Raw genomic sequence first — 288,358 nt, 5'->3', positions numbered from 1 at the left:
TGTATTTATAGACATATACAAAATAAGGCAAAAAAAAAAAAAAAAGAGAAATGCATTAATTGAAATCTAAGTTGATTCTACCTTTTATTTAACTTATTTTTGAGATAGGATCTCATTCTGTTACCCAGGCTGGAGTACAGTGGTGTGATTATAGCTCACTGCAGCCTTGACCTCCTGGGCTCACCCGGTTCTCCCACCTCAGCCTCCCAAGTAGCTTGGAGTTCAGATGCACTGGTAGCCACTGCACCTAGCTCTAGGAGTCTATTCTAAATTTATTGTTCATCTGCTTTATGACTTTTAAATAAAAGAAAACATAAAAGTATAAAACACATTAAGACAAAAGTTCATGTACATGTTACCCCAAATTAACAATAGCATAGTCACGTTTGTTTTGGATATTTTAAAATAGCATTAAACATGTAAAGATGAAGTCATTTGTGATAACACCTCATGTCTCATTACTATTTCTCTTTCTCCAGTTGTGACTACTATCAAACATGTAATACATAACCAATCACTTCTTTGAAGTAAGGTTTTCTTAAATAATAATTGCCAGGAACACGATAATGCTCTCTGCATTTTTTAATGTACCTCATAACTGGTAGAAAGCAGATACTGTCTTGCAACTTGCATTTTATCCCTCTACATGATGCTCTTCAGGTCTTTCCTCATTTCAACTGTTATACTGGTTGTTTGTTTTTTAATTTAACTTTTAAGTTAAGGGGTACATGTGCAGGTTTGTCACATAGGTAAACTTGTGTCATGCGGATTTGTTGTATAGATTATTTCATCACCCACTATGAAGCCTAGTGTCCATTAGTTATTTTTCCTGATCCTCTCCCTCCTCCCACCCTCCACCCTCTGAAAGGTCCTAGTGTGTGTGTTGTTCCCCTTTATGTGTCCATGTGTTCTCATCATTCAGCTCCCACTTATAAGTGAGAACATACGGTACTTGGTTTTCTGTTCCTCTGTTAGCTTGCTAAGGGTAATGGCCTCCAGCTCCATTCATGTCCCTTCAAAGAACATGATCTAATTCTTTTTCATGGCTGCATAGTATTCAATGGTGTATATATGCCACATTTTTTAATTCAATCTTCCATTGACGGGCATTTAAGTTGATTCCATGTCTTTGCTATTGTGCATAGTGCTGCAATGAACATATGTGTGCATGTGTGTTTATAAGAGAACAATTTATATTCCTTTGGGTATATACACCCAGTTAATGGGATTGCTGGGTCAAATGGTATTCTGTTTTTAGGTTTTGAGGAATTACCACACTGTTTTCCACAATGGTTGAATTAAATAATTTACATTCCCAACAGAAGTGTATACGTGTTCCTTTTTCTCCACAATCTTGCCAGCATCTGTTATTTTCTTACTTTTTAACAATAGCCATTCTGACTAGTGTGAGATGGTATCTCATTGCGGTTCTGATTTGTATTTCTCTAATGATTAGTGATGCTGAGTTTTTTTTCATATGCTTTCGACTGCTATATTGAAACAGTGAACATACGTCAAGTTTACTACTTTTCCATTAATAGGAATTTGAGGTTTCTTTCTGTTTATTTTCTTCTCCTTCACAAAAAAAGTGAAAAAAATAAACATTGAACTTCGGTGCACATGTCTCTTTGAGTTCATGTTATATCAAAGACAGTGTAAGACTGTGTGTGTGTGTGTGTCTATGTGTGTGTGTGTGCGTGTGAGACAGAGACAGAGACAGAGAAGAGACAGAGAGAGCATGCGAGAGAGGTGGGGTGATCTGATTGTTTTTACACATGTGTGTTCAAACTACTTATGTCCTTTGTTTAGTCTTGATTTTTTAATCAGTTTTGATGCTATATTATCTGGTACACACAAAAGACAAATTTGGGTATTTTCTCATGCATTTTTACATAAGAATTTTAGCATGCTTAATTACTTTGTTAATAAACCTTTTTGTCTTTCCTGTTGCTACGTCATTAACTTTTTAATACCTCTTTGAAACACAAGGATATTGAAACACAACAGCTTGATCAACCTAGTTTACTAAATTATTTAGTTACTGAGGATGAGCAAGTTATGGATTAACACATGTCAAAGTTGGGTGATAACAAAATGTTTCTGCTGGGAGGAAAGAAGATGTTTAATGGGCTCCAATGTCATAAATTAATCCCTTTGCTGTCTACCACAGTACGTAGTACAAAAGCTTCATCAAATATGCTATTGAACTTTATTTTCTTTTTAATATATTCTTCCCCATTCTGTCATCCCCACAGACAACTGTCATGTCTTTTAATGATAACAATCATAATCATTGACATAAAAATCATGCCAATATTCACATAAACACTGGGAGACATTATCATGCCTTGTGTACTTATTATAACACCACGAAAGTATTTTTGCAAATTATTCTATTTTGATATCGCCACATTATGATAAGGTAGGAATCATTTCTTTATTTTTACAGAAGAGGGAAATGAGACTCAAAGGGTTATCCCAAGTTACTCTGCCACTAAGTGACAGGAGTGACAATGAGAAGAAACTCCAGCTCTGGCCCCAAGCTGCTTTCCCTGGAGTCTGTGTGCCCACAGTGCCTGAGTCTGGGACACAGCAATCACACAGAATTTTGAACAAATAAACATCATGCTTTGCCAGGAAAACAACTGACAAGCAGGTCCCAAGAGGGAGTGGCCAGAAAACTCTCCGAATGGCCAGAGAAGCATCAAGAAGAAATTGTGTTGAAAGGGAAATTGTGTCAACTCTGAAATGTTCCAAGGCATCTGCAGCAAACATAATTGTCCCTGGGGGAAACTGGCCCAATCCAAGCCTCCTGGTAATTCCAGAGAGATAGATCCAAATGGAAAACAAAATACAATAAAAAAATTACAAAATGTATGACTTCTACCTGCCACGTGTGATAGTCATTAGAAACGAACAAACCTATCAGGCACTAGAATCATCAGATACAGAATATAAAATAAGTATTATTAAATGTCTAAACAACCATAGAGGGAATTTGAGATATCAGTAAGAAGCAATATACCATAAAAATGACCAGGCAAATTTTTGAAAGACTACCAGCATGAACTTTTAAAACAGAAAAAAAATAAAAAAGATAATTGAAATGTAAAAATCAATGGAATGTTTAAAGGCAGATTAAGATAGCCTTAGAGGATATTAGTGATTTATAATATAGATATGTAGAAATAACACTGAGTAACCATAGAGCAACAAAAAAGTAGAAAAATTAGAGAAAGGTTTGATATTTAATCTATTGAATGAGAAAGTGCAAAATATATTTGAATGAAATATAAGGAGATTTTTAAAAAGACAATGCACAAGACACAATATTCAAAGATAAAATGGTTGAGAATTTTTCAGGTTTCATGAAACACATAAATTGATAGAATCAGAGAGATCAACCTATTTCAAACTGGATAATTAAAAGAAAGCCACATTACATGCTAGTTAAGCTGATAATATCAAAGAAAAAGAAGCAGAAAATTCAGTCTAAAATGCATATATTAGGGAAAAATCATGAAAGATTCTTGTGCTATGAATTCAAACCAAGCAGTTAAAGAAAGAGAACATTTCTTTATTCTCAAAGGAAATGACTCAAAGAGAGAACAAATAAATTAGAGCAGAAGAGAACTAAACACTGATTATTTTAAAAGAGAGATAAAATTGATAACCATCAGAAAAGGGGATTCAGCAAAAAAGGAAAAACAGAGCTCACATAATTGACACCAGAAATAAACTGGGGAATGTGACTACATTATGTCAAAAATTTCAAAATTTAAATTATATAAATTTCTTTAAATCATTAAGACAAATTCAAAAAAATAGAAATCTTAATCTGATACACATTGAATAAAAATGGTATAATTGTGTTTCTGTACATTGTGTATGTGTGTGCGTGTGTATTTTATTTCACAATAAAACATTTAGAAAACAAATATCACGATGTGATCAGAGACTGCCAGACTACTTTGTTCCCTGGTTTGTGGTGCAACCAAAGCACAATTTCATTAACTCAATATGGTTGCCACTAACCACATGCACCTATTTACATTTAAATTATTTAAAACTAAATAGAATTTTAAAACTCCATTCTTTAGTAATGTTAGCCACATTTCAAGGACTCCAAAGCCACATGAGGCTAATAAAAGGTATTTTGGTAAAGAGATACCAGGTGGGATTCTGCCAAGAAGGAACTCAACAGAAGAGACAACTCAATCGGGATCCCGGCTAGTATGAGGGTCCTTCAGATGTCAGCAAACTTTTCTATAAAGAACTAGGTAATAAATGCTTCAGGCTTTGTGGACCAGAGTCTGTCTCACAATTACTTAACTCTGCGGTTGTGATCCAAAAGAGGTTCTAGACAGCTTGTCTATGAATGGCCATGGCTGGTGTTCCAATAAAGCTTTATTCACATAAACAGGCAGCATGCTAGATATGTGGCCCACAGGCCATCATTTCCCGAGCCCAGGTGCAGAAGGAGGGGCATATACAGAGAACAAACTGTTGCACATTTCCTCGGAATGCTTTCTGTTAATAGGAGATAATTACTGTATTGCAATAAGTTAATATTTGATCCCTTCATGGTACTTTCTGGAACACAACTTATTCAATGAAATAAACATCTCACCAGGCCAATTTTCAAAATTAAATTTAAGAGAATTTTTTTGCACTCTCCTGAAAGTAGTCATGCCAGCCCTGAATTTGAGTAAAGCCAGCTGTGATTTTTATCATCTTTTCTCCCAGGTTATGCTTCACTGAACTCCATTAAAGAACGCACAATGATCTCACGGATCAAACTGTCTTGAATTATAAGCTACCTGGGGAATGTCAAGTGCCTTTAATACAAAAGTTCTTTTTAAAATAAAAAAATCTAAAAGGCATTCCTAAAAGGCTGAGCAGCTCTGATTAGACGGGCCCTGTTGGAAACGTGGCAGTTACCTTGTTAGGGAGACCCAGCTGACCCTCACCTCACAGCAGCTTGTAACAAGCCTCCTCGGGTCCCTCCCTTCGCTCTCTACTCCAGTGAGGAATCAAAGCTACACTCCCTCTTGACTGTCACAAAGAAGCTGTTTGGAAGTCCTCAACTCAGAGTTCAGGGCATGCAGATTAAAAAGGCATGCTCACTTTCCCAAAGCAGCCTTTAAGAGATTAATTTAGCAGAAACCTTTGCCCCTCTGGAGCCAGAAACACTTAGGGTTATGTGGTTCTCTTGGATGTCTTTACACACAGCAGGAGTATCATGCCACGTGGGGAAAAATACAGCATGCTGCCCAACACAGGTGAAATAGAACACTAACACAAAACAAACAAACATATTTAGTGAGAAAAAAATCCCGACTCTGTCTTTATTGAAAACCATAGCGATTTGACTCATGTTTGAGACTGATTAGGGCATGGATTTCCCTCCAAAACAATAATACCATCTTTTATGTAACTCTTATACTTGCCTTAATTCAGTCTAGTTTGTTCAACTGTTCATTAAAAAAGAAAATACGTTTATGTAAAAAACAAAAACAAGGAAAAACAATGACAAAATCTGGGTTGCTTTCTGGATGCATAACTTTAGGAAATGTGTGCACTGTAATTCTTTGATAATTGGGGGTAATATTTGGTAACCTCTGCTATGAGCTTCGTTCAAATAGATACTCCTTAAATAGTTGTGGAATTGAAGGATAACTTCAAGCTGACAATAAAATATGACTGTGTGGGGTCAGGGGGAAGTGAGGATGGATAATGGGTACAAAAGAATAGAAAAATGAGTAAGATCTACTATTTGATAGCACAACAGGGTGACTGTAGTCAATAATAACTGAACTGTACATTTAAAATAAGTGAAAGAATATAACTGGATTGTTTGTCACATAAAGGATAAATGCTTGAGGGTATGATACCCCATTCTCCAGGATGTGATTATTACACATTGCATGCCTATATCCAAACATCTCATGTACCCCATAAATATATATACCTAGTATGTACCCTCAAAAATTAAAAATTAAAAAATTAAAAATAGAATAAAATATGACAGTGCCTCTGTTACTGAGGGTTGGGCTTAACAACATATTGTATCTTCAGAAATGCCACACAGAGTCATGCATCATTTAACGATGGGGATACATTCTGAGAAATATGACCCTAGGCAATTTTGTCCTTGTGTGAAAATCACAGAGTGTACTCACACAAACCCAGATGGTACAGTGTAATATACACTACTTTTAAATTTTTAATTAAAAATGAAGACACAAACACACACATTAGGCTAGCTCTACACAGGGTTGAGATAATCAATATCACTGTCTTCCAACTTCACATCTTGTTCCACTGGAAGGTCTTCTGGGGCAATAATCATGCATGGAACTGCCATCCCCTATGATAATAATGCCTTCTTCTGGATACCTCCTGAAGGACCCGCCAGAGGTTGTTTTACAGTTAACTTTTAGAAAAGTATATGGAATATACTATCAAAGATTAAAAGCAGAGTGTAATAAATGCAAAACCAATAACATAGTATTATTAAATATTATCTCCTGTATATAATTATATGTTCTATACTTTTATATGACTGGCAATACGGTAGGTTTGTTTATACCATTAAGTTTGTTTATATGCAATAGGTTTGTTTGCATCACTACAAACACATGAGGAATACACTGTGCTATGGCATAAGACCGCTACAATGTCACCAAGCAATGGACACTGAAAATGGAATTTTTCAGCTTCATTATAACCTTATGGGACCACTATCAAATATGTGGTCCATCATTGACCAAAATCTGGTTATGTGGCTCATTACAGTATAAGTAGCTAGACAGGTAGGTAGGTAGGTAGGTAGATAGATAGATAAGAATAGAGATAGATAAGGTAAATGAACATTTATTGAATATTATTAAGTCTCAAAGCTTTTGCATATATTTTTCCCAGGTCCATTAGACTCATATATGCATATTCTTTCTTGTTTCCTACAACAGTGAGTTTATAAGCTATCATGTTCTTTTAGAATATATTTAGTAGAAATAGTTTAGAACTGTGGGTTCCTTCTATTTTTTATGATGTCTCTTAATAAATTGATGTGACATCAATAAACAATTTTCAATAAAAAAACAAGCCTCTGACATTTATAATTAACAAAAAGTTGCTATCATGATGTATGTTGAATTTTATCTTATGCTTTTTAAATATACACTGAGATGACGATGTGGTTTTTCTCTTTCTTTTCCTTCTATATTAACATTGCTACCATTATACACACACATACACACACGCACACACACACATGTGTGTGTAGATATATAGATATATTTTGGAAAGACTTCACTGCCACATAAAGTTGGTGTCTAATGTTCTCAAAATTCAAGATTAATCAGAATTTAAAAGAGTCTATTACACGGACTATCACAGAGAAAGTCTTCTTCCAAAACATTAAGAATGGGCCTTAGAATGGCATTTTAGATATTTTTAAAAATAAATATACATTTATCTTGAATTTTTATTTTTTTTTCAAGACAGGCTCAAAAGAAGCCCTCATGGGTAAATGCTATATAGGTAAGGAAAACAAAGTGTGTGGTTTGGAGTTCTGTGTTATAGGGCAGTTGTCCCACTCTGCTCCTGATGGATATAAATTAGGTGAGTCCCCGATTGGGAGGAGCTTCCTGGCACCAGCGCAATATCCATCGGTTAGCACCCATCAGGAGCATGGCCCCCCCTCCAACTCTCCCATACATCACAAGGCCCCCAACAGGATACATGCTGGAGGTGACTTTTTCTGATATTTTCCCAAGCAATCATCTATCTGTGCCAAGACAAGAATAGTCTTTGGCCACATTCCCAGACTTTTTAAGGAGTTGGCAGCACTTCTGAATGTGTGTATGGTGGTCAACAGCTGCAGTCAAAATAAACACAGCATACTCCTGTCTTAGCTGTAGGTTCTTAAGTTTTACGCGTACCTACCTGTCTGTGTGCACAGCTCTGATCCACCAGCTTCAGCTGCTACCTTAAAAGATAATCTAATTTGTCCTTCTGGTCAGGCTTATATGTGTAGAGATCTGCACACCACAGGCATTTGCACTTAGCCCTAAATTTCATGTCAATTTCCAGTACAAGAGAAAGCAATTGCTTCAGGAAAGGGTGACTCTCATAAGATATTCTAAGCCTTGTTATGGTTATTGGCATTTTTATTTTCTCCCAACCCCAAAGAAATTTATATTCTTCATGGACGCAGCAGAGGTCATCCTGTAGGGTAGACTGCCTTGGTTACATTAAACTGATAAGGCTTTTTTTGACAAGCTATCTGTCCGTCATTACTGGAGATCTGGGAAGCTAAGGAGGAAATGAACCACATGGCACCTATTATCTTGTGTAAGAAACACATCTTTTTTTCTTCTCCCCATGATAAAAAAAACTTGTCCTGTTTAAAAGCACATAAGGCATATATTATTCTGATAAGGTCTTTGCCTCCATTCTTTAGTGCATTTGAAAGTTTAAAGCTCTAGTATCTATTAAGAATGCAAACCATACATCACCTGAGCGCTGCAAATCCACTCCCTACATTTTTTCTTCAAAAATAACAACAAAAGTGTCCCTGGTTGCTGCTCATAAAACTTACTGGGGTTGAAAAGAGAGGACAACTTGCAAGGGGATGACATCACAAACAACGCTGCAACATATATATTTTTAAAATATGATGAGGAAATGCTTTTTCAGGAGGCATTCAACCTCTAAGTTGTTTCTTCCCATTGAACAGGAAGGGTGCTCTATAAATCCTCTATCTCCCTAATCTCAGCCTCTGTTTCCACCTTCTAACAGAGCACAGATAGAAGAAACTACTCCCTTGCTGCAGCAGGTAGCTGGAGTTCCTGATTCTGCACACATGGATGGTTGCCCCTGTTTACATTCTACATTGCATGTTTTTGTGCAGGTGCTAATCAGAATACAACAGAGTCATGGATATGCAATGAGGGAAGCGTCTGGACTGTAGGGCCTGAACAGTGATGGAGATGGATACTTCTCAGAAATTATTACATCTGTCTGAAATAACAAAGGGAGAAATGGAATGGTCATGGAGGGACGTGGACATGTATAGGTCCTAGAAAAGGGTTTGACTATATAGAGGACTAGACACATGAAAGTGGTATTCTTTCTCTCTTCCCCTTTCCCTTTCATTGATACTTACCAAAGGTCTAATGTGCTAGACACACGGTTAATAACTGAAATACCACAGTGAAAAAAATAGTCACCATAGAATTCACATTGTGGTGTACAACAAGCAGAATATTCTGCACATCAAACCTGGCTGAGGCATTTGTAAATTCCTTAAAAATGTGCAAGATACTTTTGCTCAACATAAGCTGCATGTGGACATGAACACATATGCTTCAGCTAGTTACCACAGCATTACAGCTATTTTCCTTTGCTAACCTCATGCCTATTTTAAAGTATCCCAAGTACAACTTCAGAGATTGCTAAGGAGAAATCCTCTCCCAGGAGGCTCCAGCTGCCCACTGCTGCCGAGATATAAACAGCAAGAACACAACAACCAGGTTAAGAAGAGCACTCACATCAAGTTGCCAAACAGGCCTCATTTCTATTTGAAGGAGCAAATGTGGTATCGGTCTCTCCTGACCCGGGAACAAGATACATCTTCTCCATGTAAAATGCCAGCATGGTCACCCCTTAACTTTCCTTTTTCTGAATTTACACAAACATGCCTTGCTATTAGGTAAGCTTCTTTCATAAGTTTATACTATCAAACAACATGGCCTTTCATTACAGAAGGCAATGTCAATGTATTTGAATTGTGAGTGAATTAAATATTTAGATATAAGTATATCTAGTTTGAGTTTTTAGGACTATGACCAAATCGAAGCAATCTATAGGCTCAGTGTGATCAAATGTAACTGCTCATTAAGACAGCTGGAAAATGGGCAGAGATTTCGATTCCCAAATGTTCTGTGTCCAATCAGCTGTGTGATGGTTCTAACCTGAAACCAGGAATAATGTTCTAGCTGCTTACATATATGAACTTGTTTCACAGAGATCAAAGCTGCAGACTTACCAGTTAATATTCTCATTTATCAGATTGACATCTTTCTCTTCTGTCTACACAGCTTGCTAAGGGCAGCGTTCAACGAGTGATGGCTTTATTTTCATAGCATCACATAATTCTAGGGCTGCTTAGAAGTGATTTTATAGATCATCTCCTCCAGCTCATTATTTTACAGATAAAAAGCACTAAGGGTCCCCAGAAGATACATGAAATCCTAAAATCTAAATTCCTTTAGTGATGAGGCAGAAACTCAAATGTATGTTTCAGGTCCTGATTCTTTTTTCTGATGAAGTTTAGATCCTCTTCAGCTTTTATTTGTTTTCACTTAAATTACGGTCTTGGAGCTTGGTATTTGTTGTTGCTTGTTTGTTCATTTGTTCTACTCTAGACCTCCGTACATCTTATATTCTCATCTAGGCTTGATGCCACTTCACAGTCAAGTTTATGTGCTACAGTTTTGTGAAATAAAAATGCTGTTTGCAAAGTCAACATAAAGGATGCTTCAACAACAAAAATAATCCAGAGACGTGATTTGGCCCCAGTTAAACAGAACAAATAAGTGATTCAATTATTCTTTTCCATTTAACTAGTACTGATGAACCACAGTATACATGCTGAAGAGCTAAAAATATTTAAAAACATGAATATTTGGGTACATATAATATGGGAGGGGGCAGGGAAGTGCTGGGTAGAGAAGGCAGGGTCCCTGGTGATAGCTCTATCCTCAGGTCTGTGCCCACAGGCCTAAGTGAGAACAGGCACTCCTGTTTTCACGCCCAAATGCTGCATTTTCCAAGACCACTCTGGCCTGCCATGTCCCCCATCCTATACCCGTATAAACCCAAGAGACCTTAGCAGGCACATACATAAGTAGCTAGACATCGAGAGGAGAAGAACACACTGGCAGACATCGGTAGGCCAGGGACAGTGGAAGGACATGGATGCCGAGGGGAAATCAGCTGGGGGCAGTCAGGGGAGAGTCCAGCTGCTGGGTAGCCTGACTCCAGAGGAAGACTACCTTCCCACTCCATCCCCTTTCTGGCTCCCCATCCATCTTGCTGAGAGTCACTTCCACAACTCAATAAAACCTTGCAGTCATCCTCCAAGGCCACTTGTGATCCAGTTTTGTTTTTTTTTTTTTGTTTTTTTTTTTTGTTTGTTTGTTTTTGTTTGTTTTTTTTTTGTTTTTTTGGCACACTAGGGCAAGAATCCAGGACACAGAAAGCCCTCTGTCCTTCTGATAAGGCAGGGGGTCTAACTGAGCTGATTAACACAAGCCACCTGCAGATGGCAATGTTGAAAGAGCACACTGTAACACATGCCTACTTGGGCTTTAGGAGCTGTAAACACCCCTAGATGCTGCCATGGGGTCGGAGCCCAAAAATGCTCCCCATGACCTCTGGACCTGCCTGTCTGCATGCTCTCCCTAAGGGTTTGAGAGTCAGGGCACTGAAGAAGTGAGCCACACCTCTGTCCCACACCCTCCTAAGCGGATAACTTCTCCCACTTCACATGTTCCCTTTCCCTTCATAATGCTTCTGAAAATGAGCCTGAGCAACATGGTAAAGCCCCATCTCTACAAAAAATACAAAAAGTTAGCTGGGCATGGTGGCAAGCACCCGTAGTCCCAGCTACTCAGGAGGCTGAGGTGGGAGAGTCACCTGAGCCTAGGAAGTTGAGGCTGCAATGAACTGTGATCACACCACTACACTCTACCCTGGCTGACAGAGCAAGACCCTGTCTCAGTAAAACTACCAAGCAAAAATAAAGCTTCTGAAAATGATAAAGTACTTGCTTCGTTCTCTGTATGTACAAACACTTCACACAAATACACCCTGCTGGACATGCTTGTGCTGCTAAACACCCTCAAATACTGCCCATTCCTGACCTGCCTCCATGGCATTAGACAGTATCTATGAAGAACTGCATTTCTCAGTGAGAAAACTAATTGCACTATGATATTCACGCACGCAACTGGGGTTAAAAAGGAATGGGCATGCTCACAGTGAGTTTTGCCCCCCTTAAACATGTATTCATGAATTGCTCACATTTTTAAATGTTGCCATATTTCTAGTATACAAGGTATTACTCCTAATTTATGCACACAAGAAAAACCATGAAACTCTTCAGGAAGAATTTTTTTAATAGCAAAAACATATTTCTGAAAAATATATAGTGTCCTGTATTTAGGGGGAAAAATCATCTTTACTTTTTAAAAAAGTGCAGTAAGAACTGTGTACTACATAGGGCTGGCACTATAATTCATACATGCAAAACATCACCCATCTGCCTGGTTGGTAGGAAATGTGGAGAAACTGTACATTTTTCTATATGTCTATTCAGTTTCTCTGTGCAGGTCTTTTTGTCTGTCTTCAGGTGTGTTCAGATCACCTTTGCCTTAAGGGAAAAGCAAAACAAAAAGAATTCTACCTTACTACTTCTTCCAACTGGACTGCATGTTTTCTGTTTTCTTGTCCTGAGCCTGTTACCTATCCTTCCCTACCACACCTCCCTCTTCAGAGGCCTGCAGCATGGCTCCATCTCTTACCCACGAGCACCAGCTCCCCAAGGCTGAGGATAAGCTCCCTGCTCAGATCTAGCGGCCTGTTCCTGCCATTTCCTCTTCATTCTCTTTCACCTCTGTTTGCTGCCCACCCTGTGCTTTTGCTTTCTTGGCACCTGATATGGTTTGGCTGTGTCCCCATCCAAATCTTATCTTGAATTATAACTCCCACAATTCCCACGTGTCATGGGAGGGACCCAGTGGAATGTAATTGAATCATGGAGGCGGGTTTTTCCCATGCTGTTCTCGTGAGAGTGAATAAGTCTCACAAGATGTGATGGTTTTATAAAAGGGAGTTCCCTGGCACATGCTCTCTCTTGCCTGCTGCCATGTAAGACATGCCTTTCACCTTCTGCCATGATTGTGAAGCCTCCCCAGCCCCCAGCCACATGGAACTGTGGGTCCATTAAACCTCTTTTTCTTTATAAATTACCCAGTCTCTGGTATGTCTTTATCAGTAGTGTGAAAACAGACTAAGACAGCACCTCTGGTAGCACATTCTTGCTGAGTGTTGCTGACCTGGCATCACGGCTCTCTCCTCACTGTCTTATTCCTTAATGCTGAGTGTCTATGAGGCTCTGTTTCTGGTTTTCTCTATGGTTTTCCATCTTCATCCCTTTACAAATAAATCCTGTCCCTTCTGCGACAGCAACCTCCATAGCAGGGTAAGTATAGGCAACAATAATTTACTGTATGTGTCAAAATAGCTAGAAGAGCAGATCTGAAATGTTTGCAGCATAAAAAATGACAAATTTCTAAGGTGATGAATATCCTAAATACCCTGATTTGATCATTACATATTATATGCATGTATCAAAATAGCACATGTATCCCAAAAATATGTACATTATGTATCACAAATAAACAAATAAAAAATGTCTAGGTAATCAGAAAACAACCTACAATGATAATAATAGTAATAAATCCCGTCCAAATACCTGCAGACTTCAGGCCTCCCCTGTGTGCTGCTCCTAGATCCTCAGTTCCTAGGCTGCTTGACTCTGTCTACTTGAGTGCATTGCAAATGGAACCATCCTCTTTCCTAAAAATGTGCTGCTTCTTTCCAACGTTCTTGGACAACCACAATCCTGCTGGGCTGCTAGGAAACGTAGAATGTGTGACTATCTTTGATAGTTCTATTTCCTTTTTCTTCCGTGAGCACAAACTTGCTGTGTATCTATTAAGGTGCAAGATATTCTAATATCCCTTTGATTGATTCTTTCCCACTTTTCTGAACAGACTATCCATTTTTCCTGTGTCTAGAGATGCTGTCACCTTACCCCCGCTACTCATGCCGGAAGTTTGAATGAGAACTTATTTCGTTTCCTCTTCTCTCCAGCCCCGAACCTCTGCTTGCCTTTCAAGGGCTTTTATAATTTCCCTGTGATTCCCTTAATGTACCTTCCACTCCAGTGACAGCTTTCTCCTCATTATAATGCAAATCCTTCCTTTTTACACTGGGAAGAGAGGTTGCCTCATGCCTTTGGTATAAGGTAATTTCCTGTCTCTCATGTTAGTCCCCATAACATCTGCTCTGAAAAAATTTTTGTTTCCAGAAGCTCTAAACATATTTCAAAGCCCTTTAAGTTCCACCTCCATGAGGGTGTCATTTCTGATTAGGTGAAAACTCTCCTGTCCTCCTGTTGAAATCCTATGGCACTACCCTCCACAGTACTTGAATGTACTTGAATTAAGTATGCCACCAAACAGCTACCCTCCCCTTCCTCCTTATTTCACAACCATGACGTTGAGGATGACAACGTGCCCAATTAAAATATACAGCTTCCCAGATTCCCTTGCAGCTGGGGGTAGCCATAGGAAAATGAAGGCAGACTTGAGGATGTGTGTCTTTTTTCTTGAGGCCCAGTTTCTACCTGTCTACATCTTATACCTAAGCTCGGAAGTACAGGAGCCATCATGCAAGAATTCCCAATGGCAGAGTAGGAAAGTTCTAAGGTGCCAAGTCATGATCAGCAAAGCAGCCTCAGGCTACTTACATCCCGAGTTCCTGTTATTTGAGAAAAAAAAAAAGAATCTATCAAAGCCCTACTCCTTGAAGCAGCTCTGGCTTCATACTGCTGTTACAGCTGGTATGCTACAATATTTTGGTGCTGCACAACAGCTGTGTATTGTTACCAATGTCATGTGTTTTTAATTTTCCATCCTCAACTATGAGAACTTATGAAAATCAAAAGTAAAAAGAAACTAAATGAATATAACTATTCTAGACTATTTTCTTCAGGTTCACTTTCATCCATCAACTCAATACCTTGTTTTGCAAATTGTGCTCTCCGACATCTAAGAGTTGAGAAGCTAATAAATGACATCTCTGAATAGTGACAGTCATTAAGTTAACCATCTCACTTAGCTTCACTATAGAAATTGCACATTTTGCCACAATATGTGGACAAAACCGTCAGATTAACCATACATCATTATCAAACGCAGAAGCTTAAGTGGTCCAGATTGTTTTTGGCAATCTAGTTAGGCTTATTCATTTTAACCTGTGCATTGCATTCTTTTCACCTTATGACTTGGTCCTGTGCCCTTTCTGATTCTGCTCTTTCTAGTTTGGGATAAGGAACTGCACTCACTGTGTACCAAATTAGAACAGGTATCATATTATGTGCAGAGTTCAATCTAGTTGTCTGTGGATGGGTTTATTGTTTCTTCGATGGGCTGTGAACTAACCCCTTTCCTCTCCCCAATACAGCCTCCTAAGGAGAACATGGGTAATGCAAGTGAGTTAGCAATGGAAACTTAGGAAAGTCTCATCAGCAAAGGCAGGGCAGGACAGAAGGAGGCCTTGGGGCCCTTTGCTCTTTCATGATTTTCAATGGTTTCCTCTCAATAGTCAAGAACTGCTGAGTGTGCCAGGAGAGAATGCTTGGGAGGGATGAAAGACATCCCTATAGGCCTTCATTCCCCTGAAATGCAATCCTTCTGTCACCTTCACAAGAAGAGCTCTTTGTAGAAGAGGGCAGGTGTCATCGGTCCTCTCCCAATGGAGCCTTTAATGCTGCCCAGCTCAGCCATGGAACCTGCCTGTTTACTGATCCCTCTCTGATAAGGGCCGTCAATAAAGGGGCACTGTCCTTGCAGGACCTAATGAGGAAGCATGCTCAACCACACACCTGTCACCCCATATTCTGAGCCAGAGTGGTTCCTGCTGAGCAGGCAACTGGCTCAATGGGTGCAGTGGCCCATGACCGGTGCTCAGTGAATGGCTTCACAACCACCCTGGAGACTTCTTAGGCTTGACAGGAGAAAGCAGACAAAGGAGAGAATGGGTTCATGCATTTGCAGCATTGATCCATACACTGGACTGTAAACTCAAGAGAAACTCAGAAACATACACACACACACACACACACACACACACACACACACAACCCAAACACACTCAACAACAATGGGATGCATGCTGACCTCTGTGCTGAAATACCATCAACTTAGTCATAAATGAAATCATTAGAATTATCACAAACCACAGCCTATACAATTTAAGTATCTTCCATTGCATTGTGTGTAAATATATATATATATACACACATATATATGTGTGTGTGTGTTTCAAATACTTGATTTAATCAAGTTAAGCTTGATTAAAACAGGATAATAATGTGAAAAATGAAGAAAGATAGCTGTGTTCAAATCATCAGGTTTTATTTGCAGAAAGGGGGTAAAAAATTAAAACCCAAGTTATTACTCAGAACTATACACTTTAAAAAAAATAATTAAAATGTATGGTTCTGAATTAATCCCAGATTAACTGACTGGCATCAGTAATAAATTAGCTATTACTAATTACCCTGCCAGATATGTAAGTGACCCCACAATTCCCCAGCACAACAATGGGTTTTAACAAATCTTATAGCATACTGTTGTGCTGTGCACTAAATAGCAGCATTTCACATAGAGGCAGGGGAATTCCTTAATTTCCTCTCATGGGGAGTTCTCACTCGGGAACAGCTGAGCCATAGTTTCACGTGTTTACTCACACTCTGATTAGCTGATATCCCTTCCTGTCTTCATAAAGCATCCAACTTGGTCTTTGAAAGTGTCTAAACTTGTCTGAGACTCAGATTTTTGCTTTTAACAAGGGACTATTTAGGGTGTTTAGGGGGCTAACATCCAAAAGTTGTCTTCATAGTAGACATTTAAATATTAAATAATGAATTCCCATTATTCACATACTACGTATAGAGTTTAGGTCATTTTATAAAAAATTAAGTCTATTTACAAAATTCACAGATAAATTTGGTGTCTATTTAAGCAGGGGAGTAAAATTCTGTTTCTTTGAACACATTAGCTATGTTAATCCACCTTATTTAACTCCAATTCGGTTTCCAGTGATTCTAGTGTTATGCAGTAAGTATTTTCTGACAACTGCCATACTTGGGTAATCAATAGCCTTAGTTAAATGGATGTCTTTTGAAAATGTTAGTGAAAGCTATGCCTTGATACTGAGGGAAGACAGGAAAATCTGAGAGTTTGATAGAAGACATTCTATTTTGGCCTTTGGACTGTTGAGTTTTCTATAGAAAGCAAAATAAAAAGAAATCCAAAATGTCAGAAGACAAACCCATCAGACTTCATAAGTATTTCAGCATATGGGAAGCCTTTGTCTTTAAAAGGCCCTGCTTGAGGTGCTACAACTTAGAGAAGGAAAAAAAGGATGAAAGAGATAAAGAGAGGAAAAGAAATACTATTTATCCATCTTCCTCATAATTGCCTTAGAGTTAATTCATTTATGAAATACAGAAATTGCAGAACATATTTCCAGAATGTTATCTCTAGGTTTCCTTTTTCTATAGTCAGTTTAATTCAATAAATATCATTTCCAAAGCTTCATGTACATTTTGAAAACTTTTATGTGATTCCCCACAATCATTAGTTCCTTCAGTTTAGTCTTACTTTTCCAAATGATTCTTCAAGACATTTTACTGTTTCTCAATCCATTATTTTGCCTCAAACACAAATTATTTTTATTTTTTAATTTTTTAAAACCTGATAACATATGTACCTCGAATTCACCTTTTCTTCTGTACGAAAATTTTAAAAGATTAGGAATCCCTTTTTTTCTTTCAAACGCATACTTTTATAAGACAATATTTAACCTGGACAATTTTGGGACTTTTAGAAATAGTTATTACAAGGTATTTTTGAGGTCTCAAATTCTAAGACATAGTCCTTAATCTGAAAAGTATTTAAGTATTGATGTGAAGAATTGATCTTACCTTACTATTCTAGTGAGCTACTAAGATTTGACATGAGGCTGAGCGTGGTGGTTCATGCCTGTAATCCTAGCACTTTGGGAGGCCGAGGTGGGCAGTTCACCTGAGGTCAGGCATTGGAGACCAGCCTGGCCAACATGGCGAAACCCCATCTCTACTAAAAATACAAAAATTAGCCAGGCGTGGTGGCGCATGCCTGTAATCCCAGCTACTCAGGAGGTGGAGGCAGGAGAATTGCTTGAACTCAGGAGGCAGAGGTTGTAGAGAGCTGAGATCTCACCACTGCACTCCAGTCTGGGTGACAGAGCGAGACCCTGTCTCAAAAAGAAAAAAAAAGATTTGACATGGGAAAGACGATGGAAATATGGAAATATTATTCCAAAGATACATCTTAATTCACAAATTCCAAGGTGTAGGTAATCAAATCACCATTATTTTGCATAATTTAATTTCATATTTATTTATTCCTATATTTCATGGAGCTCATAGAATGAGTTAGCTTCAATTTTTTGCGTGCAGGAGGGTAGTAAGGGTACATTCATCCTATTTTCCCAAGGTTCTCTTAAGTTTCAGAGCTTGCATTCTGGGACTTACATAGTAACAAAAAAGTGGGTGTCAGGTGGCTGCTAGAGGGAGAGTTTATCAGTCAGGGTTCCACCAGAGAAACATACCACTACAATATCAATACTGAATATACAGTATTGATACCTATTATCTATATTTAAATACAGATCTACAGGAGATATAGAGAGACGGATAGATAAATATGATTATATATATGCTATTCATATCAAGAGTATACTGATTGAGTATATATATCATGTAAATATATCTACATATCTACAGATATATAGCTATATAGATTCATAGAAATATATGATACATAGATATCAATATTTTATATACCTCATATATAAGACATATCTATCTATATGACCTCTATATATTCTATATCTACATCATGTACACACACACACACGGACATGCACAGACACATGCATATATATTTTCTTGTCCAATATAGTACACATAAATATATGCATATATGCCTAGAGGTAGACAAATTGATTAATCAATATCAGATATACATCTACCTATCTATATCTATTCACAGTTATTAGATACTTATACATACAGTTAGAGGTCTTTATGACAGAGCTCTGACTTTGCACACTTGTGGGGCTGGTTGAGCAGTCTCTGTAAGGCTTTGGTGCTGTTTTTGAGTTTGATGCTGAAGCCAGGCATCCACAGGGCAGGAGTTCAGGAAGAGAAGAGGAACATGACATGGGAGAGATCGGGGGCAGGAACCTGCAAGGACAGACTGAAACCCATATCAAATCTTGGTGCCTCTGCCCCTCATGAAAGCCAATACAGAGACCCACATGGCAGAGGCTTCTAGTAATTTTGCCCTAAATTTTAGTAACAGATTCCCTATATGCACATAATCTTTCATAGCCTCCCTTGCAAACAGATGTGGCTGTCTGATTAAGTTTTGGTCAATGGGTGAAAGCAAGTGTTACTTCCGGATAGTAGCACGAGAGGGTTAGGAGGGATGGCCTCCTTCTGCTTTTTCTCTTTCTATTCTGCTTTGCTGAATGTGTATGTGGAGGTCAGCCCCTATTAGCACATGGGACACAGTGGACTGAAGACCTGGAAGAAGTCCCGCTCCTTGATGAGTTAATGAGGCCACCATATCCTCCCTATACTGCCTCCTCCAGACTTCATGTGAGTTCAGATGCACTTTTACTTGTTCAAGCTGCTGCTATCTGTGTCTTCTTGTTGCATAATGCTAACGGACTCAGTAGCCTTGGGATTCGGACCTGGGTCCACCCAGGGGTATTTAGAAAAGCAAGTCATGTCCTCATGACCCTTCAAACTTGGACGAATCACTCTTCCTGGTGTTCACAGCTTGGAGAACACAGGAACCCTCTGCCTTCTCTGTGCCGGCACAGGAACCTTGGTGAGACCTTCTCAGGTCCCATGCTGTCTGTTACTTTGGGATTTACTGAGGAAGCAAGGTTTCTACCTTTTAAACCAAGGATTTCCTAAAAATGGGTGTGGTGATGTTCCCAGATACACTGCAAGATTCCCGATTAAATTCAATTTCAGTTACAAAGTGACATAAACAATGTTGGCAAGTCACAGGGGCTTGCAGCAAAGCTGCAAGAACATAGCAGTCTCAAGACTGGAAGTGAAACAGGAAACAGGAAAACCATAAAATAAAACCAGTAATCAACAAACAAGGCATTTGAGGACTATTAATACAAAGGCAAACAGCCGTATGCAGACCAATCTACCTTGAGGACGACCTCTATATTATACGCTTAAGCAGAATTGACCAACATGCAAATAAAGTTTACAGGTTCTATTGCAGGGGCAAGGAGATGAGTGACATATTGTATAAATATTTTTTCTGTCAAAATGGATGAATACCCTTTAATAACTACACATTTTTAAATTCACACGTGTGGGAAGCCTTAGTTACTTTTCCTATGATGCCGAATAAACTGGGATGAACAAAGATGCTTGCTTCCCTCCCCCCTTTTTCTATTGCAGTGTAAATAGTCTTCTAATGATCAAAAATATTAATATGCCTCCTCGGGTGCCTAATTTAATACAAGAAAAAAATACTGTATTTAACATTTATATGTCTCTATTTGTACATTGTAGGAATGTTTTCTGAGCTGACATTTTTAAAACTTGATGAAATTTTATCTGAAAAAGATGTAGCCATTTAGCTCAGTGAAATGAAACAAAACTGGATTTAAACTATGGCTCACAAACAGGAGGAATGCCCATGCTAGTTCTAAATCACACTGTACTAATCATCAGTCCACAGATGACTAATTCCTATCTGTTTGCTTGCCCCAAGAACAGAATCTGCTTAACGTTTTTAGAGCCAGCAGTAGGCTTATGTTATCCAAGAATTTAAACAGCAATGGTTTTCATTTGTAGACACTCCATTATTCGACTCCAAAGTCAGAAGCAACAGCATTTCGTTCACATTCCCATAGCCACTAGCATAGCAATTCTGAGGTGTGCTTCTCATTGTAGGGGATAAAATCCTCATGGTTTCACTGGATTAAAACAGTGTCCTATTGTTTTAATTAAGGAAAAGGAGTGAAATCTTATAATGTAGGCTTCTGTTGTTCTGGTTGTTGGAGGTAAAATCAAAACACCTGAAAGAGCAATGATAGGCAATGCTCAATTGTCAGAAACAAAAAGATGGTCGGTTAAGAATATAAATAACATTTCCCCCCTGAAGTGTCACTGGCATCAAATGGATGCTTTTAAAGTGGGTGGCCTCTTGACTGTGATTGTTATAACCTAATTAATGTAATTCTTCCTAAATCATTGAAAACCAAATACGAATTTAAAGACAAAGAAAGGAGGAACATCTACAAAAGACACTTGCGATAACCTACAAAAGCTTGTGCCAAACCAACATCGATCATGTGCTAAATCCTCTCCTAGAAACATTTTCTGGCAGAATCTCTCTTGTGAGTATTCATAAAAATGTATAGTAACACTTCTCAAGATTCTGAAATCTCAGAAACACCTTTTATTGAGTGTGACTATGCTGCATTATTAGATAGAAGCTGGTTTATGTTACAGATGCTTGGGGCCTTTGGTACTGAAGTTCTGTTCACAGAACCCAATTATATGTACTTGTCCATGGGAAGAAGTTCCATTCTTTATAACTTTACACCAAACTGGTTCACTTCAGTACTATGTAGCAAATTACCTGTGTTTTGGTACCTCTGATAAAGTCTTACAGTTTTACAAAGTTATATTCTGAAATGATTGTTTATGCCCAAGGTCCATCTCTAAAGTGTGGTGAAAGAATTGTTTTTTCCAAATCTGCTTGGTTCCTGGGGTCAGATATTCAGTTTTTATTTAAGCAAGGGAAAATATATTTGAAAATACTCTTCAAATAATCCTATCTCAAAAATTCTGTTTCATGAGTTTAGATGGCAAACATTCAGTTAATAAGAGCTTGGGTAGTGAAGGACATTTTATGTATGTTGTTCATATATATCTGTTATACTTACTGCAATGTCTCCAAATGTTTTCCATTAAACTTTGCATGTGTGGTGATAATGAACAGATTAAGATAGATGTGGGAATGTAGTGCTACAGTGTGAAGGAGAAAGCATAGCTCATTCCTTTTCAACAAACCATTCAACTCTGGTTGGTTATACTGAGTCCATGCAGTATTCCCCAATGTGACAATGTTCACTTAGATAATATATATGCACACACATACATAAATATATATTTATATAATCATATATTAATTTATATATTAACACACTGTATTAAAATATATTAATATTAATATATAAATATATTGATAGTTATATATTAATTATATTAATACATTAATATATATAAAATCTAAGTCTCCAAAGTGACAATGTTCAGACTATATATATATAATATATATATCTTAAATCTTTTCTGATATATATCTATATATATATATATCAGAAAGGAAAGATTTAAATGTTATGCATAAGTTCTAGTTAACTCCCCAGCCAAAACCATTCAAACGGAATCATAAGGATTGAAGCCCGAGTTTGGAGAATGTGGGACACTATGAATGGCAAGCAAAGAGGGTTGGGATGAAAGGTTCTGTAGGATGGGTCTTCACAGGAGGGGTCCATAGGGATTTGTTAAAGCTGAAAAGAATGACTGGTGTCAGAGCTTGTGCTGGGCTGGGTACAGCACCTGAGCTTCATGATTATTCGAGCTCTGATGCTGTGGTGGAGTCCAGAGCAAACAGCTGCAATGTCCCCACTAGGTTGTTGACCTAGTTTTCGCCGGTTTTCATTCAGAGAAGCTGCATCCAGCCCACACCGCCTGCTCTTCCGGTCCTGACCCCTTGCTGCCTTGCAGTGTCTCAAACTCCCCAGGCTCAATGTTCCCTTCGTTCTCATTTCCACTAACCCCAGGATGTGTCCAAGAACATACTGTGAAGTAGGGAAACTGAAATGGAAAGGAGGCAGGGAGAGCAGCAGAATCAGAGAAGAGGAGGGAAGGTTTTCCAACACATGAGAAGTGTTGGGTGTTCGCTCTGTGTGTGTGTGTGTGTGTGTGTGTGTGTGTGTGTGTGTGTGTGTGTGTGTGATGGGAAAGAGAATGAATTCAAAATTTAAAAGCAAAGAAGAAGCGAAGTGCTCACCATCCAGAGGCAGGGAAACTCAAGTCAAGTTCCCTAGCACATCAAAATTACCAGATTAAGAAACAAAACAAAATGTGTGCATGCACAAAATTCAGACCCTGAGCTCACATTTTCAGAAATTTTCTTGGGATCCAATTCAAATCCCCAAGATGCAGAACTTTCCAGAAATGTCTTTGGAATTTAATTCATGCCCTATCCCCAAGCTTCAGAATTTTCCAGAAATTTCTAGAGGATCCACAGGGGAAAGGAAACTTAGACCCCACATATAAACATATTTCAAAAGGTCATTACATTTGGAAAGAGATATAAATAAACATGGGTAAGGAGGTGAAGCTGTGAGAACCCATTCATTCGTTCTCAGCTTCACTGAACAGCCAGAACTGAATTTCTCTGCTTGTTGCTAGTTCCACGTCAGAGCCCGTAATACTTGTGTGGACCTGCTTTGGAATGAATGTACCCAGAAGAGCTCTCAGCTGGTGACTGATGCAAGCTGAGTCTGCAGAAATGCTCCATCCCCTGTGCCCTCAGGTAGGCTAATTCTGGGGTATCTTCCACTTACCTTCCGGAATTCCCAGGGAAGATTCCCCTCTAGTTACCCAGAAGGATAACTTGCTGAATAACAAACACCCTCCTGGCCACCCTCTTTAGTGTCTCAGTTCCTACTCCCCCCTCCACTCTTCCCCAGGAACCCATCCCAAATAAACTACTTGTACTGGAATTCTTGTCTCAGGTTACTAATTCACACAGACAGAACACACAGAAGTCAGGTGAAGTAGACCATCGTAAGTTTTATCCCAGAAGAAGCTCTGCTAGACACATGAGTCCCACTGGCCACAGGTGGGAGTAGCTGAAGTCACTCCTGGGAGTAGATGGGTTATATTTGCAGAGAATACCTGGTGTGAGAATGGGAACCTCAGAGAAGAGAAAACCTGCAGGTGCTGACTGAGGAAAAACAGAAGGGAAAAGACAATGCAGGGAGAGCCTGAAACAGGGGAAATCAGGTGAAAACTAACAAGAATATGAAATCAGGAGCTCCCTGGAATATCAGCAGCTAGAATAGGCATTACAATAAGCCGAGGACTTAATGCTTCAAGGCTTACTGCGAGGGCATAACTATTATATCAACAATAAGAGAAACTCAAAAATAACAACAAAAGGATAAAGAAGTCTATCCCCATCCTCTAACACCATACTATTTTATTGATTGGTTGATTGATTGATTGAGACAGAGTTTCGCTCTGTCGCCCAGGCTGGAGTGCAGTGGTGCGATCTCCACTCACTGAATCCTCCACCTCCCGGGTTTAAGCAATTCTCTGCCTCAGCCTCCAAAGTAGCTGGGATTACAGGTGCCCACCACCATGCCCAGCTAATTTTTTAAAATGTATTTTTAGTACAGACGGGGTTTCACCATCTTGGCCAAGCTAACCTTGAACTCCTGACCTTGTGATCCACCCACCTCGGCCTCCCAAAGTGCTGGGATTACAGGCATGAGCCATCGTGCCCGGCCAACACCATACTATTTTTTATGCTTTTTGTTTCTCTCTTTTTTTTTTTTTTTTTAAGAGTCAGGGTCTTGCTCTGTCACCCAGGCTGAAGTGTGGCAGAACCACAGCTCACGACAGCCTCGAACTCCTAGCATCAAGCATCAATACTCCTGCCTCAGCCTCCGGCATAGCTGGCACTATAGGCATGCACCACCAACCTGGCTATTTAAAAAAAATTATTTTAGAGATGGGATCTCACTATGTTGCCCTAGCTGGTCTGGAACTCCTGGCCTCAAGTGATTCTCCCACTCAGCATCCCAAAGTGCTGGGATTACAGATGCGAGCCACCAAGACTGGCTTTTTTTTTTTTTTTTAACTAGATTTTTATAAACATGATATTTTCCATAGATATTTTTAACATAATAGCAAAATATGTAAAGTCTTAAATTTATGGTTTTAAAAAATCCATAAATCCCAGATATGGGGTAGTGGTATATAAAATTACCTGAAAAGACACATCACTGTAAGTTCAACATAATTCAACAGTGGAATGATTGTCTCAAAAGCTAACGCAATTCTGACTTCCTTATGGAACTATGAACATCAAGGGAAAAAAAGTACGCCCAATCCACTCTACATCTTTAGACTTCCCCTAGGGTGCTGGATCCAGTTCTGGGCCTCTTGGCATGAGTACTGGCAAGCGGGGTAGGTGTTCCGAAGGGTAAACCTAATTGTGAGAGAACGGGAAGCACTCTACTCAGAGAGGAATTTGGAAAAATGCAGGAAAAACCTAGAGTGGAGGCACAACGATAAACCCAAAACATCAGAAGCTATTTCATTCAGAAATCTTTTAAAAATATTCAGCATTGCTGGAAAGGTCAGCACAAGAAACAGAGAAGAATAATTCCAGAGAGGCATCTTATTTCAGAACAGGAACGTTAATGCTGTTAAAAAATGGAAGTGGCCATCTCAGAAGGTAGTGAGTTCTTGTATTCTTGAATAAAGGACTCTGTAGGGGTTTTGGTGAGAGTGTCTGTGAATGGGGTAGATGGCTGAATTGGAAACGTTACATCGTTTCTAAGTACGATAGTCTGTAATCTTTGCTTCTCTGAGATTCAAATTTCCAAAGATTAAAAATTAAATTTTTGTGTTGTTCTCATTCTGTCTTTTCACCACCTCTCTCACTTTAGTCTATGCACAGTGAATATCCTGGCCCCACTTTAGTCTGTGCACAGTGAATACCCTGGCTGAATGGACCAGGAGAATCCACGGCTTTTCTACTTACAGAATTGCAAAACCTGTTGTTACAGCTCTTTGAAAGTGTAGAAACCAGAGTATGTAAGTAACTCCATTTTTATAATGAAAACATTTCCCTCTCTTTGAATGCACATGAAAAATGTTGAACACTTAGCCAAGTGATGAAAAGGAGATGTATTAAAGGTCATTAGAATTTTGTTTCAAACTTTGGCAAAATACAAGACTATTTCCCAAATAAATGAAGGAGAAAGCATTTGGCAAATCCAATAGTTTCTGATTTTTATTTAAAACTTACTTTTCTATTCTGTTTGGCTCTGCTGTAACATATTGAAGCCAAAAACAATTAGAACACAAAGAAGAGTTTGAAAATATTTGCATGTAATTCACAAAGGTAAAGGTAAGTGAGTCTTGTAGAGTTGGAAGCCAAGGCATGAGTAAGAAGTAAAATATATACCATAAAATGATTCCCTTGAAATTTCCTACTGTAATGACGACCATAAAAATTCCAAATACCAAGAAACCAAATGCAATACTAAACACCTGGCTGCAAGGCACCATATTAAACACACCATAATCTTTATTTGTATAATGTTGAGGTAGGGAATGTCAGCATCAGATGGTTAGAACATTCCATAATTAGTTTAGTTCAGTAACATTTAAATGGACATTTCTCCAGTCTGGCAAATGTTTGTATTTTTTTCTTTAAGCACTGATTGTAGGTCTTCTCCCAGCCGATAATGGCGTAGGCTTGGGGAAGATGTTTGCCTATTGATAATGGCATGAAAGTGCACGGTGCTGTTCAAGGTAGTTTGGTGAGCACCTTAGGAATGGGAGAGGGTGAGAATAGAACGTTGGCAAATGGGCAGTGAGGGTGTTGCCTCTTAAAAGCTGTTGTTTATGTCCCTAGCATGACATCAAAACAATCCAGGACATTAAATCATTTACAATATGTGTCTCTAAGGAAAGAGGCAGATCATTTTTTTTTTTTTTTTTTTTTTGGCAAATACACTGAATCTTACACATTGAGTACCATCACAGTCATCCAAGTAGTCATCTTTAATGCTTTACGTAAATTATTTAATAATGCTACCCTTCCTTTCATCATTTTTGGATTATCTCCTCCTTCAGTGTCCTTACATCTGAAGGACATTTTAAAAACCATGATCAGTGGTGTCCCTTTAATCTTTTATGGTGGATTTAACTTTCAGATGCAACTAAATATCATTCTGGACAAAGAATGTCTAGTAGATATGGTGAACTAACCAGTTAATTTAATTTTCTTTCTTTCTTTTTTTTTTTCTGAGACAGAGTTTCACTCTTCTTGCCTGCGCTGGTGCAATGGTGAGATCTCATGGATGGATGGATGGATGGATGGATGGATGGATGGATGGATGGATGAATGGATGGATAAATGGAAAGACAAATAGGTGAGGAGATAGATGGATGAGTTGATAGATGAAAGGATGAATAGGTGAATAGATGGATAATGGATGAATTGATGGACACTTGATTGTGAATATTCACTATTGTGAATAGTGCTGCGATAAACGTAAGAGTACAGATGTCTTTTTGATATAAGATTTGTTTTCCTTTGGGTAGATACCTAGTAGTGGGATTTCTGGATAGAACAGCAGTTCTAATTTTAGATTTTTTTTATGTTGAAAATTAAATTAGGCCAGGTTGATTCTATGGATAAAGAAAATGATACATACATACATACACACACACACACACACACACACACCATGGAAAAGCACTTGGCCATGAGAAAGAATGAGGTCATATCTTTTGCAGCAACACAGATGGAACTGGAGGTCATTATCTTAAATGAAAAACTCAGAAACAGAAAGTACAATACTGCATGTTCTCACTTATAAGTGGGAGCTGAACAATGAGTATATATATACAGAGAACAGAATAATACACACTGGAGACTCACAAGGATAGGAGGATGGGAGGTGGGTGAGGGATGAGAAATTACCTTTTGGGTACAATGTACTCTATTCAGGTGATGGTTACACTAAGAGCTCAGACTTCATCACTACTCAATATATCCATGGAACAAAGCTATACTTCTACGCCTTAAATCTATTTTTTAAAAATCATGAAACGTTTTCTTAAAACATATGACAGCAATCAAAAGAGAGTTTCCAATAAGATGAGTTGAATAAGTTTATAAACTCACACCACCACCCCTAAAAATACCTATGGAAATCAGTTGATGGTATTTCCCAACCACCCATGTGAGAACTGACACTGCTGAGCAAGAAAATTTTACAAATCTTTAAAAAGTTTACTCTGAAAACCGAATTTTCTAAAAGTTATCATCTTATTTAGTCCTTATATTAGGACATATTTGCTGTCATATTTGGAAGATACAGGGCGTCTTGTATCTTTCTTGAAAGCTGTAAAAGGAACAGAAATACAGACATAGATGTCTCATCCTAAAAGGATAAATGAGCCTGGGTAACATAGCAGGACCCTATCACTATAAAAATTAAAACAAAATAGCTGGGCATGGTGGCGTGTACCTATAGCCCCAGCTACTTGGGAGGCTGAGGTGGGTGAATCACTTGAGCCTAGGAGTTTGAAGCTGCAGCCAGCTGTGATTGCACCACTGCACTCCAGTCTGGGCAACACAGCAAGACTCCATCTCTAAAAAATAAATAAATAAAAGGGCAAATGCCAGTACACATTCAAATCTGTTAATTTAATGAACTATCAACTTAATGAATTTTCATCATTTTCTCAAAAGCCACCACTCACTTCAAATATTAAATTATCTTTGTTCTCTGTAAAATTTCTGCTTCTCTCACCTTCTTTAATTCATATTTCACTGGCTTTGGATTCCAACTTCTATTTTACAGAAGCACAGCTCCTAAAGAATGGGATCCGGTGCCTCTCCTTCCACTTACCCAGAAGAGGGCTGTCAGTCCCTTTCAAATGCTAAACACCTCATTACTCCTGTCACATGTTTGGCTTAAGGAGCCCCAAACCTCAAGCTTGGTCTTTTATATGGGTCTCTTATTTGGCAGCTATGCACTGTTAACACATCATTCCAACAGTTACTTAGAGGCTCTGGCTTCACTGGGTCAGATGCCTCTCCGGCGCTCTGACTAGGGGTGAAAGTTGTTAGAGTGGGACATAAAAAGGCTCATTTTATGCCTTTTGCAGTTACCATCTTCAGTTACATTCTTAAACAAGTGAGTGGATTAACCCCTGCAATCCAGATACTTTAGGAAGATTTAGTAAATGCCTCTGTGGAATTATAGGGTAAGTCTCAAAAATTCTGCTGAGGAACTCTTTATGCTATATACAGAAACTCCTCTGAAAGCCCACCTGTAGAACAATTGATCCAAAAAAGCATCTTTCCTTTCTACTTCCAGAATCTAACACAATTCCTGACACACTGTTATATCTGCTCTTGGCCGACAATTTTCATTAACTAATTAAAAAATGGATGGATGGATAGATGGATGGGTGGATGGATGGATGGATGGATGGATGACTAGGTGGGTGGATGCATGGATGGATAGATGGAAGGATGAGTGGGTAGGTGGATGCCTGGATGGATGGATGGAAGGATGAGTGGGTGGGTGGACAGAAGGATGGATGGATGAGTGGGTGGATGAATGGATAGATGGAAGGATGGGTGGGTGAATGGATGGATAAATGGAAAGACGAATGGGTGAGTAGATGGATGGATGGATGGATGGATGAGTTGATAGAGGAAAGAATGAATGAGTGAATAGACACATGGATGAATGGATGAGTGGGTGGGTGGATGGATAGAAGGATAAGTGAGTTGGTAGATAGATGGGTGGAAGGATGAGTAGGTGGGTGGGTGGATGGTTGGAAGGATGAGTGAGTGGGTAGATGGAAAGATGAGTGGGTGGGTGGATGGATGGATGGATGGGTGGGTAGATGCATGGATAGTAGAAGGAAGGATAAGTGGGTGGGTGAACAGATGGATGGATGGATGAGTGGATGGATGGATGGATGGATGGATGGATGGATGGATGAATGGATGGACAAATGAGTGAGTAGATAGATGGATGAGTTGATAGATGAAAGGATGAATGAGTGAACAGATGGATGAATGGATGAGTGGGTAGAGGGATAGAAGGGTAAGTGGGTGGGTGGATGGATGGGTAGAAGGATGAGTGGATGGGTGGATGGATGGAAGGATGAGTGAGTGGGTAGATGGAAAGATGAATGGGTGGGTGGGTGGATGGATGGATGGATGGATGGAGGAATGAGTGGGTTGGCAGATGGATGGAAGGACAACTGGATAGATGGATAAATGAATGAATGTATGGATAAACCAAACAATGAATGAACACCTGATTGTATGCAGCTTTGACTTTACCTCTGTCCAGGAAACTCCCTTTTATGTAATTTTTCACATTTGTTTTAGAATTTGATTTTTAAAAAATGAGGAACCTGGGCCAGGCACGGTGGCTCATGCCTGTAATCCCAGCATTTTGGGAGGCCAAGGCAGGTGGATCACCTGAGGTCAGGAGTTCGAGACCAGCCTGGCCAACATAGTGAAATCCCGTCTCTGTTAAAAATACAAAAATTAGCTGGGCGTGGTGGTAGGTGCCTGTAATCCCAGCTATTTGGGAGGCTGAGGCAGGAGCATCCTTTGAACCTGGGAGGCGGAGGATGCAGTGGGCCAAGATCCTGCCATTGCACTCCAGGCTGGGCAACAAGAGCGAAACTCTGCCTCAAAAAAAAAAAAAAAAAAAAAAAAAAAAAGAACAAATATTATATATTTATATTTTTTTACAAAAAAAAAAAAAGTTTACTGTGAGTGTAACTAGATCAGTAAGGTTATCAAAAATTAATTATTTCTCAGATTCGTGGAAAACTGCACCTCCTATAGCAAATGTGTTTCAAAATCTTAGTAAACAAAAATGGTTTTCTAAAGCAAATATTCTAAAAGATGTCATTGCCAAAAACAAGCACATTCTAGAATCAAGATTATGAGTTAACGATTTTTGGAAATGCTGAACAATATCTTTCAATGTTACCTTGGCTCTTTTAGTCAGACTTACAAATTTGTGATGATGAAATTCAGAGTAAAGATAGGCTTATCTTTAATGTTTTATAACATTGTGTAACTACTGACCTCTGCCATGTCAAATGACAAAATGTAAGTCACTGGCTGAGTGCTTACCATCTCCAAGCACAAGTGTACACGTGTCCTTTTATTTTCGGGGTTTTCTTGTAACTGTTGTTTGAAGCCTATAATTATTGCTTTAATTACACGTCTAAACTAAGGATGAACACAAATTTGGTTTTAATTTAAAACTAAATTAAAAAAATAAGAGAATAATGTGAAGTTTTATCATGCTATCAGATGACTTCTAGCCCTAATAATCCATGGGTTTGGCCACAGCTTTCTTTAAGGCAGTGTTCCTATGTGATCGAGTTTTGAATCTTCCACAGTGCCCAGCACTCTCCTGTACATATGTTAGGAGCTCAAAAGCACCTGATGAATTAATACAGAAGTGAATCTTGCTACTACTCCTGTTTCAGATGGGACCACAAATAATTTGTCCCCCCAGATCTGCACCTAGATCAGCTCCACCTTCACTCATACTTGGCAAATACTGTATATGCAGGGGGACTGGGGAAGAGCATGATAACAGAATTGCAATACCTCATCTCTGACTTCACAGGTGATATGGTTTGGCTATGTCCCCAATCCAAATCCTCATCTTGAATTGTACCTCCCATAATTCCCACGTGTTGTGGGAGGGACCCTGTGGGAGATATTTGAATCATGGGGGTGGGTCTTTCCTGTGCTATTCTTGTGATAGTAAATAATTCTCATGAGATCTGATGGTTTTATAAGGGAGGGAGGTCCCCGCACAAGCTCTCTTCTCATGTCTGCTGCCATGTAAGACATGCCTTTCACCTTCAGGCACGATTGTGAGGACTCTCCAGCCATGTGGAACTGTGAGTCTATTAAACTTCTTTCTTTTGTAAATTGCCCAGTCTCAGGTATATATTTATCAGCAGTGTGAAAATGGACTAATACAATAGGTGTTTGAGATTAAAGGCAAAAGCTTTTTTAAAAAAGAATAGCATAATAAGGTATATGATAAATACTAAGAAGCTATGCAGACAATGAGTGTTACAGGACTAAAGAATGCAGAGCTATGGGTATAAAGTTAGAAATGGACAAACCAACTCAAGGAGGCCCAGATCCAAATAATCCAGTAAATTAATACTAGCAGAAGTGAACCCATGGGAAGCCACGTAATATCAGGCAGGTCAGCCAGTGGTCTAAACTATGAACACCTGCAAGCTGAGAGGAGCCTAGCTTTAGGACAGTGTGGAATATACTTTATGGAATAACCGGGTACACTTATGGGACCAGAAGCAGGATTGAGATAAGGCAAGCCCTTACTCCTTCAGGAAGTAAGATATCATTAGGACAGAGACATGAATGCAGAAAGTAGTGACTTTGTGGCTAGTGAAGCCACAGCCCACTTCTAGATCAGAAGGAAGAAAACCAAAGTGGTTCTGGAATCAAGGTCGGTCTTTCCACCATATTCTTTTCTATCTTTCAGCCGTTTCCTTCTCTAAACTATATTTGAATTTACTTAGCTGGAAAGCAGGAATCTTAGTTCCAGGTACTACTTTATCCCAAGATTTTCCCTGATAGCGTGAGAGTCTGGACTCTAAATAGTAAACTCAATTCCCTTTGTGTACTCCTGCAATCCTGTCTAGCCCAACACTCTATCCTTGGTGTCTTCTTAATTCCTCCACAATAAGGTTTTAGAATCTCACTATGGCTCCACCAATATGAAGAGTTGAAAGTTTCCACGTGCTGTGAAAATTGTGTGTTCAACTATCCACTAGATCTACCCAAAGAAATGTCCTGCAATACCCCAAACTGAGTTATGACACTAAAACTATTAACTTCCTCCATGTGACATCCTTCTCCTCCTCTTTTCCCAGTGACTCAAATCACAATCTTGGCCATTTCTCTTCCTATATTAGTCAGGGTTCTCCAGAGAACCAGAACCAATAGGATGGATGGATGGACAGATAGACAGACAGACAGATAGATAGAAATATGACAGATAAATAGATGGATAGATAGAGACAGATAGGTAGGTAGGTAAAGAGAGAGACAGAGAGAGAAAGAGATTAGATAGATAGATAGATAGATAGATAGATAGATAGATAGATAGATAGATGAGACTGATTATAGGAATTGGCTCATGTGATTATAGAAGTTGAGAAGTGCCATAATATGCCATCTGCAAGCTGGAGGACCAGGAAAGCCGGAGGTGTAATTCAGTCTTGAGTCCAAAGGCCTGAGAAACAGAACCAAGGGAGTCCATGGTGTAATTCTCAGTCTGAGGCTGAAGGCTTGAGAACCAGGTAGGAAGGGCAGGGCAGTAGGGCGTGGAACACTGGTGTAAATCCAAAGGCCTGAGGAGCAGGGGCTCCAATATCCAAGGACAGGAGAGGGATGTCCCAAATCAAGAAGAGAGAGAACTTTTCCTTCTTCTCCCTTTTGGCAGGCAGACAATGGATTGGAGGATGCCCACTCACATGGGGTGAGCAGTTTTTTCCTCAGTCCACTGATTCAAACGTTAGTCTCTTAGAGAGAAAGTCTCATAGACACACCCAGAAACGATGTTTTTCCAGCAATCTGGACATTCCTCAATGTAATCAAGTTGACACATACAATAAACCATCACACTTCCCTTTCCTTAAACCTCACCTCCAATTAACAAATGGGTTCCACTGACTTTCGTTAACATGTGCCTCCATCATCTCTTTAATCCCATCCTACTGTTACCATCTTTGTTCGGCTTCTCAAAATCTCCTTGTCTATCATCCCCTAAATATTATCTCTCAACCACACTACATTGCCAATAGAGGTTTTCCAAAATTTAGCACTGTCCATGTGTTTCCTCAAGTCAAATTCTTCAATGGCTCCCAAGTGTCTACTTGACAAAGAACAAAACATGGTCTTGACAGCCTTCTACTGTTTTTCCCCACCAACTTCCACAGCCTCCTCTTTGTGATGCAGCATCATTCACTAGTGCATGCGACATACCGACAATTTCCATTTGCCAAAATTCACAATTATTTCATGAATCCATGTCATTGTTCACATTGCAACTTGTACCAAAATTACTTGTTTCCTTGCTGCCTAGAATACCCTTATTTATCTGTTAAGACACAGTTCAAATATCATTTCTGCTGTGAAGGTTTCCTAAACATCATCTCAAGCACCATGTAGAAGTGACCTCTTCACTCTGTAACTCCTTGAGGTCAAGGGCCATGTCTAGCTTGTCTCTAAGGTCCGAGGGCCTCATGTAGTGTCAGGTCTATAGTAGGCACTCAAGGGATGTCTAATGAATAATATAAATAAAATTTTGAGTAATTGTGAATCAAATGATAAGGTTCTCATTTGCTCTTCCATAATTAACTCCTTCAGTAAGACCTAAGTGAATATGTTGCACGTTAAATACAAAGCCCATGAGCAGAACTCCCAAAAATAACATAAATGGGAGCTCCCAATACAGCTGTATTATCTGACATATTTCATATACCAGGACAGAGCATTGTAATCCTGGGAGCTTTAGATGAACAATAACCATTTTTAATTTCACTAAGAATAACTGCTCCACAGCCAGGTGATATCGTTATGTAAATACTTTAGTTAAGAACAAGAAAGCCTAATTTATAAACCCAATAAAAAATTGCATTGTGTGGCTCAAACCTGTAATCCCAGCACTTTGGGAGGCTGAGGCAGGTGAATCACTTGAGCTCAGGAATTCAAGACCAGCCTGGACAAGGTGGTGAAACCCCATCTCTACAAAAAAATTAGCCGGCTGTGGTGTTGTGCACCTGTAGTCCCAGCAACCCAGCAGGCTGAGGCGGGAAGATGACACGAGCCTGTCTAAGAGGTGGAGGTTGCAGTGAACTGTGATGGTGCCACTGCACTCCAGCCTGGGCAACACAGAGAGATCCAGTCTCGAAACAAACAAACAAATAAACTGCATTGTCTTTCTACATCTTTATCAAAACTGTTTGAATTAAAGCTTCGTTCTACTCAATGAAATGTAAGATCCTGAACATTTAGAAAAGAAAATGATCCTACACAGTGTCTACTCAAACGTCCTCCCTGAGATTGTTTATCCAAAAATAAGTAGTGTGTGCCAAAAAGTTAAGAGAATTTCAGGGTCACAATGTTGTTAACAACAGAATTGGGATTTAAATCTCTTTTGAAACCTAGTTAATATATCTTGCCTACCTGTCTATGTCATAAGCAAAACTAACTATTATTAAAACAACAACAATACAATGTTTCTTACTTCCAAGCACTAATATGTATCCATTCAAAAAATAGTTACTAAGTATGCCCTACATGTTAGGCAACATTCTGGAAAAGGCCACTTCCAACTATTAGATTTAATATGGTTGCACCCCATTTTATCCATGTTTAAAATTATAACTGTAATGCACTGTGGCTATCTGAAGAATCCAATGAGGTGGTACAGCATATTTTATAAAATGTAAAGCAATGTATGCAAATACAAAGAACTATTTACGTATTTGGAAAACTAAGAATTAACGGGCACCATGTTCTTTCACAGTCTATGACTGGAACCTCAAACATCTTCAAATATCAGCCAGGACCCTGCCATGAGATTTGTTGAGCTGCTCAAGATTGACAAGGTCAGATGTAATTGACAAATATTTCACATTGATTTTTGTTCTAAATGTCTGCAGGAAAGAATTTAAGATCAAGTTATGGCAAGTGTTCAAACAAGAACAGGAGAGTAAGTTGTTGGTGGGGTACGGTGTAATCCCAGCACTTTGGGAGGCCAAGGCAGGTGAATCACTTGAGGTCAGGAGTTCGAGACTAGCCTGGACAACATGGTGAAACCCCATCTCTACTAAAAATAAAATTAAAAAAAAAAAAAAAAAAAAGCCAGGCGTGGTGACAGGCACCTATAATCCCAGCTGCTCAGGAGACTGAGGCAGGAAAATCACTGGAACCCTGGAGGTGGTGGTTGCAGTGAGCCAAGATCGTGCCATTGCATTTCAGCCTGGGTGACAAGAGTGAGACTCTGTCTAAAAACAAAACAAAACAAAAAAAAGAACAGCAAGAGCAAGTTGCTGAAGCTAATAGTTCAGGGGAGGACCTCTGCTGCCTGTGGATAAGATACACATTATTAATTGGTGCACTGTGGGAAGCCAGAAAACAGGAAATCACCATTCTGTAATAATACACTCTATTAATCAGCTCAAACTCATGGATTTTGACAACTGTGCTAAGGTCTCAATGTGCTTCTATTCCTAATCAGCTTCTTTATTTCTCGAATTCAGGTGCCTGTGTTTATTTTTAATAGTTCCTGAGATCCTACAATTAGCAACTGCCATATGAATATTTTTGAAACCAGCCCAGCCCACATGATGGGTGAAACCATACCTGAAAGCATAAATGCTTTCACAATTGAGTAGGAGATAATCAAGTATGAATATCCTCTTAGAATACCAAAATAGGTCATAAAGTACATTTCCAGCAAGATACATCTCTCTACATAATGCACTGCTATGACTTGTAAAATACAATGAGCAGCATAGAATATTCCACTATAGGGCATTCTCACCTAGTTTTGATGTAGTTATTTTTTTTCTTTAAGGTACAGTTGTTCTTCATACTTCATTATGAAGTTCATCTGTCCACAAAGTGTAGAATCCTGAATGCTAAAAATATCAACTTGCAGTTGTACTTTAAAAAGTGAAAGAAAACGGCCTCTGAGGCACATCAACTGCATAATATTTACACATTCCAAAACAATTAAATAAAATAAATCCAGCTAGTGTCAATACAAGAGCTGTTTCTACAACCTAAGCTGATAATAATTAGGCTCAGGCCTCTATCATAGTAGTCTATGACCCAACATAAGTTTTTAACTTTGCCAAAATTGTGAATGTCAGAGAAGAGAAAATAAACAATGAAATAGAGAAGGTTGAATTACCATGGAACAATTCTAATCTTGAAAGCATCACAAGTAATCAATTAAGAAGATCAGCTTTTCAAAGCTTTAGGAAACATGAAAAGTACTATAAAATGTAGAATGTCTCCAGAGACTGCTAAATGTCCCCTGGAAGGGCAAAATCACCAAGAACCACTAATAGATAAGCAATCCAGTGGCTGTTAAAATATTGCTCATGTGAAACAAAATATTAAAAAGTCAGTTTATCATTAGCATTTATACTTACAAATGTCTATATTTGTTTTCTTTTTCTTTTTGTTTTTTGTTTTTTGTTTAGAGACCGATCTTGCTCTGTCACCCAGGCTGGAGCGCAGTGGTGCAATCATAACCCACTGCAGCCTTGAATTTCTGGGTTCAAGCAATCCTCCACTTCAGCCTCTTGAGAAGTAGCTGAAACGTGCCACCATACCTGGCTTTTTTTTTTTTTTTTTTTTTTTTTTTTAAGAGATGAGGTCTCACTATGTTGCCCACGCTGATCTTGAACTCCTGATCTCAAGTGATCCTCCAACCTCAGCCTCTCAAAGCTTGAGATTACAGGCATGAGCGACCTTGCCCAGGCTGCTTTAATTGTTTATTGAGCCACTGCTGCAAAAGATAGTTATCAACAGCACTTTGGTGAATAATAACTAAATAATGACAGCACAGGTGAACCTACTGGCAGAAACTCCATCCCTTGTTCTTATGCCCCCTGCATCATTAGGCTGCAGAAAGCTGGTGAAATAATAGGTTTCATGGAAGTGTCAAGAAGGAGAGAAAACAGGCCCAGGTCTTCATTCTTTCTATATTCTGTTGAAAGCTCATACATCACCTTTAAGCCACTTGGATTTCACCCTCCTGGCCCTACTCCCGCAGACCTTCTTCCTGGCTTTCACGGAAATGGTGCCTTTGGTTAAAACCTTACATAATCGTGCTACCTTGGGCAAGTCCCTTTGTCTCTCTAAAAATAAATTTATTTCCCTATTGGTTCCATATTTCATAACTTTATAATCCTTGGTTTACGTGGCTCAAATAAATGTACCCTTCACCTAGAAGTGCCTCATTTGTTGTGGGGTGGATAATAGCAGTGATGCAAAGGTTGTATTTTGCAAACTCTACTAATGTGCTTTCCATTTTTGCCTTTCTGTGACCATATCCTTCTCGCTAGGCGTCCTGAAGCATTCTGAGGGATCCAGGGGCCTAAGGCAGAGAAGGGGGCTTTTGAACTATTGCTGCAAAATGCAAAACGTTGAGCTACTGACAAAATGCAAAGGGAAATAAAGAGGCCATGTTGAGCTACTGACAAGCACAGGGGATTTTTCTTTCTTTCAAGACAATAGCTGCACAGACCATACTTCGTTAAGGGGGACAAAAGGATTCTTCAAGTCAAAATTTCCCAAATTGAAACAGTTACCATTTAACATATTACGAGGCCACCCTTGCAGTTTCTATCTCTTTCTCTACATGCACATACACAGACACATACATACACAAGATAAAACAGATTTTAATTTTACGCCAAGAGTAGAGAGAACTCAGGATACAAGATAACGTTTTGTAATCCTGGTTGCACATTAGAAATGATTTGCAAAACACTCTTACATGCAGGACGTATTCAGATCAGTGACTGAGAATCTGCAGGTCCCAATCATCAGCATTTTTAAAAAGCTTTCTTGGTACAGTAAAGTTTAAGAACCACTGATGTAGGACAAAAAACAAGCTGTTCCTTCCAATCCAAGGACATGTGGGAGAAGATGTGGATTTGAGTAAAGCTGACAGTAAGAGCATATACTCTGGTCTCCTGCCTCGGGGTACTGCCAAGGTGAGCTTACATGGGTTGAGAGTCACACTGACGGAAGATAGGTTTAGTGCTTCTTGCTCTTTTAGACAACAGGAGGAGACATTCGCACAGGTGTCCTACAGCAACCAGGGTGGCCACCTGTGGAGTCAGCACGTATGTCTGAGTTAGCAGAAGATTCCACTCCCTGGATCCCTGGGGAGGAGTACAGATGAAAGGCAGTACAGGCTGGTGGACTTCCCACGGGGTTGCTGCAGGCTGAGTTGCCCACTAGCAACAGGAGGCAGAGCAGAATGCTGGGGCTAGGAATGGAAGAGGAGTCCCCACCAGACATCTAGTGGCAGCAAGAGCTGAGGTGGGGCTAAGTCCATAGAAAAGACCAGCAGGCCTCCAACAAGCTGGAGGAGACCAGACCAGGAAATATTTCAGGGGCAAACCTGCATATCACACGGTGGAGATTTTGTGGCTGGATCTAGACAAACCCCACCCAGTGGAAGCGAGCCATGCACATGCAGGGACCAGCAAGAGCTCAGGGCCCCCATCCCACTGTACAAAGTGACGCCCTCATAAACTTATCCACCATCTTGGGGAAGAGGAAGGTGAGTAGGGCTCTCATCAGCTGAGCATCTACCCAAAAGGTCTAAGGTGCCCATAAGTGACTGTTTAAAACAGGTGTGATAAGCAATTCTACTTTACTACACCAGATACCTAAACTGAAAGGAACTTGCTTAGCAAGAGACTGAAACATTTTAAATTGGAAATTAGGTTTCCTAGCTATTGTGTGCTGTTCATAGAGAAGACTTGATTCTCTGCAGAAAACTACAAAGTCATATTTTTAAAACCAGTCTATGATTAGAATGCAAGTTAAGTGAATACAACAGTTTAGCAGGGAGGAGGATGGGCTATTATTGGTACACACGTGTGAATTCCTCTGCTACAAAGAGAGGTAGGGGGATAGATAAATAAATTAGTTACTCTTCTCTTTTGCACATTTGGAAATAATGTGAATAAATGTCCAACTCTGTTACCATAACTGTTTTCATGAAATTTACCAGGACTTTTATTCAAAAGCTTGTCATCAAAAAAAAGTTTAATCATAGATATAGCAACTGCCTGGGAATGTATTTGCTTCAGATAATCCTCCAACCATTTAAAGAAAAACACATAGAATTCAAGCACACCCCTATGTTAAAAGAAGGGCAGCTGTCACCCGTCTATCTTTGCGTTAACAGCATGACAATTAACGCAGTCCAAGGTTGGCCTGGCTGGGGTGATTGCTCAGAACACTGGACGCCCCTTAGCAGTGACCATTGTGTTGTTTAAGTGGCAGAAAAAATCAGAATATGGCAAGGTGAGAACTTTCCTGTGATGTGATTCCTTCATGTCTTGGAACTTTTGTGACACGCTGAAGCTGGGGTGGCCAGGTCATGAAACAGCTCCGAAGGCAGCACCACATTGCTCAGAAGAACCCAGGAGGAGCCTGCGTCATTTATTCACCCATTGAATAAAGGAAGGCTCACAGAATTAGAAGAGATGCACTGCATTAATCCTGCAAGGTATACAAGTTTAAAATCTAGAAAAGACAAGTGAAGGTCAAAAAGTGACAGGAAAAGTCTAAGAGAGACACTGCCTAAAAAACGAGTGAATACCTGAAATAATGGATGAATACATTGTTGGATTCAAAACCTTCAAAAACATCAAGGTCCAAAAACGACAGTCCAAGAAAGGAGGGATAATTTCAGATTGAAAGAGACATCCCCCCCCCCCCAAAAAAACACATGAAACTAAACACAATGCATGATTCTGTATTGAATCTTTCCATTGTGAGGGACACTATGAGGACACTGGCAAACTTTGAAGGGGATATGTGGCAGCTACATGCCAAGTTGAAGTTCCTGATTTTGGTGGCTGTACTCTGATTATGTAAGAGAATGCCCTTCTTTGTAGAAAATATGCACACAAGTATTTCAACAATTGTCTTCAAATGGCTTAGGAAAAATAAAAGTTCTTAGATTTTTTTTGAAATTATTCTTAAGATTAAGAGTATTTCAAAATTAAAAAAATGTATTATACAGGGATTAATCAGTTTTGAATAATCAGAAATATTTTGTTAATAAATTGGTGAAAATACACATTCACAGTCACTAGGAATAACTTAGGAAATAAGTAAACCTTTATGTCTGCAGAAAAAAAAATTTGCTATTTAAAGAAATTGAATTTGTTAAGGAGTGTGAACAAAGAAATATTGTCTTGGAGAAAAACCTACTCTTGTTCTCTTTACATTATTTTTAAAAAGGCAAGGATAAATAGCTATATTGCAGGGACAATTATTTTCTTTAAAAATATTTTTTCGGAGGGAGATCGTTTAATCCGATTAAGGAGATTTTTAAAACACTGACATGCATGTGTATGGAACACATATTATTCAAGTCTAAATAGCTTTATATCAATGATCAGTCCATGAGTTGGTTTGGTCATAACATCTTGAGGCACATTAATTCTGAGTACCCAGTCAGGTAGAGTTCAAACAGCCTAGATAGGTATCTGTAGCAACCCCTGGAGGAATTTTTAGCTGGGCAATAAAAGTTATGTGAGAGTGACTGCTCTATGCACAGGTTCGATACACTGTTGTGATATAATTTGCCAAGTCTCCCACACTAAAGAGTTAGTGCAAGCTTTGATATGAGGAGAGTATTAATCTAGCTCATTAGTTCCCACCCAGGGGTGAAGTTGTCCCCCAGGGTACATTAGGCAATGTCTGGAGGCATTTTTAGGTGTCACCACTGAGGGTAATGTTCCTGTCATCGAGTGGGTGGAGGCCAGGATGCTGCAAAACATCCATAAGGCACAGGGCAACCCCACCACAGAGGATGGATCCAGCTCCAAATGTCAGTAATGCTGCAGCTGAGGGCAACTGACCTTGGTCCTTGTGCAACCACCCACTTTAGGGTAGGGTTAGCATGGGTAGGTCCCACTGTGCTGGATCCTATGGTCCAAGTGACTGGATTAGAAGTAGATTCCAAGTGACTCAAAGGAGAATAAGGAATTCTGTTAAAAAATCAGAATGCTACAGAAGTATTCTAAAAGGATATTATTTTTGATATACTTTCAAAAACCACAGAATTATAATGACTGAAAGTTAATTTTCTAGACTGCACACAGTGACTGACAACGTGACCTTTGGGACTTTGGCTGCCAAAGCCACCACAACTGCACAATCTACAATCTACAAACAGAGTGATGCTGATCTCCAGGTCTCTCAGGCTGTGAAAATGCCATACATCTCATGAACCAGAATTCATTTCGAGGCAGGGAGAGAACATTTGAAAAGAAGGCAGTAAAATAAAGCATAAAATGCTGATGGGATTTTCCAAGACACTTCGGTAGTGTAAACCTATGACAACCAATCCTGAGGACAAGAGACTTTGCTACTTCCATCTGCAAATCAGCTGAGATTTCTGGGTAAATAATAATTTCTTGGATATTATTATTGCAAGGTGGTTCTGTTTTGACAAGTTCGGGAAAGGCACTTGCGTTGTGAATTCTAATTTAGGGGTAGGACAATTTATAAATAAAATTAGTTCATTGATTATTTCTCAATAAATAGTAAGGATTTTATTATAATGTGTTAATTTTCCCATCTTCAGGCAACCCCAACTGTTTTTACTTGATATGAACTAATAAATTATATTGCCATTATTTAATTTATATCTTAAACATGTACAAAATAATAGGTTTTGGATGCATAGCCACCTTTAAAATTCACATATTTGGCCGGGCATGGTGACTCACACCTGTAATCCCAGCACTTGGGAGGCTGACACAGGCGGATCACCTGAGGTCAGAAGATTGAGACCAGCCTGGCCAACATGGCAAAATCCCTTATCTACTAAAAATACAAAAATTAGCTGGGCCTGGTGGTGCACACCTATAATCTCAGCTACTCAGGAGGCTGAAGCAGGAGAATCACCTGAAGCTTGGCCATGGAGACTGCAGTGAGTCGAGATTGTGCCACTGCACTCCAGCGTGGGCAAAAGAGCAAAACTCCATCTCAGAAGAGAAAAAAAATCACATATTGCTTACAATACTATAATTCTGCACTAAATATCATAGCTTATCCGCCAAAATTTACAGTATCTAACTCAGAAATATTGTTCTCTTGAAACAAATTGGATCTCAAATATTTCTGCTGAATGATTTGTATTTCAGATCATGGAGAACATCCAGGATTAAGCTAAAGCCAGGGCCTTCATGGAAAATAAAGGTTAGAATACAGACACTAACGTAAAAATTCCAAACCTGAAGACCCTATGCAGGTTCAAGGCAGAGAACTTTGGATCAGAGGTTCAAGGACTGCCTGAGAAGGGGTTAGAGGAAGAGAACTGGTGGAGAAGAGGAATCATCTAGGGTAACTGATGACAACAAGACAGCACATTTGAAATTCACCTGTATAGGCAAGAAGTTGCAAGGCACATAGAAAAGTTGGAGGAGGCCGAGGCAGGCAGATTATGAAGTCAGGAAATCGAGACCATCCTGGCTAACATGGTGAAACCCCCCTGTCTCTACTACAAATACAAAAACTTAGCTGGGCGTGGTGGCGGGTGCCTGTAGTCCAAGCTACTCGGGAGGCTGAGGCAGGAGAATGGTGTGAACCCGGGAGGCGGAGCTTGCAGTGAGCCAAGCTCGTGCCACTGCACTCCAGCCTGGGGGACAGAGTAAGATTCCATCTCAAAAAAGAAAGAAAGAAAAAAAATAAAAGTTGGATTGGCCAGAAGGAAGTAGACAGTTCTGATCCATCCATGCCTTGCCATGTGTTATCTGTATTTGTTTATGAAGGTATCCACTCATTTGTCCATTTATCATTCATTTGATAGTAACCTATTGAAGTCATCTGTGAGAGAATTCTTGCAGAAGAGAACATCTGGCTTTTAGTATCCAATATACTTTTGGATACTAACTTTGTATTCAACTTTCCCCTACTTTGTAAATACGAATTGCTGCTACTATTCACTGAATGGTTACAAGTGCTAGAAACTGTGCTAATAACGGTGTAATGTAGATATCACTATTTCCTATTTACACACGTGGAAACAAGTTTGAGAAAGCAATGTGCCCAAAATTACAGAACTACTAAAGAATGTAGCCAGGCTTGGAAATGATTCCAGCAATTTCTTATCTCCTACCAAAATGTCTTTGAAAAATAAGAAACAAAATCTCACACCACCATTAAAAACTCTTTCATAAAAGCTCTTTGGTTTGACCACTCCAATTCTCAGGGCAGGCAAGAAGAATTTCAACTCACAATAAGGATGATGGAGGTTTTAAAAAGAAAAAGCAAAAAACAGTTCAATCAACCTAAAGCCAAGTGAAATCATGTAGCTATCATGGTAATCTAATACTCCGGTGTATCTTCAAAATATGTTATCTAAATATCTGTCCACTATTTATTAAATGGAAGCAGAGAAAATACTTTTAAGGCAAATAGCATAAACGTATTATTCTGTGTTTGATATAAAAATGTATTTCATGCATGCAACATAATATTCTAACTTATTTGGTAGGATCATACTAGGTTAATCACTTTTATTCTCATTAAGAGTAAAGTTTAGGCTGGGCATGGTGGCTCACGCCTGTAATACCAGCACTTTGGGAGGCCGAGGTGGGCGGATCACGAGGTCAGGAGATCGAGACCATCCTGGCTAACATGGTGAAATTCCGTCTCTACCAAAAATACAAAAAATAGCCGGGCGTGGTGGCGGGCGCCTGTAGTCCCAGCTGCTCAGGAGGCTGAGGCAGGAGAATGGCATGAACCCGGGAGGTGGAGCTTGCAGTGAGCAGAGATCGCGCCACTGCACTCCAGCCTAGGCGACAGAGTGAGACTCCGTCTCAAAAAAAAAAAAAAAAAAAAAAAAGAATAAAGTTTAGGCTCTGTGAAGCTGGAAGTATATATTAAATATAACTCAGTGTGGGAGGTGGGGATTAATTAAACTACCCTAGTCAAGAGAGAAAGAATTTTGCAATAAATGTTACCAGGACACTTGGTTAAAAATTTGGGTAAAATAAACAGATTTAGAGTTTTATATCATATCAAACACAAATTTGAAGCCCAAAATTGTTTAGAGAATTTAATTAAAACTATGACTCATGGGAGAAAAAAATAGATAAGCATCTGATCTTCTTGAGGTGAATGATTTTTAAGCATTTAAATAGGAGAAAAAGACTCATTTTCTATCATAATTATATACTTATATATAATTATCCCATATATTTATACGTAATTATAAATATATGTAAAGTTTTCCAGACATTTATAAAGGCTATCTTAATCTTTTGAGAATTAGCAACTTAATGAGCAATCCCACTAGTGGATGTATATTGAAAGGAGGTAAATCAGTATGTCAAAGAAATATCTGCCCTCCCATGTTCATTTCCATGTTTTTCACAATAGCCAAAATATCGAATCAACTTATGTGTTCATCAGTAAATGAACGTATAAGGAAAATGTGGTATACATACACAATGGATGTGATGTGATTCTCTCAATGGAATATTGTGTATACATACACAATGGGATAATTCTGTAATGAAATTCTGATTTAGCCTTAAAATAAGAGGAAATTCCTGTAATGTGCAACAATATGGATGAATCTGGAGGGCATTTTGCTAAGTGAAATTAGCCAAGCACAAAAGGACAAATACTGAATGGTTTCACTTATGTATGGAATATTTAAAAGTTGAACTAACAGAAGTAGAGAGTAGAGTGGTCATTATTAGTGGTTAAGGGGAAGACAGGGTTTGGGTTGGGGAGATATTGGTCAAAGGAGTCAAAATTTCAGTTAGGCAGGAGGAATAACAGACCTACTCTACATCATGCTGACTATAGTTAATAACAATATATAGCATACTTGATAACCACGGAGAGAATAGATTTTAAGTGTTCTTACCACAAAAAAAGTGTTCTTACCACAAAAAAAAGATGTATAATGTGAGATCATACATCTCTTAATTAGCTTGATTTAGCCATTCCACATTGTATACATATTTCAAAACAATATGTTGTACATGATAACATATATACAATTTTTATTTGTCAATTTAAACATGGATTTTTAAAAAAATATATAAAAAAAAAAAAAACAGAATGAGAACCTCTAGCAACACGCTCAGGCATGTTTTTCACAAAAGTCAATTGCACTCTTAACCTTGGGAACCAACTGTCTTTTCCTGTGTCATGTTTGTGTAGTTCACTCACAGTAGGGTATACACCCTTCTTGGAGGGATCTGTCTTGGTCATCTTTGGATCTGAGGCAAAAAAACAGCTTGGTACCTGACAGATGATTTTTATTAGGTTGGTGCAAAAGTAATTGTGGTTTAGGTTTAGAAAAAGTCCTTATCTCTTTTTTGTCTGTTTGTTTCAAATTTACCTTAACGTTTTGCTAACAGTCCCTCTCAGAGAAGCTCCATTCCTATGCTTTCCTGGAGCCTGCTTCTTTCTCTCAGGCCTTGGTTAGTAGGCCCTCCTCTCCACACCAGCATATGAATCTTTTAAGAAGCCTAAGCGCCAATGCTTTTTCTAGAGCTCCGCTAATGATCTGACTTTTCCACTCCCTGCAGTTCCTCCCAAGTCCTGCAGGCCTTTTTATCAGTGGCTCTTTTACTCCTTACCAAAAACACTTCCTCATTCCTTTTTAACTCTTGAAATGGAATCAATAGAGAGCATAGATGACCTACACATATTATTATAAACATTACAGGAAATAAGGCCCATTGCAATATAAAGCAGAAATAAAGACAATATGATTTATAAGTTACATTTTAAAATATGTAAATGTTAGGGCACAATGGCACCTGAATGCAGAATAAGGTTGTTATATGCTTTCTCCTATTAATAAGAACAATCTCTTCAACTGAATAATGATTTCTTTAAAAAAAGGATATTTTGAAAACAAAAGTGTATCTGTACACAGTTGTAAATGTGCCATAAATACTTCAACTTCGCCCGCAGCCTGATGTATGAGTGTTGACTAACAATTCAAACGAGAGGCACTGTCAAAAGTGATACGATTTTCTCAAGCAGAAAAACACTCTTAATGGCATACTGAATAAAATAAAGTGAAATATATTCCCTCAAGGCCAGGTGCAGTGCTTCATGCCTGTAATCCTAGCACTTTGGGAGAACAAGATGGGAGAATCACTTGACACCAGGAGTTCAAGACCAGACTGGGCAACATAGTGAGACCCCCATCTCTACAAAAAATAAAAAAATACTAGCCAGGCACGATGGTGTGTGCCTATAGTTCTAGCTACTTGGGAGGCTGAGATTGGGGGATCAATTGAGCCTAGGAATCAGAGGATGCAATGAGCTATGATTGTGCACCCAGCCTAGGCAATAGAGCAAGACCCCATCTCAAAAACAAACAAATAGGCTAGGAATGGTGGCTCACACCTGCAATCCCAGGACTTTGAGAGGCCAAGATGCGGGGATCACTTGAGACCAGGAGTTCAAGAACAGTCTGAGCAACATACTGAGAGCCCATCTCTATAAAATTTTTTTGTAGCACATTAGCCAGGCCTGGTGGCACATGCCTGCCTGTAGTCACAGCTACTACTTGGTAGGCTAAGGTGGAAGGATCACTTTAGCCTAAGAGTTTGAGGTTGCAGCAATTTATGATTGTGCCAATGCACTAAAGCCTGGGTCACAGAGCAAGATCCTGTCTCTAAAACAAGCAATCAAACAAATTTCTTCAAGCTACTTGCTGGTTTCACTGCTAGAATATGCAGTGTATGTTAAAACAATATATAGAATGCCTGGGGTTTCTATGTAAACTGAAGTTTGTTGTTAGCATTGGAGAATGAGACACAACTATTTCCTGGGGGTCATTCAAAACTTATGTGTGACATGGATACTTCTCTGTAGAGCAGAACCCTCCCATTGCCTGTGCAATCCCCCTCTAATTGTGACAACCAAGCATGCCCCCACCCCAATATAAATACCCCTTAAGGAGTACTGAAGCCTCTTTTGAGAACCACTAGTTCTCCTTTGACTCCTTCCCAGGTCCTTGAACACTATTTTAGAATGTTGCTATTTCTTTTGATCTTTCTTTCTCCTTTATTTGTACCATCTGAAACACAACCTGTTCACACTCTCAGCTTTTATTTCCTCCCACATAAATCCTTCATCTACACCTGTGTTTACCTTTGTACGGGTCAATATTTACAAAGGAACTTCATTTTCATCTACACACACATAGCTACATTTTCTTAAGAAATATCAGTGACATTTTTATTAGCCACGTTAACAAGCATTTAGTTTGATGGATTTGGTAAGAATTAAAGGAAATTTAGCTGGTGAAAGTGTAAAGAAATGTGAAATGTTAAGTTCAGATATATTGTTTATTGAATGTGAAATGGTAAAGATAACAACAACATTTTAAAATAATATTATGTCATAATACATTATTTAATAATTCCAGATATCAGAATTGCCAGAATATTCAATCATCATATGAGAAAAGTTAAACTTAAAGCATTAGCTTTTTGTGTTCCATGGACATAAAGCACTGAGCTATTCATATGAATGAACTTGTTCTCATTCATCTAAGAAACAGGTGACTAGTGGACTACTTGCTTGAGCTGAAGGACTGCCAGGATAGAAATTCTGTAATAAAATCCTGATTGTATCAGTCCCACATTGCATAGCTCCTTCTTAACCTGGGGTTTCAAATGCTATTAGATAGCAACAGCCATTTATTATTGCTGGGCCCGTGTATAACATTTCAGGGTAGAAAGGACCCATCTGTGTCCGTCCTCATGTGGTGTTGACAAGACTTCTCAACTTCTCCCAACCTATGAATAAGTCCTAATACAAGGCTTGGAATGAAGACAAATCCCTCAAGAGTTTAAACTTTATTAGATATACTAATCTCCACGATGACAGATGCCACCCATTCTCTCAGAGCCTGCATTTTAGCTATACCATGAGCTTCATGAAGAGCAATTTAATCTCAGCTTAGTTCATTTCAATCATTATCATTTTAGCACTATCCCTGTGCTATACTGCACAAAGGCTCTGGAAACACAAAAATGGATGTGAAATGATCTTGCACATTGCTATTCATGAGGAGTCATCAAAGTATTTTCACTCATCAGGCAGAAAAAAAGGAGAGATCTTTCAAAGGTAAGCTGGGGGTACTTCTGCTGAGTTGCATAAGAAAGAAGAGAAGAAATCACCTCTTTGTATTCATGACCATGGCCACGTTTGATTGGCACCTTCCTCTAGGCTTGTAATAATACCTCTGAAAAAAACAAGGCACTGACAATGACTGTAAAATAAAATATTTTTATGAGCCACAGAAGAGGCAGGTTGATTAAGAGAATAAAGGAACAAAAGGAACAAAGAAGCGCTTTCTTCTGTATTCCTGGAAAATCATGCTTTATGGTCCAATGTAAAGCTGGATTACTTACTCATATCAGCTGAAAGATTCAGAACCTTGTTCCAGCATGTGGCTTTTCACATAGCATCTGTATCCTAGCAATGTTGTCTTTAGCTTGGGGCAGTGGTTATGTGACTGGAAACAAGAAGGAGCTTGAACCAATGTCAAAATCCAATTGATGCTAATGAGGAACATTAGGTTCTCAAACATCGTGTGACCTAACCATCCCAGTCATGTTACTTTTCCTACAATGAACAGAACATGACTTCAGGTCACCTCTTCTCTCTCCTGCAGCTCTCCCTTATACACAGCCATGCATTTGTGATCCTGGTCAAAGGAAAAAGAACTAATAAAATGGTAATTGACCAGGAAAAGGGTTAAAAAATAATCCTGGACACAGGCCAGAAGCTAATTACATCCAGCCAAGTGAGGGCTGTAAACAAGGTCAAAAGGATAAGAAGGCCCTGAAACCAAGACATCCAGCTGGATCAGAAGAGAACAGAGATGAACTCAGGTTTAGAGACATCCAGAGAAGAGCAGGGAAATTAAAAGGCAGAAAGCAAAATGGGGGTAAACAGATTGTTCTTTCAGAGGATGGAGGGAAGGGCAGCACAACCAATCTTGCTTTGGAAACAAAAGTTTACTAATTATATTTATGTCTTCCCAGGTCATAAGACGGAAGCTTCTCAAAGTGGAAGTTTTGTTAATTTTCTGAGTAAAGCTAACAAAATTTATAGGTATTAAGACCCATACTTGTATATAACCTGGATTTCCTTATCAGACTTCACAAATTGATGCCGAGATGCTGTGGGTAGAAGGGGATCTTTTTTTTTTTTTTATTTTTATTTTTTCTTGAGTCAACTGCATGAGCAATAAAGATTATTAATAAAATAAAACTTTGTATTTTTTCCCACATCTCTACAGTCTGTCTCTAGATGGAATATTTCTTTTTCTCCTGGCCTTTGCTGTACTGAGTTTTATCACTCCATATGCATTGATTGTATCCTAGGAGAATTTATGTAGCAGCAGAAACAAGAAATCCAACCCCAAATGGAAAACCCTTCCAGTCTTTGTCACTCAGAATTCATCACACTGTTTTCCTTGTCCTTCCAGGACCACCAACACTTGTATCTCACTCATGGGTTTCAATTCACTACCCCTTACCTCCTGGCTTTTACACTCAGCTTGCCATATATTGATAGACAGCAACTGCTAAATTTTCTTTTCTCCAGACATGCCATAGAATCTATTAACCTGATTTTTTTTCTTGTCTGTAGGACAAATTCTCCTTTATTCATAAATCCAGTTTAGCAGAAACTTATATTCATGTCTACCCATGACCTACATCACACTCTTAGCTTCTGACTTTTCATGGTAGCTTCTGACAGTAAGGTGGGCCAGAGGAAAAAAAAAATGCAGAAAACAGAAACCTAGAACAAAGGGAAATTCCATATTCCCTTGAAGCTCCTTCTGCTGCTAATTTCCTTTAGTCTCTGTCTGTGGTTGTCATCCAATTTTTATCTTCAAGTTTTTTGTGTTTTCTTTTTATCCTTTTTTTTTTTTTTTTAATTCTTAACCCTCTGCCAGGACCTGTCCCCTTCCTGTGTCAAACAGATTGGCTTATTCTAACTCTTTCAGATATTTATTTGATTCCTGAACCATTTTAACACTCACATAACACCACAGATTTGTTCTCAGAGGAAATAAAAGAACCATCAGGCACCTCCCAAACATTTTTCCCCTCTATTAAGCAATCAATTGAATAATAGCAACCTTAGAAGCCAAGTAAATGTTTCCAAAATAAATGTTTGCTTTGCCAGAAAATATTTCTAAAAGCATTTCAATAGCGGTAATAAAACAAATATCTGCAAAATGGACAAAAAAATACATCAAATATGTTTTTTGCAATCCTTTCTAAGCACCTGGTGTTGCTTATGCTGAATTTTTGACCTAACCAAGGACCCAGTAGATACTGTGTGAAATTATTTGTTTCCCAACTCTCCCTACCACCTACAGAAAATTTAGTAAAAATATTTTGCTTGCCAAAAGGAGGATATTTGTAGTTAATATTCACCCATATCAAATTATTTGCACTTGCTTACAATTCAATATGCACAGTGGTAATCTAATAGAAAAGGATTGAAAACATATATGAACTTGGCACATTAAAATATTTCTGTAGCAGGTCTTGATTTGACTGTAAACTGCCTAGAGTAAAAAAATATATATATTCCCCCAAAAAATCCTTATCAGGAATGAGTGTTTTTTTGACCAGTTATAACAACTGCAATCTTGATGACTGCAGTTCCATAGGATTCATTCTTGTATTTGACAAGAAATCCTATCAAAATCTATTCATAGATAAGTCAACTTGCTTAACCGACATGAAAAAGGAATACATTTTGTCCAAACTATGATTGAATTTAACAATAACACTTAGTCCTATATCATCTACTTTAATATATATTATACTATAAAAACATACCTTCAGAAATATTTAAAATGTAACCCTTTCTGGTCTTTTCTCTTGAAATTCATAACTAACACCTCATACTTTTAATAATGTAAATGTTGACGATTCTATACCACCAGAAATCTGTTAAAATCTATAATTACTTCCATACTTACTAAACTGGAAGTCTTTAAAATTACATAAATATTTTAAAATTTGTTTCAGTTGTTCTCAACCAGTGGCAATTTTACACACAGACACCCCACCCCCATGCCCCAGAAGGGGACATTTGACAAAGTTTGGAGATATTTTTGTTTGTCAGGATTGAGGGTAGGGGTGAGACTGGCATTTAGTGGGTAGATGCCAGAGATTCTGCTAAACATCCTGAGATACAGAGGACAGCCCTCTTGCAACAAAAACAATCCAACATACATTTCAGTAGTGCTGAGGTTGAAAACACACAATTTACTCTGAGTGTGTGTCTTCTGTTGATAAAACAAGTTTAACGCATCAGAAAATACCTTGTGAAATATATTCTTTAAAATTAAATATTACTTATTCTGAAATATTCTACATAAATATGAATAAAGGAATAACTAGAAAACAAGTAAACTTTGAACACAGTAGGATTTATGAATGTGAAGGTATACTACTTATATATTGAATTAGAGTTTTTGAGAAAGCAATGTTGTTTATATCTTTTTACAGAATGTGGCTATTTTCCGAAAGACACAATCAAGAAGTTCTTACAAAGGCATTTCAGTTTGAAGAGTTTTCAGGAAAGAAAAGATTCAAGACTTAAGCAAAACTTAATCAGAAACATTTGAGTCTTATTCAATTTCCTATAAAATGCCATATGGATTTCAAAATTAATAGTGGAATCTACATGACAGATGAATAAGGGGTCATTTTACATTCTAGATATCAGGAGTACTTGTCATATGTTAAAAGAGGAACTGATGTTTCTCATGTCTAAAATTTTGATAGAATTATTTTATTATAGAATCTAGTCTTGGTCGCTAATTGAGCTAGCATCAAGTAAAGATTTCATATGGTTTAAAATAAGAGCGTTAAAATTGAGGAACATTTTAATCAAATCCTCATCAATAATAGGACAAATTGAAAATCATTTGCTTAGAATGTGACAGAATGTGAAGAAAAGAACAGGGCCTCACTCCTGCACTAACTCTGGCAAATATGTGCAGTCCAGATATAATCAGGAGGAAATAACAGACAAACCCAAATGGAGGGACATTCTGTGAAATAACTGGCTGGTATGTCTTAATTGTGCTACGACCAGGAAAGTCAAAGAAAGATGAGAAATCAGACTGAAGAAAACTAACAGACATGAAAACTCATGGCAATGCATAATTCTAACTGGCTCCTTCTGCCTCAAAGCATTTAAAGGCAGTCTGACCATTAGAAGGTAGAAATACATCAGTGCCCATTTCCTGATTTTTAGGTCTTGACTGTGTCTGTGTATAATAATCCTCTTCCGGGGAAATGCATGCTAAAATATTCAGGATACGAGGCATCAGAGTGGAAACTTACCCTCAGGTGTTTTAGGAAAAAAGAAAGCTCTTTTTACTCTATACTCAAATTTTTTGTAAGTTGGTGACTGCTTCAAAATAATATATGTATAGTATGACATTTCAAAATTATATATATGTTTATAAATTATTGTTTCAAAGTTATGCAGAAATATTTTTCAGGGGGTACCAAGTCAACGCCAATAAAACCGCATGACTCAAAAAAAATGTTCAATTTATCCACACTATATAGTTTAGAAACTAATATAAAATATTTTCATTTAAAATTATTACCATAAAAAATATCTTACCATTGAATAAGGGAGATACTTCCTAATAGCTAATGATTGAAAACAACCCAAATGCCCATTAACAAAATGTCATGTAACTATATAATCATCACCTTTCAGCCACAAAAGAATGAACTACTGATAGATGCTATAGCATGGATGGACCTAAAACTGTTATCCTGACTAACAGAAGCAAGGCATAAAAATGCCACATACTATATTATTACACTCATATGAAGTATCTTTCATAGAGAAGTAAATAGAAACAAAGTAAATTAGTGGTTGCCGGGGGCTGCGAGAAGGCTGAGGTCACTGAGGATGATGGCTAAAAGAGATGGGATTTCTTTCTGACATGATACAAATATTCTACAGTTGACCGTGGTAATATTCACAATGTCTGTGAATATACCTAAAATGGTTAGGCTTTGTGTCCCCACCCAAATCTCATCCTGAATTGTAATCCCCAGGTGTTGAGGGGAGAACCTAGCGGGAGGTGATTAGATCATGGGGACGGTTTCCCCCATGCTGGTCTCGTGATAGTGAGTTATCTCTATCTTTTCTCTCCTGCTGCCATGTGAAGAAGGTATTCAGTTCCCCTTCATCTTCTGCCATGATTGTAAGTTTCCTAAGGCCTTCCCAGCCATGCGGAACTGTGAGTCAATTAAACCTCTTTCCTTTATAAATTACCCAATCTTGGATATTTCTTTACAGCAGTGTGAAAACGGACTAACACAATACCAAAAACTACAGAACTGTGCAATTTAAATGAGTGAATTAAGTGGCATATACACTCTATCACAATAAAACCATTTGAAGAAAAGAGAGATGGGCACTCTTTTTCTTCCCCCTTATTCCTTCAATTTTTGTAAACTACATAATGTACACTGTTAATCATTTGTTCATTTATTGAGCAAGTGTCTTACCGCTGAAAATACAAGTAGGAACAGACAGGGTAAGTGACTATCAAATAACTCTTCCTATGTCGTTATCCATGTGTGGTTTTGTTTGTTTTTTTGTTTTGTTTTTTTGTTTTTCTTTTTTTGGAGATGGAGTCTTGCTCTATCACCCAGGCTGGAGGGCAATGGCACGATCTCGGTTCACTGCAACCCTTGCCTCCCAGGTTCAAGAGATTCTCCTGCCTCAGCCTCCTGAGTAAATGGGTTTACAGGCATCTGTCACCATGCTGACTAATTTTTGTATCAATATCCATGTTTTTAAAAGTCATGCATCTCAAGTTTCATTAATATGAGTGAATAAATGGAAAAGGAATTATGTGCATGGATTACATAACTCTGACATTTACATTTGCATTTACATCTTTATTGAAGAGGAGAAATGTAGTGTACTCTGTTAAATAACTTGTGCCTTTATATTGCGGTTTTACAGCATTTACACATTCCCAGTGTATGAAATATTTGGAAATCTAGTAAATACTGCTTTGTTCTTGGTTTATGCCACATGTACAAAACTTTCAGTTGTAGTGATTATGATATCATATTGTCACATTCTCCCAAAAAACTGTTGACTGTGCCATTCTATCTTTGTCTCTTTTCTCCCATTTTCCAGATATATTGGTAAGGAAGCCAGAAGTATGCTGCTCCAGAATATGTATTTATTTCCATTTTTTTCTTCTTTTATTTTAGGAATGTAGACACCAGAAAAAATTCTTAGCTTCCTCAAAGGTTACTGTGACTACATTAGCACTGTTTTAGAGTCTAAGACTTAGGCTAGTGGTTATCTAAATCTAGTCCCCAGGATCAGCAGTAAAAGCATCACCCCAAAGCTTGGATAAAATGCAAATTACAGAACTCCACTCCAGATAATGGAATCAGAAACTCTGAGTGTGGGTCCCAGCAATCTGTTTCACAAGCCCTTCAGGTCATCTGATGGTTTGAGAAACAATGTTTTGGATCATTAGTTTTCAAAGTCATTTTGTGTATAGAACTCACCTGAGAACCTGTTTAAAAATTCAGGCTCCATCCTGATTCAAAAGGTTGTGCCAGAGCACCAGAAATTTGTGCTTTAAAATACCTCTGGTTGCTTCTAACTTAGGTAATTGGGGCAGGATGAGTGACTGCATGGTCAGTCTCTCTTGCTGCATCAGCATTTATGAGAAATTTGGCAATGACACAGCATGGGTGAAGGAATAGCTTTCACTGGAGATTGGGAGACATTCAAAAGACAACGTCAATGACAGAAGAGAAGCCATTGCTTCTGTCCACTCATCATCCTACAGAGAGGTGTGCAGAGGACAGCATGGCTGGACACACCATGAGGGTCTACGTTGGATACTCAGCCACCAGATTGCTCTCCTTTGTGTTTAGGACAAGCATGTGGGCAACCTTATCAGTGAAATGACATACAAACTTCTTGACTGTCTGGTCATCTGGAACTGGCCAGCGGCCATTTATAGCTGCTGGGCACCCAGGGACTCTGGAACCCAAGGGGTAGTTAAAGGCCCTCCTGTCATGGGCAGCTGAGTTTGCATGCAGCTCCCTGCTAGAGGGTAGGGGAAGAAGTTCCCTGGTTCCAGGTGGCCCAGGGTCAATGCAATCCGGAGAAGGCAGTCAGAGTCATGTTAAAAACTTAGCTCACTGCACCTCAGCCATTTGCAGACCATGCTTGCAGAAGTGTCTTCAGAGGCTATTACATAATCTCTTATCTTTTGGATTTCCTTGATAGGCTTTTTTTTTTTTTTTCCATCTCCTGTCCTGGAAAAAAAAAAAAAAAATATGGAAGGTCCTATTTTAGTCAGTAGGTCTGCTATAAGAAAATACCATAGACGGGGTAGCCTATAAACAAAAGACATTTATTGCTCACAGTTCTGGAGGCTGGAAGTCCAAGATCGAGACTTGGCAGATTCAGTGTCTGGTGAGGACCTACTTCCTGGTTCACTGGCAGCACCTTGCTGTGTCCTCACATGGTGGAAGGGGCAAGGGAGTTCTCTGGGATCTCTTATATGAGGGCAGTAATCCCATTCATGAGGGCCCCACCCTTTTACCTAATCAACCCTCAAAGGCCTCACCTCTTGAAACCATCATACTGGGAATAAGGATTTCAACACAGAAATTTTAGAAGACACAAACATTCAGACTGTAACAGTGTTTTAGTTTTGAGACTGTTTCCTTTCTAATCCTCAACCCATGCCCCACTTCCCACTGCATGCTACATGGTTGTAGAAGTTCACATTATTAGAGTCTGAATTGAAGCACCCATATATGGCTATTAGTTTGATTTTTTTTCCATTTCTGGGTCAATGAAGGCCTTTTGTGGGTCCATGAAGACATGGTCAAGAAGGTATATGAGGTACACTTCCTTCTTGCATGTTATAAATGAGGGTGGGTTGGTCCCTTCCAAAGCCTCTTCATGGAAATGATTTAGAAAATGACAGGCATGGCTGTTGAGTATTTGCCTTCATAAGCCAGAGGGCACTGAATGCAAATTGAAAAAGCATAAATTGATTAAAGTAGAGCTAGTATTTCTAGAGGAATTTTAAAGATGTTTCCTTATGATATCTTCATGCAGTGCAAATAGGTGCTCCAATGTTTGCTCCTAACCAATAATAATTCATAACCAAACAGGAAGAAGTACAAGCACAAACTTTTGTTGCTTGGTAGGATTTGTCTCCATCTCAACAGCAAGTGGAACCTGAAGTCTTATTTCAAGTTGTTGTATATCTTATAGAATCTGTTGCATATCTAGAAAATATTCACACAAGTGTTTGAATATCCATTTGGCAAGCTACCGAGTTTTATTATAGAGTGGAGTGTGGGCTTCATTATCCTCAGCATTCTGTTGTATTTGTAAGGCTGGATTTTATAGAATCCTCTTTAAATTATTATAGAGAGATGCACCTGAAAAGATGAACCTTCCTAACAATGGGAGGCAAGATTCTAATGCTCAGAAGAGTCAAACCAAGTCACAAGCACCCTTACAAGATTAAGCCTCAAACAAGGTTCAGGAGGCATGCTATACGTTAAATTCATGGAGTCTGTATCTTCAAATAAATTGCAGAAGAGGATTCGGAGGGTAAGTTAAACACAAAAGGCCTGGATACATGAAGTAGATGAGTGATGTATCTTGAGTGAGGAAAGAACAAGCCACCCAGCACAAAGGCTTGGGTGCTCAGAACGAAGGCCGGAGGGCGTAGATGAAGCCTTGTGTTGACACAGATGTAAAAAGGCAACAGAGCACTAGCACCAGGCCATGAGATGCCTGGTTCTCAGGCTGGTTTTTGTTGAAAGTGCACATTAAACATCCTTGCATGGATCCAGTGAATTAAGACATTGAGAAACAACTGGAAAGAGTCGATAAAATGAAGGCTTTTCCTGAGTTTGTGGAATCTCTGAACTCTTTAAGAACTCATTCTCCCTACTTCAGTTGAACAGGAACAGTCATTTTTGAATATGAATGTCAACAGAGGAGACAGAAAGTGACAAGCATTATCTCTCTGTTTGAAGTGGAAAGTCAATTTGGCAACAATATTTCCACCTCGGTTCCTCCAAGGGAACAGGGGCCAAGGTATCAGGCATAGAATTAAGTTCCTAAATCCTGTGAGGTGCTAAAACGTAAACAATTTGCCAAGGAATTTCCTCTTATCTAACTCAAGAAAAGCCATAGTGCCTGTACAAAGAGAAGGACTGGGATGCTTCTGACACACCCACAGGGTGACCAAGTATGTGTGGTCAGGTATCACTCAAGGGTCTTTACCCAGAGAGGAAGAATTTAGCTGCATTCAGGATGATTCAGGATTTTTTGGTTTGGTGAAAATTAATAATAATGATAAATATAAAAACTCCAGAAATCTAAGATATTATTTCACTAATTGAATACCTTTAAAAAATACTAAAAAATAATCTAATGTTCAATAGTGAAAGTTAAATAACTATATTTGAATAAAGGATAAGAACAGTTGTTAATAAATATTACCACAAACAAAAAAGTTCATTTTCATACTATAGAAAATATATGTTTAAACATTAGCTCAAGAAGGCTAGTATTGAATTTTTAAGAGGGCAGTTCACAGATTGGTCTTTTTTATTGTCGGACAGTGCCACCTGCAGGAACAACTCAGGTTCTTCATTTCAGAGTGAAGATTTTCAGCAATCTAATTTTCTTGTGTTCAGTTTGGTTAATTTTTAAGGTAACAGGCAGGTGAGAAGTCTGTTAGGCTATTTCATATTGAAATCATATGACATTTGTAACAATTATTCAGGTGACATGTAATGTGCAAAAATAAATCTTTAGTTTATTCTTAAGAAGAAAATACTAAACCACATTATTAAAAATTCCTCCAAGGGAATTGTGACATTAGTGCAAAACTTACAATTATATGTATATACAAAACTTACAATGATATGTATATATAACACTTACAATTATATGTATATATAATCCATTTTACCTGGTTTTCGGTCTCATAAGAATAACAAATAATTTATATTTCAGGAACTCTACAATGAATATGTAGACATTTATTGATCATTTGTTTCTATTTTATTATTAAATTGATTTAATTGTATCACAAATGAACATACCATTTTTACCCTCTTAACCATCTTTAAGTATACAGTTCAGGCCGGGCATGGTGGCTCATGCCTGTAATCCCAGCCTTTGAGAGGCTGACGCAGGCAGATCATGAGGTCAGGAAATCGAGACCATCCTGTGAAATCTCGCCTCTACTAAAAATACAAAAAATTAGCGAGACTCTGTCTCGAAGAAAAAAAAGTATACAGTTCAGTATTTAGCATAGTCATATTGTTATAAATCCAATTTCCACAACTTTTTCATCTTGCAAAAATGAAACTGTGTACCTGTTAAGCAATTCCCAATTTTCCCTGCCCCTCACCCTAGTAACCCCTTAGTATCATTCTACTTTCTGTTTCTAGGAGTTTGCCCACTTGAGATACCACATATAAATAAAATTATACAGTATATGCCTTTAAAAAATTGACAATATAAACTTTGAAAATCACTCAAGGTATTTATTCTTGCAGATACTGAAATGGATACTAGAGGAAGGTATTTATGATGGATCAACACATGTGAAAAGGAGGAGATGGAAACAGGATGGGGTGCAGGGAAAAGATGAGCTGCAATGCAGCAAGACTCCATCACACACAAACAAAAACGATGGTCATTTAAACCAGCTGAACATTATTATTTATTTATTTATTTTTGAGATGGAGTCTCAAAACCCACAGAGACAGGGTTTCACCATGTTGGTCAGGCTGGTCTCAAACTCCTAACCTCGTGATCCACCCGCCTGGGCCTCCCAAAGTGCTGGGATTACAGGCGTAAGCCACAGCGCCCTGCCTAGACAATCCTTGAAGGGTGATCTGGGTGGCATGTCATGAGTCCGCTACACTCCATCCCAGGCACCCATCTCTCTGTTTGGGGAACACTTCTCTTCAGGATCCCAGCAGGCTTCTCCTTCTAGGGGAAAGCTCAGTACAAAAAGGTTAAGAGAAAAACCTGAAGTCCCAGTGCAACATCTCATCTCAGGATCACAACAGACATTGATCTCCTGTCTTCTCTCAAAATGCTTCTAGATCCCATACCCTTGGCTACCATTTCTGCTGGTCATGACTTGGAGCGACACAAGTCCTCACTCCTGGGGGGCACCGAGCTCAGGCACTATGTTCTTTGAAATCCAGGGTCATTGTCCCTGTTCATTTTGGTCACAGTAAATCCTGAGGTGACACCCTTCTTCCTCCCTGCTCCATTGTGTAACAGCATCACGATCTCTTCTAATAATGAAGGTCAAGATGACAACACTTCTACTTGCTTATTGGAAACAATGAGCCTGAAGTGCCCAAGCAGCCTCTGTTGCTTATAAAATTAACAGAGTTCTTTCCTATGCCCTGGCAAATATATGCTGCCTTTGGGGGACTAGTAGTACCTCTAATTCTGCAGAACTAAGAGTTCCAAGGACAGGAAGCACAAAGTCCCCCAGTGGGTCACTGGGAACAATGATGAGTGGGGACCGTTCTACTTTTATCTCTTTGTTTCACGACCCATGTAATTTTCTCACTGGAGACGTGGCACCATACTCAATCTTTGAATGTATAGACCACACACTGAAGGAGAGCATCCTACCTTCACAGGCAGCCTGACAACTGTCTAGTCAGTCATTCATTTATCTTGTCCTTTGACACTTGTGTATTTTCCAGTCTCTATCTGGTAGGTAGCCAGCGTTTAGCTTTTTATTCCTGAACTCGCCTGCTCTCAGATTCCTGCCCTGATACTGTTTTCCATTTTTGCTCACAGAGTCACGGTCACTGTGTGAAGCTGTGCAATTGTGCACTGCCCAATACCAGGGGTGTGCTTTGTGCAGGATTCCTCTGTATGAACAGCTCCTCTAAGAGTGGTGCCATTCTTACTGGTTGCAGTATGATGATGCCATCCCTGGTGAACAATAAGAATATCTCTAAGTCCATAACAGTGGCTCACAGATGCCTTTTCATATTGAGAAGCTGGTGCTTGGAGACAGACAAATGAATCTTATTATTGATTTTTAACAGGACAAATCATTATCTAATATTTGGCTATTGGAAATGCAACACAATTTATATATTATATTTGCATATAACTAAAGAAACTCCATCATCTTTCATTATCACTGACCCTATTGCCATCAATAAAGAAATCAATATGCCACTAGTGTAAAACAGAGATTTTTTTCTGAGGGTACACTCTGTGGGAGTGATAAGCATGTATTCTAACAGAAAAGATGGAAAGCTGCCTCTTTTACATTTTATAGTTTTCATTTCCTATGCTTTTTATCTCTGACGGTCCGTAAACGTCATAAAACCTTTTAAGACATTTGAAATATCAAGGTGCGTTCCCTGAGAAAAATGTAATTACGGATGTGCACATATAGTTTCTGAGTGTTTACAGCCTCCCTAATGTCTGTCCATAGGTTCTGGGATATTCCATGGGTCCTGGAATTTGGCAGCCAGGGTGATACATAATAGACACTGAATTTGGAGTCAGAAGACTTGGTGATAATCTTGTTCTACAATTTACTAACTGCATGACCTTCTGCAAGGCAATTCTGTGTACCATTGCCAGCTGTAGTGTGACTATAATTATTTTTACAATTATATCTTACATAGTATTTTTGAGCATCAGATGGGAAGACAAACTGGAAAACCTCTGGCCAAAGCTGGATATATGTTTGTTTGTTTGTTTGTTTGTTTTAAGTGGGATTAATAAACATGTTGTTCAACTGGTACTTATCAGCATGGGTTTCTACAAATGGCTGCCTTTCTGTAATCCCTTCTATGCTTATTGGTCAGCCCAATCAATCTTCAAAACAGTTACACCTTTCTCAGAAAATGAGTGAAGTGTTTCCATTAGGATATTTCCCCATTACATCTGGATAATAAAATCTCAATAATATCCACATGATATTTAGGCAGCTGTATGCTTAAACACACAACCAGTTTGATTATGTCTTGGTGAGTAGTTTCAGGGGTTGTGCATGTCCAAAGGCATGCAGTGTGAGCTGTAAGCATGCCAAAGTAGCAAGAGAAAACCCAAAAAGATCTCCACAATTAGAGTATTTGGTAGGAAAAGATGCCGATATTTGAAATGATGAAGTTTCCTCTTGTGTTCATTGCTTAGTTGTGCTAATTCAAGGGACCAATTAATACATAATCTTCAAACACCTACTAGATTCAAAGTATCATAACAGATATGCCATGAGTATGCACCAAAGTATGCGACACACACCTGGCTCTCAAATATTTTACAATGAGGTTCCTTCTGGACTTTACCCTATGCATATGAAATCTCATCTCAAAAGACATTGGCTGAGGGTTAGTGATTTGTGCTAAGGGGAGAAGCAGTCAGAGCCTGCACACCCTGGCATGTGCAGGGGGAAGCATCAAGTAGTGGTTGGGACAGAAGACAGAGCTGGAACCAGGAAGGCTAGCTGGGAGAGCTCAGATCATTTCCCATATGGAGAATGGAGTAAGGCAGGGAGAAATAATGGCAGGAAGGTGGGCTCTAAGGAGGGCTCTTCAGGCAATTGTCTATTTTGCTGCTTAGTAATTACTGATGGGGCCCTAAATGTATGGCAAAAAAAAAAAGGGTTATGTTTTTTGTGGTAAGGAAGGCTGTATCATTCTGCAGAGAAGTGAGGTGAACCAGCCCAGTGTGGCTTCAATCATTCCATCACTAATTTACTACTACTACTACTACTACAACACACACACACACACACACACACACACACAGAGAGAGAGAGAGAGAGAGAGAGAGAGAGAGAGAGAGAGAGAGAGAGAGAGAGAGAGAGAGAGAGAAAGAGAATACATATATCACAATATATTTACTACAGTATAACTCTGAATCCTTTCTGGACCATCTTCCTCCAATCTCTACTGTAAAAAGATGCCTTTGCATGCCTACTCCATTGGACTGATGGAAAAAGAATTAATGATAGAGTCTTTGGATGAGTTTAGAAAGCATTGCAAAAACATATGCAGTGAAAGACAGATGGAGAGAGAAATATGTTTCATGTTAATGTCTCAGATCTGAGAATACTTTGGACACCAGACTCGGGGGTAAGCATTTCAATGGTGATTGAATCTTCAGTGGTGAACCCAATGCCCAAAGCTTGCTCTACTGGCATAAGTTCAATCTGTACTCTAGTCCCCAAGCTGCATTTGGTGTGATTTGAGTTACGATTTTAGAATCTAGGCTCAGCACCATGCCCTAAAGTTATTTTTCTGATGCACATATGAGATTTCTATCACAATTAGAAAAGTGACAAGAATTGTGCAGATTTCCCAGTTCCAGATGACTACTCCTATGGGTCACGCATCACTGTCAGCCACATGCTTTTCATGAGAGTCACAAGGGAAGGTCAGGGAGAGTAGGCCACCCTTGCCCCAAAATTCTCTAAGGCACCAGAACTTTGACAGGGTGTAGTGAAGACAGTGTCCTATTACAGCAAATAAGAAGACAGGCTAGAGGTATTAGAGGTGTTGGTTTTTAAGCCTTAAGCAAAACAGGCTTACCCACAAGAAAAGAAGTTAAGAAGAACATGGAAAAAGGGATTTTATCTATTACATCTGTGCCAAAATAAATGTCAAATATTTAATTAGCTCATTTCACTATATTATATGAGTCTATTTTTTTACATCATCAATTGAGCATCCACATTCACTACATTGCAAAAGACATCTTCCAGAAGTCCTCATATTTATCCACATCTTAAGATGGTTTCAATGAACAGTCCATACATTGCAATCCCCAAAAAAGGAGGCAAATGTGCTTCATTTCTTCTCGCTCATGAACAGATGGTTTTCACTAGCTCATATCTTTGATACCTCTAAAACGGGTTTTGAAAAGTACAAATGTATCACTTACAGGGAAGACACCAGCAATAGTTTCAATATCCATAACAAATGTGTCGGTAAAAGGGAGTGAAAAATAGAACACAAGTTTCCTTTTCCCTTGCTATAAACAATGAGCAAGCCCAGAAAATTTTCTATAAAAATCCACATTTTGTTTAAGAGCCAGTATCACGAACCCTGTGCTCGTTCCTATAAAATAATGCTTCCAATAACAGTTTGAGGGAGGAAAATATATTTAATAATTTTCAGCCAACTTAGTCCAGTGTGCTAAAGCTTAAATAAATTGTAATTTAGAAAAACACATCCTAGACAAAAACAAGATGACAAAGGTGAGGTTTTTAAAAAAATCTCTGTAAGTCTTTCCATAAAACTACACAAAGCAACTGAAAAGAAAATGGACACTGTGTTGGTTTCCCATTTCTGCTACACCAAATGACCACAAACTTAGTGGCTGAAAACAAATCAGATTAATTATCTTCTAGTTCTGAAGGTCAAAAGTCCAAAACAATCTTCATGGGACTGAAATCAAAGTGTTGCTGGGGCTGCATTCCTTTCCGGAGGTTTTCGGGGAGGATTTTTTTTTCAGTTTTTTGTTTTTTGTTTTTTTTTTTTTTTTTTTTTTTTGTTTTTTGTTTTTTGTTTTTTGAGACGCAGTCTCACTCAGTCACCCAGGCTGGAGTGCAGCGGTGTGATCTCCGCTCACTGCAAGCTCCGCCTCCCGGGTTCACGCCATTCTCCTGCCTCAGCCTCCCAAGTAGCTGGGACTACAGGCACCTGCCGCCACACCCGGCTAATTTTTTGCATTTTTAGTAGAGACGGGGTTTCACCATGTTAGCCAGGATGGTCTCGATCTCCTGACCTCATGATCTGCCCGCCTCGGCCTCCCAAGGTGCTGGGATTACAAGCATGAGCCACCGCGCCCGGCCTCAATTTCTTTAGTCTTAAAATATCGCCAAAGCATATCTCAATGTTTATCTTTTGGGGTTGAGGTTGATGTTCGTAGTTACTCTCTGTGCCTTTTCAATGTGGAGATTCAAATCATCTTTTGATGCTCTCTTTATCTCTTGAAGATATGGCAATAGAACAATATAAAAATTACTAAAATAATATGCTAAAATGATTAATAAATAACTAATAACAATAATAAAGCATCTACAAGTAGCTAAGTAAGGATAAAATCCAAGCAGACCCTTCTGCGATGATTTGGTGACCCTCAGGGGTCAAGCACGAGGAAGCCCTAGGGAGACGTCTAATGTCTTACAGTGGAAGTTTGAGAGAGGACACCCTTGGGTTTGACCTCCATCTCATGTACACAGATGCAATTTGCATCTTAAGCATGTATACATCATTATTCTAGGGCATACTCAACATATTTTATTACTATGACTGACACAGAAGTTAAGGCAGGAGCTTCCCAATTTAAAAAAATAAATAAATAAATAAATAAATAAAAGCCCACTGAGCTGAGCCAGAGAAAACTAATGAGAACAATTAGAGCAGTTTTGATGCAGGTCTTGCTGGAGAGTCATCCATCTCCAAGTGAGCCCACAAGTTCAACCAGATGTTCAGCTGCAATAAGACCTTCTATCTTATTCTTCAGCTGGCTGAGACAGATCTATCTCTCCATACATCTTTTTCATTCGCTTGTCAAGTTTAAGTCTTTTTCACCTTGGTCCCCAAGTAACTCAGAGCTGCCAAGTGCCCAGGTGTTGATGACAATGCAATCACTCCCTCTCAAAAGACAGAAAGGGATGGTTTGTCTGTGGCAAATAACTGTCTGTGTGGGTAGGGGGGAATGTCCTAATCTGTTTGTGATACTGTCACAGAATAGTTGAGACTAGTAATTTGTAAACAACAATTATTTCTCGTAGTTCTGGAGGCTGGAAAGTCCAAGATTAAGGCACTGGCAGAGTCAGTATCTAGTGAGAACTGTTCTGTCTAGAGAAGTTGGCAAAACAGCAACTTGTGACTGGGTCCTCAACATGCAGAGGGCAAAAGGGACGAGCTGGTTCCCCAAAGCCCTTTTATAAGGGCACTAATCACCTGCTAATGGCCCCACCTCTTAATACATTCCCTTTGGGGTCTACATTCCAGCATATGAGCTTTGGAGGACACATGTATGTGTAAGTCCTACACTGTCAGAATCTATCTTGGCTCATCATCTCCTTACTAGCCAAATCCATGGGACAATGGCAAACCAAGCTATCAGGGGCTGCCACAGTGCTACTTAGGGGTGGTGCAGCAACTTGGCTTGGTTTCACCTAGCTTCCACATCCTCCACTGTTAACCAACCCCCTTGCCTCTATACTGGGGTATGGATGTTCTGTTGCCAGGTCAACTTGGGAGGATATGATTGTATAGAACGTCCTCCCAGTGATGTAGCCACAGGTCCCTTTTGCTGTTCCTAAATGGTTGGTAAACTTTTTCCACACTTCTGTACATCAAGGTTCTGTTACCATAATAAGTCCATTGCCCCATGCATGTGGCAAGTCACTGAGCCAAGACACAGGGTTGCAGCAGAGAAAGAGGTTTAATTATGGGGCTGCCAAATGAGGAAATGAGAGGAAACCTTAAATCCATCTCTCCATGGAATTTGGGGCTAGGGGCTTCACGGGCTTTGGAGTGGGCTGAAGCGTGGAGATCACTGATTGGTAGAAGAGTGCAGGGTGAAGTCATGGGCCAGGGAGATGAAGAAGCTGTGTTCTCATGCTGATTGGGTTCCCCTCCGGGGGTCTTCAAACTGGTTGGCGTCAGCTGTTTCACTGGAATTCAGGATCTGCTGAAGCAGTTCTTCAACAGAAGCCTGTGATTCTAACATCAGAGATCCTTTCAATAGGAACAACAGGGGTGCAAATGGTCAGGATCTAGTGCTACGGGACTTGTGCTTACAAGGAAGTGGGTGCAAGGGCAGTCTGAGGAATGCTGAATGATGACTCTATTTCTGTCCGGAATTCTTGGGAACCCTGTGAGGATGGCTTCCTTCCCTGAGAAGCCCCAGAACTCTTGTGGAGCATCCACTAGGAATGTATGAAATAAAGGGGTTGATTCCATTAGATCCTCATATTGCTCCAGGTTTATGAGTCACTACTTGTCCTCAAATACACTGAATACAAAGGCATTTCCTTAAGAAAAAAGAGTGGGCTCATCAAGTCAATACCACACTGTATTTCATCAAAGAGAGCCTTCCTTACACATCTACAGCGTGTGAACATCCCCCTGACTCCAGATACCCATGAAGTTCCCTGAGCAGACCCGGGAGCAGGATCACGGTTATGTAAAGTGTTCAAGTCTCACTGTAGAGTGTTTTCCTTTAGCCCCAAGCCCTCTCCTAGCCATAGCTTTAAAATAAATAAATAAAAGCCCTAGCTTTCTCAGTTGTCAACCTGTCATGTTTTCAGCTGTGGCTCTTGCCACATTTGAACTCAAATTCATTTTTAATGATAACATTTCTATACTTTTGCGAAGTAGTTAACCCAGATGTGATACATTGAGAATAAAAAGCAGATGTCTTCATCCGATCCTGAATATGCTCCTCTCATAAAACATATCTGATCATAAATGTCTTAGGCTAGATGATGATTTATTGGAGCTGAGCTTTTTATGCCCCACCAAAAGAAAGCCTAGAAGCACAAGTGTGGGAGTTTACCAGCTGTCCTCATGTCTTCATCACAACTGTGCCTAAGAACAGTTTTTCTAATCATGCTATGTCAAGTTTTAGTACAAATAAGGTTGTAATTTCCTACTTCCTCTTCTCAGAATCACAAGTTACTAATGAAGAAAAGAAATAAAAAAACCCTAGAGAGCAACTGTACCCCATCTGTAGAACATTCAAAAAAGAATAGAAATGAAGGTTTATCGTACACACAAACGAGGCTACAATTTGTGAAAGTTGTGAGAATGAAATGGGGCTGACTAGTGTTAAGAAAATCCTGGCAAACAGAGCCAGGGAAAACTATGGAGACAGTTTGCATGCTTGTAGGTCTGATAACAAAAACTATCACAAAAGGCTGCAAAAACCACAACCTTGCACAAATATCATCACAACCTTACACAAAAAATACTTCTATAAGGACATCTGCCAAACTACTCCCTGTTCAAACTCGGACTGGTGTCACCTTTGTTACTGATTTTTGTAGCCAAAGATAATTATTCCAAAACAATTACATCCTCCTCCTCATTTTTCCCTTTAAAAACCTTTGTCTTCCTTTACCTCCCTCAATATGCATATATGGCATGTGTGTTTCCATTGCAATGCTCTGTTCACAAATAAACATCTTTTCTTTTGGAGAGATTCTGTTATTTAGGTTGACAAAGTAAAATGTAGTTTTCACTATTTTGACTTCATGGCATTTCCTTTAAGTCTCAGGCTCACCAGTGCATGTTTATATGGAACGAAAAAAAAATCTATTATTTGAACAGACAGTGCCACCATAAGAATGTGGGATTTAAAGATGGTGTATTCTAACTTCTTGAGAGTCTGAGTTTAACATTGATTCCAGTATGCTGAGATTCCTTTGTCTTTGGGAATGACCTGCTTGTGTCTGGGTGGTAGAATCCAAGGGCCACTTTATAGAAACAAAGAATCTCAAGTTCAAGGAGACTTTAAATATTTACCAGTCCTAAATCCACAGAGACAGAATCCAAAGATTAGTGGTTGCCAGGGGCTGGGAGAAGGGAAGATTGGAGGGTGATTACTAATGGCTTTTCGAGGTGATGGAGATGTTCTGGAATTAGATAGTGGTGATGGTGACACTTGTACACCCTTGTGAATATACTAAAAACTAGTGAATAGTTATACTTTAAAGTGGTAAATTTTGGACTATGCGCAGTATCTCAGTAAAAATGAAAAGGTCAGTACTATGTCAAAGTTCTTTTGTGTGCACACACGCACACATACGTGTCACCAGCCAGTCTACACATTCATATGGTGAGGCTCACATCAGCACCCTTGCCATGGGATCACCCAGCTTATGTACAAATACCCCCAGGATAGAGCAAGGCACCACCTTTCAAAGCAGCCCCTTCCATCGTCGAATGACTTTTGCTATTAGAAAAGAATCCCACCAGCCAGCTGAAAGAGGCTTTGCTGTGGCCTTCACTCATTGGCACTGATGTTATCCACTTGGAGCTTTAGAAAATGACTTTATGAATCTTTATGAAAAAGATGCTTTAGCAACAACTTTCCCATTGCTCCTGGATCATCCCTTCTCCAGATTAAATAACCTCAGTTCTTCAACCACACATCCTGAATCCTGGGTTTGAATCATCGTTCTCATCACTCTCCTCAAAGTGTGTTCAGTTTATCCAGGTTTTTTCAATAGTGTGGTGTCTTGAGCTGGAAGAAGTACTCCTGAAGTCATCTGATGCAGCTCTCCAAGAAGCTAAGCCCAAGTCCCCAACATCTCCCCTGACACTGTGGTGAACACCAAGAAGCTGTAATAAGATCAGATGTCTTCTCTCAAGTAGGGCTGCCAGATAAAATACAGGGCTGTTTAACATGAATTTCAGGTAAACAATGAAATTTTTCTATAATCATGTCCTAAAGATTGCCTGGGACACACTTATACTAAAAATGTATTTGTTGTATATCTGAAACTTGCATTTATTTGGGTGCCCCACACTTTTTGGGTTGACTTTATTTTTTAGTATGGGTTTAGATTCACAGCAAAATTGAGCAGTAAGTACATAAGGTTCCCAAGTACCTCCTTCCCCAACAAACCTACATGCACACTTTCAATATCCCACATCAAACTGATAGGTTTGTTACCACTGATGAGCCAATAATGATACATCGTTATAACCTAAAATCCACAGTTTCCATTAGGGTTCACTCTTTATATTGACAAATGCATAATGACAAGTATCCATCATTTTAGTATCACACACAGTATTTGGACTGCCCTAAAAAATTCTCTGTGTGCCACCAATTGATCCTTCCCTGTCCCCAGCCCCTGTGAACATTTATCATCTTACTGTCTCCATACTTTTGCCCTTTCCATAATGTCATCTATATAGCAGGAATCATACAGCATGCAGCCTCTTCAGATTGGCTTTTTTCTTTTGGCAAAAAGCATTTCAGGTTCCTCCTGATCATTTCACGGCTTGCTAGATCATTTCTTACAATTGCTGAATGGTATTCCATTGTATGAATGTACCACAATTTGTTTAGGCACTCGCCCATTGAAGGACATCTTAGTTGCTTCCAAATTTTGGCAATGATATATAAAGCTGCTTCAACATTGGCATACAAGGTTTTGTGTGGACATAAGTTTTCAATTCATTTGGGTAATTACCAGGGAGTATAATTTCTAGATTGTATGGCATGTCTATGTTTAGTTTTGTAAGACTACGCTTAGTTTTGCAACATTTGGCAATCCTATTCTCATTGAGTTGCACCCCTTTTGAAGAGGCAAAGAACAAGGACATACTTCTATGAGAAATGGCTGTAAAGGACATTTGAAACTCATGTGTTCATTCATTCATTCGATATTTATTGAGCAGTTATGTGCAAGACCCTGGAAGCACAAACAAACATATGTAATGGAAAAAATTCATGCTGTAAAACAAACCAAAGCAACATAACAAGGGCAGTAGGAAAGGCTCCCAATATGCAAGTGACAGAATGAAGAAAAGATGGAGGAATTTTCCCTGCAGCTGCTTCAAGAGATGCTCAGAGAGGTATGAACTAGCAATATAACACATTATCCAATCAACATTTTTTACCCTTCTCCTACACTGGGTCTGAGGACACAACGATCATGAAACAGGTGATCTCGCCAAGTATCCTATGGAAAAACAACTAAAGCACATTTGTGCAACTCAGAACTACAAGCTCTTCCTCATGATTTGGACAATAGATGGCTTCAAAGAGTGGTTTTTTTTTTTTTTTTTTTTTTTTTTACTGTATTTTCCTTCCCTTCTTTTAAGGGAGAATTCCTTCTACCACCCTAAAAAGAAAACACAACCATCAGTTTCCCAAATACGAAGAGAAAAATGCATGTGTGTATAAACAGTGGTTACCACCTAGTAGAATTTTAAGCTTTAAGGATTTTTCTCCCTAACGCTTGCAATTTCGTACATTGAGTCAACATTCAGAACTTCAGTTACTATTTTCCTTTTTTGTTTTTGTTTTTGTTTTGTTTTGTTTTGTTTTTTTACCTTCAGTTACTATTTTCCTATGTGAGATTTTTGTTTCTTGTATCCAATGTGCTAGTTAGGTATTTCTTTATAGGCTTAATATTTACAGGTGTACCTGATCAAAAATAGCTGGAAAGCTCTGAGATTTCTTTACTGGTTAATTTGATCCATGTGTACCCAACTGCCAAGCACTTGGCAAATGACCAAAAGATACGTTTTGAAAAGCCAGAATAGCTTGTGCAATAAGTAGCTGACAGATAAAGAAAAATGGCAACTTTATGCTTTAATGGCAACGTAAACTATCTAGAAGGGACATTTATCAGTTCAACAAGAATTGATTTTCTTCACTCTCAACTCCTATTAACAAATCTTCACTTTCTAAAAGGTAGGAATGTGTGCTCCAGTGATTAATTTGTTTATGTGTAACTAGTACATTGTGAGAATCTCTATAGGACATCTTTCTCTGGCTTCTAACCTTTAAGCTGTCCTTGTTCATTGCTGCGCATAGGGCAAACTAACCTTGGGAAGGAATTTAGTTTCTCGTTTAACTCTGAAACAAAATTGATAATGGTTCTTTCCCAAATAGACCCCCTTCTTGCCTGGGGACCAGTCTGCCTTTGTAGGACTAACGAATTAGCTATAAGATTATAAATTACGGTTTAGGGGTCATGGAACCTCTTGCTTCAAGTGTCTGAACCTCCCCAAATTGCTCCTGGGGATAATAACACTATTGTCAAACCTAAGATCAGTTTTTAAGATATTTTGCAGACCCTGCCCTTGATAGATCAGCTAGGCCCAATAATGCAGGAATAATTAAGGGAAAGGTAAGATGGGGAGTGGATGAGCTCAGATCTCTTTCACTGTCATAATTTTCTCATTGACATAATTTTTGCAAAGTCAGTTTCACAATTTGTGGAGTGGTCGCTGTGCAACACATTATGCCAAGTATTCTCGGCTGCATTCCAAGATAAAAGGGTAGAAAGAATGGAAAGAGCAGTTACAACTTCAGAAAGCTTCAGTGTTCATCAGTGGGCAAGAATCCCTGTGATAAGAAAATGCTGTTACATTCTTTACATGATGTTCCTAGATCATGATTTATGCGAATTATGCCCTTTCAATGCTTTCTTCAGTTTTTATCTAGAGATTCTCTACTTTCTAGTTTATAGTGGTTTTAGTAATCTGTGTTTAAATGGAGTCACACAAAACTATTGTAGAAAGCTTCACTGAGATGTTTGTTTCCAACATTTTAATTTCCATACATTTTAGTTTAAACAATCTGATGCATTTTATCAGTACAGCTAGCTCTTTAGTAACCTCCGTCACAACCATTCTTTAACATTTGCGATCTCTGTCTTCCAATCTGTCTCCTAACTTCACTCGTATAACAAATTTTTGGAATCACAATACCGAGAGAAGTTGTACAGTGCTATTCTAATTTGGGCTTATTGATTTACAATGCAATTTCATTCTACCTAACACATGCTTTCTTTGACTGGGCTGGTTGTCACCGGGAAAAACTCAGATTTATGTATTCTTAAAGTGAGCCTGACAAGTAATTCTAATCACGAAAGAATTACCAACTTTCTCCTGAAGCTAACTTGTACAAGATTAAGCAATGTTCTCATGCTGGCAGGTCACCTGATGATGCAATGATTAAGTTTATGCTTTTAACCCCTTTAGGACATTAATTATATTCCTTTGAACTTAGCCCCTGCTCCTTTTAATTTCTGTCATGTGCCCAGAAAAGACAGTTCTATTTTGCTGTGCACTGCAAAATCAAAAAAGTTTTGAGTCCAGAAATTTCATAACACACAGGAAGGAAGTACAGAACTCATGTCTATAAAATCCAGGTATATTCTCCTTAAAGGTTTCCTAATCTCATATGCCAAACCATCAATTGAAAAGTTCATATAAATACAAATATGGCTAAAATCACATAAATGCATCACATACATGCTCTGTGCATTTATGCCATATGTTGTATTTTGCTTACATTATTATTTTCATTTCAATACCTTTGGGGGTACAAGTGGTTTTTGGTTACACGAATGAACTGTACAGTGGTGAGGTCCAGGCTTTTAGTGCACCCGTCACCCAAATAGCATACACTGTACCCAACAGGTAATTTTTCATCTCCTACCTCCTACGATTCTCTCCTCTTCTGAGTCTCCAATGTCTGTTATGCTATTCTGTATGGTTCTACCTAGTCACAGCTTAGCCCTCACTTATAAGTGAGAACATGTATTTGGTTTTCCATTCCTGAGTTACTTAGGATAATAACTTGCAATTCCATCCAAGTTGCTGCAAAAGATATTATTTCATTCTTTTTTATGGCTGAGTGGTATTTCATGGTGTGTGTGTGTGTGTGTGTATATATATATATATATACAAAACACACTTTCTTTAGCCACACATCGGTTGGTAGGCACTTAGGTTGATTCCATATCTTTATAATTGTGGATTGTGCTATGATAAACATGCAAATGTGGGTGCTTTTTTATATAATAACCTCTTTTCCTTTGTATAGATTCCTAGTAGTGGGATCACTGGATCAAATAGTAGATCTACATTTAATTCTTTGAGAAATCTCTATATTGTTTTCCATAGAGGCTATACTGATTTACATTGCTACCAGCAGCATATAAGTGTTTCATTTTCACCACACTCATGCCAACAGCTATTGTTTTTTGATTTTCTAATAATGGCCATTCTGGCTGGGGTAAGGTTGTATGTTATTGTAGTTTTAATTTCCATTTCCTTGACGATTAGTGATGTTGAGCATTTTTTCATATGTTTGTTGGCCATTTGTATATCTTCTTTTGAGAAATGTCTGTTCATGTAGTTTGTCCAATTTAATGGGATTATTCGTTTTTTTGCTTGCTGATTTGAGTTCCCTGTAGATTCTAGGTATTAGTTCTAATATGGTTTGGCTGTGTCCCCACCCAAATCTCATCTTGAATTCCGACATGTTGTGGGTAGAACCCAGTGAGAGGTAATTGAATCATGGGGGCAGGTCTTTCCCATGCTGTTCTCGTGATAGTGAATAAGTCTCATGAGATGTGGTGGTTTTTAAAAGGGGAGTTTCCCTACACAAGCTCTCTTCTCTTGTCTGCAGCCATGTGAGACGTGCCTTTCACCTTCCACCACGATTGTGAGGCCTCCCCAGCCATGTGGAACTGTAAGTCCAATAAACTTCTTTTGTAAACTGCCCAGCCTTGGGTATATCTTTATCAGCAGTATGAAAACGGACTAATACAAGTTCCTTATCAGAGGTATAGTTTGCAACTGTTTTCTAGGTCTTCTGTTTACTCTGTGAATTTTTAGCTTATAATGTTTATTTATCTATTTCTTCCTCAACACTAACAATAGGGGTGCAGTTTCTACATTCTGAATAACATCACGTAAAATCTACAATGGGAAGAAGATTAAAGGATTGATGCAGTTCTCAGAGTTGAATTCCAAAACCTACCACCTGGCTGTGGAGCTGTTTAGATGTTCAATGCATCTTCTTAGTTTCCTTACTTGTTCTGCATGCACTTCAGATGCTATTTCTAAAATTATATTTGAAATCAGATTAGTTGTTAGATTTTGCTGTAGCATTAGTGGGGGCAGTGAGTTATACTTCTATAAAACATGTTACATTCTTATAATTAGAAGGCTCTTGTTATTTTGTATAGCTTAACCTAGCCCAATATGAAAATGTACCAAATGGACATTCATCTTGGCTTTTTTGAGGACAGTAGATTACATTTTTCTAATAGTAACCTCCTATCTTCGTTCACAAATATATGTGCACCATTTTGTGTTGATACTTTTTTTGTAAGTTTATATTAAGTAACCACCTCTAACAAGTTATTACTCTACTTGTAAAGTAAGGGTGAGAGAAGTACAAGAGAAACAAACAAGATGGATTTCATTTTGTGTCTCCTCTCTGCCTAACCCTGCTAGGTATTTCACACATATTATCTTTCATTAGCTCACACTTATGGTTTAACACTCAAGAGTTACAAAAAAATAAAACACATAAATTCTGCATAATTAAATGTGACTCCTGAGCAGAACATGCTTTCTCTTCTGAAATTGGCAACTGAGCTTTGTTCCACCAAAATGGATCCAGTTGTGACTTGTGGGTTTCCTGATTCCTGGCTGATGGACAGGCTTGCAGGTCAGCCGAGTGACAAATCTGAAAACAAACCCAGAGTGGGCGTGTGCCAGTGAATTCCTGGAAAACAAACATCACAGCCCTGAGCTTAATTCTGACACCCTGGGCATAAGAAAAAGTTCTGCCAAAGCTAGGTTCAAGCAAAGAATTGCAGCGCTGGATGGAAACTGGAAGGAATCATTTCCAGGACATGCAAATTCTAAGATGGCCCAGGATGTTTGGCAATTTTTTATCTTGTGTTTGAGACAGTCTTTATTTTTCATGAGATGCATGTACATAAGCTCCTGGCCTGCAGAATGAGTATAATGTTAGAGCAATCCAGTCCTGTCCTCTCCTAGGATTCTTAAATCTCTTCCATGCCTCTGAGCATATGCCAGCTATGCGGCATGCCTTCCCTAGCCATCCTTCCAAGAAAATCCTTTGAGAATATTAAATTCATTCAGAAGAACATTCTCATCCCGATAAGATTTCTCTGTTTTTCCTTTGAGATTTTTGGTAAAAGATGCCACATTTACTCATTGATTTATGGCTTCCCAGGAATCTGGAGTCTCACCTTGCATGCAATAGATTCTCTCTGAATATGTATTACTAATTATCTAAGGTTTGCGATAGGACAAACTATCCTCAAGCAACCAATACTGCTTACCTTTAAAATGGGAACATGAGACAGAATCAAGGAATAGGGGCTGACCAAAGGAAAGGCAAAGAGAAGCAATGCCATGATTCCTATCTCCTCTATCCCCCAATCTTTCCTTCAATACAGAAAGCAGTGGAAATGATTCAAGCAATGTTAAATGATCCTGGTCGTTTTTCCCTGGGTCTTCTAATATCTGACTCTTCCTCCAGGAGACAGATTTTTATCATTCAGCACGATTTCCACTGTACATCAAGAAATCTTAACTCCAAACAGCTTTCAAAATCAAGAAAATTACAATTCTGTAGAACAGGAAATGCCTGGGAAAGGCTGTAGCAACTGCAGCAGCCCAGAGATGTCCTCATCCTTCATGGCATAAGAGAAGCAATCACAGTTCTACACACCACAGGCAGACTGGCTATCACCCAGGAGAAGAGGAACAATTGCTTCCTAGTGGCTCTTAGCACCAGAAATAGCTGTTTTATCTCTTACTCCCTGAGTTCTTCCAAAAGCCAGGATAGTGGCTAAACCTGTGTTTCCCTTAAAACACTCCTACAGTGTTGCTGAGTTCTTCCTCCTTGTAGGATGAGTTGTCTTCAGGGGATACACCTTCCACTGTGGGGATTTGGCTCTTGAAGGTGTCTTAATCTCTCCCTCTGTATCTTCTCCCTCCTTGACTCCTGCCCTGCAAGCCACCACACACGTGTCTATGTATTGCAACTGTTGGCCCTAACTGAGGCTTCCTGTCCTGCCCCCAGTGTCCCTAGGTCCTTAGATGAATCAGCTGATGCAAATTAACTGAAGGTGGGTGGGGAGGCCAAAGCATTATCTAGCGTTGAAAATTCTCTATTATTCTCATTTTCAGCCACATCAGACCTCCTGTCATATAGCATTATCTAGATATTCTGCACACTAGATGTACTCATTCAATGCTGCTTACCATTTACATTTCTAAAATGAAAATTCTTTCCTAAATATCATTTGTGAATTTCAAAAGAGGTGGCAAATATTCAACGATTCTCTAGGAAATAGCTTAGAAAGTTGGAATAAGACAAGCAAACTGAATAGTGATTTGACCGCAATGCCTTTCTATTCAAGGACAAATTTGATCATTTTTAAAAAGAGCTCTAATCTCCATTATCCATTAAACCTAGAAAGTCTTAAACATTATTGTCTTGCTATCAAATGGTGTATTACAGGAAAAGAAAGTGCATTCAATTTTACTATTCAAGGAGTTAGAATTACTACTCATGGAGTACTTAAATTCTTATGAATAAAGTTTTAAAAGAAAAATGTATATATATTGCTATTTAAGGCAATGACTATATACTTTTATGACATCTGTAAATTTGCACTGAGCTCTGCAGCTCACTACATTCTTTCACACACATTAGCTATCTGTGAGGCTCTTGCAGCAACCCAACAGAAGGGTTTATATAAGAAGTTTCTCTTTACAGATGATTTAGCTGAAAGTCCTACATGAAAATGAACTTTCTGTGAATGAGAGTTAAATGGTAGACCCAGAACACAAACCCAAGACTTCTAATTAAAAATTTTATGCCCTTTGACCCAGCATTTTAAAATTAACTTACAAAAAATTTCTCTTGTGGAAAATACATGAGACAAATTATCTCCATCATTGTACCCATTTTTCTATCATTTTTAAAATTTGTAAAATGTTTATTGGAATTAACTTCAAAAATGATGGCTAGTTCACTTATATTTTAATGCTAAAAGCATAAGGACTTGATGTAATGATTTCGTACTTGATTATATTTAAAAATTAACTTACAAAAAATTTCTCTTGTGGAAAATACATGAGACAAATTATCTCCATCATTGTACCCATTTTTCTATCATTTTTAAAATTTGTAAAATGTTTATTGGAATTAACTTCAAAAATGATGGCTAGTTCACTTACATTTTAATGCTAAAAGCATAAGGACTTGATGTAATGATTTTATACTCGATTATATTTGCAATTTACTTTATAACCAGTTACCAATTTTTTCATCTTCACCTACAGAGACTTTAGAAATTCAGGCTATTTACCACGCTTGCCTAACTAAAGATATTATAAACATAATGCAAGACGGAGAAGGCTGAGGTGAATGAGTTTTCAGGGTAGTGTTTGTGTAATCTGAACATAAAACACCCAACAAACAAGCACTGTTATTTCAGGATCTACCCCTTTTCTACATTGCCCCACATAATTGGGGGATAACTCTCTCAATGTGCCTTGTATAACAGACCAGGTTGAATTAAGAGGTTCCTTTGAATCCTGTCGTAAAAGGTATGGTTAGGATTTAAAAATAGAAGAGTTGAAATGGAAGACCGTCTTTCAAATTCCCTTCAAGCATCATGCTTGATGTTAGAGATTGTAATCTGTCATAGTGTAACAGAATTTATATTTAGTGACTCAAAAATCCCCGCATTCCAAAGCTGAAAATGACTTAGGTACTTTTCTTGTATCATTTTCTTATAGAAGCCATCTGTTACTTCCAACAGCTGCTTGGAAACACCATGCAGAATGTATCTTAATGTTGTACTTAAGCACACTGATCTGTTCCTCTTGACATTTTCTGACTCTCTTATAATAGCTTTCAACTCTAGTATCTTCCTTGTACTGGAGTGTGAATGTAATGCCAGCTTTCCCTGATGAACTGGAATGACCAACCTGAGACTTCTGAACACTGCTCTAAGAATGCGGAACCCAAGAAAGATGTCAAAGGAATCTGAAAAGCTGTGAAAATACAGATCTCATTAACAGGTTGTTATTCTGACATTGTGCCTTTATTTTTGATCATAAGGAGTAGGTAGAAATGAAATAAATGATGGTACCTGTATGAACAATAGGAATATACTACGGGCCACCTTCCTTGAAGCCATTTCCAAAGTCAGTTCCTTAACCTGCCACAGCCTATTCCCATGTCTTCTCCATTCCCCTGAATGCCCACCACTGAGGCCTATGATTGCCTCCCAGCCAAATCCATGTGAGAACTGTCAGCTTCCACTCATTTTGGCCAATGGGACACAGAACTTCATTTCTCGCAATGTCTGTCCTTCACCCAACAGTTCTCATCAGGTGCCACGTTACCTGCATTCTACTTCCTGAGAGCTCTCAAATCCTTCTCTTCTCTTCTTGTCTACCTTCACCTTTCTAGTTCAGGTGCTTTTAACTCTCCCTGACCCAAACTACTGGCTAACTTGTCAGCTCCCTGTACTTTTGCTTCACACAATCCTTGACACCTCCACACACAATTACCATTTTACCATTTCAGCTCTCCTCATTCCCACCTTCCTTATGCATGTGACATGTCTCCTGCTGCTCACAAGCCCAGTCCAAACACTTTAGCTGATGTTGCGCTGGTCCCCTGGGTCTCAGTCCATCCACATCCTGTAGACCAACGAGCTCTCCCTCAATGGTACACAACCCTGATTTTCTGACATGGCACATCTATAAATTACCCCAAAGAGAATATGTCCACTTGTATCTAATAAATGAAAAAATAAAACTTGAATGTAAATCTTGGTAATTACTTGGGTGTTACTTATTTTCCATTTCATTATCTGTTTAGAAATGTGTTTTTCTCAGTGAATATGCACTGCCTTGATTGCAAGAAAGTTCAGAAACTGCTGAGCTATGGGTCACTTACAATTGGGCCTTCCTGCTGTGCTCTGCCTTAATTTCTGCCTTCCAACTTAGTTCCTTATTGGAAATAGGAAATAAGCTCAAATTTCAGGCTAGATGGCTCTGGCAAGGAAACCACGGGGACTCATCCCGCTAGCATTATTCCCACCTCCCAGAGGGACTTGATTTCTATTCTCCTGCCTAAACCTTGATAGAAATCTCTAACCTTCAATGGCAACTTCTATCCACTGAGGCTACCAAAAAGCACTTATTACACACTGCCCCACACCCTAGGTTCTTGCTCAGTTCTGCCCTCAAATTAGCCAAAAACTGGGGTGATAGAGGCTTCTTCACTTTTCTGCTCTTCTGTTCCTCTTTGCTTCTGCACAGATCCTACTGTCAACTAAATTAGTCAAGTTGCAGCCAAACCATGCACTACCATCCTACATATATGTTTGCATATACACAGATACATTCATCTGTGGATGTGTGTGTGCATATGTGCATGAGTATGTATATGTGCATGTATGTACATGTGTGTGTATTTCCCATCTCCTAGCTGAAAAGCAAATACTTTTTCAAAGTTGCCCACCTTATTGACTGTCCTTAGGGAAGAATGAGGTGCACGGACAAAGTTTGAAGTCAGAGAAAAACAGGGCATCAGCAAAGCGGTAAAATTTAGAACCACTACTCTTTGTAGCTGAGTATCTGCAATAGCTAAAATACACATATTTTCACAATATCTCTGCTTTATTTCCCAACTAAATATCTTTGAAAGTTTGTAGATTTTGTTTTCAAAACAAATGCTGTAGAAGACCTAAACGTAGGGAACTGACTCATGAGGGTACATGTTACATCCAATAAATGAGACAATCTTTTTAAGGAGAAAAATAAAAATATATTATACTATGAGTGATTGTTTTTATGAGTTTTTGTAAACATTTAGGAAAAAAATTGAAAAGCAGTGTTGTTGAAATGTCAACCAACTTTATCAGTATCATACATTCCACAGAATTCCCACATGGATGCACACATTTGTGATGCGAGAAACAGATTTAGAAAATTCATCTAGTGATTCTGCTCAGTGTGACATGAATCATGGTTTATGAAGTGCCATGAAAAAACAATGAGGTGCACGTGAAAATATATAGGACACAACTGTCTCAGAGAAATTAAACAGAAGGGAAAAAAGCCATCTGCAGGAAAAACAAAGTCAGAAACATATGGCAAAGCAATGTTCTCAAAGAACAGAACTGTAAATAAATTACAAAGCAGCAGCAAGGTAAAGTAATAGAAAAAAGGCCCCAAAGAAAACAGCATTTCCTTGTAGAGAATTCATTATCTTGAAGGAAATTAAATAGAGATATTTTACTTTAGACAAAAGAATATTTCACATGAAAATGTCAGTCAAAGTAAAACAAAGATATTACAAAGGAAAGAACACAAATTCGTAGACCCACTGTCAGTAATACGTTTCTCGTATTAGGTAGGAATTTTCTTTTAACTAAATACTAAGCTTATCAGGGGTGGCAAGATGGAGAGCCAGAACAAATTACTGGCACCCAATATTGTAGAGTAGAGCCAGGGGTGCGTCTAGGTCATATATTGGTACAGATCCCGAGTACAGATGTTAGAAGTGCAGACTGAGTTCTGTCTTATTTTGCTTTCTTTAACTAGGACCCCCAAACTGCTCTCTGAGTACCTCTCTATGGTTAAGTGTATCAAAAGCATGTATTAAAGTCTTTTGCACAGGCTCTGGGTTTTACAGGCATAGGGGAAACCCTGTCCCATCGCTGGCTGGTTACATAACTTCCTATAAAAGGAAGCTGGTTGTGTCTACCATAAGGGCTATTGACAGAATCAAATGAATCACTGTGGAAAGCAGCAGGAACAGTGTCTGGGACGTACCGTTGTCCCATCAATATTGTTTCCCTTTTATTTTACCTTTTGTTTTTCCTTTCTAGGGAAAAATGTATTCAAACAAAAGTTCCTAAAGTTCTTTACTGCAGGGAGCATCCTACTGAGCTGTCGAACAAATACCTCCTATCCAAGGGAGCACAGGTCAATAGAAGGCATCACCTTAAATGACAAGAGAAGGAGGAGGAGGAGGAGGAGGAGGAGGAGAAGAAGCAAAAGGAGAAAAAAAAGAAGATGGAGAGGAGAAGAAGGAAGAAGAAAGAAATGAGAGAAGGACAAGGAGAAGAAAGAGGAAGAGAGAAAGGAGAAGGAGAAGGAGAAGAAGAAGAGAAAAGAGGGAAGAGGAGGAGGAGGTGAAAAGAAATAGGAAGAAGAAACAAAAATAAGATGACAATAATAATAAGCAGAAGAGGTATATATATTGGAAAATACAGTGAAATAAATTTAAGTAACTCCACATTATTAAACTCTTACATTTCTTTGTTTTGTTTTTGTTTGTTTTTTATTTTGTTTTGTTTTGGAGATAGAGTCTTGCTCTGTTGCCCAGGCTGGAGTGCAGTGGCACGATCTTGGCTCACTGCAACCTCTGCCTCCCGATATTAAACCCTTATGTTTCTATTCTGCTTTATTCTTAAGCATTTTCAAATTATTTCTTGTAAAATTCTGGCATGAGATACTATATTATACAAACGAGGGAACTATACATTCAAGGGACATGACCAGGTTATACATCAGGTTAAAGACAAAACTGAGATTCCAACTTCAGTTGCCCCAAAACTAGCCTAATCTGATTCCACTAAACCTTGGCCCTCTGAAACTGCTCAGAATAGGACCCTCAACAGTACTCCACATTCATAATACTTGCTTTTTAAAGAGCAGTGTAACTCCATCCTAACGAAATGCTACCAAAGCACACCTAAAGGAAATTACCAGTGCTCTCATGGTAGTCTGAATGAGAGCCACTAGCTTGTTTACAAGATATGACAAGCTCATAAAAATAGGATGTATTTTAAAAACAAGCAATTCAATTCTTAAAATAAAAATTATTGATGCCGATGTGTGTGCTTATTGTTCATGAAGGAAGGTCATCTCCTTTGAATCAAAAGGAAGCCAAAGGCTGAATACATAGTCAAGTCCCTGAAGTCTGTCTGCAGTGGAAGTGCTTTCAGTCATTATTTTGTGGTTAGGATATACCAGGTACACTGCATGCTATTAGGACACAAGGAGGAATAAGATAAAATCCAAAATTTGGGCAGGTTCATGTATGTAAATCAGCAGTGACTTACATAAATATCATGTATATGAAAATAACCAGTAACGAACCAACTGATAAGCATTATAATAGAATATCAAGGAGACTTCTATTTCTCCCTTATCTAGGAAGGACATAATTTGAAATGCCAACTCAAATAAAGAGAAATTTAGCTGGTCCAAAGGACCAGTAGGGAGATTTCAGGCAAACAAACAAGACAGGGGAGAAGGGACAGTGATATGTTTTGGCTGGATCCCCATCCAAATCACATCTTGAATTGTAGCTCCCATAATTCCCACATGTTGTGGGAGGGACCCGGTAGGAGATAATTGAATCATGGGGGCAGTTTCCTCCATACCGTTCTCATGGTAGTGAATAAGTCTCGTGAGATCTGATGGTTTTATAAGGGGTTTCTCTTTCACTTGGCTCTTATTCTCTCTTGCCTGCCACCATGTAAGACATGCCTTTCACCTTCCACCATGACTGTGAGGCCTCCCCAGCCACATGGAACTGTGTGTGAGTCCATTAAATGTCTTTTTCTTTATAAATTACCCACTCTCAGGTATGTCTCTATCAGAAACATGAGAAAGTCAATACGAGGGCATCCTCAATGAGGTGCAAAGGCAGAGAGGCACAAGAAAACTTGTGATCCTTGCAAATTGAGAATATAGGTTGATTAGGCAATTGACATATGGGAGGGTGGCAGGTGAAGAGAGATGGTGCTAGAGTCAGGGAGGGGCATTAAAAAGGAGCTCTTCTCAGCCGGGCGCGGTGGCTCAAGCCTGTAATCCCAGCACTTTGGGAGGCCGAGACGGGCGGATCACGAGGTCAGGAGATCGAGACCATCCTGACTAATACGGTGAAACCCCGTCTCTACTAAAAAAATACAAAAAAAAAAAACTAGCCGGGTGAGGTGGCGGGCGCCTGTAGTCCCAGCTACTTGGGAGGCTGAGGCAGGAGAATGGTGTAAACCCGGGGGGCGGAGTTTGCAGTGAGCTGAGATCCGGCCATTGCACTCCAGCCTGGGCGACAGAGCGAGACTCCGTCTCAAAAAAAAAAAAAAAAAAAAAAAAAAGGAGCTCTTCTCATAAGTGCTCAGCAATGCCTCCTGCTCCACCTCCTCCTCGTTTCTCTTAATTTGAAGGTGTAAGATCAACATTTAAAATGAGAAATGAAGAAAGAGAGAAGAAAGAATGGGGGAAGAGAGATAAAGAGACAGAAGGAGAGAGAGAGATATAGAGATGAGAAAGAGACTCAGACATGGAGAGAAGGAGAGAGGATGAATTACAGAGATCTGACAATAACTCACCAGGTGCTGAATACACAGTTATTGGGGCTTATTGAGGAGTGACATGGGGAACATAATTATTCCCCATAGAGACTTCCATCAAGAGGTGAAAAACACACAGGTGTTTCTGTTCTTAAAGCTCCTGTATCCCTCTGGGAAAGCAGAAAGTCAAGCATAATAAGGCCTTACATTCATGCAAGTAAACTAACCATGCAGAGCCATAAGCATTACTAAGAACCATTCCCAGGGAAGCAAAAGGCAAACATGAGGTCAAGGTAGACATGGATGGAAAAGTAGGACACATGGAATTTGATAGAGCTGGGTGAAGTGGGAAGGCAAGAGTTTCTAGACAAAGAAAATCAGGTGAACAAGCCTTTGAGGTCAGATTGTTCTTAACATGCCCACACCCCACGCCAGAAGGGATGAGATGTTGATGAGTCCATTTTAAGAGAGTGAAGAAGATAGAGTGGAAGCATGCTTTTAGCTGGTAAAACCCTGTGGTAATGTGACTAAAAATCAGAGTCAGAACAGGGCGTAGGAGCAAAGTGGCAGGAAATGTTAATTCAAATGAAGTAAGTAAGTATATATTCCATCATTACGGTCTTACCACTGTATGAGATCTTGAGAACGCAAAGATGATTAAAACCTGATACTGTTTTTTAAGGAATTCATGGTAGAACAGAGAGATACACACCCCAAGCCACCACAATTCAATATATGGAGGGATGCCACGGAGCTTAGAATGAGGAACCCGGGAGGGAAGTCAAGAAAGTGATACACAGTAGGTAATACTTAAGTGGGTGATGCAGGTGAGGAGGAGTTAGCAAAACGGGCAAGGCAGAGGGAAACCGGCCGGAAAACACAGGGAGCTGTATGTGCATATAAGGAATGCATGAAAAACACAACCCTGACTGAAATGTAGGACACACACAGAGAGAGAGAGGCACTGGGTACTGCTGAAAATGTGGCCGGGTACCCCAGCCAATCAGACCTCATTAGACCTGGTAGAAAGTAAGTGATGGAAGCAAAGTTCTTTGGACTTTTGGACTTTGGAATCATACAGATCTTTGATTCTGGTTGGTTGAATCACTAGCTATGTCACCTTAAGAAAGTCATTTAACTTCAGTAAACTTTAAGTGCCTGAACTTAAAATGGGGATCAAATGACTGCCCATCTTTCACTCAGGCTCTTGGGTAGAATAAATGATAAAATGTCTAGTGTGTATACCTGCCACATAGTGGGTACTTAGAAAATTATTAAAACTCCACACATTTGGATCAAAACAGAAATATGGGATCTAGTGGATTCTGGAATATCAGTTCAAATAGGTGCCTGCAAGGTAGGGCATCTTGTAGATAACTGCCCTATGCCAGCATACAGAAAGGGGTCTGGACCTAGGATACAGAGTGGATTCACAAAATAACACATCAAATAAGGGCTTTGAGTCAGAATTTCTGCAAAGAAACTATGCAATAAAATAAGATAGAGAACACAGGATATTTGAACAAGAAGAGAATGAAGTTGCATTTAGATGCAATCAAGTAAGGCCCTAATCTCTTGAAATCATCAGTCATGTTACATTGGAATGTAATTGCTGGTTTTAACTGATGGAGATTCCTTGCAGCTTAACATAAATATCTGGATATATTTGAGAGATAAGAAGCTGTGTTTGCAGTTACAGAATTTTGCTCTCCTTAGGATGTTGGGCTTCATGAGATTTGAGAGCAGATAGATCACCTGCCCAGACAAGGGTGGCAATCTAGTTAGACTCCACCTCAGACAGGAACTGCCATCACCTGCATGGAGTATGGGCAGAAACGCTCTGATCTGAAGAGGCACTGATGGTTTCCTGACAGTTTGGACAAGGACAAGCCAGTAGCCCCAGTGAGTCACCAAATACTGCAAAAAGTTTTATTAGGCACTGTCTGAAATCTTAAACTAAGCAGAGCAGACAGGTCTATAAAATACAAAAGGATATTCATGATTATTGCAAGAAAGAGCATGAAGCAGACACAAGCATTGTGGGTCATTTACAGCTAGTTCTCTAAGACTGAGAAGCTGCATCTCTCTACTAAAACTGTATTAAAAGGCTGAAAATATAAATGGATTTCTGGGTCTTGCATTCACCCTAGATCCCTTATCGAGCCATTTTAAAAATGGAATCTAACCTCCACTGCAGAAAGAGTTCACACAGTTAGAATTAATACAGTGGCAGGCAACACCTTTAGTAATTAATTGAGTATGCTGAGTTCCTCATCATTTTGAAAACTGGAATTAATACTATTACAACTACAGAGTGCAGATTTTATGAAAAAATGTTTTATTCCTGGGAAGAGTAATTCAATTGCTTATGAAAAAGCCAAAAAATATTTTTTATAATCTTCAGAAATGTCTGTCCTGAAAATTAGAACTACAGTCTCCTAGTTCTAAAATACACGATTTCATTGGATTAAAAAAATGAAGAAGAACTGATGCATAGAAATGAGACAAACAATGAACATATGAGGTAATTATTCTTTCACTGCAGCTTATAATATATTCCTGTTAAAAGTAATACTGCTGTCCAAGGTTATTACAATTTAACATCTCTCCTGTTTTTTTAGAAAAATAGAAACACAATCACTTTTATCCAAGTCACATGAAATAGTTTCCGCCATCAGTAAATTGTGAAGTTAATTATTTTGCAGAATTTCTTTAAGGCAGATGGTGGTTAGCAGTAAGTATCAACTACCCTTCCCAAGCAAACAGGCACACAAAGGACACTTGAAGAAAGGAGAGATGAATCAGTCAACCCTGCCACCTCTGCTAGGGCTAATTTCAGGGAAATTTTTCTCTAAATCTGTTTTCTGGACAGCAATACAGTTCCAAATCCCTGTCAATTTATTTTGTAATGTTGGTGGGTTGGGGATTAGAGACCTCTGTATGTGAGGGGGCTGCTCCCAGTAGTCTGAGGTTGCCCAGTAGTTCCTTACATATGCTGGTTTGGCATCCAGAAGGAAGAGTTTCCATCATCCTGCAAACCGGCAAAAGCACAGAGCAAAATACCTCAGTGATGTATAGATGGTAACGAGATTAAAGGGATTGATTCATCCTCAGAGAAAAATTCCCAAAGCAGCCCATAAACATTACAAATTGTGAAGGTGTAGAAGCTGGTTTGGTTATAAAACTCCCCTACTCCCACGAGAATTGCACAACTTTATCAACCTACACATTACGCTGGTATATACATGACATTGCTTTTGATTAGTAAGCAAAACTGGTGTCTTGGGGCCATCTGGCATTTTATGGATAGGCACAACTGAACTCAGCCAGGTGGTTTATACTCTTTTGAATACACACTTGGAAATCAGTAACTGCTTGACATTACAAAAAGCACCTTTCTGTTCAGGAATCCAACTCCACACTTTTTAAAATTTTTTCTTTACCATGTAGGGGATGCAGTGGCTCAAAGGTGGCATCTTTATGTAAAAAAAAATGTCAAAAGTCTAACAGACTCAGAGCTCTTACATTTTTGGAGTTGACAGCTGAACCACTTCTTTAGAAAGGGCTGTCACTGATGAGGCAGGTGCTAGTAGGATTAGTAACACACTTTTGTTTCTTTTCTTGAGACAGAGACCGGTCTCACTCCATCAGGATAGAGTGCAGTGGTGTGATTTTGGGTCACTGCAACCTCTGCCTCCCTCCTGGGTTCAAGTGATCCTCCCACCTATCCCTCCTGAGTAGCTGGGACTACAGGCTCGTGCCACCACAACTGGCCAATGTTTGTATTTTTTTCTTGGTAGAGACAGGCTTTCACCATGTTGCTCAGGCTGGTCTCAAGCTCCTGGGCTCAAGCAATCTGCCTGCCTCAGCCTCCAAAAGTGTTGGGATTACAGGCGCGAGCCACCGTGTCCAGCCTTGTTTCTGATATATGCAGTGATTTTCACTCACATGGTGAGTCGAAATTTTCTAGGCCTTCTTAAAATCTTCCCATTAGGTCGTCCTCGGTTGATCTCATAATCACATTGCTCTAGAAAGTATATTAATGAAGCTTTGGGCATTTCCATGTTGAAAGACATTCCACACAGATTGGATTAACTCAAAATGAACTTCCATGGGCATGACTGTTTCAGCATCCTCAGAAGAGTCATTAAAATGAATTGATCTATTTGAGCAAAAACAGATTTTGGTAAGCCCTTCTTACTTCCCTTGCTCTTCCAAGCAGGTATAGTAAGACGGTGATTCTCTCTAGACATTAAATGAGTTTAACTTTCTCATTCATAGGAAATTTCATTTTATCATTTTGGCTTCAACCTAAATATTATAGCTCCCTGAGTGTGTGGGGGAGGACTCTGAGGTCACACAGCTTGACTGGATACTCAAGGTGCTCTTCATTTTGTGGGCAGTTATTAATTCACTCAAAAGTTTTTGAATATCCATTGTGTTCCAATTTTGTTGCTAAGTGCAAATACATCTGACCTGATTTCTGCTCTCCAGTCTAGTAATAGAGAAAGACTCACAAACAAATAATTACAGTACAATGTGCTATGAATCATGATAAACGAATGTGCATGCTGCACTAGAAATACAGAGAAGAAGCACTCAACAAGGCTTGAATGAACCAGGAAAAACACTTTCAAGTGTCCCATTTCCTCTATGTCTAGGGAAATCTGTTGGTCTTTCTTTTTTAAATTAGGTAATTATAAGAATATAGATTTCCTAGACTCTAAATCTCAATATTAGAAAATACACTTTGCAAATAACAAGAGTTTGTTGAGGGGCCATATGCACAGCTGTAACACAGGTCCCAACACCCACAGTGAGGCCATGGAACTGTTTACATAAAAGGAAATCCCAGTGTAGTTTGCAAAGACTTTCTTGAGACTTTGTAATAGAAAGAATATCTGCTACCCAATCAGTTTCTGACTTTCACCCACAATCATTGATGAGCAAGATGGGTGAATAGTCTCCAGCAGGGTGATGCACATGGGATCCTTGGAATATCACAAAATCCCTGGATTCCCAAAGTAGGTCAAGTCATTAATGCTGGGTGACAAGAACTTATTCTGTCCTTCGTTTCATTCTGATGGATTTCAATGGCAACACCTCTGGAGGCAAACCTTCACTTTTCAAGATCTACATTTCTGATTGGGTCAAACTGGAACAATATGCCCAATGATAAAAAGAAACACTCACTATTGCTCTAGAAATGCGCCCATATCAATAGATTTTGATGTGTACAGAATACAAACTTCCTGTATACTAGCTTAAAAGTATCTTCATTATTCTGAGAAATGCACATAAGGGATTCTGATGACCTAAATGCTAAAATTAAATTTGACATTGGCTGCAAAAGTCTCAGCAAAGAATACTGCATCACCACATCCAAATTGTGTGTTCAAGTCTTTTGATTAGAGGTTTCATTAAATGTCATCATTAGAAATGTCACATACAGCAGGATCCACATTGCTATGCATGATGATGTTCAGAAAACCAGTGTCAAGGCAGTTAATAAAGCTCTTGATTTGTTTTCTAAACAGAATTTCCTAGAGAACAATTGACACCATACATGAGAAGATTTTTCCAGCAACTGTAAGCGATAATCAAATGCCCTCATAAATGAATTAGGTCAGATAACAGACCTCAGTATTGCATTACCTAGTTGAGTGACAGGGAAACACAGCATACTTCTATTTTGAACAGTTTTATTGTCACAGAAAAATTAAGAAATTATCTCACCTTAAGAATATCAAGAAGCATCCTGCATACCCACATGGTGTTCAACATGACTCCAAGGTAGTCTCTACAAGCCCAGGTCAGACACTATACTTAGTTCCTTTTTAGAAGGGAAACAGCCTCTCTAAGCCTCAGTTCCTTATCAGCAGAGGGACTACACAATTTGTCATCCAAACTGTGACACCTGAGAGTGAAAGAGGGCAGGACCATCAGACGGGACACTAAGCAACAAGTGTCAACTGTAACTGCCCTAGGTAAATATACAGATACCCTAATTATCAGAAAGAAGTGTGTTGGTCCAATTCAGTCATTTTTGTCCCCCGACTATATATTAGAATCATCTTGGGAGAATACATGCACACACACACACATACACACTGAACTGGATCATCTCTAAAACCTTTCCTGGCTTTCAAATTCAGGGATCATAATTTCTGAGCATAAATTTATGGCACTTGCTATTGGCAAAGCTGTGTAACTGCAAACTATTATCATATTTAGAACACATAACTACTGAATACCAGGAAGATAATAACCAGTATTCATTTAGGAAGAGTTTGCAGTTTACCACAAAAGCATTTTGCAGTTTGCAAAAACACTTTCTCAGTGTCATTCTTTTTTTTTTTTTTTTTTAGGTTCTAACCTTAACCCTGTGAGAAAGTCAGGCTGGTTTATTATTATCGACTTTTGTAGGAGAGGAAATCGTTGCTTACAAAGTATAAATGTACAGATTTAAATTACACAAAGAGCAAATGGAATAATCAAGCCCATGTCTTGATTCTAAATGGTGGCAGATAAGAGAAGGTGCCTGGCCCTCCTCCTGCATGGGTTTGAATTCCACTTCTGTCTCTTTATTAGCTCAATAAATTAGTTCAAGTCATTTAACCTAAACATTATCTCTAAAGTCACAATAATATTAATCCTTGCTACACAGTGATGCCAGTATTTCATGAGGTATTACATGAAAGGTCATAGCACTATGTCCAATAAATATTAACAATCACTGCTATTAGTGCTATTGCTACTCTTCCTCCACTCTTTCTCCCTCCTTTTACCACTGTAATTACTATACTACTATCATTACTACTACTAATAGAACTTATAATATAATCCCTGTTTGCTATGGTCTGAATGTTTGTGTCCCTACTCCTTCTAAATTCCTATGTTGAAATCCTCACTACCAAGGTGATGGTATTAGGAGGTGGGGTCTTTGGGAGGTGATGAGATAATGAGGGCTGGGCCTCATAAATGGCATGGATGTCCTTATAAAAGGGACCTCAGAGAGCTCTCTTGCCTCATCCACCATGTGAGGACACAGCAAGAAAGTGCTGTCTCAGAACCAAGCAACAGGCCCTCACCAGACACCAAATCTGCTGGCTCCTTAATCTTGGACTTCCAGCCGCCAAAGCTCCAAAAAAAAAAAATACATTTTTGTTGTTTATAAGCTACCTAGTTTATGATATTTTGTTATAGCAGCTTGAACATACTAAGACAGTACTATAGGCAGAATAAGTGTATTAGTCCATTTTCACACTGCCATAAGTACCTGACGCCTGAAATCCCAGCACTTTGGGAAGCCAAGGTAGGCAGATCACCTAAGTCCAGGAGCTCGAGACCAGCCCAGCCTGACCAGCATGGCAAAACTCCATCTCTACTAAAAATACAAAAATTAGCCAGGCATAGTGGCACACACCTGTAGTCCCAGCTACTTGAGAGGCTGAGGCATGAGAATTGCTAAAACACAGGAGGCGTAGGTTACAGTGAGCCGAGATCACGCCACTGCACTCCAGCCTGGGTGACACAGCAAGACTCTGTCTCAAAAAAAAGAAAAAAAAAAAAGAAAGAAAGAGAAAGAAAGAAAGAAAGAAAGAAAGAAAGAAAGAGAGAGAGAGAGAGAGAGAGAGAGAGAGAGAAAGAAAGAAAGAAAGAAAGAAAGAAAGAAAGAAAGAAAGAAAGAAAGAAAGAAAGAAAGACAGACAGACAGACAGACAGACAGACGGGGTAATTTATAAAGAAAGGGTTTAATTGACTCACAGCTCTGCATGGTTGGGGAGGCCTCAGGAAACTTACAATCATAGCAATAGGAGAAGGAGAAGCAAGTACCTTCTTGACAAGGCGGCGGGAAAGAGAAAGAGAGTGAAGAGGGAAGAGCCCCTTATAAAACCATCACATCTCTTAAGAACTCACTCACTATCATGAGAACAGCATGAGGGAAACCACCGCCATGATCCAATCACCTCCCACCAGGTCCCTCCCTTAATACCTGGGGATTACAATTTGACATGAGATTTGCATGGGGACACAAAGACAAACAATATCAGTAAGTGTCCATTCAACTAAACAAGCTTAATTACAATGAAGCCCTTTGTGCTCATCTTTACCCTCCTCCCACACACTCTTAAATAAAACAAAACACACATGAACAGTCTTCAAGTAAGACACTGTAGAGAAACAAACACCCAGAAATGTAGCAATACCAAACTCTGGCAATCCTTGGCATTTATAGCACAGGAACAGACTATATATAGATACTCGAATGGATTTAGAAACATAGGTGACTGGCAACCTTGGAGATGTGCCACCAGAAGCTCTCTTTGGAAAAGAAGTCATTGACTAGCTTCAGGGACTACAGTTGGCTGGCAGCCTCCAGCTGCAATGCCTCAAGATCAGCTGCTGTGTTTATGTGGAAGTCACACTCTTCTTGTCAGAGCTCCCAGCCAAGATGGAGTATGGTAACCAACACTAGGGTATGCCCATTTCTGTCTTCTGTGTCACTACCCTATGAATGATCTTTGCACTGGAGATCCCTGGGCTGGCTGAACCTTCCTCAGAGATGCAATGATACCTGAGGATCTTCCTATCCAATCTTCCTCCACTTCCACTTCCCTTCACAGGTTTCAGACTGCACCGTGGTCAAAAGCCCTCCAGGTGCAAAATAACAGCCTCAAACATCTCCGCACATCTTAAACAACCCTATCCAAGGTTGTACTCTACTTATTTGAGAAATAATGAAAAAAAAATTCTAGGGAAACACTTTGTTCCAAAATTCTGTTATTTTCCTGGTTTTCTAATAGTTTATTTATTTTGACAGTTCTACGGAGTTATAAAGTTGACTGGCTTGTCTTTTTAATGGAGTGCCTACCACATATGGCTTAGAAAAAAAAGTGATTATGGATCATGCTCTTTTCATATCATCTTTGTTTTGCAAATTAAATTTGTTAAGCCACATTAACTCAAAGATAAATATTTTAATAATGCTAGATCTATAAATTGTAGGAAAGTGAATTAGAATTTCAAAATGTATTTAGTTCCAAGGAATTGTATTACTTGAAGATATATTTTTCATCTAGAGAGAGAAAAGGTGTTCTAAATTACTGCTTACGTTAACCATTGAATTTCATTCTTGTTTTAGTAATTTTTATTTTTCAACATATTTAAAACATTAAAGATATTCAAAAAGCTTCATACTAAATAAAAATAGTACAGTATTTCAAAATATTAGTTTGATCTGGTAATCCAAATGTTTTTAATAAAAATATTTTTAACGTTAACAAAATAGTTGCTGTGTGACAAACAGTAGTCTATACTCTTTGCATATATTGACTCATTTAGCCTTAGATACATTTTAAAGTTTAAGTATAATCATCACCCTCTTAACAGACATTTTCTTGATTATTCTGATCTAGTAAGTTAAATGTTTTTAATGTTAACCTTGTCATGATTTAGGATAACAATAGTTAAACTGTTCTGAACACTTGACAAATAGCATCCCATGCTCCTTACATATACTAGGTTATTTAACCTCATAAACATTCTATAATTTAGGCATAATCATTATCCACAATCCATAGATTAAGAAACTGAGGGAGGCATGTCGCAGGTGTCACAGGCTGGGGCCAGTGTTGTGTGAGGTAAAGGAATTTACCAAGACAGTTGTAGGCAAAGAAAGGCAGATTTATTAGAGAAAGTATGAAAATACATTGCAAGGATGCAACAGGCGGCACAGCAGAGAAGGGGCTGTCTGCCAAGAGGCAGGGGGTGGAGGGAAGTCTTACAGGGTTCTGCTGGAAGGGGCTATGGGTGAAATGAGGTCATGCTGTTGGGGTTATGTGTGCAGGGAGGTAGTTGTATCAGTGGGTTGTTTGTGATTGGCTGTCTCTCAATACAAATTCACTGCTCACCCTTGCTAGGGGCCCTCCCCCATCTGAGACCCTCCCCCACCTGGAGCCCCTTCTTTGTTGTTGCTTACTTATCAGGACTCCACAAGGTAGAACAAGAGGACAGAACAGAAAGCTCTACAGATTGTCCCCCAGCAAGGACATCAAGTTAACAAATATTTACACACACACACACACAAACATCTTCATAAGTACTAAAAATCAGATGAGCACTCATAGGACCTGGTTTTAACTTCATATCACTGAAAGAGGCACTAAAGAGAGAGAAAAAATAGTCCTGAATCACCAACTCCATCCACCCCATGCCTCACAGCAGTAGCACTGAACTCAGTGCTGTTCTATTACAGCAGAAAAGAAAATTAGACCGCTTTCACCACCGTTAATTCAATATAACACTGCAAGTCCTAGCTAGAGCAATCAGACAAGAGAAAGATACAATGGGCATCCAAATTAGAAAGGAAGAAGTCAAATTATCCTTATTTGCAGATGATACAATCTTATATTTAGAAAAACCTAAAGACTATACAAAAGAACTATTAGAACTGATAAACAAATTCAGTAAAGTTGCAGGATACAAAATCAACCTACAAAAATCAGTAGCATTTCCATATGCCAACAGTGAACAAGGTGAAAAAGAAATTTAAGAAGTAATCCAATTTAAAATAGCCATACATAAAATATAATACCTAGGAATTAATGAAACAAGTGAAAGATCTCTATAATAAAAACTATAAAACACTGATGAAAGAAATTGAACAGGACACAAAAAAATGGAAAAATATTCCACGTATATGGGTTGGAAGAATTAATATTGTTAAAAAGTTCATACTATCCAAAGCAACCTACAGATTCAGTGCAATTCCTACCAATATGCCAATGACATTCTTCTCAAAAATAGAAAAAAACAATCCTATAATTTATATGGAACTACAAAAGACCCAGCATAGCCAAACTATAGTAAGCAAAAAGAACAAAACTGGAGGAATCACATTACCTGACTTCAGATTATACTACACAGCTATGGCAACCCAAACAGCACAGTACTGGCATAAAAGTGGACACACAGACCAGTGGAACAGAATAGAGAACCCAGAAACAAATCCATACACCTACAGTGAACTCATCTTTGACAAAGGTAGCAGGCATATACACTGGGGAAAAGATAGTCTCTTCAATAAATGTTGCTGGAAAATCCGGATATCCATATTTAGAAGAATAAAACTAGACCCCTATCTCTTACCATATATCAAAATCAAATCAAAATGGATTACACACTTAAACCTAAGACCTCAAATCATGAAACTACTATAAGAAAATGTTGAGGAATATCTCCAGGACAATGGTCTGGGCAAAAATTTTTTGAAGAATACCCCAAAAGCAGAGGCAAAAAAGTAAAAATGAACAAATGGGATCACATCAAGTTTAAAACCTTCTGCACAGCAAAGGATACAATCAACAAAGTGAAGAGACAACCCACAGAATGGGAGAAAATACTTGCAAACTATCCATCTGACAAGAGATTAATAACCAGAATAGATAAGGAGCTCAAATAACTCTCCAGAAAAAAAATCTAATAATCCAATCAAAAGTTGGGCCAAAAATTTGAATAGACATTTCCCAAAAGAAGACATACAAATGCAAACAGGCATACGAAAAGGTGCTCAACATCACAGATCATCAGAGAAATGCAAATTAAAACTAAATTAGATACAAATCTCACACCAATTAAAATAGCTTATATTCACAAAACAGGCAATAAGAAATGCTGGTGAGGATGTGGAGAAAAGGGAACCCTTGTACACTATTGGCAGGAATGTAAATTAGTACAACCACTACGAGGAACAGTTTGGAGGTTTCTAAAAAAAACTAAAATTTGGGCTACTGTATGATCCAGCAATCCCACTACTGGGTATATGCCCAAAAGAAAGGAAATCAGTATATCGAAAACATATCTGCACTCCAACATATGTTGCAGCACTGTTTACAATAGCTAACATTTGGAAGTACCTAAGTGTCCACCAACACCAGCCGATGAATGAAGAAAATGTGGTACATATACACAATGGAGTACTGTTCAGCCATAAAAAAGAATGAGATTCAGTTATATGCAACAACATGGATGGAAATGGAGATAATTATGTTAAGTGAAATAAGCCAGGCACAGAAACATCACATGTTCTCACTTATTTGTGGATCTAAAAATCAAAGCAATTGAATTCATGGAGATAGAGAGTAGAAGGATGGTTACCAGAGGCTGGGAAGGTTAGTGGGGGTGGGGTGGGAGACAGGTGAGGATAGTTAATGGGTACAAAACAATAGAATGAATAAGACCTACTATTTGATGGCACAAGAGGGTGACTACAGTCAATAATAACCATACATTTTAAAATAAAGAGTGCAATTGGATTGTTTACAACTCAATGGATAAGTGCTTGAGGGGATGGATACCCCCATTCTTCCTGGTATGCTTATTACACATTACATGCCTGTATGAAAACATCTCAGGTACCCCATAAATACATATGCCTACTATGTATCCACAAAAATTGAAAATAAAAAAAAAATTTGAAAAGAAAGAAACTGAGGCACTGAGAGGTTAAGTAACCGTCCCAAGGTAACACAGCCATAGATGGTGGAACCTGGATTTGAACCAGGTAATCTGCATGAATCAAGAAAAGCAAATGCTGACTTATCTGAAGTCACACCAATTAAACTTGCAGTCTGTGAATGTGTATACATATGTAAAGGTATCAACATACTTGCAAACTGAGTAATTTTAAAGTGAACTTTATATATATGTGTGTGTGTGTGTGTACATATATTTAATTGTTTGATTTAAAATGTATCAGAACATTAAAATCCAAATGCTTATAGCCCTCATCAAAGTACTCAACTTGAATAGTCAAGGCATATTCAGGCTGCCAATACTTGAATTGGCAACCTGCCCTCACTTGTTCAAGTGAGTCTCTTACTACAGGAGAGTTCCTGGAAGCAATATAATCAATTAGCAAGCTATACAAGCAAATCTCTCTCAGCACTCACACCTATCTGGTTTTAGACTAGAATTTTCCAGTTGTGCTTCAATCATTTGGTCAGCTTTCTTGTAGTCAGTTATTGATAAGCATCCATTGAGCATCTACTGCATGCTTGTCCCTCTGTTAAACCCTGGAGCTATTAAAAGGTCAATGTGACTCTAATACTACACTGACCCAGCAGCAGGTATTACATGTTAGACTTTAGCTTAGAGAAAAAGAATACAAATTACATCAAATGTTATCACTTACTTTCCTATAGGCTATTCAACAAAATACCCTCAACCTTTGAAGGCAATTCCAAAAGAGCTCTCTCCTTTTTCTGGAACTATGATACAATCCTGATTAAGGTACCTTCTCAACTGTTCAGCCATGCCCTGGAATTCCAATGGCCAAGATTGAGCACAGGAATCATGTTGTTTTCACATGTGACCTCACCCCTGGGACTGGAGTGGGTAAGATCCCACATTGTCTTGTACCACCTTTCACTTATGGCTTAGATTCCTATATTGCAATGGCTATCATCTTTCCCCCTCCTTAGACTGCAGACTACCTGTGTCATTCATTCATTATTATGTCCACAGTGCCTATGAAAATGCCAACACACAGAGCACTCTCAGTTGATATTGATGAATACATACATTCATGGAAACACATTCATCAATTATGGAAACAGCTGGTAAGCTCTTAACCTATGCTGATGAAAACACTTGCTTGAAAGTATGAGTATGGATAGATGTGCTAAAAAATATATCCTATTACTTTATAGACATCCTTGCCATTCGTGCATTTAATGTTTCTAGTATTGAGGCCCCTGGTATGTCATAATTTACAAATTTATTAGGACACAAATTCCACCAGCACGGTTGTTAAAAACAGTGGGTGAGAAGTCATTTCAGTGGTGAAAAAGCCTAGTAAATAATCAGACACCAACATCTAATATAATCTTTGATCTATCCATAACTATTATGTGCAAAAATGATATTCATGAGTCTAGGTTATTGATGTCTGAAAACAAAACATGTAAAAAGGAGTCATGTATATTTCATATTAGGTAACTTACTATGTAAGAACTTAAATTACTGGCAGCTCTTTTATTAGGTTATAACTTATATTGGTAGGTTCTGATATACTGTTTCATATTACAATTTGAGATAGGAATTTCTACAAAGTAAATTACAAAATGTTTTTACCTATATGTGTGTGAATATATCATACATACAATTTTATATAGGTAGTCTTTTAATTCCTGTTTGTATTGTTTAAATTTTCTATGATGAATATGTATTTCTTTGGAAATCAGAAAAAAAATTTTTAAGAACTAAATTCCAACAAGAATAGAAATAACATATATTTATTTTGTGAAATAAATAGTCCCCATTGAGTGTGTGTATCCACACACAAACATAATTCTAAAGCCTGTCTTCATATCCTAAAGGTTACATTAGCAGTAGTTTTAATTTTAAGATCTAATGAACAATTATGCTACTTAATGTAGAAATTGTTTTATGTTCATTTTTAACTTTTAGTTTGCTTCACTAAAAAAATAAAATGAATCCATAAAGTGGTCTTAATAAAGTAATGATTATTTGGTAATCTAGTGAACATTTTAAATTAAAATTAAAATTAAAAACAGTCTAAACAAGTAGCTATGCTCTATGACTGATTTTTTAATTCTGGACAAAATCAAATTCATCTATGTTTAAAATCAGTAAGAGCTCTGCAGAGTCAAGGTAAAGGATGCATGAAACAAGAGACACAAAAATGATGAACACTAATCTAAGTTATTCTCTTTTCAATATCAATTTAATTTTGCACTGAGATTTCAATCATGACTCAGATAGGTAACATAAAGCAGTCTGTGCCATGCAGCACAGGTAGATGCAAGCAGATGATAAAATTGATCTGAAAACTTTCTGACGCCTCCCTGGAGCTGGTTTGGGAAAGGGTAAAATACAGGTGGTGGGAGAGTCAGCTGGTTTCTGAATGGACTAAGGCCTTGTGAAATTGAGACCTCCTTGGCTCTTTCAACCCAGGGAAGTGTGGCTTCTCTCTCTGGCATTTACTTGCCTGGGTCTGTGATTTGCAATATCCAATTCTCATCAGCCAGCAGGGGGCAGACTGGAAACAGTTATAGAAAAACATCTTGAAGACACAAGAAATCTACTTTCACACGCAGGTCAGGCCCACTTGGCATCCATTTTTGTGGGATTATGCATGTAATCTTGGAGGACACACTAGTGCTATTCTGAAAGTCACTCATTAACTAAGGACAAACATTTGTGACAATCTGCTGTGCTTAATTGCTACTATCTTTTTAATTGAGTTTCTTGAAAAAATCAAGCATCAGAAGTTTTCTGAACTCTGACAGCAGTCAATGAATCACCAGGGAGAAAGCGAGGGCTATAATGATGATGATAGTTTCTCAACAGAGTATATAATCAAGCCAGCTCGTGTTTATTATTTTCTAGTAAAAAGAGTGCAGGCTCTGAGCACCAACTTGAATCTGGATTTCTTTCCTGGCTCTGCTTCCTTCCTGTGCATGCCCCTGGGAAAGTGCCTTGGAGTTTTGGGGTGAGTGCCTTTACCCAGCTCCAGGGTGCTTATTGTGGACACTGACATAATGAATACAACACGATGAGCAAAGATACTGGCACACGGCCTGGGCTCTGCAACTGCTCCCAGATTATTTTCATTATCTTTCATTTATAAAATGTTGTGCTCATCTTCTATATTGATCCAGTTACCAAAAAAAAAAAAAAAAAAAAAAATGTAAACAATAGTAAGAGAAAAACCAGATATCTAGATCTAGATGTATGATTTATCTATTAGAAAGTTAACTTATGACCAGGACATTTAACCAAGTATGAAGGGTACAGTAGAAAACTTCAGGAATATTGTCCAGCCCATGAACTTCCAAGTCCCGGTCCCCCAGTCCTCACCATTCATCACTGCTAGGACCAGGGACATTTGTCCAACCACATTCTCTCTGCCAGAAATATGGACTAGGAAAAATGAGACTCTACACTGTCTGTGCCGTTAGACTGAGCTGAGGTTGTGTAAACTCCAGAGCTGAGGGCTGCCATGTTTGGTCATGGGGTGCACACTGAGAAGCAGAGAAAGTAGATCTCCTGGAATGGAAGTAAGAGATGCTAAGTGAGAATCCACAAGACCCTGGAAATATAAAGAGGACACATGGTTTCTGGTGGCTTTCCACTTCCTAGTGCCAATCCCCTAGACATCCTCTCTTCCCCGGGTTCTGTATTATTATTTTTTAAATTGACAAAGAAAAATTTTACATAACTATCACGTATAATATGCTTTGAAATATGTTTACATTGTGGAATGCCACATCAACTTAATTAACATGTCTTATCTCTATACTTATCATTTTTTTGTGACAAGAACACTTAATATCTACTTTTTTAGCAAGTATATTCTAACAGTAATTTTCTTTATCCACATATAATTTCTGCTTTTTCTCTCAGCAACCAAAGCAGTCTTAGCTAAGAAAATGAATCTCAGGAACAGAAACTTTACACAAATAGCCGAGAGTTAATTATTTTGTTCTTTCATGTTATGACTAGTATCTAATAATCACAACAGTCTCATCTCATGCAGAGCAGAGTTTCTTCTCTCCCCATTTTCTGTGAGATGTTAACTGGGAATACTGGAAAGCATCCCTGAGCAGGACCAGATTCATGGGGAGGTAGCTGGCACAGTCAGACAGGGCTCATGCTCAGAAGGATGCCATGCTCAGAAGGACCCCATACTTGGATTAATGCTCCACTGTGTCCGTCTTGAGATCTGTAGTAATTTTATATTTGAACTTGTGTTTTCTAACGGACATCTGATGGGACACTGATGTATAAACATGAGCAGAGCAGATACTGGCAATGTGTACATCTGCTGTTCTCAGCCGCCTGCGTCGTACACATAGGGTCTGTGATGTTTCATGAGCACAGAAGAACAACAGACCCACAAAGCATGGGAGATCACATAGTCTCAAAGCAAGTACAAAAGGACAGTGCTATACTCATGGTTGAGTTAGAAGAAATGCTGCCAGCCTCGGATGCCACATTTTCCCATTTGAACCAGAATTTTCTTCGAAAGCAGAGAGAAAGCAAATGTATACTAAGAAACACATGTGACCAAGGAAGCCTGTTAAAACCTTTCCTACCTACCCATGTCATCTTCTGGATTGGCCAGCCACTTAAGCTCAAAATGATGACACAGAGGAAAGCAAAAGACAGAGAAGCCCATGTTCTTTTCCTTTCAGGCCTTCCTCACTCAGCAGGTGGAAAGTATTGGTGCAATGTGTGCATATCAAGAAGTGGAATCAGAAAAGTTGGGCTAGTTTTGCAAAGCATCCTCACTATTCAGGAAAGAATGAAAAGCATGTGCATGTGCAGGCTATAAAACATGGGCTGTGTGATTGTGATAATCCCACATCCTACTTAAATGCTCTGATATTTGTCTTTAAAACTGGCATCATGCAATATAAACATGAGTGGTGAAGTTTCATATTAATTATTTACAATTTTTTCTTAGACATTAAATAGCAAATTTAAAACTCTTTAACAAATTGAGGGAGATAGGCCACAGAAGTAAGGAAAAACCTAGTAATGGCAATTTTTTTCCTGCTTTTTGTGCACAGGTTCTTCATTTCCCTTTTGCACTGGACCGTGCAAATGGTATATCCAGCACTGTTCCTAGGACTTTGTGGGGAAGAAATGGGAGGTCTGATCAAGTACCAGAAGGCTCTGTGCTATCTCTGTTGGTCTGGGTGGTTCCTGGACTGGCATTCCCTGAGGCTGCACCTGGCACGTGTGGCACCAGCTATGTTCCTGATGCTGGACTCCATGGCCCTGGTCTTGCCTCCGTTCTCTTTATCCCCAGGACTGCATCCCCATCTCAGGTCAGCCTGGATTCACTCAGCCATTCTGTCACTCCTCATCAGGGTGTGCAGAATCTTCCAGATCCCTTGATCACCAGGCTGCTTATGTTAGCTCAGGATCTAGGCATATCCCTCTCCCAAACCTGCATTACAGCCCTGGTGCCATGTTGACCAACCAGAGAACTTCTCTAAGAATAGTGGTTCTCAACCCTAGCTATACATTAGATTCACCTGAGAGGTCCCCTCAACTCCAGCCCCCCACCCCCACCCCACCGACTCCCCACCACCAAAATCATATTGATGCCTCAGCTCCATCCTAAACTCATCAAAAGCAGCAGAATTAAGAACCACTGTACTAGAGTATTATAGCTCCCCAAGGCCACGCGTGGGAAAACAGGCATGCCCTTTACCTTCCTGTGTGTGTCTACAAGAGCACTCCCAACATAGAACCATGAAGATGACAGAAGAAGCACATTAATTTTCTACCTTGTACCCCTTTTTCCTTCTCCCACACCGTGACTGTGCTAGTGGGCAGGATGGGCTTTCCCCCTTCACCTAGGCAGGGGCTTTCCCCCTTCACCTAGGCAGGGGCTTTCCCTGAGTTATATCCTGAGTTGGTTCCTACGCATAAGTAGGCAGTCCAAATTAGGAGTCCTCATGTTATCACACTACCTGATGTGGAGGCCGTAGGCCGAGAGACTGCACCAAAGCTTCAGGCAGGAATGGTGTCCCCTAGTTGGCACAAGGAAATAGACCCCAAGTGTAAGTCTTGGTAACTCAACATTTAATAGTTTGGTAGAGGAGGATGAACCTCTCAAGATGCTGCTGGGGTACAGCTGGACAGCCTCATTTCTCAATTCACTTATCAGTGTCTCTATGAAAATGCCTGCCATAAACAGCCTGTGAATATGGGTCTACTTTGCGACTTTTGACTTTGGCACTGGGGAGGCACCATGGCAAAATGGTGAAGAAATTAATCCTGGCTCTGCTACTGATCAAATGTGTGATCTTGAGAAGGTTACTTAGTCTCTTTGTAGATCATTTAGCCACCCTTAAAATGCCAGTGCCAGTGCAGTACATACCTCACAGCATTATTAAGATGATTAAATGTATTGGTATCTGTAAGGTGGTTAGAAGACACACACAGTAAACACCACGCAAGTGTGTGTTAAGTAAATTTAAAAAACCATAAACTTAACACTCTTTCCTCTAAAAACACAAAATAGGAATTAAAAGTACATACAGAGAGGTTTTGTGTTGCATACAGCATAATCATTTGCCATTCTAGTATACAAAGTAAAAAACAAAATGAGTATAGAAAGTAAAAAAAGAAAAGATATTTGAAAACATGTAAGTGATGGAAAATGACTTGCACTTTCAACAATCACATCAACAGTTAATGAAAATACAGTTTGGGTGGATGTTAAGTATAAGTAAAATTGGGGTCATTGAACCAATGTGTTTGTCCGCATTAACAGAAGGTACTTCTCTTTTAACAATTAAGCAAAAATGTCATTTCAGTTTCTTTTCCAACAGAAGTGAATGTAACTTTTGCCTAGGTTCACAGAATGGTGAAATGAAGCTCACTCCTCTTTAAAGTATTATCTTATAAATGTTTCTATACCCTACAGAATCTGAATTATTTTATCTGATAAAACTAGAAAAATGTCCTCATCTTTGGTGCGCAGTGAATTTTCTAAAGTTTGGTGTAGATATACATGAAGATACAGGAAAACCAAATTCCAGAATGATAAAGAGCCTTTTGAAGAACCTAAACCTTATGGTATATTTATGATGTGTTCTGCTTCTTACAGTTGCTTTTTGTTTTTTGTCTTGTTTTGTTTTGTTTTTGAGACGTCACTCTGTCGCTCGGGCTGAAGTGCAGAGGAGTGATCTTGGCTTACTGCAACCTCTGCCTCCCGGGTTCAAGCGATTCCCCTGCCTCAGCCTCCCAAGTAGCTGGGATTACAGGCACCTGCCACTAAGCCCAGCTAATTTTTTTGTATTTTTAGTAGAGATGGGGTTTCACCATGATGGCCAGGCTGGTCTTGAACTACTGACCTCAAGTGATCTGCCTGCCTCAGCCTTCCAAAGTACTGGGATTACAGGCGTGAGCCACCGTGCCCGGCTTCTACTGTTGCTTTTTAAGTGAGATGTGAAGGTGCTATGTGGGTACTCAAATGTTTATATTATGAAAGGTTTACTGTCTTAATATGGCATTTCTAACGCATCTTAAGAGTGGGATCATGCTCCCTCAAGATGAGGAGAGAGAATAAAATATAGGAAAGAAAGCTTGGTGCTTAAAAGGACAATATAAATAGGACTCTCCAGCCTCCATTTGGGAATTTTAAAAATGCAAAACACATCTTAGGCGGGTATACCTGGGGATAGGCTTTCCCATGTAATTAATACTGTTGGAATGACTTTGAACTTGTCATCTCTTTCCTTCACAGAGGGTGAATCCTGTGTTTTCATTATTTTAAATTTAGCTGCTTACAGGAATCGATGACAGTTCACTAGAACTTGGGAATTTTTTCCCCAGGAATGATAGAATCAATTCATACAATTCAACAAATATTATCCCACATATTATTGGGTTCTATTATCCCCCACTTCTCTGCTGGTTTTCTGAGAATTCAAGTCATAATAAGAGAGCTTGAAACTAGAGCCACCATGGCCGGGCGCGGTGGCTCAAGCCTGTAATCCCAGCACTTTGGGAGGCCGAGATGGGCGGATCACGAGGTCAGGAGATCGAGTCCATCCTGGCTAACATGGTGAAACCCCGTCTCTACTAAAAAGTACAAAAAACTAGCCGGGCGAGGTGGCGGGCGCCTGTAGTCCCAGCTACTCCGGAGGCTGAGGCAGGAGAATGGCGTGAACCCGGGAGGCGGAGCTTGCAGTGAGCTGAGATCTGGCCACTGCACCACTCCAGCCTGGGCGACAGAGCAAGACTCCGTCTCAAAAAAAAAAAAAAAAAAAGAAACTAGAGCCACCTTCTACATGTCAGCCAGGGCCCTTTCGGAATTTCACTGTAACTTCTAGCTCAGACGCCTGATCCATTTTACCTATTCTTTTTGTAGTCTTCCAAATAGGGAATGTATCTGTATGGTTTGGGATATTATGTTACTTTTGTTAGAAATTTAGTGAAGTTGTTGTAAACAACATTTTTGAAAGTTTATGTCAATAGCATATTTATTTATGGCTCTAACACAAAATATGATACCTTAAAAGATGTCCACTAAATGGTGACTATTCTCTTTTTCAAAATGCCTTATGATGCTATGTTCTAAAGTAAGAGATGATGGAGAGAACCTTGGGATCTCCTCCTACTCCTTAAAAATTTTTGGCAGAAAAGCATTATCATTATTGTCACTGATGTCAAAAACAAACATTTACTTAGCATCTACTTTCATCCTATGTGTAAGATAAGATTCTTGCCACCACTCTAAGTAGCACAGCTCCATACGGGGAAATTTATCACAGTGAAACATCATCCATTTACACTGACTTGGTGAGCAAGTCTTATGCTCCCTCTCACATCCAAAATAGCCCATGAAATTCAAAGAAGCCAAGTAACCCTATAGTTAATTCAATGCTGGACAATATTGATGCCAAGTAACATGCTGTTCATTTGAATATATCTAATATTGCAACTAACTTTTCATTGTAATAAACATCATACTTGTGTTCCTATTCTTGAAGGAATGTGTGCCAATTAGATATGTACTATCTAGTTTTATGTATCAAAAGGAGTAAAGCAAATTGTCCCATTTTATGAGATTACAGCTGCCTTTTTGCTTTCATTGAATTCAACAAATATTTATCAAATACTGCAGTGGGCAGGTGGATCGAGTCTGCCAAGCCTCTTCCTAGGAGGGCTTCCCCACCCAACTGTCTCTGGACTTGCAGTGCATCCATTCACACTTACCCACTGTCTGCACAGTTCATGCTCATCTCATCATGGGCTCAAACCGTCATGTATCATAATTTCTTGTTCACATTGATTATTGCAAGGACATGCATGTAATAAAAACAGAATCAACAGGAGTCTTTTTCTAAATTTGGGAGGGAGATAATGATAAAAGGACTTCTCCACTGATAAGCTAAGAAGATGTGGGGCTGCCTGAAGAATGAGACTAAGAAAAGAAACATAGAGAGGAAGTGGCAAAATGGTGGCCTGATATGGTTTGGCTCTATGTTCCCACTCAAATCTTATCTGAAATTGTAATTCCCACCTGTTGAGGGAGGGACCCATAATCCCCATGTGTCAAGGGAGGGAGGTGATTGGATCATAGCGGCAGTTTCCCCCATGCTGTTCTCATGATAATAAGTGAGTTCCCATGAGATCTGATGGTTTTATAAGGACCTCTTCCCCCTTCACTCACTTCTCTCTCTCCTGCTGCCTTGTGAAGAAGGTGCCTGCTTCCCCTTCTGCCATGATTATAAGTTTTCTGAGGCCTTCCCAGCCATGTGGAACTGTGAGTCAATTAAACCTCTTGCCGTTAAAAATTACCCAGTCGCAGGTATTTCTTTAGAGCAGCGTGAGAACAGACTAATACATGGCCCTAACAGCATTCACTGAGTGCCTGACCGAGCCATATCTGCAGTTAGCACTACCTCCAGCTCCTTGATTATTCCAAGTAGCATATTTTCCTCTGCTAAAGCTAGTTAGATATCTGAAACATGCAGTTTAAAGATTTTTTTTTTTTTTTTTTTTTTTTTTTTTTTTTTTTTTTTTTTTTTAGATGGAATCTCACTCTGTCACCCAGGCTGGAGTGCAACGGTGCAATCTCGGCTCACTGCAACCTCCACCTCCCAGATTCTAGCAATTCTCCTGCCTCAGCCTCCCGAGAAGCTGGGATGACAGGAAACTGCCACCATGCCTGGCTAATTTTTGTATTTTAAGTAGAGACGGAGTTTCACCATGTTGTCCAGGCTGGTCTTGAACTCCTGACCTCAGGTGATCTGCCCACCTTGGCCTCTCGAAGTGCTGGGATCACAGGTGTGAGCCACTGTGCCCAGCCCAGTTTAAAGATTCTTATTAAAAACATTTACTCATTTACTATGCTTTAGCTAACTTCTGTGTGCAGGAGAAAGCCAAAAAGTACAAGTCATAGTCCCTGCTCCAAATGAACTCTGAAACTAAAGAGCAGTGGCAAGCATATTTATAACTGAAATAAATGGTCAGAGATGCTACAGCAATAACGTACACACAGTAACAAAGATGAGGGTATGGCAAAGATTAACAGAGGTGGTTGTAACTCCACAAGTAGAGTTTGATTTAGGCCTTGAAGAAAAAGTAGGGCTTAATGGGACACAGAAGTGTGAAAGGACATTGGAGCAAGAAAATACAGTGAACTAAAGGAACAGTTTATCTTAAGATTCTTTTAAAATATATTTTTAATGCCTAGCCCAGCTCTTTTCATATATTAGACAAAAAGTTTATCTAATGACAGCAAAGGTGTGAAGACAAATGAATAGATACATAATTTATTTGTAGTTAAGACCTTAGCCAATAACATAATCCCCTTTTATAACATTGCTCCTAATGGAAATTATGTTTGTTTTACAATCACCTACTTTATGACATAGCTTCCAGGAAAAGGAGACATAAAAAAGAGTTACTGCTGCAAATGACCAATAGAGAAGGGTAGTTTTAATTAATTGCTAGGCTTGCTTTACTTTTCTTTTCAAGACGTGAACAAGTTCTTTAAATGCTATAAATAAACTCATATATAACATCTATTAAGACTTTTACCATTTTCAAATTATAAATATCCAAATATGAATACCAATCACAAATTCTGACCCTAGAAAGAATTAAAGGAAGAAAGATTCTGAGACTCATAGTAGCCGAGTAACACAAAGCTTGGCACATAATAAGAGCTTAGTATTTCACTAATTTGCGCACAGGCTTTAGAGCAGGGCAACCTGGCCTTATAACCTCTGCAAAGATATAGAAAGGCTACCTTAAACTTTATTATATATTTCTCTTTTTTGGGGGGTCATCTATTATATATTTCTATCTTTTTTTTTTTTTTTTCTTTTTTTGAGACAGAGTTTCACTCTTGTTGCCCAGGCTAGAGAGCAATGGTGCCATCTCGGCTCACCACAAGCTCCACCTCCCGGGTTCAAGAGATTCTCCTGCCTCAGCCTCCTGAGTAGCTGGGATTACAGACACATGCCACCATGCCTGGCTAATTTTGTATTTTTAGTAGAGACGGGGTTTCTCCATGCTGGTCAGGCTGGTCTCGAATTCCCAACCTCATGTGATTCACCTGCGTCGGCCTCCCAAAGTGCTAGGATTACAACCATGAGCCACCGCGCCTGGCCCATATATTTCTATCTTTTAACATTGTACAAGTGATATGAGACAGTGTTTATAAAGGAATGGCAAGGAGTGGGCAGACAATAAGTGTAGTAAATATTAATAATAAGATTCTAGTAATAGGAGTGGATGCTCAGGAAAGCAAGGCATTTTACTAACAAAGAATAGACCAAAATCCTTATTTTGTCTCTTTGAAATGAGGTGATTAGATAATTAAATGTTTTAGTAGTTAGGGTGTTTATTTTGATAAAGCACCAATAATGACTAGATCTTGTAGTCCAAATTAAAACACAGCATTTTGGTGAATTTGATGGAGCATAAGGCACTGAAGCTGTCCACCTGTCACCCAACAATATTACTTATATTATTTCCTTAATAATCAGCTCCATGATAACAAAAATATTTGAAGGCTAGAAAGCAGTATTTATGTCTGCACAATTGGTGGACCCCTAGCAGCCATGTCCACTGTACAGTTGCTTTGCAATGAAGTACACAGAGCAGAGAATACAGGTTTTCTTTGATTGGGATTTTAAAAAGTATTTAGGATTATGTGTACATTTGTTACCACATACTCACCACCTGGCTATCAAGGATCTGAACCTGTTTTCTATAAAATACATCATTTAAGTATGAAAACTCTGAAAGCTCACCTGCTTTACTATCTCTGTTTTTCAGCTCAATGCATAATATTACATTTGGAACCCTTCAGATATTAAATTAAAATGAAGCTTATAAAATAAATGTCACATTTTTAAAATGTTACTCTTTAATAGAAATAGTTTGATATTTAGTTTCAACATCATGTTGAAAGACCTAAAGATTATCATATATTATCAGATATACTGAGTCACAAATAAATTATATTTCTAAAGGATGGCTATTTTGAATTATATTTTCAGATTGCTATGTTCTGAATGTTTGTGTCCCATCCCAAAAATGTATTTGTTGAATCCTATCCCCCACGGTGATGGTGTTCGGATGTGGGGTCTTTGGGAGGGGAGGAGGTCCTGAGGGTGGAGCCTCATGAATGGGTTTAGTGCCCTTATCAAAGTGGCCACAGAGAGCTTCCTTGCCCCCTCCACCATGTGAGGACAGGGAAAAAGGTGTCATCTATGAACCAGGAAATAGGGACTCAACACACACCATCTGCTAGTGACTTATCTTGGAACGTTCATCTTCTACAACTGTGAGAAACACATTTCTATTGTTTATTAGCCACCCAGTTCTGGGTATTTTGTTATAGCAGTCTGAACAGACTAAAACACAAACGTTATCAAAGAAAAGTCTTATTTTGTTTTATATGAATATGTAAACATATGTATAACAGAAATATGTAATAATGTAATATATATAATATAGTATATATATAATTCACATTTTTTGAAAATATATTATTACATTTAGAAAGAATTTACCCAGTGTTCCTTTAAGCAGTCAGTTTTTATAGCATATTTCTAACGGAAAAGAGCCATGTGAAACGTAAAAAGCACTTATATTAGTAAGAATGATTTGATTTGCAAGCTTTACAAACTCAATGCTAACTAAACAAATACAAAAGGGTAGGTGCAGTGGGGAAAGCGAGTCAGGAATATAAAATGCATTGTTTATGCATGAAACCTTTGAAAGCTTATCTGCTGTATCTTATACTTATCTAGAATACCAGTTACAAGCACTGTAACTAAGGAATTCTAATACAATAACAGAAATACTCAGGAAATCCTTACCATCTCTATTTTTCAGTTCAATGTATAATATTACATTTGCATCCACAGGTTCAAGAGTTGCAACCATACCTAGGTGTCTCTCTCTCTCTCTCTCTCTCTCCTCTCTCTCTCCTCTCTCTCTCTCCTCTCTCTCTCTCTCTCTCTCTCTGTGTGTGTGTGTGTGTGTGTCTCTCTACCTCATTCTCAGCCATCTCGGCTCACCACAAGCTCCACCTCCCGGGTTCACTGTGTTCCTAGAGATGGTGATCTATGGGAAAGAAGTAGCCCCTCTTTCCATGGTTTCGGATGGGGAATTCTACTCCAAGATTGCAAAAGTTCCTTTCTCTGAACTCCACGGTGGTCTCAAGACAAGATATTGCTTAAACTAGGCAGAGAGGGCATGGTATCTTGAGTTATTACTGTGAAGCCCCCATGGAAAGGGCAGTGCTCCAGCAGTGTGGTCACACTCGCCTGAAATTAAAGTGCATGTATCTAAGCTGCACAGTTCATTGGGATCAGTTTGCAAGATATGGGGAGGAAGTGACAAAGAAGAGCAGTTATCAAGCAGGAGGCAGAATAAACTAAGCATATTGAATACACATGACAAGAGATTTGTTTTGTTTTTTTTAAAAAAAAAACCAAATCACTTGTAACGTTGACCGACAAGAGGTATTAAGGTGTTAAGATGCCGGCCAGAGCAGTGGCTCACGCCTGTAATTCCAGCACTTTGGGAGACCAAGGCAGGCAGATCACCTGAGGTCGGGAGTTCAAGACCAGCCTGACCAACATGTCGCTACTAAAAATACAAAATTAGCAGGGCTTGGTGGCACATGCCTGTAATCCCAGCTACTCAGGAAACTGAGGCAGGAGAATCACTTAAACCCGGAAGGCGAAGGTTGCAGTGAGCCGAGATGGTGCCATTGCACTCTAGCCTGGGCAGCAAGAGCAAAACTCTGTCTCAAAAAAAAAAAAAAAAAAAAAAAAAAAAAAAACAGAAAAAAAACAAAAAAAGCCAAGACTGGAAAATGAAATAACACCACAAGGAGAGTAGACTGAAAGAACTGATCAGACTCAAAGATTCTGAGATACGGTCCTTTCCCTGGAGCAGAGGTGTGGACAAGCATTCCTTATCCATGTCGATTTCTCCTCCTGTATGAGATACAGAATAAAACCTCCTGGGAGGGAGCACTGGAGAGGAAAGCTGGGGCATTTTGTTTCTGTGCTGGGTGCTACTGCAGGCACCTCCCAGAGCTAAAGGTTTCCTACTCCGTAGCTGGTGTGCACAACCAGGGCATCTGTGTATGGCTTTGCAATACCAAATCATCACACTTCTGTAATTACACATCAGATGTCTTCCTACCCACTGGACTCTGCATCCCTGATAAGGGCTGAATTCTTTCAACTATGTATGACCTATATCAATGTAACACTTGCTATACAACAGATGCTTAATAATTATATGATAAATAGCTAAATAAACAAACCTGTTTGAAACTAAATTACTAAGGAAAACAGATGAGCAAAAATAAGCAAATTAATCACAGAAAAAAACGTTTTAAAGGGCAATTACATTACTATATATTCAGATCACAATGGTAATTTACATAAATCCAACATCCAAAACAAATATTTATTGATCATATACTATATGCCAAGTGCTAGGCTTGGTGATGAGATGACAAAGACAAATGTGAATGAATATGACATTCTTCCTTACATTAGAAAGCTGAACTTTTTTTGTCTTTTGTTTTTTCTTTAGAGATGAAGTCTCACTGTCCTGGCTGAAGATGAACTCCTAGGTTCAAGCAATCCTCCCACCTCAGCTTCCTGAGTGGCTGAGACTACAGGCACATGCCACCTCACCCAGCTGGGAGCTGAACTTTTAACTAGTTACATGGAGATACGATACGAGACAGAGGGGAGTAAGGAGGAAATACTAGTTTAAAATTTTAAGAGTTAAATTATGGAGCATTTTGCTGCTCCAAAGAGACTTACCCTTGGTGAGTTCTCACTCTGCCAGCCAGGTGTAGAAATAGTGGATGCCCTTATCTTTCCTTTAAGTGAAAGATCTTAAAGTTGTGGTGTTCATCCAGCCTGCCCGGTGATAAAGTTTTCGTCTGTCTCCTGAATCGACCTGCCGACAGTGTCCAAATGCAGGAAATACTTGCTCTGTAAACAGCATCCCAGATTCTGGTTCTGTGAATCTAGTTTCTCCTTAAACTTCTGATGCCAACACATCTCTTTAAACCAGACCACCTGTCTTAATCCATTCAGGCTGCTATAATAAAGTAGCATTGACTGAGTGTTTATAAAAGAAATTTATTTCCCACAGTTCTGGAAAATGGAAGTCTGAGATCAAGATGCCAAGACGGTCAGGTTCTGAGGAGGTCCCTTTTCCAGTTTGCAGACTACCATCTTCTCCTTGTACTTTTATCCTTACATGGTGGAAAGAGACCTCTCTGGGGTCCCTTTTCTAAGAGTACTAATCCCATTCATAAGGGCTACACCCTCATGACTTAATTAACTCCCAAAGGCCCCGCCTCCTAATACTATCACCTTGGGGGTATTTCAATATGTGAATTTTGGAGGTATACATTCAAACCATACCACAACCAAAGGAGTTAGACCACTGCTTCAGGATTCTGTTAAAATGCAGATGCCGATTCAGGAGATCAGGGATGGGACCTGGGATCCTTCCCTTCTCATGAACTTCCTGGAAGATGCAGTTCTGGGGAGGATCACACTCGACCTTAAAGAGTTAGAGGATTGTGGAAGGTTTAAAGACTGGAGTGTGCCTGTATTTTCCTAATGTACGTTGGGCCTTCCCTTAACTAAATTCCAGTGGAGGTAAAGAATTCTGAGTAATGCAGTCATTCTATGATCAGGCAATAAGGTGTTTTCAGGATCAATTTTCTCTAAAGAATAGTTATGTGAATTAAAAACATCTTCCCTAATCGCCAAATCAAGGACTCACAGGTGTTGTTGGCCAGAGACGACACACCAAAAGAGAAAGAAAAAGTTCAAGCCAGAGGCAACTTGGAGAGCTCCACCGCTCCTCTCTGTTTTGCCTAAGGTAGAAGAATTCTCTCATCTCCCAGATGCTCCTTTGTAGCCTCAGAGAAAATAAATCTCTGCCTGCCCTTAAACCAGGGGACCTGGAGAGCCTTCAATCACAAGTCAGAGATTCCTCCAGGCTTGCTTATTAAGATTAGAGAGGGAAAACACTGTTTGAGGAGAGAAACAATTATCAGAGTCCTTTAAATCTTGGTGGGCATGGCATGCAATCTTGGTGGTCAGTGAAGCTGCTTAAGTCTGAGCCAGTGGTGCCAGAGGACAAAATGGCCACATGCTAACGGCCCGCTATGTGGAAAGAGCTTTCCGATTTAGCCCTCTCATTTTATCATCTCAATCTGCACATAGGACACGCGGAAAACTCAGGTTATGCCACCTGCTCAAGGTCACACAGCCTAAGGTCAACTGAGGATATGAAAGTTCCCCAGAGCCATAGTCCAGCCTTTCCTTTAGATAGCACTTCTTAAAAAAACCAAAGGCACGCCTTGAAAAACTGCAGGATGTTCAGCCGACAAATAGCCGCTGGAGTCGGCCCTAGGGACAGCTGGACTGCCCAAGCGGGCGCAAGGGTGGAGAGGGAGAAGAACCACTTCCGGAAAACAGACGCGAAGAGGAGAAGGCACTTCCGGGGCACAGAAAATGAGGATTATTAAAGAACAGTAGGTTCGCAGGTGAGGGCCAAGTAGCGTTAAAAGATACGCAGGGATTACAACGCCTCCCTAGGGCGTGGGTTAAAATGTCTCTCTAGATACTCGAAGATAACATGACTCTAAACGAGTAAGTCTTGCCTGCGCGAGAGCACGCTCCGGTCTAGCGGCCATCTTGAATCCAGAAGTTTAAATAGAGCAGGCGGGGCCGAGCGGACGCCTGCGTCGGCGCGATGACGTCACATGCCTGCGCGGGAGGCGGTACCGACCCCTGCCGCAGGACTTTCATGGGCGGGGTTGCGTAGAGCGTAGCTCTGCCTTGTTGGCGGAAGGGCGTTGAATGACGGTCGGGCCCCGCCATCTGCTTAAAGGGACTCGTTCAACAAGGAAGTGTCCCGGGGCTGCATTGGTACGGAGCCCTGGGGTCCAGCAAGGGTGTGCTCCTGCGGGACTGATACGGGGACCACCCCGGCTCCGCCGGCCTCCAAGCCGCCGGAGGGCACTGTGCCTGTGCTGGCTGGGCCTGGCCGCCTAGATGCTGAGCACCCAAACCTCTTCCCATCCCCATTTGCAGAAGTGGAATCAAAACTGGGGCTCGCCCCCGGATCGTTGACTGGGATTCAGTCTACGCGGACGCCAGCGCAGCCTGCGGCGGCCGAGCCTCCTGCCCTCACAGGGCCTGGCCGGGTGCATCAGGAACAGGCGGTCTTAGGTCCCTAAATTCGAGGCCCTGCAATGTGCCTCATCTTGGGGTCCCTGAATGGGGCCCTCGGGCCCCCAAGGAAACCCTGAGGCCTTCAGAATGGACAGCCTTGTGGAGGCACAATTTCATTCACGTGGGCAAGTAGTGCGCACTGAGGCATAGGAAAACACAATTTTCTATTTAGATGTGTTCCAAGTATAAAGTGGCGTGGCTGACATTTCATGGAGCCTTAAATTGCCTTCGCCAGTCATGACCTCAGTTAGTCTTCAGATACTTGGCAAAGAAATGTATTGCATTGTTGAGTGATTGCTTATTGCGTTACTGAGTGATTGTATTGGCGTTCATAAAAATATGGGTGCTCATAATAGAAATGGGGAACGGGAGTAGGGAACTATATTTGAAATTTTCTGATACACTTACCAAGAACAAATATATTGTTCATTTGGAATTTGATACGGTCTCTAATAATTTTCTGTTTCATAATGGTAGTGCCCCCCCCCACCCTGCAAAACGTTTCAAAGGGTCAAGAGAAAAGACCAAATGCCCTTGCCAATTGGAATGTATACATCTGTTTCTTGCCAAGTAATTAAATCGTAGATTGCGTAATCTATGTACCGAATAAATGTGGAATGTTGGGGTTTTTTTTTGTTTGTTTCTTTGTTTTTAATGTATGACTTGGGTCAAGGTGAGGAGGGAAAGAAAAGATTTCCTTGAAATATTCTTGTGTTTAATTAGAATTAATTGAAACCACTGTGCTTAAAACAGAGAATGATGTTAGAAGAAAGCCTTGGAACGATGATCAACATAAGACTACACAGTACGTGGGATAAACTATTCCAACTTACAGCATTTTTGCTTTTTGTATTGCCAGTGCTGCAGCTAGAATGAAGCACATCAACCTGTCATTTGCAGCGTGTGGATTTCTGGGCATTTACCACTTGGGGGCAGCATCTGCACTTTGCAGACATGGCAAAAAACTTCTGAAGGATGTCAAAGCTTTCGCTGGGGCGTCTGCGGGATCCTTGGTTGCTTCTGTTCTGCTAACTGCACCAGAAAAAATAGAGGTAATTAAGTAGTAACTTAGACTGTGTTGCTCATCAAGAAATTAAGACCCAAAGGCAAACATGAGCATTGACTCTACTAAGTTAACACGGCAGAGAATTAATCCTTTGCTTGGAAACAGAAAGGATTAGGACTTTTCTTTTAAGATGTAATTATTAGGGATCTGTGCTCTGGTTGTGGGAAAGATTATTTTGGGTGATAGTGAAATAAGGAAATAAAATGACATATTACTCTTGAGTTTTTATTTATCCTTAAGATTCCAGCTCTGTTCCTTTCAAGCAAAGGATATTTCTTCTTTCTATGATGAGAAGAGCATGGGGCCTGTTTTCAAGGCCTTGAACATGTGGGCAACAAGTCTCTACTCACTGCTACATAGAAATAGATATATAAATTAAAATGTGGGCATGCAATTTCTATTAAGTGGAATGGTATAGGAATTTAATTCTTTTTTAATTCTCACAGTAAGAGGAAGCTGTGAGTTCCAAGCAATTTATCCAGAAGTAATACAAATAAGTCTTCGTTCAGTATTTTATTTAATGCAATCTATGTTTTAAAAATCTGTTTTCTGCTATCCAGACAGTGATCAATCATTTACTGACTGTGAGAGCTGGATTCTGTAGTTGGAGGATATTATATTTGTTAATCATTACATACTTTAGCAGCTTTGAACAATAATGAAATAATAATTTAACACCCTCATGCCCAAGAATGAATTTCAGTCACATTTAAAATTCTAAAACTATGCAATTTTAATCATCAAAATCTCATTTCAGATCTTTTGTGAGCTGCTTATCAAAGGGAAGCTAGATTTGAGGCCAATCATTCAGAAATCCACTTATCTTCCTGTCTTTATATGGTTGATTTACAGGGAACTAGAAAACTGATTTAAAAACTGCAGAGATTAAACAGGATGAGAACCGTAAGCCATGCAAGGTATAAATGAGGTGGGAAAATTCCCCCTAAACTAGCAGATTCATATGCTTTGAATTACAAGCTACCTCCTTCCCATAACTGTGTTTCATTTTTGAAGCAGAGGACTCTCAGGGTGTTACTTCTTCCTTTTTACTGCAGTCTTTTCTTGAGCTGTGGCAAATCCTAAGCTTTGGAGTTATGTAGACTTGGTTTCCAATTCTCAGCAAATTAAAAAATGTATTATATGATTTAGAATTAACCTGATTTGGAAATACTGCAATAGTACAGCCACTTATACTTAACTGAAATTCTGCCATGTTAAGACATTGAATAATTTACCTGAATTGGAGAGTTGATGCCATCCTCTTCTCAGATTAGTTTACCTATTGTTATTTATTTTTTGCACTAAATGAGAGACTGGGTTGTGTTGTCTGATGGTGCTGGTATGATGAAAAGATGTCTTTATCTGGTGCTCCCATGGGAAGGTAGAAAATAATTTTCTTCGTTTCCTTAGGGCATCCTCATTTGTTCTTCTTCACAATAATTTTTCAGCCAAAGTAACCCTTTGACTTAAGGTTATTTTAGTTCCTTTATATTTAGCATCTGAAATAATCCACCTGTAGGATAGCCTTGAGTGTTTTTTAGCAAATGTTTCTACCTACTCAGATTCGTGTTTGCTTGGTTCTTCCTGATGATGTAAGTTCCTCAAGCTTTTTACTGTTGTGACAAATACGTGTGTAATTAATCTTGTTCCGAGCTTATGCATGAATAATTAAGAGGAGCACCTGATACGGGGCATGTTTTAAGTGGTAGGCAAATTTAGACGTTGATGTGGAAGAACTCAATGCTGCAAGTCTTTCCTCTGCCCTCACAATTTGCGAGGAAGCCATGGTGCTAGACTCAGTGGGGAACTCAAAGATGAATAGGTCCATCTTTAATAAGTTTACAGTCTGGTCCGGGCTATGGAGAGTATTGAATATAACTAAAATTAGTACAAAGAAATAGGCTAGATGGGTAGTCTAGCTCAGTAGAATGAACATACATTTGGTGGGGCTACCCCCATTTCTCACCCAGGAGCTTCCTGCAGCCTATATCCGTTCAAGCTCTCTACAATCCACCTACCTCATAGCACTTAGAGTGATGTCACCCAAAGGTATATCTGATCACCTCATTACCCCTGGGGCAGAGGCTGTCTGTTGACTTAGGATAATGTGACCCACGTTTCTCAGCTTGTATCACAAGGCCCCATGTGACTTAGCCCTACTTATGGCTTGCCATAGGGATGCATTTCAGCTCTGTGCCCGTCTCAGAGTTGTTCTTGCTGTTGTTTTTACTATCCTCTGCTTTCACCTTCATCCCCTGCCCAACTCCTGTTTAAGTTTAAGTCCCAGCCTGGGTGTCAAATTGGAGGGAAACCTTTGGCAACCCACGAGGTTGGAGGTTGACACACACCATATTCATTTCCTGTTGCTGCTTTGCAAAGGACCTTCAACTTAGTGGCTTAAAACAGCATGTGTTTATCATCTTCCAACTCTGGAGGTCTTAAGTCTAAAAGGGTCTCACTGAGCTAAAATCAAAATGTCCTTGCTCACTCTCTCCAGAGGCTCCAGGGGAGAATCCATTTCCTTACCTTTTCCAGTTTCTGGAGGGTGCCCAGACTCCTTGGCTCCTGACCCCTTCCTTGATTTCTAAAGCCATAAGCACAGCATCTTCAAATCTCTCCAACTCTACCTCTCCTACCTCCCTCCTTCCCTTACAAGAACCCTTTTGATGACACTGGTCCTACCCAGGTCATCCAGGATTATCTCCTCATCTCAAGGTCCTTAATTGGCTCTACGAAGTCCCTTTTAACAAAGGTCTCCTAGTCACAGGTTCCAGGGACTAGAATGTGGATATCTTTGTGGGGAGAGGAGAGACCACTGCAATAATATAGCCACTTAATTGAAATTCTGCAATGTTAAGACATTGAATAATTTACCTGAATTTGAGACTTGATGTCCTCATATTCTCAAATTAGTTTACCTGTTATTATTTATTTTTTGCACTAAATGAGAGCCAAACACACCCTCGTGGGGGCTCTCATAGCCCTCTGTCACCTGCTCTTGGAGGCACTTATGAATCTCATGAGGACAGTTTCTTTGTATCTTGTCCTGTCCAAGTCCCAGTGCCTAGCCAAGTATGTGGTGTCCAGTTAGTTGCCAAATTAATTCATTATTTAATTCAAAAGAGACTTGGGTGTAAATCCTGGCTCTGAGACTCATTTTTAGTGAGATATTGGGATAGGTACTTGAACTCTCCAATCCTCCGTTTTCTTATCTGTCAAGTGGGATGGTTATACCCACTTTGCAGGGTGATGTGAAGATGAACTGACAGTGTCACCTCTGTGGATCCCAGTCCAGGGTAGACAGAGCATCGCTGAAAGACTTTATAAAATACCAGTGCCCAAGATGAATCTCCGATGACTGGTTCAGTCTGTGCAAACCATAGACGTCACCACTCCTATTTCTGTCACTGGTGCTGTCATTTGTAATCAGCTTTGTTGCAGGGTTGTAATCAAACTGCTGCTGAGACCACAAAATAGGTGTGGGAGAGAAGGTTAATTGCGCTGAGGAAACCTTTTGAAGAATGTGCTCAATTAAAATTCAGATTGAGCCTTCAAGGATTTTTCAGATGGGGCAAATGCCATTTAAGGTGCTTTACAAAGGAAAAAACAAAAAAGATTAGAATTTTGAGAGTGTATACCTTGCAAAGGGCCTGAGAGTGGTGGGTGAGGCCCCGGCCAGGTGGGGAATTTGCACACCTTTAATAACGATACATAGGGTCACTTCTTAATTTTCTTTTTTTTAGGAATGTAACCAATTTACCTACAAGTTTGCCAAAGAAATCAGAAGGCAGTCTTTTGGGGCAGTAACACCCGGTTATGACTTCATGGCCCAACTAAGGTATACAGAGTACATTTTGCCCAAAAGTACATGGAGACAGAATGTTGACGACTCTCTGTACAAACAGTGGCAAGCTCAGCATTCTCTCTTGTAAAATATTTACAGGGCGTTCAATAATTAAAGGTGAATGATGCAGATTGCTTTTTCTTTAGAAGTGGAATGGAGTCGATTCTTCCTCCCAATGCTCACGAGCTGGCCCAGAACCGACTGCATGTATCCATCACCAACACCAGAACCAGAGAAAATCACTTAGTCTCCACTTTTTCCTCCAGGGAGGACCTCATTAAGGTAATAAAGCCATGTTTCCTATTTGAAGAAATCAGCAAGTGCTGATTTCAATACTTTATATAAAAGTAATGAGTATTACCATGGTCTTTAGATCCTGTGTCTCTTATCAGGCCCGATAGATGGTTGAGTGCTCAGTAAATTACGTGTTTGATGAAAGTATTCACCAGGATCCCTCCTGAGGCCGCCTCATGATGCACTGTGATCCAAAGGCTCCCTGTACTTGTTCAGTGTCTTCCTGCAATGTTCAGATCTCACATTGATTATGTGAAGCAAGTCGCTGATGCAATTTAGTAGCAATAATAATTCCCGAAATCTATGTGGCTAATACTTTGGAGTGTATGTAGGGTTTTTAACATGTACTCTCTTATTCAGTCCTTCAAGTCCTTCTGTAAATCAGGTAGGATAGGTGTTATTGTGACCCTTTTATGTTTTTGTTTTTGTTTTTGTTTTGAGATGGAGTCTCGCTCTGTTGCCCAGGTTGGAGTGCAGTGGTGCAATCTTGGCTCATTGCAACCTCTGTCTCCTAGGTTCAAGCAATTCTCCTGCCTCAGCCTCCTGAGTAGCTGGGATTACAGGCATGTACCACCACGTCCACCTACTTTTTGTATTTTTAGTAGAGACAGGGTTTCACCATGTTGGCCAGGCCAGTCTTGAACTACTGACCTCAAATGATCTGCCCGCCTGGGCCCCCCAAAGTGCTAGAATTACAGGCGTGAGCCACCGCACCTGATCCCTTTTATGTTTTTAACAGAGAAGTGAATGAAAAGATTTTATATGATGTATGTACCAATGTACCTAAGATTATCCTGCGTGGCAGTGGGAGCCAATTCTGGTACCCAGGTCTCTTAACTTTTCAATCTAATATTCCATTTTGTTTCTTCCATTTTGTTCTGATGTCTTTCTGTCCAAACACATTTGAAAGTTGGTTGGTTGAGAATTCATTATCTCTGGGAAATACTTCAGCTGATTGATTTCCAAATACCAATGTGCCTGCTGTGGTAATACACTGAATATTTGTAGGGTGGAAAGAGTGTATTTCTTTTGGAATTTTTTCTTGTTTTTCCCTCTAGTGCAAATCATAACAAGCCTCAGGTAATAGGGAGGATGTATGTTTTCATACAGCGGAAGGTAATGGGTTGAGAGTAAGTGGTAAAATTCCATATATTTGGATGCTGTCATTTGAAATACTTAATGAAATGTTGAATTCACAAGTAAAATTACTTGGCCACTTAATAGGTTAGAATATTTTTCCTCAATATCCCTATTACGTCAGTCTGTCACTTACAAGTTAAGAGTCTTTCTATCTTATAAGAAGACATTATTCTGGGGGGCGGAGCAAGATGGCCGAATAGGAACAGCTCCAGTCTCCAACTCCCAGCGCGAGTGACACAGAAGACCGGTGATTTCTGCATTTTCAACTGAGGTACTGGGGTCATCTCACTAGGGAGTGCCGGACAATCGGTGCTGGTCAGCTGCTGCAGCCTGACCAGCGAGAGCTGAAGCAGGGCGAGGCATCGCCTCACCTGGAAGCGCAAGGGGGAAGGGGATCCGTTTTCCTAGCCAGGGGAACTGAGACACACAACACCTGGAAAATCGGGTAACTCCCACCCCAATACTGCACTGTAAGCATACAGGCACACCAGGAGAATATATCCCACACCTGGCCGGGAGGGTCCCACGCCCACGAAGCCTCCCTCACTGCTAACACATCAGTCTGCCGCGATCTATCCGCAAGGCAGCAGCGAGGCTGGGGGAGGGGCGCCCGCCATTGCTGAGGCTTAAGTAGATAAACAAAGCCGCTGGGAAGCTCGAACTGGGTGGAGCTCACAGCAGCTCAAGGAAGCCTGCCTGTCTTTGTAGTCTCCACCTCTGGGGACAGCGCACAGCTGAAGACCAACAGGGGAAGTAGCGGGAGCCGGTGCAGACGCGAACGACTCTGTCTGACAGCTTTGGGGAGAGCCGCGGATCTCCCAACGCGGAGGTTGAGATCTAAGAACGGACAGACTGCCTGCTCAGGTGTGTCCCTGACCCCTGAGTAGCCTAGCTGGGAGAAATCCCCCACTAGGGGCAGTCTGACACCCCACACCTCACAGGGTGGAGTACACCCCTGAGAGGAAACTTCCAAAGGAAGAATCAGACAGGTACACTCGCTGTTCAGCAATATTCTATCTTCGGCAACCTCTGCTGCTGATACCCAGGCAAACAGGGTCTGGAGTGGACCTCAAGCAATCTCCAACAGACCAACAGACAGTCCTTCTGACTGTCAGAAGGAAAACTATCAAACAGGAAGGACACCTATACCAAAACCCCATCAGTACGTCACCACCATCAAAGACCAGAGACAGATAAAACCACAAAGATGGGGAAGAAGCAGGGCAGAAAAGCTGGAAATTCAAAAAATAAGAGCGCATCTCCCCCTGCAAAGGAGCGCAGCCCATCGCCAGCAACGGATCAAAGCTGGTCAGAGAATGACTTGGACGAGAGGAGAGAAGAAGGCTTCAGTCCATCAAACTTCTCAGAGCTAAAGGAGGAATTACGTACCCAGCGCAAAGAAACTAAAAATCTTGAAAAAAGAGTGGAAGAATTGACAGCTAGACTCATTAATGCAGAGAAGATCATAAACGAAATGACAGAGATGAAAACCATGACACGAGAAATACGTGACAAATGCACAAGCTTCAGTAACCGACTCGATCAACTGGAAGAAAGAGTATCAGCGATTGAAGATCAAATGAATGAAATGAAGCGAGAAGAGAAACCAAAAGAAAAAAGAAGAAAAAGAAATGAGCAAAGCCTGCAAGAAGTATGGGATTACATAAAAAGACCAAATCTACGTCTGATTGGGGTGCCTGAAAGTGAGGGGGAAAATGGAACCAAGTTGGAAAACACTCTTCAGGATATCATCCAGGAGAACTTCCCCAACCTAGTAGGGCAGGCCAACATTCAAATTCAGGAAATACAGAGAACGCCACAAAGATACTCCTCCAGAAGAGCAACTCCAAGACACATAATTGCCAGATTCACCAAAGTTGAAATGAAGGAAAAAATCTTAAGGGCAGCCAGAGAGAAAGGTCGGGTTACCCACAAAGGGAAGCCCATCAGACTAACAGCAGATCTCTCGGCAGAAACTCTACAAGCCAGAAGAGAGTGGGGGCCAATATTCAACGTTCTTAAAGAAAAGAATTTTAAACCCAGAATTTCATATCCAGCCAAACTAAGTTTCATAAGTGAAGGAGAAATAAAATCCTTTACAGATAAGCAAATGCTTAGAGATTTTGTCACCACCAGGCCTGCCTTACAAGAGACCCTGAAGGAAGCCCTAAACATGGAAAGGAACAACCGATACCAGCCATCGCAAAAACATGCCAAAATGTAAAGACCATCGAGGCTAGGAAGAAACTGCATCAACTAACGAGCAAAATAACCAGTTAATATCACAATGGCAGGATCAAGTTCACACATAACAATATTAACCTTAAATGTTAATGGACTAAATGCTCCAATTAAAAGACACAGACTGGCAAACTGGATAAAGAGTCAAGACCCATCAGTCTGCTGTATTCAGGAGACCCATCTCACATGCAGAGACATACATAGGCTCAAAATAAAGGGATGGAGGAAGATCTACCAAGCAAATGGAGAACAAAAAAAAGCAGGGGTTGCAATCCTTGTCTCTGATAAAACAGACTTTAAACCATCAAAGATCAAAAGAGATAAAGAAGGCCATTACATAATGGTAAAGGGATCAATTCAACAGGAAGAGCTAACTCTCCTAAATATATATGCACCCAATACAGGAGCACCCAGATTCATAAAGCAAGTCCTTAGAGACTTACAAAGAGACTTAGACTCCCATACAATAATAATGGGAGACTTCAACACTCCACTGTCAACATTAGACAGATCAACGAGACAGAAAGTTAACAAGGATATCCAGGAATTGAACTCATCTCTGCACCAAGCGGACCTAATAGACATCTATAGAACTCTCCACCCCAACTCAACAGAATATACATTCTTCTCAGCACCACATCGCACTTATTCCAAAATTGACCACATAATTGGAAGTAAAGCACTCCTCAGCAAATGTAAAAGAACAGAAATTATAACAAACTGTCTCTCAGACCACAGTGCAATCAAACTAGAACTCAGGACTAAGAAACTCAATCAAAACCGCTCAACTACATGGAAACTGAACAACCTGCTCCTGAATGACTACTGGGTACATAACGAAATGAAAGCGGAAATAAAGATGTTCTTTGAAACCAATGAGAACAAAGATACAACATACCAGAATCTCTGGGACACATTTAAAGCAGTGTGTAGAGGGAAATTTATAGCACTAAATGCCCACAAGAGAAAGCAGGAAAGATCTAAAATTGACACTCTAACATCACAATTAAAAGAACTAGAGAGGCAAGAGCAAACACATTCAAAAGCTATCAGAAGGCAAGAAATAACTAAGATCAGAGCTAAACTGAAGGAGATAGAGACACAAAAAGCCCTCCAAAAAATCAATGAATCCAGGAGTTGGTTTTTTGAAAAGATCAACAAAATTGACAGACCGCTAGCAAGGCTAATAAAGAAGAAAAGAGAGAGGAATCAAATAGATGCAATAAAAAATGATAAAGGGGATATCACCACTGACCCCACAGAAATACAAACTACCATCAGAGAATACTATAAACGCCTCTACGCAAATCAACTAGAAAATCTAGAAGAAATGGATAATTTCCTGGACACTTACACTCTCCCAAGGCTAAACCAGGAAGAAGTTGAATCCCTGAATAGACCAATAGCAGGCTCTGAAATTGAGGCAACAATTAATAGCCTACCCACCAAAAAAAGTCCAGGACCAGATGGATTCACAGCTGAATTCTACCAGAGGTACAAGGAGGAGCTGGTACCATTCCTTCTGAAACTATTCCAATCAATAGAAAAAGAGGGAATCCTCCCGAACTCATTTTATGAGGCCAACATCATCCTGATACCAAAGCCTGGCAGAGACACAACAAAAAAAGAGAATTTTAGACCAATGTCCCTGATGAACATTGATGCAAAAATTCTCAATAAAATACTGGCAAACCGGATTCAGCAGCACATCAAAAAGCTGATCCACCATGATCAAGTGGGCTTCATCCCTGGGATGCAAGGCTGGTTCAACATTCGCAAATCAATAAACGTAATCCAGCATATAAATAGAACCAAAGACAAGAACCACATGATTGTCTCAATACATGCAGAAAAGGCTTTTGACAAAATTCAACAGCCCTTCATGCTAAAAACGCTCAATAAATTCGGTATTGATGGAACGTACCTCAAAATAATAAGAGCTATTTATGACAAACCCACAGCTAATATCATACTGAATGGGCAAAAACTGGAAAAATTCCCTTTGAAAACTGGCACAAGACAGGGATGCCCTCTCTCACCACTCCTATTCAACATAGTGTTGGAAGTTCTGGCTAGGGCAATCAGGCAAGAGAAAGAAATCAAGGGTATCCAGTTAGGAAAAGAAGAAGTCAAATTGTCCCTGTTTGCAGATGACATGATTGTATATTTAGAAAACCCCATCGTCTCAGCCCAAAATCTCCTTAAGCTGATAAGCAACTTCAGCAAAGTCTCAGGATACAAAATTAATGTGCAAAAATCACAAGCATTCTTATACACCAGCAACAGACAAGCAGAGAGCCAAATCAGGAATGAACTTCCATTCACAATTGCTTCAAAGAGAATAAAATACCTAGGAATCCAGCTTACAAGGGATGTAAAGGACCTCTTCAAGGAGAACTACAAACCACTGCTCAGTGAAATAAAAGAGGACACAAACAAATGGAAGAACATACCATGCTCATGGATAGGAAGAATCAATATCGTGAAAATGGCCATACTCCCCAAGGTTATTTATAGATTCAATGCCATCCCCATCAAGCTACCAATGAGTTTCTTCACAGAATTGGAAAAAACTGCTTTAAAGTTCATATGGAACCAAAAAAGAGCCCGCATTGCCAAGACAATCCTAAGTCAAAAAGACAAAGCTGGAGGCGTCACGCTACCTGACTTCAAACTATACTACAAGGCTACAGTAACCAAAACAGCATGGTACTGGTACCAAAACAGAGATATAGACCAATGGAACAGAACAGAGTCCTCAGAAATAATACCGCACATCTACAGCCATCTGATCTTTGACAAACCTGAGAGAAACAAGAAATGGGGAAAGGATTCCCTATTTAATAAATGGTGCTGGGCAAATTGGCTAGCCATAAGTAGAAAGCTGAAACTGGATCCTTTCCTTACTCCTTATACGAAGATTAATTCAAGATGGATTAGAGACTTAAATGTTAGACCTAATACCATAAAAACCCTAGAAGAAAATCTAGGTAGTACCATTCAGGACATAGGCATGGGCAAGGACTTCATGTCTAAAACACCAAAAGCAACGGCAGCAAAAGCCAAAATTGACAAATGGGATCTAATTAAACTAAAGAGCTTTTGCACAGCAAAAGAAACTACCATCAGAGTGAACAGGCAACCTACAGAATGGGAGAAAATTTTTGCAACCTACTCATCTGACAAAGGGCTAATATCCAGAATCTACAAAGAACTCAAACAAATATACGAGAAAAAAACAAACAACCCCATCAAAAAGTGGGGAAAGGATATGAACAGACATTTCTCAAAAGAAGATATTCATACAGCCAACAGACACATGAAAAAATGCTCATCATCACTCGCCATCAGAGAAATGCAAATCAAAACCACAATGAGATACCATCTCACACCAGTTAGAATGGCAATCATTAAGAAGTCAGGAAACAACAGGTGTTGGAGAGGATGTGGAGAATTAGGAACACTTTTACACTGTTGGTGGGATTGTAAACTAGTTCAACCATTATGGAAAACAGTATGGCAATTCCTCAAGGATCTAGAACTAGATGTACCATATGACCCAGCCATCCCACTACTGGGTATATACCCAAAGGATTATAAATTATTCTACTACAAAGACACATGTACACGTATGTTTATTGCGGCACTATTCACAATAGCAAAGACTTGGAATCAACCCAAATGTCCATCTGTGACAGACTGGATTAAGAAAATGTGGCACATATACACCATGGAATACTATGCAGCCATAAAAAAGGATGAGTTTGCGTCCTTTGTAGGGACATGGATGCAGCTGGAAACCATCATTCTTAGCAAACTATCACAAGAACAGAAAACCAAACACCGCATGTTCTTACTCATAGGTGGGAACTGAACAATGAGATCACTTGGACTCGGGAAGGGGAACATCACGCACTGGGGCCTATCATGGGGAGGGGGGAGGGGGGAGGAGGGAGGGATTGCATTGGGGAGTTATACATGATATAAATGATGAATTGATGGGTGCTGACGAGTTGATGGGTGCAGCACACCAACATGGCATAAGTATACATATGTAACAAACCTGCACGTTATGCACATGTACCCTAGAACTTAAAGTATAATTCAAAAAAAAAAAAAAGACATTATTCTGTAATCTCATTACAATATTATGTAGATTTGACAGTGTAAGGGAAGAGCTGGGCAACCCATGCTAAGTGGTCCTAAGTCATCAATGTCCAATACAGACAGATAAGGCTTGCGGTGGGCAGACATGCATCTTCGTGTTTATCTAGGAACAGACTATGTGCTCTTGTGACATAAAATGAGAGGGATTCTGCCCCCAGCTTTCTCTTTCTCATGGAGTCCATCCCTGGCTTCTCTGTCTATAATGACAGAACTCTCAGCCCCTGATCTCCCTACATCCCTCCTGATTTACATATCACTCTTTAGCATGCTACCTCTTTACTGCTGTCCTGTTTAGCTTTTATTGTCCATCCTCCTTCACCAGAATGTAAGCTCCAAGAGGCAGGGCTTTCTCTGGTTTGCTCACTGCTACAGCCCAGTACCTGCCACACTGCCAGCCATTGTGTAGGCACTCTGTAATATGTGTGAAATGAATGGATATGAACCAAAGTTGTATCTGTTACACTGGCTTGATTTAAAACAAAAGAAAAGAAAGAAGCTGGGCCCTCCGTACTCTATGACCCGGGCAAAATCACATAGCTGGCTGGGGCCCAGCTGTGACTGTGGTCCACGCGTCTAGCATTCTTACCTAACTCTACTCCACGCTGGATAAAATGCTCATCCTCCCTATCCATCTCTTTTATGTGGCAGACAGAAGAATGACACCCAAAGCTGCCCTTACCCTAATCCCCAGAACCTGTCCAGATGTAACCTTACCTGTCAAAAGGGATTCTGTAGATGTAATTAAGTTTAAGGTCTGAGATAGAAGGATGATCCCATATTATCCAAGTGGACCCAAACTAAGTACCGGAATCTTGAAAAATGGACATGTTTCCCGGATTCTGTGTACCATGGCTGGTTTGGAGATGTAAGAGCCACATGCTAGGGGAGCACAGAGACTTCTAGGAAAGCAGCTCCCCACTGTCAGCCAGCAAAGAAAAGGGGGCACCTGCCCTGTAACCTGTGGAACTGAATTATCCTAACACCTGAATGAGCAAGGAGACACATTCTCCACCAGAGCCTCCAGAAAGAGACACAGTCCTGCCGACACCTGGATTTTCCCAGTGAGACCCATACCAGACTTTGGACCCTCAAACTGTATGACAATACATGTGTCTTGTTTGAAGCAGTTACATTTGTAGTAATTTGTTATAACAGCAATAGCAAACTGTTGCTGTTAAGAAAACATGATGTTTTTCTAGTTCCTTTGTTTTGGATCATAACTATTCAGAGAATTCATGTAATTACTTAAGTTCATTGAACAGAAGAGAAATTGTTGACACGAATGTGTAATACTTGTAAGGAGAATATCGAATAATTGACATTTATTCTGGGTTCTACAAGAAACATTCTATGTGTTTAGGAGGATGTTTTAACCTTTTTCAGAATTAAAAAGAAGGAAGGATGAATAGTTCCTTGATAGCAGATGGTGACTGTTAAACTGTGAAACCTATGCCTGGAATACTCAGGAAGAATTTAGCAGAAAAGAGTGAGAGTGCGGGAAGACTAGGGATGATGTAGCAAAGGAATAAGCGTGAAGAGGAAGTAAAGTAACCCCCTGCCAGGTAGGGACATGATCAAGTATATATGTTCCGGTGAAAGAAGAGGATGGTGGGAGAATGTTGTCTGAGGTGGTGCCATGGGAGGATGGTGCTTCTGACCTTTTTGGTTGGGGTTGGGGAGGCTGCCTGAAGGTCACCCCACTCCCTTTAGGTGGAGACAAGAGGCTCTCAAGCCATGAATTGAAGCAGCTCGATGATGGGTAGCTGCAGGTCTCCCAGGGCTTGGTACACCTGGCTCTGAACACACGGCCTGGGGTCTTGATATGGTTTGTCTCTGTCCCCACCCAAATCTCACCTTGAATCGTAGTTCCCATAATTCATATGTATTGTGGGAGGGACCCAGTGGGAGATAATTGAATTATGGGGATGGTTTTCCCCATCCCATACTGTTCTCCTGGTAGTGAGTAAGTCTCACGACATCTGACGGTTTAATAAGGGGTTTCTGCTGTTGCTTCTCTCTCATTCTCTCTCCTGCCTGCTGCCATGTAAGACATGCCTTTCACCTTCCACCATGATTGTGAGGCCTCCCCAGCCACATGGAATTGTAAGGCCATTAAACCTCTTTTTCTTTATCATTTACCCAGTATCGGGTATGTCTTCATCAGCAGTGTGAAAATGAACTAATACAAGTCTACTTCCCAGTATCTGGATATTCTGTAGATGGAAGGGATGGGAGACAGAGAGAAAGAGAGAGGCTGATTAAAACTCAAGTTAGAGAAAAGAGCATGGGAGAGCATGAAATACTAAACACTGATGATTTTCACCTCCTTTAAACTTTGCTCCATGTTGTATTTTCTGTCTGTTTTTATCATTAACTCATTTGTTTTGCTACTTAATAGTTGAATTTTTTAAGAAAATGCCTAGTTTTTCATTATCCACCAGCTGACTGATGCTGTTTGTTACAGACAGCGTGCCTACGTACCTGAAAATCCAACTAGAAAGCTTAGAATGTGTGTGTGTGTGTGTGTGTGTGTGAGAGAGAGAGAGAGAGAGAGAGAGAGAGAGAGAGAGTGTGTGTGTGTGTGTGTGTGTGTGTGTGTGTATTTTGAGGTCTTTTTGAATCTCCTCAAAGATGGTTACTTGTTTTATGAGTGTCCTGGTGATCATGTCTAGGCCTGTCGTTTCCTGACGTTGTCCTCTTGGACTGATTATTTTTGAGTCTCAGTTTTCTCATCTCTGAAATGGAATAATTCGCACAGTAATACTAACTAGTGTTACTGTGCAGAATAAATAAGATAAAGCATGTGAAAGTGTGTTTTAAATGGTAAAGCCCTTTATGCATGCTGAATGGAGCCAATATTTCATAAATAATGAACAAATAACGTAATAACCCATACACACCCCTGCTCAGCGCCCTTCTATGAATCTGTCATGAAATTTTAAAGCCATGTTCAATCACAGCTTTCTTTTCTTCAGGCTGAATAGGACTTACTTTTTCTTATCAGTGTTATTCTTGAACCCCTTACTTATCACCTGTCTTCATGAACAATGTGCTAACTGATATCTGTAATACTTCAGGAAATGGTTGCTACTGAGTTCTTGCCACGTAATTTGAGTTAGGCATTTGAGTTTACAGCTCATCATCATAAGCCTTTTTTTTTTTTTTTTTTTTTTTTTTTTTTTTTTTTTTTTTTGAGGCGGAGTCTCGCTCTGTCGCCCGGACTGGAGTCCAGTGGCTGGATCTCAGCTCACTGCAAGCTCTGCCTCCCGGGTTTACGCCATTCTCCTGCCTCAGCCTCCCGAGTAGCTGGGACTACAGGCGCCTGCCACCTCGCCCGGCTAGTTTTTGTATTTTTAGTAGAGACGGGGTTTCACCGTGTTAGCTAGGATGGTCTCGATCTCCTGACCTCGTGATCCGCCCATCTCGGCCTCTCAAAGTGCTGGGATTACAGGCTTGAGCCACCGCGCCCGGCCAAGCCTTCTTTTTTAAAATAAATAATTTTGTGTGATAATTCATACTTAATTTATCTTAATCAGCTTCACCTTTAGTGGCATGGAAAATCACTCGTTTGATAGCTGCAATGCTAGTTGGTTGTTTTCTTGGAACCCTTGCAGACTGTGTGGTCCAACTCTTCATTTTATTTAGGGTTGAATTTCCACAGAATTTTGAATCTTATGTTCATGAGGATTTAACTCAGTCTTTTCTACTTTATAAACCGTTATAAGACAGATGCAGGCCTTAAGGCATTCCTTTGTTCAGAATTTATTGGTGTCAACCATTCCGCTCCTCCCTTATAGTGACTATACCAACAAAGGGAAACACAGATGATGTCTGCTGCTCAACTACTTGAAGGCAGCCTGCAGAGGGGAGACCCCTTTATAGAGTTAACCAGAGCCCCAGGAGGCCCCCCTCAAAAATCATATCTTTATTTCCCATCTGAGAGATTGATTTCCGGGTGCCACACCCAGAAAAATGTTCCCTCCAAGGATGACCCTTTATGTCTGTGGGTCACCAGCAGATCAAAACCAAGATGAGATCAGTTCCTGCAAATGCAGATAATTTAGGGGATGGAAAAGAGTCATGGAGGGGGTGGTACACATCCACCTAACCCTGTTGTTGATGGGCTCTGGGACCTTTGGCGAGTCTCAACTTCTTAGAGCCTTGGTTTCTTCATCTTTAAGATGGATACCTTCAGAACAAGGTCAAATGAAGTATGTGTGAAAGTATTTCATCAACTCTTAAGTACATACCAGATGTGCATGGTCGCCTTCAAGTGCCTCCACTCTCCAGACATCCATCTCTTCATACTGTTCATTATTTAGCATGATTCCTTCCTGATTCCTTTCCTGGTGTGCCGCTCTACACAGTATCCCCCGAGTGTCAAGTGCGCGCATTTTGCATACCAACTCATTCATTTCGAGTTCCAGATTTTGTTGTGGACTGTTTTTCTTTAGAAGCATGCATGCAACTAGGAAATCCAAACACATTTTAATGTTAGTCTTCAGCAAAGCATAACTAGGGAGGTGAGCCCCTAGGTTAAAAGAAAGTCATATGCAACCTCCATGGCTGAGCTAAAATGATGTGTAAAAAAAAATTAACAGTGCAGTGGCGTGGTGGGGTTCCACTGCTTCCCTGAATTGGTACGAATCATTGAATTCTTCATGTTTAAGACTGATACACAAGTGTTTTCCAAAAGGGTCTTTTGACATGTGTGAATGCTGTAGGATAGAGGTCCCCAGGAAGCCTTTCCTGCACAGTAGTGTCCCTGGCCATCTTGAGAAAATTCTGCCCTGTCTCTATTGCAGTGATGTCCTGAATTTCTTCACATGTGTGAGAATGCTTTTAACAAGATCCTCTCACATTTAGCCTTGGAAAGGTGAAATAAGAACTGAATTTGAGATTGGTCATTATCTTGGAAAAACTGAGGAAGATAAATTTGAATCTGTCTTTGAATTTCAACTACACCAGCAGGTTCTGTATAAACAGTTAGATTCTCATTAAAGTCCACAGTAAACTTTAGGCGTAAATGAAACTTGTTGAGAATTTAATCCCTAAGGAAGCTAGGCCACCTAATTTTCTAAACATCTCTTTTCTATAAAATGCAAAATGAAGAGAGTCAATCAGAACGTGTCGGGAATGCACACCTGACAGTGTTTTATACTGTTGCTATAGGAAGACACTAGCTCTCATTTTTATCATTGCGTATTTAGTAAAAACACAAATCATTGGTTTCACATATGTCCAACATTTAAAGTGCTATACCAAGTGATAGGGTGTGAAAATTACACCCCTGCTTTCCACATCAGCGTTCTCAGCCACAAACACTGCACTCCTGGCAGTAGGGACCCAGATTATTCCCCAGATAGCTATTTCTTGTGACAGCTGTCTATCCTTTGTAGGAATTTGAGCAGCATCCCTGGTCTCTGTTCAGTAGATGCCAGCAGGACACCACCCCCCACCCCACCCTCTACCCCAGGTTATGACAGACACATTGATAAACGTCCCTAGGGGGTAAAATCATCCCCAGCTGAGAACAAGTGCTGTGGACGTGTTGAGGTTCATTGGCGAGGTGAATTTCACTGGAAATATTGTGAGGTGAAATACACTAAAAGCATATGTTTAGGCATAATATTTTATTATATGACCTTAGAATGTCAGTCTTTATCTCCTTTCTTAGGAAATCCTGTTTGCCTGCAATAAAATTGCAGTAAGCTGACTACAAATAAGAAAAGCTACTTAGCTCTTAACTATCTAAAGCTAATTTCCCCACTAAACTTGGTTTGATATACAAATCATCAGTCCATATAAAGGGAGAGTCAGCTATGACAAAAACAAATACATTGATTTGGAGGAGTGACAAGTATTTTCCAGTTCACTGCACTTTTCATATCATTCAGGAGGATTCTTACTGTTATTATCTGTAGGAAAGTAATTGGATAGCATTTTTCATCAAAATAGTTCCAAGCATTAACTTGTGAACTCTACATTTTACTTTGACACGGGGGAAAAGAAAAAAAAACAAACTGTAATTCTAAGGTTAGTGATTTTTTTGCAGTTCACGTGTCTCTCTGCAGAATAATGAAATAAATCACTATATTTATGGAGTGTTTTTGGTTCTTTAAAGACCTCTAAGTACTGTAATTTCACAATATGTGTGCTATCCACAAATTGCTCTAGTTATTGCTTTGTGGTGTTGCATTTGCTGAATAACTTCATTAAATAGCTACATTGTGCTTGCAAAACATATCTAGGGTCTGTGATTATTTTTTTAAAAGTGTAGCCAATTGCTGATAAGGCTGAGTTTAGTTAGGGTGAATGCAGTTACCTTAACTGTAAGCAACCTTTCTCTGAAGCCAATGATGTCATTGCTACCAGTGGGCTGAGAGGGTTGGAGTTGAAGATGCCTGCTTTCTGTCCTCTCTCTCCTATTGATTTATTAAGTGATCTTCACCAAATCACCCAAGGTGCTACTCACTCCTGCTTTGCCTCTTTGTGAAAGAGACATGATTGCTGTAATGTCACAGTATTGCATTATGTGGGCCATTTAGAGTTGAGATTTTGAGAAGAATGTCGTGGTGCGGGCATGTCCGCAATGACATTTTGTAGAAGGTTGACAGACCTTGTGTAAGGTTATTATTATGCCTTGTAATAAATAAATAAACAAGCACATAAAAAATAAATAGAAGTGCCTGCTTTCCTTTGAGAAACAGTGCTGCAAACTAGCGTGCTTTCAGTATTTCAATAAACAAGCGATTGAGATAGATGTGTATAAAATTGACCAAAAGATGAAAAAAAGACTCATTGTGAGAAATCTGACATGTTTATGTTGGCTCTGGTAAAAATATACATTTTGTATTAAAATAAATTGGTTCCGGGGCAGTCTCAACCATGTATTAGCAGAGAGATCTTTGAGCAACTTTATCTTTTTGAGACAGGGCCGAGAAATAATTAAATTAGACAGTATATTTGAGGCAAGGTCTACTTCATGAGTGTATGACCTGTGCATTTGCACGTGGCTCCACTATCCAAAGGGCCTCACCGTTGGTTTAATGCTCTGCTGCCAACATCTCAATATTCTCCATACTTTATGAACAAGGGGCCCTGCATTTATTTTATTTTGGACAGGACCCAGAAATTATATAGCTGGTTCTGGCACCTAGTGCCAGCATGGTGCAACAGAACCCTTTCACGCATGGCTATTTCTTACCTTCTTTCCTGCTGGAGTCCCTGTGTTGTGCTGTTATCCTTGAATTTGCCACTGCTGAAACCTGAGGCCCCAGAAGCTTCTTTGGGCATTTGTCAGGAGCCTGTTGCTGTAGGAGCTGTTACAACCAGGCCTGTGCCTTTGCAACCAGCATGCCACCAACAGCACTGGGCAACCTTCTTTAGTCCCACTTTTGAGGTAGGTGGAGGAGTGTTGGGTCCATTCACATCACAGAGAAGGGAGAGAAATACCCAACAGATGTTTGTTGAGTATGAGCTCTGCCAAGGGCTGGACATACCAGGAGAGACACAAGTCCCTGTCCTTTCAGTGGGGTTTTTGGTAATGAGGAAACAGGAGACATGTCCAAGGAAGAACCACTGCATAAAAAAGCTATGGAAGTTCCCTGTACATGGTGTAGAAATAAAAATGGCAAGAGTAGGTTCCAGCTGTGTCAGGTCGCAGCTCAAAAGAGGATTTTCCTATGGAAATTGTTATGCTGCTGACTGAATCTGTAATTTAGTTGCAGTTCAGAATAAATAGGCTTTTGAGAGCTGACCCAGAAACCATACCTATAACATTGATTTTTAGAGGAAATGCCTTTTGAGTTCTAAATAATTGTAAATGGATGATCTGCAAGTCAGCATTTGAGCCATAATCCATTTCTGAATAATGTATGTTGAAAAAAAAGTCTCATGAAATCTTTGACAAAAAACAGCCAGAGTCTTTCACTTATCAGTTGAAAGATTATAGCTTAAAAAATATTCAGTATCTAATGCTGTATGTTTTCAAATAGAACACTAGTGATTTGGAAACTACAAAGCAAAATAAAACATTTACATTTCAGAAAAGCTATCAGAGCCCAACTTCTTATGATGTATGGAATGGTAATTGCCTAAATGACAATCTTTTTCAACTTTTTAAATGGGAGATAAAGCATAATTGATGTCACTGCTTGCCAGGGTTCCATTACATATCCTGACCACGTCATTGGAACATAAAATATGTCATTCCCTTTACAAATCCTGGTGACATAAATGAGAACATCTCTGAGCTGTGGACTAACCTCTCCTGTCATAATCAGAGGGCTTTGTTCCTCCAGAAAGTAGGAGTGCAACTGTAACATGATTTTTACAGTATATGATAGAACATTACAAATACTTTCTCTGTAACCTTTACATAGTCAGGAACTTAGACTTACCTTAAATTTCGGTTTATAATAACTTGTGTGTCTACTATAAAAAAAAAAAAAAATGCTGATTTTTACCCAGGTGAAGTTGATTGATTCTGAGTGTGTCAACTTGTACCTATCTGTTTAGAGTCTTTTCTGTTATTAAAAGTGTTATCTTTTTTGTAATTATGTGCAGTGCTGCACTTGAAGTCTGTGGGGCTTATTTATTGAGATTTTGCTAGTCAATACTACATCAACTGTATTGTCTGAATGTTCATGCCTGTAGTCATGAGCTGCTTCTTTATTTTATCCATCTAGGTCCTCCTAGCCAGCAGTTTTGTGCCCATTTATGCAGGACTGAAGCCAGTGGAATACAAAGGGCAGGTAAGCTTGTTATAACTGAGGAATTACCTTCCTCCCCATATTAATATGCTTCTTTTGAAACATCCAATTTTATAATTATTCTAGTGGCTTCAAATCAGTTTATATGTTTTTTCCTCATAAATAGCTTTGTTTCTCTTTAAGAGGAAAAAAAATACAGGGCCAGTGATAACTTATCATCAAGATCTCGTGAATGGGAATGATTGACTGTGATGCTCTTATTTTCATCATATATGTGTGTGTGTATATATATATGTTCTGTTGTTGCTGTTGTTATTAGCAGTGAATGATTTTTTTCCCCACATAGTAAAGTCCTACTCACAGCCCCTTCTAAGCAGAGTTGTACCACCATCAGGGTGAGAAAAGGTTTCAGGGCTCCACACCTTGTCCTCCCCCAGACAATGCAGCATGGGTTCCTTCCAGCCTGCCCTCAGCCCCTCTGCTAGGGGACGACCCACTCCCTTCCAAGGGTCTCTACTTACCCAGACACATTGATCACTGCAAGGCCAAAACCCGTTTTGTTTGAGGAGAGTGCTCCTCACTTGGAGCTGGCACTTAAGACAGGATGCCAGTTCTTTTAGGGAAATTTAGACATGGGCATGCACCTAACGTCTACGCTGAGTGTGACCCAGCTTCCTTCTGTGATCTACACAGAGTTTGTTTTGAGTATTCACCATTCTATCCGAGGCAGCTCCCCCATCGCGTGGACACAGGTTCAATATGAGCATTTTATTCTCAAATATGGTGTCTGTTTCACACGTCACAGATATGTATTTTATAACTAAATGTAGTATTTGGTTTAACGTGTTTATTTAACATATGATGGAAACATGCATTTTATAATTAATACAATAGCTATTTTACAGACACCAGATATATGTATTTTCTAATCAAATAGAGTATCTGTTTAGCACATACCAGAGATATGCATTTTATAATCAAATGCAGTATCTATTTAACACATACCAGAAATATGCATCTTATAATCAAATGGAATAGCTATTTAACACATACCAGAGATATATATTTTCTAATCAAATAGAGTATCTGTTTAGCACATATACCAGAGATATGTATTTTATAATCAGAGTTATCTAACACGTACTAGAGATATGTATCTTTTAATCAAATATTATACCTATTTAACACATTCCAGAGATATATATTTTATAATTAAATAGAGTAGATATCTAACACATACTAGAGATATGTATTTTATAATCAAATAGGGTATCTGTTTAGCACATACCAGAGGTATGTATTTTATAATCAGAATATCTGTCTAACACGTACCAGAGATATGTATTTTTTAATCAAATATAGTACCTGTTTAACACATGCCAGAGATATATGTTTTATAATCAAATAGTGTAGATATTTAATACATATCAGAGATACATATTTTATAATGAAAGTATTTAGCATATATCTAATAAAGTATTTAGCATATATCAGATCAGGCATATATTCAGGATGAATAAACTACATTTGTTTTATATATATGTAATATATATTTATTTATTAATAAAAGAGTACATACAAAGTGCTTTAACCATCATTCATTCATTCATTCACCCACTCACTTTGAGGGCCCAGCACTAGGCCTGTGCTCAAGGAATTGATGGTCTCTCAACAAAAGAACTGAGTTTTACAAACCCTTTGGCTAATAGGATCGAGGCAGTGTCTCTGTTCTGATCTCATTGGTCCTCATCAGTGTCTTTCCTTGAGCTTTGCTGAACTTTGGAATTTTTCTTTTCTCTCGTGCAAATCATAATAGGCTTCAGTTAATATGGAGAATGTATGTTTTGATAGAGCAGAAGGTAATGAGTTGAGAGCGAGTGGTAAAATTCCACATATTCGGATGCTGTCATTTGAAATACCTAACGAAATGTCGAATTGACAAGTAAAATTACTTTGCCACTTAGTAATTAGAATATTTTTCCTCTATGTCCCTATTATGCCAGTCTCTCATTTACAAATTAAGTGTGTTTCTATCTTAGAAGGAGAGGCAGGTGGTAGAAGCTCCAGGTTCTCTTCCAATATACACTTTCTTCTTCTTCCTTAGTAACAGAATCCCAATTTATATCTGGACCTATGGCTGTGCAGCTAGGTTATATATCCCAGCTTCCCTTGCAGTTAGGTGTGGCCGTTTATTTTGTTGTTGGGCAATGACATGTGAGCCGAATAACTGTGGGACTTACAGTACAAGGAAAGTTGTATACCTTTCCATTTTTCCTGTTGCCCAGAACTTAGATATGATTACTGGAGCTCCAGCAGCTATTGTTCATCATGAGGTCAAGGATCACACCCCGAAGATGGCCAAACAGTGAACTGGAAATACCCAGGTCCTAAATGATTTAAGGAGTCTGCCTTACCATCCTGTCCTCGATATTCCTGTTACCAGAAAAAAAGAAGTAAAACCTTTTTTTTTTTTTTTTGAGATGGAGTCTGGCTCTGTCACTCATGCTGGAGTGCAGTGGTGCAATCTCAGCTCACTGCAAGTTCCACCTCCCAGGTTCACGCCATTCTCTTTACTCAGCCTCCTGAGTAGCTGGGACTACAGGTGCCTGCCAACATGCCCGGCTAATTTTTTGTATTTTTAGTAGACATGGGGTTTCACCGTGTTAGCCAGGATGGTCTCTATCTCCTGACCTCATGATCCGCCCGCCTCGGCTTCCGAAAGTGCTGGGATTACAGATGTGAGCCACTGTGCCCGGCCTAAAACTTTTGTTATTATTGTATACACCAGAATCCAGTGCTGTCTGCTGTAGGGATTCTTACTTTCAATTTTACATGTGAGGAAATTGAGATGTAAAGACGTCAGTCTATTTCACTGAAGTCTCTGAGCTTGGAAGGGGGCAACTTCCCCAAGATAGTCCTTAATGTTTCTATCTTTGCTGTGCCTCTTACTCTGCTTTGCCCTTTAGTTCTTTTCAAACAATGCATTCCTTATTTTCTTCCTGTCCAGCCCCAGTGCCATGTCGTGGGTATGTGACAGGAAGACTAGCAATGTTTAAAAGGACGTGAGTGAGGAATCAGAGTTTCTAGTGAACTTCCCATGATTTGATTGAGTACTTTGGACATGAACATAAAGTGACAGCCACAGTTAAACAGCAGGGAACGCACAGGCCCAGAACTGTGAGGAAGATGGAAAGCGACCCACCCAAGCCCCTTGACCCTGGGCAATGTCCCAGGACAGTGTCTTGCTGATCATGTGGTGTCTGTGCATAGGAGGCACATCATAATTACTTGTAGAGTTGAACCTTATGTCTCCCGAAAGCATTCAATTTTCCTCTGTTGTTTAATGGAGTCTGCAATAAGGGGGCCTCACGCACATGATTGACAAGAGAGCCACAGCGGCCTCGCATTGTTTATAACACCAAAAAGCGACAATTTAGAAGTGCCATTCTCTGCTTAACACTAACTCTCCTTAAGCCCGATCACCTCCCACATTCTAATAGGGTTTCCATGCCGAGTTGTTTTCTAGAATCTTTGCTTTCCATTTTCAGGGAAGTGTGAAGGTTGCTTTAAATGCAGTGTTTTAATGTTAGTATAAGCTTTTTATGTGATTTAAATTATATAAACATTTCAGTCATGCTGAATGCACCTCTCATTTTCTAGATTTTCATGTTTTCATAGAGCTCAGGTTTTGATGTATTTGTTGTCTTTGGTTGTTTTTCTGAAGTGACGAAAGTGGAGGTGGCAGAAGGGGAAAAAGGGACTTAGTGTTACTTATGTTTGTGGCATTGAGTCAGGAAAGGCAGACAAAGTGGGACTCGGGAAACAGGGGCAGAGTCTATTCTCTCCGCTTGTTACTTTTGTTAAATACACAGACCTCCTCATTTCTACATTGCAGGTATTGCTGGATTTTATTAAGATATATTTGTGGATCCAATATGTGCATTAAAATGTTTTTTATTAATCGCTTAGAAGAATCATACCTTAATAATACATAAGATTAATTTCAACTAGAGCAAATACCAGTATGAGTCCTTTCAAAACCCTCTACCAGTGGTTTAAAGTGGAACGATGTCTTTGAAAATTACTTTTTCTTTTTAACTTGGGAAAGATGGTAAAACCCTGTCTCTACGAAAAAATACAAAAATTAGCCAGGCATAGTGGCATGTGCCTATAGTCCCAGCTGCTTTGGAAGCTGAGGTGGGAGGATCACCTGAGCTTGAGGAGGTTGAGGCTGTAGTGAGCTATGATCACACCACCATACTCCAGCCTGGGCAACAGAGCAAAACCCTGTTTCAAAAAAAAAAGAAAGAAAGAAAGAAAAAGAAAAAACTGCTTTTTAAAAAATATTATTTTAAAAAGTTCTGTAGTTTTCTCTGGCTTCATCTTATGACTATTTTAGTACCTTACTTATAGTACATAGTCATTAATAGATGTGTCAGTGAATGAATGGAAATAAATTGAAGTTTAGTCCTATATTTTTGACTAATGATTTTTCTTTACTACATATGAACTCTTTCCAATGGTAGAATAAATCCACAGGAATGTTCACACATTTAAGGCCATGTTTTCACAGATTCATGTCAATTTGGAATAAGAATGAAAATTTTCAAGAGGAATTCTTAACTGATTTGTTTTAAAAGATAGAATTAGCATTGGCGGGTGACTAAAATATCAGAAAAAAATCATCTCCAGAACTGGCAGATTCAGATCAGAAGAAAAGCTCTAGGATTGACTGGGTGCAGTGGCTCCCACCTGTAATCCTAGCACTTTGGGAGGCTGAGGCGGGCGGATCACCTGAGATCAGGAGTTCGAGACCAGCCTGGCTAACATGGTGAAGCCCTGTTTCTACTAAAAATAAAAAAAATTAGCTGGGCGTGGTGGCACACACCTGTAATCCCAGCTACTCGGGAGGCTGAAGCAGGAGAATTTCTTGAATACAGGAGGCAGAGGTTGCAGTGAGCAGAGATCACGCCATTGCACTCCAGCTTGGGCAACAAGAGTGAAACTCTGGAAAAAAAAAAAAAAGAAAAGAAAAAGAAAAGAAAAGAAAATCTGTAGGATTTCGCGTTGTTTCCTTTCATCTGAGTTGAAATTCAAGTAATATTTTGACTCTGTAGTATTACAAGATCACTTCTTGGCCTTTTGGCTAAGATTAAGTGTATACTATTACAGGAACATGAAAATGCACCATTGTATTATCCTAGTCCATGCGGATTTGGCCTTATGGGTCATTTATTCTTTCATTCTTGACACTTCTGTCGGAAACAGAATTGTGGAATACTCCATGTAACTATGCTTTTATATGAGGTTGATACTGTGGTCCTTAGGCTCCTATTTCCTCATGGCTTAGACTTTTAACATAGAAATGCAGCTCTGTCACTGTCATAGCAAACAGTGTTAGCTGGCCTTGCCACCAGCTAGATTTGGCTGGATGGAAACCTGGATATCAATTTCTAGTTACTCTGAAATAGATGCTATTATTCTTCAGTGACTTTTTAGATTTTTTTGCTTTGTCTGTTTAATTTTTGAAACAACATGTTAGTCCTCTAGGGAAAACTTTCTATATGGTGTTTATAGATGGTCAACTGTTAAATAACCCTTTAGAGCCTTCTCAAAAGTAGATATCTGGAGTCATCATTTTTAATCGTCCTTCACACATGCAAAAACCAAGAAAGTAATGCACCAAGAATCAATACTTAGTAGAGGTTAGTATGGCAGGTTTCTAAACCTCTCTTTTAGAATTGTATTTTTACTTGTCTTTCTTTGATTAAAAAATCTCATCTGTCTCTTCTTCCCACCATAATTGGGAGATTCTCACCTGTATCCAAGGAGGTGGGTATCCCTTTGTCTCTTTCCCTCTCCCTTCTATTTTAGGAATTGCTAATCAAGAGCATTGTTGGGCATTGCTATCTGTAAGCTCTCTCATGAAAGCAATGCAGATATGTTTGCAAATATGAAATTATTGTTCAAAGCACATTTTCTTCTCTCTCACCCCTCAGAAATCAATTCTAATTTGCCCTGCCCCATAGAGCATCCCTGAATTTTACAGTGTGTGAGAAAAAAAACCTGAAGTGAAAAGACAACTCTATCCCTTCTTGCCTGTATATTCTGTAGCAATAGATGTTTTATTCTCTGTAAAGTATCAGATAGTAAATACTTTCAACATTGTCTCTGTCAACACACCTACTCAGCTGTGCTGTTGTAGAGGGAAGCAGTCGCAGGCAATATCTCAACAAAAGGTCCTGGTCATGTGCCAATAAAATTTTATTTACTGAAGCAGATGGTGGGCCGTACTTTGCCACCCCGTGAACTATAGCAAGGAAACCTGCAAGCCTCAGTTTCTTCTTCTATAACATGAGGTAACTGAATATACGAGCATGACCTTTCTGCCTTATAGGGTTCTTGTAAAGAGCATATTAAATTATACATGTGAAATCACTTTTGAACTATTAGGCCCTGTGCCATGGTATTTATAATAATTATAGATAGCAACATCTTATTCATTCTTCCAGAAAAGTATTTTTTATTCACTTGTTTTTTGAATGAAATATACCTTAAGAAAATGGAGCCCTTCATTGAAGTTCTATCACAAACATATCCCCAGCATCTACCACACGTCCAGACACACACTGGATGCTCAGGGATCACTTGCTGAATGAATAAACTGGCCCTTTCAGTAGAGATTAACTCATCAAGTCCTTTTTTAAGTTTTCCACCTACATTATATAATAGCAGTTACTTGAATTCATAAGGCATGTTCTCAATAGGTACCCATAACATATCAATGTATAAAGCAAAGTTTAACAAGTACTGCCAGATGAATATTCTAGCCTGTTTAGATGTAACAATTTTCCCTGATTGCTTTAGGTGTAAATATCAAATTCTGGAATAGGATAATACCCAGAAGGGAAAAGAAAGACAGCTTCCAAAATTATTGCATAATGTCAACAGAAACTGTCATCAATGATGTAAAAATTCATATAGGTTTCATCAAGAAAAATTAAAGATATGAAACTTTAAGTAACAGCTCTTCTGATTTATTCAACTTAATGAAAAGAAGGGCAATCTGGCTCATTAAATTGGAAAGTGTTCTTATCTCTTTAGAAGTGATTCCACTAATTAGAGTTTTCAGTGCTGTAACTTTCAGAGAACAATCACAGTAGATGTCTGCCCCACAATTGGGCGTGAGTTTTTTGTTTTGTTTTTGTTTTTCTATTGAGCAGTTGCTTATTTCTGTGTCTTAGGACTCAGGCATTGACTTGAATGTGGAACACACTTAGAATATGGCCAAAGATTAGAGAAAAGAATAGTAGGTCTAGCAGTGGGACCGAGAGGTGGTCACTGTACAGCCTGTAACGAGTATGATTTTGAAACTATTTTGCCCTGGAATTTTTATGTACTTGATCTCCCTTTTCCTTTGAGGATGATGGTGCTATGTGATGAAAACTTATACACACACAGGAAAACTTTAGACCAGCAGCTATTTTTCTTAAGGACAATTTTGGAGTCACAGAAACTCATGGAAGTAGCTACCAGCATGTAGAATGCTGCCTATGAAGCAAGAAGATGGGAATGACTCACAGCCATATGTTGTGAACAGCCAGAGAATTCATGGACAGAAGTGTTTACTATGCAAGATTTTAAACTATCAGTAGAGCACAAGATATAAAATGTTTCTACTTTTAATTTGGAGGTTGAAGAATATTTGTTGTTGTGACAGTTGTTTCCAGAAACTTTGCTGAAATCTGCATGCCCAAATGAATGTGTGATTGTCCTGAGTGATACAGCTCATGAGAGCATAAATCAGGAGTAAGAAGTACCGCATTTAGCATATCTGAGTAGTGGGGCTATAGCATCAAGGGTTGTAGAAGGAGCTGGTATCATTGCAAGTTTAATCAAGTGATTTGATAAGCTGCTATACATTTTCCCTTGTCATTTGTCTAATCAGAATAAGCTAACAAGAGTGAACAAAATTTGGAAAAAGGATTTTCAATTCCCTGAAACAGCAGTCGTTAACCCCACAGTAAATTAGAACACTTTCCAATTTAATGAGCCAGATTGCCCTTCTTTTCATTAAGTTAAATAAATCAGAAGAGCTGTTAAAGTTTCATATCTTTAATTTTTCTTGATGAAACCTATATGAATTTTTACATCATTGATGACAGTTTCTGTTGACAATATGAAATAATTTTGGAAGCTGTCTTTCTTTTCCCTTCTGGGTATTATCCTATTCCAGAATTTGATATTTACACCTAAAGCAATCAGGGAAAAAAGCAAGTTCTGGGACAGAATCAGATATTTTGGCGCCTTTTTTTGCAAACCTCCCTTTTAGATAATACAGTTATATAACCAGCTATATTTTATGTGTACATATGCATACATATATAAACACACATACACAAACACATATATACATGCATATACACATACACATATGAATAAGTATGTGTAATACACATAACATATCATAATCTTTATATTCTTTTAAACATAATGACAATATGCAAATTATACAGGTCAGTTTTATTTTAATCCAATCTACTTATACTCTGTTCTCCACCAAAATGCAATTCTCTCAAAAGGAATTTTCAACCCATTTTTATCTTTTATTTATTTACTTTTATTTCCTTTGGAGGAGTTCGTGGCTGGCTAGAGCCTTTGTAAATAATGTAATACCACTCATTTTGTCACCAGCTTTAGAAATAAACACAATTGAGGCCGGGCGCGGTGGCTCAAACCTGTAATCCCAGCACTTTGGGAGGCCGAGACGGGCGGATCACGAGGTCAGGAGATCAAGACCATTCTGGCTAACATGGTGAAACCCCGTCTCTACTAAAAATACAAAAAACTAGCCGGGCGACCTGGCGGGCGCCTGTAGTCCCAGCTACTCGGGAGGCTGAGGCAGGAGAATGGCGTGAACCTGGGAGGCGGAGCTTGCAGTGAGCTGAGATCCGGCCACTGCACTCCAGCCTGGGCGACAGAGCGAGACTCCGTCTCAAAAAAAAAAAAAAAAAAGAAGAAGAAGAAATAAACACAATTGGCCGGGTACAGTGACTCATGCCTGTAATCCCAGCACTTCAGGAGGCCAAGGTGGGCAGATCACGAGGTCAGGAGATTGAGACCACGCTGGCTAACATGGTGAAACCCCATCTCTACTAAAAATACAAAAAATTAGCCAGGCTTGGTGATGGGCACCTGTAGTCCCAGCTACTCGGGAGGCTGAGGCAGGAGAATGGCGTGAACCTGGGAGGCGGAGCTTGCAGTGAGCCAAGATGGCGCCACTGCAGTTCAGCCTGTGCAACAGAGCGAGACTCTGTCTCAAAAGAAAAAAAAAAAAAAAAGATGAAATAAATAAATAAACACAATTAAGAAGGACATGAAAAAGACACATTGAAAAAAATGAATGCATGGTTTTAAGTGAGTTGAGAACATTTTATTTTGGCCTGTTTTCTCCCTCCTCTTGCCATCTTTATGTTGAATAGCAAAGATTTGTTTTATCTGCATTTCATTTTACATATTCAAGCAAAACTCAGTTTACAAACTTCACTGAAGATTCCTGCATACAGGACTTTCAAGTGTTACCAGACTTTTTGTTTTTTTGTATATTATCTGAAGGCTATTTTTAATAACAGATAAACTTAGACAATTTGGACGTTATTTCCATGTGTGTTGTGTTTATTGATTGCTATGGCTGACCATGTGAATACATCAGATCATGGCTGCATTGAGACTGTTTGGCCTTGGAATAGACAGCAGAAGGAATATTGTCTGTGTGATTCTTCTGTCACCATTCCTCATCGTGCACTTCTGTAGAGCTAGGGGCTGAGGCTGCACACACCTTGAGCACCTCATTGTCCGTCCTCATTGCCCCAAGACTGTTTCATTTTCTTCCTTGGAAGGCTTCTGTCCTCCGCCTTCTCCATCACTCACTCCCCTTTGAGGTGGGCTTGAGAGCACTGAGTGCCTACTGAGGCATGTGTGCTTTGATGCAGCACTCCCATTCCTTATGACTTCAGGACATGCCCCTTGCTTCAAGAGCACAGGAACCACTTTGGAATTAGAAGCATTTCTAGTTGCTGTATTTACTTTTTAGGTTTGCCACAGAAAATGCCAGTTTCCAATTCTTATAATAAAAATGGAACCTCCTCTGGTGGTGGATGTTTTGTTCAGCATCCACAGTAAATTTGACTTTTTAGTTTGATTGAATAATGAGCCCCAGTCTAATTACACATGGCTTCTTAGGCATGCACTCTAATCAGTAAGAATTCAAGTCTTACAGACAATAATCTAGTTAAATTCTGTCCAGAGTTGTTCTTATATTGGTAAGTGATATGTGTACCAAGATTTGTTTTACCTCCAAAACAGATCCCCAATGGGATTAGTCCTCAAAAATAGCAATTTAAAAGCATATCCAAAGCACACATATTATTAGAATCTGCTTTTCTTGGTGCGGGATGTGTTGTTGACATGTGCTGATGTGAGATGTTTCTTTCCACAGAAGTGGGTGGACGGAGGCCTCACCAACGCTCTTCCCATCCTGCCTGTCGGCCGGACTGTGACCATCTCCCCCTTCAGTGGACGACTGGACATCTCCCCGCAGGACAAAGGGCAGCTGGATCTGTATGTTAATATCGCCAAGCAGGATATCATGGTGAGTAATTATGTTCAGTGATATATGAAGAGTCCTGATCTACTAAAAATTTCCACAGATTTCAACGTGTTTCCCAAGCACTGGAAGCTCATTGATAATTGTAGGTAGGGGTTGCATCTTCTCTTTAGTGTATTGTTTAATACTTTACAACATGTATCAGGCATAGGAACTTGGGTTCTTATGGACTGTCAGCATTAAGTCCTTTTGCTGCTTTTATTTTTATTTATTTTTATTTTATTTTTAGCACCCCTCCTACCTTAGCCTCCCATGTAGCTGGGACTATAGATGTGCACCATCTCGCAGGGCTAATTTTTTTTATCTTTTGTAGAGACAGGGTTTCACTAGGTTGCCCAGGCTGATCTCAAACTCCCTGGCTCAAGTGATTCTTCCATCTTGGCCTCCCAAAGGATTACAGACATGCACCATGCCCGCCCGTTTTTGCTGCTTATTAACTCTTTTTCACATCAATAAACTTGGTAGGATATCAGAGCAATTTTTTCTTCTTTGAGACAGGATGTTGCTCTTTCCCCTAGGCTGGAGTACAGTGGCAAGATCATGTCTCACTGCAGGCCCAGGTAATCTTGCCGCCTCAGCCTCCCAAGTACCTGGGACTGCAGGCACGTGCCACCACACCTGACTACCTTTTTAAAAAATTATTTGCAGAGACAAAGTCTCACTGTGTTGCCTAGGCTGGTCCCAAACTCCTGGGCTCAAGTGATCCGCCTGCCTTGGCCTCTCAAAGTGCTGGGATTACAGGCCTCAGCCACCACGCCTGGCCCAGAGCAATTTTAAATAAAATCATTTATTTGCTTAGAAAGATGGAAGTAATGAAATATATAAAAATAGTCGAGAAAAACTTAGGGACCCAAATGAATAATTGACATAAAAATACTGATTGCCTTAATCTAGTCTAATAGTTTTCCACGTGGGATGATATCGTACCCAGACATTTTTGGTTATCATGTCCCAGTTGTGCCCCTGGCATCTGGTAGGTAGAGGCCAGGAATGGTGTTAAACATCCTGCAGTGCACATGACCATCACACAATTAAGACGTCGCGGCCCCAAATGTCAGCAGTACCAAGGCTGAGAAACCCTCCTTTACTGTATCAGTGGAGGTAACTTCTGAAGTGTAAATTTTTCCTACTGATTTTTTTGTTACTGCTAATTGTATCTGTGATAAGAAAACCTAGATTATAAAAATAGTGTATATTTTCCTGTACTGCAATATCCTACAGCTTAAATTTCAGTCTTTTTATTCTAGTTGTCCCTGGCAAACCTGGTGAGACTCAACCAAGCCCTTTTTCCCCCAAGCAAGAGGAAAATGGAATCTCTGTATCAATGTGGTTTTGATGACACTATTAAGTTTTTACTTAAAGAAAATTGGTTTGAATGAAATGCTTAAAAGCTTATAATGCAAAACATGTTTCAGACAGTTTTTGATGGAAGTTTCTAATCAAATCCTTTTTAGAAAATCTATCAAGACTCTCAATTGTATTATTACTCCTTGTAATATTTGTGTTTATTTTTAATATTTGAATTATTACCTAGTGCAAGGATATAAGAGGCACTTTATTAGAATTTGACAATGTCATTAAGAAGGATACACTTAGGTGATAAGGAATCATTTTTGGTGAATTGTCATGTCCTTTAAAAAATGGAGGAGGATAGGCTCTTTGGGTAAATTGAGGAACATGGAAAATGGAGGGCCACCACTTAAGTGCCATGGAGAATGTGTGGCATGATCTTGACATGAAGCATGGGTGTTTCCATGACTTAGCTGTATCCCTGTAGCTCTGGAACTGAAGGAACTAGGCTCTCAGGCTGACCCAGGCCACAGGGTAGGAGAGGAAGGATTTGAGAAATAGGCGACTCATGGTTAAAGACCTTTGATCAGGACTGGAGGAACAAAGGTTTGTGTATTAGTCCATTTTCACACTGCTGAGAAAGACATACTTGAGACTGGGCAATTTACAAAAGAAAGAGGATTAATGGACTCACAGTTCCACATGACTGGGGAGGCCTCACAATCATGGTGGAAGGTGAAAGGCATGTCTCACATGACAGCAGACGAGAGAAGAAAACTTGTGCAGGGAAACTCCCCTTTATAAAACCACCAGATCTCTTGAGACTTATTCACTATCATGAAAATAGCATGGGAAAGACCTGCCTCCATGATTTAATTACCTCCCACTGGGTCCCTCCCACAACATGTGGGAATTGTGGGAGCTACACTTCAACATGAGATTTGGGTGGGGACACAGCCAAACCATAGCAGTTTGCTTTCCACAGGTGTGTGCAGTTGCTCCCAGTGCAGTTAAGGGCAGATATCCAGAAACCCAGGAGATTTTGAAGAGGCTTATCCCCTCTCATCTTCCTCCCCTAAACCCCACCCCTCAGTTTAGGAGATTATCAGGCTGGTTGTCATTCATTCTCTCTCTCTCTCTCTCCAAGGCCATACCTCTCTGAGTATTTAGCTATTGTTCTATATATTGGATATATCTATTGTGGGAACTTAAATAGATAAAATACTACCAAACACAAAGAACCAGGTAGCCTAGTAAATAAGAATTAAATCCAGAATAATCATTCACTTCTCATTTTTAAATCATATACTGATCCCAGGTCTTTTACTTTCTGAGTAGTTGTCCATCACGTTGAGGACTTGTGTATGGGCTTGTACTAATTTACTCACACTGTCTTAAATCCTAAGTCTGTTTTTATGAGATTTTGCCAAGTATGAACCCTTGATTACTACGAGGCAGTTAGAGACAAACCAATTTAATTCCATGTCTTCAATTGTCATGCATTTTTCCTTTTACCCTTTGAAACTATTTTTGAGTCAATTTTATGGTTCTCAGAAGGCAAAATACACAATTTTTTAACACATAAACACCAAAGATGGCCTCTTTTTGAGGAGTTCTGCACAGACCCACTCTAGAATAATGATGGTCCCTGTGGTATGTAATTTCTCCTACTCTAGCTAACATGAGGTTTAATCTTAATGTGTTGTTTCCATAAGTGACATGAAGTGGATAGATTCTCAATTGTTATGTCCACTTATTCACTAGGTAAATTTTCAGTTTTAATACTTTTATCCTTAGCCCTTCCTTTGATCATTTTGTGTGAATATTCTGTTTGTATGATACACTGTATTTCAATAAATTCCTTATTGATGTACCCTTAAATGGAAGAAATTTAAGCTGCAAAACCAAATCTCATTGTATAAGACTTTTTTGAAGTATTTGGTACTGACTATATATGTATTTGACCCTGTGGGTGGATGGTACTTTTCTTTTTAACTTTTATTTTAAGTTCAGGGGTATGTGTGCAGGTTTGTTATAGGTAAACTTGTGTCATGGGGATTTGTTGTAAAGATTAATTTATCACCCAGGTGATGGTACTTTAAAAATATTGTAAGATCATTGACATATCAGTCTGCAGCAACTTTCCTGCATGAGAGAAATACAGCGGTGTAATGAAACGCATACTTGGTACACACTAGGCACTCTCTGGGGCTGGTGCACCAATTCTCCTGTGAGCACGCTCCCAAGCACGCTCTGCTTATCTTTGCTGGAGTGTGTGCTCATGCAGCCATATTCATTGAAAACAGCCATTCACAACAGGATCTGCCTTACTTGTGGGATCAAAATTTTGAGGCATTGTAGAACTGGCATGTAGAAAATCTGAAAGGACTTTCTGACCCAGATACTGATATGTTTGCAGGATAATTACTGTGATTGGCGGCTTGATACATTCCCAATTCTCTGTGGGGGCAATTTCCTTATATCTTGGAATCTGTCATTAAAAATGTCATTAGTCTTCCTTTTCTTCTTTTCAATAACACGCTTTACTTTGTAACTATGGTAACCCACTCCTTCCATTGACAATTAGAGAAAATAGATTTGGTTTGGAAGTTCAACAGTGCTCTAAAGCAACAAGCATATATTAAAAAAAGAAAGAAAAAAACCTGTTAATTCTGGGTTCTCAGTATCAGGTGCGGCGTGTGTATACCAGAAGCTTGCAAAGATACAGTCACACCACTCTGGGCATTGAATTTTGATTCTAAACAAGCATGAGCACTCAAAACACGCAGATATTAGTGATTATGCTTTTAATTTTTTAGAGGATTAAAAAAGAGAAATACAATTACATAAAAACATGTTTGTAAATATTAGTTGTAAAAAGTTTTTGGATCCAGTCTATTACTTTTACAATTGAGGAGCCTAACTATGGAAGATCAGTGTTTTGGGATTTTTCTTGCCTAAATTTTGTCTACATGATAGCAAAATAAAATCAGAAGTTGAAGTAATTATCTAAATAACTCAAAGTAGGAAGGAAGACAATTATTGCAGTTCGTGAAAAGTGTACAGATTTTTAGACAGTTATCATGATTCTGATTTGCAAATTGACAGTTTCCTTGAGCAGAATTCACCATTTATTTGCTTAGTTCTGCACTTCAATTTTTCTCTAACTGCACAACTCAAAGCTCTGCTTACTTAATGCTAATACACATGTTTATTTTTCCTTGCACATATCCCCTAACTCAGTATAATTTCCCCATTTTGACTGACTTAGAGGGGAAAAATATGATTTAATTTTCTTCATACTTTAGAAAGCATGTGTGAGTACACAGTCATGTCCAAGTCATAATATCACATCCAACTTAATCTTGAAATAAGATAATTTGTGAAAAACATGACTATGAACATACTTGCACATATATATGTATGTACATATGCAATACCTAAAACATGTCACAGCAGCTGCATTTTAACTGTGCCGAGATGAAACAGTATTTATGTAATGCCCGATTTCACTGAGTTTATAAATGCTCTTTAACATTTACATAGTCAGATCCACTTTTGTGGGCAGACCTAGTAAAGTGCATATGGGTACTCTACTCTTTTGGAAAGTCCCACAGCTCCAGCCAATCCAAGAATATCAGCCCTCCCTTGATGGGTTCAATGGCTTTGCAACATGACCTTCCAGCTATGGCCAAGCTCATGACCCTGCAGGTGGGTCCCTGATTCATAAACTGTCCCTTGCAAGATTGAACTTGGGCCATGCAAAGAGTCTATCAGGCACTTTTGTGGATCCCTCTCTTCACGGAGTTCACCTGAGCAACCAAGAAAACAAACATGAGATAATTCAGGCTACACAAGCAATGTGAAAGGGCCAGGAAGCTTGAGGAAGGTTTATGGTGGCTGCTTCTCCTTTTGTCCGACAGCGAGATGTGCTGGTGTCTGTTGCTAGCCAAGACAGGGACTTCACTATTACCCCCTCACCCACCACTCACCTGGACACCCATCACTCACAAGAGGACCCCCTGGAGGAAAGGCTCAGGATGACACGCGTTCAAATCCTGAAGTTACTCCAGGAAGAAGGTAAAATGGTCGAAGGAGTGATCACTGGGCTTATCGACACTGCGGACACATCAACCCCAAAACTTGGTTCCTGGCAAGGTCATGGAACTAGGCAATTTAGCTCTACTGATCAACCTCAGTCAGAACTATTTCTTGACAATTTCAAATCCAAGGGGGTTACTAGTGCCAGTCACTCCCAGTGAGGGAAAAGATCTGTTCTACTTTGCCATTTCTGGCATCAGGTTGGCCATCCTAGGTCACTGTGGTTGCCACTGTTTCTAAGGTGACATTGACTTAGACATTGTTGATATCATATCCTTCCAGTACCTGCTCTGTGTGACTTAACACAGCCAGGGTCTATTACTTGCTGCTAAAGGACCCCACTTAGAGTCGATGTACACTTGACCCTTGAACAAAACGAGTTTGAACTGTGAGGGTCCTTGTGGATTTTTTCAGTAAAAATTACACCAAGTGTGCCTGCCTCCCCTTCCACTTCCTCTACGTCTTCTGCCTCTGCCACCCCTGAGACAAGACCAACCCCTCCTCTTCCTCCACCTCCTCAGCCCAGTCAGTGTGAAGAAGAGGACAAAAACCCTTATGATGATCCACTTTCACTAGGTAAACAGTGAATATATTTTATCTTCCTTGTGGTTTTCTTTTTTTTTTTCTTTTTTTTTTTTGAGACGGAGTCTGGCTCTGTCACCCAGGCTGGAGTGCAGTGGCCGGATCTCAGCTCACTGCAAGCTCCGCCTCCCGGGTTTACGCCATTCCCCTGCCTCAGCCTCCCGAGTAGCTGGGACTACAGGCGCCCGCCACCTCGCCCGGCTAGTTTTTTGTATTTTTTAGTAGAGACGGGGTTTCACTGTGTTAGCCAGGATGGTCTCAATCTCCTGACCTCGTGATCCGCCCGCCTCGGCCTCCCAAAGTGCTGGGATTACAGGCTTGAGCCACCGCGCCCGGCCTGTGATTTTCTTAATATTTTCTTTTCTCTAGCTTACTTGATTGTGAGAATACAGTGTATAATTCATATAACATGCAAGGCATGTCTTAATTGACTGTTTATGTTATTAGTAAAGCTTCCAGTCAATAGTAGCCTCTTAGTAGTTACATTTTGGGAGAGTCAAAAGTTATATGTGAATTTTTGACCACAGGAGTGGTGGACAGGGAAGTCAGCACCCCAACCCCCATATTGTTCAAAGATGAACTGTACATAAATAACTACCCAACAACTGGTGAAAAAGCAGATGAGGACTTAACAATTATTTCTTTATTACTTTCTTATGTTAAAAAATCCCTGTGTAGGACAGTACAGTTGTGCTTGTTTTAGGGTACCTAGGTCTTTCCTCCTAAAGTAAGCATTAAAAGGAAACATAAAGGGGCTTAGATTAGGTTGTCATTTACAGATACGTAGCTTTGACATGTGTCTTTAAAACAGGAGAGGTTGTCATCTGTCTCCCAACTAGAAACCTGGTACTTAACTAGAACTTATGTGTGGGGTAAAAGAGTAGGAGTGTCCGCCTTCAAATACATCCTTAACGCTCAGAAACTGAGAGGAGGAGCTGAAGGAGATCAAATGGCTTATCACATTATCATTCCTTACATTTCACCATGAAGTTGTTTTTAGCTGACAGTCTTTGTAAAATCCTCCTCACACACTAAGAACTGAATACATTTTGGTTGCATGTTATAGCCACCTATGTATTCTAATGTTTGGTACAACATTTTCTTCAATGACTTCCAATCTTTCTTGAATATGACCTGTTTTATTTTTAGTAGAGACAGGGTTTCACCATGTTGGCCAGGCTGGTCTCAAACTCCTAACCTCAAGTGATCCGCCCACCTTGGCCTCCCAAAGTGCTGGGATTACAGGCGTGAGCCACCGCCCCTGGCCTGACCTGTTTTATAAGGTAATCCAATACATATATGCACATATTTTACACATATATTTCCATATGCATATAGGTATACATATGCAAATATAAATATGTAAATACATACCCATATAAATAAAAATAATTTTTATGAAACACTTTTATTATGTATAATGTTTTTTGAGGTTTTTATTCCATTTTTATTTGTAAAAATTGTCATGCTACACTTAAATAATTTCACAATCACTAATGGATAACAATCTGCAGTTTGAAAACATTCTAATGCAAACTTAGAACCAACACAGACACTGAAATTCTCAACTTGTGTTTAAAAGACTTTACAAAAAATATGACATCCAAAAATAATTAGTACTTTATTTTAAATAATTTCCTTTTCTTTCTCCTCTTAAGTCTTAGATATGTTTTATTTAAATTTATGGCTACAGAATATCTCTAGAAATTATTTCTACTCAAAAGCATGATTATTTTCTATGAGTGCTATGGATAAAAATTCCTTAGTTTATGTATTTCATCTATATAAAGCTACTTAAATGGTGATAGTCATTCCATGATGAAATTCTTTAATCAACTAGTTATATAAACCAAAAAGTATTCTTATTTTTTAGCCACATTGTGGACAATAAGATAAAGTAAATATACCTGTAAGTGTGCAAATACTTTATATCTAACATAGGTCATTGTCACCTTGCAACAATAAACATAAAAACAGTTGGCTAGATTGTCCTTGAACAATTTAGTACACCAGGCTACTAGCATGAAAAAGTGCAATTGACTTCATTTTCATTTGTTGTTATGTTATATAACAACAGTATACACTATATTATATTTGTGTGTTTTACAATACCTTCACTATCTCTGTCAGTGAAATATAATTAACTTACTGTTAAAAAAAGAATGCATATGGAGTTAGAATATGCAATCAACATTGTAAAATACTTTGCATAAAGATCTTTCTTCAATCCATGTTCCATATTGATCTATCACATTTGCTTAGTGGCTACAATTTACTGGTTAGCCTCCATGTCATCTTAAATGGTGTAATTAAATTATTGACTATAACTGGGAAGATTGAGAGGGTATCAATGTAGTTTTAATATACATTTCAAAATATCAGTGATTTGCAAAGTATTTCTATGTATTAGAAGGGTCAGAAAGAAGATATTTAATCATTGCTTTCTGGTCTATTCCATACATATTTATTGAGAATTTGCTGTGTGCCAGGATTTGTGCTACATACTTGACATGTAGATGTGAACAAATAAAGCAGGTTCCTGACTTAAGGGAATATTTGTTGTACTGGGCGAGAAAGCAGTAACAAGTAAATGAGTCAATAAGCAAGGTTAAAAATGGAGATTTTATTAAATTACAAAATTAAGTAGAATAAAATAGTCTATGGTGCTATAGACTAATGGGGAAGATGGCCTCACAAAAAGCATAGCAGGATCAGTGCCATCCTCACTCCCGGTGGTATCCTTGCATTAATTCAAAAAATGACTTTATTTCCTCAAGAGGTTTATTGCCATTTGCTGGGAAGTTATTGTATTTTTGCTATTGTAATGCACATCTTCAATGACTTTGATATGGATGATGCCTGCTCAATCATAATCAGCTGCCTTTTTTCTTTTTTTTCTTTTTTTTTTAAGTTTTAGAAACAGGATCTTGTTCTATCACTGAGGCTGGAGTGCAGTGGCACTATGCAGTGAATGCATAGCTCACTGTAAGCTTGAACTCCTGAGCTCAAGTGATTATCCTGCCTCAGCCTTCTGAGTAGCTGGGATTATAGGTGCATGCCACTACACCCAAATAATTAAAAAAAAAAAAAAAGAAAGAAAGAAAGAAAGAATTTTTTTTTTTTTTTTTTTTTTTGGTAGAGATGGGGTGTTGCTGTGTTTTCCAGGTTGGCCTTGAACTCCTGGAGGGATTCAAGGGATCCTCCCACCTTGGCCTCCCAAAGTACTGGGTTTACAGGATTGTGCCATGATGGCCCAGCTGCTGTTTTGAAGACGTTGTTACAGATATTAGCTGACAGTAGTTTTGTTTTGTCTGATGGTGCTAGTGCTATTGGGACTGATCTTTAGAAACCTTTCCTTTTGGATTAGTTTAATATGCTTTTGGCACAAATAATGTAAAATCACAGATAATAATAAAAATAATAATAAATTTTAAAAGTCTTTTTTGATGTTGTGAGGACTGTTTGTAATGCTCCAGGTGTTGTATCAGAGAGATTGGCATCATCCCCATACAGTTCTTTTGTAGACACAACACTGCCCTTTTCTGGTTTTGTTCAGTGAAAGCAGACCATCCTTTTGAAAATGCTCTTCTTTCAGTATGCATGATAGATTAATAAAATAGCTATACTCAAGAATAAAAAGAAGTTTCAATAAAATACCTTTTAAAAACACAATCAAATGGCAAGCCTCATTCTGGGTCATGAAGCATGGGAGCATTTCCATTAAATCAGGGATAAGGCTTGTGTGCCTGACATCTCTGCTATTCCACACACCATTCTGCAAGACTTAGAAAATGCAGCAACAAAGAAAAAGAAAAACTAATAAAATGAAAAAAAATAATACTGGAATCATTACTGTTCGTCGAAACTGCACCATTTTGTAAGCTCCCCGCAATTTTGCAAACCTTGCAAGAATGTGAGTCCAAACTGCACCTTTATGTAAGCTCCCCGCTATTGTGCTGACCTTGATCAAAGTGAAACATTTCACGGGGGTTCGGGCCATGAGAAACATCCTGCCCTGATCACAGGGCAGACAAAGCCCCAACTAAAGAAACGTCCCTATCATATCTTGCTGGGCAAAGATACAAGGAACACCACGATGACATCCTGCCAGAACAAGGACCAGAACCACCTCATCATGGGAACATCTTATCAATATCCCGCGGGGCAGCAAGCCATACTGCCCAAACCCCTCCCGCCCATACCTATAAGTACCCCCAGCCTGTAAGCAGCGGTGGGCTCTGGCATTAAGCTGGTCCCCCGCTTCTTTAGGTTTTATACTGGACACAAAGCCTGCATTTGCTGTTGAGCCACCTTCTTTCTGTGTGTGTGTGTTTTTTTTTAACCCACAGCTTCCCTTCAAAACCTAACAATTATATTTGTAAATTGTAAATTGTCTCTAGCATCATGCACATGACCTAACACACCACTGGTCCTCAATAATTGAGGAATAAATAAATAACTGAATGCCTAAATATTTCAGTATAATCAATTGAAAAAGTAATATGAGAAGTTAAAGGATTCATTCAAATGTCTGTAAGAATATATTGAAATTAATAATACTTTATATCAGCAGAAATTTTAAAAGTAGAAAAATGCAATCACAATAGCAAAAAAATGGCAACGCACAGAAAATGTGCAAGATACATACAAAAACTCTGCACATTAAATCTGCTTATGTGATACCAGACATGTTATGTTGCTGAATGGGAAAATTACGTTGTATATTGGTGTTGAGTACCCATATATAAACCACAAATTTTACAAATGTCAATTGCACTCAGAACCTTAGTTTTCAAAATGTGACAAATAGATGTTAAAGTTCATCTGGCAGACCATAAAACCCCATAAAAACATAGCTAACTTATTATTTTCCCAATTGTTAAATTGGTAATTTATAAAACTTAAAAACAGTTACTAAGATTGTTTATATCCAATTTTTTCTATCTATTGTAGACATGTCATTTTCTCAACTTTTTTTTTCATAAAAATCTATAGATAAGAGATTATTTATGAGGGATTATTGTCAAAACTTTTTGTTGCATATGAAGGAAGCCCAGCACAAATTACCACAAGTCACAGAGAGATCAAAGAAAGAGAAAGGAATTACAAGTATACATAGCTGTACAATCTAGGGCTATCTCCTGGCCACCTGAGCACAGCAGCTGAAATGAAGGCATTCAAATGTCATCTGTTTTCACAACAGACCTTCTACAGATGGTGGGTGAGATGGCTGTTCTCAGAGCAAAACTCACATTCTATCATATTAACAGCCACAGAGTATATGCTTTTTTTTTTTTTTTTTAATAGGCCTGAAAGAAAGTCTAAGAGAGAATTCTGATTGGGCATGATTAAGTCATGTATCATTCCTGACCTGCTGTGGGCATAGGGGCTGGATATCCTTACAGTTTGGTTTTAAATCATGTGTTCAGTTTGTTGACCTGTGGCTCAAACAACATGGAAAGAGATAAATATTTAAACCTTTTTATGACTTGGTTTTTTTTTGAAACTACAACATAAATGCTACCCAGTAATGCTATAAGGGGAATCTCTTCCTCCATAGAAGCCACAGTTGTACCATTTCATTGTATGAGTAGTCTGTGAATTCAGCAGAGGCAACCAGTGAGATGATGATGAAAAATCTATTGGATGTGACACCACGGAGATGACTGAAGAGAACGGATTGTGTGGAGAGATGCACTTGGAAGACAAATAGCCATGAGAGGGAGAAGATAAAAATAGGTAGACATGATTTTAGGTTTAATCTTCAAATGACAGCCTGTTAAAAAAAAATTAACAAGACTTTGGGTGATGATCTACTGGCTCTTTACATTTCAAATTCTGGTCCGTGAACCAATCCTGGGGCATCCCTTGGGAGCTTATCAGACATGAAGACTCTCAGGCTCCATCTCCCAGCTATTAAACAAAAACCACGTTTTTAACTACAATCCCATGTGATTTGTATGCACATTAAGTTTTGAGAAGCAAAGCTAAGATGGTGGTTTCTATGGTGATGGGAATACAAATTTATTTTTAAGTGTATAATAAGTGACAGATTATACAGACAACATTGCTGTATTTTATAAACCAACTTTTCCCAAGATGTGTGATATTAAAAAGATAGAGAGAGTTCTGTAAAATTGAAAGTTGGGTGTGTGAATAGAAATTAGTTTGGGTTGAGGACAGCAGGATAATGGGGAAAAAAGAAGAATGAGGCATATTTGTCAACAAATAAAGAAGGGCCAGAGAATGGAAGACAGGAAGAGAATACACAGGCAGTCCATTTGTTGAGCGAGTTTCTGGTGAAAGTTGGCATAGGGCAGATCAAAAACACTGATGGAGGGCTGAGACAGAACTCTTCGAGAGAAGCATGATCTTAGGAAGAGAGAGAAGCTGGCTATGACAAAGGGATTTGGGAACAGAGAAGAGAAACATGAGCAGGTCTGTTGTCTTTCAGAATAAAAGACAAATCATCTAAGTTTGAAACAGCTATGAAAAAGTGAGGGTCTACCAGAGAAAATGCAAGAAACTAGCTGAGATTATGTATTTTGACAATTAGTGAAAACAGTACCATATATATATATATATATATATATATATATATATATATATATATATATATATATATCCTACCACACTTAAATAGCCTGCAACTGCAAGCAGAGAACAAGGATGATGGTAGTGGGAGCCGGACAGGCAGGAGGCTGGAAAGTTATGGAGTGAAGAAGCCTAGGATGGCAACAATGCCTGCTGGTGCCATGGCTGCCTGGGTTATGTAGTGATTAGGTAGGTTGATGAAAATGGAAGAAATTAGGGGTGGGAGTTTGGGAGAGAAACCAGGAAATATCCCAATCAAAAGTTTTATTTCTGATATGAAATTCTATCATTCTGTACATAGAATGGTAGTGTTGGTGAGCAATTTCTAAACTCATTAGAGTACACTGCTTTACCATTGCCATTAATAGAAAATGAATATACAAATTCCATTACCATTCCAGGAAAACTATTAATAACTAATAGAGCATTCAGTAGTAACCTTTTCAAAAGATTAGTAATGATAATATTTGTCTTTCTACTTCAGATGATAGAATCACTTTAGGGGTTTGTTAATAATTTGAGGGTTAAGGCTTTATAAAATAATTTATAGGTTGTATTTTCATTATACACACATTTTGAAAAAATCTTAGTTTTCAAATTCCATTGAATTAATTTTAACACTTAAAAAGAGCCAGTAGCCAGTGCTTGCTAGTACATTCATCTTTCAGTTTCCCCACTGGGATAACAGTTTTGTTCTTCCTCTCTTCTCGTTATCTATCATGGTACCTCCATTCTTTTCAGAGTCAGCATATTACCTCATCTTCCACACCATGGAGGAAATGAAACACATCTAATGGGGAGTCCATCACCTTCTCATGATCAATATATCCAACTTCCCTTTTTTCCCCTTTACAAGATGGAGAAAATGTCTCTCCCTCTCTCAAAGCCCGAAATGTGTGTTGACTTTGTAGCCCAACACCTCTTACCTTTTCCAGGAGCTCTTTCCACCATCTATAGGTGGCATCATCAACCTCTCCCTTTCTCCTTCATACTCTCTACCACTAACAGGCTTCAATATCCACCATGTGAAAAATAAAAGCCTCCCAGGGCCCTACTTTCTTCTTAAGGCACCACCATGTTTCGCTACTCACCTTGAGAGCCAAACTTCTCGGGAATCGTACTGCTACCACCTCCGTTTACTCATTTCCTAGGAACACTTCTTCCATCCTGGTGTAGGGTATGCCCCCAACATGCCATCAAGATTGCTCTTGCTGAGATACCAAAGAGGTATGAGTTGACAAATACAGGGGACATTTTTCATTCTTCACCTTACTTCATGTCATGACAGTATTAATGGCATGCTATCTCCAAACACTGGCACCCTCCTGCCATTTTCCTCCTAAGTCCTTGGGCACTCTTTTAGATGTCTAATGTCACCTTTGCTTCCGCACAACCGTTCAGGGTCAGAGATCTTCAGATGATCTTGTGAATCCTCTGCTTTTCCCGCTCACTCTTCTAAGCTGAGTAATGCAGGCATCAAATGCAATCCATCAGTCGATGACTCCCAACTTCTAGCTCTGGTCCAGACTTGCCATGGCCCCAGACTGGTTTATCCAGCTGCTTACAAAATACCTCAAGTTGGGTGTTTCAGAAACATCTTCAAACTTGACATATCTGTAACCAAACACTGATCTCATCCTCACCATCTCTTAAAGCCTCAAAATGGTTTTTTCTTATTATTTTGAGGTACGTTCCATCAATACCGAATTTATTGAGCGTTTTTAGCATGAAGGGCTGTTGAATTTTGTCAAAAGCCTTTTCTGCATCTATTGAGACAATCATGTGGTTCTTGTCTTTGGTTCTGTTTATATGCTGGATTACGTTTATTGATTTGCGAATGTTGAACCAGCCTTGCATCCCAGGGATGAAGCCCACTTGATCATGGTGGATAAGCTTTTTGATGTGCTGCTGAATCCGGTTTGCCAGTATTTTATTGAGGATTTTTGCATCAATGTTCATCAGGGATATTGGTCTAAAATTCTCTTTTTTTGTTGTGTCTCTGCCAGGCTTTGGTATCAGGATGATGTTGGCCTCATAAAATGAGTTAGGGAGGATTCCCTCTTTTTCTATTGATTGGAATAGTTTCAGAAGGAATGGTACCAGCTCCTCCTTGTACCTCTGGTAGAATTCAGCTGTGAATCCATCTGGTCCTGGACTTTTTTTGGTGGGTAGGCTATTAATTGTTGCCTCAATTTCAGAGCCTGCTATTGGTCTATTCAGGGATTCAACTTCTTCCTGGTTTAGCCTTGGGAGAGTGTAAGTGTCCAGGAAATTATCGAGTGGCCCCATACCCCATCTAGATGTATGATAAAGTATATGTAATATATTTGCCAATTTTACATTTTATCATTTGATTTTTAATTCTTTCAACTTATTCCTTTAATTGCTGAATTATATTGCAAGCTTTCCTTTCAGTGTCAAAATCTCTCTTAAGAATGAATTCTAATAGCTAATAAATAATTCAATGGAGTGATCTTCTTTGCTTCCTATCACTCAATTTAAATATGTTAAACCCACAATATTTTCAACTAGTGATTATATCCTTCAGATTTATATAATGTATTTACCATATTCCAGAGGGCATTGCATCTTTAGTTTCATCCTTCCTTTACCAGTATTTCCAGAGTTTAATTTGTACAAGCTATAAACAATGTGAAATACTGAGGCATCTGCCCTTTTTAGTGTTAAGAAATTACTTAATATTCCAAAAGTTTATGCGCATTAAGGTCACCACCATTTTTACTTTTTGATCTAGTTTATTTTTATTTATGTAGCATTCTCCTAAATATCCATATTTATTTATGTAACCAATGAAGCAAAAGCTAATCAATTTAACAAATTAGATTCCCGTAGACATTTAAACATTGATTACACACCTAATCAAATTATTTTAATCATTTCATTAAAATCACAGTCTGATAGATCTGATTTTCTTCATACTTTAAGTGCTATACAAAGCAGACAAAACAAGCACATGTAATGTTACAATTGTTTTAATTAGATTGGTTCACTCAGGCTAATGAGGTCAAAAGTGCTAATACCTGTAATTTCATGGTATCTCTTCATTATCTATATTCTTATTCTCTCTCATTTCATTTTTAGAGCTCTCTTTCTTGTACATTTTTATCAGTTTTACTAATTTTACATGTATGGAATGTTTCAGTAAACTCACACAGCCTAGAGACAAAGAAGAAGCATTTTAGATTGCCCAAGGTTGAAAGATCTGGTTTACTAACAAATTTATGGTGTGGGTCATCAGAATTTTTTGCACCTTCCAAGGCGATTTTACCATTACACAACAGGTGAAGTCTTACTTTTAGAGTTAACTTTGCCCTTTACATAAGGAATTGTCCATATCACTGTCTCCAACAGTTTGTCGATATCTTTTTTTTTTTTTTTTGGTAGCCCTACCTTAGATCCCAAAACATCTATTGGTCTGGACATGTCATCTTAGTACAAATCAATCTAAACTTACCTGTTTCATGCCTACCTTCATTTCTAGACTAGAGGGAGTGTTCTCTGCCATTGCTTGTTCTGAAGGAGACCTGGCCAAAGCTAGTTACATCTAACTGTTTAGTTCAGTATGGCTCTTGAAAATCATTGCTCATCCACCATTTAGTCCTAAGTATTGACACTATTGCCATTTTTCTTATGAGATTAGGAATCTTAGTGTTTGATCTCTTCTACTGTCACATGCCTGTGATTATTCATCACATGCAGTCCTGTACTGTTCATGTTGAAGTATTCCCAGTTCTAGTTCTGTGAGTTTGTCCAAATTTCTTGATGGCGATAAAAAATAAAAGTACAAAGCTTCTTTTGATAGCCATCTGCCCTGCTTGAGAAATAGTATCTGAATACCCTCTCAGACTACCACCAGCTGTGACTTTAGAACTAGATTAGTCCCTTGGAAATAAAAACAGATGTTTTACATAACGTAAGTATAGTTAGACAGATGGAATGTTTAGAATAAAGAAAAACACTAGAAAACAAGATTCCATTATCTTGTTCTTCCTGAATAATCTACAACTATCAGTAGAAGGTGATTTATGGGAAAACAGGCATGGAGAAGTGAAAGAAACAAACTTTTATTTATGGTGTATAACAAAATGTTGAAAACAAGCGAATATATAATGATACAAAGTGGAGTTAATGCAAAGACTGGAATTACTCTACATAGGTATTACATTTTAATATTATACTTAGTTTTTGTACTTGCTAATGTTTTTTGATTATGGTGACATTTTTAGAATTGACATATTTCCCCACTCTTGATGAATACTCTTATTAAAAGCTCTGTTTGCATTTGGCAGATTTGGCAGATAAGCAGCCTTATTATTTTACCATTCATGACACCAGATAATCTGCAGCAACATTCATAGAAATATTATATTCCTGAAATTTTATGGAGAAAAAGTCACTTATTTTTACAATTGCTTTCTACATGCAAAGCATTTCCAAATTGTGATTTGAGCTGAAGTATTTTCTTTTCAGGGTTATTTTAGAATGAATAAGCTTTTGAGCCTGACAACATGGGGCAAATTGGTTTTAGGTGGGTTTACTTCTTCTAAGCAAGACAGGAGTCACGTATATATATGTCTATATATAGCTGTCAAGCCACCCATTGAGATTTGGATTTTCAATGGGTGGCAGGCAAATACCCAACTACTTTCTACTACATGGATTGAGTGTTTTTAGAAACTTCACATCTGGCAGCACATTTTAAAAATTCTGTGTATGTCTTAATGCCAAATGGTGATGCATATTGAAAAACAAAGTGTATATGTGCTTTAAAAAAACAAAAAAGCACCTTCAAATCAGTCCATCATATTCACATATTAGGGGTATTAACTGTTCTTGTTTGGTGTGTATTCCTTTGTGTGTAGGTACACAGACGCAAAAGTGTATCTTTTTTCTTTCTAGTACAAAAATAGATTTGGTTCATACTTTCTGTAAGGTATGTATTCATCTGCAACTTTCTCTTGTGTTTTTTCCTACTACTAGGTAGTACACCACGGGAACCATTAGTTTTAATAGATTGCCCATGTCTAAGCACACTAAAACTCATATGATCATTTCCTACATGTGGTCACTTAGATTCTCTTTGATCTTTGTGCATCTGTCTTTGCACACTACAAATACTTCCATGGGATATCCCTCTACAGGTAGCATTGCTGGCTCAAAGGCATATGCAATTAAAATTCTGAGACATTCTAGGCAATTGCCCTTCAAATAAGGCTGTACCAAGATATAATCTGTCAGCATTTTCTGAGAATATTTTCCTCCACACTTTCATTAACTGTGGATAGTGTTAATATTTTCAAATTTTGAGGATCAGGTTGGCAGAAATACACAAACAGAAATATACTGTGTTTAATTTATAAAACATATTAATCTTAAGTTGGGTTGGTTTTTATCATTTTAAGGATCGATTTCATCTATATTCAGAAACTCATGTCTTAAGCTATATCCATTAGTTGGAGTCCTTATTCATATGTTTCTTTGATAGTGGTGGCCGAATTATGTCTTCTTATTCCCCTTTTTATTTCCTGTCAAGAGAAGCAAAACTCTTCTCCATGTTTAAGGAGGTATGAGCATTGGGAAAAGACTCCCTCTACATCTTTCTGCTTCCTTCATTCACATCTACGCAAGAGAGAAGGCAGGCATTTTCTCAGTGGTGATCTCTAGGTATGTGGCAATGCACGAGATGACCCTGGATCTGGACTTGGTTCTTTCTTTCTCTTGGAATCTCATTTTGCGTTCAAACGGAGGCTTCAAAATTCATGCACAGAAGGCTTACCTCCTTTAAGTTTTCTTTTCATGAAAGATGAAAGGAAGGCTGTGGTTTTTTCATGCATCCAGCTTGGTAACCGGGGTTGAAACTTGCTTTGCTGGTGCCATTTCCCCCAAGATGGACTCTAAAGTCTAAATGGAGGAGAAGGGAAGTTGCAAGGGTAGAAGACCTTAAGCCCAATTTATTCTCAAACACATAACACATCCTATGGTTTGTAGGTAGAGAGTTGACACAACTCTTTACATGAGTTCTTACATCTGAGCATAAGTAACTAAGGAAGAGAAATATGCTGAAGTAGCACTCCAAGTCTTCAAACTATTTGTGTTGAGAAAAAGAGTTGGTGTGTTTGTGTAAAATTAATTTGACTTGGGAAATTTTACTTTATGGAATTTCTTTGCTTCTCCAAAGGATATCAGACTTGGGGGAAGTGTGCAGCATTGCTTCACAGATCATGTATATAATCTAAAATTATAAGCACAATGTGATATTTGAACTATCATTTCCAATTTGAACTGTATTTCTAAGATGAAGATGATAAGGGATAAGTTTTATATGACAAGGAACAGAAAAGTTGTCAAAGTTTCCAAGGCTCTTGTAAAATCCGAAGACAAACATTTGATAAGAATGTTAAACTTCCATGTAGACAGATGTTTCTCACAGAATGGGCAAATCTTACAATAAATTTGCTACACTCTGTGCATAATACTAAAACATACAACTCAGAATGAAGGCAAAGTTCGTATGCCAGATGTACACACAGAAGTAAACTTTATCAATATGGATTTAAATATTAGTCAACATTATAAATAATCAGCCTAATAATTTGATATTTGTTTAGGGTTTTTCTAAAATGAACAACTCATGGAGAAAATTATGAACAAAATTGAAAAGCAGTGCTATATCTGGGAAGATAATAAGCCTAGTTTCACTTCTAATTTAAACATTATTCTAAGTGAAGGTAGTATCTGAAGAGGCAGAAAGGCAAACAAGAAATTCATATAATATTCCACTAATCATTCATTCATTCATTCACTCACTTGCTATACATGAATGAAAGGCCAACACAGGAGGGCATTCCAACTGTAATTAATAACCATGTAGAGGACGTTTTGGGTGCAAATTTTTAAGATCTGATGGGAAAACAGAGTGATAAAGGCCACACACAAATTTAGAAAATCTTAGATAATTATACTCTTTTCATTAAGATACAACAAATAAGCTTTCTTCCTTCAGAGCATGTTAATGATACCAAATTAGAAATTAAGAAAATTCTATAATCAATGATCATTGCCTTCTCTTGCTCACTAGATCAATTTACAAATTTTCTTTCCCTATAGCTTTAAGTCAATGGTTAGAAGTTAGTGTCTTTTATGGGTGTATTAGTCCATTTTCACACTGCTATGAAGAAATACCTGAGACTGGGAAATTTATAAAGAAAAAGAGATTTAATAGACTTACAGTCCCACATGGCTGGGGAGGCCTCACCATCATGGTGGAAGGCAAATGAGGAGCAAAGGCACATCTTTCTTGGTGGCAGGCAAGAGAGCCTGTGCAGGAGAACTACCCTTTATAAAGCCATCGGATCTCGTGAGACTTATTAACTATCACGAGAACAGCATGGGAAAAACCCACCCCTATGATTCGTTTACCTCCCACCAGGTACCTCCCACAACATGTGGGGATTAGGGGAGCTACAATTCAAGATGAGATTTGAGTGGGGACACAGCCACACCATATCAATGGGGAATTAATGCTCTTCTGTGGAACAGGTTTTTGTTTTTCTGTTTTCCCCTGAGCCATATGTTCTTTGTCTTTCTGATTTTATGACTTGCAGTTGTTAACTATGGTCTGCTGATTCCCCCTATTGTCCTAGAAGGGTTCTGTGGATGCTTAAAATGGATGAACAAGCAGAAACTTTATTTAACGTACTCAGTCTGCAATCCTAAACTGTGTTCTAGGCCTAGCACTGCCAATTTTGCACTGAACACATACATTCTCAGTCTCTCTTGTTTGGGTCTGGGCTCTTTCCCTTCTCCCAGGCATAGAAAGATAGTTCTAAAACCTGGATTTACTTTACCTTATCATGTGATACCTATTCCAAGTTTTATTCTAAAAGTCTACTTCTGTTCACACTTTTCTTTTATTCTTTACTTACCCCTCTTATGATTCAACAGCTGACTTGGTTACTTCTTTTTCCAGTTGACTTGGGTAAGAGTGACACCAACTGTATTGAAATTTTCCTTATTGCTAAAAAGCCATGTGTACATTTAAAAAAGATAAATCTTCAGGGTAAGGATGGATTGCCTAATGTAATATGCACTACACCAGGTGTAATTGGGTGAGATGAGGGTACCCTAATAGTGATATACCAGTACTCAAAATGTTGAGCTATATTAAACACAGTCCTGGAATACAAAGTAGCAATACAAGTATCATTGAAGGTAAAAGAGTCTTGACACAAGGGAATAGGAAAGCTTCTCTGCATGGGAGGCCGGGTAAGCACTATGTGCAATAAGATGCCTTGTAAAGAAGCTGAGAAGATCACTCTGTGCCGAAGAAAGGGGGTGTATGCACAAACATATTTAGAAACAGAAGGTTTGCTAATGTAGAATTCATTTATTTGAAGCATCTTTTAAATGCACAGTGGTGAAAAGTGGGAGATTAGATGAGGGCATGTCCTGGAAACAAACTTGCATTCCTGTGCCTAAGGAATTTGTAATGACTCCTTTGGCAGTGGAACAACATTGACCATTTCTGAGTGTGGAAGGAGGAAGGTGTTAGAACTGTATTGGAGGAAGGTGTCATAACTGTATTTCAGGAAGACGAATATGAATTCACTGAGTGGGAACAAGAAATGACTTAAGAAATCATATTTAGAGATGATTTTATCATTCTCTGATGGGATTAGAAGGGTCTGAATTGAAGTAATGGTGGAGAAAAGAGAAATCATTGAATTTCCAGGAATGCTAGCTGGGTCATTCAAAACAATTCCCTTTCTGACTGAAAGTAATTTTTTAAAATCTAAATAAAATATCATTTTAAAGTATATTTAAAAGATTCAAGAGTTTGCAAAGACTCTGAAGAATTGCCAGACCAGTAGTTTTGGAGAAAAGCCTAAAGCAAGAGGAATTAGGTAAATATTGGGACTTTCAAGCTGCTTTGGCTCAGAGAAGATTGACTAACACCACAAATATGGGTTTGGATTTGGGTGGAGCTCTTGCCCGGTGAAGGGGACAGATGTCTGGGTGCAAGAGCTCCCCAATATCGCGGTCTTATGGGCGACACTCCAACTTTAAGTATAGGCATCACATGAATGCAAACCAGAATTAAACGTCTCCATTCTACCCCCAGCTCCAACCTCAGCACTGTGGAGAGGGCTGCTTTGACCCTATTTGCAGAAGATAAGAGGAAGAAAATGATTAGCAACAGCAAGTCTTTGAGACAGTGTGGCCTAGAGAAGACAGATTTGCTTTTGTGTATATTGAATCTGGGAATTGTAGATATTTCATTGAAAATAATCCAATTGGGAGCTTTGGAGAAAGGTTAACATTGAGGATGGCGATTTGGTATGTGTTGTCCTGGAGGTGATAGAGCTATGGGAGTGGAAGAGTGGTGGTCCAATGGAGTGGTGGTGGTGGTCAGGGAAGAAGGGAGTGGTTCAGGAGGAAATAAATAGACCTAAAGATGTGATAGTGAATGCAAAGATAGAGACTAATGATGTGATAATTGGTGGAATGATGAGGTCTAAGGAGACAGAGTGTCTGTCTCAGGTTCTTGCAGAACTCACCCCAGCCCAAGGATTCAAGTTCAAGGGATGTAACAAGGAAGCTTTCTCAGGCAAAATCCTGAAGAGACAAGCAGGGAAGGAAATGAGACAAGCAACTGCCAGATTAGGGGATTGATCAGGAGGAGCATGCAGCAATGGAATCACAGAAATACAGTCAGAGCTCATGGAACACAAAGAGACCAATGGTGTCAGGTAAATAACAAGGGAAGTAGCAGGAAAATCGAGTGGGCTCATTTGATGTCAAAGGGGAGGGAACAGAATGGTCAATTCCTTGGAGATACCAAAGATGTGAGAATGATGTAACCAGCATAAATTCATAAGAAGCCTCAGAGAAAGCAGCTTCAGGAAAGCACTGGGAGAAGAAAGTGACTTTAAAAGGGGGATAAAAGAAATGGTAAGAATCTTAAATAGATACAGCAAGGCAGAGTTCTCAATTGGACTGTTTAGCATGAAATGGAGTGGCACAAAGGTTCTGTCTTGAGGGGAGATTTTGGGAAGAATTGTTCTCCACAAAGGACACCTGAGTATGTTTGTATACTAGTTCATTCTCACACTGCTAATCAAAACATACCCTAGACTGGATGATTTATAAAGAAAAAGAGATTTAATGGACTCAGAGTTCCACATGGCTGGGGGAGCCTCACAATCATGGTGGAAGGCAAAAGAGGAGCAAAGGCACGTCTTACATGGTGGCAGTCGAGAGCATGTGCAGGGGAACTGTGCTTTATAAAACCATCAGATCTCATGAGACTCATTCACTATTGTGAGAAAAGTATGGGAAAGTCCCACCCCCATGATTCAATTACCTCCCACCAGGTCCCTCCCATGACATGTGGGGATTGTGGGAACTACAAGATAAGTTTTGTGTGGGGACGCAGCTAAACCATATCAGTTTGTCATCAAAGAAGACTGGCAATAGCTTACTTGTATAGAAAGCTTCCCCAATAGTTCACACATTTAGACTGGAAATCATTCTTATTAAACAGCATTCTGTAAGAGCTATAGCTTCTCACATTTTGTCTGTTCCAGGAACTAGAGTATTGATTGCAACAGGTGGAGGGGGCATGCTTTGTTCTTTTGTTCTAGGGAAGTCTGTCTGAAAAATTGTGGGAAGATCTCAAAACATGATGACATCCACAGAACAATTACAGGAAAGGACTCTACACACACTCTGCACTTGCAACTTTGTAAAGTGTACTTTTAACTTAAGCATATTGTATAAAATCCATGAATGATGTAATATCTTTATATAACTACCCATCATCTTCTCCCACCCACCCTCCTTTCTTTTCTCCCTCTCTGCTTACCTCCTTCTCTCCCTACCTTGCTTTCTGTGCAACAGGACCAAGTTTCCTGTTAGTCACCCAATAGCAGCAGATGGCACATGCCTCCTCTAATCCCACAATGAGATAGACAGGGTATGGTCCATCCTGCAGGTGCTGGAGCATGCCTTCTAGCAACTTTAGCCCAAAACATTTCTCATGTGATGGCTCTACTAGAAGCCCGGTTGAGGGGAGTATTCTGAGGAAATAAGTCCCTCAAACCAGGGACCAAAAAGACTAGAAACACATTACCCCCAGCCCCTTCTAGTTCTCTAAATCTGCTGGACTCTTAGCTCCCACATCTGGATGCTGGTTTAAGCTGTGGCATCCAAGCAGGCTGAATTCCTGCTACCCCTATGTCTGTTCGCCAGTGATAGAGTTTCTCTGTACCTGACTCCTTCTTTCTCTGACCTTTGTCACTGGTTACCTAGTGTTTTTATCTCTGCCAGTCCCTGGATCCACACTTTCTTGAATAACATTAGATTTCAGGTGTTGCTGAGATTTTTGCTTCTGTGCTGAGTTTGGCCCATGTCTAGCTTCAGATCAAGCTTAGAACTCACATCCTCACATGCTCTAGCACCTCCCTTAATAAAAGCAGATACCTCGTTTTGCTTCTTTCTTCATTTTTCCAGTGTAGCCTGCACTGAAACTGCCTCAATTAATTTGCACTATTTTGAAGTCTATGAGCTTGTCCACCATTAGTTTTTACCCACAAGTATGAACACATCCTTTCCATTATTGGAATATCCCATTGAAAAGTAATCAAAGCCAAACAACCAGTTTATGTGAATTGTGTTTTTCCTTTTCAGTTGACAAGAGATCTTGATTTTCTGTAGTTTTTCCCAGTTTATAATCCACAAAACAGTCACAGTATATAATACGTTTCTTACTTATTTCTCCACAACCTTGCTTGCAATGGCTATTAGTTGAATTTGCAACCCAATAAGCAGAGGGGAGATAGGGCAAGTGTGAACAATTGAGATTATTTGTAAAGTTCACTTATCCAAGGTAAATAAAATGCCATTTAACACACAGCCGAAGAACTCACAAAGATTTACATATATTATTAATCTAATCACATCCTTTATCCAGTCACATAGAGCATGAGCAGATTTATTTTGATTTTATTTGTATTCACTTACTCAAGAAGTATTAAAGTTTCTAGGGTCTGCATGTGTTAAACAAGATGAACAAGGTTCTCATGGAGCTTACATTTTCTGAGAGGTGAGGGTAGGAAGATTTTAGAGGATAAAAAATATGAGAAAAGGGGAAAAAATCTTCTTAATGGCAGAATCACAAGAAAAAATTCTAATGTAGTGGTTCTCAACTGGGGCAGTGTCACTCCCTGGGGGATATTTGACAACGTCTGGAGTCATTTTTGGTTGTCACGCCTGGAGGAGGACTACCACTGACTTCCATTGGGTAGTAGAGACCAGGGATCCTTCTCAACATCCTCCAATGCACAGGTTAGCCCTCACCACAAAGAATTATCCAGAGACAAATGTCAGTAGTGCTGGGGGCGGGGGGGGACTCTGCTTTCACACTTGACTTACGTAAATGATCTTTCTCTCTTTTTTTTTTTAATTTTTATTTTTATTTTAAGTTCTGGGGTACATATACATGATGTGCAGGTTTGTTACACAGGTAATCATGTGCCGTGGTGGTTTGCTGCACCTATCAACTCATTATGTAGGTATTAAACCCCTCTCACACATATAATATAGATAGTATCACTGCTTTGTTATTTACACTATTCAATTTGAATTTAACGTATATTGTTCAAATGATCCCTTGAAAAGAATCGTTCTTATTTTATGTGATTTTCTAGATTTACAAATAAAAACAATATTTATAACTTTAATTTAGAGGGGCTAAAATAAGCAACATTTTGGCCAGGCGTGGTGGTTCATGTCTATAATCCCAGCACTTTAGGAGGTCAAGGTGGACAGACTGCCTGAGCTCAGGAGTTTGAGACCAGCCTGGACAACACGGTGAAACCCCATGTCTACTAACATACAAAAAATTAGCCAGGTGTGGCAGCATGCGCCTTTAGTCCCAGCTACTTGGGAGGCTGAGGCAGGAGAATCGCTTGAACCCAGGAGGCTGAGATTGCAGAGAGCCGAGAGCGCGCCATTGCACTCCAGCCTGGGTAACAGTGAGATTCCCTCTCAAAATAAATTCATAAATTAATTAATTAAAAAACAGAAGCTTCATTTTAAATTTTGTAATTTAATACAGTCAACATTAAGTTCAAATCAGTAGTGTCTGTAAGATTTAAAATTGCGTGTTTCTTTTTTTCTCAAAACGAGTCTATCTTTAAGATTTTTTTTACCATATACAATGATCCCGGTTTCCTTTCACAAAATGCCATCATTTAATTGAAGATGGACCAATTCCAAGATGCTATTTTTTTCAGAAACACTCTTAAGAATCTGTCTTTGTGACATTTGAAAGTGGGAGAAAGTCTTAGAAGCTTTCAGGGTCTCTGCTGTGTTGGAATCTTGTATAACTGGCTTTCCATGTCAGTTGCAGTGTCATTTGTATAGTTAAATGAGCAAATTATCAGAGCAGATGCATCAAGGGAAATGTTGCTTTCTGGAGTGTACTGCCAAACATAAATTTCAGATTCATTACTGTCTGCAAAATAGAACTGAATATACTAAGTCTTGATGTAGACTGCGATTGAATTATATTAAATTGCCAATAAAATTGTGAAAGTTCCCTAGCACTCTAGACAATATTTTATCACTTGTAAGATCTTCTCAAAGGCTATCCTAACTGTGTTTATCTTTCCTCAATGGCAACCACCTGCCAAGCTCTGCATTTAGATCGTCTGTCTTCATAAGCAACCTTCTCTCTTTTTTACTTTTTAATGGACAAGTCTGAAACTAGTGCTGTGTCTCATAAAGAAGCAACTAATTATAGTGCTGTATATTCATAACTTTTTTATGTTCTGTTCTATCCTTTTTATATCTTTAATTACATTTAAGTGTTTTAGGAATCTGTTCTGTATCGTAATCAAACATCATCTCGCCTCGTGTGTCTATTCCTCTTTTACATCTAGATTTCTAAAATGACTATGCTATTTTTATGTCTTTATCTCCATCCTCTCTAGTTTTCCTATATGAAGAGATATGTTTCAATGGTTTGTCTGCCAGTTGCTACAAACAGGCCGGTCATATGGGTTACCCAATTAATCACATTTATTCTCCCACAGAAAATAAGAGAGGGAGCAGTCACAAGAGCCCAGACAAACAAAATCCTAATCTCAGCCACTTACAAGTCACTTAACCTCTTGAACTCAAATGTATTTATCAGCCAAATGAGTACAAAACTTACTTGAAGTTGCTAAGAGGATTGCCTACACAGGGAATGATGGCGGCATGGCAAATGTCTGTTTCCTTTCCCACAAAATTATTGGATTCAGGCTCTTCTCCCAAGCAGAAACACCAACCACAACAGACCTAGTTTCCTTTATCCATGACCTGTAATCCTATCAGTGCCTCTGTAGATTTGTCAAGAAAAATGCCATGTGGACATGTGGGGACCAAAACACCAATCAATCTCTATTTCAGAACTTGATTAGCCGTATAGATATTACTCTTGAAGTCACCTTGGCATAAGAACCATAGGAGAAGAACTGAATTGAAAAATAGGTTTAAAATTATTTCAAATATAAGATGATTCATAACAGCAGAGGTTTTTATGAGCCTGCAAAACTCTAAAAGCTTTTGTTTGTTTGAAAAAATATATGTGTGTGTGTGTGTGTGTATATATATATATATATATATATATGCATTTACAAGTGGTATGAGAGATGAGGGATTATCACAGAGAGAAAGCATACCTTTGTATATAAGCATCTATTCTCATAAAAGCAAGAAACATCTTCAAATGTTGCTTCAGGAGGTAGATGGAGCTGCTGGCAAACTAGTCAAACTCACTCAGCATAAATACAGGAAACATTTCAAGAAGTAAAAGAGCAACTTTACTTAGGTAAAAAGTTTCTGACAAAAGTCAGAGAAACTGAAAGCGCATTTTCCCTTAAATTTTTTGAAAATTTTGCAAGTGGAGATTTCACATAATCTGTTAATGTCTTGTATTACCTTTAGGTGGGTGTTAGCAATACACATTGGGACATGTCCCTGCTTAATCTTGATTTTTACTTTTGTCCTCCAGCCCTGTAGAATTGTACCAATTTGCATACTATCCTACACCATGTGTCAAAAGAGGCGAAGAAAATACCACGGCTTGTATTACCTGACAAGGCCACTGTTTTGAAGCTCAGCGGCATTGCTGCCAACAGGGACTTTTTCTATAATGTAATGGAATGAATCAATAGATTTGTTGGCGTCATTTGTCAAAACTTCAGGTCTAAATAATAATATAATAAAGACAGCATGCCAATAGGAAATAAGCATGGGGATTTATAATATTTAAAAATTACATAAATAGTTTTGACAGAAACTAATGTTTTAAAACAGCAGACAGGTTGTGTACCCATGTATATGTAAACCCACAGAAGGGAGTGCTTTGCAAAGCACTGCATAAAATAATAAAATTATTGATTAAATAAGAAAACTCAATGATGCCTAAAGAAAGTCATTACCAAGGAGTCTTTCTGCGAACTTCAGACATATGTTTCATTTCATTACCACTAACGAAAGAAAATAATGAAATACAATGCAAAATAATTAAGTTTTTAACCTTTTATTTCTATCTACATGGGAAATAAATTTAAGCCAGCAATGACAATAAGCAATGAGTAGAACTCAAAGCTTTTCAAATTATTCTAAAATCTTGAGCTTGCAAATTGGTATAGTAAGTTTCTTTTTAAAAATTGGACTATCTCAGCTGTGTGCTGTGAGTTTCAAAGAAGTTCCAATACAGCTGCATTGTACAAATGATGATTCCATCCTGAAAGAATTATTCTTTTTACTTGACCACACCCATTACTAGGTTGCTGTGTGGATTCTAAAAATATGAATATTAACACGTACCTATGTGCCAAGTGAAATACATAAATGGATACAACTAAATAAGGCATGCTGTGATACAATGATCTCTAAGGTTGAAGCGCATCAGATAGTAAAATGGAAACCATGATTTGATCAGACACTGAAAGCACTTTGAATATAAAGTAAATATCAGTATTTCAACCAAGGAATGTGCATGCCAGTATGTTTTCTCTTTGTTTAGTTTTCTCTCTTTTTAAAATTTGAACTGGATTATCTCATCAACTTCCTGTCAAAATTAATATACATTGAATGATAACAACTGCATTTAGTGTTTTGGTTGATATTTAAATTGTTTTAATCACCTTAGGAAAGGTTACTAAGAAGTCTTTCTATTTTTTTTTAACAATCTGAAATTGGTTTTAAGTAGTTTGACTTAGTTTCATCTTTATAGAAATCATATAAAAATGAGTGTTTCAAGTCTTTGCCTAATTCATATGACTAAAGGAAGTTAAGAATAAGACAAAACAAAACAAAAGCCTCTAAAATGGAACAAAGTTTGATTTGCTCAAACATTTGATACTAAAATATGTCAAGGACAAAACTTGAAAGCACTCGTCAATTAAGATAAAATGTCAATGGAGCTATTCCCGTCATGAATATTTATGAAGTGAATGATAAAGCATCCACATGTATCTGAAATGCACTCACAACATGTTTTTTGAAGTACAAAGATACTAAATTGTTTGACATACTTTTTCTGTCATTGACAGAACAAGTCAGCAGAAACTGACGGAACAAGTCAGCAGAAACAAATAAAAATGTGGAGAATTTGAGCAATATGACCAATAATGTTGGTTAATAGATGCAAAGTAATTAAAGTGCTCTTTCTGTTTTAGCAAGTATATACATGTTGCTTCATCAAAAGGATCATGTTAGGCAATAAATAATTTATACTAAACTTTAAAATAATAATAATTTTGAAAATATTCTTTCACCTAAACATATGGAAATAGACACACAGGCAAAATTTGATAACATTTGGTAGCAGTGATTTTACTGTCCCCACAAGAGCAGCAGCAAACTCTGACAACTGGGAAATTAGCCCCACTTACCCAAATAGGAGGATGTTAAGTACCCTCAGAGAGGAAGCCCAGAGCCTATTAAAATTTGCTCCCTCTCCTTCTTTCCTATCATACTATAGTACCCTCAGCCATTTTCTTCAAAAACTCTTATCTGAAATATCTTCTTAAATTGTTTAGAGTAGTTTTAAGTTCATAGCAAAGTTGCACAGAAAATAGACTTCCCTATACCTTCTGCCCTGACACATGCACAGCCACCCCAACATTGAAACATTATTATCATCCAAAGCCCACACTTTAGATTAGGGTTCACTCTCGGTGTTGTACATTCTATGAGTCTTGACAAATGCATAATGTTGAAAGACTATCTTTTCTCCATTGCATTGCCTTTGCTACTTTGTCAAAGAACATTTGGCTATGTCTATGGGGGTCCATTTCTAAGCTCTCTGTACTGTTTCCTTCATCGATTTGTCTGTTCTTTTGCTAATATCACACTGTCTTAATTGTAAAGCATCTTTTTATTCATGTATGTATTTAGATTTTTACTATTTCCCCAATCTTATCTACCGTATCTTGTTCAGTGCATCAACAAATAAATATTTTTAAATAAATAAGTAGGGTTAAAGAGGAAAAGGAAATACTAACTATGTCCATTTAGAAGCATGCTGAAACTGGAGCGTGTTGGGCAAACAGGACAGTGGCACTTGGTGGCATTGATGATCAGAAATTACTAAATATTGAAGTGCTCAGAATATGGTTAATGTGTATGCAGAGGCAAGTTCATACTCATAAAAGTTTTCTACATTAAACAAATAAACAAAAATACATTAACTATTCTTTCAACTTACTTGGTTACAAATAGGAAAAGAAAACTGGACAAAACTGAAAAGCACAATGACCTAAGTATAAATAAATGTGGGAATTAATGAGTTAGGAGAAAACCTGAATCTTTGAAAGGAAACCATAAATGGCAAATTAAAATAAATGTGACAGCTGAAGATATAACCTATTTCTCTGCTCCTGACACAAGAAAGCAAAAAATAAGCAAGGAAAATGTAAGAAAGTCATAAAGATCACTATATATTATACTGTGTAGCATAAACTCTACTTATTGAATAACTGATTTTTCACAATTTAGTTCATCTAATGCCAAATTCTCCTAAGGCAAAGTATTGCTTTTGCATCTGCCCAGTTTGCCAAATTTGCCAAAAACATGTTTAAGGAAAATTCTTCTTAAATATAGTGAATGAATTTGAATTTATTTTTCTCATTAAGTCTTTCTTAATGAAGGATCTTTATCTCAGCCATACAATATAAAAGTAATTTTAATGATCTTTTTTTAGAACTAGTAGTGGCAGATGCAGAGAAGAAAAATCATCGCCATAGGGATTAATTCTCTCCAAGAATCTGTGTTGAAAGGAGCTACGTGGACTTATCCACTTTTCATGGGTATATTCTTTTTCCATATCATTGAAGAATAAATATTTAACCCTAAAGTGTTCAAGTAAATTCACATTAAAACAATAGAATTTTTCATCTATGCAAAAGTGATATTAGAATATCAAGTATTATTTATCATATTAACTATTGTATTTTAGGAGATTTATTTAAATCCTTTTAAATCCTTTAATCCACCGAAAGTACTTCCAAGACATGTAAAAAATATCATATAAATACACAAAATGCATACTGAGGGATTGAAAAACAATTTGCTTATAATAATAAAGATCAAAACATGGCCATTGACACTGGTGTAAATTTCTTGAGGTGGTAAGTACTTACAATCACAATCCTCTCATCATCCTTGTGAGGTTGGTGTGATCATCTCTGCTTTCTACAGAAAATATGTGAGAAGAAAGATCATCAGAGTGGATAAAAAATTATCTACATTTAATCTCACAAAGTAGTAGCAGAGTGAGAATTTGAATCCCAATCTCCGTAACTCCATCCCCACTTTCATTACTCTCTATAATGTCAAACTAAGAATAAGTCAAGGATATAATCAAGACTGTCATATGAGACCATTTTAAATACAAATAGGCAGAGTCTGTACATAAATGCATAGAAGCATCTTTACAGAGAGCTATTGAATATGCATAGACTAATTGTCCACCAATAGATGTATGGATAAAGAAAATGTGGGATTTATTCAAAATGGAGTACTATTTGGCCATAAAAAAGAATCAGCTCTTTTCATTTGCAACAACATGGATGGAACTGGAGGTCATTATGTTAAGTGAAATAAGCCAGGCACAGAAAAATAACTATCACATCTTCTTATTTATTTGTGGGATCCGAAAATTAAAACAATTGAACTCATGGAGATAGAGAGTAGAAGGAGGGTTGCCAGAGGCTGAGAAGGGTAGTTGGGGGGTTGGGGAAGATGGGGATGGTTAATGAGTACCAAAAAAATAGAAAAAATGAATAAGACCTAGTATTTGACAGAACAACACAGTGACTATAGTCAATAATAATTTAATTGTGCATTTTAAAATAACTAAAATAATATAATTGGATTATTTGTAACACAAAGGATAAATGCTTGAGGGGATGGATACCTAATTTTCCATAATGTGATTATGATGCATTGCATGCCTATACCAAAATATCTAATGCACCCGTAAATATATACATCTACTATGTATCTACAAAGATTTAAAACAAATTTTAAAAAAGACAGTAATAAATATAATTAACATTTTAAAATATGCCTAGGTTGTCTCTGATGACTAGTTTTGCCTTTTCCTACAGATCAGTCTAATTTGTCTATAATAAATGTTAGTTTTATATATGTTTGTATTTCATAAAAAGAGAAAACTAAAATACATAAGACCAGAAAATTAGTCTTTAAATCAATGAGCAGGACAGTCAAAACTCTATAAAATATGACAAAAAGGCAGAAAAAAAGAAAATTTAAAAATTAGACATGACAAATTGAATAGGACAGAGAAAAGGTATTAAAGGATTTTAAGGCAACACTATTTACAAATCCCTAAGACAAACTGGAAAATTTTAGAGAAACATCATTAGAAAATATAAATTATCAAAATTAAATGAAGAATTAAAGTTAGAAATGTGTATAAATCAACAAAGGAAAAAATGGAAAGGCAAAACAAAAAAAAGGAAATGATATTCAAGACTCTGGGGTCACACAGGTTTGCTAATGAGTGTATTCTAGCTTAAATAAAAATTCAGTCTGTCTTATGCCTTGCCTGTGCACACACACTCATACACAGTGGGAACCCATTGTATTGTCAGACACTTGATCTGATGAATACAGAGGAGAAAGGCATAGTACATTTTGGTGCATTTAACTCTTGCACACTTGCTTTTAACTCTTTTTCAGAAAACTAAAATGTAGAACAGATACAAAGGGAGCTGTTCTAGATGGAAAAGAGAATTGTGGGTGGGAGAGAAGGCGAGACAGCAAGTGGAACATCACCTGCTGTTCTCAGTTGTTTGGCAGAACCTCAACCCTCATTAAATCCACTTCATTGCCTCTTCCACACCTGCACCTCAACAGCCATATATAGCTGGAGAAAACTCACAGCCTAGCAGACTGGTCTCTTTAAAGACAGGATCATTATCCTCAAGGGGGCTTTCCCGAGTTTATTTACTTGTTTAAATAACCAGAGCATTCAGTCATCAAAATTGATTTCATGCTAAAATCACCTAGGTAGTTTTAAAACCTACTGATGCTGGGGTCTCAATCCCCAAAATATTGTTATGAAATTGGTCGTGGGTATGACCTGGGCATGCAGATTTTTAGAATAGTCTTGATTCATTCCAGTGTACAAATTTGAGAAAAGCTGGCTTTGAAATCACTTGGAGATCTTAATAAAGTGCAGATTCTGGTTTGTTTGTTGTGGGGCGATTCTTCATTTCTAACAAGCTCTGAAGTCACGCTGTTGCTGCTGGTCTATAGACCACATTCTGAATAGCACAGACCTAGAGTCTTATTTCTCACCTGTTCCTGTGTCCTCAGAAATGTCCAATAGTGCAATACCTTCTTTCTCCTGTCCTTACTTTCCATGCATGACCTTGCTTCCCATTTTACTAGGAAAATCCAAACCATGAGTAGGGAGATTACACAAGCTGTGACCTCAATTCTACCCACCTACATGCCATCATGCCCACACATTCTTCCCTTCACTCTTGTGATTTCAAACCATCTTTGTTCCCATCTATTGAAAGCACCCCACATTCACACCAGAGTGGACCTCTCTATCCCTTTGACAAGTCTCCCTCTCTCTGTCATTATCAGCTCATCACCAAGGACTAGATCACTACATTCAGAAGCAGGCCAGAACTCTACAATACTAACAGGAAGAAAGGAAGGCAGGCAGGAAGGAAGAGAGGAAGGGAGGAAGGGAGAGAGGAAGGGGGCAGGAGGGGAGGAGGGAGGGAGGGAGGGGGAAGGTAGGGAGGGAGAGACGGAGGGACCGGAGGGACGGAGGAAGGAGGGGAGGGGAGGGGAGGGGAGGAAAGGGAAGGAAAGGGATGGTCTCTTTCTTATCCCAATTTCTTCTTCTAAACCAGGTTTTCTTCACAACTGACCAGTGAACATGCTGTTTTTCTCAATCACCAATGATCTTCACATTGCCGCATGCAATGCCAACCTCAAACCTCAGCTGACTGAACCTACAGCCTCATTTATTTGACAGAGTCATCATCACTCTTCTTACCTTAGGAAACTTTCTTGGTGTGGATGCCTCACACTCCTGGTCTTTTCCTTCTACCTCCCCTGCTGTTTCTTCCTAGCCTCTTTTATTGATTTATCCTTATCTACACAACCTTTAAACATGATTGTGGTACAGCCTTACCGTTTGAATGTTTCAATTTTCACATCTATACACACTCCCATCCTGGTCTTATCTAAACTAATTACTTGAAATCCTATTTGTCTGCTGATAACAAAATTTTTATCTCCAATTTATACTTCTCATCTGAACTCTAATTTTGTGCATCCAACTCTTCCTTAGTAGTTCTACACAGATGCTAATATTCACCTCAATCTAACATGTCAAAACCAGAAGTCATCACCACAACCAAAAATTAAAACAAAACAAAACAAAAATGGAAAAAGAAGAAAGTAAAAATCCCTTCTTCCCTTGCAGTGTTTTCCATGTTAATTATTGTCAATTACTCAACTGAAGACTCAGGTATTGTTTTTGAGCTCTTTCTGTCCTTCCCAACCTACATCTGATCTTTCAGGAAATCTTATACAGTCTGTCTTTCAAGTACAAGCAGAATCTGACCACTTCTTCCCACTTTCTCTCCTACCTTCTCTAAACCATTTCCATTGTACCCTGGAGGCATAGCATTCACATTTTAACTGGGTTCCTGATTCCAATGTTTTCCCTTGTAGACTACTATTAACACATAGGCAGAGAGACACTGTTCTATGATAGAATGGATCATGCCAGCCTCGGCTCCAGCTTTCCAGGAATTCCCCATTTCCCTGGCAGTAAACATCAATGTCCTTAGAAAGATCTGCAAGGCCCCACATGACTTCCCTCCCACCACTTTATTACTCTTTCTCCCTTTATCATTCTAATCCAGCCAAAATAAACTTCTTGCTGATCCTTGAACACTCCAATTGCCCTTCCAAGGCATGGGCAATACCTGCTTCCACTTCCTCTTCCCAGAATACTCTTCCCCCAGGCAACCAAATGGCTGGCTGTTTCACCATCATCAAGGTTGTGTGAAAAATGAACTTCTCAATGGCTCAGTCAAGTAGGCAGTAATACCCTTCCCCAAGTATTTCTCAATACTTGGAATTTACATTAAGAAAACAAAAAGTTAATGACAATATCAGGTACTTTTTTAAAAAATGGAGAGATCCATTTTATGAGTTATTACAATGAACTTTTTTAAAGTAGTACTTCTCAAACTGAATTTTGCATGTAAAACACCCGGGGATCTTGTTAAAAATGCAGATTCATATTCAGTAGGCCTGGAGAGTCGGCTGAGGATTTTTGTTCCTAACAGGTGCCCAGGTGATATCCATGATGCAGCTGGTCTTTTTGCCACAATTTGAGTAGAGGGTCCTCAGAGGATTTTTAAGAACTTTTAGTAATACACAGAAATACCAAAAGTAAAAAGAAGAAAAAGAAATCATCTGTGTTTTACCTACTCATAAATTGTTATATGTCTTGGTCAGTACAGGCAGCTATAACAAGTCACAGACAGAGTGGCTGAAATAACGAATTATTTTTCCTCACAATTCTGGAGATTGGGAAGTCCAAGATTGAGATGCCAGCACACTCAGGGTCTGATGAAAAGAACCCACTTCCTGATTTGTGGATGGATGTCTTCTCTATTTATCCTCACATGTTGGAAAGAAAGAAAAGAAGAAGGAAGCTATTTTGTGTCTCTTATAAGGGCACTAATCCCATCCTGGGGGCACCACCCTTATGATCTCATCACCTCCCAAAGGCTCCACCTCCAAATATCGGCCACTGGGAGTTAGAGACTTACGTATGATTTTATGGGGATATAAAATACAGTTTACAACAAATTATAGCATGTTTAGTATCACTGGGTTTTCTTCATCTATAGAGATTGCACATTCCTTTAGTGCATTTATTCATTAAAATAAGTATCAAGGATATACCATGCAACACGCAAGTAGTGTATTGGATGCTGAGCATACAAAAATAAGGAGAGGATCGACGCAGTAGCTTATGCCTGTAATCCCAGAGCTTTGGGAGGCTGAGGCAGGAGGATCACTTAAGGCCCAGAGTGTGAGATCAGCATGGGAAACATGGTGAGACCCTCATCTCTACAAAAATTTTAAAATATTAGCTGGGTGTGGTGGCATGCACCTGTAGTTCCAGCTACTTGGGAGGGTGAGGTGGGAGGATTGCTTGAATCCAAGAGTTCAAGGCTGCACTGAACTATAATCATACTACCGCACTCCAGCCTGGGTGACAGAGAAACACCTTGTCTCTAAAACATAAAAAATAAAACAAGTGAAGACTCGGCCCTTCTGGTCAGAGATTTCACAGAAATATTGGACTGTCTGTCTTTTCTTTCCTTTCATCTTTTCTGAAGACAGGTAACAATTCAGCATTTGAGGACAGACAGAAGGTAACAATTCAGCATTCTGTGATAAGGTGAAGAGAAGCCAAAATTCCATGTAAACATGTGGACACTGTTTAGAAAATACTGCAACTTAGCATTCCCTTCTGGACATTAACAATCAGAAGTTTAAAAATAGCTCACGATTAACTCAAAGAGCTTTGCACATAATTTCCCTGTAAAATTCAGGAACAATTTCTATTACTGATATTTCATCTGAATAATATGTAATTATACAGTGTAGACAAATTAAGTGTGAGATATAAAGATATTTCAAGAGAAGTATTTCAGAAAGTTCATTCTGAGTGAACAAACACACATCTTATAATATTTTGTTTGATTTCCTTTCTAGCAACAATTTTATTCTGCTGAGAGACACAGTTACTGTAAAACTATCTCATAATATTATATTTGGACATAAAATTGGATGTTTTGCAAATTGATAATGAGCTAATTCACTTCTGTGGTTCATAAAAATGTAGTATTTGAACAATGGTTTGAATTGTTGTAGGTTAGTTTTTGATATTTGTTTTGAGACGCTGCATTCAGTCGCTCCTGGCAGATACATGCAGAAGAGGAAGAATGACTTACACTTACACTGCACCTCTGCTGGTCATTCCTCCACTGACTTACTCACAACATGTTCATTGCCTGCACTTCTGCTGGCAGTCAGCTAGTGTGCTAGTCCAGCCCAAAGGATGTAAAGAGGAATAAAACACGGTCTCTACCTTTGAACATCTTGGTTCAGAAAGAGTGTCATGTGAATAAATAAGTATTCTTTCTCAGGAGAAAGGAGAAAGAATGGAAATAAAGTATTGTGGGCAGAGGAAGGTAATAGGGAAATTGACTGCCTCATCTGAAAGGAACCTTAGTTTTAATTGGTCTTGAAGAATTAAAAACTTAAAACAACCTTATTCCAAGTTTTTTATTCTACTGGGGGCAGGTGAAGGAATTTGATATTAAAAGGTGCAGAGCATTAAAAAAATTGGGGGTGGTTTCATCTTGGCCAAGGTGAAGGAAACAGGAGAAGATGGGTGAATGAAATCTGAGAAAGAATAGGCCAGATTTTGACAGACTTTTCTCCACAAAGGAGAAGTTTAGCTAGAAAGAAAGGACACAGCTTTGCCCAGTGATACCAAAACTTAGAGGATGAAAAATATTTAAAGATTATGCAAATTAAACTGACATTTGCATGTAACAATGCATGTATTCCTTTAGCAATATAGGGGAAAAAATCTCAGGGCATTCTCAACCTTTAATTTTGTAAAAGTGTTTAATTTCAATATAACTGAAGTTATATATATATATATATGTAATTTATTTATGTATGCATATTTTAATGAAATTGTCCTTATTGGGCTACAATAAAAACCAGTAGTTCCTTCCATCACTCTTCTCCATTTCTAGCATTGCAAATACATGCATTTTTAACTATTTTAGTTGTTTTCTCAAGATATTTACTTCCTTTTTTTAAATAGCAAGCTTATGTTTTTGTTTGTTTGTTTGTTTGTTTTTGGATTTAGATATTATTCACCTATTACTTATTGATTTATCTCTCTTATCACTTCCACTACCATTTTACTTCTTTCACTCCCTCTCCACCTATAATGAACACAGGAAATGGCTAAATCAAGTATACTTTGTTTATGTTATTAACACTATATTTCAGTTATTCACAGTCAAACCATATAATGAACAATGATTGTATTCCCTTCTAGTACATCTCTTTGGTTTTCCTTGGAGTTAGTAATTGCCTTTTGTTTACTTGTCTAATTTTTATGTAACTTTTCTTGAATTGTCTCTGACTCTCCCACAGAAATATATGCCTGTTTTCAAAATAACCAGAAACATCTGTATGTTCTTGATCCACTGAACTAATTCCCTCTGGACATGCTGCATAGCTTTGATATTGGAATTTCTTATCTCCATTGCTCCTGTAATTTATTTAGTTTCTCTCTTGTGTTGCCACTACTACTTCTTTACTCTCAGTCCTTTTCTGTTTTGGTAAATCACTCCCTTTAGTAATTTCCTCAGAAAAGATGATACATTTTTCAGACTTTAAATATGTGAGGATATTTGTATTGTATGCTCACAGTTGATTGGTGACTTTACCTGGCATTGTATAATGTTCTAGGTGGAGAATAACTTTCACATAGTTTTTTGAAAGAATTGCTTTATTAGCTCCCACCCTCAAGCATTTTATTGCGAAATTCCATATCAACATTATTGATTTTTTTCAAAGTAAACGTTCTTAACCTTGCAAGTCTGAATTAGGTTAAATTCTTTATACACAATCATTAATTGGTTTTTTTTCCTCTTGTTCACCAACTGTTGACAGCCAGAATTCCTCTCTCAAGAAATTGACCAACCCAAAGTAAAAAAAAATGAGATGCTGAGAGTGATGGTCACCCAGTGAAATAGCAAGGTCTCTAGTGAGTTATTGTACTGTAAAGGTCACCATTAGAAAACAAGAGCTACCAATTGACATTTTAGTGTCACTCTCAACATGGATTGAGCAGTCCAGGAAGACCAAATAGTTGACATAGATTTTAACATGATATATAGACTAAGGCAAACAAAAAAGAGATTAAAAAAAGAGACTCAGAGGAAAGAGGAAAGCTGTCCTTAAAGGAGTATATCTCTACTATTTCTTTTTTTTTTTTTCTTCTGATGTTAGATACTTAGTGCATTACTTTTGAGCCTTCCATCTTTACAAACAAATATGACAAAGATAGTGAATGTTATGGCATAAAATATTAAAGTATAAAATATGTTTAGGGACAAAGGTAAGGAACATCTTCTAAAATAAAATCAGCATAGAGCTTAGACATATTGGACTATTGAATGAGCCTCACTCTGAAATCTTGCCCAGTGTCAAATGCTACTAATAATTTCACACAGCCAAAGCAAAGTCTGGGACCATCCACACTCCTCCTTGAATCCTTTCTTCTTTCATTAGGACACTTTTTGACCCTGGGTTCCAACTATGAGTTCTCTAAGCAGTGCTTGTGAGAGCGCCCCTTATGCAGAAGGGAGATGCTTCTTTCATGAGACATTTTCAAGTAGACTCAATTACACAGCTTATGTAACATTTTTCAGAAATCCATGTCCCTAAGTCTATAAACAGTACTAACCAGACCAGTTACAACAGTCTGCTAAAAGTGGATCGTAAAATCTTTGTAATGGTATCTCCCTCTAGGAGATAAAATTATAGTGTTTTCCAAGAGGTCTGACATTTGCAAGCTTACAGGTAAATTGCCCAAGTCATCTTTCTTTCTTTTCCTTGGCGTCCCCAGTAAACAAGCAAAAGAATACCTAAAGTACTGTTAACCCTTTTTTTACCAAAGGTTTTAAGATTTTGGCACTAAGGTATTTTTTTTCTCTAAACTATATCTATTTTATTTTTTAAAAAAATTAAACAAAAACATAAAATATGAGGAGATATTTTGAGTGTTCATATAATTTTTTAGGAAATTAGGTGAGCTAGTATCAATATTTAAGATATGCACACAAGAAAACAATAATAAAAGTGTGCTTTGAACTGCTTAGCAAGAAATAGGCACTTCTCTAATAGAAAAATTATTTAGAGACTGAGTGGTAGTTCTGAATTAATCCTGTGTCTTTGTTTATCATTATTGTTGAAAAGTCTGGAGATACGGTTCATATTGCCTTTAAATTTCTTCACATTGGTAATAGCATGATTTCTGACTTAGGGTAAGTGTTTTCACTTTAATAATTGTTGCAATTTATTTTGAACTATTACCCTATTCTTAGACAATATTCCCAAAATAGTCCTCGTATGTTTCAGATTGTTACACCTGCAGAGAGTTATTTTGTGGCTAAACCAGATGAACCCCCCTGTAACAGTTGTATGCATTGGGAAAAGGTATTCTCAACAAATAGAAACTTTCCCAGCAGTTAAATTGAGTATGGGGCCAAGGAATCACTACCCTTCTGACTGAGGAAATGTTGTATAAATCAATGGTACTCTCTAAATAATATATGACAGTGGATACTCAATCTGTTTCACATTGAGTTTGCGGGGGAGTAGGTTTGGGTTAGGCAGAGTAGAGATTAATGAGACCATGTGTATTTCCTGTTCTGTGGGTAAATAGCTCAATATTCACCAGGGAAGTCAGTGAAAGAAAGCAGTGGACCCTGCGTGTAAGTGTTAGATATTTTGAAACCATGCTCAGTGGAAATTAATTAAGTACTCCAATGTCCATGATTAAATAAGTCTTTTGGGGGAAACTAGAAAACTCACTGAAAAGGAAATGGAAGAAAAATGAAATGAATTCTAAGCAGCAATGACAGAAACAACTGTAGACTATATTGTGACCAGGGCTTGTGCCAAGTGTGGCCAAAATGCCTCTGTATCCTTTATATATAATAGTTCTCACTTGCTTGTGTCATTCAATCAGTATTTGTTAGGGCTTGTACCTATAAAGAATGATACTTGAGTCCTCAAATAGGAGAGTAAATTAGTCAAGAGAAAGTCCAAGGCTGGTGGGACTGGGGTCTTGGAAGCGAGAACAATGAGGAGAACTAACTGGAGAGATGGTAGAATTATGGGAATATGATGGTGAGCAATGGCAAAGCCATCCCTGTCTTTATTGGGATGGCAGTCATATGGTGAGAAACAGACATATTTTCAAAAGCTACTACAACGTAGTATGATGAGTGTCTGAAGACGTAAGTACATGTGAGTTTACCTGAAAGATCCCTGATATGGTTTGGCTCTGTATTCTTGCCCAAATATCATGTTGAATTGTAATTCCCAATGTGGGGAGGGGGGCTTGGTGGAAGATTGGATCTTGAGAGTGGATTTCCCCTTGCTGTTCTTACGATAGTAATGAGTTCTCGTAAGATCTGGTTGTTTAAAACTGTGTAGCACTTCCGCCTTCGCTCTATCTCTCTCTCTCTCTCTCCTCCTCTGCCATGGTAAGACATGCTTGCTTCCCCTTCACCCTCTTCCATGATTGTAAGTTTTATGAGGGCTCCCAGCCATGCTTCCTTTACAGCCTGTGGAATTGTGTGTCAATTAAACCTTTTTTCTTCATAAATAACCAAGTCTCAGGTAGTTCTTCATAGCAGTGTGAGAATGGACTCATACAGTTCCTAAATCAATTACAGGTGGAAGTCAAACTTCATGAAGAAAGTAGCATCTATCAGGAACCAGGAATCTGAAAGGGAGCAGATGAAATGTGGCAGAACTTTTTTTTTTTTTTTTAAACTTCCATCTTGGAAAAGATGTGTTTCCTTGAAATAGGAGTTGACATTATGTATGTGATAATCCAGAGAAGAGAATAGGGAGGAAATGGATGAATATACAATAGCAGAGCATCCAGACAAAGGAAGAGCACATTCAAAGGCCTTTGCCCTTTAAAGACTAGCTTTAATTAAATATGATACTTGGGGTCTCTATAAAATAGACCCTGCAAGACTGTCAGCATCATCTTTCATCACCCGCTGCAGCAGACTGAATGTTTATGTCACCAAAATTCCTTTCTTGAAATCCTAACCTCTGGCCGGGTGCAGTGGCTCATGTCTGTAATCCCAACACTTTGGGAGGCCAAGGTGAGTGGATCGCTTGAGCTCTGGAGTTCGAGACCAGCCTGGGCAACATGGTGAAACTCTGCCTCTACTACAGATACAAAAATTACCCAGGCGAGGTGGCGCGTGCCTGCAGTCCCAGCTACCTGGGGGGCTGAGGCAGGAAGATCACTTGAGCATGGGAGGTCGAGGCTGCAGTGAGCCATGATCTTGGCACTGCCCTCCAAGCTGGGCAACCGAGAAACCCTGTCTCAAAGAAACAAAAACAGCAACAAAAAACAATAAAGAGAAGAAAAAGAAAATCCTAACTCCACCAGATGGTATTAGGAGTTGGGGGCTTTGAGAGGTGATTAGGTCATGAGGGTAAAGCCTTCATGAATTAGATTAGTGCCCTTATAAAATGGATCCCAGAGAGCTCCCTTGCCCCTTCCACCTTGTGAGGGCATAGCAAGAAGGCGCCATCTCTGTGAACCAGGAAGTTCGTTCAGCAGACACAGAATCTGCCATGCCTTGATCTTGGAGTTCCAGCCTCCAAAACTGTGAGCAATAAATGTCTGCTGTTTATAAGCCACCCAGTTTATGATATTTCATTATAGCAGCCTTAACTGACTAATATACTACCTTGCCATCTGGGCATTCAAAGCCATACAGCTACTCTTGACTTTATTTCAGATCAGATAGCAACAGCTTAACAGCTGGTTGGATATGGGCAGTAGGGTAGAGAATTCAGTGGAATTATCAAATGGTAATGGAAGATTGTAAATTGCTACAAGCATTTCGAGGGACAACTCACCTTATGGTCTGCTAAGTGCCTTACAATTATTTTTTCCAGGTATTGTTGTCTCCATCCTACATAAGATGGAACCACAGCTCAGAAAAGTATGGTGATCAACTTGAAGTCACATGTCAGAGCTTGGTTTAGAACTCACATTTGCCTGGTTTCGATGCCCTTCTTCCTTCCATTGTATCTAACTCTCAGCAAAGCCAAGATACAAACATAAATTATGCAATGTTACGGTGCTCGTTTTGCTTATGTAAAAATGAGATCTTTTTATTATGCAAAGACAAGACACCAGAAACTCATATCCATGATAGAAATGGCTATTTAATATGAACATTGTTTGTATTCATCTAAGAAATGACATTGTGATGGGAAAATGGATTTAGTCATGGTATTTTGATTCCGTCATAATAATGCTTTATGTTTTTAAATGTGTTTGTATTTGTGATGGATCGGGACTCAAGTAACCTATGAGGAAGTTTAGACCAACAATGGGCTTCATATATGTTCCAAATGGGTTTATTTTCTATCCACTTCTAAATCCATATTGGATAAGAAAAACACAAATTCTAAAAAATGAAACTCAATTGGTTAGTTCTCCCAATATAAAGACCATGATAAATGTATTTGTACTTTTGTAGGATTTGCTTCTTCATCTAGGTAAATTAATAAGACCAAATCAAAAGATGTACAAAAAAATGACACAAAGGAGAAGCCCAGTGAAAACACAGTTGGAAACACAAGAAGAGAATGAATTTAGCCACAAGTTGTCAATTTCTAGTTAGAATCTGATTAGTCAGTGAAAGTGAAATGCCAAATTAAAAATAATTAACACACTTTACATGAACCGGGACAATAAATTAACCACACCACACATCACATACAACTCAGATTAAATATGTTGTGTCCGTAGACTGGGGAAAGAGTCTAAAAAAAATACAATAAAATAACAAAGTTTATAGTAGTGTTATCTCCAAACCACAGAAGGTTAACTCTAAGAATTTTTATTTTGATAGTAAAGTCCACTAGAAACGCACATTATTAGATTCAATTTTTATGCCACAATCTTTGAAGTTGTGTCTTAAGATATAATATATTATTATTCAAAATTGTTTTCAATATATTCATTTCTCTTATTGAATAAGCGTATCTGTCTACTGTAAGAAATTGGAAAATAATTTGTTTATATAGAGAGTCAATAGCGAGGCAATATTAGATTCACACACAATAAAAAAACAATAAAGCAATTATAGAACATCATCTTCATGTTAATTATCTTTAAACATTATAGATAGCACAACAATATGAGTATTGTAGCAGTATCATTACTGCACTGAATAAATTAAAAGTAGAAATGTATGTTAGCTATCATTTTAACGTTCATACTTGCTGGTAAATCCACCTGAAAGATATTCACCTTCAGCTTAATTATATATTTATGTGGATTCAAAATTCTTATGAGCGTTAATGTGAACTTTGACGCTTTAATAAATGAAAAAGTAGGATGTTAGGATGAGATATTGGATGACATATTCAATTTATTCCAAAAATATATAATACTGCTTGCTGTGACTCTTCCAACTGGAGTAATTGGTTGCAATTAAAATAATGAGATATTCCAAACAGTGATATATGCATTACAAATGTAGAGTGATAAGTAATTTGTAATTCCTATATCATTTTTATGCTGATACATTTCTTTCTAATTACAATAATCTTTTGAGCTAATAGGAATATGTTTTGTCATATGGATTATATTCTGGGATAATTACTTTTTTGTGATAGCTAACTTGAAAAACTTTTGACTATACGTAAAATATAGTATAAGTATGTATTTTGGAAACAGAACTTTGGGAAACTGTTCAGAAGTATCTACAAGCTGAATACATGCATGCTCTATGACCCAGTATTTTCATTCCTAGGTAAATATCCAACGTAAGTGGGTACTTGTGTTTACCAAAGACATGTGCAAGAATGGTTATAGTGTCATTGTGTAGTAATTTTAGCTATATACTTTTAAGCTTTGGCCATCTGACCTGCTTGAGTGTGAAGGCAACAATGATGATTTGAAAATTGGATATGGGCACTTAATGGCAGAATTAATATTTAATTATCATCTGTGATTTAAAACAAGTTAGTTCATATCCTGAATAATATGATAGTTAATACTAGTCCACCAACATTTACTGACTGCTGTGTGGAAGAATAAATGGATTGCTTCTGTGAATATTTACTCTCAGCACTTGATGTGTATTAACTCCTTTAATACTGAAATCAACTTCACGAAATACGCTCTTTTTAAAGGCCTAGAACATAAAATGTAAAAAGATGACTTATTCAAAGTCAAGTAAATAGTAAGTAATAAGTTGCACGAAAAAAATACATCAGGTAAATGTTAGGAAGACTGACTGGTAGATGGCTTCATTTTGTAGTGTCAGGGCTGGCTTCATTTATTTATTTATTTATTTTGGGGTAGACATATAAACTGCAATCTAAAAGAATCAGAAGAACTCAGACATGTGAAGATACTGGGGAAGATTATTCCAGGCAGAGGGAGCAGCTTCTAAAACAGGCTGTAGGCCTGAGTGTGTAGCCTGAGTGTGTAGGCCTGAGTGTTAGCTTTAAGTGTTTAAGGAACAGAAACATTCAGCTAACAGAACTGAAGCAATCATGATTGAGAGGAGAGTGAGAGGCAATGAGGTTGCAGAAGGGCATAAGCCCTAGTCACATAAGAACTTCTCGGCTAGGTAAGAGTTTCACTTCCATTTTAAAGTATGTTTGGAAGTGCCGGAGAGTTTTGATCAAAGGAATAATGTTTTATAACCCAAAGTATGGCGGTTTTCAGCTAATGGTGGCTGGAAGACCACTTAAGAAATTCTTGCAAGAATGAAGATGAAAGATGATGACTGCATGGAATAAGGTGACCCTAGAAGAAATGAAGAAAATTGAACAGATGTGGAATATAATGTAAAACCAGAACTGACAAGAGTTATTAATACAGCCTGTTAATGGATGTGGGATGAGGGAAAGACAGGAATCACGTGTATATACCTGGGTGCACATGCTGTTCACTGAGACACAGACACTGAAGAAAAGAGTTGAAGTTTGTGTGGGATCTAGAACCAATAGCTTTATTTTGGATGTGCTGATTTTGAGTTGCACTGTAGGCATCCAAATGTAGATATGAATTAGGCAGTTAGATTTAGGATTTAGGAATTTAGAGGAGAAGTCAGAGCAGGAGATAAGAATTTGGGGTCATCCTGATACAAACACTATACACAACCATGGGAATAGATAACATTGTCTGCAGAGACATAAGAGCTGGAGGAAAAACAGGTGTCAGGAATGGGGCCTTGGGAGAGTTCAACATTTGGAAGAGGAGAAGATGGCCAAGAAGATAAGAAACATTGACTAAGTGTATGCTATCTTTGGAGATAAGAAAATGTGTTTCCAACAGAAATAGTTTAATACGAGTATTAAAACAAAAATAACAGCTAAATAATTTAAAATGCTTTTTGAAAATTTTCCAAGATTTAACATAATAGCAATCAAAATTATAAAATTAAAATATATACAAGTATATACTTTGTATACTTGTTTGTGTGTGTGTGTGTCAAAGAAAGAAATCTCAGCTATCTGAAATATGTCTGAAAAAAATCTCTGTCGTGCTGCATGAGGAGTTTAACTATCCTCCTGATAGCCAGTGTAAAGAGAGATCTAACAAGAAATATGCTTATTTTCTTGTGCCAACAAAACTAGATCAAAGACAAGGTCTTTTTCAAGTAACACTACTATAGGCTCCACACCTTTCAAGCTCATCTTTCTTTGGTTCAAACCCAAAGTGGCTACCCGATAAAGGATGGTGCATGATTACCTGATTCAGGGATGTTGTGTTAATTTAGGTTTCCCAGGTGACCATCTCAGACGAATACCAATGGAACCTCAACCAGTTGTCAGACCACACAGAGCAGTTGGAACGGCATCTGCCTGGCACTCATGCCTTTGTTGAAGTACAATCAGGATCATCTAAGTTTCCTACTAGCACACTACCTTGGAGTAAGAACGCTCTGTTTTCAAAAATTGTATTCATTCGTGTCCATTTGTGTAAAAGCACAGTTCTTTGGGTGCGTGCCAAAGCTACGGATTTAACAATTTAGCAATTATTTTCTTCATACTTGTCCTAAATGAATAGTGCCATTCTCCCCAACTGATATACAGGACCACAGTAATTTGTGGGGAAAAGGTGGCAAAACAACATGTCTTCCGTCTATAGGACAATCATCTTTAGAGTAATGCTTACTTGCTTTGAGTACACTATGCTTCCTGGTTTAAATTTAGTCTGAGTGGTATTACACTATGGGTAACTTACAGTTTGACACTTCCATGCCTTGAGACTAAATAAAGGGATCTTGCCGGGGATGCAGTGGCCATGCCGAGCCCACAGAATTGCTTAAAAGGAAGCCTATTTATCCTTAAACTTGATTCTTTAATGCAGACATTTTCTTGTCCCCTATTACTGAAAGTAAGGGCAGAGCCTCAAGCCTGATACTCACATTCTCCTGTGTTGTGTTCATCAGAAAATAACCAACACTAACCTCATGTAATCCTTGGGGCTTTGTCCCTATTTTTTTTTCCAATAGCAGGTTTTGACTCCTATGCATCATACTTTTCACAAAATTTGGGGTTTCAGCTTTGTTATATACTCTTAATTTTATAAAGTACAAGTTAAGATAATAGTTAATGATATTTTGGAAATCTTGAAAATAAAAAACAGTAAGTTACTATAATGTTGTCACTTAGAGATAGTCATTTGTTAACGTCTCTTAAGATTCTATTTTTCCTCCTCCTTGTCATCTTCATCTTATCCTCCTTCCTCTCCCACTCTTCGCTTTCTTCTTCCTTCTCCTCCTCCTTCTCTTTCTTCATCTCCCTTCTCATCCCTCTTTTCTTCTTATTTTTCTCCTTCTCCTCCTTCATTTTCTTCCTGCACCAGCAAGATATTTTGTTATACCAGCCTGAATGGACTAAGACAAGAAGTGATTAACTTAACCTTCAGTTCCTCTCCCCTTCCTAGAGGGAGCTCTAACCCTCTAATGACATGGTTGGTTTCCCTGGCAATCAGCTCCCATCATGAGGCTGTTCAGGAGCCCACCAGGAGAACAAAAGATGCTCCTATCACCCAAAACATTCCTAGGGATTTAAGAGCTCTGTGTCAGGAACTGAGGGTCAAATACAAAATATTAGAACAAAAGATTCTCCTAGCACCTCTACCTAGAGGATTTTAGGCATTCCTGGCAAGTTCCTGTGCAAGAAACTGAGGGCCAGAGACTAAACATGTATTTCTTATTATGTTATAATACCTGATATGGTTTGGTTGTGTCCCCACCCAAATCTCAACTTGAATTGTATCTCCCAGAATTCCCACATGTTGTTGGAGGGACCCAGATGGAGGTAATTGAATCATGGGGGCCGGTCTTGATAGTGAGTAAGTCTCATGAGATTTGATGGATTTATTATAGGTTTCTGCTTTTGCATCTTCCTCATTTTCTCTTGCTGCTGCCATGTAAGAAGTGCCTTTTGCCTCCCACCATGATTCTGAGACCTCCCCGGCCATGTGGAACTGTAAGTCCAATTAAGTCTCTTTTTCTTCCCAGTCTCAAGTATGTCTTTATCAGCAGCATGGAAATGGACTAATACAGTAAATTAGTACCAGTAGAGTAGGGCGTTGCTGAATAGTTACCTGAAAAATGTGGAAGCGACTTTGGAACTGGGTAACAGGCAGAGGTTGGAACAGCATCTTCAGCTTCAGTTCCATGATGAAATCATTGTCTGGCTATACCGTTAAGGGAACAGCGTTAGAGACCAACGTAAGCTCACACCATTGTGAGGTCAACATTAGCACGTGGACAGGGTGGGAAAGAGCCTTTCAGTGGCATATATCACATCGCTAATATAGATCCTCACTGAGGTTACCAAAAATGTTACTCTCTGTGTGCTTCTGTAAGGCTTGAATAATTGTTACCCAATCTTGGATTACTGTTGTCACCAGGAAAAATGGAAGAATCAAAACCATCTGACTTGAGGCAAATTCTTAAACACACCCAAGTCAGTTTCCTTAAAAAGTAATCTAGGACTTGCTTTAAAATAACTGAGTGGGGCAGGGGACGGGTCACGTTTAGAGAGGGTAACAGGTAAAATGGAATTAGCTGACTTTTGTAGTGGTTGGAGCTGCATGATGAAAACGTGGTGATCACTATAGTAGTCTCTCCACCTTTGTGCATGTCTGACAAGTTTCAAAACCCTCTCAGTTTGGAGGATGTCAGAAACCACTCCTACAGGATAGATGGACCTGAGGACATTATGCTTAAGTGAAACAAGCCAGTCACAGAAGGACAAATGCTGCCCAATTCTACTTTTATGAAATATCGAAAATAGTTAAACTCACAGAAAGTAGAATGGTCATTGCTAGGGGATGGGGGAGGGGAAAATGGGGAATTGAGGTGCAATGGGCATGGAGTTTCAGTCATACAAGACGAGAAAGTGTATTAGGGTTCTCTAAAGGGACAGGACTAATAGGATAGATGCATATATGAAGGGAGTTTACTAAGGAACATTGACTCACAGGATCACAAGGTAAAGCCCCATGATAACCCATCTGCAAGCTGAGGAGCCAGGAAGCCAGTCAAAGTCCTAAAACCTCAAAAGTAGGGAAGTCCACAGCACAGCCTTCAGTCTGTGGCCAAAGGCCAGAGATCCCCTGGCGAAACACTGGTGTAAGTCCAAGACTCCAAAAACCGAAGAACTTGGAGTCTGATGTTCAAGGAAGCTTCCAGCACAGGAGGAACATGGAGGCCGGAAGACTCAGCAAGTCGGTTTCTCCCTCCTGCTTTATTGTAGCCACGCTGGCAGCTGACTGGATGGTGCCCACCCAGAGCGAGGGTGGGCCTGCCTCTCCCAATGCACTGATTCAAATGTTAATCTCCGTTGGCAACACGCTCACAGACACACCCAGGAACAACACTTTACATCCTTCGATCCAATCAAGTTGGCAATATTAACCATCCTGGAAAGTTGTAAGCATCCACTGTAGCACAATGGGCATATAGTTCACAATGCTGTACCATGCACCTCAATATTTGTTAAGAGTGTGTAGGTCGTGTTGTGTGTGTTTTACCACAAGTTTAAAAATACTCCTGATTATCTTATTCCATATGCTTAACACCTTAGCAAACCTCAGTACTTCACTGCCCTTTTCTGGCTGCATGGTGTATCAGAGAAAGTGTGGGTTTGGAGTCAGACAAGCTTCGGTTCAAGTACTAGGTGATCTGGAACAGGTTACTTAGCCTGGCTGGTCCTCAGGGTCATCTTTTGTAAACTCAGGATGGAATAAGACAGCCCCATCTATCTTCCAGCACCATTCTAAAGATGACTCATAGGCATTGCTCAGACATGGCAGTGATTATTGTTTTTTGATTAGCATCTAGCCCTCTCCCTGGACCATGGTAGGTGCCCAATAAATGTTTGTTGAATGAATAATTTAATTCATTATTAATGAATTTGTATTTTATTTTACCCTGCTCCTTGCCATTTTTTTTTAGTGCAATTACTCTTATCTAGTTTTGAGTTGCATCCAAATTCTCAATCTAGTTAAGATTCAAAATTACATATCAGCTTGCTGGGCTAGCACTTTTCCTTACCCTCTCCCTGAAGGGTCCCCAATTCTGTTTCTATTCTGTGTCTTTTTTCCCCACTTCCATGAACATGTGTCCAGGGCCTCTTGCTGCCAAAGCCCTTCAACTAGTTATTCTCCAGCAGAACATTTTTCTGCCAGTGAAAATATTTTCTTTCAGGAATTGACTGAAAGCTGTTTTCATAAAAACTTCCCTGTGTGAATTAAGCCTATAATTATCTTGCTCTTTCTTAGGATTTCTGCAGAGCTTACGCACACCTAAAGCTTGCCAATTCACACTTGGTTCTGGGGTCTATAGGAGAGTCACAGAAACATGACTCCTGTCATGAATGCAAGCTAGGAGGTGGTCCCTAAAACAGGGGATGTGTCTCGAATGCCTCTTCAGTCCTCGTACAGTGTCTAATACGGTGCTGCTTCCACAGCGTTGAGCAGCAGTCCTTAAGAGGGTGGAGTTTAGAATTTGATCTTTGCAGACTTGAGTTTTAATCCTGGCTCTATAACCTATAAGCAGTATAAGAAAGGTACCCAAACTGTCTGTCTCATTTGTCCAGTGGGGACACTACCCATTTTACAGGGTGTGATGGTTAATTTCAGGTGTCAATGTGACTGCCTTAAGGAATACATCAGGAACTGGTAAAGCATTGTTTCTAGGTGAACTGTGCAGATATTCCCATGAAGATTGGTGTAGGCTGGTGGACAGAGTGGGGAAGATGCCCTCAATAGAGAGAGGCCCCATCCAATTCACTGAGGGCCCAGATAGAGGAAACAGGGCAGAGGAAAGGCACTTTCCTCCCTTACCTCTTGGAGCTGGGACTCCTCTTTTCCTGCCCTTGGACATCAGAACTTCAGGCTCTCTTTATACTGAGAGTTACACCATCCACTTCCCTGGTTCTGAGGTTTCTGGGTGTGGGCTGAGTCACACTCCTGGCATCCCAGGGGCTCCATCTTGCAGATAGCCTGCCCTGAGACTTTTCACCCCTAATTCCCCTAATAAATCCCCTCTCATCTATCTCTGCTGACCACCCGCTGGTGGTGTCTCTCCAGACCCCCGATTAATCCACAGAGGTAATGTAAGGGAGAAATGAGGACGTGCATGGGGAGCATTTCACACCCTGCCTGACACATGCCCAGGTCCAGTGGGCTGCAGCTGCAGTTATTCTAGAGCTTAGCATCAGTGTTCAAAACAGCAGAAGGCCTTCCCTCTGGTACCCAGCCATCGCGTTGAGCTTCTCCTGTCATTTTTCAATTCCAGAGTGTTTTTGAGAACAATTCTGTGTCCCGTGTGTCACTGACGTGGGGCCAAAGACAATCTGTACGCGTGGGGATCTGAAGCTGGGAATGACCAATGGGTCAGAAAGTTCTCAGGAGTCAGGAGCAGAGGAAGCTGCATGGTCAAGGGGAATCGACGTGAGCCTTCCTGCCATGTGTCCTGTTTCCTGTGGTCTAATGAGACAGAGACATATGTATGTAGACATCATCTCATGCTGAGCTCTTTAATATGTCCAAGGTGTTTTCAAATTCTCCCACCAACTGTCTTTGACAGCTGAGGATCTGCAGATCACCCATTGTTCATCACCCATTGTTCATGACTGTTGCCAAGGGGATCCTCCCTTTAGGGACACAGGAAGATTTGCCTAAAATGTCAGGAAGCTTTGATATCTATTATTTTATTATAAAAGTAAACTGCACCCTTGCAGTTATATTATTTCGGGTCTTTACTCATTCCATTGTTTATTTTAAGCCTGAGCTTGTGGGTAGTTGGAGAAGGAGGGAAAATATTTAACACTCTTATTAACTAATTTAACTGTGTATTTAACATGTAGAATCAAGAAAGACTTAAATGAAGATGTAGTATTTATGACTGCTCCAACAAATTAAAAGATTACTTAAATTACTGATTTTTTTTCTTTTTTTTTTTTTCTTGAGATGGAGTCTTGCTCTGTCACCCAGGCTGGAGTGCAGTGGTGCAATCTTGCAGTCTTGGCTCACTGCAACCTCCACCTCCAGGGCTCAAGCAATTCTTCTGCCTCAGCCTCCCAAGTAACTGGGATTACAGGCACACACCGCCATGCCTGGCTATTTTTTGTATTTTTAGTAGAGATGGTGTTTCACCATGTTGGGCAGGCTGGTTTCGAACTCCCGAACTCAAGTGATCTGCCCACATCGGCCTCCCAAAGTGCTGGGATTACAGGCATGACCCACCTCACCTGGCCTGATTTCTGATTAAACCACTTATTGTCTATAATGACTTAAAAGTTGGTGAAAGTAAATTCAGTGACATTTTTGCATTTATAATTTCAAAATCATAGTAACTTTCCAAATCTGAAAATGTCTGAAACACAAGTCTGCCAAACATCACAGTAAAACATGAAACCCCAGTGAAAGAGCTAGTCAGGATGGGTTCCCAACAAACAGCACTTGAAGCTCCTACTGCCATGAAATGATGAAAGAAACACGGTTTAAGAGCCATGGATAATTTTTTCAGTGCCAAAAGAATCATCACAGACTGTTGTGACATGCAGAGCTTGAATGGAAATATGGTATTAAAATAAGGTGCATGAAATTAATCCTTGAATCTAATTTTGAAACACACTGCAAAAGTGCTCCCTAATATACACCAACCCCAAAAGTGACCACTGACAAGTTTCACTTTATTTTAGTTTTATGCTGTCATTATGGAAAAAACGATAGCGAAAGTTCACCAATTTCCCTTTGGAAAGATATATACAACCACAGCCAATAGGCTTTCCTAAAAGACAGCAGGAGCTTTTCATTCTGACTTGTTTCCCATTCATAACATACAAATATTTATTGTTCAGGGTCAATACAGCCTTGCAAATAAACAGGCTTTGAGTTATACCAAGTATGCTCATCCTTATATGGTATTTCCATTTAAGAAATACAAAACAAATATACCACAAAATAATGGCGTTCAGGACATGGGGCAACGCCCTGTTTCTGTGGCCTAGGTTTCGTAGGATTCCGTAGGAGGCAGCTACAAGTTCAACATGCATAGCTCTGAAATCCCTTCCTAAGGTAATGAAGTGAAGCCCTGACCACACCAAGGAAAGGATGAAACAGAACTCATCTGTTTCTCAAATGATGCTACCATCTCTTCTAAGCCACCATTAATTTTAGCATCTTTAAAGCTATAAGAACAATCTATGTAACAAGTGAAAATGGCCTATAAAGTCAGAGCTTTACATCTCAAACACTTATTATATGGAAATTCATATTTTCATAATCATGTAAAAGTTTAACGTGTTATTCATTGTAAGATTAAATGGCATGAATTATTCTGTAGGTGTAATTATTAATAACTGGAAATTAAATCATAATTTTGTACTTTATTCTTCTTACAATAATTTCCTTTCTCCTTTTGCCTGTGAACCATGCTTCAACAATCATAACACCTTACCTTCTAAAATAAGTGATCACATATAGAAGATATATTTTATATGATATATTTATCTTTATGCATTACATATTTATATATTATTTATATCTTATATAGAAATATAAATATTTTTACATATTTTATATATTTATATAGAATATAAGTATTTATATAGATAATCTATATGTGAAATAGATCTCTATATAAATGTAAATACATATAAATAGATATATAAATATATAGAGATTATATATTTATCTATAAATAAACATAAATTATATATATACACAGAAATACACAGGGCTTTTCTAAATATAGATATAGAAATACACAGGTCTTTTCTACATATATTGTAAATTCAACTACATAAAATTCTACTATATATAGAAAAGACCTGTGCATTTATATAATTATATATGTAAATGCACATTACATATATACACATTAGAAATACACGTCTTTTCTATATATAGCAAGTTCTATATTATTCTCTCATTGTAATTATTGACAACTGGGAATTGAATCGTGATAATTTTGTACTTTAATTTTCTTAAAAAGATAATTTCCTTTCTCTTTTTATCTGTGAACGATACTTCAACAATCACAACACCTTACCTTCTAAAATAAATGATCACATATAGAATATATATTTTGTATATATTTATATTTAGATATCTATTTTCATGTATTTATATTTATAAATACATATACAGATTTGATATCTATATTTATATGTTATTTATAAATATAAATATGTTTAATATATGTTTTATATAAATATATATAGAATATAGTTTTATATGTAATCTATAACTATAAAAACAAGAATAGATATATTAATATATAAATATACATAGCAGGTTCTACTATATATAGAAAAAAGTTGTGTATTTCTAATGAGTACATATATAATCTATATTTACATATATTTATACTTATTTATAATTTTATATATAAATATATATTCCATATTTTATATCTGTATTTATTTTACATGTAAATATATAAACTATATATTTGTCTATAGTAAATATAGTTGTATATTTTATTTATATAAAAATTTACATATATTCATATATAGTAAATTCCTACTATATATAGAAAAGACCTGTGTATTTCCAATGTGTGGAAATATGAAATGTACTTTTTGTCTCCTCAGTTGCAAAGATAAAAAGGCTTTTTTCAAGTGGATAGATTTTGCTCTACTTTCAATTTTTCTTCTTAATTAGATTGTAGGGAGGGGATGCTGAAAGGAAAGATGATGCAGAGGATTCTTGCATCGATTTCTATAAACGAAAAGGTATTTTAACAATGATACCTAAGTAGGTAGAATCCAGTTCTTGGTACTTGGTGTATGTGCTAGCAAGATTGCATGAAGAAACAAACCTTACAAGAAGAGATGTCATCCTGCTAAGGGGAAATTTGTTTCCGGTGCTTAGCCGTGACGCAATCCTTATCCTCCTGTCTGGCTAACTGTGACCTGTCCCTTTGACCTCAACCCCGCGGGACCCCACTTCCCTCCCTCCCCACATACCACTTATTTCTTCCGTCTTTCCTTTCTCCCTCCCCACACACCTCCTCTTCCTCCCTCCCTCCCCATACCCCACCTCTTCCTCCCTCCCTCCCTCCCCACACACCACCTCTTCCTCCCTCCCCACACCCCCTTTTCCTCCCTCCCTGCCCACACATCACCTTGTCCTCCCTCTCTCCCTCCCCACACACCACCTCTTCCTCCCTCCCTCCCTCCCCACACACCACCCTCTTCCTCCTCCCTCCCCTGGTGGTGTCAGAAGTGGTGGTCCTCTTCCTCCCTCCCTCCCTCTCCTGACACCACCTCTTCCCCCCCTCACACCACCTCTTCCTCCCTTCCCACCCCCCACCTCTTCCCCCCTCTCTCCCCACCCCCCACCTCTTCCCCCCTCCCTCCCCACCCCCCACCTCTTCCCCCCTCCCTCCCTCCCCACCATCAGAGAACATGGAGTCACTGAGATCATTTGCAACACATTCATTTTATTATCTTCACCAGGGGCCACCCTGCTGGTGAGATCTCTGAGGTCTGGCGACTGGGCCTGAACTTAGTCGCCGCTCAGGGAGCTGGTGGCGTCGGTGGCCACCCCCTCGCTCAGTGGCTCCTCCAGCTGGGTCTCCTGGCTCAGGGTGTCGTGCTGGCTCCCCTCGCTCACGGGCTCCTCCACCGGCAGCTGGTGCTGAGGGAGCTCCTGGCTGGGCTGGTCACTGGGGCCGGGGGCCGCTGGCCCGCTCCCCACCTCAGGGGCCGCCGCCGCCGCCATCTTGCTGGCGGCCCGTTTCTTCCCGCCTCTCCGTCCATGAGCTGCTTTTCCCTTCTTGGCCGCCCCGGTAGCCTGGAAGGACAACAGGGAGATCCCAGAAGGGCTCTGGTTGAGGGAAGAGGATGGAGGAGGCTGGGAACAGGGACGTTTCCTCAGAGGCGGGTGGGCCAGGTTGGGGGGCTGTGCCAGGGGAGGACGGGAGAGGATTCTGGTGAGGAAGGAGCAAGGAGAAGCTGAGGAGGAGCTTGGGTGGGTCCCTCACCTTCTTCTTCGGGCTGCTGGAGCCCTGCTGAGGAGAGGACTTCCTCTTTTGGGTCTCCTTGGTCTTGGCCGGGGATCCCGAGTCTCTCGGCTTCGGACTCATCTTCCACCGCTCAACGCCTCCCAACGGTCAACCGCAGGCCGCCTGGGGTCCCCGTATATACCCCTCCCGCGGTCTCGGGACAATGAGGCGACCACGTCCCTGAGCTGTGATTGGTCAACACCCCACTCCCCAGCCAATGGTAGCCCTGGGCGGGAAGGGAGGCCTTCGACGTCACAAAGCGCCATCGCGACCTGACTGAGGAAGGTGGCAGGGGAGTGACATCTGATGAGGAAGGCAGGGTGCGCTGGTTGGAGAAAGGGAGATTTGGGTTAGCGCCCCTAAGGATAGTTCCCAAACCGACATGGCACCCCTGCTAAATGCCCCATGTTCAATTTTGGCAGATCACGTGGCACGGGAGGATATTTCTGCCACATGTTTCCCCCGGACCCCCCACTCAGTGGTACATTCTGTTTCTCCACAGCTGCCATCATTACCCAGTTTCTGTGTCACCTACCTAAAATCCCTCCATGTTAACTGGGACGGGTTTGGGGCTATATAAAGACGTCAATTGACCAGGCACAGTGGCTCACGCCTGTAATCCCAGCACTTTGGGAGACCGAGGCAGGCGGATCACCTGAGTTCGGGAGTTTGAGACCAGCCTGACCAACCTGGAGAAACCCCATCTCTACTGAAAACACAAAATTAGTCAGGCGTGGTGGCACATGCCTATAATCCCAGCTACTCTGGAGGCTGAGGCAGGAGAATCGCTTGAACTCGGGAGGCGGAGGTTGCAGTGAGCCGAGATAGCGCCATTGCACTGCAGCCTGGGCAACAAGAACAAAACTCTGCCTCAAGAAAAAAAAAAAAAAAAAAAAAAAAAAAAAGCTGTCCATCAATCATCCCTCTCTCCTACAAATTCCTCTGCTGCACCTTGAGGACCATTCACTTCTTGGATGCGATCAAAGAACTTTTCCATTTCACTTCCTTCTCCCAGCGTTCACATGGTGCCCCTCAATGTTTCATTCTCATGGTTTAAAGCACTGGCTTCAGGCGGTGAAGATCAGCAAACACACTCGCTCAGCTGGGTCTGTATCAAGCTGGGTTCCTCAGAGAAGGAGAAACTAAGCCAATAGGATATTTGTGTGTGTGTGTGTGTGTGTGTGTGTAATATATGTCATAAACATCTATTTACTATTGTATGGTATTTATTTATGAATATTATATATATGATATGCGTTAAGCAATTGGCTCACACATTCACACACTGTGGGGGTCTAGGAAGCTGAAATATGTAGGGCAAGTGCGCAGGCTGGAAACTAAAAGCTTCTGCACAGCCAACAATCAACAAAATGAAAAAGCAGGCTGTGGTTTGGGAGAAACTATTTGTGAACCATATATCTAATAACGAGTTAATATCCAAAATATATAAAGAACTCAGACAGCTCAATAGCAAAAAAAAAAAAAAAGTAGTCTGGTTTACAAATAGGTAAAGGACTTGAATAGACATTTCTTGAAAGAAAACCCACAACTGGCCGATAGGTTTATGGAAATGTGCTCAACATCGTTAATAATCAGAGAACGCAAATGAAAACCACAGTGAACTATCACCTCACACCTGTTACGACAGGTATTATCAAAAAGTCAAGAGATAAAAAGTAATGATGGCAAAGGTGTGGAGAAAAGGAAACCCTTTTAGGGTGTGCAGAAAAGGGGACCTTTACAAGACAGAAATGTTATTGGTACATTATGAAAACAGTATAATGGTTCCTTGGAAAATCAAAATAGTTCTACCATATGACCCAGCAGTTCATCTGTTGAGTATGTACCCCTCCCCCAAAATGAAATCCACATCTCACAGAGGTATCTCCAGTACTAATTCTAACTCATTCATCACACAGAAAATAAGAGTTTCTATTTGAAAACACTGTTGTTGTTTTTTTCACCATCCTGGTGTCAAATACTTATCCTATTCTAGACATCTCTTCTTACTTCTTGCTTTGTAATAACCTAGGTACTACTACGCATTGACAGAACTAACTCGTTATTCCAACAAGAAATGAGAAATGTTGAGGAGAATGCAATGTTATACTTCTTGTCTTCAACTAGTTATTCTAGTTTTTTGGAGGATTCTGTATTTAACTCTTACCCAGGTAACTCTAGTTACTGTATCCACAGTACCTAGTCAACAATCCTAAAAAAATAAGAACACAGAGTTGACTAGAATGGTTACTAAACTTTCTATGTTCAGCCAGTTTTCCTACTAATTGCTAGTTGTTTATTCAACTGTTTGCCTAGGTACCATTAAATGTCTAGTTTTATGTCACTAAGACATAAGAAAAAGTATTACAAAGAATATGTTTATTACAGGTACTGGCTTCATCTAGTTATCTCTAGCCCAGGAAGAAAAAGTGATTTTGTGGGCCAGGCCCAGGATCCCTGTGTTGTGTGCAGCCTAGGGACTTGGTGCCCTGTGTCCCAGCCACTCCAGCTGTGGCTGAAAGGAGCCAACATACAGCTTGGGCTGTGACTTCAGAGGGTGGAAGCTCCAAGCCTTGGCAGCTTCCACATGGTGTTGTGCCTGCAGGTGCACAGAAGTTAAGAATTGAGGTTTTGAAACCTTCACCTAGATTTCAGAAGATGTATGGAAACGCCTGGATGCCCAGGTAAATGTTTGCTGCAAGGGTAGGGCCCTCATGGAGAACCTCTGCTAGGGTAGTGTGGAAGGGAAATGTTAGGTCGGAGCCCCCACACAGAGTTCCTACTGGGGCACTGCCTAGTGGAGCTGTAAGAAGAGGGCCATCATCCTCCAGACCCCATCATGGTAGATCCACTGACTGTGGGCCTGGAAAAGCCACAGACACTCAACGCCAGCCCATGAAAGCCAGGAGGAAGGCTGAAACCTGCAAAGTCACAGAGACAGAGCCGCCCAAGACCATGGGAACCCACGTTTTGCATCAGCATGACCTGGATGTGAGACCTGGAGTCAAAGGAGATCATTTTGGAGCTTTAAAATTTGACTGCCCCGCTGGATTTTGGACTTGCATGGGCATTGTAACCCCTTTGTTTTGGCCAATTGTCCCCATTTGAAATGGCTGTATTTACCCAATACCTGTGCCCCCACTGTATCTAAGAAGTAACTAGCTGACTTTTGATTTTACAGGCTTATTGGCAGAAGGGACTTGCCTTGTCTCAGAAGAGACTTTGGACTGTGGACTTTTTGGTTAATGCTGAAATGAGTTAAGACTTTGTGGGGCTTGTTGGGAAGGTATGATTTGTTTTGAAATGTGAGGTTTTGGAGGGGCTAGGAGTGGAATGATATGGTTTGGCTGTATCTCCACTCAAATCTCAACTTGAATTGTATCTCTCAGAATTCTCATGTGTTGTGGGAGGAACCCAGGGGGAGGTAATTGAATCATGGGGGCCAGTCTTTCCCTTGCTATTCTCATGATAGTGAATAAGTCTCATGAGATCTGATGTGAGATCCAGGTTTCTGCTTTTGCTTCTCCTCATTTTTCTCTTGCCACTGCCATGTAAGAAGTGCCTTTTGCTTCTCACCCTGATTCTGAGGCCTCCCCAGCCTTGTGGAACTATAAGTCCAATTAAACCTCTTTTTCTTCCCAGTCTCAGGTATATCTTTATCAGCAGCATGAAAACGAACTAATATAATACCACAGGTACTTTAGGGGAGGATTGAGTAGAACTGGACAAATATGTCCAGGGTCCTCCAAGCTAGCTGCTAGGTCATTACTAGAGTGCAGGTCTTTCCTCATTCAAACACAAACACAGCATCACACTGACTGACTCGAGAGAGAGAATAGACAGAGACATCCCTGCTCTTTTACTCAGGTCCCAGAACAATCAATTCCACCACTGGGAAAAATTAAAGTGGGTGTTTGTTTTCTGTAGGTGCTGGTGCTATCTTTTTTTTTTTTTTTTTTTTTTTTTTTTTTTTTTTTTTTTTTTTTTTTTTTTTTTTTTTTTTTGCGTTGCATTTGCAGCTTTTTAAAAATTATCACCTCCTTCGCCCTTCTCTTTCTCTTCCTCCTCCCATACCTCCTCTTCTCTCACCTTCTTCTTCATCTTCTCTCTGTGTCTCTCTTTCTATGTGTGGTGGCAGATAAACATGAGAGCGTATAACAAGGGGCATATATAGGTCTATCTATATATATATATATATCTATCTGTCTATCAATCTGTCCTTAAAGATATGTATATCTCTAAAAACTTAATTTATAGATGGTGCAATAGCCTTTATGTGTCAATATTATATTTTTGATCATTTACTCATGAACTTTAATGGGTTAAATACATGACTCTTAAAATCTGTATAATACTCTTTTTTATGCAGGGTCCATGATGTACCTACCTATTTTATATGATTTGGCTCTTTGTCCCCACCGAAATCTCATCCTGAATTGTACTCCCATAATTCCCACATGTTGTGGGATGGACCTGGTGGGAGATAATTTGAATCACGGGGGCGGTTTCCCCCATATTGTTCTTGTGGTAGTGAATAAGTCTCATAAGATCTGATGGTTTTATCAGGGGTTTCTGCTTTTACATCTTCCTCATTTTCTCTTGCCACCACCATGTAAGAAGTGCCTTTTAATAAATGTGGCACATATACACCATGGAATACTATGCAGCCATAAAAAAGGATGAGTTTGCGTCCTTTGTAGGGACATGGATGCAGCTGGAAACCATCATTCTTAGCAAACTATCACAAGAACAGAAAACCAAACACCGCATGTTCTCACTCATAGGTGGGAACTGAACAATGAGATCACTTGGACTCGGGAAGGGGAACATCACACACTAGGGCCTATCATGGGGAGGGGGGAGGGGGAAGGGAGTGCATTGGGGAGTTATACATGATATAAATGACGAATTGATGGGTGCTGACGAGTTGATGGGTGCAGCACACCAACATGGCATAAGTATACATATGTAACAAACCTGCACGTTATGCACATGTACCCTAGAACTTAAAGTATAATAAAAAAAAAAAAAAAAAAAAAAAAAGAAGTCCCTTTTGCCTCCCACCATGATTCTGAGGCCTCCCCAGCCACTTGGAACTGTAAGTCCAATTAAACCTCTTTTACTTCCCAGTCTCGAGTATGTCCTTATCAGCAGCGTGAAAACAGACTAATACACTATTCTTCTACATGGGCTATTTTGATCTTTTCCACTTTCTAAAATTAAGACACGATTGGATTTAGGATGCTTCTTTGACATGACTGTGACCCTGCATGCTGGTTAGCCCAGAGCGTGTGGTATGTGACTGTGAAAGGAAAGCTCTTAGTTTCATGTAGCAAGAACAAGAGTTGACTTAAAATCAGCTACTCAGAAAAATAAATACATCAAATAATCATCCAACTGTGTATCTGGAAGATGTCGAGAAAATCCGCAAAATAATAATATTATCATTGTCATTGTGACCAAGATGGAAGAAATAAGACTGGTTTGTACCCAAATCAGACAGGTTATATAGTCTCACTTCAGTCAAAGTATGTTTTTTCAACATGATCATATTTCAATGCTGCATGACCATTTTTAAAGCAGCATTTACTCTGAATAAATTTGAAGACCTCTCATCATTTTAACCAGTTTTATATATGTTGACAGTCTGGGTAAGAGTTGTCTATGATCAGGAGAAAGATTTGGTGGGTAAGAAAATCATGAGGCATGTTTAGAAGTTGGAGAGGAGAAATTCAGATTCTGTGACCTGTTAGGTCTGTTTTTAATCTATTTCTGAGTCATCTACAATTTTGATGATCTTTTGGTTGTTCCCCCAAATTCATCAAGTGAGCTCACCTTTTAATTATTGTTATCCACTGAACCAAATCGTTCAGAATATAGTTTTTGCATTTATTTATGTTTTTCCTTTTGTATCCTTTTGTATCCTTTTTCTTCATAGGTCCAGTGAGTCCTTGATACTGTACTGTATGGATGTACTGTACTGTATGGATGGCTCTCTCTTTTTGCTGTATTATCTAGAAATGAAATACAGTCCATGGCAGGAAGCCCAAAGAGGAGTTTGGCAGTTAGGCCTCCTTATGTCTCAGAATTGTGTCCTGAGAAACATAACTGAGAAAATGGCTTCTGGACACCAGAGGACACTTGAGATTCTCAAAGAGACAAGGCATGAACAGTCCCAACAAAAGACTGTCCTTCTCACTCATTTGATGTTTGTATCAGCTGAAAACCAAAAGATTGTGAAGCAACACTCGAATGAAGACAAGGCACAACATAAAACATAAAGAATACATGAAGACAAAGTCCATCAGAAAACCCTGAAGAATTTGGTACTCCTGAGTGTTCATATTGAGTAGTTTGGGAAGCTTGGGTTGAAAATTTAGGTCAACATTTGTGGATGGCTAAATATATATATATATATATCCTTTACCTATGAACTCATATGGGTTGAAAACATGACTTGGCCAGTAGTGGTGGCTCATGCCTATAATCCTAACAGTTTGGGAAGCAGAGATGGGCGGATTGCCTGAGCTCAGGAGTTTGAGATCAGCCTGGGCAACATGGTGAAACCCTGTCTCTACTAAAATACAAAATATTAGCCAGGTGTGTTGGCATGTGCCTGTAATCCCAGTTATTTGGAAGACTGAGGCAGGAGAATCGCTTGAATCCGGGAGGTGGAGGTTGCAGTGAGCTGAGATTGTGCCACTGCACTTCAGCCTGGGTAACGGAGTGAGACCACCACCACCAACAACAAAAACATGACTCTTAAAAGGTGTATAATTCTCTCTTCATTATTTACCTACATAGGTATACTTTTTGCTGAGAAGAGAAAACATACACATTTATTCCTAGGGGTGAATCTTTTCCTTCCCCTGATCTCCTGCTATTTCTCAAATTAAAATTCAAGGAATATTGTGTGGGCTTTTATGAGTGACAGTAGATGCAATGTGCAATAATTCATTTGCAAAATTATAAAAACACTAACCAAATCGACATCTCTGTAATACGTTTCTCTAGAGAAGACAAAGATATAACATCAAATTGCCTCTCAATGAGTGTATACGCGAAGGCCCAAGAAGTGTGTATCTGCAATGCCCTGATAAACTGTTGACTTCAAAAGGACTGCACACAGTTTGCTCTCAAGCATCAACAATCAGAAGTAAAGCATTTGGCCTTTTTCAGAGTCTCCAGATATTTCTATCGATCCAAGAACCACATTTCCTGTGCAACAATAGTCCTGAATCTTGCTGCTGTTTTTGGACCTTTTCCTATCTGGTATTTGGGAAAGCAGTTTGCCAGGGAGGAAGGAGAATGACAGAGTAGACATTGAGTACCTCCTTCTATTTTCATAGCCCCTATCAAGAGGCTCAATATAAGAGTTAGAGGGGTGACTCATTCCTGACAACCTCATATGATTGCAGGAGGGCCTTACTTCCTTCCTCTGAGGCTGCCCTTCCTTATTCCATTTGATAGTCTCTGCCAGTGCTAGAAAATTAATGATAGTCACCCAAAAGCTTCCCCTGTCTCTGAACGCAGAACATAATTAGGACATTATCATCATCATCATCATCATCATCATCATCATCAGATAAGAATTTCTGGTACCATCAGCAACATAGCAATATATCCTTGTCCTTTTCTGATACACTGAAAAAATCAAAATGAAATGATTCATACCTCACACTCCATTTCAGCATGGCCACTGGAGCCCACATAGCATTAACTTCAAGAACAATGATAGAAATGTCCTTATGCAAAGCACATATCACTCTCTGTAACAGTTCAAACTCCATAAATGTCAGCAAACTGCCTTCTGGGAAGAACGGATAAAAAAGGCTAAATTGCTACAAATCTATGCCCCCAAAAGAGACAATAGGAAATCATTTTGCAATAGCCAAGTGCACAAAATATAATATTATAAAATGCGGAGCCGGAAATCACAAATTGGAAATAAAAATGGGGACCTCAACCCCTACAGAAAGTGAGATAATCAGCTACTATATAATGACTAAGAAAAAAGGGGAGAAGAGCTACAATTTACAATAATAATAAACCATTATTCTGAAGTGAAGTTGGAAAGATAATCTTTACAATATGGAGAGAAAGATGGAATTAAACCAATGCTACAAAATGATTTGTTCATATCTGAAGAGGCAGTGTGAGTGAATCATGTTCACACAAACACTTTATTTTCCCATGTCAATAGAGTTATTGCATATGAATTTTCAATTTTGTTTATTTGTTCAAAACATGATTTTATAATTTTAAACAAAGAGGCAATTTTAGCAAAGCAGGATATGAAACGTGTCTGGGATAAGTACCCTTTTTGAGAAAGACCTCAGGCTTTTTCCTATTCAATAGTGATGTTTTAGACTCATGGTCTCTCATGAATGACTCCTTGTAGGGGGTAGTGGGATGGATAATCATTCAAGTTAGAATTGTTAGTTCTGATACTGGCAATAAGTTCAGGTTGGGTTTTGTAATATCTTCCATAATTTATATCACTTACTTCTTTTGGAAGAGCATTTTCCTTGATAATCTACTCACACCCTGCATCTCGTCCAGCAGCAAGTTTTCATCTGTGTCTTGCAAATGTGCTATGAATCTGATGGCTTTGGCCCATGTCTGCTTGCACCTCCTGTCTGAGCCCCCAGGCCATTCTGCTTTTCTCACAATACCCCTTCACACCACCTTCCACTTGGTAACCGGAATGGTCCTATAAAATTGTAAATCAGGCCTTCTTATTGAGAGGCTACTAACCTGTCCATCGCTCTCCATCTAAAGTAATTAAACCCATCTTTTCCCCATGGTACATCACTTTTATCTCTCTGAGTTTTCCTCTTACAACTCTCTCCCCTCCTGTTCATTATGCTGTGAACACACCACACCTTTCTAGAACCTTTATCTCAGCACCTTGCCAGTTCTTAGTTGCACTGCCAGAAATACATACTCCTCACATTTATTTTTCATGGTAGGTTCCTTCTTACCACTCAATTTTCTGCTCACTTGTTGCATCCACCAACTTATGCAGCTGTACCTGCCCCCAACTTACCCGTTGACCTGTTACTCTCTCCTTTTCTTCATAGAGGCTCATCTCATCCAATGTCATCTTCTGTTCCATTACCCTCTTTCATTTTCTTCATTGTTCCTAATTTTAACCAATAACAGCTGTTTTAGTGTATTACGTACCATCTGTCTCACACCAATTTAAGTATCTGTTCCAGAAGACAAAAAGCCTTGTGGTTTTGTTCATTATTCTCTTTCTAGCACCTAAAACCACTCAGAACCCAGAATGCAATCTTTAAGTGTTTGTTGAGTTAATGAATGACTCCATTCCTTGGTGTTTTCAGGAAACAGGACAATAGACAGGCAGCCAAGCTAGGATCTGGGAGTTGATGCCCTGAATTTGCTCCAGTGTTATCTGTCCCTTCCTGGCATTGCTGTTAGAAGCTTCTCTGAAGTGGTTACTGCGGCCAGCAGCACACTCCCCAGGCCCTTCAGAATGGCCCCAGCTAACTTGCTAGCAGTTCCCATTAGCCATCCTGAGCCAGCACCAACATTTATTTACTCACCACTCAGAACCTGTGAGTGGTCATTTATTTACCTTTTTTTTTTTTTACCCAGTCTTCTGTGAAGCAATGACTATGGCCATGTGGATGAGACAGCAACAGCAAAGGTGATGCTTCCATGAGGACATATCAAATACTGCATTGCCAAGTGTGACTATCAAGAAATAGTTCTAGCAAGCTGCAAGTCCTCTCTTCTTTCTTTTCGATGTTGCCAGGAGGATGGTGTCCTTGGTGGTGGTAGGTATGACTCATGGTACACGGTGGTATGTGTGAGTGAAGGTGTGTGTGAGTGTGTGTATGACCCTGTGTCTGTATGCCTGTGAGTGAATTTATGTGAGTACGTGCATGACTCTGTGTGTGTGGGTGGGAGGAGGGCTTTGCTGCTGATGGAAGAGAGCCTGAGAGCACATGGGACAGGTAGGTGAACTGAACTTTCATTCCTGCTTGCCACTCAAGCATTTCTCTCCTTCATATGGGAGCGAACAGGACACTTTGTTACTGATTGGAGATGGCTCACACGTGAAAAATTGGTTTCCCCAAAAAAATGTTTATAGTCATGCAGTGATTAATGATGGGGATACATTCTGAGAAATGTGAGATTGGGCAATTTTGTCATTGTGCAAACATTAGAGAGTGTGCTTGCACAAACCTAGATGGTATGGTCGACTACTCACCTAGGCTATATGGTATAGCCTATTGATCCTAGGCTACAAACCTGAACAGCATGGTACTGTACTGAATACGGAAGGCAATTGTAACACAATGGTATTTTCATATCTAAACATAGAAAAGGTAATGTGTTGTGCTACAATATTAGTAGGTGATAGAATATTTTCAGCTCCATTATAATCTTATAGGACTACCATTGTATATGTGGTCCATCATTGATCAAAATGCCATTATGCTGTGCATGACTATACTTTTGTTTTTCATTTCAGTCATAACAATACAACACCAACAACAATTATAATGATAAATATCCATTTTCTGCTTACTTTTGCCAAGCACTTTTCTAGGAAGGTTACATATGTTAATTTACTTAATTCTTGTAGCACCCATGGATTAGGTATTTTTCTCATCATTAGTGTTTTGTTGATGGAACAATGGAAGAACAAAAATAATTTTGCAATGTGTACATTGGCAAAATTGATATGCATGGAAATATGACTTGCAGGACTGATTTATAGCACACCCTTTGGGATAAACCTTTGTCTTCCCACAATTATAGAGAAAGAAGAAGGGCATTTGATATGAAGTTAAATGGCATAAATGGCCCTTGACCTAGCTGACAAAAAGAACAACTCTTTCCCCTTATTAGGATATCACTTTCAGCCTCTCTAATGCTCAATTTTCTCACTATGAAATGAGATTAGCGCCTGCCTCACAGAATATTGAGGAAATTAAATGAGCAAATGTATGTGAGAAGACATTTTAAACTGCAAGCACTATATTAACATGATATATTTAAAGCACACCATCAACTGACAATTGCCTGGGTCCTTTAGCTATTTGGGTCCTTTAGCTATTTCAATGTAATTCACCAGTATAGGTTTGTAGAGGAATATGACAATTGAAGATTGGTGTTTCAGAATTATCTGATCGTCATCTCTAAAGATACACTCTTGCAACTACATGTAATGGAAACATTTACTTCCACTCTCGTCCCTTCAATTATGATAATGTCCTCTGTAAACTTCTCCTGCATATATTAGCTAATATATTTTCTAATACCCATTTCAGCCCCTTGGAGAAACTCCTCTTAGGATCCTTTCAAGCATCCTAAGCCTCCTAGACATTTTGGCTTCTTTGTATTTCATTTGACGCATTGTTCCTCCTTTATTGTTTTTAATTTTCATCACCTAGACACAGCCTTCACATAATCATCTTTCATGTTTCTGAATATTTCTTCCATTCTGATGGTTCTTCTTTCCCTTACCTCAGTAACTATGGACCTCCTTAACATTTTGACCTAAGGAGCTCACTTATCCACTCATGCATGTGTCTCTTTTCAGAGATCTAATTCGTTTTTACGATGTGCTGTGGGCGGTTCTAGGCAAAATTACATCAGTGACATTTTACATCTTCTCCCTCATCTCTCTGCCTTTTCTCAGTGTTGCCCAATTGCCTGTTTCTCTGATGCTCTTATAAAGTTCCAAGTATCTCAGAGCCCCCTTCCTGTACAACATGCAGGATTTTCTGGTAATTTTTTGTCGAATTCCATCATCAAATCTTAGCATTTCTGAGCTTACTGCATTGTCAGGGGGTAACAACCAAACTAACGAAATCAAGATTTTACAACATTTTTATTTTGACCAAGCCCACTCCTGCTTACATTTAAAGAAGTAGATAAATTCTGAACAAGAGAAGAAAGAGAGTAAGAAGAAGGAAGGGAAGGAGAAAAAGCAGAAAGAGAAGTAAGAGGGAGAACTAAGTAGAAATCTGGGAGGGTTTTGTTAGCTTCAGGTTACATCACAGGGATAGATGCTAAATCACTTAGAGCACTTAAGAGATTGTCTTGAATGTTTATAACAGGGTAGAAAGTTCTTGTCCAGGAGGAGATCCAAAGTCTTACCAGGCATAAGACCTGCTACCAGAGGTGTTGTCTAATCTAATCTTTCTTTGAAGGGACTACTCTGATTTATTTGTATGTTTTAATAACTTCAAAAAAATGTAATGAACATTTCTTTTTCATTTTATGCCTTGCCCCTACTTTTTTTTCTTTTTTGCTTTTTACTTTTCTTTCTTTCTTTCTTTCTTTCTTTCTTTTTTTTTTTTTTTTTTTTTTTTTGAGACAGGGTGTTGCTCTGTTGCCAAGTCTAGAGTTCAGTGGCACTATCATAGCTCACTGCAGCCTTGAACTCCTGAGCCCAAGTGATCCTTCCACCTCAGCCTCCTGAGTATGTAGGACCACAGGCATGCATCACCATGCCTGATTAATTTTTTAAGTTTTTCTGGAGAGATGGGTTCACCCTATGTGGCCAAGGTTCATCTCAAACTCCTGGGCTCAAGCAATTTGCCCACCTCAGCCTCCCAAATTACTGGCTATAGGCATGAGCCACGATGCCCAGCCTCCTTCCCTCTTTTGCACACTATGAACCATTTACTAATCCATCCATCCATCCATCCCATCATTCTATATATTGTCTTACCCTCATTCATTTGTTTAATAAATATTAATCGAGTACTTTTTCAGGCCAGATACTGTGCCATGTTGCAGAAGCAGACCCAGTCCTTACTTACTGTTTAGCAGGAGAGAAAGGCATCACATTCAGAGGTTCCAATAAACCCAGAGGTATTCACATAGAACTCGAATAACACTTTATAACCTCCACTCCCCTGTTCACTTCACTTCTGCATACAAAACAAAGTTTTCAGTAACAATCCATTACCCTTTCATCCAGAATTGCTCTCTTTCACTAAGAAAGATGTCACAATAGTAAAGTGAAGTTGTGGGCACAGGAAAGGAAACAGATAACTCACTTACTGTCAATCATAAGTAGAGCCTGGCAAAGTGGTCTCCTTGCTGAACAGGCTTTAAAGGTAACATCAACCCCCATTTTCACCTAAAACCATGTGAAAAGCTGCAGTCCTACCCCAACCCCTGAAACAACTCTGGCAGGGTCCAAACTAATATCCCAATGTCTAGGACACCCTTGGGGGCTCAAGCCCCATGTCCGCAGCAGCCTTCAATCTGCAACTTTGCATTTAGCGATTGACTTGGTTTGCCCACAGACATCCTGACATCCATACCAAAAATATTAGACTGATAGTCTGTATGCTTTATTTACAAACCACCCCATGTTCCTTCAGCCAAGGAACACTGACCTCCTGGCAGTCCCGTCCACCAGAAAACATCCTCAGTTTTGTGTTTTCCCTGTTCCTTCTGCAGTACATATATATAGTCCGTAAACTGACATTGGAATTCCTAGTCTACTTTGCATGTAAATTCTTGAACATCCAAAGTGGCTTTTACATTTTATATGCAACAAATCAGTAATAAAAGCCAACTTCTTTAATTCATTCACTGTATTCCTCTGGAGGGAAATGCAAGTAATAAAAATCTTGTTAGGACAAGCATATTATGTGTACTTCTCTGCTCTGAGGTACTATGCTTTTATTTGATTTACGATGAGCCTCAGACTATACAAATAGATCAATAGTTCATAGGAATTAATTCTCTTGTTGGTAAAATATTATTTTATTAAGTTTTATTGGATTTTAAACATTGTACAGTTAACCAAAGGTGTATTAGACTTTCCCAAGTGGATGTTTTCTGTTTAATAAGTGAATTAAAGTTCAAAATAATAGATAACTGTAAAATACTTTTGAGTGCAAAAGTTTTGAGTTCAAAATTTTGTTGATTTAAATGGCAAGTTATTAAATGACTTATTATGTAGAAGGTCTTGCTCATTGAAATACCACCATATAGCCATAAAAATTCTAGTTTTAAATGTTAAAAGAGAAGGTGGACTCTAGTATAAATTAATTTAATCCTTTAGAGTCCATACAAATATTGGAAATAGCCTCCTTGTGGAACACAACTCTTTTAAAAAAATCACACACACACAGAAATATATTTGTACTATATGTATGATTGTATGTACTGCATATATGTGTGTACACATACTACTGAAAAAATCATATGTATGTATATATATTTGTACTATAGATATGATTTTTTAGAGTTATGTATATATGCACACATGTTTGCATGCACACATAAATACATGTACATATGTAAACACAGATATGCCCACACCTGCATATGGAAGCATTTGAACCATTGAACCTTGTACTATATACAGAATGCTGTGTCACATTATTTATTTATTTTTGAGACAGAGGCTGGCTCTGTCACCCAGTCTGGAGTAAATTGGTATGCTCTTGGCTCAATGCAACCTCCACCTCCCAGGCTCAAGCGATTCTCCTGCCTCAGCCTCCCGAGTAGCTGGGATTACAGGCACATGCTACCACGCCCGGCTAAATTTTGTATATTTACTAGAGATGGGGATTTCACCATGTTACCCAGGCTGGTCTCGAACTCCTGAACTCAAGAAAGCTGCCCACCTTAGCCTCCCAGAATGCTGGGATTACAGGTGTGAGCTACCACACCTGGCCCTATGTCATACATATTTAAATATAATTTTATACAAATTGACAAATATTCAATATAAATATATTAACTACGTTAATCCTCAAAATAGGTATTAGAGTGAATTAATGAAAATATGGCCAGATTCCTTACTCTGGGGTAAAGAGCAAATGTTCTAATGAGAAGGATATAGGTCAATAGGGGGAGTTGTAATAACGCCTGGTCATGCACATCTGGCAGTATATGATTAAGAACCATGGATTATCTTTGGCTTGGTATTTTCAACACAAGTCTTGAGTAGGAAAACAAATTGCGAAATGGTGTGCTATATTTTCTTCCCTAGATTTCCAAAATAAAGCTCTTTATTCACATGCACTTTTTTTGCATTGCTTATGTTTCCATGGGTTAAAAAAAATGTTTTCATCGAACACTACTTGAGATATGATTAGGCAAAAAATTGTCTAGCAAATAAACTCTTGAGACAAGTATTTGGATTCTTGTTCATTTTAAGCCTGCTGCCATTAATAAGCCACCATCTCAATTATGAAATGCATTTTTGGAACTCAGCAATGCTATCATAATATTAGAACATGTTATTAGACAGTACGTGGAAGGGTGGTGGATCATTAAAAAAAGTCAAATTAAAGTCTTTCTTGGTTGACACATACAAGGAGCACCTGAAATACTCTTAATTTAAAAAGAAAGGAACTTAGAATAAAATAATCAAATAATGCCTCTAGAATTAACCTGAACTTGTGGCAAAAGCAAGGTTTGGATTTGCATTTCTATTCTCCTGCTTCAAACAATTATTTCTTCCTATAGGATGTAGAAAGTAATACTGTCCCTAAACTGTCATGGGGAAGATTTCAGCAATTTTAATTGAGATAATATTTTTAAAGGTGTTGATACACAGTAGAAACTCAGTAACTTTCTATTCCTTTCTTGCACGAAAACTGTGAATATCAACATTAGGTTTAGTATGCATATGATCTTCAAAGCCTCATTGGAGAGGGGCAATAGGGTTGTGCATACATATACTATTGCTTTGATCTTCTTCTCCAAGATGCAAACTGAGTCTGAGATTTTAAGAGATTTTTCTTGCATCCTCAGAGCTCCAACTTGGCCAGAACTCCTGACCCCAAGATCTAATACTCACATCTCAGTGTTCTCCAGGAAAGACTAGAGCTTGGCAGTCCAGGCAGCCTAAGAAGTTCCTGCATAAAGTTAAGAAGTCCCCCATGGCTCATTATCACAAAGATAAGATCCTGCTTGTTGTACTCAGAATCAAATATATCCTCCTCAATCTTCTGTCAGCACTTTTAAAGTTGCAACTGACAGCCAGTGGTATTCAAACTTTAAGATACCAAATAATCACCCCAAGTGCTTGTTAATAATAAGATTGCCAGAAGTAGTGCCTGGAAGCTTCCCCTTAAATAAGGTTGCCAGGTGATGCTGATGCCTTTATCCTAAGGGCACCATCTTGAAAACCACAGAGAGGTAGCTGTCTATGGAGGATATCTGCCAACACCCAGAAGTACTTCTGGTTTAAAATTGATGTCTCTCACCATTTGCATTCAACTAAGCCTTCTTTCTCTATTAAACAATTTTTTTGGTTAAAAAAGAGACCTATATTTTGGTTAAAGAAAAATGATTTATGCATACCTATTTAGAGGCAGAGATTGTATAGAAATCTGCCATCAGTATAGCATATGTTCATTAATTGCATTTTTCTACCTGTAAATAACATTATTCCAGGTTTGCTTCCCTAATCACCTTATACAAAGTTGCCCACATTCTCCTTTTACTCTCTTTCAATCTGAAATACATAACTTTTTCTTCATAGCGTTTAACCCCATTTAAAGAAATAATCTTTTGAAATATAATTTTGCTTGATAATTCTCTGCCCCTCACCACAATCGAATGTGAGTTCTATAGTATTTATCGACTTTAGAGCAGTGTTTTAAAAATCAGAAAGGTTCAATGAATATTGAATAAATTTGAGGAGGGATGGAGGGAGGGAAGGAAAGAAGGAAAGAGAGAGAGAAAGAGAAAGAAAGAGAGAGAGAGAAAGAAAGAAAGAAAGAAAGAAAGAAAGAAAGAAGAAAGAAAGAACGAAAGAAGAAAGAAAGAAAGAAAGAAGAAGAAAGAAAGAAAGAAAGGGAAAGAAAGGAGGGAGGGAGGGAGGGAGGGAAGGAAGGTAGGAAAGAAAGAAAAGAAAGGAGGGAAGGAGGGAAGGAGGGAAGGAGGGAAGGAAGGAAGGAAAGAAGGAAGGAAGGAAGAAGAAATAGCTGAGTTATGTGGTCACTATGCTTAACTTAACGAGAAATTTCCAGGACTTTCCCTAAATTAGACTCCCACAAGTGGTGAGTAAGCATTCGTATTTTTGACAACACTTGAAATTGTCAGAATTTTGCACTTAAACCAGACTAGTGGGTATAGAGTGGAGTTGCATTGTGATATAATTGACATTTCCCTGATAACTAATGATATTGAGCAACATTCCATGTAATTATTGGCCATTTACATTTCTTCTTATGTAATGTGTCTTTTGCTATCTTTAATTGGCTTTTTTGATCTGTATTATTGAGTTATCAGAGTTCTTTATATATATTGAATTCCATTACATTATTAGATTAGTATTGCTAATGTTTTCTTCCATTCCATGTCTGACTTTTTTGTGTGTATTAGTGTATTCCAGAGAAAAGTTTTTAACATGGATGAAGTCTAGTTTATCAATTCTTTACTTTTATAGTTTATAGTTTTATGTCTTTTCCCCATGGTTGCAGATTTTTCTCTTATGATTTATTCCAGAAATGTTACTGCGTTAGCTTTTGTGTATAGGCCAATGAATTTATTTTGTGTTAATGTATTTGTAGTGAGATAAGTGTTGAGTTCTCAATACACACACACAGAACAAACATGTCCTTTAAAAATACTACAAGAAATAACTCTACTTTGCTCATAAATTTTCTAGGCTTTATGTTCCTGTGCTGTGTGAGTATATAACTTCCACTTAAATACATGTGTATATGAGATAAATAAATTTGAAATGCATGAGTTCATCTTTTCAAGGAACAGTTCAAATGTTGCCCTCTTCATGTGGGTCCCTTTTTTATTGATGCAACACTTCTCTGCCTGTCCGCTTAGCGTCCACACATGGCAGTGCCTCTCCATTTCTCCTGTCCAACATCCAGATCACTCCCAAACCCCACCAGCTGACCAAGCTCAACCACTTTTCACCAATTCTACAACTTTTGTCTTCCACCTGGACTACTGGGTTGCGGTTAATTCTGCTTATTGGAGGTAGTTGTGCTCTAAGAAGTCATCACAAACACTGAATACGGAACCATTTCTTCTTAGAAAATTCAGGGTTAGGTTCCCATGAGCCCCAGTTTCATTTTCATCAACCAACAAATATATAACTTTGTTTTGGTTGTGTTTTCATACAAACATACTTTACTGGATATATATTGTTGATTCACCAACATTGAACTGACACCCAACTGCACTGTCATGCATGCATAAATGAGGCGTATCTAAGACATGTATTTCCTCTGTAAGGCAGGCACATCACAACTGCCTTGTGTTTGGGAACACTAGGCAGCACTTCAACACTGCATTTGTGGGCCATTGTAAACAGCAAAAGCGCCAACAAAAAGCACAAAAATACAAACAACATAGCCCTAGATAGACCACGAAAAGAATAGTTATTTACAGTATGAGAACTGAAATAAGAAGGCAGAGTGTCTCCTTACTCAACCTCAGCTGGGGAATATACTAGAATATTTCACCACTCTGCACACATCCACAAAAGTACAGGGAGTATTCATTTGGGGGTTACAAATAAACTGTAGCAACTAGATGGATTTACAAATACAGAATCTGCAGGTAATGAAGGTCAACTGCAATGTTCTAACTGGGTCTCCCTGTTCCGATTCTCACCCAGGCAACACTCAGCAGTCAAAGTGACTTATACTCAATCCACATGAATGATTATTAGACTCTTCTGCTTGACACCTTCCAGTAGCTTCCCATAGCAATCAGGATAATAAAATTGAAGGCCCTTTTACTGCATCTGAATAAATGGTTTCAGACTCTGGCACACATATGTCCCACAAAGACTCACTTGGGATATTTCTCCGAAAGATCTCCCTCTCATTACTTCCCCCTTGTTGGTTACATTCTGACTTTCTGTTTCTCCAAGTCCCTCAAATGTCTTTGCATTTGCTCTTTCCTCATTCTCTCCTCATGTATTGCCATGGCCAACCACCTTACTCCATAAGATCTCAGCTTAAAGGCCATCTTATTGAAGAAAAATTCAATGATAGTCTATTATCAGGGAGGAAATATACTTTTTCTCATCCTCCATAAGCTTAGTTGGGATGAATTCCTATAACAAAAGGCAAGTCAACAGAAGGTAAAAGGAAGCTGATTTGCCATGCTCTTCACATCATACAGGAGAAATCTCAGTGAAAGGTAACTCATAGCAGTGGATTAGAACTCTGGCTTACAGGATATCTTCCACCAAGAACAATGCATGTGCAGAGAAACGGTAAGACAAAGGAAAGTAGTTTTAGCTTCCAAGAGACAGAAATGGTGGGAAGGTAAATATATTGTAAGAAACTTAATGGAGTAAGTTTTATTTGCAGATCTCTCTGATGCTGATAAGGGTTAAGAGTCATCTCCAGTAAAGGAGAATCTATATTTTCTCTTTAGGCAGAAAAGCAGGAGAACAGGGCCAGCATTTCCTTCATTTTCTGCTTTCTAATTACTTTTGGCTCATAAATAATTTTTATGTTAAAGAGGCATCTTTTGTGGGACAGATCCTGGTTTCCCTCACTATCTATGGTCACAATTCCTCTCAACTCTGTGCCCTGGCTGTGTTCTGCACTTTTCTTGATCTGAAAGGGTCTTGTGTGTTTGCTTGTCTACTGGTTATTGATGTGCACAGGGATATAGAATTCCTGACAGCAGGATCCTTGTCCACTTTCATCCCTGCTGCATTTATAGCATGAAGAGCAACGTTCCTGGGACTCAGTAGTGTGCCATACACATGCATTGAATGAATAACTTGGAAAGTACTCCTGTGTACTATTTTTATGGTACTAATTTATGTATTCGTCCCCATTTTCTCCCATTATAATGTAAGCTCCTGAGCAGCAGCAGTGACTTAGGCTCTGGCTTCATAGGAAGATATTTTTTACTAAATCTCCCCTCCTTACTGTGTAATGTAGGGATGCCAGGATATGGGTAGCAATGAAGCCACACATTTGAATAGCTTTGGTATGTTATAAGCTAAAAATATGTTTATCAAATAAATGGTTTCAGATTCTGGCACACATGTGTTTTAGTTGTGTTTTGCTTCATAACAAATGATACTTAGTGGCTGAAATCAGCAGCAGTCTTTTTTTTCCCCCTACATATCTGCAATTTGGGCAGGTCCCCATGGGCACACTTGTCTCTGTTCCATGTGACAGCTGGCTTGCTGGGAGGATAGCTGGGGGCTCCATCATCGCGAGCCTGACGACTCACATGTCTGGAGATTTTGTTGCCTATCCCTGAGACTTCGGCTGTGGCTGCTGGCAGGGGACCTGATGTGGGACCTATCTATATGACTACCTGGCTTCTCCAAAGCATGGTGCCTGCATCCCTAGGGGAGAATGCCACAAACACTGGGAAGAAACCATATGATCTTTGAGTACCTCGTGTTGGGAGACTTTCAGCATCACTTCCTTCTTAGACACATTGTAGGTAAGCATGTGTCCAGAATCCAGGGAAGGAAGCACTAATCCTACCTACTCATGGGAGGGCCATCAAAGACAGTATACCTCCATGTGTAGCAAGACAGTTTGTGTCCATCTATCACATTCGAATGGATCTGAATCTGGGGCAAAATGGTGTTACATGAATGCCTTTATTCTTTCATTTGCTTCTCCATAGTACGCATGTGCGCATGTGTGTGCATATGTGCGTGTGTTTCACTCATGGAAGCAGCAGGGAGCAGAGAAAATAATTTTTAAAAACATTGAATTCCCTTGGACCAATGAGTTTTTTAGAGCAAGTGGAGGAGTAAAATGTAATTAATTGCAGAGTTAAATCTCAAAATAGAATAGGGCCCCAATAAGTAATAAATTTTCCCCAAGTCAGTTTTCTAGGAAAGTATACCAAAACATTGGTCATTGTAAGCAGTTCCCAGTGACTATTTTTGATATTCAAATCTGTAATTACAAGCCAAATACTGACGATTCCAGGAACTCTCTTGCCCTTTAGCTATTACGTCCACAGTGGAAGAGAATGCCAATGGGATTGCATCATTTTGCTCCCACCTCAATAGGAGACATTGATCTATTTTAGTAAACTGTGTGTGTGTGTGTGTGTGTGTGTGTAGCTCATAATACTCACCCTTTGATGTCTATCTCTTTCCCATCTGTATTGCAAATTACCTTAGGCATTCTTTCAATTAATACTTCTGAGCTACTCTGTGTCAGGAACTATATCAGGGTTTGGAGATACTGAGATATTAGCTATGGTATCTACCCTCAAGAGCTTCCCAGTGCAGTAGATAAGAGAGGCAACTGACTCCAAATCTTATAGTTCATTTTGAAAGGAAGATAACATTTTGTAAACTCCCAAGGAGTTTAACTAACTTAGTAGTGTCAGTTCCTTCATGGGGTCTGCATACATGCTATGAAACCTCAGAAGCTCACTCAAACTTAAAATAGCCCAGTCAATGTGAAACTTTTAAGGCAGATTATTCCCTCTCAAAGTGGAATCATTACAATTCATATGTGGATATACAAATAGATATTTATAGTGCATGTATAAATGCCAACGTAGAATAATCAAAACTCAACAAATATATATTGATATACATTTATGTATATATAATAAAACACATGAAGAAATTGGTGGAATTGGTCAATGTCTATTCTCCTAACACTCTCTTCTTGTCAGGGAAGAATGTATTACATCTGCAGGTGAATGTTTCCATGAAAATTTAGGTGGGTGGATATTTGGCTAAAGTTTAGCAGCTCTTATGCTGTTATGCTTTGATAAACCACCACCAAACTTCTAAATGAGCAGCCGCCTTACTCACTAATTGAATATTTTAACTTTTTTTCCTGTAGAGCTAGTGTTTCATTATATTTTCCATTTTCTGCCTTGCTTTTCATGCATTTAAAGTGCTGGAGCAGCTGTTTATTTGGAAAGGTTCCATTATGGCCATAATAATCTCCAACTAATTGCACATCAAATATTTATTTCTTGCACATTAAATTAATGAAGCAGTTTCAACAAGAGAAAAATTGGATCAGGATGGCAAACAGTGCCTATAAATTCATGAAAGATTCCCAGTTCGTTTTTGGCAGGATTCCTTTGATACAGATTAACAGTTTTTAAATAGAATATTTTTCTACTATTTAGTTGTGACTTTTAACATATCCAAGCTTTATTGTGTAAAGTGCTTTTCTCGATTTGCTCTGGATATATCGCATTATATTTTTCAGAAACAAAAGCTAAATCAAACTATCAATTTTTAAATAAATTATTTGCATCTGTTTTTGCCTTAGATTTTATATAAAATTTTCCTATTTCTACCTTTTTTTTTTTGAGACAGAGAATCTTGCTCTGTTGCCCAGGCACGAGTGCAATGGCATGATCTTGGCTCACTGCAACCTCCACCTCCTGGGTTCAAGTGATTCTCATGCCTCAGCCTCCTGAGTAGCTAGAACTACAGGCACATGTTACCACACCTGGCTAATTTTTGTATTTTTAGTAGAGATGTGGTTTCGCCATGTTGGTCAGGCTGCCCTTGGACTCCTGGCCTCAAGTGATCCTCCTGCCTTGGCCTCCCTAAGTGCTGGGATTACAGGCATGAGCCACCGTGCCTGGCCTAATTCTATGTTTTATACTGTAATTTTTTTTTTAGTGGGTGGACTTCAACTTATTTTCTGTTTTATTTTAGTTTTTATTTTTTAACAGCTTTATTGAAGTATAATTGATATACACATAGCTTCACATATTTAACCTGTATAATCTGATGCATTTGGACATTTGCAAATAACAGTGATACAATCACCACAAGCAAGGTAATAAACTGATACGGTTTGGCTATGTCCTCACTCAAATCTCATCTTGAATTGTCGCTCCCATAATTTCCACATGTTGTGGGAGGGACCTGGTAAGAGATAATTGAATCATGGGAGAGGTTTCCCCCATACTGTTCTTATGGTAGTGAATAAGTCTCATGAGATCTGATGGTTTTATAAGGGGAAAACCCTTTCCCTTGGTTCTCATTCTCATTTGCCTGCCACCATGTAAGACATGCCTTTCACCTTCCACCGTGATTGTGAGGCCTCTCCAGCCACGTGGAACTGAGTCCATTAAACCTCTTTTACTTTATAAATTACCTAGTCTTGGGTATGTCTTTTTCAGCAGCATGAAAATGGACTAATACATAGACAAACTGAACATGTTCCAAAGTTTCCTTGTGTTGATTGATTGATTAATTTTGTGGTAAGAGCACTTAACATGAGATCTCCCCTCTGAACGAATTCTGAAGTGTACAATACCACATTGTTAACTATAGGCATCATTGATGTGCAGATCTCTAGAACTTATTATCTAGCATAACTGAAACTTCATACCCATTGAACATGTTTCCCACTCCAGGTCCTAACAACCCCTGAGTAGCTTCCATGAGTGTGACTATTTTAGATGCCTCATCTAAGTGGAATCACAAATTATTATTTGTCCTTCTGTGACAGGCTTATTTCACTTCCAAAGCAGATATACAAATGGCCAACAGGTATATTAAAATATGCTCCACATCACAAATCCTTAGGCAGATGCAAATGAAACTATAATGAGATATCACCTCACACTTGTTAGGTTGGCTATTATAAAAAAAATGATAGCAAGTGTTAGTGAGGATATGAAAAAACTGAAACCCTTGTGCACTGTTGGTGGGAATGTAAGATGGTGCAGCCATATGGAAAGCCATATGGAGGCTCCTCAAAAAACCAAAATTAGAACTACCATATGATCTAGGAATCCCACTTCTGAGTATATATCTAAAATAATTGAAACCAGGATCTTGAAGAGCTATCTGCAGTCCCATCTTCATAGCAGCATTATTCACAATAACCACAATGTAAAAACAGCCCAAGTGTCCCACAACAGATAAAGGGATTTAAAAAATGTGATCTATATACTCAATGGAATATTATTCAGTTATGAAAATCCTGCCACTTGTGACAATACAAATGAAACTGGAGGACATTTTGCTAAGTCAATGAGTGAGCTTTTAAGGCTTCGCTAATTAAAAGTAGCAGTTGGCTAAGGATTTATTCTGAATATTTATTCTGAAAACTAATTTGTACTTTCAGCTTACATTTCTTCTGTTGATACGGTCTCTGAAAAATCTCTGATACTATTTTCTTTTAGTCCTATTGCTGGTGTGTATAAAATAACTAATTGTTTTAGGAAACAGTTTCAGAAAATAATTTCTCTAGACAGTTGGTCTGTCAATGTTAAGGACAATGTCTACGGATTTCTTTCATTGGAATAAATTATGTTACAATTTTACAACAGGGAAAACTTGCACAGTTGTCACCAACGATTATTAAATACTTACAATTCTTGGTAAAGAATACAGTTCCCACACAAGGCTAATGGTTGACCATTGAGTTGGTATGAGCCAATAATTATCCTTTTTTGTATAACCCTTTTGAGTAGGGTTTTGGCTTCAGTTACTTATGAATGCAACATAACTTACATTTGTTTGCAGAAAAGTCCTTTTGAGGTAGCTGTGATCTCCCTATGTTGTTTCCTTAAAACAGCAAGTTACACCAATAACTTGTTCTCTAGGTGGGGGCAGGATGGGTTTGTCTTTCTTCATTTCCACCCATTACCCTTTCTGGCACATGGTCTTTAATAGAGGAAAATAAGATGCATCACATATATGCTCTGAAAAGCAATCAACACAGCAATATTTGTTTTCTATATATTTTACTCAAAATAATCTGATGTGTCTAAATTTCTTTTAAAGACTCACAGATTCTGATTCTACCCCTTTCTCTTCAACGCATGCCTAGGACCAAGGGCAGGAGAGGCACAAGGGGCCATGCTAACCTGCAGAAGGGCTTTGTTTGAGCAGCCTGGACCTCATGTTTACTGTCTCCTCCACCTTCTCTTCTTCCTCCTCCTCTTTGGTTTTCTTTTCCTCCTCCTCATTCTCTTCCTCTTCCTTCTCCTCCTTCTCTTTCCCCTTCTCCTTTCCTTCTCTTTCCCCTTCTCCTTTTCCTTCTTTTTCCCCTTCTCCTTTTCCTTCTCTTTTCCCTTCTCCCTCTCCTCCTCACTCTTACTCTTTCCTCCCTCCCCCCTCTTCCCTCCCTCCCACTCTTTCTCTCCTCCTCCCTCCCCTCCTCCTTTTCTCTCCCTCCCCCTACTCTTCCCTCCCTCCCTTTCCTTTCTCCTCCTTCTTCTTCTCCTCCTTTTCCTCCTCCTTCTCCCCTGCCCCCACCCTCCTTCTCCTCCTTCTTGCAGTGGGCAAGCACTCTCCAATTGCAGATATCCCTAGTTCCCCGCTGTTCACACTCAGCCTGAATCATGCCTATGTGATAGCTGCCTGTCTCCTGCAGGCATTTGAATTTTCATCTCTGACTTAAATGATCATATGTGGCTCTCATAAGATACAACTAAGAGGAGAAAGCGAAAATAATGTTGGTGATTATGACAGCAACTGAGACATGACACTGGGTACAACACTTACTTGTATTTACTGAAGATATCATAGTGCAATACCATTGTTTTGTTATGTACTTACTATTTTGTTATATGCCACTGTCTTTATTTTGCACTATATTTTGAAATTTGCATAAGTTATCTTTTTTTTAAGTCTCACGATGGTGACATGAGTTATTTATTATAACCCAAACACATAGAGAAAAAAGCAGAATTAAACAGAATTAGTTATGTATTATAACCCAAACACACAGAGAAAAAATCATCATGTATCCAAGTTGACATGGAAATTTTGTAAGGAGTAGATTCAGGATTGCAGCATGCTTGAAAATGGGAACAGCATGTTTTTCCTCTCCAAAGCATGCTACTGAATATAATTTTGATGCTACCCAAAATTTATCAGTTGAAGAAAACAGTATAGGTATGTGGTCAAAGTTGAAAGCTTATAACGAAAATGGAGACAAATACAAATTTTCTTTCGAAATACCAACATACTTGTTGTAAGGTCTTTGGTCAAATTTGAAAGGAATAAAATTAAATAAAGAATAGAAATATAGTGAAAATGAATATGTATGCATGCATACATGTAAACATGCATTGATACACACATGGATAGATAGTCATTTTGATTCAGGGAAAAATAAATGTTTAGGGAATATGTCATTAATCTTATCATATACTCTCTACCTGGAGGAATCCATGCCTTTTTCCCAAATTTTTATCAGTATCTCAGGAGATACCAATAGTCAATCTCCACGCTTCCCAGTGGTGACAACCAAAAATGTCTTCAAACATTACCAAATGTCTACTAGGGACACAATCGCCCCAGGTGTGCACCACTGCCCTAGCTCAATTCCATTTCATTGCAATGTCCCCCCAAAACTCTTCCATATTTCCTACCAGTGTATTAAGAGCTATGCAACCAATCTTTATCTAATTGTCAAAATGAAAAACCCAGCAATTACTGTTGATTATTCCCTATGAGTAGTGACAGATTTAAACTTCTTTATGCTCCTCTTACACCATTTCCAAGTCTTTGTAGAAGAAATCAGATATTATTGTTTAAATTCATGGTTCTTAACTTTGTATGCACCTTAGAATCATCCAAGGATTTGTTTAAAACTCCAAACACCTGGTGGCACCCCAGAAAATCAATTCATAATCTCAGAGATGGGGGGCCACACAGGCGTGACTGTCTTTGAAGTTCTTCAGATGATTCTAAAGCATAGAAACGTATGCAAACTGCTGGTCTGGATTTTGACCAAATCTGAGGATGAGCCATGATATTGGAAATAGGATGCCTGTGTTGCATCCCTTACAAAATTTTCACATCATCTTGGGTATATGACTTCATCCAACTCTGTTTTTCTCTATGAGTTCGGGCTATAAGGCTTAACTCATGAGACTTAAATCGATAATGTAAATTTCAAAATATAGTGAATGGCATCTATAACAAAACAGTGGTTACTAAAATAACCCATAATTTTTACTATTATTCCTTTTCAATAATTATGTTGAGCTCCTTCTTTCCATTACAATCAAGTTTTCAATAATTGTCTAGAAAGCTAACTAAATAAATAATTGAATCAGGGGATTATAAGCAGGGTCATTATTTTAATCTATATGTTGGTAAACTAGAATATATATTCAAGTAATTTTTTTTCAGAAAAGCTATTTGTGTGGTATATATTGTAAACCACAGCATACGTGAGCGTCTCTTTCTATTGCCGTTATGCTTGAGGAAAATCTTTTTTGGGGTTGAATTCTTGAACCCTGAATCCTAACCTGTCAACACTCTGTAGATGTTACTTGATCTTTCATTGTTTGGTATTACAGAGAAGTTGGAGCCAACCCAGGAATACTTCCATCCCATGCCACATACTTTGTATGCCAGGGTGATTATAGATGATATTTCACTTTTATTTAAACTGTGATGATACCACACATTTTGGTTTGGTTCTATTTTTATTAAATTTTGCTCAAAGCAAAGTGAACCCAATTAATCTGCAACTCTGCAACTGTGTTTTTTCTTTTCTGTAGAAAAGTTTTCTTTTGTTACAACCTTGAATATTATTTCTGCTCCATTTGCTTTTAAATCATCTTCAAGAACACTAATTATAAGTTGATTCTTTCCTTTGTCCTTTGTATTTTTAATTTCTTTTTAAATTTATTCTATTTGTCCTATTTTTCTGCATTCTGGGAATGTGCCCCATGTTTTACATGCCAGAAAATTTTTTAGTGTCAGTTACATTCTTTACAAATTCCAATGCAAATTTATATTTGGTCATTGAACTTTGAATTTTTTTAGAAGTCATGTCCATGTTCATTTTATCCTGTTCTCTTCTCTTACTGCATGGTTGCCTTTGTATTTGCAATGCTGGGAGAATAAAACAAATCTGAATATTCTGAAATCCAAATGTTTAAAATATTTAAAATCCAATTTTTAAAATAACCCCAAATGCTTAGAAGCCTTATTATGTACAGGAAGATCTAGAACATTTTCTAAAATGACTCTTTAGGAAAAACAGCTCTTACCTTTTAAAAGTTTCTCTTTTTCAAAGTTAAGGTACAGACACAGCTAGAGATTTCTGTATCTTACATGTACTTCTCTGAAAAGCAGTCTCTTGCTGTGAACCATTTACACTTCTATAGATAACCCATACCAAATTAGAAAAAAAAAATTGAAGGCCTATATTTGTCCCTGCCTTGAAATAGGTTTGTATCTCATACCAGATTAACCCATGCTGTGAGGAACAGAGACAGTGAAGCACTAAGTTAGAGAGTGAATCTCACCTAACAAAGTCTGAGAAAGGCAACATTTTTCTTCAAGTGCAAGTCTCCACTCCCATTTGTGAAGATTTTGTCTCTTTTCCTTCCTGTGATCTGTCTCTATGGCATTCTTTCCTGTTATAAAATAAACTATTTTCCAACAAAAGTTAGGACTTCGTGACAGGGGCCACATGACTTTTAGGCAGGAAGCAGCTATAAGGAAGTGGGTTGTTGGGCAAGCTGGTTAATGCCTAGCTTTGCTTCTGCTCAAAGCTTAGGCTTTTACTTAAAAACTAACCAATTCAGTTGCATTAATTTCATGGTGATGGCTTCGCAGGCACTGTGTTAAGTGCTCACAGTGCATGAATTCTTTCCATCTGTATGACAACCACGTGAGGTAGGTGCTCATAATATCTCCTTCTACAGATGAAGGAATAGAAGTACAGGGAATTTAAGTAATTTTTCAGATATACAAATGGGATGGTCAAAGCTAAGTCTGTCATCAACTGTTCATAGTTGATTTTATAGCAGGAAAGAATGAAAAAGACTCAATGGAAAAGACTCTGTAAACTTATCCATATGAAGGGTTACATTTGGTGTATTGATCAAACAGCAATTATTGACTGAATGCTTGCCATATGTAAGGAAAATACAGGTTCTGGGAGGTATTGAGCAACCTCTGCAAGCAGCTTACAGGTTTTGAGTTAGCAAATGATTAAGAATAAGGCTTGCCTGAGGAAAGATGGAGCCTCCTGGTTGAAGAACATGGCTTTTTACTCCAGGTAATGGTAATGTGATTATCTAAGTGAGTATAAAGAGCACAAAACTTATATAGTGAAAGGAATGAATCACAGAGGACACAGACTAGAGGCAAGAACCCTGAGTCCCAGGAATAAGACTATTCCAGGGAAAAAGGTAATTTCCATTTTGTGGTTGCCTTCTTACACCTGTCATTGGGTTGGATACTTTACAAGCATTGTTTTGTTTCATTGTCTGAACATGTTTATGCAGATGTAGGGATGGAGGAAGCATATAGAGTCCAGTCCAGACTTGGCTTTGACCATCCCACCTGTATATCCAAAAAATTACTTAACTTCTCTGCTTTTTCATCTGTAGATGGAGACATTATGAGCACCTACATCACGTGGCTGTCATACAGATGGAAAGAATTCATGCAGTGTGAGCACTTAACACAGTGCCTGTGAAGCCATCACCATGAAATTAATGCAACTGAATGGGTAGTTTTTAAGTAAAAGCCTAAGCTTTGAGCAGAAGCAAAGCTAGGCATTAACCAGCTTGCCCAACAACCCACTTCCTTATAGCTGCTTCCTGCCTAAAAGTCACATGGCTCCTGTCACAAGGTCCTAACTTTCCTTAATTGTTTCTATAGATAACATCTTAACATTAAGAAACTTCAAGTTCTCCATTGGAGATATTTTCCAGATTCTGTATTCCAATGGGTCCAGTGACTCCAGCCTGTCTTAAGATCCCCTCCAAGGAATTGACTCAATGAAAAAATGCAGTTTCTACATCTTTATGATTTCATCCCTAATCACACCCTATAAGCAACCCCCTGCTCCTCAGATCCCTACCCACCAAAATTCCCTTAAAAGCTCCAGTCCAAAACTCCTCAGAAAGGTGGGTTTGAGGTTCCCTCCCATCTCCTCATTTAGTTCCCCTATGATGATTAAACTCTCTCTCTACTGCAACTCCTGCTGTTTTGGTGCATTGGTACATTTGGTGCCAGTTACCATGCAATAGGCAATCAAACCTTGTTGTTGAATGTTTGCTGAATAAAGCTCTTCCTCCTGCATAGATTAGGAAATTTCATCCTGATGGAGTCAAAGCTTGAAAATCAAATACATAGAAGAACCACAAAAAGTTCTGGATCCTGACTTAGGGGATGGAAACAGGAAAAAAAGGTTTACAAGAAAAGAAATAGCTAGACTTAGGGAACAGTCATCTGTAGTCACTCACAGAGTCATCTGGCTAATATTCCTTTCAATAAGTACAATTTCTCCTCCACTGCCTCTTTCTTTTATGCTACACTGGAAAACTCCTAGAAGAGCCTGACTTTCACTTTAATCACTGAAGAGGAAATAGGATAGTGAATTACATGTTGACTAAACAGAGTCCACATTATACAGCCTTTAACAGAGCTCACAAGGTGGTTTAAATCTGGAAACCATAAGGTTTAGTGAGAATGATAAGGCTGACCACCTGTTTCCCACCACTAACAAGAAACACAGTTTAATTTTGCTTCCTTTAAGAAAATTAGCATGCTTATACTGGTCACACTTGAGGCACCATATGGGGCCACAGGTGCTAATGAAACCATCATGACTTCTCCTGGTCATTAGATGTATAAGAATAAAATCACCTTGTGACAAAGGGCTAGAAAACCAGACAATGAAAAGTGACACATTCTTTTCAAGCTCCTCTGCCACAGGTGTTTCAAATGCTCAAAGTAACATCTGATTCCTCTCACATTTTTTAAGATTTTGAACCAAAATAAGCAGCTAATGCACTAGCTTTTAAAAGATCTTATATAATCAGAACTGTTTGTTCTCCTTGTATCTCCCATGAAGGCATGGACATTATCAAGCCTTCCCTGACACACATGAACAAGGTAAGTCAGCGCCCCCCTCCCAGGCTCAAGATAATCTAGAATCAGTACTGTGTTGCAAAGCATATAGCTATGGCACTGACTCTACATTTTATGCACAGAGGAGATCAGAGACATAACATTGTTTTAAACCAGATGTACTTTCTTTTCATGGGACTTCAAAGTCTCCCACTGACACTAGCACCAAAGTCTGAATGTCATGAATTGCCCATATAGGTAGACAATTATCGGTCTAGTGTGGGAAAACACTGAAGACCTTCATGCACAGAGACCTAGCTCATCCAAGCAGGGAGCCACCCTTGCTTCTCATTTCTATACAGATTCATGCCTTCTGCTTTTTCTTCCCCATTCTAGAGGTACAATTCCCTTGCAGGAAGATTTTCCACTGAAGAAAGGCTTTTGGGATGAAGGGGGCGAGAGGCTGATCACTGTCTATCTATATGGGCAATTCATGAAGTACTGATTCCAGATTATCTTGAGCTTGGGGTGGGATTGACCTACCTTGTTCATGTGTGTCAGGGAAGGCTTGATAATGTCCATGCCTTCACGGGAGATACAAGGAGAAAAAGAAGTTCTGGTTACATAAAGACCTTCTAAAGTCTAGACATTCTGCTTAGCTGTTTATGTGTATCCTCAGGTGAATCTCCACACCTTCCCTGTGAGCCAGATACCGTACATCCATTTTAAAAAGGAGAGAATTGTCAATGTTGACCAAGAATAAAACCAAGTCTGTCCAGTGTGGAAAATTACACACTGGTCTTCCAAATGTCACTGGCCTCAGTAAGTGGGAAAGGAAAGGGATGAGAGTGTCTGAGGTATGGTCTAGCTCCCATTTTCTTTGCTCTTTTAGGATCATAACATGCTGTGCTACAGGTGTGCATTGCTGTATAGAGTGGTGTATACCACAGGGCTAGTAGGAGTAAGAATAAACTTCTAATCTCATGTTAGGACCATGAGCTGCTAGAATAGCCACCCTTTGTTTCTTCTAGAAATGGGCATTGCTATGAATTTCAAATCAAAAGAGAAACATTTTTAGGCAGTGCCATTCTTTATATAACTGTAATAAGTAAAACACTGGTTAATATGTTTCTGTTTTATGATGAATTCTTTTAACTATTAGGTTGGTGCAAAGGTAATTATGGGTTTTGCCATTACTTTCAATGGCAAAATCTGCAATTACTGTTGCACCACCTAATATATATGGTGCTTCAAAGAAAGTGGCATGTGACAATAACATTTATTTGAAGGACTAAGGGAGATTAATAATTGTACATGTCATTCTATAAGAGTACCCTTGAATAAGCCAAGATTCAGTAGCATTTCCTCAACTCCAAGTTTAAAGGAATCCAGACTGAAAGGTAATATCAGAGGACTGTCAGTGAATGGACATCCCAAATGTTGGGCATGAGCTAATGGCTTTTAATGCTAACTCCCATCTCTATGCATTTGGAATATAAGAATCTTACTGGCAACCTCGCACAACTTTGCTGGTGCCAAAGCATTCGGGCATTCTCCACTCTAAGTTATTTTGACTAAGTGACTCCATCCAAGTCATAAAAAGAGCATGGATGAATTTGCATCTCTGGAAGGCAAGGTTCATATCCTATGATATTATTTTGCTCGTTTTCCCTCTTGCGTATCATGAATTATAAATTTGTGTATTATTCAGCCAGGCTAACAGCTAGAAGAAGCTCTCAAAATGCGGGGTGCGCATGAATTTTGCTAGGAAAGACCCTTGTAATGTACGTATTTAAAATGCATATCATCCTTGTCTCTTGTGACTATACACATTCAATGAACATATTTGTATGTCTGAAAAGAGGGTATGCTGGCAAAATAGTAAAAAAGCAATCAGTGTTTTTGAGCTTCACGATCGGAGACTCAAACCTACTTCATCCCTTTCCACTCTTCCTCAATAGCCTCTCTATGACCCAGTTGTTTTATTTATTAACTGAATGTGTGAGGTGGCATTTTCTGTGAAAAATTAGAATCAGATATCTCTAAGCATTTTAACCTCAACAATAGAGTACTTAGTTATAAAGCAGTAATATTCAGTTCAAGAGCAAGTGTACAGGGAAAAATAAAAGAATAAGATGCATCTGGGTGAGAGGCATGGTGCAAAAGATGAAGTGGCCTGAACTGCCGCGCCTTATCACCACACAGATGCTCTGCGGACAGACACTCCGTGCACTACCACTGGGAAACAGATAACCGTGCCTGCCACTGGAAGGGGAGGTCACAGAAAGAAATTGCTCCCAGACATCACAGAATGGATTATAAAACAAAAATATCTATATCAGCGAAGGCCTTTTAAATCCAATACAAAAAGAAGGGCTTTCTTTGTCCTTCCCTTTGTCATGCCTACAGTATCAAGGATAGCTGCTAGATATATACTGCTTGTCTGAAAACAGCAGTAAGAGCTGGAGAAAAGGCCCCATAGATTTCCTTCCTAGTAAAGGAAGGCTATTATTATAGGAAATCACACTCTAATTCTGTTTATGTAGACAACTTCTCTTTAAGGGAAAGAGAGTATTGAATATTTAATGCCATTTACATTTTTCCTGCAACTTCTTAAGTTGATCAAAAGCCATTGTAGAAAAAGGTAAAAATGCATTGCTACACAGACAAGTACCATAAAACATTAAGGTAGAGGGTGAACTTCCAAAAGGGCTGGAAGTAGACATATTCAACAGGAAACAGAGACTACTGTTTGCATGGTAAGAAAATAATTGGACAAGGAAATCAGAAATTATTTTATGTTTATAATTTCATGACACTTATGTTTTCAATAAAGTATAAGTTTTAGTTATTTAAAATTTAGCATGTTTGTGGTATTTGAAAACCACATCCCACAATCATCCTCCCTCTAGAATTGGGTTTACCTGAAATAATAATTGCAATCTTCATCATTTGGTGTTAGTGGATGGCTCATGAAATTTACCAATGTTTAACAGTATCTGAAATCCCCATTATTTTCTGCCCAATTGTTTCCCCTTTATTCCTCTATTCTTGCTGAAGAACTGTCCTTGTTAATTTGTTCATTAAGTATATATGGGTGGTAAATTCCTAGTCTTTGTATACCTGAAAGTGGTTTCCATAGCTTCATCTTAATCTGAGGCTACCTGGGTATTGGATTTTCAATTGATGATTATTTTTCAGTACTTAGGCTACTTCTCCAAGACCCTTTCACTTTTCCTGATGTTTATGTGAATGTACTAACAGACCAACGGTTTTTCTATTGCAATCTGCTTTTTATTAATATCTTGGGAAGGTACTTAACTTTATCTTCATTCTCCATACTCTTTAGTTTTACATCAATCTGTGGATTTACTGATATCATCTTATTTGGTACTCAAGTGATGTATTTCAACGTGAGAACTCATATGTTTCTTTAATTTAGGAATATTTCCATCCATTATCTACCCAATCATTGTTGTCATGGTTTGCTCTCATCTCCTTTTACTAACCCATGTCCATAAACATATCTCCTAACAGCTCTTTATGTATTCATATATTTTATTTCTTTGTGCATCCTCTGTACTGTGTTTCAGTGTTCTCTTTGATTGTAGAGTCTACACTTTACAGTATTATATTTTATTTCCATTACTGTATTAGTCTGTTCTCATGCTGCTAATAAAGACATAGCCGAGACTGGGTAATTTATAAAAGAAAGAGGTTTAATGGACTCACAGTTTTCCACATAGCTGGGAAGGCCTCACAATCATGGCAGAAGATGAAGAGCAAAGGGACGTCTTACATGGTGGCAGGCAAGAGAGTGTGTGCAGGGGAACTACCATGTATAAAGCCATCAGATCTCATGAGACTTATTCACTACCATGAGAACAGCATGGGAAAAACCCGTCCTCCATGATTCAATTACCTCCCATGAGGTTCTCCCACAACAAGTTAGGATTATTACAATTCAAGGTGAGATATGAGTGGGGACACACAGCCAAACTATATTATTTACTATATCTCTTTTGTTTCTGTAGTTGTGATTTTGCAATTTCTATACCCACTTGCTTTTATTTGGTGCCTGCCTGTCTCTGTTTCATGATTTTCTCTACTCTTTTCATGATTGTTGTTTCTTCTTGCATGTGTCTTCCTTTGCTTCTCCTTTGTGGTCTCCAGAGGCATTAGAGGTCCTGCTCCCTGGAGGAATTGTAGGTCCTGTGCTAAAGGTGACTGCTCCTCTAGAGAATGCTTGCCCCATTCTAAGGAATTTCGCTTAATGTCTATTTTAAAATCTAAACTTGTGGTTAATTTGGAAGACTGCATTTTCCACTTCTTGATTCTTTTTGCATGTGTTTTGGGATTTGGATCTTCAAGTGAGTAAGATGTGTCTCTCTCACTCTGTCTCTGTCTCTGTCTCTCTTTCTTCTTTGCATACACATCTGTCTTCATGTGTCTATTTCCTTGTCCCCTTGCCCTTCTTTATGGTCTTATCTTCAATGGTTGGAGCTCCCACCCAGAGACGTGAGTCTCATGGTCACAAGTTCATTCACTGAATCTGCAGCATGCTCAGCTCGGTTCTTGGTGGTGACACTGTGTCAGCTCCCTTTTTCCTCCCTAGGATCTCAATTTCATAGAAATGCCAGCTCTGGGTAATGGTCAGTAGCTATCTTCAAACTCTCTTATTTCTGGAAAGAAAGGGCTCTGTCTCCCAGACTCCTGGGGCACCTTTCATAATTTCCCAGGAATTACACTTCGGGTGTCTCCTGGCTCTTGGGCCTAGAGTCCAGCAGTTCCTGGCCACTACTGTGTTGAGTCCCTGTCTGGTTTCCATTCCTAAGAAGACAATTTCCTCATTTCGAAATTTGACTATCACTGTTCCATTTTTACATATTATGTTTCATCTCTTGGTCCTATATGTTAGAAACAAAGAAGAGACCTCAAGTATGAGCTTATAATTTTGTCTACAATAAGGCACAACAAGAGGCATGACCCCCTCTATTAAACAGGCCAGGGGAGTGTACGTGAGTGAGTCAATTTAAGCTGGAGCCCAGTGTAAATGTATGCTGTGTATGGGCATGTTGGTATACATAATAATAATATGTAAATGTAGTTGAAATATTTTGGATACTGGATATTTTATTAAATACATTACCAGAATCAGATTTCTAACCTGAACCATTTCTTGACTATTTATTTATTTATTTTGAGTCAGAGTCTCACTCTGTCACTTAGACTGGAGTGCATTGGTGCTATCTCGGCTCACCGCAACCTCTGCCTCCCAGGTTCAAGTGATTCTCGATCCTCAGCCTCCCAAGTAGCTGGGATTACAGGCATGTGCCCCCACACCAGGCTAATTTTTGTATTTTTAATAGAGATGGGTTTTTTGCCATGTTGGCCAGGCTGGTCTCAAACTCCTGACCTCAAGTGATCCACCTGCCTTGGCCTCCCAAGGTGCTAGGATAATAGGCATAAGCCACCATACCCGGTCTTTTCTTGATGGAGTTCTGATATCTTCAAATTGAGATGAATACGCAATAAGGATAACATTTCCTAGTGTGCTACCACCTTAGAAGCTTAGGGACAGGACAAGCTCTAAATAAATAAATGAATTATGGCCGGGCGCGGTGGCTCAAGCCTGTAATCCCAGCACTTTGGGAGGCCGAGACGAGCGGATCACGAGATCAGAAGATCGAGACCATCCTGGCTAACACGGTGAAACCCCGTCTCTACTAAAAAATACAAAAAGCTAGCCGGGCAAGGTGGCGGGCGCCTGTAGTCCCAGCTACTCGGGAAGCTGAGGCAGGAGAATGGCGTAGACCCGGGAGGTGGAGCTTGCAGTGAGCTGAGATCCGGCCACTGCACTCCAGCCTGGGCAACAGAGCGAGACTCTGTCTCAAAAAATAAATAAATAAATAAATAAATAAATAAATAAATAAATAAATAAATTAGATGGATATGTAGCTAAAAATACAACATGTTTATTATTAGTGAGTGACTCAAGCCTGCTAGAAAAATGGAAACCTTTTCAAGGACAAAGCTAAACCTTTCCATTAATTACATTCCAAATACAGGAACTATATGAAAAAATAAAGCCACTGGAAATTGCTAAAAGTATTAAACAGCTACTTTTATATCACAGACAAGACTCATCTTTTATATGTGAGACAATATCACCTATTTAAATCTGCAGCTATTTTTGCATTTGCCTCGAATGTACAGGTACTATATTTAAGGCAGACAGATGATGAAGGAAATAACGCCTACTCCAGTGGATTAATTTAGTGGATTCACTTGAAAAATAGCCTTACCTTCCTCTAAATTAAGAAATATTTACTCTTATTCTGCAGATGTCGAATGAAAAAGAAATGATAGGGCCCTTGGTTTCAAGGGAGACGTCTCTTTATAGTGTTATAAATTGTGCTTTGCAAATTAAACTTGTACAAGCAAAAGTTTCCCTTCATTCTGGAAAAATAGGCCTTGTTAATACAATGCTCTTCCTCCCCAACTTTAGAGTTTCTGCATAAACTTCAAAGAAGTCAAAAATAGACAAATATGATTTATTTAGCCAAAAAAAAAAAGAAAAGAGGGTAAGTCATTCAACTTATTAAGAGAAATCTAACTATTCAAGTTGCTGAAAAGACCACAAATCCTTGTTTTCACAGAGATGTTATTATTTTTCAGTCTATTTATTTTACATAGTGGCCTCAAATACAATTTTTAGATAAACATAAGTTATGAGCAGACATTTTTTTTCTGCTTTAAGTATTATATTTCACCAGATGGATAAAACTTAACAGCTTTATTAAACTGCCAGTTTGAAAACTGCATTTTTAAAAAGTCAATATCCACACAAATAATTAAAAACACCAATGTATTTTTAAATTCAGATCTATGTATCTGGGGATGAAAATCTTAATCCAGCCTTCCAGTCTTTCACCTTAGGGTAGGGGGAGCAAACGTTAGCACTGTGGTTGGGGAGAGAGGAAACTTTACTTATTGATTGATTGATTAATTGATCGAGATAGGGTCTTGCTCTGTCACCCAGGCTGGAGTGCAGTGGCACGATCACAGCCCACTGTAGCCTCTATCTCCTGGTCTCATGCAATCCTCTCACATCAGCCTCTCAAATAGCTGGGACCACAGGTATGTGCCACCAAGCCTGGCTAAATTTTAATTTTTTTTTTTTTTTGTAGCAATTGGGTCACCTTATGTTGCCCAGGGTGGCGTCAAACTCCTGGGCTCTAGCGATCCTCCTACCTTGGCCTCCCAAAATGTTGGGATTACAGGCGTGAGCCACCACATCCAGCTGGTTTTGAAACAGAATGTTTCCGTAAAAACAATTACTTCTATGGCAAGAGGTTTTAAAACATGGCCATGGAAGAATGATTGTTTCTACTGAAAATGATAAGGTAATGTGACACTTCACTGCTGCCATCATGTAGCTTATATCAATAAGGGCATATCAGCAACTCACTCTCCCAGGCAGAATAAAATGCATAATAGAGCTAAGAAAAAAGTTGTGATACCTCGAAATAAGAAAGAATCCTTCCAGAAAGAGTGGGGCATGAGGACGGGGTGCATGGCAGAGGGTGGTATGAGGGAGATGGCCTTGAAACCAAACCTTGGAAGAGGAAGACATATTAAGTTGTAAAGAAAACAGCCTGAAATTACACTAAAAATTAAATCAATGTTTATGCTACATGCTTTTATTTCAATTTGAAAAATAAAAATAAACAATCTTTTTTCATGTTAACTGTTTCAGGCATCTTAATTTGTTATGGGTTTGCCTGATAGAAGCATTACGATGGAAAAAAAAAGAAAAGAAAAGAAAAGAGGAAAAGGAGGGAGATGTAATTCTGGGGAAAAAAAATGTACACTGGAGGTAGGGAGCTCAGGGATGGCAGCTCAGATCCGGAACAATTACAGTGCAATACTTGGGCATCAGCACTCTAAATCCCAAGGAGCTGGCCAGGAGCAAAGTGAGGAAAGACCAAATAAATTTAAACAATGCTAAATACCAAAGACAAGCTAGCTATTTCTTACTTTGCATGAGGCTTGCCCATGTCCTTTCTTGTAAATTGTCTGGGCCATCTCTGGTCATTTGGTGGCATCAGCAGGACAGAGATATAGTGAGATGCAGAGAGCCATCGAAGTTGTCTGACTTGGTGGGAACAAATGTGACTTGGCTTGGAGTGTCAAACCAAGAATCAATGTGTGCATCAGATGAAAGCTGCCCATTCTTGCAGACATGCATCGCTGCAATTGCAGTCTAGTGAAAAAACAGAATTCAGATGCAAAACACCATTTTCAAAACTTCTCTTTCAAAACCCAAATGCAAAGTGTATTTCTCCATATAGAATATACTAAATAATGCATGGCCAAGAGACCCATGCTCACAGTACATCATGGAAACATTCCCAATGCCTTTCTTCAACCAGTTATTTTCAACTCAATATCATTTATCAAAAACAGAAAACCTTTTTCCTTTATTGCTTAAAATTCCTTGAGAGGCTTGGGCATTGTATAGATAGAAAAAAAAAATGCTTTCAGGATGAAAATAAATAATTAATGACTTTCAGATCTGAAGCACGGAAGCAAAAACAAAATCGGTTTTGCATTTTCACCCTCACTCAAATATATTTATAGTCCAAAGCTGCTTCTCTGAAAGTAGACGTGGTTTTAAAAGAAAGCTTACCATGTACTTTTTGCAAGGTACTTGAACACGTGATTTTTATTTCACGAGGAAATAGGGGATGGAAGTGAAATAATAGAATACAAGATAGACCCTCCTAATTAGAGAGTGCTAAGGCAACTATATGAGGGAAAATCACACTTGCTTAATTATTAAAGATTGGAAAAGAAATATCCATTTCCTGTAGAGGAATGTCATTTCACAGCAGCTACAAAGGCAGGTGAATAAATAGGTTGCAGAGAATCTTATTGACTGCTTGCTCCAGTTTACAAATTAAAGAGAAATTGAATGCATTTTAATGAATATAACAGTGCCCAGGCAGAAAGAGAGAGCATATTATTTGTGGCTTGCACACACTGCTAGAGATATGCAATTTCATAGGAGTAAAATCTATAATTTGGAATTGGTTTAAGAGTTATCATGACTAGCACACTGCTGATTCTTAGTGAATGTGTGTTAACGTCAAGTGTTAATTTAGAGTTTAAAAATCAGGGCTCCCTGTTGACTTCGATGAATGTTTATTGATACTGACATGTGATAGGCACAGTATAAGTCACACAAAGACAGAACCATTGTAATGCTTGCTAACTGTGTATACTTGGAGTTAAATATTCACCTGACTACCTGTCCCCAAGTAGCTGGGACTGGCAGGCAGACAGCAAAAGTATAATATGTAGGAAGAAAGTGTATTCCCTTCATTTTTTAAAAGTTTCTCTTTTTCAATACTTTCTATGCCAATCTCAAAACCCTCTTTGTTCTCCTAAAGTCCATGCAGGGTTTTAACTTTTCCCTCATAGGTGCTTCCTCAGACTCTGGATCTCCTTCACCCATTACCTCATCTCTATTAATTTTTTCCTCCCAATTCTCGCCTCCCAAGAGTCCACCCACAAGTCCCAAGCACAACCTCACAGCACTCCAATAACCCAATTTTGTGCTCAGCCTAAGCCAGTGCTTCTCAACCTTCGCTGTGCATTAGAATAACCTGGGCAGCTTCCAAAAATTTCAACAGATTCTGCCAACAATGTTTTCTTTTTTTCTTTTCTTTTTTTTTTTTTTTTTTTTTTTTTTTTTTTTTTGAGACGGAGTCTCGCTGTGTTACCCAGGTTGGAGTGCAGTGGCGCGATCTTGGCTCACTGCAAGCTCCGCCTCCCAGGTTCACGCCATTCTCCTGCCTCAGCCTCCAAGTAGCTGGGACTACAGGCGCGCACCACCACGCCCGGCTAATTTTTTGTATTTTTAGTAGAGACGGGGTTTCACCGTGTTAGCCAGGATGGTCTGGATCTCCTGACCTCGTGATCCGCCCGCCTCGGCCTCCCCAAGTGCTGGGATTACAGGCTTGAGCCACCGCGCCCGGCCACCAACAATGTTTTCTAAAGCTCCTCTGAGGTCTCCTGTGATTCTAGTGTGCAACCAATGAACCCTGGGCTGAGGGGAGGCCATTGGCTTGTTCTTTGAGTCATTTTGGGGTATTTCTACATTAATCAGGGCATTCTAAAAAAAAAAAGTCTTAACATAGCAGTCCCTTAGAGAAACACTTTTGAGATTTATTAATAGGTATTGGATGCATCAAAAAAAAATTCGGAGTTCTACATTCTGATAAATTTGTCAATGCATGCATATCATATCACCCTCTCAGAGACAGGAGTGAATACATCAGATACTCTAGGAACACATGGCTTTTAAAAAAACAAACCAAACCCCAAATAACAAAAAAAAACACCTCATTTCAGTTTTATTTAGTCGAGGACTTCCAAATTTATTTGACCACTAAATAGATTTTTTTTTTCAGAGCATCAAAATTAGCATCCTATGAAAATGAGACTCAGTTTTCCCTTAGGAAAAGGCTGTTTCAACACCATAGGATTTGTCTTTAGAGGTGGAACTTGGTCTCAGTGCAAACTCATGGGGAAGAAATCAAGGAGAGGTTGTAGGGAATTTTCTCAGACTTTCTTCATTTCTTCTATAGAAGGTCAGTTGATTATTCAATCTGTAAGGTCAGATTAGAATGCAAACTTTTATTCAGCCAAGCTAAGCTATTCACCACTTCTGTAGTGGAGATTCATGTTACTTTATTTCCATGACAAAATTTAAATTTTGAACCCATCAGAGCTGGAAAAATTCTAAGACATTATCTAGAATGAAGAACTAATTTTTCCACTGTGGGTTCAGTCACCTAACTCAAAGAAACCTCAGCTCAATCATCTATAAAATAGGGATGATGAAAAAAACATTGTCCTTCTCATGTATCTGTGACAATTAGATAAAGCGCACTTCCCAATAATCCAGTGAAATGACTGATCCAGAGAACATACTCAACACATGAATGCAGCCAGTATTGCCATTTTCAAGAAGCCAGATTTTATGGGAACACCAGGTACAGCGTTTACAGGAAAGAACATGTCAGTAAGACACACACACAGATCTTTGACCTTCCCACACAGGAACTGGAAGAAATGTGTGGCTTTGTCTTTAGCAGGTCTCAAATTCTAAATGACAAATATAGAAGCAGGAAGGAAAGGAGCAAGATGAGACATCTGCAAAGAGGTTTGAGGAGAACCCCTGGTCAATTTGCTTGAGAAGACCTAGGGATATGGCACAAGTATACATATGTAACAAACCTGCACGTTGTGCACATGTACTCTAGAACTTAAAGTATAATTAAAAAAAAATAAATAAATAAAATAAAAAAAGAAAATATGCTATATATACACCATGGAATACTGTGCAGTCATAAAAAGAATAAAATCATATCCTTTGCAGCAACATGAATGCAGATGGAGCCATAATCCTAAGCAAGTTAATGCAGGAAAGGAAAACTGAATGCCACGTGTTATATCTTATAAGTGGGAGCTGAACTTTGAGTACTTGTGGACATAAAGATGACAACAATACACATCGGAGATTATTGGGAAGAGGGAGGGGTCAAGATTTAAAAATTCTCCATTGGGTACTATGCTCACTACCTGGGTGATGGGATCAATCATACTTCAGACATCAGCATCACACCACATATTCATGTAACGAACCTGCACATGTACCCCGAATCTAAAATAAAAGTCGATAAAACGTTTGAATAAAAAAAAAAAAAAAGAAAATGGGATGTAATATACAAAACTATGAGGAAGCAAAGAGAATTGAATGTTGATACTTAAAAGTAATGGATGATCAAAAGGAAGGAGTGCTACGAATAATTTAGGCTGGATTGAATTGGTGGAAGATTTCCAAAATTAAATGTCCTTTAGGGCTGGGTGGGTGGCTCATGCCTGTAATCCTAGCCCTTTGGGAGGCTGAGGTGGGTGGATCGCTTTAGGGAAGGAGTTTGAGATCAGCCTGAGCAACGTAGTGAGAACATGTTTGTACAAAAAAATATAAGAAAGAAAGAAAAAAAGAAAAAATTAGTCAGGCAGGGTGCCACACACCAGTAGTTTCAGTTACTTAGGAGGCTGAGGTAGGGGGATCACTTGAGCCCAGTAGTTTGAGCCTTCAGTGAGCTGTGATCGCTCCACTGCACTCCAGCCTGGGTGATAGAGGAAGACCCTGTCTCTAAAAAACAAAACAAAACAAAAAGTCATGCAGTAATGGAGATAAGTTGTGAATTTTGAGGAGGAAAATGAGATGGTCACAAGAATAGTTTATTGCTGTTAAAAATTTTTGTTTTAAGTAATTGCCTTAGAAAATGGACATAAGTTACAACTTCAGAAGTTTACATCAGATCCTTATAATTTTTATCTATCACACTGGAAAGTTTTCTGAGAATCAAAGTATAATGTAGGCAAAATCATCTGTTAATCCAGATGATTAACAGATGGATTAACATCTGTTAATCCATCTATACCTGATGAAAAGCCACTTCTGAAAATACCAGATTAAGATACATTCATTAGGATATTCCTCTCCTACAATAAAATGTCATTATTGCTGATCTAGCTAACTGAGAATTCATGATGATTTAGACATCACTTAGCAAAATGTTACTCATGTAAAGCAAAGCTCTTCTTTACATATTGTGCAAGTTCTTAAAGTAATAAATGTGTATGTACCTGCAAATTGTAACATAATTCAGACTACTTTTTCCACTAATGTAAAGCAGTTGGGTTTATAGATTTTCTCTTTCAATGTGCACTTCTGAGTTTTCAAACTAGAATATATGTTTCATCCACTGCATACTGTTTATTCTCACATTTACTTCCAACCACTCATTTTGTAAATGTGAGCATTGCATGTAAAATATTCTATATACCTAATTCTTATAGGTTCAGATGTTTCTTTCCTTTTTCTTAAAGTGGGAAAGGTCTAATTTCGAGGGCTCATGAATCCATATAAAATCAGAACCATTACCTGTGCTGTTCGTTGCTATGGCTACATACTCATGGGATCTGTAGATACAACATAATTCAGGTATTTGCAGAGCAATATCATTGCAAAGAAATTAAGAAAATTTAAACAGCACAAGAAACCAAGAAAAATAATTTATAAAAAGGATACTCTTGGAGATAATAAAATTTCTTACTTTATTTTGTAATATATTTTCAACTTTTATTATTAAATATTAACATCTTTTTATATGTGTTCTGTCTCTCCTAAGAATCTAATTCTTCCATTTAATACTTAAAATGTATTCACTAACTGGATAGGAAAAAAGTAGAGAAGATTTTTTTAGCTATGGCATATTGCATAAAATAATGTAAGACAGTAGTAGAGATTAAAAGTTTATTGTTTGCTATTATAAATAAACAAATATTGCTTTTAACTTGTAACTTGTAGAGGGTATGTTTGTGTAAAGAGATTTCTTTTTCTGGCATCAAACATATTAAATTTACTGAATGACCTTTGATAAAATAAAAGAGCTATGTTGCTTTTCTAAACAACAATCTAAATTAGCAGTTGGGTTTATAATCCGGAAATACAAATAAAAATTTAGAATAACACAATGATTAGGTGTTCCTATTATAAATAAGACAAGCCTGTTAGTATTCATGCATGGCTAGATGATTGAGAGACAGGTGGTAAGCCAAAAAAAATACAAATGCATTCAGATATTAATTGCATAATAATTCATTTCACTGGATTGTACATGATTTTCACATGAATTCATTGTAGCCAAAACATGTTATTCACCTCCTGAATAACAGGAAACAATGCTTCTTGATTGATATATTAATGTGACTGGTAAGTAGTGATTCTTATAAGAATGTTATATTTCTGACCATGTATTTCCTTAATCAAAAGTTAAAATTTTAGGAACTATAAATTTGGATAAGCCTGATAAAACACTTAAAAGAACATCAAAGTGCCAGTGAAACTTTAGGGAAGTGTATTAGTCTGTCCTCATGCTGGTAATAAAGACATACCAAAGACTACATAATTTATAAAGTTCCACAGTTCCACATGGCTGGGGAGGCCTCACAATCATGGCAGAAGGTGAATGAGGAGCAAAGTCACATCTTACATGGCGGCAGGCAAGAGAGCATGTTCAGGGGAACTTCCCTTTATAAAACCATCGGATCTCGTGAGACTTATTCACTAGCACCAGAACAGCATGGGAAACACCTGCCCTGACGATTCAATTACCTCCCACTGGGTCCCTCCAACAACATGTGGGAGTTATGGGAGTTACAATTCAAGATGAGAATTGGGTGGGGACACAGCCAAACCATATCAGGAAGAAAGAAAACCCACCAGGAGACAAAAAGAAATTGATGTTGATGAAGATGAAAAACACTGAAAAAAGAGAAGAGCGACTGAAGATAAAGGAAACACTGTGAACAAATCCAGATAGAAGCCCTGGGTGTGAGAAATCAAGTAACAGTCAGTGTGAAAGAAAGCTGGTTTCATAAATATAAGTTTTACCCGTGAGCTATCAGTCATACTGATCTGTCCCTTCACACTGACTGCATTGGTCAGAGTTTTCCAGAGAAACAAAAACAATAGGATAGATAGATAATGACATAGACAGATAGATATATAGATGATTGAAAGATAGATGATAGATAGATAGATAGATAGATAGATAGATAGATAGATAGATAGAGCTAAGTAGATGACAAATAGCTAAAGAGAGATGACAAATGATTGACAGATAGGCAGATGATAGGTAGATTATAGATAGATCAGTAGATAGACATGGATAGGTAGATGATAAATAGCAAGTGATAGATGACAAATGATTGACAGGTAAATGATAGGTAGATGATAGATAGATGATAGATAGATAGACATGGATAGATAGATGATAAATAGCAACAGATAGATGAGAAATGATTGACAGATAGGTAGATAGATAGATAGATAGATAGATAGATAGATAGATAGATAGATAGATAGATAGATAGATAGACAAATACACATACAGATTCCTGTCTTTCTATATGTATCCATTGATGACATTTACTTGTAAGGAATTGGTTCACATGACGGTGAGGACTGGCAAGTCTAAAATAATTAGAAGAGGCAGTATGCTGGAAACTCAGGATTTCTATGTCACTGTCTTGAATTTCTTGAGGCTGAGTTTCTTTACTCTGGGAAATCTGTTTCAGCTCTTAAGGTCTTCAAGGGATTGGGTGTAGGCCATCATGTCTTGAGGGTCAACTCCCTGATGTCAAGTGATAGGGAATGTTAATCCCATCTACAACATACTTTCGCAGCAATATCTAGATTGGTGTTTGGCTATGATAGCCTAGACAAATTGACTTGTAAAATTTAATTATCACACCTACCTGACTTCTCACTGCTACAGACATGCCTCTCATATTGAAGAGAACAAATTTATCTTATTTAGTCTTTTCAGTCACCATGGACTGGACAAATCTGTGTTGTGTTCAGAGTAAGTTGCACTATTGAGTAATCTCTGGAATCTTTAAGAGCTTTGTCTGATGATAAGAAGGTTAATTGTATTCACAATGAAATATGTGAGAGGGAACCGGAGAGACAAAGGAGAACACTTGGGCCGAACCTCTACATCCATGGACTTTATGGCTACAACAAGATTGGTTGATATGGTCAAATATCCCTGCATGTTTTGACGTTCTTTTGTGTGAGGCTCAGTCAGGGGTGGTGTATAGCATGGTGACTTCTGTCATCAGGCTACTAAGGGTCTGATATTAGCCTTGTCATGGATTAGTTGAGTGGCTTTCAAGAAATTTTTTAACCTCTGTAGATCTTAGTTTCTTCACCTGTAGGGCAGGTACAACAATGGTACCCAGCTGAATTGCTGTGAAGTTGCAATGGCATAATTTGTGTAAATTAGACAAGACAAGGTCTAGCATGTAGCAAACATTCAGTAAATGTGAGCCAAAGTTCTTAGTTCCTCCCGTCATCTATGATTCAGATCATGGGAGCATGAAGTGTCTGCTAAAGATGGGGTGGCATATGTATGTGACTCTCCAGAAAGCTTGCTCTACCCCAACAGTAAGTTGGCCTGTAGCAGTATGTAAGGCTGATGTTCAAGTCTTTCCTATTAAAACATCACTTATGTGATTGGATGACTTGCTGTAGCTATTAGTCTTTCCTTCACAGATAAACTTATTAACAGAGTTGTGTATTACTTGTCCTTGAAATATTACTGCTCAACTCTCCACAACTTGGCTTCTGCACCAAGTATGCTACTGAACTGAATTGCAAATACTATCATCTTCTCAGTAACCTTTCCTGCCTGCCACCAAGCTCATACCTATTTCCTAAATCTTAACAGTGGTCACGTTTGCCTTATAAGTCACATTGTAGCATCGCAGACAAAAACTAATGGTGATACAATGTATTGGCGTCCCACATTAGCTAAATAAACTTGTGAACCTTATTAATATTTTATAGGTCCTTTAAAGAGGGCTCTTTCTGATGGCTGGGGATGCCAGAGTGATAATTAATCATCCTCCACACTGTCACCCTGCCAGGCATTTTTCAAGTCAGGAGGATGGATTCTGGTGGGGCTTCCTAGATTCTTATCTGTACACATCTCCACAATTTTTTCTTTCTCCTTCTGTTATTTATGTTTTTAATCTGTGAGGCAGCAGAAAGTGGCACAGTCAGTTGGTGACTTCATAGTTTGTTGTAATCAAATAAATATACCCCCTTCCCCATCTCTATGGGTCTCCTTCTTATTTAGTCTTGAGTATTTGAATTAAATAGAATAAAATGATATAAATCCGAATTTTCTGCAAATACAGCAATATGGTTTCTTATGGTGAAACTGAGTGGTAGAGAGAAATGATACAGAAAAAAGGCTTACTGGCCGGGCGCGGTGGCTCAAGCCTGTAATCCCAGCACTCTGGGAGGCCGAGACGGGTGGATCACGAGGTCAGGAGATCGAGACCATCCTGGCTAACACGGTGAAACCCCGTCTCTACTAAAAATACAAAAAACTAGCCGGGCGAGGTGGCGGGCGCCTGTAGTCCCAGCTACTCAGGAGGCTGAGGCAGGAGAATGGCGTGAACCCGGGAGGCGGAGCTTGCAGTGAGCTGAGATCCGGCCACTGCACTCCAGCCTGGGCGGCAGAGCGAGACTCCGTCTCAAAAAAAAAAAAAAAAAAAAAAGAAAAAAGGCTTACTTTATGCCCTTTTGTACCTTTGAATTTTCTGCCATGTGCACGTATTACTTATCGAAATATGTTAAATAAATTAAATGAACAATCATATGAACAAATTGAACTGCAGAATATCAAAACCTGTAGTTTTTGTGATATATACATACATATATATTCAAGAATAAATTTTTTATAGATCTTCCTTTATTATTTCCTTCTTCCAGATTTAGCTTTTCAATAAATAGAAACTGTGTCACAAAAGGAACTACTTGAGGATTTAAGACATGGATTTCAGAAATCAAGACGCCAGTCATGTTCTCTTTGAGGAAATTCAGAAAGAAATGTTGCAGATTGCCTTCCTAATAATGTCTGATGAATGGCACCTCCCTGTGTCCACCATAAAGACACAGAGTCTATTTCCATACCCTTGACCTGGGACTAGCCTTGTTATGTACTTTGACTAACAGAATGTGGCAGAGGAAATGCTGTGCAAAGTCTGGGAATTCAATCTTAAGAAACCTTGAAGCTTTCACTCTTGTCCCCTGGTAAAGGAACTCTGAGGCCACCATACAGTGAGGAAGACAAGTGTAGACTCTTGCAGAGAGGTCTTATACAATGCAAACCAAGGCGCCCTAGCCAGCAGGAAGCAGCAACTACAGGCAGGTGAGTGAGGGTATGTTTTTCTACTTCTCAGTTCCTTCATCTTATACCCTGTGATCTCCAATCAGTGTAAAATGGGATTTCTCTTTTTGATGTTTTCTCCTGACATTTCTACTTTTGAACCATGAAATGCACCTATAAATTTCTAGAACGATATGAAATGAACCTATGCAATAATAAGAATTCCATATTAGATATCAGAACTGCCTTTCAAGTTTCTTCTCACCTTAGAAAGCTATACTTTATCCAAGCGACTCGAAACGGCTGAGTTTCTCAAATAAAGAAGAGCAGATGCTTCTAAAAAGCTATCCTCTGGGCTCATTCTCAATGTACAGCTGCCATGATGCATCTCTTCCCATAGCCTTAGCTTTTGGTGTTGAGCAAAGAATAGAAAACCAGGGTCGCAGCTCAGTGGCATCACAGAGGCAAACAGCATTTAACCATCTCCACGCATCACTCTGATTTGACTTTGAGACTAAAGTCTCTCTTTTTCCTCTTTGCATCAAGAAGAGAGGGGAGCACCAGATTAAATGGGCAGATCTTCGGCCATGCCCTGCCTGTCTTCACATCAGTGTGACACATCTACCACCACCTTCCACATGAAGCAATCACTGAACTTTGCAATAGCTCAACTTCTGCCCACACACTTCTTTGACCGATGGAGAGAATGGAGGCATCATTGCACCAAGAGTGCTGACTAAATGTTTGTTGAACACAGTCCGGAGCACATCTGCCTTTAAAACTGCTTCACATTCAAACTAAGGTAGAGTGACCAGGAGCGATCTGGAAGATGAGCTCTTCTCTCACATCACATCATCTCACTGTTCCATTGGAATACATGGATTGCTTTCGAAAACATCATCATGTTTTCAGTAATCTACTCCTTTTGTTTTACTCCAAATGATTTTCCCAACCTTCCACAACCTTTATAGGGACACACATTTTCTCCTAAAGATTTTTTGCATCATTCCAAACATAGTAGATTCTCTACAAAAATCTGCCATTAATAAGAGTATTTAAAGAAAAAGGCTTAGGCATTAAAAAATGTTTTAAGTAGTGCCAACATCATTGGAATAAGCACATGGCCTTACAAGTTGACTACTTTGATAGACAAGGTTCATTTGGATAGAGGACAACTGGTATCATTTTTTTAGACAATTAAAACATAACCACTTTAATCCAACCATAAACATAAACTACAATAAAAAGCAAAACAGCATACAGATACTTATTTATACTCACACTGTGCATCATTTGCCCATTTGAAGGTATATCTAGCATTATTTTAATCTCACAATCTAACATTTTGGTCTCCTGGCTTTACTTCACTTTTCCTCTGGTATATGATGCTTTACAACTAATATCAATTTCAGAAGGCATATTATTTTCCCCATATCCTAAATTATTAATAAATATGTCAAGGGAAGAAAACTAGCATCGACCCTTTTAGCAGCTTGACTATTCTTTAAGTCAATACAAATACGTATTATTGACCTTCAAGTCATTTCCCCACAGGGTGTACTCTTTTGGTGGAAGCTAATTTGCTCCTATTTGTAGGGAAGCAGAATGGTGCAGTGGATAAAATAAATGTGTGAGAGCAAAGGGGATAGATTTGTATTCCTAATACTGACAGACATCATCATCAAACCTTTCCTGATCTCAGTCTCTTTCTCTGTACAAGCAAAGGAAAATCTGAGATTGGAACTTCCAAGTCCCTTTCCATTTCAGGATTCCGTGCCAATGCTCCCTTTAATGTTGGAGGGGCAGGTAACCTTGTAATGAGAAATCTAGACAGAGCTTTTCCATCCTAGGTGTGCACAGCTCCAGAGCATTCTCCTTACCACTTTTGATGGCTGCATTATGCAAGCTGCTGGGAGAACGAATGACATGACCATGAAACCAGAGCTCGTATTACTTCCACCTATTAATCCTCCTGGCATCATTCTTGAATGAGAGAAAGAGAACAGACAGAGTAATATGTCAAACACATTTACATTAGTTTCAATGTGAAGTCCCTACTCCAATCAGGCATAAGAGAACCAATAAAAAGAACAAATAGAATTTCCTGGGTGTCTCCTCTGAGCTCTTTGATTATAAAACCCATTCCATTTTTGCTGGGCAGTATGGCTCACATCTTTAATCCCAGCACGTTTGGAGGCTGAGGCAGAAGGATTGTGTTAGCCCAGGAATTTGAGACTAGACTGGGCAACATAGCAAGATCCGCATCTCTACAAAAAAAAAAAAAATTAAAAACAGCCAGGTGTGGTGGTACATGTCTGTAGTCCCAGCTCTTTGGGAGGCTGAGATGGGAGGATCACTTCAGCCCAGGAGTTTAATGCTGCAATGAGCTGTGATTGCACTACTGAACCCCATCCTGGGTGACAGAGTGAGACCCCGACTCTAAAAAATAAATTAAAAAAAATGAAATAAAATCCAATTCCAGGTAAGCATTATTACTCTCTTACAACTGATAAAACAAACTAGGCTTAAAAGAGTAAAATAGCTTGTCTAGGGTCCCTTGGTCCCTTGTTCCTTCCTGGAGTGAGGAGAAGTGTGGTTCCCAGATGGCCTGCCTCCAGTGACTGCACTGAGGGGTGGCTTGAAAAGGATTTAGACCACACAAAAATCTCCATACATCCCTCTGAGTCACCCAAGCAAATACACAATCTCAGTGATATGGTTTGGCTGTGTCCCCATCCAAATCTCACCTTGAATTATAATAATCTCCAGGTGTCAAGGGTGGGGCCAGGTGGAGATCGTTGAATCATGGGGGTGATTCCCCTCATACTGTTCTCATGGTAGTGAACGAGTCTCACAAGTTCTGATGGGTTTATAAATGGGAGTTCCCCTGCACATGCTCTCTTGCCTGTCACCATGTAAGATGTGCCCTTTCTTCTCCTTTGCCTTCTGCCAGGCCTGTGAGGCCTCCCCAGTCATGTGGAACTGTGAGTCCACTTAGCCTCTTTTTCTCTATAAATTACCCAGTCTCAGATATGTCTTTATTAGCAGTGTGAGAACAGACTAATACACTGAGCCATCAGAAACCAGGTGCTTGCTATGTAAACACAGCTTCTAAGCAGCATGCATGCCCTCCCTTCCATCACATTGATGATCCCAGCCTCCTTCATATAGAGATCCTGGGGTCTCCACTACCTAAATCAGATCACAGAGGGTTCCACTTAAGAAACACAACAAAAAAGCATGTTCCCAAGCTTCATCTCAGAATTGGACCACCGTGCAGTGGGGACCCAGAATCTTCACTTTTAACTGGAAAGCCAGGTAATTCTTGATAGTTTCGAAAAGCAATGCTTGAAAACTACTGCCCTGCAACACTCTAAGTTGTACTAGGCTGAGGTGAAGGGAATGGAACAAGAGAAGATGTCAGGGGGTATAAATATGATTCTGTACTAAACCTGCTTCCTAGTTTCCCCCATGACATAGTGCTGCCACCCCCTGGGCATCATGTGGTCCATGAACCAGTGGCACCAACATCACCCAGGAGCTTGTTAAAATCACAGAATTTGGGGGCCCATCTCCAAATCTACCAGATCATAATCTATTTTAATGAGATCCCCAGATATTTCATGTACATATTGGAGTTTTAGAATGGGTGAGGGAATAAATATGATGATTCACCAGGAATCCCACCTTCCCCAACTCAGGGGAAAAGAAAACAAGTTTTCACATAACATCTACCAGGCACACTTTATAAACAATGTTAACTATTTCTTTCATGATTCACCAAAGTGTAGTGCACTTGGTTTCTCGAGTCACCTGCTTGGCCCTCTTCCAAGTGTACTTTCCTTCCTTTCTTTTCTTTCCTTCCTTTCATTACTGTTCTAAAGCTTTTTAATAAACTTCCACTCCTGCTCTGAAACTTTCCTCCATCTTTTTCCTGCCATATGCCCCTCTGTTGAATTCTTTCTTCTGAGAAGGCAAGAATTGAGGTTGCTGCAGATCCATATGGATTTGCCCCCAGTAACTTGGATACCTTCCACCAGTGACATATTTGGTGCCATGTGATTCAGATACCTTCCTTAGTGGTAACAGATCTCTATGCCTCACCTTCTTTGGCTGGAGGCATCTGGCCCCCGTGCGTGCTTTCTCTTCTCCTCTCTCTCTCTCTCTAATTAAAAATAAAGATTCACCAAAGTAAAGTATCTTATTTCAAATTCATAGAGCAAGGACAGAGCAAGGATTTTTAAATCAAAATGACTCTCTCTCCAGTTCCCCTGGCTTTTGCACAAAGAACCATACAAAAGAAGGCTGCAGGCAGTCCAGGCACAGTGACTCAAGCCCGTCATCCCAGCACTTTGGGAGGCCGAGGTGGACGGATCGCCTGAGGTCAGGAGTTGGAGACCAGCCTCACCAACATGACGAAACCCCATCTCTACTAAAAATACAAAAATTAGTTGGGTGTGGTGGTGCACACCTGTAATCGCAGCTACTCGGGAGGCTGAGGTAGGAGAATCGCTTGAACCCGGGAGGCGGAGGTTGCAGTGAGTTGAGATTTTGCCACTGAACTCCAGCCTGGGAGACAGAGCGAGACTCCATGTCAAACAGAACAAAAACAAAAACAAAACAAAACAAAACAAAAAGTGGCTGCAGGCAAGAGGAGGCAGTTTTCACAAAACCTCCACCATGGACTCACTAGCCTTGTCCCCTGTACAGGAAAGACTTAACACAGCAGGCCTGGGTTGCTCAAACCCTGCACATTCCCAAGAAAGTCCCACTTTAGTGATGGGCCTTGGTTAGTTTCCTGTAATTTAAGTGCTTAGAATGGTCCCATTGATTAGAGGGCTTTTCATGCTTTGGGTGGGGGGAGTGTCTTGAACCATGCATACAAGATTGTGTAAATAGTGCATGCAAGCGGTGTGCATTGTGGTAAACACTTTTTGTTTCCTTCTAAGAGTCTAGAGATTCAAAAATCATGTTTGACTATGTGCCTTTGTGTCTGACCTCCAATAAAAACTCTGTACTCCAAGGTTTGAGTGAACTTGCCCAATTGACAATACTTTGGATATATTATTACAACTCATTGCCAGGGGTATTAAGTGCACCCACTGGGAGGACACACTTGGAAGTGCGCCTAGTTTCCCTTGCACATTGGAAGCTTGTGTCTACTTTCCCTTGCACTTTGCCCATCCATCTTTCCCCTGTGCTGATTTTGTTTGTGTCCTTTCACTATCGCAAACTGTAAGTATGAGTAGTATAACAACTTCTGAGTCCTGGGAGTCTTACCAAATCATTGAATGTGGGCATGGTCTTGGGGACCACTGACACATCCCTCTTCCTTCTAAGAAGCTGCTCTGTTATCTCAAAGCCTAGTGGGGAAGATTTTTTCACCTCATCAGGCCATCTGTCTTAGTCCATTTTGTGTTGCTATGAAGAAGTATCTGAGGCTGGGTAATATATAAAGAAAAATGTTTATTTGGCTCACAATTCTGATGTCTGGAAAAGTTCAAGTTTTGGCATCTGCATCTGGCAAGGGCCACAGACTGCTTATCCTCATGGTAGAAGGTAAAAGGGAGCTGGTGTGTGCAGATATCACATGGCAAGAGAGGAAGCAAGAGAGCCAGAGGCAAGAGGTGCCAGGCTTTTTTAACAACCAGCTCTTGTGGAAACGAACAGAGTGAGAACTCACTTATCTCTTCCCTCAGCTAGGGCATTAATCTATTCATGAAGGATCTCTTCCCATGATCTAAATACCTCCCATGAGGCCCCACCTCCAACACTGGGGATGAAATTTTAACATGAGGATTGGAGGAGTCAAATATCCAAGTCATGGCACCATCTAACTTTTTTTCCTACATGGTTGATCTTCAGATACAAAATCACATCTCCTACAGGCTTCTCTATATTTTCTCCAATCTTTCTTCCCCAAGATCAAAATTCTCAGGTGCTTCGATATCATCATTCATATTCAGCTACTTCAACATACCATGGTCATCCTCTCTGGAATGTGTTCAAGTATGCCTGGGCTCTTCTCCAAGTGATTAATTCCAATACTCCCAGATGCATTCCAACCTGCACAGAATGGAACTTGGTCAACACTAACCTCTAGGAATTAAGCCTGAAATCTTATCTCAGTTATTTTTGTAGACACTTTTAATTTTCCATTTACTAAATAATAACATACTTGAGTTGCTTTTTATTTTTCCTTATTCTGTGCTAAAGATTCACAGTCTTTTTTTATCAAAGTTATTTTCAAGCCACTTGAGCAAAGCCTGCAACTTTTATACAATCATCATTCATCTTGGGAGAGTGGATTCGTAATTCCCATCTGTCGATATCTTTTGGATCCTGACGAGTTGATGTGAGACAAGATTGTAAATGTTCAAACAGAGTTTTTATCAGACAACTAAGGGTAAACATGAAATTCTCCCCAAAGAGCGAGAAAGAAAAAAAAAGTTTACAGAGTAGCAGTGGTTGTTTCTGATCCTAACTTCAACTGACATAGAGCTAAAATATACTTTGGTCAGTGATATTTGTGAGCATCTAGGCCCCAAGTGCTTTTGCTTTGCCTCTAAACAAAGACATAACCTTTCTTTTCTGAGATGAACTCAGCTTGGCACTGCTTATGTTTGTTCAAGCTTTACCCCTAACAGCCTGGCTTGCTGTCTCAGCAGCTGGAGGACAATCTCTGCATAGCATTTCCTGCTTGACCTCTGGTATTCAGTCCTTAAGGTCCCAGGGGTCAAAAGGTACTTCTCATTGCACTGCAAAGTTTTCTTTCCTGGTTTCAGGCTATCTTGTATTTGTTTTTGAATATGTCTTCAATCCTTTCCTAGTGGACCTTATGACTTGGTCGTTATTCTAGCTGGCAGGAAGCTATTTAAAACCTGACTCATTCTGCTAAGATGCTTGTGATGTCTCAGATGACATGAAAGCTCCTGGTATCTCATGTCCTTGCATGCAACTCATTGATAATCATGTCAGGGCAAAAGAGTCTGAAATCTAAAACTTCCAACACTAGTGTGTTGGTCCATTCTGGACATCCTTTAGACCAATCATTTAGAGAGCTGTTAGTTTGCTTAATTTAGCCCATCTTTTCTCACCTTACCTTATAATACGTAATTTAAAAGCAGGAGAAGATCAGTAAAGCCAGGGAAGCCTATTTTAAGCTTTAGACTGGAAAACAGCGACCCAATAAGAGTAAAACTAAGCCAAAAATGTTCCAGTATGACTTCAGTAAAAATGTGTGCTCTGCTTCAGTAGATGTGTGAGTTGGGAAGAGAGAATAACATTTAAACACTATGGGAGACAGACGGGATGATTGGGAGGCATGGTGAAAGAAAGGTCTCAGAATATGGGATGAGACAATTAAAGAAATAAAAGTGTTCCAAAACACTACAAATTGAATTCTTTTAAATATTCTTAGAGAGACACAGATAAAGAATAGAATTCTTTTTTAGTAAGTTTTTGTGCTTGGATTTTACTTCTTTAAATAAGACATTACTATGGCACAAACCAAGTAAGCCACATACTCAACAAACTTGTTACATTATAGGGCATGCATGCATGAAATCCACAATGAAACCATTATAGCAATATGCACAGAATTTAATGTTGGGATTCACAGAATCTTGGCTAACTTGGCCAGTTGGTTCAGCTCTATGGCCTTGTCTTCCGCAGTGAGAAAACAAAGGGTGTGCAGAACAAATCTAAAATCATTTCTGCCACCATTCTATGTTCTTATCAGATGGTGTATTTTATCTGCTACAGATAATGTTGTATGTATAGGTAAAATGAACAGACTTTTGGAGAAATGTATTTATATTTTCTTTGAATCCTTTTGTTTAGTCACAATGAAGGGTAAAAGTATGCATATGGAGTGGGGATAGTATGATGATGATAGTGACAGGAGACAGACAAATTCCTAGGCAGACAGGGACAGGTAAGACCCGACCTTCAAGCCAAAGACAGTTTAAACCTGAAAACTGAGCTTATCTGGTTCTGGATAGAGTCCATGACTGGAGCAAGAACTTCTATCCCCATGTTACCCTCTCTCTCTTGTTTCTTTCTGGATAATGCCTTTTAACCAACTGAATGGTGCTTTTGCCAAACCCACCAATGGATCAATCAGCACACTTCTCCTGCATTCTAGGTCCATAAAAACCCCAGACTCAGCCTCACAGATGGCAACCTGCTTTCAGGTTCTCCTCTCACAGGTGAAAGCATTCCTTCCGTCACTTGATAAAATTCTTCTCTGCCTTATTCACTCGCTAGTGTCCATGCACCTTATTCCTCTCAGTCGTGGGACAAGAACCCAAAACTCACTGAGATGCAGGTGGTGGGAATGAAAGAGTTGTGATGTTCCTGGCCAGCTCACCGAGCTGTGGGCAATGGGAATAAAAGAGCTGTAACACGCTCCTGCTTGCCAGACTACAGGAGAAAGAGAGCTGTAACATGCTCTCACTTGACAGGCTACAGAAGTGAAGAGCTGCCACATTTCTTCAGGGCTTGAACCTCGGGACTCCCTGAGAAAGAGCTATAACACCTCCAGGGGCTCCATGATTGCTGGCATCTCTGAGTTTTCAGGTGCCACTGTGTTTGCCTCATCTAGATGCTGGCACTAACATGGAAGCCATTTGTGGCATGCCTAGTAGTCACATAAAGACTGCAATGGGAAAACTCATATTGCCCAGTTTTCTACCAAATATGGATTTCCGGGCAATTGAAGATTCAAAGTATTGGATGGGACAGTTCATCAGTGAAATACAGCATTTAGAGTGTTGGAAATACCTTTCTCTTCTCAGAGAGTAAAATATGTCAAAGACTATCATGATCCGAGGAGACATTTAAAAAGACAATCATATACAGATTGATTTCCAAAGGTTTTCATATTACCTCATCATCCTTATTTTAACCTATTTTGTGTAATTCGTATAAAATAATGCATGGTTCCTCAGATCAAGTGTCTCTTGCACCCCCATACCCTTTTATTTGAATCTGTTGGCTCAATAGAAATGATAATTGAGTATAATTAAAACTTTATGGGTCTCCTTCAGCAGTGTTATTATGGGGTCACTGCCTTATGTTTTCAATGAATTTGTAACTGATTATTTAAATAAGATTATGTTTAAAAGTGATATGGTTTGGCTGTGTCCCCACTCAAATCTTACCTTGAATTGTAATAATCCCCATGTGTCAAGGGTGGGGCAAAGTGGAGATGATTTAATTATGGGAGTAATTTCTCCCATACTGTTCTTGTGGTAGTGAATAAGTCTTGCAATATCTGATGGTTTTATAAATGGGAGTTCTCCTGCACAGGCTTTTGCCTGCCACCATGTAAGATGTGCCTTTCTCCTCCTTTGCCTTCTGCCATAATTTTGAGGCTTCCCCAGCCATATGGAACTGAGTCCACTAAACCTCTTTTTCTTTATAAATTACCCAGTCTCTGTTATGTCTTTATTAGTAGCATGAGAACAGACTAATACAAAAAGTCATATGTTAACTTCATCACAGATAACCTTGCCTTCTTTGGAATAGCTTGGTTGAGAACTCCAATCATATCTAAAACTGCTTTGGTAGAAAACTCTTTCATGCTTTTTGACTTCGTGTTCTCTATCTTATTTTTTTATTGTAGTAAAATGCACATAACATAAAATTGACCATCTTAAGCATTTTTAAGTGAGTTCAGTGGCACTAAGGATATTCACATTGTTGTGCAAGCATCACCACCATCCTTCTCCAGAACTTTTTTCATCTTGCAAAACTGAAACTCTGTACCTGTTAAACAATAACTCCTCTTTCCTCTCTCCTGCCAGTCCCTGGCAATGGCCATCCACTTTCTGTCTGTATGGAATTGACTATTCTAGGTGCCTCATGTAAGTGAACTCATACAGTATTTGCTCTGTATCTGGTTTATTTCACTTAGCATAATGTGCTCAAGGTTTATCCATGTTGTAACCTGTGTCAGAATTTCCTTCCTTTTTAAGGCTGAGTCATATTTCATTAGCTGTAGCTGAATTCTTAATAGAAGAGGTATATGCTGGTATCAGAATTTTATAATGGAAGGGTTTTATCAGAATTCCACTAGATGCTATGGTTTCCCTAATTTTTTCTTTAATCAACTACACTCAATTGAACACATCTCCAACCCACACTTTGTCATTCTTTTGGATATTACTTCTTTATTCTCCCTGTTTTTCCCTAAATCAATCTCTATAAACTAACTGTCTTCTAATATACTTGTCTCCTTTACTTGATCACTGTTGGCTTGCCATGAGCCATGGGTATCTCAATCATAGATATGAGAGCCAAGAATGCATGAAAGGAATTAGGGATTCCCTGATTTGCAAAGGTTTGCAAATTACCTCATCGTCCTGATTTTAACCTATTTTGCATAATATAAATAAACTAATGCATGGTTCCTCCTTGATTCCTTTTATGCATTCTTGGTTCTCATATCTATGATTGACAGAAGTCCTGGACAACTGCATAGCTTTGTTTCTGACTTTCATTCCTCTCCTCGGTTTCACTGCTTCCTATCTTCTATTGTGTCACGTGGGCACATGAATCATTTTGTATCCAAAGGGCAGTTAAGGTGAGGTAAAAGAACAGTATCATGCCCACTGACATGATAAAAAAAATCCTTTAAAATACTCTCTGAGGGCTGGGTGTGGTGACTCACGCCTGTAGTCCCACCACTTCTGGAGGCTGAGGCAAGGGGATTGGTCTAGTCAGTAGTTCAAGATCAGCCTGGGCAACATGGCAAGATCCCATGTTTACAGAAAATAAAAAAATTAGCAAGGAATGGTGGTGAGGAGCTGTAGTCCCAGCTACTTGAGAGGCTAAGGTAGGAGGATCACTTGAGCCAAGGAAGTCAAGGCTGCAATCCAGCCTGGGTGACAGAGTGAGACTTTGTCTCTACCAAAAAAATAAAATTACTTTCTGAAATGAAACCATGAATGTATGCTCATTATAGACAATAATAAATGGAAGAGGAGTTACCAGAATTTTCCTACTTACATTATATTTAGTATTATAATAATGTTTGGATAAAATGATTACAACCACTGTTAATATTTTGTTACATATTCTCTAGAGTTTCTTTCTAAATATATGGCATGTGTTTATTATTTTACAAAAATATTCTTTATATGGAATTATATATATATACATATATACACACATTTCTATATTTTATTTGCATTTCTTTAATTTACAGTGAAGTTAGACTTACATTCATATATTTATATGTCTTTCATAAATAGCCTATAGCACAGTGTTAGTTTTCTTTTTCTTGACTTACAAAGCTCATTTTGTACTATGAATATCGGTGTGTGTCATAATTTGAAAATATTTCCTCCATGTTGACATTTACAATTTGATGTTTAAATATGTTTTGACCAATAGATGTTTTTAATGAGTGTATAAGGAATTGCTTTTTCAAGTCTTTTCTTTATGACATCTGCTTTTCGTATTATGCTTTGAAATTCACCCTTACACTAAGATGACATAAATGTTCACTTTTATTTTTAGAATACCTTTATGACTTTCTGTTTGTTTGTTTACATGGTTGATTCATTTCCATGTTTATTCCAGCAAATAGAGTAAGTGGGGTATTTAACATCCCTGTATCCCTTACCACTATGGCTAAGCCCTAAATCTGTATGATAATACGCAGCCTCCAGACATCTACTCCTGGAGGCCACATAGGCAGTCTAAATAAAAACTTTCTTTTTTTATTAATTAATTTAATTTTTATTATACTTTAAGTTCTAGGGTACATGTGCACAACATGCAGGTTTATTACTTGTGTATACATGTGCCATGTTGGTGTGCTGTACCCATTAACTCGTCATTTACACTAGGTATGTCTCCTAATGCTATCCCTTCCTCCTCCCCCACCCCACAACAGGCCCAAGTGTGTGATGTTCCTCTTCCTGCGTCCAAGTGTTCTCATGGCTCAATTCCCACCTATGAGTGAGAACATGCAGTGTTTGGTTTTCTGTTCTTGCAATTGTTTGCTGAGAATGATAGTTTCCAGCTGCATCCATGTCCCTACAAAGGACATGAACTCATCCTTTTTTATGGCTGCATTCCATGGTATCCACATTTTCTTAATCCAGTCTGTCACTGCTGGACATTTGGGTTGGTTCCAAGTCATTGCTATTGTGAATAGTGCCACAATAAACATATGTGTGCATGTGTCTTTATAGCAGCATGATTTATAATCCTTTGGGTATATACCCAGGAATGGGATGGCTGGGTCAAATGGTATTTCTAGTTCTAGATCCTTGAGGAATCGCCACACTGTCTTCCACAATGGTCAGACCAGTTTACAGTCCCACCAACAGTGTAAAAGTGTTACTATTTCTCCACATCCTCTCCAGCACCTGTTGTTTCCTGACTTTTTAATGATTGCCATTCTAACTGGTGTGAGATGGTATCTCATTGTGGTTTTGATTTGCATTTCTCTGATGGCTAGTGATGATGAGCATTTTTTCATGTGTCTGTTGGCTGCATAAATGTCTTCTTCTGAGAAGTGTCTGTTCATCTCCTTCACCCATTTTTTGATGGGGTTGTTTGTTTTTTTCTTGTAAATTTGTCTGAGTTATTTGTAGGTTCTGGATATTAGCCCTTTGTCAGATGAGTAGCTTGCAAAAATTTTCTCCCATTCTGTAGGATGCCTGTTCACTCTGATGGTAGTTTCTTTTGCTGTGCAGAAGCTCTTTAGTTTAATTAGATCCCATTTGTCAATTTTGGCTTTTGTTGCCATTGCTTTTGGTGTTTTGCCCATGCCTATGTCCTGAATGGTATTGCCTAGGTTTTCTTCTAGGGTTTTTATGGTTTTAGGTCTAACATTTAAGTCTCTAATCCATCTTGAATTAATTTTTGTGTAAGGTGTAAGGAAGGGAACTAGTTTCAGCTTTCTACATATGGCTAGCCAGTTTTCCCAGCACCATTTATTAAATAGGGAATCCTTTTCCCATCTCTTGTTTTTGTCAGGTTTGTCAAAGATCAGATGGCTGTAGATGTGTGGTGTTATTTCTGAGGACTCTGTTCTGTTCCATTCGTCTATATCTCTGTTTTGGTACCAGTACCATGCTGTTTTGGTTACTGTAGCCTTGCAGCATAGTTTGAAATCAGGTAGCATGATGCCTCCAGCTTTGTTATTTTGGCTTAGGATTGTCTTGGCAATACAGGCTCTTTTTGAGTTCCATATGAACTTTAAAGTAGTTTTTTCCAATTCTGTGAAGAAACTCATTGGTAGTTTAATGGAGATGGCATTGAATCTATAAATTACCTTGGGCAGTATGGCCATTTTCATGATATTGATTCTTCCTATCCATGAGCATGGGATGTGCTTCCATTTGTTTGTGTCCTCTCTTATTTCTTTGAGCAGTGGTTTGTAGTTCTCCTTGAAGAGGTCTTTCACATCCCTTGTAAGTTAGATTCCTAGGTATTTTGTTCACTTTGAAGCAATTGTAATGGGAGTTCACTCATGATTTGGCTCTCTGTGTGTCTGTTATTGGTGTATAAGAATGCTTGTGATTTTTGCACATTGATTTTGCATCCTGAGACTTTGCTGAACTTGCTTATCGTCTTAAGGAGATTTGGGGATGAGATGATGGGGTTTCTAAATATACAATCATGTCATCTGCAAACAGGGACAATTTGACTTCCTCTTTTCCTAATTGAATACCCTTTTTTTCCTTCTCCTGTCTGATTGCCCTGGCCAGAACTTCCAACACTATGTTGAATAGGAGTGGTGAGAGAGGGCATCCCTGTCTTGTGCCAGTTTTCAAAGGGAATGCTTCCAGTTTCTGCCCATTCAGTATAATATTGGCTGTGGGTTTGTCATAATTATAACTCTTATTATTTTGAGATACATTCCATCAATACCGAATTGAGAGTTTTTAGCATGAAGGGCTGTTGAATTTTGTCAAAGGCCTTTTCTGCATCTGTTGAGATAATCATGTGGTTTTTGTCTTTGGTTCTGTTTATATGCTGGATTACATTTATTGATTTGTGTATGTTGAACCAGCCTTGCATCCCAGGGATGAAACCCACTCGATCATGGTGGATAAGCTTTTTGATGTGCTGCTGGATTCGGTTTGCCAGTATTTTATTGAGGATTTTTGTATTGATGTTCATCAGGAATATTGGTCTAAAATTCTCTTTTTTTGTTGTGTCTCTGCCAGGCTTTGGTATCAGGATGATGTTGGCCTCATAAAATGAGTTAGGGAGGATTCCCTCTTTTCTATTGATTGGAATAGTTTCAGAAGGAATAGTACAGCTCCTCCTTGTACCTCTGGGAGAATTTGGCTGTGAATCCATCTGGTCCTGGACTTTTTTGGTTAGTAGGCTATTAATTATTGCCTCAGTTTCAGAGCCTGTTATTGGTCTATTCAGGGATAACTTCTGCCTGGTTTAGTCTTGTGAGAGTGTATGTGTCCAGGAATTTATCCATTTCTTCTAGGTTTTCTAGTTTATTTGCATAGAGGTGTTTATGATATTCTCTGATGGTAGTTTGTATTTCTGTGGGGTTGGTGGTGATAGCCCCTTTATCATTTTTTATTGCTTCTATTTCATTTTTCTCTCTTTTCTTCTTTATTAGTCTTGCTAGAGGTCTATCAATTTTGTTGATCTTTTCAAAAAACCAGCTGCTGGATTCATTGATTTTTTGAAGGGTTTTTTTGTGTCTCTATCTCCTTCAGTTCTGCTCTGATCTTAGTTATTTCTAGCCTTCTGCTAGCTTTTGAATGTGCTTGCTCTTGCTTCTCTAGTTCTTTTAATTGTGATGTTAAGGTGTCAATTTTATATCTTTCCTGCTTTCTCTTGTGGGCATTTAGTGCTATAAATTTCCCTCTACACACTACTTTAAATGTGTCCCAGAGATTCTGGTATGTTGTATCTTTGTTCTCATTGGTTTCAAAGAACATCTTTATTTCTGCCTTCATTTCGTTATGTACCCAGTAGTCATTCAGGAGCAGGTTGTTCAGTTTCCATGTAGTTGAGCGGTTTTGATTGAATTTCTTAGTCCTGAGTTCTAATTTGATTGCACTGTGGTCTGAGAGACAGTTGGTTATAATTTCTGTTCTTTTACATTTGCTGAGGAGTGCTTTACTTCCAACTATGTGGTCAATTTTGGAATAAGTGTGATGTCGTGCTGTGAAGGATGTATATCCTGTTGATTTGGGGTGGAGAGTTCTGTAGATGTCTATTAGGTCCACTTGGTGCAGAGCTGAGTTCAATTCCTGGATACCCTTGTTAACTTTCTCTCTCGTTGATCTGTCTAATGCTGACAGTGGGGTGTTAAAGTCTCCCATTATTATTGTGTGGGAGTCTACGTCTCTTTGTAGGTCTCTAAGAACTTGCTTTATGAATCTGGGTGCTCCTGCATTGGATGCATATATATTTAGGATAGTTAGCTCTTCTTGTTGCATTGATCCCTTTACCATTATGTAATGGCATTCTTTGTCTCTTTTTATCTTTGTAGGTTTAAAGTCTGTTTTATCAGAGACTAGGATTGCAACCCCTGCCTTTTTTTGTTTTCCATATGCTTGGTAGATATTCCTCCATCCCTTTATTTTGAACCTATACATGTATCTGTACATGAGATGGGTCTCCTGAATACAGCACACTGATGGGTCTTGACTCTTTATCCAATTTTGCCCGTCTGTGTCTTTTAATTGGAGCATTTAGCCCATTTACGTTTAAGGTTAATACTGTTATGTTTGAATTTGATCCTGTCATTATGATGCTAGTTGGTTATTTTGCTTGTTAGTTGATGCAGTTTCTTCCTAGCATCGATGGTCTTTACATTTTGGCATGTTTTTGCAGTGGCTGGTACAGGTTGTTCCTTTCCATGTTTAGTGCTTCCTTCAGGAGCTCTTGTAGGGCAGGCCTGGTGGAGACAAAATCTCTCAGCATTTGCTTGTCTGTAAAGGATTTTATTTCTCCTTCACTTTTGAAACTTAGTTTGGCTGAATATGAAATTCTGGGTTGAAAGTTATTTTCTTTAAGAATGTTGAATATTGGCCCTCACACTCTTCTGGCTTGTAGAGTTTCTGCCGAGAGATATGCTGTTAGTGTGATGGGCTTCCCTTTGTGGGTAACCCGACCTTTCTCTCTGGTTGCCCTTAACATTTTTTCCTTCATTTCAACTTTGGTGAATCTGACAATTATGTGTCTTGGAGTTGCTCTTCTCAAGGAGTATCTTTGTGGTGTTCTCTGTATTTCCTGAATTTGAATGTTGGCCTGCCTTGCTAGGTTGGGGAAGTTCTCCTGAATAATATCCTGCAGAATGTTTTCCAACTTGGTTCCATTCTCTCCGTCACTTTCAGCTACACCAATCAGATGTAGATTAGGTCTTTTCACGTAGTCCCATATTTCTTGGAGGCTTTGTTCATTTATTTTTACTCTTTTTTCTCTAAACTTCTCTTCTCACTTCATTTCATTAATTTGATCTTCAATCACTGATACCCTTTCTTCCAGTTGATCGAATCAGTTACTGTAGCTTGTGCATTCATCACGTAGTTCTCATGCCATGGTTTTCAGCTCCATCTGGTCATTTAAAGACATCTCTACATTGTTTATTCTAGTTAGCCATTCGTCTAATCTTTTTTCAAGATTTTTAGCTTCTTTGCGATGGGTTTGAACTTCCTCCTTTAGCTTGGAGTAGTTTGATTGTCTGAAGTCTTCTTCTCTCAACTCATCAAAGTCATTCTCCATCCAGCTTTCTTCCATTGCTGGCGAGGAGCTGCATTCCTTTGGAGGGCAGGAGGCACTCTGATTTTTAGAATTTTCAGCTTTTCTGCTCTGTTTTATTCCCATCTTTGTGGTTTTATTTACCTTTGGTGTTTGGTGGTCATGATGTACAGATGGGGTTTTGGTATGGGTGTTCTTTCTGTTTGTTAGTTTTCCTTCTAACAGTCAGGACCCTCAGCTGCAGGTCTGTTGGAGTTTGCTGAAGGTCCACTCCAGACCCTGTTTGCCTGGGTATCAGCAGCGGAGGCTGCAGAAGAGTGAATATTGCTGAACAGCCATTGTTGCTGCCTGATCGTTCCTCTGGAAGGTTTGTCTCAGAGGGGTACCCAGCTGTGTGAGGTGTCAGTCTGCTCCTACTGGGGGGTGCCTTCCAGTTAGGCTACTCAGGGGTCAGGGACCCACTTGAGCAGGCAGTCTGTCCGTTCTCAGATCTCAAACTCCATGCTGGGATAACCACTACTCTCTTCAAAGCTGTCAGACAGGGACATTTAGATCTGCAGAGGTTTCTGCTGCCTTTTGTTTGACTATGCCCTGTCCCCAGAGGTGGAGTCTACAGAGGCAGGCAGACCTCCTTGAGCTGCAGTGGGCTCCACCCAGTTCAAGCTGACCTTAAGAAAACACTCCAGTGGTTGGGGAAGGTGGCTTGTGCCTATAATCCCAGTGCTTTGGGAGGCTGAGGTGGGTGGATCACTTGAGCCCAGGAGTTCAAGACCAGACTGGGCAACATAGTGAGACCCTATCTCTACAAAAAAATTAAGAAATTGGCAGGGCATGGTGGTGCACATCTATAGTCCCATCCATGTGAGGGTAGGCTGAGGCAGGAGGATATCTTGATCCCAGGAGTTCCAGGCTTCAGTTAGCTATTATAACACCACTGTACTCCAGCCTGGGCAACAGAGCAAGAGCCTGTCTCTAAAAAAAATAAAAAGAAGCAAAAAATAAAGGAAATACTCTAATGAATACAATTCCTAGCACCATGGCAGTGAGAAAGGATGACTTTGGAGGAATTAGATCTTCCACAAGTCTCTAGCTTCATCGTCCGGGAATTTACCCACCCAGACTTTGTCAAGGGTCTGTCAGATATGGAATCTGACCTCATTTTATTTCTCTTGCAAATGTTGCATCTGTATATTTCCTTTCAACCCTTCCCATTAGCTGCACAGTCTTCACGTTTATTTAGCCACTAGGAAAAGCTGATCATTTAGAGCCATTGTTCTTTCCTCTTCAAAGGCCACAGCTGCTGGTGTGAAGCTTGGAGATGCTGAGTCACAAAATAATCTTCAGTGGATAAAATGCAGGGTTAGCCTCCCAAGTAAATACATTTGGGACAACATATAGTTATCTTCCTTTGTTCAAAGATAATGGATTTTCACTCTTCTCTTCCTCTGTTGATTATCATTTTAACCATTTCATTTCTAATTTTCTATACTAATATTATTAGGCTGGTCTGGAGACCCTTATAGATACCTGACACATACCCGTATACTAATCATCATTACTCTCCTTTGGCAAGATAATAAAGGTTATTTTCTTTCAGAGTGCATTTTGTGGTTCAGTGACTCTGGTCTACTTACAGTCTCTGAATTTCCTATGCAAGAGACAAGAATAATACTAATAATTTCACTGACAGAAAGTCCTGCATTGATAGAGCTTTCTCTATTTTTATATTTATATGGAGAAGGATGTTTTATCTTGATGGTACTGGCAGTAAAATATGACCCGAGGCTATTCATGCTTTGGAAAACAAATATACATCAAAATTAAGTAGAAAAGGATGATTTCTTCTCTTGAAATATGTTTGTCAAATATAGAACTATTAAATAATAGTGGCCAGACATCTCCCAAGAGGAACATTGAGTTTGTCAATCGTGATCCAAAGAATCAGGAATGACAGAGAATTCCTGCTAGTTATGGAAGTCGTGATCACAACGTTCAGTTTCCAGGAGACTGTGGACCATGTGTCCATGCTGCTTGGATGGAAGTACAGCGACCTCATCCAGCCTCCTGTGCTGAACACAGTGGTTATGATTTTTTTCATGGTCATGCTTGCTAGACCTGTCTCCCAAGTATTCTCATTGGATGGGGCCATTAGCAGGCTAGTGTTAAGCATGGGACCATTGGCAGGCTAGTATTTTTAGCAAACTCACTTTTAAGTCTCTAGGTTGTGATCAAAACACACAACCAGTCCATATTGTTCATAGTGGGATTCTGACTCTAGAGCAGCTCCCAAGTTCACATTCTGCAAGTCTGACAGGTCATTGTGAAGATCAGCTGAGCATTTTCCTGAATGCTGGACACTGGTCCATCTCTGATCTTGTGATTCAAATCTGAAAACTAGATTTCACCTTCTTCCTGATACCAGCTTACCTCTTTGTGGTTCTTACTCTTCCTCTTCACTTCTGAAGAGTTACCCTCTTTGGTAACCTTTCCAAGATTTAGTCCTTTTATATCGAAGACATGGTCTTTGTGATGGTTAATTTCACATATCAACTTGATGGGCTGAAGAGATGCTCAGAGAACTGGTAAAAGATTACCTCTGGGTATATCTTAGATGGTATTTCCAGAAGGAATTAGCATTTGAATTCATAGACTGAGTAAAGAAGATCATCCTCATCAGTGCAGGCAGGCATCATCTTATCTGTTGGGGGTCTGAATGGAACAAAAGGTGGAGGGAGGGAGAATTCACTCTTTGTTTGAGCTGGGACATCCAGGTTCTCTTGCAGTTGGACAACAGTGACCCTTGTTCTCAGACCTTTGGAATTCAGCTGACTTGCTTCAGCTGGAGCAAGGCTCCAGTTTGCAGACAGCAGATGGTGGGACTTTTTGGCCTCCAAAACTTCATGAGCTAATTCCCACAATAGATAGCTAGATATAGATATGGATATAGTTATATAGATACCTAGGTTTAGATATGAATATAGATATAGGTGTAGATATGGATATAGACATATAGATATAGGTATAGATATGGATATAGATATACAAATATAGGCATAGATGTGAATATAGATATATAGATCTAGGTATAGATACAGATAAGTATATATATGTATAGATGTAGGTATAGATATAGAGATAGATGTCAATACAGATTCCGATATAGCTATAGATTTTCTATTTTTTTGTTTCTCTGGAGAACCCTGATGAATATAGCCTTCCTCTCTGAGGCTTCTGATCACATTTTCCAGGATTGATGTAATTTTCTTGGATGATGACATGGTTGTTAAAACTCTTTTAACAATTGTGAAGCCTGTAAATGTGCTCTATCAATTATCACCTATCCCTCAGTTACTGGGCACACCATTTACCGACCCGTTGGATCTAACCTCTTAGACTCCGGGTTATATGTCCTTGAAGCTTTCTGCTCAGCTTGGTCCATTTTGTGTTGCTCTCTAACCGTGGTCTAGCTATCACACAAACTTTTGGAGAAACTCTGGAGAGTATGGCATTAGCTGGGAGCTTCCTGTCCTTCTACAGTTAATTGGCCTACTTAATTTTGCTTGGATAGGATGCCAATACTTGGATACCATACAGACAGCTAACGATTTCTTTAATTCTGATGGTTGTGTCACAGGGTTTAGTGCCATTCTCACCTCTACAATTTAATCCCTTGGACTCTGGTTTATGTGGAAAGACTTTCTTGGTCCAAGTGATCACTGCAATGGCTACCTCACTGCTGAATATATTTCCCCATGTGCTAAGCCCACTGGTGGGTAAATTTTCTGGAGTGTTTCATGCTGCAAATCTAATCAACAATCCATACAATCTTGTGAAATTTAATTGAGAAACTTCCCACACTGACCCTTTTTCACCTACTAGAATATATAATTCGCATCTTCTTTCAGGTCAAAAGTGAAAACTAGGGTCATTATCATCCCACTCCCCAAGCCTAACTCTAATTAAAATATCGAGCTTGCTTTAGCTTTCCTGTGCATTTTGCATTTAGATAGACACAGCATGAAGCATCTTTATAATAGCAGAAGTAATAGGTTTTAGAGAAAAAGATAAGCTTTCTCCATTCACTTGTTATTTTGGATTTGTGTTCTAACAAAATGGGAATGCATACACATTTGATTAAGTTAAACTGATAAGTATGTTGTGGTAATTGCCTCAAAATGAATGTAGATAAGTTAAAAAAGAAAGAATATCCCAAAGTAAATGGGATGTTAAACATGGGCTCTTTGGTCTTGAACAAATCAGATATTTATCTGCTGCCTACAACAAAGTTAGAGAAGTCACACTTACTCTTTTTCCCTAATGTAGGGAGAAAAAAGAAATTGCTACCTATTACACATATGTAATAGGTATGTAAGTATAGAAATGCTATACTTACAGCATGTAAGTATAGAAATGCTTATATTTTATATATTAGCTAAATATATAACTTCCAATTAAATGTTATAAAGAACAGATAGTACTCAAATAAGTATTTGCCTAGGTAAGTGATTCTCAACAGAGGGAGTGATTTGGTCCTCAATAGGAGACATTTGACAACATCTAGAGATATTTTGGTTTCCACAACTGAGTGGGGAGGAGAAGAGGGAAGCAGCTAATGTCTAGTGGGAAAAGACTAGGGATGCCGCTGAACATTCTTCTGTGCATAGTGTAGCTCCCCCACAGTGCAAAAATGCCCAGCCTCAAATATCAGTAGTGCAAAGTTGAGAATTCTTGATGTAAATAAACTGAAAATAGGTATTTTCAGTTCTGATGTTAGGTATTCACTATATTTATCTGGCATGATGCTTTGAATCTTTATTTAAATTGTCTCATTTGATTTTCACAACTTTCTCATGAAGTTGTGCCCATTTTTCAGATGAGAAATTGAAGAACAGTAAGTTCAGTGACCTATTCACATTAGTTAAAACAACAAGACCGGGGGTCGTGCCCAAGATGGCCGAATAGGAATAGCTCCAGTCTCCAGCTCCCAGTGTGAGTGACACAGAAGGTGGGTGATTTCTGCATTTTCAACTGAGGTACCGGGTTCATCTCACTGGGGCGTGTTGGACAGTTGGCGCTGATCAATGGGTGCAGCCCGACCAGCGAGAGCTGAAGCAGGGCAAGGCATCGCCTCACCTGGGAAGCGCAAGGGGGAAGGGAATTCCTTTTCCTAGCCAAAGGAAATTGAGACATGCAACACCTGGAAAATCAGGTAACTCCCAAGGGTCTTAGCAAACGGCACACCAGGAGATTACATCCCACACCTGACCCAGAGGGTCCCACGCCCATGGAGCCTCCCTCATTGCTAGTACAGCAGTCTGAGATCTAACTGCAAGGCAGCAGCGAGGCTGGGGGAGGGGCGCCTGCCATTGCTGAGGCTTAAGTAGGTAAACAAAGCTGCTGGGAAGCTTGAATTGGGTGGAGTCCACCACAGCTAAAGGAGGCCAGCCTGCCTCTGTAGACTCCTCCTCTGGGGACAGGGCATAGTTAAACAAAAAGCAGCAGAAACCTCAGCAGAGGTAAATGACCCTGTCTGACAGCTTTGAAGAGAGCAGTGGATCTCCCAGCATGGAGGTTGAGATCTGAGAATGGACAGACTGCCTGCTCAAGACTGCCTGAGTAGCCTAACCAGGAGACACCCTCCACTAGGTGCAGACTGACACCTCACACCTCACATGGTGGGGTACACCCCGAGACAAAGCTTCCAGAGCAAGAATCAGACAGCAACACTCACTGTTCAGCAATATTCTATCTTCTGCAGCCTCTGCTGCTGATACCCAGGCAAACAGGGTCTGGAGTGGACCTCAAGCAAACTCCAACAGACCTAAAGCTGAGGGTCCTGACTATTAGAAGGAAAACTAACAAACAGAAAGGACACCCACACCAAAACCACATCAGTACATCACCATCATCAAAGACCAAAGGCAGATAAAACCACAAAGATGGGGAAAAAGCAGTACAGAAAAGCTGGAAATTCAAAAAATCAGAGTGCATCTCCCCCTCCAGAGGAATGCAGCTCATCGCCAGCAACTAAACAAAGCTGGATGGAGAATGACTTTGACGAGTTGAGAGAAGAAGGCTTCAGTCGATCAAACTTGTCAGAGCTAAAGGAGGAACTACGTAACCAGCGCAAAGAAACTAAAAACCTTGAAAAAAGAATGGATGAATGGATAACTAGAATAATCAATGCAGAGAAGACCTTAAAAGAACTGACAGAGATGAAAACCATAACATGAGAACTATGTGACAAATGCACAAGCTTCAGTAACTGACTCGATCAACTGGAAGAAAGGGTATCAGTGATTGAAGATCAAATTAATGAAATGAAGTGAGAAGAGAAGTTTAGAGAAAAAAGAGTAAAAATAAATGAACAAAGCCTCCAAGAAATATGGGATTATGTGAAAAGACCAAATCTACGTCTGATTGGTGTGCCTGAAAGTGACGGGGAAAATGGAACCAAGTTGGAAAATACTCTGCAGGATATCATTCAGGAGAACTTCCCCAACCTAGCAAGGCAGGCCAACATTCAAATTCAGGAAATACAGAGAACACCACAAAGATACCGCTCGAGAAGAGCAACTCCAAGACACATAATTGTCAGATTCACCAAAGTTGAAACGAAGGAAAAAGTGTTAAGGACAGCCAGAGAGAAAGGTCGGGTTACCCACAAAGGGAAGCCCATCAGACTAACAGCAGATCATCGTCCTGATAACAAAGCCTGACAGAGATACAACAAAAAAAAAAAAGAGAATTTTAGACTAATATTCCTGATGAACATCAATACAAAAATCCTCAATAAAATACTGGCAAACCGAATCCAGCAGCACATCAAAAAGCTTATCCACCATGATCAAGTGGGCTTCATCCCTGGGATTCAAGGCTGGTTCAACCTACGCAAAATCAGTAAACGCAATCCAGCATATAACCAGAACCAAAGACAAAAACCACATGATTATCTCAATAGATGCAGAAAAGGCCTTTGACAAAATTCAACAGCCCTTCATGCTAAAAACTCTCAATAAATTCTGTATTGATGGAACGCATCTCAAAATAATAAGAGCTATTTATGACAAACCCACAGTCAATATCATACTGAATGGGCAAAAACTGGAAAAATTCCCTTTGAAAAATGGCACAAGACAGGGATGCCCTCTCTCACCACTGCTATTCAACATAGTGTTGGAAGTTCTGGCTAGGGCAATCAGGCAAGAGAAAGAAATAAAGGATATTCAGTTAGGAAAATAAGTCAAATTGTCCCTGTTTGCAGATGACATGATTGTATATTCAGAAAACTCCATTGTCTCAGCCCAAAATCTCCTTAAGCTGATAAGCAACTTCAGCAAAGTCTCAAGATACAAAATCAATGTGCAAAAATCACAAGCATTCTTATACACCAGCAACAGACAAACAGAGAGCCAAATTATGAATGAACTCCCATTCACAATAGCTTCAAAGAGAATAAAATACCTAGGAATTCAACTTACAAGGGATGTAAAGGATCTCTTCAAGGAGAAATACAAACCACTGCTCAGCGAACTAAAAGAGGACACAAACAAATGGAAGAGCATACCATGCTCATGGATAGGAAGAATCAATATTGTGAAAATGGCCATACTGCCCAAAGTAATCTATAGATTCAATGCCATCCCCATTAAGCTACCAATGACTTTCTTCACAGAATTGGAAAAAAACTGCTTTAAAGTTCATATGGAACTAAAAAAGGCCCTGCATTGCCAAGACAATTCTAAGCCAGAAGAACAAAGCTGGAGGCATCACGCTACCTGACTTCAAACTATACTACAAGGCTACAGTAACCAAAACAGCATGGTACTGGTACCAAAACAGAGATATAGAACAACAGAACAGAACAGAGCCCTCAGAAATAATACCACACATCTACAGCCATCTGATCTTTGACAAACCTGACAAAAACAAGAAATGGGGAAAGGATTCCCTATTTAATAAATGGTGCTGGGAAAATTGGCTAGCCATAAGTAGAAAGCTGAAACTGGATCCTTTCCTTACTCCTTATACGAAGATTAATTCAAGATGGATTAGAGACTTAAATGTTAGACCTAAAACCATAAAAACCCTAGAAGAAAACCTAGGTAATACCATTCAGGACATAGGCTTGGGCAAGGACTTCATGTCTAAAACACCAAAAGCAACGGCAACAAAAGCCAAAATTGACAAATGGGATCTAATTAAACTAAAGAGCTTCTGCACAGCAAAAGAAACCACCATCAGAGTGAACAGGCAACCTACAGAATGGGAGAAAATTTTTGCAAGCTACTCATCTGACAAAGGGCTAATATCCAGAACCTACAAATAACTCAGACAAATTTACAAGAAAAAAACAAACAACCCCATCAAAAAATGGGTGAAGGAGATGAACAGACACTTCTCAGAAGAAGACATTTATGCAGCCAACAGACACATGAAAAAATGCTCATCATCACTAGCCATCAGAGAAATGCAAATCAAAACCACAATGAGATACCATCTCACACCAGTTAGAATGGCAATCATTAAAAAGTCAGGAAACAACAGGTGCTGGAGAGGATGTGGAGAAATAGTAACACTTTTACACTGTTGGTGGGATTGTAAACTAGTTCAACCATTGTGGAAAACAGTATGGAAATTCCTCAAGGATCTAGAACTAGATGTACCATATGACCCAGCCATCCCACTACTGGGGATATACCCAAAGGATTACAAGTCATGCTGCTATAAAGACACATGCACACGTGTGTTTATTGTGGCACTATTCACAATAGCAAAGACTTGGAATCAACCCAAATGTCCATCAGTGACAGACTGGATTAAGAAAATGTGGCACATATACACCATGGAATACTATGCAGCCATAAAAAAGGATGAGTTCGTGTCCTTTGTAGGGACATGGATGCAGCTGGAAACCATCATTCTCAGCAAACAATTGCAAGAACAGAAAAACAAATACCGCATGTTCTCACTCATAGGTGGGAATTGAACAATGAGATCACTTGGACACGGGAAGGGGATCATCACACACCGGGTCCTATTGTGGGGAGGGTAGGGGGGAGGGATAGCATTAAGAGATATACCTAATGTAAATAACGAGTTAATGGGTGCAGCACACCAACATGGCACGTGTATACATATGTAGCAAACCTGCATGTTGTGCACATGTACCCTAGAACTTAAAGTATAATAATAAAAAATAAATAAATAAATAAAACAAGACATCCACCATTCACAGCAAGATATAGCTGGTTCCAATGGCATCATGTATAATCTCCATGGAAGTTTCTCATTCCTTTTATAGAAACTACCTAGCTTCGTATTAGCAAACAGATTGGATTAGGTGCTGCAATTCTCATTTTATAATTAAAGAAATTAGGAGAAGGTTAAACATTGTCCAGGGTTATCACTAATAGATATTGGAGTCAGTATGCAAGATTATTCTTCTGACTCCAAATCTAGAGCTCTTAAACAAAATATACTTTTATGTCCACACTGTCTAAATAAATCACTGTTGTAGGCAGAATCATGGTCTGCAAAGATGTTGATATGCTAATCAACAGAACCTGCAAATGTATTCTATTAAATGGCAAAGGGAAATTAAAATTGCACTTGGAATTAAGGTTTGTATTAAGTCTGGAATTAAGGATGACTTTGAAATAAGATTACCTCAAATTATATGCATGGGCCCCGAAAACCCTGTCCCATATTTGGGACACACCAGCCATTCTTGTTTTCACGGTAACAGAAAACAAGTAACCTCTTATTACAGAAAACAAATCACCATGTTTGACATGTCAAATGGCATGGAACACTGTGGCCAGACATCTCCCAAGAGAACACTGAGATTGTCAATGGTGATCCAAAGAATCAGGAACGACAGAGAGTTCCCGGTAGCTAAGGAAGTGATGATTGCAACGTTCAGTTTCCAGGGGCCAGCGGGCCATGTATCTGTGCTGCTTGAATGGAAGTACAGCGACTTCATCCAGCCTCCTGTGCTGAGCACCGTGGTTATAAACTTTTTCATGGTAATGCCTGCTAGACCTGTCTTCCAAATGTTCCTGTTATTTCCACCCACACTCCAAGCTTGTTTCTCCAGTTTTCCTGGTGATGATGTGAGATGCTCACTATCTTTTCAATATACTCCTTTACCATGCCATCAGCCCATATTAGTTCCTTCTTCTTTTATGTATGTATGTATGCATGTATGTATGAATGAATGCCAAGTATTCAAAAAGGACAGCACCAGGTACGTTAGCTCAGCAGAGATACTTGGTTAATCAGAAGTCCCAGGACATATAAGGGATCTTGACAGCCATGTATAGACTGGGAGAATGCAGAAGCAGACAACACCCACGGAGAGAGAAAAGGGAAGCAAAAGTGAAGAGAGAAATAAAGGTAAAACTTCATGGGCATCTTAAAGAGAGTCAAGAGAGGGTCATGGAACATAACTACCTGCTCCACTATCCTTGACGCCTTACAGGTTCAAGACTTCATCCTCCCATGAGGTTCAGTTGTTCTTCCTGTCTCAGATCCCTAAATATCATAGAGGAAAAGTCTGGCCAAAGAATGCTTAGAGCCAGCAAGCATGTCTTGACTAAGACTTCTACTGTCAGCCTGTGTGTGTGCTAGTTCCTACTGGAGATGCAAATGATTACCATATGTGATGCCTCTTCTCCATGCTCCATGACTCATGGGTGGCAGCAACTCCACCACAGAATGAAAGGTGGTGACCATATATAACACTTAAGGAGGTATGTAAGAGGTAACAAGTTGAACATTTCAAGGTGCAAAACAAGACATGTTAATGATCACACAACGTGAAAAACACTTGGAAGTTCAAGAAATAAAAAGATTTGAATGTTTATGCAATTCTTAAGAAGAGATGAAGAAGGAATCAACATTTCCACTGAGAAGCAGATGTTGGGAGCTATGCTATGTTCAGATGACAGCAAATGGAAACCATAAACATTTACTACTTACTACTTACTACTAGAAATTAATGGGATTTTTTTGCTCAAGATGTCGAGTTAAAAAAATATGATTCCCTTAGAATAAAAGACTTTTCAGGAAATTGTGGTTTACAGAACACACTGATAATGAAATTAACTAATTAATTATAAGAGGTGAGAGGTAAGTGTAGAGAGAATCAAGACTAAATATGAAGAATACTTGAATATACTCAGCTTTTCTATCTTAGTTACACTTTAATTGGCAACTAGAATTAAAAACCATGATATTTTAGAAAGGGACATCGGTAAATTCTACACTTTTGTAAATGTACAAAGTGAGAAGTACTGGCCTACTGAAAGGGAACTGAAGGTCATTTCTAGTTCTGTTTTCCTCCCACCAAATTATCTAATGAACTGAATTATCTAATTGGCAGGCATCTAATGCACAGGGAGGCCTGTGCACCTGGGATGTTTAGCCACATCCCTGGCTTTTACCCACTAGATGCCAGTAGCATGCTTCTCCCAGCTGTGACAACCAAAAATGTCTCCCTATGTTGCCAAATGTCCTCTGGAGGAAGATTTACCTCCACTTGAGAAGAATTTTTCTGATTAATGTCTGTCTTGGTAGTCTAAAACAAATGCTTGCCAACCCTTAAAAAATATATTCAGAGACTACACCTTTTTGGCTCTTTCTTTCTGATTCTGATGTCTAACCATGAACTTTGTATTTAGAAGCCACCAGCAATTCATCAAATGACTAAATTAATTATGTTAAAATACAGTAAATTCTGTTGTCTGTACATTCTGTTTAGTCAGTCCAGTTAGTTACAGCTATGGTGTTGTGAAATTATTTTATTCAAATTATTGTCTCAATCTTCCGTGCTGGTAGAGAATTATTGATAAGACTCACTCGGTATGGAAACTTACTGTTGTGTGCCAGCGGTGATGAAAAGACCTACAAGGAGCAGATAGTGCCTATGGTGATGGTGCTTAAGCTGCTGAAGAGCCAGTCTCAGTAATGCAGGAGGTTGCTGGATCTCAGTTTGTGAAAGGGAAATAATCTTATACAAAGTGGGTGTCATCAATACCTTAAGCACTAGCCATGGGAGCTAAGATAAGTTTTAGGTACATCCCCAAGAATTCCCCATCAATAGTGTCTGAGCCTTTGTTCCCCTTCTCTGTTGTCCACCTCTGTTCCCAACACTTCCAGTATGTTGGTCCCAGTGTCTTCCCACGATGAATTCTGAAAGAGCAGCCTGTTGCCCGCTCCTTGCTAAAGCTTACTGTGAGACAGATAAGGAGCAGGAAAAGAGCTTCCCCCTTCCTCTCAGTCTGATTTTCCAAAAAGAAATGTGGCTGGCACCATCCTGTGCCCAAATGGTAAAACCTCAAGTTTTAGATAGATCTTTCTTTCTGATGTGCTGTACCTATTTCAGAAAGACTTCATGCATTTCAAAAAGAAGAATATATCTAAAACGGCAGCATGCCCATGAAAAAGAAATTAAAATTACATCCATAGTATTTTCTTAGCACAGTATTTCAAAAGGCAATTCTGGGTATGAGACTTATTTTTGTAACCTGTTTCCCAACTTTTTCTTCAATCCAAAATTTATGGGATAATCTAAAGTTTTAGGATTTGAAAAATAACTACAGTAATCTTTTCATTTTCTATAGGCTTTCTTGTTTTGAACTGCATTGAATATAAAGATGTTTTATGGCCCCAAACTTCAGGTAGGTTTTAAAAGTCATTTAAGGATATACTTCGGTTATATTTGGGATCAAATCTTGATCAACAGCCTGCTCTGTCTATCCCCTCTTGATAATCCACTACTTTATGAGGTTGGGCTGTGGCTACTGAATAAGAGTAAGAACAGACATCAAGGATCATGGTCAGAAGTAAAAATGTGCAATCATTGTTATAAGATAAGATGCTGGGCAAGCAGCATGTTGATGTGTCTCAGGACAAGATAAACATAGCTATGTGCCAATGAACAAGCAAGCAAGGAGATGGAACTTAATGATCACAGCCTGATTAGAAAGCCTGAAAAGGTGGTAATTTAGGGAGTCTAAAATTTCAGACATACAAATTTTAATTCACTTTTATAGGTATTATGCCATGAATGTCTGTTTTTTAGCTCTTCTATGCTACTGAGGATTGGCTTACTATGTTATGAAAGGGGAAGAACGTATAAAAGTGATCTGTGTGGCCTCTACAGATCACTCTCAGATCTAGTATTCTAGCCCTAACCAAACTCCCACGTGAATCAGAAATGTATCCCCACCTATCTGCTGGATAGTTACACCTGAATGTCTTGCTGCTGTTGACATCTCAATGTGCCCATTGCTGAACTCTCTTTTCCCCTAAACATTCCCTGGGTGTGACTTTCCTATTTCCTGTAGTGACATCATTGATTTCCAAGCTCTTGGATCAGGAAACATAAAGTTCTTTTCTCCAGGCCCTTATATCTGATAGGATTCCAAGTGCATTTATTTTTCTTTTTCATTTTATTTTTCAGCTTTGCCTCTATTAATTACTATTCTACCAACACCAACCAAAACCAAGCCATTGTTACTTGTCACGCATGCTACCATTATAACCTCCTAACTTATTTCCTCTTACTAGTTTTTTTCTTAATTCAGTTCCAAAAGAAATTTGTCTTATCTAACTATTTTCCTACTTAATAATACCAGGAGATTCTCTGTAACTCAAATAACTAAAATTTCTTAGTAAGACAGTAAAAGACACTATGATCAGCCTATCTTTACGATATCTTTCTCCATCTAGCTGAATCAACCACCATTCCCATTTTTTGACCAAAAAAAAAAAAAAAAAAAAAAAAAACTCCATGGATTCTTTACCTATAATATGCCATGCCTCTGCATCATTTGCTCATTGTGAGGAAATGGGTCTAATACTTCCATATCTACTTCCACTAAATATCTATATAGCACTGTGAACACAGGAAAAGACACATAACATTTATTGATTAAAGTCAGTTGGCTACCTGGGGGATTAATGCAATGACTGTAATGTAATCTTCTGCATATTTCCTGAGGCATAAAGGTCATCCAGTGAACTTTATTTTTGTACTTTGTTATTTTTAGCTAAAGTATATGGAATTATCCTCTTGTCAAAATTAGAGGTAAGAAAAAGCCTTAAAGAGGTGATCTTATACTAAAGAGTATGTAAGATTAGGTTTACAAATTTAATTGGTAGAATGACCATTCCACAAATCGAGCGTTAAGTACCTATTAGAATTCCCACATTTTTAGAGCACCTACTCTGTGCAAAGCCAAGTGCCTTAAGGGGAAGGAATGTCATAAAGAGTTGAACCAATACGTAAGAAATATGTTTTTTATATTTTGTGAAGTTTTATAAGAAAATTTGAATGAGATGAAGAGTTAGAGAGTAATTTGCATGGTGACTACTTTAAATAAGATACGAAAAAATGAGAAGGTACTCAGAGACATCAATGCTGATATTGAGGATATGTTTATATCAGAAACATGTGAGGATTAGTGAGATTTATGCTTTAGACAAAAAAAGGGATAAGCAATAAACAGACCACTAGACAAAATATATGAAACAATTGCTTTTAGATATTATACAATGATCAAGACAGAAATGGGATCTCTTATGTGTATGAGTCTAACAATTGCCCTTTGTACCTGGAGAAACATTCCAGGCTTTAAAAACAGAGGAAGGCAATTAATGAGTTGATGAAACAGAGATCAAAGTTCAGGGAAGCTGAGGTGGCAAGAGTTGCAGGACAGAGTTCCAGAAAACAAAACTTCATAAAGAAAGACCTCTAAAAATCTGCATAGAGGTTCTTTTAAGTGTTTTCTACAAACAAGGACATATACACATAGTTGATGAGATTCTATCAGTCTGGGCAGAAATCTCCAGGGATCTGTAAGCGGAACAATTTCCAGAGCATACACAGGGTAATGAGGTGTGAAAGTTTAAATTGTTCAGAGTATAGAATTAAGAACTAGGGCCTTATTATCGACTGCGGTAGGACCATGTCTTAGTGTTAAGGCTAAACTAAACCGATGCTAATGGTTACTCTAGCAATGCCCTGACAAAGCTTAATAACAACCCTTTAAAGCATCCATCCTATCTAGAAGTAACTTAAATTTACCTCAAGTGAGAATGTATACTCCTAAAGGAAGATAACATCTAGACTCTAAAATAAATAACATGCATTATGTTCCACATCCAATTAAAAATTGTATAGAAAGGCCAAACATCAAGACAATGTAAAATATTTTCCATGATAAAAATAATAGAATCAGATTCAGAAATTAAAGCGATGGGATTAGCAGAAAAGGATTTTAAAACAGTTGTTATAATCAAAATGGTCAAGGATTTAAAAGAAAGCATGATTATAATAAGGAGAAAATTGGAAGACTAAGAACTGAATATAAATAGTTAAGATGAAAAATAAAACATCTGAAATAAAAATTCATTGCACAGGATTAATTGCAAGATGCAGAAGAAAACATATGTGAATTAGAAGACACAGTAATTGAAATTATTAAGCTGAGTCATAGAGACAAAAGCATGAAAAAAGGAGTAATTAACTGTGGAATAATATCACATGGCCTGATAAAAGTTCAGTTGTAATCCTAGAAGTAGAAAATGGTGAAATGGGACAGAAAAATATTTGGAAAATAATGATTGACGGTTTCTTATGTTTTAAAAATTATAAAATTAAGATTGGATAAGGTCAACAAACTCCAAATTGAACAAAACATAATAAAATTACATCAAGACAAATTCTTAGCAAATTGACTAAACCTAGCAATATAGTGAAAAATCTTAAAGTGAGTTAGATGAAAAAGGTGCGTTTTATGCAGAAGAATAAAAATAATTATCACTTCAGATATCTTGTCAGAAATCACGCAAGTCAGAAGACAATGGATTAGCATGTTTGAAACATTAAAAGAAAAAAATTGGCTGGGCGTGGTGGCTCAAGCCTGTAATCCCAGCACTTTGGGAGGCCGAGACGGGCGGATCACAAGGTCAGGAGATCGAGACCATCCTGGCTAACCCAGTGAAACCCTGTCTCTACTAAAAAATACAAAAAAACAAAAATTAGCCGGGCGAGGTGGCGGGCGCCTGTAGTCCCAGCTACTCGGGAGGCTGAGGCAGGAGAATGGCATAAAACCCGGGAGGTGGAGCTTGCAGTGAGCTGAGATCTGGCCACTGCACTCCAGCCTGGGCGACAGAGGGAGACTCCGCCTCAAAAAAAAAAAAGAAAAAGAAAAAGAAAAAAATTAACTTGGATTTTTTTTTTTTTTTTTTTTTTTTCGAGACGGAGTCTCGCTCTGTCGCCCAGGCTGGAGTGCAGTGTGGAGTGCAGTGGCCGGATCTCAGCTCACTGCAAGCTCCGCCTCCCGGGTTCACGCCATTCTCCTGCCTCAGCCTCCCGAGTAGCTGGGACTACAGGCGCCCGCCACCTCGCCTGGCTAGTTTTTTGTATTTTTAGTAGAGACGGGGTTTCACCGTGTCAGCCAGGATGGTCTTGATCTCCTGACCTCGTGATCCGCCCGTCTCGGCCTCCCAAAGTGCTGGGATTACAGGCTTGAGCCACCGCGCCCGGCGGAATTTTTTATCTAGCACAAAAATTATTCTAAAATGAATGTAAATATAATAATTTTTTAGACAAACAAAACCAGAGAAAATTTATGGCCAATAGCAATCTTTTATAAAGAATATAAAAAGAATTTCTCCAAGCATTAAAAAAATGGCATCAGATGGATATGTGAAATCAAAAAAGGGAATGAGGACTGCTAGTAGTAGTATAACAATATATGTGGGTAAATTTTTAAACCTATTCATTGGTATAAACAAGGTAATGAATCTAAGTTTCAACTTAACAACTTATGCAAAAATTGACTCTAAATGTATCATAGACGGTCCTAAACCCCAAAGCTAAAATTATAAGGAGAAAACTATGACCTCAAGTTATATAATGAGTTTTTAAGTGTGATTTGAAAAGCACAAACCAGAAAAAAGATGATAGAGTGAATTTCAAATTTTAAATCTTCTGCTCTTCTAAAGACATCATTAAGAAAATGGAAAAAAGACTGTAAAGACAGAAATTCAACAAAATCTTAACTTAAAATGCATCAAGAACTCTTATAACTTATAATAATGCAAAAATCCAATTAAAATCATCAACGTATGTGAGCAGACATTTCACCACACAATATACACAAATGGCAAATAAGTATACTAAGAAATATTCAACATGATTAGCATTAAGGGCTAAAACCTGGAAGTACATAACACTGTACATACATCAGAATAGCCAAAATAGACTGATAATATCAAGTGATGGTGAGAGTGTGAAGGAACTGGAACTCAGATACATCTGTGATGGGAAAGTGAAACTGTATAATTACTTTGGAAATTACTTGGAATCTAGCTTCAGTAATGTTCACTGTCTAACATAGATTTGGATATTCCTCTTGGAGAAATTATTCCTTGGATTAAGGACCATTTGGCAGAAAAATAGCTTCTTATTTGTAAGTTTTTACCTCCTCTGCCCTCCTCACCATGGTATGCTTTCATGTAATTATCTCAGGCTAATTTGCGCTTGCACTAATTTGGAGAGGGGGCTAGGAGTTTCTATGGTAGCCTGACCAAAATCTGCATAAAATCATCCTTAGAACTCCTACCAGAGTTGTACCTTATGGAGAATACTTTTATCAGATAATATCATTGGATGCAAAATACAGGTGTCAACACTGGCTATCATAAGAAGCAAGAAGATTTACTCAAGGTCATTATGCAGCTGATCAAAATTCCAAACTGCCACTGACACACTCTGTGTCATCTGCCCCCACTATAAAATCCTGGATCAGAATATCCAAATGACCAATACTAGGTCATGGGTCTATGATTGTTCAGGTCAGGGGTAGCCAGAATCTAACCTTGTTGCTTTGGTAGCAAAAAGTAGAGCCTTACCTTCCCTTAAGACTCATCGCTAACAATCTCCCCAAACCCAAAAAGGACCTCAGATATCCAGCCAGAAAATAATGACAGATGTCCATTACAAATAACCCATCATTCCAATGATGAGTTGGGTACTTTCTTGTTTAAACCAAACATATGAATTAATTCATCATCAAAATATTATTTATAACTTTCTCTTCTAATTAAATTAAAAATATCAAAACATTGTATTCCGGTTGATATGGATTGGTTCTGTCTGCCCACCCAAATGTCATCTCAAATTGGAATCCCCGTAATCCCCACGTGTCAAGGGCGGGACCGGGTGGAGGAAATTGAATCATGGGGGCAATTTCCCCCATGCTGTTCTCCTGACAGTGAGTGAGTCTCACAAGATCTGATTGTTTTGTAAGCATCTGGCATTTCCCCTGCTTGCACTCACTCTGTCCTGCCACCCTGTGAAGAAGATGCCTGCTTCTCCTTTGCCTTCTGCCATGATTGTAAGTTTCTTGAGGCCTTCCCAGCCATGCAGAACTGTGAGTCAATTAAACCTCTTTCCTTTATAAATTACCCAGTCCTGAGTATTTCTTCATAGCAGTGTGAGAACAGACTAATACACATGCTATCATATAAAATTAATCTAATATTTTCGAATAGGATCCCTTTGTTTAGAAATCATTAAGCTAGTTAGAGGAGCTTCCAATAACTTCAAATGTCAATTGCAAAATTCCACAAGCTTCTTTAGCTGTTGTTAAATGAAAATGTGTAGCTTCAGTTACATTGTTTGAAAGCTATAAGTAAAAGGGAAAATAAGAATAGAGGTTTCATTATGGCATTAAAGGATCTTAAAGGTGCGATGATGCATTTGTGAATCTAGCACTTCAAGTTCCAAATTATAACTCAAAAGAGGAAAATAAATCCATAACCAGTGTTTCTTCATAAGCCCCGGTTAAGGTGGGTTTTAGTCTTCTGTTTTCTAAACTCACTCCTATTACAGATAACTTTAACACCACAGACATGTTGCACACACATTTTACACTATGTAAGTAAAATATATATTATGTATATTTGTGCTTTATAAATAGAGGGAGGTTAGCCCTTCTCAAGAAATAACCCTTTCTTTGTCCCTTGGGGATGATTTGTCTCCCTCTGAGAATGCTTTCTTTAGATCAGTACTGTCCAATAAAATTTGCTGGGATGTGGAAATATTCTCTAATATGCAATACCCAGTAGCCACATATGGCCAGAGAATGGGTTTTTAAATGGGATTTAATTTTGGTTGATTTAAACATTCATATATGGCTAAATGCTACCACATTGGACAGCATAGTTCTAGAGGGTTAAGGAACAAAATGATTAAATACAAGTGTACGAAGAAGAGTCCTCTGTAATATCCCTCTGGGTAGCTAGTGTGATTTCTGGAAAGGCACAGACTACAGTCATGGTTTTCAACCAAGGCCATCTTTGTTCCCCACTCCCTCCACCCTGGGGATATCTGGCAACTCCTGAAGACATTTTGGCTTGTTGCAGTGGGAGGAAGTGCTTCAGGTACTAAGGGTATCCAGCGAGTAGAAAAGCTAGGGGTCTCAATAATAATTCCTGCACAGAATTATTCAGCTGCAGTCCCAACAGTTTAAGATTGAGAAACTCTGCAGTGAAGATAGTCTAGTTGAACCCGAAGCTTGGAATTCAAGCCTCTCCAGACATTCCCTTCCATTTTGGCAAGCAACAGGGCTGAGAACCTGGCTTCTTGTCATTATCTTTAAAAATATATCGGAGCTGCAACGCTCAACCAAGGTGTATATTAAATCTGCCTCTTGAGACTTTTTGGAGTTCTGTCAAGCAAGAATACAAATAATATTTTGGATAGAATGTTTACTTTCCGTTTCCCTTAAAGTATGAAAAAAACAGCTGATACAATGACTGTGTGTTTCTGAAAATCTACAATGCATGCCTCTCAAGGTGCAACAATCGCTCTCCTGAAGCTGGAAGGAGTGATAGAAGAGTCTATTCAGCTTGGTTTAAGATTAAAAATACCATGAATATTATTTTTATGCCAGTTTGGAGAATTGGCTCAGAAGACGAGAACTGGCAAAAAACCTTCCGAGGCTATGCATGAAAAATCTACTTTCTCCAGCTAGACGTCTGATGAGGCTAACTGTGGAAATGTGATAGGGCAAGTTCACAAATATTTGCACTCCTGATCGAGAGAAATCTTAAAGGCATAGAAAAAAAAAGGTCTAAGATATCCTGGAGCAGTAAAGCAAAGCCTGGAGATCATAATACAGTGGAGTGGATTAAATGACAAAGATCGTTGAACAACAATTCTGTTAGTGTCTGGATCTCTATTTTGTTTTTGTGGTGTAAGCTTTGCCACCGTGAGCAACGCATGGCATAAAGTGTTTCATGAAAAGTAATAGAAGAAATATCACAGAAATGAGAGTGATTATACAGAAGCTTGGGTTTCTGCTAGAGGAATCTTAGG

At 38.9% G+C, this 288,358-nt stretch overlaps 2 protein-coding genes across 7 annotated transcripts; one reads left to right on the top strand and one right to left on the bottom strand.

The window, feature by feature from the left end:
- Positions 1-113,499: 113,499 nt before the first annotated feature.
- Positions 113,500-212,398, top strand: PNPLA4 (patatin like phospholipase domain containing 4). 6 transcript variants are annotated; one of them, XM_010353842.2, is made up of 7 exons: positions 113,500-113,657; positions 114,823-115,015; positions 118,773-118,867; positions 119,020-119,155; positions 135,406-135,471; positions 145,928-146,080; positions 147,343-149,294. In XM_010353842.2, the coding sequence occupies exons 2-7, from the start codon at positions 114,836-114,838 to the stop codon at positions 147,472-147,474; spliced, it is 762 nt and encodes a 253-aa protein (XP_010352144.2). In that variant the 5' UTR covers positions 113,500-113,657; positions 114,823-114,835; the 3' UTR covers positions 147,475-149,294. The 6 variants fall into 6 exon arrangements, with proteins under 6 accessions (XP_010352144.2, XP_030790556.1, XP_030790553.1 ...); XM_030934696.1 differs by lacking the exon at positions 147,343-149,294 and adding an exon at positions 212,299-212,398 and having other exon boundaries at positions 113,509-113,657; XM_030934693.1 differs by lacking the exon at positions 147,343-149,294 and adding an exon at positions 189,068-189,237 and having other exon boundaries at positions 113,509-113,657.
- LOC115898769 (testis-specific basic protein Y 1-like) lies at positions 202,157-203,058 on the bottom strand. Its single transcript, XM_030934697.1, has 2 exons — positions 202,657-203,058; positions 202,157-202,466 (listed from the first exon to the last, which is right to left on the bottom strand). Exons 1-2 carry the CDS (start codon positions 202,756-202,758, stop codon positions 202,179-202,181), a joined length of 390 nt encoding a protein of 129 aa, XP_030790557.1. The 5' UTR covers positions 202,759-203,058; the 3' UTR covers positions 202,157-202,178.
- Positions 212,399-288,358: the final 75,960 nt, after the last annotated feature.

This window comes from Rhinopithecus roxellana, chromosome 7 (genome assembly GCF_007565055.1).
Source record: "Rhinopithecus roxellana isolate Shanxi Qingling chromosome 7, ASM756505v1, whole genome shotgun sequence".
NCBI classification, from domain to species: Eukaryota; Metazoa; Chordata; class Mammalia; order Primates; family Cercopithecidae; genus Rhinopithecus; species Rhinopithecus roxellana.
This window is presented reverse-complemented; position numbering and strand designations above follow the sequence as displayed.

Coding starts and splice junctions, on each gene's coding strand:
- PNPLA4 (XM_010353842.2), top strand. CDS start 114,836: ATGAAGCACATCAACCTGTCATTTGCAGCGTGTGGATTTCTGGGCATT. Junction 118,868..119,019: donor GACTTCATGGCCCAACTAAG/GTATACAGAGTA, acceptor CTTTTTCTTTAG/AAGTGGAATGGAGTCGATTC. Junction 119,156..135,405: donor CCAGGGAGGACCTCATTAAG/GTAATAAAGCCA, acceptor TTATCCATCTAG/GTCCTCCTAGCCAGCAGTTT.
- LOC115898769 (XM_030934697.1), bottom strand. CDS start 202,758: ATGAGTCCGAAGCCGAGAGACTCGGGATCCCCGGCCAAGACCAAGGAG. Junction 202,467..202,656: donor CCAGCAGCCCGAAGAAGAAG/GTGAGGGACCCA, acceptor TTGTCCTTCCAG/GCTACCGGGGCGGCCAAGAA.